The 243,793-nt window shown below is 38.3% G+C and overlaps 2 protein-coding genes and 1 long non-coding RNA gene across 8 annotated transcripts; 2 read left to right on the forward strand and 1 right to left on the reverse strand.

Annotated features, from left to right (window-relative positions):
• Positions 1-128,179: 128,179 nt before the first annotated feature.
• Positions 128,180-139,653, forward strand: Plaat1 (phospholipase A and acyltransferase 1). Of its 6 annotated transcripts, none has more exons than XM_090343973.1 (4): positions 128,180-128,272; positions 132,601-132,739; positions 134,004-134,269; positions 139,405-139,653. In XM_090343973.1, exons 2-4 carry the CDS (start codon positions 132,601-132,603, stop codon positions 139,504-139,506), a joined length of 507 nt encoding a protein of 168 aa, XP_090200099.1. In that variant the 5' UTR covers positions 128,180-128,272; the 3' UTR covers positions 139,507-139,653. The 6 variants fall into 6 exon arrangements, with proteins under 6 accessions (XP_090200099.1, XP_090200092.1, XP_090200096.1 ...); XM_090343966.1 differs by having other exon boundaries at positions 128,181-128,435; XM_090343970.1 differs by having other exon boundaries at positions 128,183-128,306.
• Positions 139,654-143,381: 3,728 nt separating this feature from the next.
• Atp13a5 (ATPase 13A5) lies at positions 143,382-243,556 on the reverse strand. Its single transcript, XM_090343984.1, has 30 exons — positions 243,442-243,556; positions 222,184-222,357; positions 221,054-221,200; positions 220,265-220,335; positions 220,090-220,170; positions 215,441-215,510; positions 210,421-210,555; positions 204,572-204,644; positions 203,254-203,382; positions 196,580-196,750; positions 195,789-195,946; positions 193,415-193,603; positions 189,095-189,156; positions 187,028-187,178; positions 183,682-183,768; positions 182,950-183,106; positions 178,152-178,269; positions 175,220-175,344; positions 174,345-174,505; positions 172,701-172,826; positions 170,931-171,010; positions 168,649-168,691; positions 165,367-165,476; positions 161,518-161,614; positions 159,311-159,383; positions 155,123-155,297; positions 152,643-152,845; positions 147,824-147,912; positions 146,354-146,434; positions 143,382-144,107 (listed from the first exon to the last, which is right to left on the reverse strand). The coding sequence occupies exons 1-30, from the start codon at positions 243,499-243,501 to the stop codon at positions 143,847-143,849; spliced, it is 3,657 nt and encodes a 1,218-aa protein (XP_090200110.1). The 5' UTR covers positions 243,502-243,556; the 3' UTR covers positions 143,382-143,846.
• LOC150069136 (uncharacterized) lies at positions 155,058-164,694 on the forward strand. Its single transcript, XR_016537429.1, has 3 exons — positions 155,058-155,304; positions 158,790-158,834; positions 164,450-164,694. It is a non-coding gene; the product is annotated as an uncharacterized LOC150069136 (long non-coding RNA).
• Positions 243,557-243,793: the final 237 nt, after the last annotated feature.

Below are 243,793 nucleotides of genomic sequence, written 5' to 3' on the forward strand. Positions count from 1 at the left end.
GAGTCACACATATATTTTTCATCTAACATTGTAGGTCTTTTCTGGGCTAGATGAATTCAATCGTGGTGTTCAATGACATTTTGAAAAGGTAAAAGCTGACTTTGAATCCTTAACATTATTGTGTTTGAATATTTGACTGAGTGGTCAAAATTCCCAGTGTGAATCTGGAGAGGTCTGGTGGCTGTAACACCTGAACATGTACGTGTTGGCACAAAGGCACACCATGGCTGTATTGAGAACACTCTTACTAAAAGCACATGTCAGTGAGCAGTGAATATTCCTAAATGCGATTGTCTTCTCAGCCTACAATAACACAGCACTATTTTGATAGTTGTTAATTATTCCCAGGAAATGCTTTCTCTCATGTTTCTGGAAGTTCTTATGATAGAGTCCAGAGAGGAAACACCAAGGCTAAATATAATGATATTAGTTTAAGTGTTAGAAAAATTTCAGTTCGTTCTTTTGAAAAGTAGATGAAACTAACAAACATCTCCACTCTTCCTTCCATTATTCAAATCTTCTCTTCTTGACACCTTTTACAACGCAGCAACCTCTCCTGGGATATCTCCTTTTCTATAGCTGGCCATCAAATTCACATGATGTAGTCATTATAAGATCAGGCAATTCTTCAGTACACTCTCAGGTCACACAGTGTGGAAAGCTATAAATTTTGTGGTGAGCAGAGCTTAGCTGAGATAGTTGTTCTGAGTACTTTAGAGAAAGATGAAAGATTTATGAAATGGAATGTAAGGCCCTTGACAACCTATATCTTCCTTCAATTCAAAATGTCTACTATGGTGGTATGTCTTTATTTTGAAGGGCATAAAATGTCTCATGAACCTGGAGCTGGTGACACACATCTGGAGTCCTAGCTATTCAGGAGGTTGAAATCTGAGGACCATGGTTCAAAGCCAGTTCAGGCACTTGTCTCCCCAATTCACCAGCAAAAAAAGCTGGAAATGAAGGTGTCACTGAAGTGGCACAGTGTCTGCTTTGAATAAAAAAAACAAAACAAAACAAAAACAAAACAAAAAAAACCAAACAAAAAACCAGAAACAAAAACTAAGGCAGAGTTCTCTAGCCTGAGTTCAAGTGCTGGTACTAGCAATATAAAAAAGATTTCTCATGAAATGTGACAAATAATGAAATACATTCTTGCACACATAATATTTAAACAACAATAATATTCAGTTCTCTAAAGGGCTATAACATAACCTGGGAATTTATGGGAGTTCCTGTGTCATCTATTAAGCCTCAGCTCTTGTTGTTCCCTTCGAGCATTTTATATTTCTATCAACATAGAATTGCTTATGGGTCTCTGATTATAACCCTTTGTTTCATGACTTGATAGCTTTCCATATATTTGTCTCTCTGTTTGGAATTTCATGACCTGCCCTGTTTTTTCTTCTGGGAAACTCCTATTCATCTCTTCAAATCCAGCTTTTCTACATTGGACCTCACCCATGTATCACTTCAAGATCTCTTGGTCTCCTTTTTGTCTTACTCTAACCATGGCTGTGGTTCTGTGCAAGGCAAGCTTTAGGCTGGGGCCTCCTGGCAGTGCCTTGGATCTCAAGCCCACCAAACATTGTGCTACCCCCCTTCTATGTGCCGTGTCCACACCTACAGAAGTGCCAGGAGTTAATGTTCTGGGGACAAACCCTGTGTGACCTGGGGATGGTTTGCATAGACCCTGGGAGAGAGAGAGAGAGAGGGAGGGAGGGAGGGAGGGAGGGAGAGAGAGAGAGAGAGCACGCAGAAGAAAAGAGAAGGAAAAAAGAAAAGAAATGGAAAAAGGGGAAAAGAAGGATGGCAGAAGGAAGGACAGGAGGCCAGAGGGTGGGGGAAAGAAGAAAAGAGAACGATATTTATACATTAAAAAACTACAAGTCACACGAGGTATGATAAGTGACATCAGAAAGATAGCAACACAGGTTGTATCCTGGGTATGTAGACAAACAGCAAGAAGTCATGATATAAATCCACTGTGATAACAGATATGAATAGAACACCAATGCCAAATAAATGGTGATTGGTAATTAATAAATATTACTGACTTGCTAAGAATTCTAGTCTAACAAAGCCCATCATTCTATAGTGTAAATACATCTAGTCTTACCAAGGGGGTGGATAGAAAAGCAGGGGAAGGCTAACAAAGCATTAGCTCTTGGGATTTGTATAAAATGGAGACAGTCCTAGTTTTTCTTGAGAGCTGATCTAAAGATGGTGCATTGGCAGAAAGGAGGAGCCAGTGGTAAGGGCAGGAGAACTGGCAGAGGCCACATCGGACTTTCTCTTACATGAAATGTCAATGGTATGAAGTGGGACTAGAACTTCACAATGACCAGTCTATCAGAGACTGGGGAGAATGGGAGGGGAGAAGGAAGGGGGAAAGCTAACCAAAAAGTATCAAGTTACAGTTGGAGAGCAACAGTGTGAGTGCTCTATTGTACTGTGGGTGGCTATGAATAATAACAATATACTATACATCTCAAAAAAGTGAAAAGAAAGAATCTGAAGCTTCTTGAGGAAACACCATGTTGATTTCCATACTGGTTATAATAGTTACCTTCCCAGCAACAGGGTATGAAGATTTATTTCTTTCCCCATATTTGTTGTTTGTGGATACCATTCCAACTGGGGTGAGATAGAATCTTAGTGTGGTTTTGATTTGCATTTCCTTTGTGGCTAAGGATGTTGAACATTTATGTATCTATTAGCCATTCGTTTTTCTTCTTCTGAGAACTGTATTCATTTATCCATTTACTAACAAACTATTTTTTTCTTTGGATGTTTAATGTTTTTGAGCTCTTTGCAAATTCCAGGTATTAATCCTTTATTTGTTCAATAGTCAATGGAAGATTTTCTTCTCTTCCGTGGGTTGTCTCTTGGTTCTGGTGCAAATAGTTTCTTTCAATACACAGAAACCTTTTAATTTAATAAAGTTTTCTTTGTCAATTGTTTACTGGGCAATTGGAATCCTATTGTTTACTTGGCATTTGGACTCCTGTAACTTCCAGAGTTTTCTCTATGTTTTCCTGTGGTAAGTGTATCTTTTTGAGTCTTAACTTTGAATTCTTTAGTCTATTTAGAGTAAACTTTTGTGCAAGGTGAGACATAAGTGTCAAGTTTTAGTCTGTTGCAAGGGAAAACTCTGAAAGTTACAGGGGTGCAAATCAATATACAAGAGAGATATCTGCAGGTCCTGCTTATTTCACCTCTATTCACAATACCTAAACCACAAAATCAGCTATAGTATTCAACAATAGATGAATAAAGGAGATATATTACATACATACCATGGGATAGTAAGTAAAAATGAAATCACGTGTTTTGCATTAAAATGGACAGAATTTGAGAACATTATTTGATTGAGATAAGCCAAGTTCGAAAAGTCAAATGGCACATGTTCTCACTCACAAGTGGAGGCTAGACCTAAAAGGTGTACATATTCATGCACAGGTACATTTATGTCTATACATATTTTAACTGTGGGACTGATTAGGGGGTTGTGGGAAATGGGAAAAGGAAATAGGGTATTAAAATTGAAATTATTGTCTTTAAGTACTTGCACAAAGGAGTTGCATTTTACAAAGCAGTTTATGAATACAATGTATCTTTATCAGTGTCTCTCCTTTCAACATTCTTACCCAACACTTTCCACACTCTTCTTAAAAGGGTGAATTGTTTTTAGCCAGTCCTGGGGCTTGAACTCAGGGCCTGGGCACTGTCCTTGGGTTTTCTCAAGGCTAGATCTCTACCATTTGAGCCACAGCAGCATTTCTGGCTTTTTCTCTGTGTATATAGTACTGAGGACTTGAGGCTTTGTGAATGCTAGGCAAGCACTCTACCAGTAGGCCACACTCCCCACTAAAGGGGAATAATTTTGAAACATATGGGAACTAGGTATGAAAATCATATCGGCAATCTAAATGAAAACTTGATCAACAAAGGGTTGCCGGAGGGGGTGTGTGGTAGGCGGCAGTCAGGGAAAGAGAAAGAAATAGAGGGCAAAGTGTAATACATTGACACCTGAAATACAGTCATGAAACCCTTTGGTACAATCAATAGACACTAAAAATTAAATGACAAGAAAGTAAAACAGACTCTGTGTGAGGATTATATCAGAGGGTGGAAGATGGCTAAATAAAAGAGTGAACAAGGATGAATGTGATCGAAGTGGTTTAGTTGCATGTATAGAAGTAGAGCAACAATGACATTGGATGACATAGGGTTCAATGTGAGTTAATGTATTTAAATCACTTAGAAGAATGCCTGGTGTATAGTAAGCCTTGCATAAGCGTTTGCCCTTGATTGTCGGGTACAATAAGGCAGGGAAGATAAAAGTCTTGACCTTCAAGAAAATTTACTCCTAGCATTAAACAATCAGATAACTAGTGTATTGACAGCAAAATACCTTGGTATTTCTGTGTTTTGCATGTTCTGCCTCCATTTTGCTAGTTTCTTGAGTGCTCTTTCCACCCAGTGCTGTTTACGTATGTTGCAGATGCAGGAGAGACTTCTGCATGCTTTCCTCCGATTGGACAACCCAACATATCACTTGATTTGTGATCATTCACTTCTGTTCTCCTTGGACACAGACTGAAACGTGAATAGCTAATCTCATTCATTGGCTAGGGTTTCACTTATTCACTTTATTTTAAGCAATTGTACAAAAGGGTTTCTGTTCTACACATCAGATCATGAGTACAACGCATCTTGAGTAATGTTGCTCCTTTCATCGTTTTCTCCATTAATAATCCCATCCATTCACTCAAGCTGCATAGTTCAACTCTGCTGTAATATAGATTGAACATAATAATATTTGCTCACCCTCCCTCTCTCCATTTATCTATCTCTTCCTCTTTTCCTCCTCACCACAAAATAAATTTCAGCTTCCTGGTATTTATTCTGAAAAAGTTTAAAAAGGGGACAATGGGTAAGAGAGAGGGTGATTAGATAAAGTATATTGCATGCATGTATGGAAATGTCCTCTCTTGTATAACTAACAGGTGATACATAAATAAATAAATAATCACATCTGATAAAACAAACATTTCCGGCTTTTTCTATGTATGTGGTACCAAGGAAAATTGAACCCAGGGCTTCCTGCAAGCTAGGTGAGCATTCTCCCACTAGGCTATGCTCCTGGTCCAAACATAAATATTTTTAAGGGTTGTTATCATAAAGAAATGGTAGGTGTTGTTAGTACAGTGGCTCATACCTGTAACCAGAATTTGGAGATAAGGAGGATCATGAACTGGAGATCAGCATCTGAAAAAAGTTTGGGACCCTATTTCAACCAATAAAAATTGGGCATGGTGGCATACCTCTTTGTAACCAGCTACTTGTGAAACATGAAAACAATCATGGTCCAGTCTTGCCCAAGCAGACAATGAGATCCTATTAGAAAAAGAAGTAAAGTAAAAATGACTGGGGGCATGGTGGCAGAGCAGCTTCCTAATAAGTGCAAGTTAAAACACCAGTACTACTAAGGAAAAAAGGAAAGAAAAAAGGAAGAGTGGGAAGGAGAGAGGGAGGGAGGAAGGAAAGAAAGGAGGGAGGAAAGAAGGGAGGGATGAAGGAAGAAAGGAAAGGAGGAAGGGAGGAGGGAAGGAAGGAAGGAAGAAAAACTGACAGAAGAAAACTGATATTGTGAGGAGACAACTTTATAAAAATTCAATTTAAAAGTTACACAGAGTTTATATGGACGGTATGCATACTATGTACATTCAAAATGTCACACTAATTTGTGTAAGGTTTTTTTGTTTTTATATATCCCTTCTTAAATTTGATTTAAATAGAAGCTATAAATATCCTTTTGCTGTCCTGAGAAAAACAGGTTTTTGTTATGTTTTTATTTTATATTTACATTAAAAAAAACTTGTGTTTTGGCTCTGAGCATCTTCAGTGAGTGAAAAAAAAAGCTGTGAACATTTTAAGTTATAAACATGCAACATATGGAGAAGCCTCTGGCAGTGATATGACACCACTGTTGATACAATAAATGCTTTGGAGTTTATTTAAATGCTGAGGTGTGTGTGTGTGTGTGTGTGTGTGTGTGTGTGTGTGTGTGTGTGTTCCATCTACCACTTGAGCCACAGCTCCACTTTTTGGTATTTAACTGGTGATAAGAGACTCATGGGTTTTCCTGCCTCTTCTAGCTGTGAATCTTAATCCTCTGATCTCTGCCTCCTGAGTAGCTAGGAATTATAGACATGAGGAACCAATCCCTGGCTAACTGCTGAGTTTTTGTGCCTTAGACTGTACCTTCTAAGAGTTCTTAGGGAATGACCCAGAAATCTACTTTTACTATATACCTCCTGTATAGGGATATAATCTTAAATCCTTGGCATTAAAACAGAAACAAAACAATGCTTTAAATAAACACCCAATTATTGTTCATCAGTCAAAAGTATCAGTGTGGAAGTAGAGGTCCTGCTCAATGGTAGAGCACTTAACTAGCACGGGTGAGGCTCTGAGTTAATCTCTGCCACTACAATGGAAAAGGATAAATGTACACATGCTCCTGTGTATGTGTCTTGTGTATATGTGTGCACATGTGTGTATTAATGCACAAACTTTAACTATTTTTCATAACTAGTCAAGAAAGTGAAATACTCTGAATCTTTCTTTGACTTTTCACACACACACACACACACACACACACACACACACACATACACACACACACACAAGCGCACACGATATTTGTTTGGCAATGATAGTCCAATTAGATGGAACGTAAATCTGAAAAAATAACTTCTAACTTAAAAACTAATCATTGTGTTATAAAAGAAACGAAAGCAATAAAAACCACAAAGGCGTTATACTTAATAAACTAAAGGCATACAGCAGACTTTTAATTTTCTAATTTGCCACTTGAAAAATTATCTTTAAGTGACTGCACAAAGGGTTTTCTTTCACCATGTCAGTTTCTGAGTATGGTGCATCTTGACCAATGACACCTCTTCCATCATTCTCCTCATCTTTTTCCCAACCCTGAACATCCCCTCAAACTACTCGGCTCCATTCTATGTATGTACATGGAATATTATTATGACTTCATTTGCTCACCCTTCCTCTCTCTGTTTGTCTCCCCACCCACTGAACCTGTCTTCCTGCAGACAAAACATGTTCCAACTTCCTGGAATTCATTTTGTTAAACTGTCAGTTAATCGTTCAAAGGAGTTCATGATGGGAGACAGTTTTTCTCTTATGTTTTTCAAATGTCCCGGAATCCCAGTGGCTTGTGTTTGCCACTCAATCAGTATGGAGAGTCTCCTTTACTCACCCGTGCAAGAATTCCAGACTGACACACCTGCCCTTTGGGGCCTTCTGGACGATGCCCCGCCCAGCGTGGCCAGGTGTTTCCACTCAGCCAGGAAGCAGACAGCTGTCTGGTTCTCGCCATGAAGCACATCCTTATGCTATCCCGAAAACCTGCCCGTGCTGCTGCTTTACCATGTCAACCAGGTGATCAACAGGGACCTGCTTTCAAGAGGTGATAGACGAGGCTATGACAAGCAAAGAATTCTACTAAAGCCCTAGTGAAAACTGGAGGAAAATTGCAACACCAGCACCTTAAACATGGCATGCTGCTATTGGGAAGAGATCACAACTGAAGTCCCTTACCCCAGCTCCCTAGCCTGCCACGGTTTAGCTAGCTGCTTATGATCTCCCTGGTTTTATATATGTCAGGCAGGGTATTTAATCTCTGGGCTGAAGGGGTTGTGGAGACTTCTTTGCTCAGAAGGAGTCACCCTAATGATATCCCCATTCCAGAATCCTGGTTATAGTTTCTTGCATCCTTTGTTTTACATACACACACACACACACACACACACACACACACACACACACACACACCTGCTGTTTCTCAGGGCTTCAGGGACATCTATGTTTTTTTTTTTTTGTTTGTTTTTGTTTTGTGGGTCATGGGGCTTGAACTCTGGGCCTGGGCACTGTCTCCCAGCTCTTCAGCTCAAGGTTGCCACCCTATCCCTTGAGCCACACCCCCACTTTCCATTTTCTAGTGATTAATTGGAGGTAAGTCTCTCGGTCTTTTGTGTCTGGGCTGGGTTTGAACCTTGATCCTTAGATCTTAGCCTACTGAGTAGCTAGGGTTACAGGCATGAGACCGGCTACGTGATCCTTTTTTTTTTTTGGTCAAGGTAAGTTCTCTGCTGTGTGAGCCACAGCTCCACTTTTTGTAATTCCTCCTCCTCCTCCCCTTCTTCTTCTTGTTCTTCTTGTTCTTCTTCTTGTTCTTGTTCTTCTTCTTGTTCTTGTTCTTCTTCTTCTTGTTCTTCTTCTTGTTCTTGTTCTTGTTCTTGTTCTTGTTCTTGTTCTTCTTCTTGTTCTTCTTCTTGTTCTTGTTCTTCTTGTTCTTCTTCTTGTTCTTGTTCTTGTTCTTCTTCTTCTTCTTCTTCTTCTTCTTCTTCTTCTTCTTCTTCTTCTTCTTCTTCTTCTTCTTCTTCTTCTTGTTCTTCTTGTTCTTGTTCTTCTTCTTGTTCTTCTTCTTCTTCTTCTTGTTCTTCTTCTTCTTCTTGTTCTTCTTCTTCTTGTTCTTCTTCTTCTTCTTCTTCTTCTTCTTCTTCTTCTTCTTCTTCTTCTTCTTCTTCTTCTTCTTCTTCTTCTTCTTCTTCTTCTTCTTCTTCTCTCACCAGGATAATGTATAGAGGGGTTATAGTTACATTTGTCAGGTAGTAGGTACATTTTCTCACACATTGATACCCCGACAGCTCCATTTTTTATGCTTATTAATTGCAGAGTAGAGTCTCACAGACTTTCTTGCCCAGGATGGTTTAAAACCTTGATCCTAAGATCTCAGCCTCTTGAGTAGGTAGGATTATAGGCATGAGCCATCAGCACATGCCTTTTTTTTTTTTTGGCCAGTCCTGGGCTTGGGCTCAGGGCCTGAGCACTGTCCTCGGACTTTCTCAAGGCTAGCACTCTACCACTTGAGCCTCAGCACCACTTCCAGCTTTTTTCAATGTATGTGTACCGAGGAATCGAACCCGGGTCTTTGTGCATGCTAGGCAAGCACTCTACCACTAGGCCAAACTCCCGGCCCCAGCGCTTGCCTTTTGTTATAACTTTTATCTAAACTTATTTTCCATCCACATTGATACTCCGAGAATTGCCTTGTGAAGACACAATAAGAAAGCCATCTGAAAACCAGGAAGAGAGAATTCTCTAGAACATGACCACACAGGTATTCTGGTATTAGACCACTGGTCTCTGGAATAGAGCAAAAAATTAAATTTCTTCTTAATCAAACCATGAGGATTTTGTTACGACAGTCTGGGATGATTAAGACAAGGAAAGAAAATAAACAGGGCATCTAGAATATACCCAGACTTTCCACTGGGATCAATGAAGAATCGTGATTTAGATACAAGGACAAACCAAGACTATAAGACCTATCAAAACCCTCTAAGCCAAGCTGGTTGTGGGTATAACTACCTGTGGTTCCAGCTACTCAGGAGCGGAAAGCAAGAGGTTTGGGAGTTCCAGGTTAGCCTAAGGAAAGTCAGCATGACCCTATCTCAAGAACAAAATTGCTTTCACTGTTCTGTGAGATTTAGAGCCGCTGGCACATAGTAATCATCTATTTTCTCAGCTGATGGTATGGAGTAGGTATTTTAGTGTCCTTCCAATGTTCATAGCTTAGATTTGAAAAATAATTGGTAATCTTAGCTTTGACCTAAGGGAAATTTAAACATGCTAAACTTTGTTTCATAGGCTGATACCCTCTCTGAAGTTATTACAAACTTAATACCTTTTGATCATGTTGCTTTTCAGATTGTTAAAACAGGGAGTTTTCAGCTCACTGCCACGCAATATTACTTCTGTCGAGTGTCAGTAGAAAATATCACCTTTATATTCTCATTTCACACATACAAATTGTTCTTTCGTATAAACGGACTCTAATGACCAGAAAGTGTCAATATTAGAGTATTTCCTGATGGGGAAAATGCTCCACTGTTATGTGACAAGTAAGACATGGTAACACATTTGACTCACTGCTTTTCCATTTGTCCTTGAAGCTAAGCCATACACGTCCCCTCCTGGTTTCTCGGCTGCTAGGATAGATTGCTTGGACTAAAACAACCTTGCAAATGTAATGGAGTTGATTACATTTATGAAGATGTGATAATGTGCCACAGGGAATGGTACAACTGCCTACCAATACTGGAGGAGACAGCAGATGATTACACTTTGAACTGAAGACTGGGAGCTCTTAGGAAGGAGGACTTGGGGGAGGGTCGTGCAAGGCTTATCTACCAATTATGGGCCATGCCATTGCTTGTTCTTTTAGGTAAATTCTTCCCATTTAAAAATTCATGCAACTGGTAGGGGGGAGGGTAATGGGTACCAAGACATGTGAAAGGGTATCAATGTATGTGAATTAATGCACCTCCTATCTGGCAAATATCATGTAACCCTTTTATTAATTACAATAAAAAATTTAAAAAAATTCATGCAACTATAAAGTCTATACCACAAACGTCACATATTTTAACAATACAGTTTTAGGACACTTGTAGAATTGTACAAGACATTCCTTAGGAAATCTAATTTTAGAATCTCATGCCCACTTAATTATTCCCAATCATTAATCTCAGACATTAGGAATGTCTGGGATTCCCTATCTCAGCCTCAGGCAACCACTGATCTACTTTCTGATTCCATATATGATTCTATATATGATTGGCATTTCCTACAAATGAGGTCATGTTATATACATAACTCTGTGTCTGGACCCTTCTATTTAGTGTAGTAACTTATTTTCCTTTCTGTAGCTGAATAACATTCATGGACATACCACATTTTGTGCACGGCTTCATCATCAGATGGATATTTGGGTTATCTTCACATTTGGGGTATTGAGAATGGCACTGTCATAAACATCCACAAATAAATCTGTGTGAGAACAAGTCCTACTTGACAGTTAAAATTTTAAGACTTGAGATAAGTTGCTTCTATTATTATTGACATATAAATTTGAGAGAAATCAACACACATCTATGTAAAAGTCATTCTTGCTCACCTACCTCCATTTGCTAGGGTGAAAAGAACGTATTTCTAGAATTTAAGCAGGCAATGGGAAGTAGCCCTGGGGAGTGGAGGAGAAATCACATGAATTTATCAAACACGTAGATATCATTTGTGAAAGAGGAAGAAAAGTCTGAACGTACTTCCGTGCAGTTCAAACATGGCTGCTCCACTCATTCCTGAAGGACTTGTCTCAGAATGAAAAACAAATCTTTTAAGGGATTCTGCAGGAAGAATATCCTAATCCTGGTCTGCTAATTTGGTCCACTGGAAGCCAGATCTAAGACCTATGTTTTTCTTCCTATACACTAAAAGGAAGCAGTATTCTACCATCTTCTTCAAGCAGAAATTACCTGGAGAGTTCTCTCTTGGTCCCCTGCTTAGCTTTCTCAGTGCTGGTAACACAGTAGAACTCCTTCCTTTTCCTCTCTCTCCCTTTGATTTAGGGTTTTGGTAGTAACTTCAATAGATAAACAGAAGGAGAAGCAAAGCAACAAGGGGAGTAGGAATATTTCTTCAGGGCATATACAATTCCCTAATCTATAACGAAGTACCTAGGATCCTTTTCCTGTCCTGTTCTGAAGTGCCCCATGCCACCATCCCCACCCTTCCCTATCCTATAGTCACTTTCTCTTTCTTAGATGGTTTCTGGCCAGGCAATGCTTCCATTCTTAACTTTTTTTCCCTACTAACTTCCCTACTAACTTTTCCCATTAACTTTCTCCTCCATTATTCTTTCATCCTTCGCCTTAAAAAAATAATTTCTGTCTTTTGTACCCATGACTGAAGAACACAGAGGTATAAGAGAAGTCCGACTTGATCTGAAATCTCTCAGCTTGGTTGGCTTGCTAGGGAACTGTGACAAAAACCTAGTACTTTAGCTTGAAGACTTACCTTGCTCGTGCTGCCCACCAGTCCCGAAAATGCAGGAACCATCAAGTGGGGTTAAACTGACTGTTGATGAACATCTTTGTGCACCCACCTGCCAGCAGATACTCTGAACACTACCAGAGGTTACAGAGACATTTTTTTCATATATTTTTATTGTAAGTAATAGAAGGGTTACATGATATTTGCCAGATAGATGGTGCATTAATTCCCATACATTGATACCCTTTCACGTGTCTTGGTACCCATTTCCCTCCCCCCACCTCCACCCCTCATCTTGTTTTCCCCCTTCCCTATCAAATTTAAAATAAGCAAATACAAATATATCCGATATATCAGGTAACAAAGTGAGATACTGTAACAATATGAGATAACCAAGGGACAGCAAAAGAGATGAGAGATAACATAGTACCTTAGGAACAACAATCATTCATTATATGGCTTATGTTTCTATATCCTAGAGATCCTTTCATTTAGCGTCCTACTATATGGCCTTTTGTATCAAGGTTTTGCTCTATTGCAAATCTCTGCTAGGAGAGCCCAAGGTTTCTACAGATTATGACAAATGAGGGAAACCATTGAGCCTAAGTGCCTTTGAGTTTGGCTTACTTCACTTAATATTATCTTTTCTAAGTCTTTCCATTTCCTAACAAATGGGGCGATGTTGTTTTTTTCTGACAGCAGCATAGAATTCCATTGTGTATAAATACCACATCTTGTTGATCCACTCATCAACTGAGGGACATCTAGGTTGGTTCCATATCTTTGCTATGGTAAATAGTGCTGCAATGAACATTGTTGTGCTAGTGGATTTAGTCTGTCCTTGTTTCGGGATGATTGAGTAAATGCCAAGTAGTGGAATTGCTGAGTCATAGGTGAGCTCTATGTGTAGTCTTTTAAGGAATTTCCATACTGCTTTCCATAGTGGTTGAATGAGTTTGCACTCCCACCAACAGTGTAGTAGTGATCCCTCCTGGCCACATCCCCTCCAGCATCTGTTGTTATTAGTTTAACAGAGACATTTTTATGAAGAGTTTTTTTTTTTAAAGTATACTCTTTCTTCCTGAATTCCTTTTTAACGAAAGTTTTGTCTAAGAACTAATGGCAGTCTCAAAGACACTCCCTGCCTGGGGTCCCTGCCCTTGGCTTCTTTCTGCGCCCCCAGGCTATTCTAAATGTAAAATACAAACCAGGGACTTGTGTTTGCTGTAAAAGAATAGAGCTTGCAAACTTCCCACAGTGTTAAGGTCACAATGACATCCTTAATGTGGACAGAGCAGGAAAATCAGGCATGGAAGATTAAAGTTCTTTTAAATTCCAGATGAAACTATATAGTGTTACTTTATTATGATATGATGACAGATTCAATGTTAAATCTAGTGACCAACTAACTATTCCAGTGGCTAGAAATGGAGGAGCTTCCTGGGACACAGTGCTTCAGTGCTTGAAGTGGGAAGACCCAGGCAGGCGAGGAGACGTTGATTGAGGAATAAATAATTACTCTCAAATTGCTGTGCAGATTCTGAGGCAGAATGTGAGCTAACAGAAAGCTCAGCGAATAAAATCTTAAAAGTGAAAAGTTGTCATTCAATTTATTTTGGTAGTTTCGTAAGAAAAGAAAAAGAGCAGAAAGGGGAAACTCAACAGACTAACAGGCTTTTCATTTCAGAGGAGAGTTTGGAAAGGACAACAAAGTCTCTTTCAGCCCAGCTGAAATGGAAATGGGCACCACCCCATCCCTACTTAACTAAGTTCCTTTAAATATTAGGCAGAAAAACTGAAGTCTGTGGGGGTGGGGCAGGTGGAGGTGGGATGGGAAGGCAATGTTTTATTTATTTATAATTTATTTATTTATTGTGGGTCATGGAGCTTGAACTCTGGGACTGGGCACTGTCCCTGAGCTCTTCAGCTCAAGGCTATCACCCTACCCTTAAGTCAATCCCCACTTCTCATTTTCTAGAGGTTAATTGGAGATAAGAGTCGCAGGTCCTTTTGTGCCTGGGCTGGCTTTGAACCTTGATCTCCGATTTCAGCCTCCTGAGTAGCAAGGATTACAGGAGTTAGCCAGTGCACCTGGTGAGAGCAATCTTATTTTGATGGAGGATTTTCAAGGTGTCATCTTGGTCTCAGGCTCTCTTCTGAGACCACTGGATGCATTTGTTCAGGGGGGAGATGATTCACTGGGGTCAGCAGCAAGGACAGTTTTAAGATATGGCTGTCAGGTGGAAAGATACGTGTTTTCACTTTAAGTCACTTTTCATCAAGTTTCCTTCCTCTGGTTTATTTCCATTTGTCTTCCACTTCACTTGATGAATCAACTCTTCCAGAAAACCATAAACAACTAGGATGGATTAGCACAGCTTTATTATTTTTTTTAAATCATGATTAAAAGTTCTAACTGTGGAAAGATATGCTAAAATTTTTTTTATCATTTTAGTCATCTTAAGTGTACAGTGAAGTAGTGTTAGATACTGGGCTATGAACAATGTAACGCCTACACCCATTAAATAGAAACTCTCAGAGAACCTCAAAGCCATCGCTCCATGTCCTATCTTCACAAATCTGACTCTTGGTTTCCCATCTAAGTACAATCACAGTATCTGTCTTTGGGTGATTTGTCTCAGTTCACTTAGCTTAATGCCTTCATGGTTCTTTCATCTTGTAGGATTTGTCAGCACTTCCTTTATTTGAAGGTTGAATATTATTTATGTATACAAATATTTATATATACATAGAGTTTCATTTTTCCATTCACTCATCAGTGGATACTTGGTCGGTTTCCATTCTTTTAGGAAGAATGTGGCTATAAACATGTGTTACACATGTCTCTTTGAGAGCCTGCTCTCAGTTCTTTTAGCTATACACCCATAAGTGGAATTGTTGCTTGGATTATGCCCCTTACTCTTTAAGGGACATAAGAGCAGCAAAGATCTTGCTGAGATAGAGATTCTTAATTAGTGCATATAATGTAGTGACTCTCAAACAAACTCCAGCATCCAATATTGATGACATTGGTGAGGAGACAACATTCAATTATAGGACACAAAATACAAATAAGTTGGAAATGAAAAGACCCAAGCTTTCCACAGCCTTTCCTGGAGGAACTAACTACCAGGAGTAACACTGACATTCTCTAGGCTTGCTGCACTGCTTACAAAATGAGCAGTAGTGGACAGATGAACTGCAAAGCCTTTTCCATTCTGTATTATCTGTCATGTCATCCTAGGATACATTTTATTCTTTCTTATGCACTTGCAATACAGTAGATGAAACATAATAACCTGTATGTTGTAAAACTGGAAGAACTACTGGTAGATCTGTAGAGTCATGACAATCAGATCAGAATCAATGATCACACTGGTAAGACATTTATATGGGAGGTGGAACCTTCTTGTTTTTGTTGGTTCATATGTATGAACGTTTTTATCCACATCACCCTGAGCCACTGAAACAGCCACTTATATTTAAGGAAAGAGGAAATTCTATGAAACACTACAGTAGAAAAGTCTCCATCTGAAAATGCAGGAAAAAGTGTTCCCTGATTACATATAGTTCCTTATTCAAGGACAAGCAAGGTGAGGGGAAATGAAGATCACAACTGTGAGCTGAGTGGCTCAGAACCAGTTGGCAGGGGGAGTGCTGCTTTGGAGTTTGCCAATGTGATAACCCTCTCACATTTGTTAACCTCCTAGTAGGTTAACAAAATTTCTGGAATTTGAACAGTCAGATTTTATGAGCTACCTATACCACACTACTGAGAGGTGAGGTCTCTATAGCTGACATCTGGATTAGATGGGGAATAAAAACTCTTGTTTTGATAATCTCCTACTTCCTGTTATTGCAGCAATTCTTAACGCTGAAAGGATAATAAAATCATCAAGGTGAAAAAATTTAAAAACAGTCATGTCAGGGCCCCACCCAATTAAACAAAACATTCTTGTTCTAGAGACATAGGCAAAATAGTTTTAATGTGTGGTCAGGGATAAAAGGAAACAAGAATTCTGTTACTGATTCTGTGCCATCAAATGATCTAATTATATTCAGCATTTCAGGCTCTTCTTGAACTATTCCTTCTTGTGTTGTTTTCTTTATATATTGATTGGGTTCATCCTCACCATGTAGCTTAGTCTGACCTTGAACTTACAACCTTTCTTCTTTATCCTTCAAGACTGCTTGTATCACAGAACTGGTGCTACCACACCTGACAGGGAGCTATTTTCATGCATTTTATCATTTAATTCTCCAATCAATCTGTGGCTATCATGATGTTTTTATTTTGCAATTGAGAAATTAGGGTTTAAAGAGATTATTTTAAAGATAAAGTCACACATTATAACTCCCTTAACAGGTTTCAATGCCAGTTCTTCTGGCATCACAAGCCATCTTTCAAATGTCTAAACTAATTCTGTTTTGAACACGCACATCATATATATATATATATATATATATATATATATATATATATTACCATTTTACTGGGGGCATTAACTATTTGAGTCTCCTCCCCATTTCACAGCTATAAAACTAAAACAGTAGTATAGTGACTTCCAGAGCTCCAGTCAGTAAGAGATAATTGTACCAATATTCAAATCTATCATGTCCAAGAGAATTCTGAGTCCTTGCAAAATGTTTTTGTCTCCTGGAAGCATAGCGAACCCAACAACCATGAGGGGCTACATAAACATAGGTCCTTGTTCCAGTAGTGCCTCTAATAAATAGTGTGACCTTGGAAAATTTTCTTTGCCTCTTTAGACTCCGTTTATAAAGAGGTTTAGGGTAGAAGGAGTCACGAAGTTGAATTTTCCTTCCAAGGCTAAGAGCCTTTATTTATAATTTTATTTGTAATTTGTGTCAAGTATTCATCATTGCTGTGTAGCTTGTGCAAAATATGGGCTTCTCCTCTTCATTATGAGCCAAGGCTCAGATATTTGGAAGGACACGGGGTAATTCAATCCATCCTTGTTTCCTTTCTTCTGCTCTGCTGTCTATAAGGAATCATGTTTTATGGCAGCTTTTATCTCCATGGTCCTCTAGGGACAGAGCAGGAGAGGCCAGAGTGATCAGAAATAATGTCTTTTGTGGCTACTTTATTGAGAATGACCAATCTCTCCATTCTTCAATCAGCAGACATAGGACCCTGGGCTCTTTCACTTTCTTTCTTGGCTAATCAGTGATTCATGGAAACCATTAAAATGCCTGGAAGACCAAGAGCTCAATTTTCTCAGACAAAGCTTGTTTAGCAGGGAAGAAGATATTTCTGCTCCTTAGCAACCATAGAAGAGCTAGCATTTGAGGCCATAGCTGGATTCCATCTTGGCACACTATCTTAACTCCCTGTCCCTGTCTGGTGGCCCTGGTCCAGCAGCCGGCCAGTCAGGGGTATGGCTTAGGCCTGCACTGATGGTGCCGATATACTCAGAAGAGGGGGGTTATTTTAGTCTTGTGTCTCTTGGAGAACATAAGAGGGTCTTTCAGAGGTTGAAAGAGATTTACCATCACTTTTCTTTTTTTTAAATTACATTTTATTTTCAGGATATTATATAGAGGAGTTACAGTTACATTAATCAGATAATGGGTACATTACTTCTCAAACCTTGATACCCCTTCTCATACTTTTGTCTCCCTTTCACTTCCCTTACCCCCTCCCAATCATCTTGTTTTCTGCCTTCCCTTCCCTATTTCAAATAAACACATATAAAATCAGATACAATAACTACACAAGATTAACCAAAAGTAGAAAAAAGGAGAAAAGAAGTAACTTCGCATAGCACATTAAGAACAACAGTCACAAAGATAAACCTCTTGTTTCCATATCCTAAAGCTCATTTTGTTTAGTCTCATCCTGTATGACCATATGTACATAGCTTTTGAGCTACTGTGATCCTCTGCTAGGAGAGATGTGTACTAATTATTACAAATGAGGGAAGCCAGGGAGCCTGTTTCTTTGGGTCTGGCTTACATCACTTAATGATTTTTTCCAAGTCCTTATGAATGGGGCAATGTCATTCTTTCTGATGGATGCATAGAACTCCATTGGGTATAAGTACTACATCTTTTTGATCCATTCATTTACTGAGGGGCATCTGGGATGGATCCATATCTTTAGCTGTCACCATTCCTTTTCTTAACATGTAAATTAAAATAGTAAAATGATACCTAAACTATGAAGAGTATAACTGTATGTCACTAGAGGTTTCAGACTTTTGAAGTTTCTAAACAGTGAGACTGAAGGCTTGTGAGCACGGCCTGCTACTGGGGTCTACCTCTGGGTGAACTTGGGGATGAAAACGTGCTTCATAATATATAAAGTTCCCTTGTAAGCCATGAGTACTATCACTAACTTCTCTGGTGTTCCTCTAGTCCCTAGATACTGGTTCTGCTTAGGAAAAACAACAATGACAACTTTCTTCCTCCATTGCCAAGTTGCCGGCCCAATTTTATTTTGGATATAGATGTGATTTTTCACCTCTGTCCTCTCTCCTGCCTCTTTTATGTCAGGGACTCTGTTCAGTCTCTTCTTCCTTTTCCCTGATTCCAGGTGGACCACTCCATCCACCTGTGACTAACATGTTAAATTATTTCTATTAGATATTTACATATAATATCCAAAGGAAATTTACTCGAGTTCTTACAATAAGTCTGACATGCTTATTAAATGACACATGAGTATGAGTGTAAATGAGCAAAATTTTATAATTTATATTCATGGTAGTGACCAAGAGGCTTCATTTCACTATTTTAGTATAAGTCCATTATATACATACTTATATATTATAAGTATAATGGATCTGATTGATGTATTCCCTTCCATTGTTTTTTCCCATCTCTCCCAACTCTGCTCATTCCCTCATGTTAATTTTGTTTTTGTCACTTGTGGGACTTGAACTCAGGGCCTACGCACTGTCTCTGAGGATTTTTGCTCAAGGCTAGTGCTCTATCACTTTGAGTCACAGTGACAATTCTAATTTTTTGGTGGTCAATTGGAAATAAGAGTCTCATGGGGATTTTTCTATTTTGGCTGGCTTTGAACCACAATCCTCAGATCTCAGCTTCCTGAGCAGCGAAATAATTTTATGTTATTTTCTTTGCATATGCATGGATGGTTATTTTCTTGAGTGTTAGGTATTACATGCTTATCCTATAAAAGAAAAATTTAAAGCCAAAATATGCTTTCTTCACTTAAATATTCTCCTCCTTTTCCTCTCCCTTCTCTTCCCCTGCCTCTTCCCCTTCCTCCCTCTCCTCTTCCTCTTTCTTCTCTATTACTGGAGCTTGAACTCATGGTCTTTTTCTCTCATTAGGCTCTTTTACTCAAGACTAGACTATGACTCTACTACTTAAGTCAGAGCTCCACTGCTAACTTTTTGCTGGTTAATTAGAGATGTAAATCTCTTGGATTTACTTGTCCAGGCTGACATTGAACTTGGATCCTCAGATGTCATCCAATAGTGTAGCTAAGATTAGAAAAGTGAGCCACTGGTACCTGGCTTGCTCTAGATATTTTTACAGCTGTCTGTGGTAGACGGCTGGATACTAGCCACCACATGCCACTACAATTTCATCAAGGATGCAATTATTTTAAAATTGTGCTTTGGGTTTGGTGCTGTGGCTCACGTTGGTAGATCTCTAGCGTTGAGGGAAAAAGCTCAGAGAGAGCACCCAGGTCTTGAGTTTAAGCCCCATGATAGATAAAAAAGTATAAAATTGTGCTTAAATATCTGCAAATGGGCTTCAAGATTCCAAGAGTATAGTCGATGAGCTTCCAACCCAAATCCTGGGAGACCATCCATGGAGGCCTTAAATAACTGCTTTTAGACATATAGGCGTAAGGACAATCTGCTAGAATGTCTTCACAGGTCTCAAATGCTTCTTTCAGAATTAAGGTTACTCTTGAAGGAAAAAGGTATCCAACAAATGTTATGGCTCATCCATGCTACAGGTCTGCCTCCACTGCAAGGTGGCTGGACCACTTTACCACTGTACGCTTCACAGTCACTGAAGAAGACAGGGAAGTGGAACCTTCACTTTGGTCCACATTTCCTTGGAACTGTCATTGTACAGGTGGAAGGGGTTGTAGCAACCATCACTACTAATATCATGTGTTTAGAAAAAAGTAAGTTCCATGGATGTGTCACATCTTATTTTTATAGAGAGTTATGCCATATGGCTGGAAAGTAAAGATCTGGAAAGCCACTGGTGTATAGTATAAATGAACTCTAGAAAAAATTTACAATACAATTGATTTATCCTATCCTTGTGGGATTTAAAAAAGAAGCTACCGATGCCTACTATTTTGACATATATTGCAACAAATATCTCTGTATATATGTGCTAAAATTTTTCTCAAATACACTGTATTGCAAAATGATAATAAATCTCTACCAGTGTTAACTTACTAGATGTTCCTAAGTTCTTTTCTAAAATTGTATTGATAGACATGCCAAAAAGCCATATTTAGAGTTTCTATGTTTCCATTCTCTGAACTAAAAAATATATTCTTGTGTAATTTGAGTGTTTCTATCTTCCAATGCACCAACAATTTATTGAGTCATGTGTAATATGATTTTTCAATCATGCATGAACTTCTAAATATTTAAGAATATATTAGTACTTTTAGAAGTTATTTTATTTGTAAATCTCTGTTGTTTGGAAAGGGTTTATTATTTTAGTCTAGTTTATATTTCTAAATTGACCATTTAATAATTTAAAAACATACTTATTTTTTCTTTTTTCTTATCTTTCTATTCTCTCAAAGTCATGTTGTATTGATCAATTCTGTCTTTTATGGTAAACTTTTCTCTATAAATAGTATTATAAAGATGTCATTGTTTGCTTGCTTGTGGCTTCTGTATTTTGCTTCAGTAGTCACCCATGCTTTTTTTGTGTTCACGTTCAGATTTTTTTTTAAGCTTGGAGAGCCCATATTTTGTCCTGAAGCTAGGACATATTGGCATCCACATACTTACATAACTAGTGAATTCTGATTACACTTAGGGGATTTTCCAAATGACAGAGAAGTCTACTTACTGTTTCTGTGGATTGCCACAAGGAGAGTTGTAGTCCTATTTCTGCTTGTTATCTCTTAAAACGATTTCTCAAGCGAATTTCAACTCCAGCTCATCATCTTTTTTTTTTAAATTTCTCATCAGTAATACTGGGATTTGAACTCAGGACCTCACACTAGTGAGGCCGGTGCTCTGCCACTTTGAGCTACTTCTTTAGCCCTTCTTTGCTGGTTATTTTGGAAATTGCAAATTTTTCTTCCTAAGTGGACTTCAAATTGGGAACCTCTAGATCTTAGTCTTCTGAATACCTAGGATTACAAATTAGCTTCAGGAGTGTGCCATAAATGTCTGGCTTCAGTTTGCTCTAATTCAAATCATGTGGCTTATATAATGAGTGATTGTTGTTCTTAATGTGCTATGTTATCTCTCATCTCCTTTGCTGTCCCTTGGCTATCTCATATTGTTACAGTATTTCACCTTGTTATCTGATATATTGTATATATTTTTATTTGGTTATTTGAAATAGGATAGGGAAGGGGGGGAAACAAGATGAGGGTCAGGGGTGGGAGAGGAAAATGGGGACCAAGACATGAGAAAGGGTATCAATGTATGTGAAGTAATTCACCTTCTACCTGGTGAGTATAATGTAACCCTTCCATTAAGTGCAATAAAAATATAGGAAAAAAATAAAATCATGCAGTTTTTTTCTATAAAGAGTATTAAAAGCCTAGTTCTAAGCAACTGCAGCTTACATCAAGGTCTAAAACTACCAGAAGCTGAACCTCTTTTGAACCTCTTCAGGATAAGCGCAATAACTTTAAGAGATTCTTTCCGTTTGTTTTCTGAGAAACTAATCCATAAAGGATGTTCCATCCTCTCACATCTCCCACCTTGCCTCATGACTCAGTCTTCCTCATGCCTCATTATTGGCAGACTCTTGTGCATGATCCTTTTTTAACTTGTGTCTTCCTTAGTCCTATTGCTATGTCCTGCTGGTAAGCTTTCAGAAACACTCTCCTAATCACAATAACCAGAGCACAGCATCTCTTTTAACTCTGGTGCATTTGATCTCTGGAGGTTTGGTGCTATGACTCAGATGGGGTTAACCTTCACCTCACATTCCTATAAATTCCTTCCTCTTCAAAGGGGTCCCTCTGAGACCTTTGTGATCTGTCCCTAACTGGCCCCAGGTGGAATGTTGTACTCCTAGTTCTGTATTCTGGATATTTCTCTATTAGTAGCATGATAAAGACTTGGTTTATAATACTCACTTGATTTCCAGCACTGCTTTTGAAGTTATGGTCTGACCTTGTGGTGACCTCTGGCTTATAGGAATCTTACTTCTGTTGGTAGAAGACAATGGAGTATCTTTTAATCCCACTGCAATAATTGCGTTGATTTGTCTATCCATTTTGTCCTCAATACAATTAAGAATTCATACATCCTTGGAAAAGAATAACTCTTTGATATGAAAAGATAAGTTTTATAAGTTAGTACTCATTCTTGCTCCAAGGCTGAAATTTTATCATTGAGGCTCTCTGTTTCTCTCTTTGTTTCTACATATGTGGTTCAGAAATGCCTTTATGTCTCTGATTATGTGATTTTTTTTTTCTAAATCCGGATGCTGGTTCTCTATCAGCTATCGTTTTTATTATCTGTGAATAGTTGTACGAAGTGGTTTCAATTTGACATCAGTTTATAAGTACAATGCATTTTGATTAATGTCATCCCTTCCATTGGGACATTATTAATAAATTATATTATACAATAATTTTATAATATAGTCTTCATTTTGGTACTGAAGTTGAGGCCCTCAAGCTTAGGAGGAAAGTGCTCTACCACTTATACTAAAAAATCTCTTAAAGGAGTTGTATTTCAATAAGCTTAGAGATATGGAAGTCCTCATATCAATTGATTTCACTTAAATTCTTTTTTTTTTCAGTCATGGGGCTTGAACTCTGGGCCTGAACGCTATCCCTGAACTCTTCAGCTCAAGGTTACTACCCTTCCCCTTGAGCCACAGCTCTACTTCCCATCTTCTAGGCAAGCACTCTTACCACTAGGCCAAACTCCAGGCCCCCCAGCTTTAAATTCTTATACTTGAATTCACTTGATTAAACTGAATTCACTTAATTTTGAATACTCTTTTTGGTGATACCATACAGTAAACTTAGGAACTGGTTCTTGCTAAATAGGTGCTCTGCAGTTGAGAAATGTTGCCAGGCCCTATTTGGTTTTAGTTATTTTTCAGATAAGATCTCATGGTTTTGCTTGGGGCTGGCCTGGGACTATGATCCTCCAGTACCTAGGATCACATGTGCTTTCTGCCATGCCCAGCCCCTAATTATTCAATGTGTGTTTTTATTATGATTGAAATTCAAGTGTTTTAAGAAACTAAGATCACTTAATTTGGGGAATTTGTCAAATAAAGTTAATTTGTGACTTTTGGGATAATTTATTAAATAAATTTTGTTTCCTTTGATTTACCACTATTTTATTCTACTTTGACATATTCTTACTAAACTCATACATATTCACTGGTCAAATAAGCTAGTATTACTTCCGTTTAATGTTTAAGATTATGCAAGGTATAAATTCATGTTTAACCAAACTGAAGAATTATTCTGACAAACTTTATTTCCATAGTAATTATATTTTACAGCATATAGCTTGAAGATAATCTCCATGATCTTTAAGCAATTTAAAATCTTGGAGAAGTACTAAACTGAGTTAATTAATGGTCTTCATTAGATACTTAAATTATTTCTAAGTAACATAAAATACTGAAACGTTAATTCTTAAGCATATTTTAAGATTATACTTCCTGCCTCTCATTTTAATGTGGTATAAAAGGGTTATTTAGATACATATATGCATATATGTGCATATTATATTTGTATACATATATGTGCATATCTATGCACATATACATAATATGTATGTACATAAATTTTAGTATGATGAGAATATTCATTTTGGCATTCTGAGTTTTTCTGTGATAGATGCAAGAAATATAAAAAGTAGCTAAAGGCTCATGAAAAGAACTTTGTTGTGATTATAGCTCAGGTTCATTATGATTATATTTCAGGTTTGATGGTTTTATAAAATGAGCTAGAATATCAGATATATTGGTACAATGCTAGAATTTGTTTCAGTGACCTTTTTATAGAGATTTGGTCTCCATTTACTAAGAGGTTATAAATAATTCATTATCTCTTGGGGAATCAACTTAGATAGCAAAATATTATTTCTTAGTAACTCATGATCCATGTTCATCAAATTTAAATCTCCCGATAATTTTGATATTTTGCATTTACAAAATTGAATTCTAAGTAATATACTTTGCAGCCAAAATTGTCTTTGAGATTTTTTTTCGAGGGTTTCTAACAAACCATTTATTCTTTTAAGTTGCAAACAGAAGTGCTAGAAATAATTAGGTTTCCTTGAGTTGTTACTGTTGATGTGACACATGGGAAGAGATGTCAGTTGGAGAGCCCAGTTTGGCCTTCTTCTTAAATGTGTATAGGAAATGTTATTAATACAAAGAAGCCAGAAATTGAGTGCAGAACAAGAAGTTGCCAGGGATGTGATGTGTCAGTGTCCTCACAGTGCCTCTCCAGACATACCAAAGACACTCATGTGGCATTGCAAAATAAAGATTATGCAATGAGCTCATAGAATCAGCTGGATTGTTCTCTTTAATACATCACCCTCCTGCCTTTTTTTGTGCCATTATTAGCTTTACACTTAAGGCTGGTGCTCTACCATTTAAGCCTCAGCTCCACTTTTGGATATTTGGTCTCTTGTGTTCTGATAGAATAGCACAAGACAGATTAAGATACCACAGACTCTTTTTTTTTTACTGGCTTCTACAGATGCCCATGTCCCTTCTTCTTTTGCTTATTAATCCTCTTAATTACCAGATATATTTTGTGTTTGAAACCTATTCGATTTTAAGGTTATTTTTCATTTGTTTTCAAATGAAAAAAGTACACTTACTTTTCCTTTCTAGTTTAGCTATATATTTAAGATAATTTAAATTTATATACATTATTAAAAATGCTTTTTAGCAGGCAAGAGGTCTTTCTCAGCCCAGTTCTCCTTGTTGTAGGAGTCTGATGCCATCTCTAGTCTCTTTATAGTCTTTTGTTGGTGGATATGCTTTGTGCTTAGCTCTTTAGGGCTTTACCTTTTGATTTATGAAAACCTCTTTTTCCCTTTAAAATAAAAGACTTTGAGCTCTGCCTTTCATAATTTTTGTCTCTGAAGTGGGCATCAAGAACCTTTCTTGGAACTCAGGATCTGAACACTAACTCTCTTGGCATTTCTATTACAATTATATTAATCTTCTCCCAGCAACAGATGCCTCTGGATACATAAAAGGGAGAATTTTGTCTGAGAAGATACAAAAGAAAAGCATGTTGTTTGGTTTCTGAAAGTTATCTCTGGATAATGTCATTTATATCAGTTGGCCTGCCTGATGTGCTCCTCGAGGCTTCAGTGTCTGCCTCCAGCTTTCTGCACGAAAGCCTTGGGCAGAGGCTGGCTGTCACACATGCATCATTCTCAAGCTGTAACCTTGTGGAATGACCTCATTGTTGCTTATTTCTCCTTGACAGTTGGATGACTTTGCTACACCTAGTATTCCTTTACATTATTCTCTGAATTAGACTTACTCTTAAGTTCACTTAACTATGTGATACTTTTGATTTATCCTTAATATTATCTACCATCCTTCATCTCAAAGAAGATCCATCTTTGTTTGATCTACCTATTGGACAAACCAACTCAAGTGTTTCCACCTAATGCACTTAAGAGGACATGGATCTAGGGCCTAAAGATCCTTTAAACAGAAGAGATTTTTGGATGGCAAAAGACTATTGAATGGGCCGGGAATGTGGCCTAATGGTAGAGTGCTTGCCTAGCATGCACAAAGACACGAGTTTGATTCCTCAGTACCACATATACAGTAAAAGCCAGAAGAGTTGCTGTGACTCAAGTCGTAGAGTGCTAGCCTTGAGGACAGTGCCCAGGCCTTGAGTGCAAGCCTTAGGACTGGCAAAAAAAACAAAGACGAAGGCTGGGGTGTGGAAAGTTGTGCCAGAGATGGTGCTGAATGAGCCACCAGCAAGAATGGGAGACAATCTAAACAACAAATCTGCTGGGAAAAGAAAAAAGCCATAATTTTAGCATCTTTTAAAGAAACTTTCCTGCCCAAATAATGCAGGATTATTGTACAAAAATTATAGAGGCAATTATCCTCTAACCAAAACTGAGATTCTATTTCCATGTATACCTAAGTGCATTGTGGACATATACAATAAATGGAAGAACCTCTATTAAAGAACATTTGACAATTATAAAAGGTAATGTAGGGCTGGGAGTTTGGCCTAGTGGTAGAGTGCTTGCCTAGCATGCATGAAGACCCAGGTTCAATTCCTTGGCACCACATACATAGTAAAAAGCAAAAAGTGGTGCTGATGCTCAAGTGGTGGAGCTCTAGCCTTGAGAAAGTCCAAGGACAGTGCTCAAGCCCTGAGCTCAAGCCATGAACTGGCAAAAAAAAAAAAAGGTAATGTAGCTGACCACCAGTGGCTCATGCCTATAATCCTAGATTTGACATCCGAGGATCATGGTTCCAAGCCAGCCTGGTCAGGGAAGCCCATGAGACTCTCATCTCCAATTATTCAGTAAAAAGCCAGAAGTGAAGATGTAGCTTAAGTGGTATAGCACTAGTCTTGAGCACAAAAGCTAAGAGATAACCTGAGTTCAAGCCCTAGAACCAGCACACACACACACACACACACACACACACACACACACACACACACACTCTTAATTTGAAAACCATTTCTACAGTCAAGTTTCAGTAGGCACATGTTTGTTGCTTTCATTACATGTGTCTTGATTACTCTCTATAATATTCTCATTACTTCTGGAAAGAAAGCTGTTGATAACATTCTTTGAGAATTTACTAGGGGACAAGCAATCTTTTAAATGTTTGACATAGATTATTTCAGCTAATCTCCACATTAATTCCATAGCCAGAGAATAGTGATTATCTCTGTTTTGCAGGCATGGAAACAGAAACTTTGAAAGGTGAAGAAAAAAAAATCACTGAAGATCATATGTTTATTAAATGGTACAATCAAACTGAAATTGTCTCTTGTGCACTGGGGCTGAATTCTTAAGTAGTGCATTCCACCACAAGTGTGTATACAGTGTACATATAAACCATGGCACATGACTATATATATATGTATACATATATATATATATATACCTTTGAAGGCAACATTTAAATTGGTTTTTCTTTTAAAGGCCTCCTCTTAACTGCCAACATTTTGCCTAGAAGAAAGTAATTCAGATGAATCATTTAACAATGTATACAAGTTCCAAATATCTTATAGTCAGCAAAAACTATGAACAGGATCAGTTAAAGATCTCTGAAAACAATAAATTATCAAAGGCTAATGTCTTTATTTTCTTATATCCTGGTCCCCTTTGCATAAATATTTTGTATTTAGATAGCAAGACAAGAATAGAAGTGTTTTAACAAATTCTTAATTTTCTCATAGTTGTTACTGTGTTTATAAAAACACAGATGTACATTTTTGTTTCTTTCTGGTGTTTTGAAAGATATGGAGACTTTGTCATTAGTGTTGTGTCAATTACACAGAGAACTGAATAGGAGGGTGCCTGGCCTCAGGCACCATTACTGGAGTTCTTTTGGAGACAATCAGGCAGCAGGAAAGAGGCATCCCTTAATCTGAATTTCTCAGCAACAAGAAGTAGGCCACAGTCCCTTCTTTACTACCCAAAGCTGCTCCAGAAGCATCTCAGGGACTGAAGGCAGCTTGCCAAATATTTGTTACGGATTGTTAAATGACAAGTTCATGAATTAAGTGTCTAGAATCATCTATAGCTACTTAAGATTGTCAGTCCATGAGCACACGTGACCAGTGAATTGATCTCAGTATAAATAGCGTGTAGATCAGTCATTTAACTCCAACAAAATTGCCTGTAGACTGTGCCACCTATCTCTGGTCTTTCAGTCACGTCATCGTTCTACATGTCGTTCTGTGATGGACTGGGGAAGATTATGATTGCCACATAGCACACAAAGCACCCAGGGAAACTTGAGTTTCAGATATCAGTGGATAAGATTTGATAGAACCAAGTGCCAATTATTTTATGGGACATATTCCTACCGAACACAAATCAAAGTTTACCTGGACTGCAGGTTTCACAACATCTCCCGTCTTTGTATTTGCTAGTATTTGGAAGTGCTAATACATATCAGACACAGGCCTATATTTGATCTTTGTTATCTTCCTCTGTTCTACGAATTTATTCTACAGCCCACATGGGCTAAACTTATTCATGCACTCTAAATGTTTACAGTAATGCTTTTTTTAAAATCTTTTTCCTCCCTTCTCTTCTTCCTTCCACTCTATCCTCCTTCATTCCTTCTTCCCTTCTTTTCTTTCTGTTTTTTTTTTGCCTCTCATGGCATCAGAAGAATAGGTATTTCTTAATAATATTTCTGTACTACTCTGAAGATTAATGAGTGACTATCTAACAGCACTGTAAAAGTGCTACAGTTTGCTGAACAATAAAGTTGTTTCTAGGGCACTACATTCTTACCTAAATTGCTTTCCTGTCTGTCCCACCATTATTCAAATTCATCTTGTGAAAACTCTAAGATTTATAACAAATTATCTACTCTCTGCCCTTGTCCAGTAATTTGTATTCAGATAGAAAGAGCATGTTCTGTTTTTGAAGACCATCAGAGGCTCACCAGTGAGTGACCTCAATTTCCTCACTTACAAAATTAGGCTGTTGGGCTGAGTGATCTCTGGGCTGGCTCAGCAGCTAGAATGGCCTGTGATGTAAAGTTGGCAGAGAAATGCCAAGACTGTGTGGGAAAAACACAGATCCCCTCATCCTCTGATGATGGAAGAGAAGCAACAAGCCGGTAAATGCCCACAAATACCACTTGGTAGAGATACTGCTCTTGCCACCATATCTCCATCCCTCTAGGAATAAAACTCTTGTGTAATAATGAGATGGGAGGCATGGGATCAGAAGGAAGCCTGGAAGATTGGGATTGGAATTTTGGCTTTTCCACTTAATAGTCATAGAGTTTTGAAATAATTCTTCAACACAATAATCATAGCTACTAGTGTTCTGTAGAGAAAGGCTCAGCTCCTGTGCAGATGGGTGTGTCTCATGGAGGAAAACGTCCTGAAGATTTCAACAGCATTTGGGGAAATGAAAGGGAGGTGATGTGCTGGTTCAATGCAGTATGTTGTTTCCAAGAGGCTTTCTTCATTCATTCAGGCTGCTATCATAATTACCATAAGTTAGAGGCTAGGAAGTTCAGGGCCAAATGACTAGAAGACTGAGAGTCTAGTAAGGGCTTGTTTACTGGCTCACAGCCAGCACTTGATTCAATCTTTTTTATATGAGCACAAATCCTATTAAGAGCTTCACATTCACAAGCTAGTTACCCTTCCACATGGTAGGATACAGATTGTTTTTCCACCTGTGTTTTATTTTTGTGCCAGTATTGAACTTGAACTCAGGACCTGAGTTCTGTCTCTTAGCTTTCTCACTTAAGGCTGAGTGAGCCACAGCTAGACCTCTAGCTTTTTGGTGGTTGATTAAAAATAAGAGTACCATAGGCTTTTTTGCTTAGGTTGGCTTGAACTGTGATCATCCGATCTCAGTCTCCAGCATAGGTAGGATTATAGGAGCTTTCAGCCTATCTTACATTTATTTTTTGAATTAGCATACATTAATAAGGGTGAAGCCAGGTACTGTTGGCTCATGCTTATATCTTAGATTCTCAGGAGGCTGAGATTTGATGATCCCAGTTTGAAGCCAGCTCAGGCAGGAAAATCTGAGAGACTTGTATCTCCAAACAACCACCAGAAAACTGGAAGTGGTACTGTGGCACAAAATGATAGAGTACTGGCCTTGCATGCAAAAATCCCGGGACAGCACCCAGCTCCTGAGTTCAAGCCCCACAGTGCACCAAAAAATAAATAAGAGCGATTCATTCTGATAATTCCATAACTGCATGCAGTGTCCTTTGAACAGGATCATCCCTTCTACTATGTTCTTATTCCTTGTGCTGTCCTCATATCCACCTGTGTATAATGTTCACTGATAGTCTTTCTATTGGGTAAGTATTTCAGCATATGAATTTTGGAAGGACATAAATATTCAAGCCATAGCATGTATAAAGGGTTCATAAGACAAAAGTTAAATGTTCTAGAATGCTCTGTTGGTACACAGAGAAAGAGTGGATCTATGACAAAAAGAGTTAAAGAAATAGCAGAGTGCAAAATGCTCATACCTTGCAGGGCCCAAGGTGGAGCAGACTCCTGCAGGCCTGAGCAAGGTCTGAGCCTGGGCACAGCCAGTCACTGTTATATGTCACTAGACAGACATCTGGCACTATCAGACTTTCCAGTCTTTCAAGAAAGCACCCCCCCCATCTGAAAAAAAGCCTCATTTAAAAATGTTGGAAATAAATTAACATTTTCCTTAGTTACTGCGCTGGTCAAACAGAATATATCCGTGAGTTATATAGGGCCAGTGAATTGCCATTTTAGAATATCTTGTCTAGAGAAAGAAAGACCCAAGTGAGGGAGGAAAAACTTAATTTGAGTATGTACAAGTCAAGCCTTTTCTGAGCTGACCTAGTTTAGTTTTGCAATTTAAATGTAAGAATATCTCAGATATTCAGCAAAAAAAATGTGATAGGCTCAAAGGCTTAAGTTTGTGCTTTAAGGGAATGAAAGGAAAAGGTAATGCCAGGTAAGGAAAATGGGATGCAAAGGGTTCTGTAATTAATCACAGCAGTGAGCTACAATTAAGAAATTCTGCAGAAGTAAGAAATCAGGAGAAGCGAAGGAAAAAAAAGATTTGAGAGAAACACTTTGCTATCTGAATGCTTGTGTAAAGTCCTAGCTTTTCAGAGTAATGAAACGGGAGTAAGTATTTCCTAGTTGTTAACAGAAAGCTGGAGAATTTAGAGATACCCCATGGAAGATAGATAATTCACAAAAAGAATAAGCTGTATAAGACTGCTCAAAGATGAATGCTATACAAGAAGGTTTGTGCTGGGTTTGGTGGTACATGCCTGTAATCCTAGGGAGGTAGAGATGGGAAGATCACAGTCCAAGACTGACCTAGGTCCAGTTAGCATAAGACTATCTAAATGACAAACTTAAAGCCAAAAGGCTGGGTGTATAGCTCAAGTCGTAGAACCCTTGCCTAGCAAGCATGAGGTCATGAACTCAATCCCCAGTAATACACATAAGCAAACACACCTCTTCACATACACCCACACCATCCATCCATACACATGTATCCTCCCCAAGTCATCTTTGCCCTTTAGCTGTTCCAGATGTAGTAGTGCAGTCAAATGGACACAGGGCTAGGATAGAGAAGGGCTGGGACCAGTGGGAGGAGTTTGGTGCCTCTCTTTTCCCTGTCAGGCTGTCTGGGCAGTATGACCTGGTGGGCCCATTCCCACAAAGAGGATCCTGCACTACTGAGGTCTGCATCTCCACACATGCCCAGGTCCACATGCAGAAACCTGAAGCACTTGAAGAAAAGCAATGGGGATAGGGTTATTATTAGGTTCAATTCTCGATGGACAGGAAAATGTTAAACTCACAAAGGGACAGCCTCTTCATCACTCCTTCCAGAAGCAGAGGATTGTATGGCCATCTTGACTTGGCTTGAGCAGCCAGACGTGGGGTAGATTTCAGGATGAAGCCATGGTAAGAACAGGAGCAAGGAAAACATCTTCTAAACTTCTCAGCACAAGCTTGCACCACTAACATCCTGCGTCAGCAGTTTCTTATGTCCATCCCACTCATTTTGGCCGCTAGGCTGATACTCCATTTCAGCCACTAACTTTTGATTTCCTGTCATTTGCAGAGACTTTAGCTACTCTCTGTATACTCCAGCCACATCTAAAAGAATTTTATCTAACCCAAGAATCACAGTCTAAAAAAGACACGAATCTCAATTTTGATGGTATGCATTTTTAAGATGTAACTATCCTATCACATTCGGCACTGTTGTATTTTATAGGCTCTCACCCCAGCTTCTTTTCCCTGGAAACCCCAGCTCTAGAGGTTCTGCCTCCCCCTACTGCAGTATGGCCTGTTTGTGCCCCTGCCCTGCTACTTAGCTGCCACCCCAGATTCCTCTCTGTTCCTCTCTGTCCCTGCTTCTGATTGTTAGGGTTTAACCAGAGTTTCTCTGGTGACAGGGAGCCCAGCGCCTCTGTTGCAGTACAATTCTGGTTACTTCATCTAACTGCAACAGTGATTTTCATTCCTAATGTCAGGGCAGTTTACACTATCTCTTACCCAGATTATTTCTCCCTGAGTATCCTCAATATTTTTACCACTCCATTGCCACATAATGTTGAAATCATGAGGCTTCAGTTTTCATCCAGCACACTGTGGTGAGCTCCGTACAACTCTTAGCCACCAGTGTCCTTGGAATTCTATGCTGTCAGACTAATAGCATCTCAGATCATGATTGTAAACTTCAGTGTATCTTCTGGCTATTAGGTCCTTTGGAGCAGCTGTGGACCAGCTAGACAATGTCAACAAGCTTGTTCAGTGGATAGGAGGAATAAAAACAAATTTAGCATGTCAGTTTAGTCCTATTTTAAAGTAGAAGTCTCCTCATTTGCCCAGACTTCCATGCCTCCTACTGTTCTTATTTCGTGAATACATAATTCTCTTCATTTTTTTCACAGCTCAGGAGACTAAAGTTAAAATCTATCCTATACCGAGGACAGTTGTCATCACATCATCACCTTATTAATAAGCTGATTTCTCTTATCTCTTCTATCCTCAGAACAAGTTCTTATGATTCTGTTCTGCCTTGTCTTCTTCCCATTGAATAAATGCCTCTTAGTTCTTGCTTCACTTTCCAGTATCTCTTTTTGGATATGATATCTGGTCCTGGCTATTCTTACTTTCGTCCTATTTATTTCTAGCAATAGGAACATTGGTAAGTTCTTACCAAGTCTTTCTATCCCTAGGCCAGGACTAAGTGGAAGAATACTTGAAGCTTCACATGGAAAATAACAGTGAGTTAACTTCCCCTCTAGAAATACCTAAAGAAGAAACAAGACTCACTTACACTGAGATTTAATTAGGTCTTTTAACAGTTATTTTAATTGTATTCTTACATATTCAGTGTGACAAATATAAGTGCATAATGACCAAAGCAGGGTACTTTGTATTTCTAGATCATTAAACATAAAATTAGTTTGACTAACATGTAAAGATTATATACACTTCAGTGTACATTGTAATATTTCAGCATAAAATATGTACTGATCAGACTGGAGTAACTTTACATTTCTGCCTCTTTATTGCTACAGTGTGTTTTTGGAGCTTTGGAGCTCCTCTCTTGTAGTTATTCAGAAAATATGCAATAGGTTATTGTGCTACCATCTCTCTACTGTGCTGTAGAGCATTAGAACTTATTTTTATTCATATTGAGAACCAATTCTCCAATCTCTGCCTATCTTCCTTTCCCTCACCTTCCCTATTTTTAGTAATAATGATTATATATCATATAATCTGACTTATTTCACTTAACTTACTGTCTATCATCTTCACACATCTCTTCTGCAAATGATAGAATATTATTCTTTTTATGACTGAGTATTCTACTGTATATATACATCATATATTCTGGACTTGTGGGTTGATTCCATCTTCTTATCTCTTCTTTACAGATCAGCAACAACTATGGGATTGCCAGTATCTCTTAGGTATGCTAACATTCTTTCCATTTGATACATATTCATAAGTGGAATTGTATGATCCACAAATGAATCATACAGACATTCCAGAAAACTTTTCTAGAATAGAGGCATGACATGTGGCCCAGATTTTGAGGTACCAGAAAAAGACCTCTGTTCGGAGAAATGTTTCCCATCCAGTATTTGAGATATCCCAAACTTCAAACAGACTTTAACTAGACAATGTTTCTGTCATAGATGAGATTCCAAAACTACTAGAAGATTTTAAGTGACATCAATGCCCAGTTCCACAGTCCAAGTTTGGGCTGCAATGACTTATGACAGGACTGGGGTGTCAGTATTTTCTGAGCTTTTTCAGTGGTTCTACAGCACAGGCCAGCAGTGTGAGAATCACTGCAGCATAGGCTGAGAGTATGACTCTCTTACAGGAAAACATGCTACTAGAGATGCTGAGGCCCAAATGGCTGATGTGTCTGCTGACTAGGCAGCAAGTTGAAGAATAGACAGCATCACCAAGAATGGACTTTGCCAAGATTAGTCCTGATATCAACCTAGAAAACAAACATTCTCCTAGTCAACGTAACTTGGAGAAGAGAAGAGACTAAGTGGGACTAGGATAGAGGTAAACACACTTAGGGCTATTCCTTGGGTGTTACAGGGGTTTGGTAGCATTTATAGATAAAATAACCAATGTGTGGATAACTGGGACTTGTTTGGCTACTTGAACTATCCCTCTTGTAGATGATTAGCCAGGCTCATGAAGTATGTTCACTAGAGGTGTTGGTTTATGATTGTAGAAGGTGGAGTATTTTCTGAAGTAAACCCTAGCACTGATTGGGTGGTGTCAGAGCCAGCCGGTAGCAAGGCGGGATACCTGATTTGGGGGGTGAGGATGAAATAAGAAAAAGACAAGACAAGACAAGTAATAAATGGGGTTGAGAGGGCTACAGCCCAAGACTACAGCCTACGGCCATAAGCTTAAGACCACAGAGGGTTTTTTTTGTGTGTTTTTTTTTCCCATTCCAGTCTTATATAGTCTCTACAAAACAAGAACCTTCAGGTATTACATTGATAATCAAGTCTTAGCAGAGAGTGATAAGGCAATAATAACACATTTGTACATAATGATAATCAAGTCTCAGCAGAAAGTGATTCACAATACTGATGATATAGCTCAAAGTTCATAGGCAAGGAGTCATACATGACAGCTTATTTCTTTGTGTGGTTATCTTACTCAGTGATGCAGATTCATGGGCCAGCCTGACCCTGCACTCAGCTTCCAACAGGGCGGATGGGTAGGGCTTTACCCTTTGCCTTCTTTGGACCCCGTGGGTGGCAATGACTAATATTCTTAGGACTCTAGCCAAGTAGGTTGGGGATTCTAAGCTTGTGCTATGCCAATGCCAATGGTGCAGAGACCCTACTCTCATGCAATCTGGGGAAATCTCAGAAAGAGGAGGAGGAAGTAATTATTCCTCTGAGTAGAAGATGGTTTGAAGACTTCATAGCAAGACAAAACCAGGTAATGCCCTTACAAGCATCTCCTCATTTAAAACATTTTCATATATGTGAAACAATTAGTTGCTTCCTAATTTAAAGCCGCAGTCAATCAAGTGACTGTTTTCTCCTTCTCTGCCTCAGTTTTCTCAGCATGAAAAGCTGACATTTCCAGGTGATCCTTTGGCCTGATTCAAATGCAGCATGTTAAGGACCCTAGAATTAGCATAATGACATATGCACAAGGAAAGAAGGATCACTAGCAGTCCTGGCCATTCCTACCTATCTCCCCTTTCAGCTGTCATTCACAATCACCCCTTTTCAGAGCTCTTGCCAATTCTTGGCAAAACAGCATCATGCAACAAAAATATCTAAAGTGTTAAGTTTTGTCTGGCAAAAATATCAATGACTTTGGCTTTGTATTCCAGGGGATACAACTAATTGGCAAAACAACAGATGCACTGTATGTCATAAAGATGATTTTGCACTTTTTTGCATAGAAGCCACAGGACTTTTGTGAGGTTAGGTGAGAAAGAGGAAGGAAATCAGTTTAGAAGAAGGACCTTTTGGGTGAAAGCATTGAGCATTAACAGAAGATTTTGGAAGGTAGTATTAAGTATAGTCTATCCTAGCAAAAAGAAATTAGTACTTAGAGAATGTATCTTTTTGCTCTCCCCAGTGTTTCGGAGGATCATAAAAGTCTGTGTAGCATCTAGCAATGTTCTTAAGGTGGAAAACCAAAGCGCACATCAGATGGTGCTGCTACAACTGTAAGATTTTGACTTGTATGGATTCAGGATGAAGGGCAGAGGAAAGACAGAAGTTACTATGCATAGTGGAGGTCCAGAGAGATAAAAAGAGATCATGTAGTTGTGAGAACCTTCAAGTCTCAGACTATGGGAGGCTGGTACACTGAACCCCTGACTCAGGAACCAATCACAGTACAATAAGATGTTCCATGTGCAAATGGGTGAATATATGAGGGAATGATCCCATGCAATATTATGAGGGAAGAGAAGACTATTGATGAGTTCTACCCACCCATCTGAAGTGGAGAGAGAAACAGAGAAAGGCTTGTGGCTTGATTACTGTATGGATTCTTCATCCTTTAATCTTTTGTATTTGCCTGATACTTTTCCAAAAGAACTCCATGAAACAAGTTAAACTTCAGGGGAAATCCAACAGTGATAAATAATCACTAGTAATTTAAATAGAATACATATTATAAACCTGAGCAAAGAAGTCTGTGAAGATTTGGAATCATATTCTAGATAGGTCCAAATAATTTAAGACTTCCTGTAATAAGTCAGCTTCTGGATCTGCCCAAGAAATCTTACAAAGACTCAGGTGGCGCTTCTGTCTTCCCCCGCTGTGTGAAGAAGGAAATAAGGCTGAACTAGGATCCTAACATTTAAAATTTTGCTGTTTGTGCATCTTTGGGTAAATCCCCAATGTATTTCACTTTTTATTTTATTATTTCAGTAAAAATGATACCACGCAGATTTTTAGGAAGTAAAATTTCTTAAAACCCTGCCAAGATATTCCATACAAGTATTAACCTACCTCTCTCTTTAATGGGTCCTCTCTCTCTTTCCTTCTCTCTCTCTGCTCCTTCAGTTATTACATGGCCTTCATGCTATTTTTTCGAATGTCCATGTCTTGCTTACATAGGAACTGGAAGGATGTACCCCAGAAATCCCCTGTTTTCTCTTGGATATCCTGGTTCAACTTATATCATTTCCCTCCTCCCAACATTCTTTGAAAGAAAAAAAACAGGGATCGCTTTTTTCAAATATTTTATACCTTCATATATTCCATTCTTACCATCAAATATCCATATCCTATCATATTACTCTGTTTTATACTCTTGTTAGTAATTATCATGATCTGAATTTATTTCACTGATCTGTTTGTTTCTTATTTATTGGTTGTTTCCTTTCAACCAAACAAATGCTTATAGAGAAGGGACCTTAAACCACATGCAGGCATAGAATAGATGGTTAACACACATTTGAGTTGAAATCATGAATTCAAGACATATTTGAATTGAAATATTAGAACAGAAGAACTCTACTCATGTACACAGTAGCATTCATCTCCACGGAAAGAGTTCTCCAGAGAAATAGGTAGGAGGTACAGCATACACAGTGCTTGGTTTGAATTTTAATTTACTGGGTTTTGGTTGTTTGCAGTAGAAGTCTCTCATTTGTACACCTTGGTTTTGTCATCTATCAAATGAGAAACATAGTGTCTTTTGTCATGGATTGTTTTGAGATTAAGTTTTAAGGTAATCAGGACCACCATTCACATATGCTTCCTATTAATCATTGTAGCTTTTCTTATTCAATGCCAGGTGACACTAAGGTGATAAACTGAGGAAATTCTTAGCATCATATGTATGTAAAAGAAAAATCCCACAAGAGTTTAGAATTGAATTGGTGTAAAATTGTAGAGGGGTTTAATTTCACCTAAACTCTTCCCCAAATCATTGAGATTCTGTGGTCCAGGATTGCTTTTGCCTAAGCATATTTGTGTGTTCTAATTAGAGCCATTGGCAAGAATCCTCAGGAAGGAACTTAGCCTTTTGTCCTTAAGAAAGAAGTTCATTCTTCCCCCAAATAGTAACCTCATTGTTTATACAGCACAAGATATGTAGAAAAGGCATTAGTTTTACTTACAGAAATTAGACTGAAGAGTTGAATTAATATCAGTTTATAAATGAAGCAGGATGAGCTGTTTCAAATAAAGCACATTCTATTTTGCTTAGCAGAAACTCTTTTCCCTTTCTGGGTCTTTGGAATGTGACAGCTGTTCAAAGGCTCTCACAAAGAAAACTCTCTCAGCAGGATGCTGCTGGCTCATGTTTGTCTTCCTATACTCTGAGGCTGAAATGGTATGAGGCAAGTCTGAGCAAAAATTTTTTTAAAAAGTTTGAAAGACCCTTTCTTGACTCTCAGTTGACTCAGTGACGCATGCCTCCCATTCTAGCTTCACAGGCCTCATAAATAGATGGATTCAAATCCAGGGACAAACCCAGGTAGGACACAAGAGCATGTCTCAAAATTAATCAGTGGAAAAATGGACCAGAGACATGGCTCAATGGTAAAACATCTGCCTAGCCAGCCTGAGTTCCTAAGTTCAAATCTTATCATAAAAAAGGAAAAGAAAGGAAAGGCAAACTGTCTTAGGCGGAAGTAAAATGAGCATGTGCATTCTTGGCTTGAGTATGGCCAAGTATAGAGATGGTTCTCAGAGGCCACACTAATCCGGTTCACACTTTCAGTCCCACCCTTGACTCTCTAGGGAACAGAGCTCAATTGACTCAACATATTCCAGCTCAGGGCTATGAAGCAGGAAGTCTGGTGTGGATTGTCAGTTTGCCATTTATAACCCATATGTGTCCTTGGGCTAGCCATTTTGCAATTCTCTTTGGTTCTCATCCCTTTATTGTCAAATGAAGATAAAATTGACATTTATCCCATTTATTTTTAGAGATGGAAGGATTAAATAAGATGCTATCTGGGAGAAACACCTTGTGAAGGGCAAAGGGTTATGCATATATCCCAATATTACATTTTTCTTCCTTCTCTTTAGTGTTTATGGGGATAGAAATTACATGAAATAGGTGCTGCTTTTGTAATTTTTGAGCTCACAGCAAGCACAGGTCAATCCACAATCCATTGTGCATTTTTTCTACCAAGGCTGGTCTTAGTTACACACACACTCACACACACAGACACAGACACAGACACACACACACACACACACACACACACACACACACACACATATTAGCACTCATTTGTTATGTCTGAGTTAATTTCATAGTGGAATAAAAAGAGAAATGCTCAGGGAGATGTTAGCAACAGTACAATTTATGATAAATCAAATTGCCTGAAGAGATGTGTAAAAGGGTTTTGGAGAGAACAAAGGCTCTGGGGCTGAGCCTCGAAAGCCAAGCTAGTTATGTCACTGGTGGGAGAGTATACACTGTGTAAGTGGATCAATCCCTTAATTGCCCTATGTTTTCTATCAAACTGGATAATTAGAAGACATTTTGACTCTCAGTTGAATCAATTTTTTTCCTTTAGCTTTGGGAAGTGTGTCTTAACAGATGACTCTTAGTTCCTGAAGGAAAGGGTTGGTTCTATTTCATATGGGAATACAGATCCTTCCGTAGTGACCCCCAGTATTAGAGAGCCATCCTAAATGAACACAGCCAGACCTGCCTCTCTCCAGCATTCTCACTTGTAAAGGGGCTCCCTTATACCTTATTGTTTTTACTTAGTACCAGAAGGAGTTTGCTAACTATGAAGTGACTCAAAGAGTTTCACATTCTATGGGAAAATGCACATGTCCATTGCCCAATCTGTAGAAAGGGACCAGCTCTCTGTTTTGTTCCATGAGAAGAGACATGACAGAAGAAAGAGTTACATACAAGCATAGTTTCTTTATAGTAAGAAGATTTACAATGGAAATCTTACATCTCCTCCAGCCTAATTTTCACATTAGTAAAATAATTTGTTTAGTCCTAGAAGCTTAAAAAGCTCAGAATTTTATGTTAACAACAAAAGCAGCAAAAATTCAAAAAGTTTTTTCTGTGTCTGGAAATTTTTACTTCTGTTTGTTCAGGAGTTTAAACATTAGGGTTCAACATAAGAACTATATAGCAAGAGAAAATAAAATGCTTTATTTTGGACAAGAGTGATTATACATTTTTATTACTTTCTGACCCTTTACAGGCTATGCTTTATTTTAGTGGTGAGTAGTTAACAATGCCCTTGTAGTTAATAAGACAACTTAAAATGTGTTATGTATCCCATTTGATTTCACCTGATGGTTTTAGGAATATAAGTATCAATTTTCAAATGGAAATATGAAGTCTGAGGAGGGGATTGAGGAAAGGAAAGAGGGACAAAACCCTGAGCAGGGGTATCAGTATTCAAGGAGTAATGTACCCACTACCTGACGAATGTAATTGTAACCCCTCTATACATTACCCTGTCAATAAAATTACAAAAAAGAATTAAAAATGCATTTGGACTTTGAACCCAGATTTCTAGAATGAACTAGGAGTGGTAGCTCACATCTGTAAGCCTAGCTGTGGGAGGATTGCCACTAGTTCATTTGGTTATTGATTTGTTTGGAATCCACTTTGTTTTTTTTTTAAAAATTAGTGTACATAGGTACAATATGTACCTAGGTTTTGAGCTATCGTAATCCTCAGCTAGAAAAGTTCTAGATGTGTACTAATTATTATAAATGAGGGAAGCCATAGAGCCTATGTTCCTTTGAGTCTGGCTTACTTCACTCAATATGATTTTTTCCAAGTCTTTCTATTTCTTATAAATGGGATGATGCGATTCTTTCTGATGGCAACATAGAATTCTGTAGATGTGTATAAGTACCACATCTTCTTGATCCATTCATCTACTGAGGGGCATCTGGTTTGGTTCCATATCTTAGCTATGGTAAATAAGGCTGCAATGAACATTGCTGTGTTGTGGGATCCTCTTCTTAACCTCTAGAGCACATTTGCCATCCCAGCTATGTGGGAGGCTGAGATGAGGAAGATAGTGGTGCCAGACCAGCTCAGATAAAATTTTTGTGAGACTGCATCTTAACCAAAAAAGCGGGGCATGTTGGAGTGCAGCTGCCATCTCAGCTATGGTCTGCAGTGTAAATAGGAAGACAGCCCTAGGAAAATGTGAGACTCTAGTTCCAAATTAACTAGAGCAATGAAAAGTCTGGAAAGGCCACTAAATGACTGTTTAACAAGAAATGTACTCATTACCTTACTTATGTAAGAGTAAGCCCTCTGTACATTACTTTACAATAAAATAAATTAAATAAAATATTAGATTATTTTAGATTATCTAAAGAGGAATTTTAAAATATGAATCAGTAGCCCAGGACTAGTATGAGAGTGGGCCTAGATGAGTTTATCTGGGAGAGGGCAAAAGGAGGGCACAGAAAGAGTGAGACAAGTGATGAGTAAATTTAATACTGATTATCACGAGACACTATATTGAAAATGAACTATACAAGTTGTACGGGGTGGGGGAGAAAGAGGGAAAAACTAGGAGAAAGTGAGAGAAAGGGTGACACTGTTCAAAAAGAAATATACTTGTCACATCACTTACATAACCCTGTAGCCCCTCTGTATACCACCTTTATGATAACAATAGTTAAAAAAAGAATCAGGATATGAAATTCAATAATTAACTATTCAAGAAAATGAGTCCGAAAGAACCAGGATATTAAGTTTGGGGTTAGGTAGGAGTAATATCAAAACAATAACGCTTGGAATACTTTTTTAAAAATGAATTTTTCTAGTGACTGGTATTTTCAGGCTACCTTAGCATTTGAGGTCTTGTTATGGCTGAGTTAATGGGCAAGTTTAATGAAGCAGAAGCAGAGGATTTATGAGTCTTCCAATTGCTGGTGGAGAAAAAAAATTCCTGAAGCACTACCAAGATGGTCCTCTCTTGTGTTTTAGGGCTTTGCTGCCACAGGATGAATGACATTTGTGACAAATGGCACAGGTCAAAAGCTGCCACCAAGGAAGAGTGAAAGGGATGACACATTTGATTTTGCTTTCAGTGGTGCAGAATGTCATAACCCTTAAGTCCTACTTGACATAGGAATGGAAACTGACCACTGTTTTCATCTAAGACTGGGCATGGCTAAGAAGGAAGCGTGGTGTCAGTGATGAAGAGCCCGGGTAAGAAGGGAAAATCAATGTCCAAACACAAGTTCCTGCAGGGACTCATGGATGGCCAGAGTTCAGCCCATTAGATCAAGAGGTATTGTAATTCATAAAACGCTTTGTTGAATGAAACTATGGACTGGAGCACTAAAAAGAAAAAAAGAGAAAAGAAAATGCTGCAAATCAATGCCCAAGAGTGAGCTTGTGGGTGGGTCATAAATAATGACTGCTGTCATGGAATATAATGTGAACCTACAATGTATCAGACAGACATATATTCCATGACATAAATATTCTTCTACTGACTCTCAAAAACAATGAACTGGTTACTTTTAAGGACTTTTTTTTGTTAGTCCTGGGGCTTGAACTTAGGGCCAGGACACCGTCCTTAGATACTTTTTGCTACCTGAGCCACAGAGCCACTTCCAGCTTTTTCTATGTATGTGCTTCTAGGGAATCAAACCCAGGGCTTCATGAATGCTAGGCAAGTATGTCATCATTAGGCCACGTTCTCATCCCATTGTAAGGACTTTTATGGATGAAAATAATGTAGTCTGAATTCAGATTCAAGGCCAGGCAGCTAAGAGGAGACATACTAGGACTGAGCAAAGTGCTTGGTTCCAAAGTCTATGTATTTGGATGAACAGCTGAACTTTCTCTCCTCATTACACATAGAAGCTGGACAAAAGTTGATTATAGTAATCCAGATTATCTTCATAACTTTAACTCTATTTCATTTCTGTCAAAAACATAGTTTGGACTTTGTAGAATATTTTCTTCTATCTGTATCTTTTTTTTTCTTTTTTTTTTTGGCCAGTCCTGGAACTCAGGGCCCGGGCACTGTCCTTAGTCTTTCTCAAGGCAAGCACAACAATACCATTTCTGGCATTTTCCTTGTATGTAGTAGTAAGGAATCAAATCCAGAGCTTTATGCTTGCTAAGCACATTCTCTACCACTAGACTATGCTCCCGGCTCCCTTTTTAAAAGTTTTGTACATTGGTCTACTGAGTTCTAGAATCACCAACAACAATCTTGAACCCCTCTCTCTTTTCACGTGGAGCTTTGAGGACCTCTGTTTTTGTTTGTTTGTTTGATTGGTTGGTTAATTTTCCAGTCCTGGGGTTTGAACTCAGAGCTTGGACACAGACCTTAAACTTTCTCAAGGCTAGCACTCTACTACTTGAGGCATAGCACCACTTGCTGCTCTTTCTATGTATGTGAGACCAACAAATTGAGCCCAGGTCTTCGTGCATGCTAGGCAAGCACTCTACCACTAGGCTACCCTCCCAGCCCAAGGACTTCTGTTTGAGAGCTGTCAACTTCCTGGTTACAAGTGTCTAGCAAACGTAGAGAAACCATAGAATTTATCTATCATGTTAGTGAGCCCTGAGCATCATGGGATGAGGTGGATCAAGGTCTCAAGCACAGCTCTGAAAAGTAAGATTTCAGGAAGAATTATGTAGGCTATTGTTTATAGTGTAATGTCTTCCACAGCCCTGTCCAGTGCATTCTGGACACAAGAATCTGCATCTTATGAAAACAAAGAAAAGCTGGGGACAGAGAGAGAAGAAAAAGAACAAATGTGGCTATGGGGAACAAGGGAGGGGATATCAGTGTCTGAGAAGTAAAGCACCTACTGTCTGGCGGATGCAACTGTAACCCCTCTATACACTGTCTTGATAATAAAAAATAAAATGAGAAAATAATGTGGATGTGGAGCCGTGGTGATATGGCTCGATAAGGCTTTCCTTTGAAGGTCTTAGTCTGACCTGTGACTATTCTTGTGGAAATCTGGCATCCCATACTGTGTAAAAGCCTAGATTTGCCTGCTGTTTTCTCCTCATTGGAACAAGAGATATTTTGGTTCTCCAACATTCAGAAACTCTAGTATACCAAAAAAAATGCTAAGGCACTTTTAACCATACCTTCCTATAGAGAATGTACTCTATTCAAAGGTAACACAGCTTTTTATGTGATAAAAGAATAATTTCATCATGAATAACAAAGGGACAAACCAATGCATAGAGTTCCTTGAGTTCAGATTTTCTTTCTTTCTTTCTTTTCTTCTTCCTCTTCCTCCTCCTCCTCCTGTTTTTCTTCCTCCCCTTCCTCTTCCTCTTCCTCTTCCCCTTCCTCTTCCTCTTCCCCTTCCACTTCCCCTTCCCCTTCCCCTTCTCCTTCCCCTTCTTCTTCCCCTTTCTCCTCTTCTTCTTCTTCTTCTTCTTCTTCTTCTTCTTCTTCTTCTTCTTCTTCTTCTTCTTCTTCTTCTTCTTCTTCTTTTTTTTAAATTAACTCCAGTTTACCCCAACGAAAATATATTTTTGGTTTAGGTTTTAAGAACACAGACTCAATCTGCATTATTTCAGAAGAAAAGAAATTCATTATGAATAATATTAGAGGTACAAGGAAGATGGAAGAGCAGACTCAGAATGAAAGGAGAGCTGTTCTGGTGAGGGTCTGCTGCCTTCATGGCCCCAGATGTAACTGGCCACCAACTCTCCTGTGGTTATAGGATCCCAGATGCCACCCCTAGCCACACTGCACTGCCAGCAAAATAGATTCTCCCCAAACTCTGCTTCCTGCATCACTGGCCTCTGACTCAATTGCTCATGTTGAAGAGCATGACTGGCCATCTTGGATTTTATGTACATCCAAGAAAGGAGGCTGGGAACATTACTATATGTCTTCTTGGCTGGTGGTGGAAGACTAGTGTTGCTTCCTTTCAAATTTCTTTTTTTATATTTTTATTGTAATTAATAAAAGGGTTACATGATATTTGCCAGATAGAAGGTGCATTAATTCACATACATTGATACCCTTTCACATGTCTTGGTCCCCATTACCTTCCCCCCACTCCCACCCCTCATCTTGTTTTCCCTCCTTCCTTATCCAATTTCAAATAACCAATTACAAATATATCAGATAACAAAGTGAGATACTGTAACAATATGATATAACCAAGGGACAGCAAAAGAGATGAGAGATAACATAGTACATTAAAGACAACAATCATTCATTATATGGCTTTTGTTTCAATATCCTGGAGGTCCTTTCAATTAGCTTCATACTATAGGCCTTATGTATCAAGGTTTTGCTCTATTGCAAATCTCTGCTAGGAGAGCCCAAGGTTTCTACTGATTATGACAAATGAGGGAAACCATTGAGCCTAAGTGCCTTTGAGTCTGGCTTACTTCACTTAGTATGATTTTTTCTAAGTCTTTGCATTTCCCAACAAATGGGTTGATGTCGTTTTTTCTGACAGCAGCATAGAATTCCATTGTGTACAAATACCACAACTAGTTGATCCACTCATCAACTGAGGGACATCTAGGTTGGTTCCATATCTTTGCTATGGTGAATAATGCTGCAATGAACATTGTTGTGGTAGTGTCTATAGGCTATTTTTGTTTCTTCTTCAGAGAAGACTCTCTTTAAGGCTTTGGCCCATTTTTTAATGGGATGGTTGTTACTTTGGAGATTAGTTTTGGAGTGATTCAATTTTTTGAGCTGTTGATATATTCTAGATATGAGGCCTTTGTCCGTTGTATAGTAGGTGAAGATTTTCTCCCACTCTGTAGGCTTCCTAATTAATTTACTAGCTATGTCCTTTGCCATACAAAAGGTTTGCAGTTTAATGCAGTCCCACTTATCCAGCCTTTCTCTTATTTGCTGTGATTCTTGGTCCTTATTAAGAAAGTTTCAACCTGTGCCAAGGAGGCCTAGTGTATCTCCTATTCCTTCTTGTAAAGTTTTCAGTGTGTCAGCTTTTACCTCCAGGTCTTTGATCCATTTGGAGTTAATTCTAGTGCAGGGTGACAAAGAAGGATCCAACTTTAGTTTTCTGCAAGTGCTTAACCAGTTCTGCCAGCTGACACACTGAAAAATAAGGACCAAGATTCACAACAAATCAGAGAATTGGCTGGATAAGTGGGAAGCTCCCTCCATGTGGAATTAGGTGTTCAGATGCTTATTGACTCAAAATAGGACAGTCTTTGTCTATGTCATTGCTGAGCCTTTCAAATGTTATCTCTTCCAAATGCTGACTCAGCTTTGTGTTTTAAAGACCACTACTTTTTTTTTCAGATCTTAAAAAAATTATAAATAGCTGAGCACTGTCTGTAATCTTAACTATTTAGCAGGCTGAGATTAGAGGATCACAGTTCAAAGCCAACCTGTGCAGTTGTCCATGACACTTTTATGTCAGACTACCAAAAAGCCAGAAATCGAGCTGTGGCTCAAGCTAAGGCCAAAAAAGCAAAAAGCTAAGGGACAACACCAGCGCCCTGAATTCAAGCCTTTGCAACACACAATCCCCTAACCACTACCAGTACCTAAGGTTCAAAATAATTCTTAAAACATTTCAAGTATCAATTCAAAGACTTTTTTCTGAGTATCCATATGCTTGTAAATAAGTCAAGTTCCCAGCCCTTAATTAGTTTATTTTAGTTTGTGGGTCAATGGTACTCATTTATATTAAGCTCAATCAGTCAATTCAAAATACCCAGGCTTGCTTAAGTAGGAGGAAACAAACTTAAGGCAAATAAAATTGATGAGCTACCAAGTTCCTCACAAATATATACTGGATAGATTCCCATTGTTTTAAATTATAGCTGTCTTGCAATATGCAGTACATACTTTTCAAATGAATAAAAATTCCAGAAAGAAGTTGCTTAGAATGTCAAGTATCTCATACATATCACCTCCAAGTGATTCAGAATATTATCATTGCTTGTTTAATTCCATAAAATCTCTTCAGAATCAAGGTGATGATGAGTTCATCCAACAGACTCCATCTCTTTGTATATAACTATGAACTGTTTGACAGAAACATGTTTATCCTGTGTAGTTAAATATATATATATATGTGTATATACAAATAACTTTTCCAGCCCAAATATCATAGTCATGTTCATATGTTTATATGTTTATATGTTTATATATATATATATAGTGCCAACATACAGTTGAGTTAAAATCTAGTTGGTAGCATTTATTGATTAAAGCTTATAGTTAAGACAGCTGATAAAACACAACCATTTTATTTGAAATCGGATAGGGAAGGGGGGAAAACAAGATGAGGGGCAGGAATGGGGGAAAGGGAAATGGGTATGAACACATGAGAAAGGGTATCAATGTTTGTGAAGTACTGCACCTTCTATCTGGTGAATATAATGTAACCCTTCTATTAATTACAATAAAAATATGAAAAAAAACCACACATTCATTTATTTCTACTATCCTTTAAAGTTAAACTTAAAAAGATAACAGTCAAATAATGAGAGAGCTTAATGCTTCTATGACTTAGGCAGGTAAAGCCCAGACTGCAATCAGCAGGGTTGGAGTACGTGGGCAGAGAGACTGGTCTACCGAAACAGTGAAACTCTAAGACGTTCCAATGAGAGGTGTTAGGAACCTTCGAAAAGACTGTTGTAAATCTGAATACAAAAAAGGAGATTGCTTGAAAGTCTCCTTATTGTACCTTGGCAGATGGACGGAGTTTCCCCTTCTGGAGGCAATTCAGTATACAACTGTGGGCTGAGAGATATCACACAGAACAAGTGACCAGGCAGAGGGGAAAATACATCAAAGAAGGGAGTTAAGAGACCTTTAGTGAAGGGAATGACTGTCCTCTCCTGGAGGCTAGTTAGTTTACATGTATGAAAGATCATTTTTGGCACAACCAGGCTGCCAAAGGCAGTAAACATCTAGAATGGGGGTTCTAGTGGTTCCCAACAAAACTTGTTGTTATCATTATGGTAGGTTAGGGAATGCTGAGAGAAAAAGAGAGAGAGAGAGAGAGAGAGAGACAGAAGGAGAGACAGAGCCAGAGAGAGAGACAGACAGAACAAAAAGAGACAGAGATAAGGGGATAGTGTGTGTCCTGGGTCTATCCCAGAGCTTTCTTGTTCAAGGTTACACTCTACCACTTACACCACAGCTCTACTCTGGCTTTAGTCAGTTGGTGATGAGTCTCTCATGAACTTTCCTATAGGCTGGCATAGATCTCAACCTCCCAAGTAGCTAGCATTATAGGTGTGAGCTACGGGAACTCAACCTAGGAAAATATTTTTAATGGTATACCAATATTATTAAAGAATACATGCAGAATAGAAACCCTGTTTATGCTTTTTGTCAGGAAAAAAAAGAAAGTTACTTTGTGGGCTAAATAGATGGTCTTACAGGAAAAGCCAGAAGCTCCAAGCAAAGTGACTGAATACTTGCCTGATCCTCATATAATCTCCTGGGCATTACATTTCTCCTGTGCCCATCATTTCCAATCTGGTGTATAGATTCATCTGTAAACCACTAAGGATTCTTAGGAATTAAATAAAAGCCTATGTTTATTTCTAAATAAACCATGGAAGAGGAAACTCAGAAGAAATAGAAAAAAAATCAAGGAGAGAATAAAACAAGTAAAAAGCTGACTTCTGATGATCAGATATGTTTATCTGCTTGAAAAATATTTATGAAGCTTGGTAGCAAATATTGTTTGAGTTGTAATATTTCATCAACTGATAAAAAATTCCACCCTGGGGCTTATGTAATATGTACTTTTCAGCATCATACTTTATTTGATTAGATTGTAGACAGTTTAATAAAATATTATGTAGTGATAAGATGAATGTAGAAAATAAAGGTAGACGACGGTATGAGGCAAGAAGTACTATTTTGCATTGCATATCATGAAGGTTTGGAGTCATTAGCTTACAGAGTTATTTTATTTTATCTTTTTTTCCTAATTTTCATTTTATTTTATTTTTTATGGTACAGAGTTTTAGACTCAGGCATTCACATTTGAATATATCACTGGAGCCATGCTGCCTCCAGTTCTTTTTATTTTAGTTTACTTTTCAGATAGGGTCTTCTGCTTCTCACTTAGTGTTGCTCTAGAACCATAGTCCTTCTACCTGCACCTCAGTAGGATGACAGGAATTCACCTCCAGGCCCAGCTTGCTTTTTCAGATAGGGTCTGATTTTTGATCCATGGTTATCCCATGTCTGCCTTTAAGCTGCTAGGATTACATGTGTGAGGCACAAAATCTGCCCTTATAAATGAATTTTAGAACTATGAAATGAATAAAAACATACCGGCTGAGAACACGGGTAGGCAGTGGAGGGACACTGAGAACTAAGTCCTGAGTGGGCTAACATTTAGAGTTTGAAGGGAGAAGTAAAGTGGATGGAGGTGAGCTCGCATCCCGCAAGTGAAAAGGGATATCGAAAACATAAGAAAAGACTTGGTAAATTAAGCATTGATAGCTGGAATAAGTAATTTAATAAAAGATGGGGAGATAAATCTGAGCAACTCTCTGGAAACAGAGCAGAAAGAAATAAATATGAGAATGATCAGACATTTACCAAGATCAGAATAATAACTTTTGTGTCCAAATGTCGTTTCAGAAAAAGAGAATATAAAAAATAGAAAAAGATTAACAAGGAGATGAAAAAAATCAGCCTTCCCAAATGGGTACTGGTGGCTTACGTCTGCAATCTTACCCACTTACTTAGGAGGTTGAGATCTGACGAATGAAATTTGAAGCCAATATGAGATTCTGATTAACTAGCAAAGAGCTGATAGTGGACTGCTCAAGTGGTCGAGTGTTAGCCTTGACTGTAAAATGTAAAGAGATCTCAACCAGGCCATAAGTTCAAGTCCCCGTACTGGCCCCAATCAATTATCCCAGGAGTGAAACACATTTTCAAACTGAAGAGTTCAACTGAGTTCCTAGTTAACATGTATATTTACACAATGCATAGTGTAAATATATAAATGGTGTGTGTGTGTGTGTGTGTGTGTGTGTGTGTGAGTGTGTGTGTGTGTGTGTGTGTGTGTAGGCTTGAGAAAGATCTCACCGTAGCTTAAGGAAAGAGATGGCATTATGTATCTCAATGACAAACTGGAAGGTGAAAGAAAATGGAGTAATGCCTTCACAATTCTGAGGCGACCAAAGATATGGATCCTGCTAAATTACCCATCAATGGGAGAAAAACAAAGATACCTTCAGATGTAAGACTTCAAAGGCATTTCTGTACCCATGATGGTACTGTAAACCTTGCTTCACCAAAGGCTAATATAGCTTTGGAGGTGGAAGACCCAGGAACTGAGAAACAGAGGACCATAACTGGAGAATCCAAGGGCAGTTTCACCATCATGGAGGAGAGGGACTCTAGAATGACAGACCTGAGGAATTCCACAGAGCAAGAAGTCAAGATCCAAGAGAAAGGGCAACTTATTCTATACAACATAGCTAAGAAACAAAGTATGTCTAAGAAAAAAACCTAGTATGTCTGAGCAGATAAGAGATTTTCAATACTGTCAGTCTGAGAAAACACTAAAACGAGAATAAGCACAAGCAAATGTAAAGAAACAAAAATAGATGAAAGTTAAATTATATGAGGAAAGTCTAATATAGATCAGTATGTGACTCTGCTATGAATATTATGTACTTCATGACAATAGTAAATCTAAACAACAGCACTGACTATACTGTATCCAATTTATGTGTTCCAGATTGTGTATGGACTTATGGCTTCTACTTTGACCCTCTGCCCATAGAAGAGAATTGGCCTAGTTTTTACCTCATTTCATCCTGTCCTGAGCAAGACCAAAGTATCCACATGCCTCATCCATTTCTCCAAAAGAGGGAATTTCCTAACAGCCAGGCCTACTTCCTCATAGTTTCACTTAGGAGTCTGGAGGACTGGATAAGACAACCTAGGAGGACTCATGAGACAAACTTTGGTAGGTTGTGAAAATTGAATGCTAGGAAGAAGTCCAAAGATTTTTGTATCCTTTTTCACTATGCAGACATTTTAGAAGAGAAGTGGTTTCAGTCTCCCATTCTGGAGGCATTCTCTCCAGTCAGGGACTATGGATTTCTTGTAAAGCTACAGCTAATGATAAATCATCTGTCATTATGTCCTTCCTTTGTTGAAATCTTCCCTCACTCTTGTGTCTTGAAGGCATACCCTTATCAAACAATTAGTATTTAAACATTACCCTAGCAGTTCTTTCCTTAAGATCATAGGCTAAGACATTGACTGACTCCACCAAAGGGTCATAGAACTATATAGTGAAGCTGAAGAGAGAAAAATAAATGTGTATGTGTGTGTGTATGTGTGCATGTGTGCGTGTGTGTGTGTGTGTACGCATGCATGCGCAAGAGAGCATGAGAGAAAGAGACAGAGATAGATAGACAGAATGAAACAGACAGGTAAACATGGAGAGAGATATATCGACAGACAGAGAGGAAGATAGGAGAAAGAACATCATGTAATAGTTAAAACAGAAAAGTAAAAAATATAACAATCATATTAGATTATGATTTAGAAAAATGATAAGAGCCAAAATAAAATATCTAGGAATTTAAAAGACAATTACTCCAGTGAGTGAAAACCAGTAAGTGTGGCATCCAGTAATCATACTGTTTCTATTATGTAATGTTATTTGACCTTTTAAACTATGAATATTAAAAAAAACATAAGCACAAGAAAAATATTCACAGTATGCTACAGTTGTTAAATGCATTTAAAATTCAATATAGTATAAATGCCAGTAAGCAAACAGCATCTACTAAAATCCAATTATATTTGCATCTATATTTGTATGCAAAATATAGGTTAAACCAAAAGAATCTAATAGCTGCTAATACAATGATAAACTTTTCAGAACTCTTTGTTGACTACTTCAGATACCTTTGGATTCTTTGAAGAGCAAATTGGATTACATTTAGAAGTAAATTCAATAAGAAAGCTATTACTAAATTAAAAATATTGTTCATATGGCTTCAGATTACATTACAGTTTATAACCTGACAAAGATACTTATTATAAGACTATTTGTGAATTAAAATGTGTTCTGAAATATACATGTGGCACTTAATATAAAACTTGATACCTTGCATAGGTTAATCTTTTGGCTTCATGGTTTTTTGGGGTTTTTTTTTGCCAGTCCTGGTACTTGAGCTCAGGGCCCGGGCACTGCCTTTATGCTTTGTCAAGGCTGGCTTTCTGCCACTTGAACCACAGCACTACTTCTGCCTTGTGTGTGTGTGTGTGTGTGTGTGTGTGTGTGTGTGTGTGTGTGGCACTGAAGACTCAAACCCAGGGCTTCGTGCTTGCTAGGCAAGTACTCTATTGCTAGGCCATGCTCCAGGCCATCATGTATGTTGTTTTCTCAACCACAATGTGACTAACTTTGCAAAGTGATACAGCCTCTCTCTCTCTCTCTCTCTCCTCTCTCTCTCTCTCTCTCTCTCTCTCTCTCTCTCTCTCTCTCTCTCTCTCTCCTCTCTCTCTCACACACACAGAGACACACACAGACACACACACACACACATACTGAAAGTATATAAGCAAATACTATGCTGAAATTTAGACATAAGCTTAAATTGAAGAACTATCTATGAAATGATTTCTTCTAAGAATAAAAGAAGTAATAAAATCATGTCTGTGATGGCTGATTTTCTGTATCAACTTGATTAGCCACAGGGTGCCCAGATATTTAATCAAGCTTTATTCTGGGAGTGCTTGAGTGGGTGTTTGAGGGTGAGATTAGCACTTGAATTTTGGACTAGACTCAGCAAGCTGCCTTTCCTATTGTGAGCAGGCCCCAGCAATCAGCAGGGAGCCTGAACAGGACACAAATGTTGGTCCTTTGCAGGGAGTTGGAACTCCTTCCTGAGGGGCTCACACGGGGCTTCAATACTTCTTTCCTGTCTGTGGACTGGAATTAAAACATCAATTCTTATTTGGTCTTGAGCTTTCAAACTCAGACTTGGTAAAATAATAATAATAAATAAAATAAATAATAAAACGAATAAATAAATAATGATAAAATAAACCCTCTTGGTTCTTTCTTCAACTTCCTGACACAGAGCTGATAACCTAGCCTCCATGATAATTTGAGCCAATGTCTTCAGGATTTCTTATAACAAATCCTTGATTCGATCTTTAATAGGTGTATCTTTCATCCACATACCCATTCATATGCATCATATTTATTAATCTATACATATATCCATCATATATAAATATCATGTATGTGTATGTGTGTGTATATATATATATTCATGTGGCAGATACTATTGATGTGCTAATTTTTTCAGGAACTAAATACTTGGTTGAAATATAGACAGAATGAAAGAAACATGACTCAAACCTTGATACATAAGGCCATATAGTATGAAGCTAATTGAAAGGATCTCTAGGATATTGAAACAAAAGCCATATAACGAATGATTGTTGTTCTTAAGGTACTATGTTATCTCTCATCTCCTTTGCTGTCCCTTGGTTATCTCATATTGTTACAGTATATATTGAATTTATTTGTATTTGGTTATTTGAAATTTGATAGGGAAGGGGGGAAAACCAAGACGGGGGGGGGCGGTGGAGGGAGGGTAAAGGGTACCAAGACATGTGAAAGGGTATCAATGTATGTGAATTAATGCACCTTCTATATGGCAAATATCATGTAACCCTTATATTAATTACAATAAAAAATACAAAAAAAAGAAAGAAACATGACTCATCAAATTAAAAACATCAATAAAAAAGTAAACAAAATGGGAAGTATACCTAAAGCTAAAGAAAACAGGATGGATCCTGCTCTTTTACCTTTTTATTTGATTTCTGATGATTTTCTAATGGAGCAAAAGCTTTCTTTATCAGCAGTGTGAATATTTAACTGGTGCATCCAGTGCTCCAACTTCAGGCAGTACTAACAAGCCACTATAGTCTCATGATAAGATAAAAGGGAAAAAATGAGGTACTTTGGAAATTTCCATTTCCATTAGTAAGGTTATTTATACATTGCCTTCCTTTGCGACCATTACCCCATGTAGACCCCCACCTTCCCACAGGACAACTAATCTTCGTTCTTAAATTTTCATTTTTAAAGTACATTTTATCTTAGGAAGGAATCAGCATAATAAGACTCCCTGGTAATGATTATCTAGGCATTCTGAAAAATGGACAGCAAATGACTTATTTTCCTTTAATAAGTAAGATAAATATAACTGAATAGTGTGAGGCTTTCATGGAGTCAGTCCTATTAGCATTAATTTTCACATAAAGCTCATTTCATGCACAGGGTACTTCAGTGTTTAATAGATGTGAATGCAGGTATCATTTGTTTATGTGCAATTCTTTGCACAAGTGTTCTGCATACTCTTACAATAAAGTTTTATAGATATATATACACACATGAAAATTTGTATGCATATCTGAAAGAGAATAGAATCATGCCTCTTCTGCTAGAAATTTATGGTGGCTTAAGAGTTAAAATTCCTGTACAAAAGAGGATGGGACAAAGGGTTATTTGCAACAAGAATTAATTATGGGAGTCCTTTAATCTCATTTTGTCTTTGTTTGGGTGTGTGCTGGTCCTAGGGCTTGAAATTAGGGGTTGGGCACTGACTCTGAACATTTTTACTCAAGGCTAATGCTGTACCACTGGAGCTACAGGTCCACTTCTAATCTTTGGGGCAATTACATAGAAATAGGAGTCTTATGGACTTTGCTGTCTGGGTCACCTTTGAACCACAACCCTCAGATCTCAGCCTCCTGAGGTAGCTAGGATTACAGGCATACGTCACTGGTGTTCACCTCATTTTGTCATAGCTAAGGTAAATTTCATGCTGGAGTACTGGCTTTTTGACCCCTGCCTGATACCTGAAGTATTGATGCATGTCTAACCTTAAGTATCATGCCTACTACAAAACTTGCCAGATTTGTTCTCAAAACATCATATGGCTGGAAGAGACCCCTTGCATTTTATTTTCTCCTTTTATTTTGAAGTATAGATGACCACTCCAAACTTCCTGCGTAGTTGTGAGGTTTAAGTGCACTTCACAAGACTCTCTTGAATGTCTGGAAGTTCTAACAACAAAAATATCATATATGATTCCTTTTCCTAGTGGTAAGCCCTCTCGATCAGTTTCTGACCAATAAGAGCATTTCATAGGTTAGTTATTACCTAAATCAGTCTATTCAATCTTTACTGCTCTCTCTGCTGTTTTGGGGAAGTAGGGACCATGAGGCAGGCAATTAGGTGATCTGATTTTAGAATAGTAAAATCTCTGAACAGTGATCATTGTATCTTTTGTACTGTGCTATTTCTGAATATAGATTGATAAGCAAATGAGATGGAGTACTCACTTTGCAGAGTGACCTATGCATAAAATTTAGATGACAAATTCTAGTCATTATCATAGTATGGATGTAGTCATTTAAACACATGATGATGATTTTTTTCTTTTATTCTCTTAGATAAAAGTGTTCTAAACAAATAGCCTTGAGATCCTTTGGCTTCCATTCTCTATTTTCCTACCCCACTTCATCCTCTTCCAGGAGTGCTGTGTGTTTGCACCCAAGAAATCACTGACATTGGTTCAAATCATCAGCTAAGGGACTTGAATGTGGTACACATTTTGATGACAGTTCCATGTTTGCACTGACAAGCGCTATGGTCTGGATAACTGAGCCCCAAAACACCACATGTTGAAGGCAGACGAAGCCTAGTTGGAGCTATCTAGATGATTGTGGATGTGCCCACAGTGAGGATTATGGGACTTGGTCCCCTCCTCATTTTAATTCCTCCCTGGGTCTACTATTTATATTCGACACCACCGTCATAGTCTCAAAGTAATGCAGCTGCTTCATCTTGGACTGAAAGCCCCAGAATCCTTTTCTTTTAGAAACTAATAACCTCAGGTATTTTGTTATAATTATGTGAAATTGACAAATAAAATAGGTGAGGGAAGTGGAGCTGTAGCTCAGTGGCCAGAGTGCCAACTTTGAGCAAAAAAGCCAATTGAGAGCATGAGGACCTGAGTTCAAGTCTCAGTACTGGCACCAAAACCAACCAACCAACAAAGAAAATGGGTGAGTAATATTGGTTTCTAATTAATAAAAAATTAAATTAAATTACAGTTAGAACCTTCCATTCTTCTTCCAGCTACTAAACTATACTAGCAAAATATTAAAACCAATATTTTATCCATTAGATAATATATAAGTGAAGTGGACTTTGAGGACCTGGATTCAAATTATAACTATGAATTCCTTACTCTGGACTTAAGTTTAGGAACCAGTAATAGGACTGACTTCAGTCAAGACTAACAGGGGGATTAAGTGCATTGATCTCCATGCAGAATTATAAACAGTAGCATAAGTATTAGACATATATCATCACCGTGATCATCCTTCTCTTTTATAAAATGAGAAATCTTTAAAAAATATTCCAGATACATGCTAATCATCTTATTGGTCTGTTCAGCTTTTGTCTATCAATTGAAGGTTGAATTTTTTAACCATATAATCTCAGATAAATAAGCAGTAGCTTAGAGCACAGGAAATATGGCTACTGGTTTGTTTCAATTGATTATAACACCACGAAAGACCAGAGTCACTGGGTATGGTGGCTCACACTTGTAATCCTAGCTATTCAGGAGACTGAGATCTAAGGATCAAGATGCAAAGCCAGCCCAGCCACAAAAGGACCTGAGACTCTTATCTCCAATTAACCTCTAGAAAATGGGAAGTGGGACTTGGCTTAAGGGTAGGGCAGTAGCCTTGAGCTGAAGAGCTCAGGGACTGCGCCCAGGCCAAGTTCAAGCCCCATGACCCACAAAAAAAGAAAAAAAAAAAAAAAGGACCAGTGTCATGGACCAGACTCGTGACCCTAGATTATGTTAAAAACTCCAAAGCGATAGGATTTCTTGTATTCCATTCAGAAGAATATTTATTTAAAGGACTTGGGCAAGGAACAATCCCTAGCAAGTAAAATCTAGACTATCAGGCCAACTAAGTAAAGATAGCATTAGGAATAATAAGGGAAGTAGAAGGCACAGACAGTGGGAAAGTGCAAGAATGCCAGAACTCCTTCCCAAGACTCTGGATTGTGGGTCAGTCTAGGAGCTACTGAGAGGTTAGATAATGTCTGATAAGCCTATCCAACCCTCCACTTTCTTTCTAGACATGATTGCGCTGTGCTCTAAACTAGCTATTCTGGAGAAGTGATGATCAGCACCATCGTAGACAATAATTCTACCCAACACTAAACACAGATTTTCATCTGAATATTAAACAAATAGGAAGTGCAACCCAACCCCAAGGCTCAATAGAACAACTATCACCACTGGGACCAACTTACTTCTATTTGCCCAGGATGCACCTAACTTTATCAAACAAATCCACTGCTCAAGGACATTCTGGCAAGTGAGTGTAATTGGCTCTGTTGACAATCATAGGAAATACTTGGATACAAAAATATATGAAATCTTATTTTAAAAAAGATTTTAGCTGTTTCTATTTTTAATGGCCCACATTTAACAGTTGGATCTTGTGGAAGACTTTATCAGCATTACCAGCTTCCAGAGAGCATGTGTGGTCAGGGAAGAGACAGGAACAGATGTTTACCTTCAAGTGACGTTAGCAAAGGATCAAGTTGTTTTGGTTAATACCACCACCTATATAGGGAAATTGAATCTTGATGTAACATTACAATCAAGATGTCAAACCTTCTATATTTTCTTACAGTGATGACTGAGGAAAAGTCTTAGATCCTGTTTAATTTCTGAGCTTTAGAATTTAGTCAGCAATGAGGTTGTACTTTCACCAAGGCAGTCTCATCAATCAAACATAGTGTTTCCCTGTGCTTTATTTAAAAAAATCTTAATTCTTGTGTAAGATTAATGGTTTGCAGACCACATTAATTATTACAGCATTTTACTGTGAATTGACAAATATATATTTGTATTTCAGCAGACAGAATTTCAGAAACTAATGTATGCAATGAGATTTTAATCCTCCTTGCCTCTAAAAGGCTTCTCTTCCATACTGGAAAGTGAATACCATGATAATAATGTTTCCAAACGGCATGTCCCCGATTACCTTTCAGATATTGCTACATTGTTTAGATAAGAGGGTAACATATGTTCATTGATCACATGCAACTTCAAGAGTACCAGGAATCATATACCATCAGGCATTTAGATGCTTGACCTGTTAAAAGATGAGACCAAAGCCAAACTTGAAGAGCAAGAATGGGCTAAATTCTGACAGCCAATTCACAAGGCTCATATCCACTTATAACTACACAACACTAGATCATGAGTCCTTGGCAGCGGATTCCCCTGGGAGCTTCTGTAATTGATGTATACTTTTGTTTGCTTTCAGTGTTGCATTCGCTCACTTTAACTCAAATGCTGATTCATTCATTCATTCATTCATTTATTCACTCACTAATTTGATCGCTCATTTTCTGACTCATTAACTCATTCATATATTGATTCACTCATTCACTTGCTCATTGACTCACTAAATCATTAACTCATTTATTCACTCACTAGTATCAGATTTGATTTTGGACTTCTTAGCCTCTAGGACTATGAGAAAAAAAATCTGTTGTTTTTCAGTCTTTTAACATCATCATCATCGTCATTGTTGTTGCCATCATTGTCATCATTGTCAATGTCTTGTGTATGACAGGAAAGTACTCTGCCATTGAGTTTTATCCCAACCCTTTCAATGTTCTATTATTTTAAGTAACCCACTTTAAATTATTTTGTGATAATAACAGGAATACACTGAGCAGCCACCTTCCTTATCTGCCTAGTTTGGATTCATTCCTTTTCCTGGTTCTGTAGGTGAATTAAATACGAATGGTGGACCTATGGCTTGTAATTGTGTTAGTCTTAGAGATTATGCTGAATTAGGTTTTGTGTTTATCTAAATTGAATAGTCCAATTGAAATCAAGAAAATCTGGGGAAAAAAACACATCAGGTTTGGGGATGACAAGTAGGAGAAAGAAGCAGGCAGTTTATGGAATGAGTATTGCACTGAAAACAAGTATCTGGAGGGTGTAACAAGTGACATTTTCAGTGGTCCATTTTGTTAGGTACAGACCCCAAGTCTGTCAGATTATACATCTGAATGCTATCCATGGCTTCCATACCTGTTTTTCCTGTTGAGAATAAATAACTCTTAACTCTATGAGTGTAGAGAATTCCAGAATGAAAACCACTCCCTCTCTGATGCAACATTTCAATCACTGTCTTACACTACTGATTTCTTGGCCACAGTGTAAACTAGAATAATCCCCCCAGTTCAATGAAAAGAAAGATGCATGTATCTCAGGCTTGGTTCTGGATGAAAACAAGTCTAACCTAAGCATTAGTAACCAGGAACTGATAGTATATGATCCCTGTGTACTCACAGCCACCAAAGCAAAACCTCTAGCTAGGACATTCTGGGTTCCCATTACAAAGAAGTGATGTCTGGTCAGAGAATGATAGAGACATTCAGGAAGCAAGACATTTCACATTTAGGAAGGATAATGACAGTCTTTACCAGCTGCCTAATGACCCAACATACCGTTCTCATTAAGAAAAATCTCCTTTTTTCCATATATTTTTATTGTAATTAATAGAAGGGTTACATTATATTCACCAGATAGAAGGTGCATTACTTCACAAACATTGATACTCTTTCTCATGTCTTGGTCCCCATTTCCCTCCCCCCACTCCCGCCCCTCATCTTGTTTCCCCTCCTCCCCTATCCTATTTCAAATAATCAAATAAACATATATATAATATATCAGATAACAAGGTAAAATACTATAACAATATGAAATAACCAAGGGACAGTAAAAGAAATGAGAGATAACATAGTACATTAAGGACAACAATCACTCATTATATGTCTTTTGTTTAAGAAAAAATTCTTAACATGCAATAACAACAAAAAAAGTCATGATGAATCTATGCCCCTCACCAATAACAATGTGAAGATAACTTTTCTGATTTTTGTTATTAAGAAGTTAAACCACAAATGCAACTGTAGTATGCACTAGACATGGGGTTGAAAATGAACTGCGGAACTATACAATTTGTGGATATGAATAGGAAGGAAAAACTGGAAGAGGGAAAGAGAGAAGGTGTGACATTGTCCGAAAAGAAATGTACTTTTTACCTGATGCATATAACTGAAAAGTTATATCAACTTTATAATGACAATAAAAATTTAAAAAAAAGGAAGACCATGAACTCTACTGTTTGTGGTTGGTTGAGGACAAAAGAGAAAAACTGGGAGAGACTGAAGGTAGAGAGGTGACATTGTCCAAAAAGAAATGTACTTATTACCTAATTTACATACCTGCAACCCATCTGTACATCACCTTTATTATGACAATAAAAATATAACGAGTAGAAATAAATTAAGTAAGCCAACTCCTTACTCAGCTAAATTTATTAATGTATTATTTCCAGTGAGGTAAAAATAATGTATCCATTCCATTTTTCATGTACATGTATGTGTGTGGGGGTATAGTTTGCATTTAGTTTTCCATGATATAGGAAGCTGAAGGGAAGGGATTATGAATGTGAATGGCCTTCGTACGGAATATTTTGGTCTTTGTTGATGTTTAAAGTACTGAATATCCAGTGATCAGGTGCTGGAATTACAGTCTTGGACCTCAGGGCACCCGTTCACCTACAGATCTCCTACTTTATCTTACTTTGTTATCCCTTTACTACCTGTACTTTGGTGCTGCCTCTTGCTTCAAATCTTCACATCGATTTTTCAGTTGGATATTCTATATGGATTTTTGTATTGGTTTTAGGTGTTCTTTTCTCAGGTAACTTCCCTGGCTGAGCTCAGTCCACTAACTTCTAGGTGTTCAACATATATGTGTTAAAATTGTGGATAAAAGATGGTAAAACGAATAGAAGACTGATCATCTCTTTGTTATATATTTAACATGGCTTCACATCCTTGTCGAATCACTGGCCCTATTATGATCAAAGGCAGCTAAAATGGCAAATGAGCTCACAGCTTTATTACTATAGTTACAGGTGAACAAAATAGATCACGCTGCTAAGAAATAGCATCTGTGAATCCTAATGCTCCAAGCCTATAATTGTAGCTACTTGGGAGGTAGAGGTGGGAAGATCATGGTTTGAGGTCACTCTGAGCAAAAAAGTTAGCAAGACTCCATCTCAGGCAATGAGTATTTATGACGAGCACTTTATAGCCTGAAATACAGAAGAAGCACAATGGTTAAGTATTCATGTCTTTCAGCCCAGCAACAAAGGGAGGCATAGATAGGAGGACTATACTTCAGGCTACACTGAGCATAAAATAATTAATGCAAAAAGAAGCTGTTGGAGCAGCTCAAGTGGTGGGGCTTCTACTTATAGCAAGACGCTGAGTTCAAAACTTTAATAGTGCCAGAGAGAGGGAAAGAAAGAGAGAGGGAGGGAGAAAGAGAGAAGAGTGGAAACAATACCTACATGTACTATATTTCCTTGCTCACTGATCTGCTCATAAAAGGAAGTGGGGGCTCTGAAGCCCACTGAAGTGGGAAGAGTCTACTTTATGGGAAGGAAACAGCTACAGAACGCCAGCTGTTTGCTAATTATTTTCAAATGAAAATTGACTAGACTGAGTTTTAAGCAAAGATAATCTGGGAGTGTAAAATGAAGCTTGTTCTTTCCTTGACTTAGAAGTGGTGATAATAAATTCATCTAAAGTATCATCATTGTGTCTGTGTGCAGTTGTACCTTTTTTTGTATTTTGTTTGTTTCTATTTTTGTTTTGTGCAAGTCCTGGAGCTTGAACTTGGGGCTTGGGTGCCTGACCTTTTGTATTCAAGGCTGGCTCTCTACCACTTGAGCCCCAGCTCCACTTCCAGGTTTTTTTGATGCTTAATTGGAGATGAGACTCTCACAGACTTTCTTGTACAAGCTGGCATTGAACTGGATACCTTGAATCACAGCCTCCTGAGTAGCTAAGATTACAGGCATGAGCCACTGGCACCAAGTTAGAAATATATTAATAACCAAACTTAAAATGATACTCTATCTCTAAAGTTAAAACCAAAAGGCTTACAGAGAGAAATATCTGACATCAAGAAGAATTTAAAGAGATATAATTACTATTTCTAAGTTAAAATCTATGATATAAATGGTACTACAAAGATCTTTCTAAGCATTGCACTTATAAGGTATTAAAGGTAAATATAAGAATAGTTTGCTCTAGTCTCATTATAGCTTAGCATGGCATGGTGTTCCAAAAATATAGTTTTCTTTCAGAACTCTCTTGACATTTTCCCCAAAATGTTATATCTTTGATATCTAAAACTTTTATGGCAAACAATGGAAAAAAAAGTTGTACCCAACGAAAGGTTTATAAATGCTTTTGAATGCAGAGCTGAAATAAGACTTTCATGCAAGTAAGTTATTTAAAGATGGAAGCGGAGATAAACCCAGGGAGACAAAAATGAGGAGCTTTAAGCAGACTGAAGAGGAGAGTAGAAAAGACAATACAAGGGTGTATAAACTAAGCCAGAGTATAAAAGACAATACAAGGGCGTATAAACTAAGCCGGCCGTCTCCAGAAGGAGCTGAAACCTGTGCTCACCAGGGTAGACTGGTCACTCCTTGTCTTCTATGTCCATGTGGTTGAGCTCTCCCAGGGCTATTAATTCCCCAGCACTTCTGAGTGAGTTCTTTGCAGGGTGGAGTCTCATCAACCCGTCTCCATGCTATTAGAGAAGCCCCCGAGCACAGGCTGCCCTAACAGTGCCCTGGGATCTCCAGCCAGCAATTGCCATGACTGGAATTCGGGCAAGTCCAGGGTATCAAGGGCAAGGAGTGATAAATCATAGGGGATAGCTATGCCTGCAATATGTTTCCCTTCACTGCTACAAACAGATTCAAATAGCCAGGATGCTCAATGGCTTTTCCTCTAATGCATTTAAAGATGATTATTAAATGTCTTACTAACAGAAAGAAGAAGACAACAACACATTGTATTAGCTTCCTGAGACTAGATCCAATTAATGCCATGAATTGTTATGGGATACATTTTTTCACTCCACGCCCTCAATTCATGAGTGGATATTCTAACCTTCAGTGCCTCAGAGTTTGGATAGATTTTAAGATGAACACTTAAAGAAATGATTCATTCAAATTGGGGCTGTTGGAATAGGGCCTAATCCAGGATGACTAGAGCTATTATGAGAGAATGAAATTAGATACAGAAACCCCAGGAATGCACATCCACAGAGGAAAAACTGAGTTCACAGAAAGAAGATGCCATGTGCAAATAAATCGAGAGACCTCAGAATAACCTCAAATGTGCTGACTCTTTGGTTTCAGACTTCCAGATGTGAGAAATAAGATACAAAAATCTTTGTGGCCTAGACTACCCCAATTCTGGTATTTTGATTTGAAAGCCCTGAAAAATAACACAAGATCATGCATCTTAAGGTTTTTTATGTACAGTGGCCACCACTGTTAGTGTCTCTTAATGTCTTGTTTCTCCCTCCTCCTCCTCCTCCTCCTCCTCTTCCTCCTCCTCCTCCTCCTCTTCCTCCAAAATCCTGGTTGTTCATTTTGGTGCTATAATGTGTGAACTCAGGTCCTTCTAGTTGCTAGACAAAGGACTCTTCCATTTGAACTACTCCACCAGCCCTTCTTTTTGTGTTGGTTATTTGTTGATTTATGTTTTTGGTGGTTCCAGGTTTTGAACTCAGAACTTCATGCAAGCTATACTTCCAGTTTGAATTGGTTATTTTCTTTTTTGCCAGTTTGAACTCAAGACTTGGGCACTGTCCTTGAGCTTTCTCCAGGCTAGCTCTCTACTACTTGAGCCACAGCATCACTTCTGGGTTTTTCTGTGTGTGTGGTACCAAACATTGGAACCCAGGGCTTCATGCATGCTTGGCAGACACTGTACCACTAGGCCATACTCCCAACCCAGTTTTAAATGTTTTGAAGGATGGTATAAGTCTGGCATATACAATGTGGATCAGTTGGCCAGTTTACATGTCCTTGAAATCAGTGTAGTGCACTGGTCTAGCTTAGATCATACAAATGTACCTGAACCAATCATGAGGACTAGAAGGATGAAATATGCTAATGGACTTGATCTGAAAAATGCTCTGATTCTCAGAAACTTGAGGCTGATGTCAGCTTTAACCAAAACTCTCCTGGATAAAAAGGGATAGGGCAGTTCCCCAAAGGGAACCAGGATATTGATACTAGAAGACTGAAAGATTAATACTGATCAAACAGAAATATACTGTGAAGTCAGATCTCTCCCAGACTCTCCACCACTCCCAGTTGTGGAGTATTTGCTGCTATTCTTTTTTTTCTATACCACCCTGTGCTTTCTCTATCACAGCACTTTTACATTTTGTATTTGGACTATCTGCTTCTCTTTAGTCCTGATTAGGCTACAAATGCTATTAGAACAATAATCTTGATGATCTTATTTACCATTGCTACTCCAACGTCTAACAGAGTGCCTAATACACAAAAATACTCAATAAATATTGTCTGAAAGACCAAAAATCCAGTGCTAAATACACATCTTGGAAGATAAATGTAATTGAAAATGCTTTCAAGCTCAGGAGCGTGATAGATACCAGGGAGAGAATGGACAAGCTGGTATGATAGCATGCCCAGTCCCTTATTAATTTCACTCCCTCAGGGGCAGAAGAATCGATACATTGTTCAGAACACAGAATATTCATTGGGCTTCCTTTTTCAATGTTCCTCTCAGATTGGTAACAATGAATACTGTATTTTTCCTTTTACGGATAGGATCTGCACCATTGACACAAGCCCAGGCAAGTTTTTTCTGTATCCTCACCTCCCAATTCAATGAATAATCAGTTCTGCCAGGACTTACCTTACAGAGCTTTCTTCCTGGAAATGCATGCTGATCCTTGGGATTACAGAAGAGAAGAGGTGGGAATTAAATTGCCCATTTCTGTGTTAAGCTGGACCATGAGTTCAAGCACAGCTTCCAAGTAGGAACCTACTAGGAAATCAAGGCTTTGCTTCTCTTATCTAGATTTCATTTCTTCTCCAGATGTCTTAGGTACAATTGTCATGATAGACTAGGATCTGGGAATGTCTTCCTTTTTGGCTATAGAATTACAGTTAAAGTTCTAACCTCCTAACACTACTGTACCCTTACACTGATATCTAAGAGACACTAACCAACGATATTTGTTTCTTTCACAGTCCCTAAACCAGCATAAAGTGAGTCCCCACTGAGCAGAGATCTCTGCCAAGCATGGGGCTGGCCTGAAAAAGGTTATCCACTTGCTATGGGATTTCCAGAATTTGCTCCCCCTGAAACACAGAGAAACACAATGAGCTCATCTAAATTGTAAAGAGAACAGATAGCAGAGAGCATGTGTGTGTGTGTGTGTGTGTGTGTGTGTGTGTGTGTGTGTGTGTGTACACAGACACAAACAGATTTTTTGAAATTATTATAACTTTATTAAATGAATTCTGTTTCTAGGCCTTTAGTAGACCTGAGGGTACAAAGTGATCTGTAGTACTGGGGATTCACTCAGTGTTTCTTTTGCCAGGATTACTTTACCTTATATAATCCTGTAAATTTTTTTTGCCAGTCCTGGGGCTTGAACTCAGGGCCTGAGCACTGTCCTTGGGCTTTCTCAAGGCTAGAGCTCTACCACTTGAGTCACATCACCAATTCCTGCTTATTCTATATGTGTAGTACAGGGGAATTGAACCCCCTTCTTTGTGCATGCTAGGCAAGAACTCTACCACCTGGCCCCAATCCTGTACATCTTTTAAGGTAAACTCAAGTCCTTTAGTATTCTGTTCAATCAAAACAATTCTTTCTCACTTCTCATCCTCCAGGTTATTGCATATGAATTAATACACAAGTTTGCATCTCTTTCTCGAATTTAAATAGATTAATATTTTTTTAAATATTATTAAAAGACAGAAGCTGGGTCTTAGCCATTCCCTGTATTCTCCAGCTGTCCCAGTAAGGATTTTTTCATGTGGTAAGCAATGAATATTTGTTGAAGTGAAATAAAGCTTACTATACACTAACCTTATAATTCTTATGGAGCTTCTGAATATATGGTTTCTGCGTCATAAACAGAAGAGAAAACAGATACAACCAACTTCTAGCCAATGATCTGAAGTTGTTTCTTAAACTTGCAAGTAAAGAGTACACAATAGCTAAAACGCAATAGTCTGATAAAATAATTTTTTCCATTCAAAATGAGGAATTGATAGAAAACTTTAGGTCTCATTTGTTATGACTTTTGGAAATTTGGAAAGAGACTCGAACTGTACAGAAGTTGGCTGCTAATTATTCTGTAAAGTTATTGGCCAGAGCATTTCTATTGGTCATTGGTGATAATCTGGGCAAAGCTAGGTGGAAGACTGAAGTATGGGGAAATATGAACATCAGAGCTGGGTACTGAGATGCTAGAAAGAAAGATTTTGGCAGAGATCAGAGGTGAAGTCATATAAGGTAAAGTAGGAGACACAGAGTTGGGCAAAACAGTGTGGAGAGACTAGATTGAGAGATAGAACCATCAAGAGAAGAGGTGATTGGGAGTTACGTTGTTTGTTTGCTTGCTTTTTCCTCCCATTCCTGGAGCTTGAACTCCGGGCCTGAGCACTGTCCTTGGGCTTTCTCAAGGCAGTGCTCTACCACTGGAGCCACAGCACTGCTTTTGGCTTTTTCTAGATATGTGGTACCATGGAATTGAACCCAGGGCTTTGTGTATGCTAGGCAGGCACTCTACCACTAGGCAACACTGAAGGCCCCCTTTGTGAGTTCTTGATATCAGATGTAGTTGACTGAAGTTTGGCCCATTAAGTTTGACTTTCTACACCTTTGTCTAAAGTGAGGTTTAGCATGAGATAGTTTTATGAAAGATTGAAAAACTTAGGAAAAAAACCTAAATTAGTAACCCTAAGATCTGAAACTAATTTTTAAAAATATGTTTTGGGGAAAACTGAAGCCTTTAATGCGTTAGAAAGATGTCAGAGACAAAGGATCCAGTTTGGAGCAGCTCAGTGTCCCAAGAAGAGGGGAGAGAAGATGGTAAATATTAAGATGGAAGGAAGGAGATGGGACAGAAGTGAGACTTGCACACTGCTGGGTCTGCACCATTCGTTGAAATGTCAGATTACCTCAGAAAACCTTTTCACTTGACAAATGAAAGGAACACATTTGGTTGGAATTTTCTGGACTTTTTTAAATTACTGATTACAATAATAAAGGCCTGATTTAGCCCTCTCCACCATATGTTAGGGTTTTGAAAACAAACATAAATGACAAAGATGTTTCTTTGAAAAATTCTTTGTGATGTTAGTTTTTCACACACTCATGAGATATATCTGAAAGGGTTGGTGATTAAGATAATTTAGTGTTATTGTTTTCTTACCCTGCTTTCATGGTTCGGTATGGAATTTGCTAATCAGTGTTAAGGTGTGAGATTTCTTTAGTGGTCTGCACTTTCCACACAATGGCTGGAAAACAAGTTTCATGGAGCCTGAGTTAAAAGCTTTTCACCTTTGCCTCAGAAAAACTGATTTATGATAAAAAAAAGTAATATCTGAGCAACTGAGTATTACCACAGTATACCTGAGTGTTACCTGGAAAATAAGCGACAGGGTCTGACTTTTCTATACAGTATTTTGTAAAGTTCTTGGGTTTGGTGTTTTTTGTTTTGATTTGTTTTGTTTTGTTTTTATACTAGATGGAGTTAATTTGCTAGAAATGTGGAAGTTCATTTGAGGTAACATTTCTGAGTTTGTTTCATTTTAGTTCATTCCTTAGTTTTCAGAAAACAACAGATATTGAGGTACATGAATAAAGAGAATATTTGAGGCAGCAATGAAAAAAAAACCAGCTGCGTTCCATTTCGGAATTAGGAGTTTTAAAAAGACAAGCAATTAAAATCTGTTCTAAAGTGCTGAGAAATAAGGTTTCTGGTTATTAAATCTAGAGTTGAAACTATTTTTTTAAAAATTATTGTTCCACAACTCATAGTCTACTGAAAACACGCTTGAAGCTAACATTCCTTTATGCAGAAGGTGAAATGGTGATATTCATTGGAATGTGACCTTCAGAAGTGTGTATTCAGGTATTTTCTTTACTCTCATTATTTTATTTTCTCATTAGTTTATTTCTTCTTTCCTTTTGTTCCCTCCCTCCCTCTCTCTCTCTTCCTTTCTTGCAGGTTTTTACACTCTCAGACAGAATTCTATCATGCCTGCAATTCTGGCCTTTAACTGGCAAATTGGGCCAGCAAGAGCGTGAAGGATTTCGTCCTTGGATTGGATCCAAAATATGATTCTCAGATCTCAGCTTCCTGAGTAGCTGGGATTTTCACTCTTGCAAAAATAGATGTCCTCCTAGCAAATGTTCTTTGTCTGGCATTACAGGACACCTATCTGCTGCTTTCCTTTAGTTGCTAATAAGTAACTCCCTTGAAGCCTATAGACTGATCTGCAGAATCATGCTACTGAAGTAGGAAATAAATTAGGTAAATTGTGGTCTTTGGCAAATCAAACTTCCATAGTTCACTATTAGTTCATCATTATTTCTTCTCCATTCCAAAATCAGGGTGCTTTTTATTTCTGCTGGGATTCTAGCTTAATTTGGATTAAAATTATCCTATAATCCATTGGGATTTACTTTGTGAGAAATAAACTCTTGAAAATAGACTATAAAATAACTTTTTCACAGATAAACTGTTCCATATCTTGTTCTTTTTGGCTCTAGGACAAACTCCCCCCCCTCAACCTTTTTCTCAAGTCTACTAATTCTCGAAAAAAAAACCAAAAATCCAACAACCCAAGTATTTTTTTTTTGCTTCCTTTTTCCTTCCCTAGTGATATATAAGCTCTTGCTTTTTTCCAAAACCTCCTTCCAGGGGAGGGTACTCTAAGGCTAAGTCTGGTGTGGGTTCCTGTTCCCAGGAAAGAGGAGGCTTTAGGATTAATTTTTGTCCCATGCTCCATGATTTCTTTTTTCTTTTCTTTTTTTTTTTTTTTTGACAGTCCTGGGATTGGGCTCAGGGCCTGAGCACTGTCCTTGGGCTTTCTCAAGGCTAGAGCTCTACTACTTGAGCCACAGCACCACTTCTGGCTTTTCTCTATGTATATGATACCACGAAATAGAACCCAGGTGGTTATGCATGCTAGGCAAGCACTCTACCACTAGGCAGAACTCCCACCCAAACCCAAGTATTTTTATAACATTCATGCTCTCTCTTTAAATAGTGATGCACACCTATTTTCCCTAAAAGAAGCAACTGTTTTACTTCATTTTGGTATTCTCTTATAATAGAAATCAAAGGAACATTGTGTGTGTGTGTGTGTGTGTGTGTGTGTGTGTGTGTGTGTGTGTGTGTGTGTGCGGGTGTGTGTGCGGGTGTGTGTGTGTGTGTGTACACGCCAGTCCTAAGGCTTGAACTCGGGACCTGGGTACTGTCCCTGAGCTTTTTCTGCTCAAGACTAGTGCAATACCACTACAGCCATAGTTCTACCTCTGGCTTTTTGCTGGTTAATTGAAGATAAGAGTCTCATGGACTTTCATGCCCAGGCTGGCTTTGAACCACAACTTTCAGATCTCAGCCTCCGGGCTAGCTAGGATTGCAGGTGTGTTCCTTGAACCTGGCAAGGAACATTAATGTTAAGACTATACACTTCACAGTTTCTATTTCCAAATGACTCCAGCAGACCTCACGCTTGTGATCAAGGTGACCTTACTTTGTATTCCACAGCTTGACTCAAAGCAAGCTCTCAGCACAGTCCCCTCCTGTTGCTTTCCAAGTTAGAAGAGATTAAACTAGTGGCAACACAAGTTTCTGCTCTCTGCTACTCTTTTAGAAGATGACAGCTGGATGAAGAAGTAATATACATGATAAGCTGGTAAGCTGAGGGTCTGTGACACACAGTGTCTGCTGATGGCATAAAACACCAGATTCTTGTTCTTTTACATTTCCTTTCTTCTTTTAAAGAATTCTTCACCAGGTGGTGACCATCACCATCAGTATATTTACCATTTTATTTATAGGCACAAAATCTTGGGCTTCTTTGCCATTTGTGTAGTACAATTTGTGCAAAATAATTTATGAGGGAGCTATCTTTCAGCTTCTCCTACAGATATTCTTTACTCTCTCACCTCACTGCTTTCTCCAGACCAGGTAGTACAAACACTATTGATGGAAAGAAGACTGTTCACTTCTGCTAGAAGTTGGCTCTAGGATTCTACAAGCTGCAACAGAGAATTGCTATAGTTTCAGCTGATGTGTTTCTAGCCTATGGTATGATTGGGAGGGATTGTATTTTCCGAAGGTAGAAACTAGTGAAAGGAAGTCAGCTCATTGGAGAAAGGCTCTTGAGTGGGACTGGGTGAGTCCAGGCCATTCTTCTACAGGTGCCATGAAATTAGCAGCACCTCTTCCATTTGGTCCTATCACAATGTACAATGGCACCATGCTGCCACAGGGACAAACCAGCAGGGCTAAGAGACAGTTGACTGAAACCTGAAACTGTGAGGCAAAACCAGGCTTTCCTCCTTTGAACTTGATTCAGGTATTTTGTCACAGTGACTGACACAGGAGTTTGTTCCTGTGCCATCTGCTAACCCTTCTCCAGTTGCTTAAGGACACAATATTTTTCTAATTAAAAAAAAAAGAGAAAGGGGAAAAAGAAAAAAGGAAGGAAGAAAAGAAGGAAGGAAGGAAGGAAGGAAGGAAGGAAGGAAGGAAGGAAGGAAGGAAGGAAGGAAGAGAGGAAAAAACAAAAGAGGAGAAAGAGAAGGAGAAAGATGAAGATGAAAAATTAGTTTAGTTGAGTCATAACCCTTAAATACGCTCCATCACATCTAAGTGTTTGCTTTAGCTTTAGCTTCTTCTCTTTCACAGCTTGGTGTCTTTGTCAGTTGGCTTTGGCAGCTTCTTTCTGACCTATTACAGGAACCCACAAGCTGACGGTTCATTAAAGGAAAAATACAGTCCACACATATCTAGCCTCAGCTGAAGCTTATGGTTCATTTAGGTAGGATTATTGGTAAAGGTATTGGTGATAACACAAAAGTCCATGAAATTTAGCTAAACATTTAAAAAAAGGAAGAGGCTTGTTTAAATGAATGCTGAATTTCAGCTAAATTTTGTCTGCCTAGGAGCAAATAAATATTGTCTTTGCAACTTAATTGCATCTCCTATTTAAAAAAATATATGTCAGCCCAGAGGAAGCTTTGGATCGGAGAGCATCACTTGCCACAGAACACCAGAGCAGAACTCAGAACTACAGAAAGGCTGTTGGCATTTGGGGGTACCATAAATACACTGGGTACTGATAGCATGAGATGAAAACTCTCCAGAAGAGATGTTTTGCAACCTACAGCCTTAAAGGAGGAGATGGTAATGGAAACATCCATCAAGGGAGGAAAGGGTATTTAGAAAATGGCGCTTTGGACACAATTCATCATCCTATCAGAGACAGCGATGTTAGACAGCTAAAGAGGTTTGTCGTGGTAAAGTGCTTTCACTGAGACTCCTGTAGAAGATGATGTGGGCAACTGGGAATTTCTCCATACTGCACCCAAAGAGGATGGAATACAACTCACATGGACACACAGATGCCTGTGGCTTGTCAAATATGATTCATGTTTTAATTCCTTGAATTAAGGAGCATTTTTTTTCTTTTTTTGAGTTCTAATGACTAGCTTTAGCTCCACCTCTGCTTTTTCAATAGCATATGAACTTGCTATTACTTTGAGTTAAATATGAAATGAAGTCTTCTCTAAATGTCACTATAGTTTATAAGTTTTCCATGTAAAAAAAGAAAAGGTGTTAATTAGAAATATCAAAATGATTGTAGAAAAGTCTTCATAATAGGACCTTTTCAGCTTTGTATTTTCCCAAAGGAAGAAAAACACTGAAGTGCTTGCTATGCCATTAAATGCTATCAATTTCAATACAAGTATCTCAATAAAAATAATTTCTTTTGTTTTTATGGAGCTTTTTCCTCTTTTTACAGTTCTTTCATATCTTTTATTGCATTCGATCCCTTTATATGAATCTTCAAAAAGTGGAACAATTCTCTACTCTGCTGACTAATTGTTCTTATAAGTGATTGAATGAATTTGGGAGGGGGAATTTATGAAATATAAAATGGAAATAGGCTGGTGATGATTACATACCTGTAATCTTAGATACTCAGAAAGCTGGGATCTGAGTATCTGTGTATCTGGAAGCCAGATACACAGGAAAGCCTATGGCAATCTTGTCTTCAATCAAGCAAAAACTCAAAGTGGAGCTGTGAATGAAGTGATATAGCACCAGCCTTGAACAAAACCATTAAGGGACAGTGTGCAATTCGAGTTTAAGCACCAGTGCTGGCACAAAAATATAAAAACAAAACAAAATAAAATAGAAACAGGTACATTATTTTGCCATCATTCCAATGGAGCCTTAGTCATGTTGGACCCTGAGTGGACAGGAAGAAGCAATAGCTGAGAAACCATAGTTTTGGAGAACAAGACTGCTGGGCACAGATCCTACCATTAGAGAGGATCCTTTCCTACAAGACTCACAGAGATGGAACAGTCATTTCGCCACAAAGTAGGGTGCCAGAAAGGAGATTTTGTTTTCAATCTCTATAAGAAATTCATCTCAAAAAATCTTTCATCTCAAAAAATGCAACTATAACAATGAGCCAAACATGACGTTAAATGCTAGAGTTTTCAACCTTTCTGAATTGAATTTGATTTTTAATATAAAATATCACACAGTTACAGCAATGTTTACAATTCAACTATTTGATGACTGGTAGAATAATAAAGACAATATTCTCTTATCATTTACCGATCATTCATTATCATTTTATAATAACATACCTTTAAGTAATCATATCATCATCATCATCATCATCATCATCATCATCATCATCACATGTGTTCTGGGTAAATGAACCTGAATTGTCTGTGCCTAGCTAACATACAGATTCTTAGACTCTCTGAGGTCTTCAACAAAAACGTTGTCCTTACTGACAGTTGATAGAGGTGATAGTTGCATAACATTGTACATATTCTAGAAACCACTGCATTGTACACTTCAAAAAGTTAGAACTTCTAAAAAATATTTTAATTGCATTTTGCTGTCAGGATAATGTATAGAGGGTTTACAGTTACATTCATCAGGTAATGGGTACTTTACTTCTCAAACTTTGATACCCCTTCTCATTTTTGCCTCCCTTTTCCTCTCCCCACCCCCTCACAATCATCTTGTTTTTCCGCTTCCCTTCCCTATTTCAAATAAACAAATAAGCATATATACGTACACCAGGTAACAAAGTCAGATACAGTAACCACATGAAGTTAATCATAAGTGGAAAAAAGAAAATAATTAACATCACATAGTACATTAACAACAACAATCACAAAAAGGTAAAACTTTAAAAAATATATCTTAATTGTAAATAATAGAAGGGTTACATTATATTCACCAGATAGAAGGTGCATTTATTAACAATCATTGCTAACCTCATGTTTTTGTCCCCATTCCCTTCCCCCATCCCCACCTCTCATCTTGTTTTCCCCCTTCCCTATCCTATTTCAAATAAACAAATAAATATATATACAATATATCAGATAACAAGGTGAAATACTGTAACAATATGAGATAACCAAGGCACAGAAAAACAGATGAGAAATAACATAGTTATTTATTAAGGACAACAGTCACACCTTATATGGCTCTTGTTTCTATATCTTGGAGGTCCTTTCATTTAGCCTTATCCTTTATGGCCTTATGTATCTAGGTTTTGCCGTATTGTAAACCTCTGCTAGGAGAGTTAAAGGTTTATACTAATTATGACAAATGAGGGAAACTATTAAGCCTATGTTCCTTTGAGTCTGGCTTTCTTCACTTAATATAATTTTTTTCTAAGTCTTTCCATTTCTTTATACATGAGGCGATGTCATTCTTTCTGATGGCAGCTTAGAATTCCATTGTGTATAAATACCACATCTTGTTGATCCACTCATCAACTGGTGGGCATCTGGGTTGGTTCCTACCTTCGCTATGGTAAATAGTGCTGCAATGAACATCATTGTGCTAGTAGATTTAGTATGTCCTTGTTTCTGGAAGATTGGGTAAATGCCAAGTAGTGGAATTGCTGGGTCATAGGGGACCTCTATGTTTAGTCTTTTGAGGAACCACCATATTGCTTTCCATAGTGGTTGAAGGAGTTTACACTCCCACCAACAGTGTAGTAGTGATCTCTCCTGGCCACATCCCCTCCAGCATCTGCTGTTATTAGATTTTTTGATCCTGGCCATTCTCACTGGAGGGAGGTGGAATCTTAGAGTTGTTTTGATTTGCATTTCTTTTATGACCAGAGATGTCGAGCATTTCTTCATGTGTCTATAGGCCATTATTATTTCTTCTTCAGAGAAGACTCTCTTTAAGTCTTTGGCCCAACTTTTAATGGGATGGTTGTTTCTTTAGAGATTAGTTTTGGAGTGATTCAATTTTTTGAGCTGTTGATATATTTTAGATATGAGGCCTTTGTCTGTTGTATGGTTAGTGAAGATCTTCTCCCACTTTGTGGGCTTTCTATTTAGCTTCCTAGCTATGTACTTTGCCATAAAAAAGCTCTGCAGTTTGATGCAGCCCTACTTATCCAAACTGTGTTTGATTTGCTGTGTTTCTGGGTCTTTATTAAGAAAGTTGTGACCTGTGCAAAGGAGATCTAGTGTATCTCCTATTCTTCTTGTAAAGTTTTCAGTGTATCTGCTTTTACCTTGAGGTCTTTGATCCATTTGGAGTTAATTAATTCTGGTGCAGGGTGACATAGAAGGATCCAACTTTAGTTTTCTGCAGGTGCTTAACCAGTTCTGCCAGCACCACTTGTTGAAGAGGCTGTCTTTCTTCCATTCTATTCTTTTGGCTCCCTTATCAAAGATAGGTCTGTGGGTTGATTTCTGAGTCTTTAGTTCTATTCCATTGGTCCTCAGGCCTGTCTTTTGCCAAAAAAGGTAGAACTTTTATGGAATGATGATTGTATCAATTCACAATTTTAGCAGGTTAATGTAGATTTAGTATAAATGTATTTTACTATACAGTATATTTAATAGAAATCAATAAATAGGGAAATAGAAATATTCGATATACTCTTCAGGGAGAAAATGAGAAAGCTGTATATGTATAAGTGGAGTTATAAAAGAAGAATGGAGAGATAGCAGGACAAGATTAGTGTGGAAGGGGTACAAGAAGGCCTCAAATATGTAATAGTAATGCTTTCTCACTAAGGAAACAACATATTCTGAATCGTATCAGTAATAAAAATGAAATCTGCGGGTAGACACAGTATAGTTGATCAGAAACACCAGAAGAGAGATGACAAATGTCCTATATAGAGACAAAAGATTTCCTAAAAAGAATAAGTATTGCCAGGTGATGGAAACAACCCAGATGCCCTACCACAGATGAATGGATACAGAAAATGTGGTATATATATATATATATATATATATATATATATATGTATATACAATGGAATTCTGCATAGCCAACAGACAAGATAAAATAATGGCATTTGCAGGGAATTGGATGAATCTAGAACCAATCATGTTGAGTGAGACAAGTCAAGACCAAAGGAACAAAAGGCGCATGGTATCTTTAATATGTGGCTATTAGATCCAAACAGTACAAGAGCGAGGACTCATTATTTGCATACCCAATGCTATGGACATGGTATTGGAAATATAAACATAACTACATAGACATAAAAACCTATGACTCTATAGACATATGATTTATTTCATAAATTAATATGTATCTATGATATATAAACCCTAAGCCTAATTTTGATTATACTTCTAAAAACTAAGTGCCAGTGATTGTATATAGATTCCCATCTTGAACACTTGTTTGTTAAACATATCATTTGAAATATGATGTAAAAATCAGTGTTAATAAATTCTTTAATTTAAAAAAATATTTACCAAGAAAAAAAGAATAAGTATTAAAATGGCAGTTAGGCATTGAAGACACATTTAGATGTATAACCTCTTTGTTAAATGATAACTCCTTTACTCAACTACTTAAAGATAAAAAAATGTAAAATCACCCAAAAATTAAAATAATTATAATTGGTTTCCTAAGAAAGAATATAATAAAAGCTAGAAAACACACAGACACCCTTAAGTTAGTGACAGAGAATAAAAATCTACAATATATACTTGGTGAAAAGTCCTAATATTTATGTAAAAATAAAATACTTTCAGAAAACAGTTAAATAACCAATGCTTTTTTTTCCTTTGGCAAGAGTGGTAGTTTCTTGAACTTTAATTCGGAGCCTTTGCTCACTAGGTACTATTGCTCAAGCCATGCACCCAACATAATAACCAGTCTTTCTAAGAGACTATTAAACACATTTTGTGGTATCAAATGAACTTGTTTATGACCAAATAAATAATTTCATTAATTTATCTAATAACAACTCAATAAGAAAAGTAAAAATTATGTCTAATTTGTGGTATATTTATATCTATGTGTGTATTCTATGTTAGAAACAAAAATTTGCTACAGAATAACATAGAAGTTAGAGGGGACTGATCATGGAGGAAAATCACTGGAGTTCTTCATACTTGATTATACAGTAGGAAATGACAAGGCTCAGTTGAAGACTGAGTACCAACAGACTAAAAATAGGACATATAAATTCTAACTGCAGAAAGGAAAAAAGTGAGATGAGAATAAAAAAGCCCCCTACAATATTTCATCCGTCAAAAATATTGATAATTTGTTATTACCCCCGGGCTCTTGGATTAACCCAGCAATTGTAGTAGCCTGGGCTGAATGTAGTTATTCCAAATAGAATTGCTTCTGTGATCGCAAGCTGCTGGTTCCTGGGATAGCTCATCTCTGATGTAGCCTCTCCTTTCACCCTATAAGAGCTCACCTGACTTGTGTACATGACAACTGGGTAAGTTCTAATAGGGTAAGTGCAAGGCCTTTGGAAGCCTATGCTACAGCTTTGCAAGCTTTCTATAAATGTCTAGATCATAAATATTTTATCCTTTTGGAGCCATAAGGTGACAGCTACTCATCACCACTGTTCTGTCTAAAAACCCAAGCCATCAATATCTGATTTGTAAATACATGAATCTGGATGGGTTCCAGTAAGACTTTATTTATAAAATTAGTCAGATATCCAGACATGGCCTGTGGGCTGTAGTTTGTTGACTGTTGGCCTTGACCTAGAACGGGCATAGTTTCTCTTTTGCTTCTCAAGTAAATGCAGTTCATATTACCCAAGGAATTCCTTCACAGGGAGAGAAATAATTGCATCCACTTTTGACAATCTATCATAATTTCAATAAATCACATGTCAAGAAAAGAAGGGGAAAGCCCACAGGAAAAGTGGAAATAAATGTAAAGCAATATTAAAAAAAGACAAGCATGATATTATTCACAACTTCACAGTAAGTGTGAAGAGAATTATCGCTTGACTTAAAGCTGTGCAACAAAAATTGTTCAAATGGCACATTTGGAATATTAGAATCCATCATCATCTTGAGAATGGGGTGGGGAATTCTAGTTCATTTCTCTTGGTAATTAACTGGGGGAGAAATCCAACATGTAAAGAGCTGAGGTTCTCACACAACTTGCAAATCTATTTCTGGATATATATTATAAAGTTATTCTTATATATGCGCATTAAGGATATGGCAAGGTGATTTGCCCAAGTATTATAAATGAAGTAAAAGACTAGAAATAGCCACAGTAGGTCAAAGGCAGAAGGAGCAAAGAAAAGATGAATGAGGCCAGTAGTGTAGTCTGACATAGAAAAAAATGATGAACTCTTAGCCACCTAGATGAACTAAGAAACATGAGATACAAAGTGCATTGCCAACGAATTCCATTCCCTTCATGTTCAAAACAAGCAGCACTCACCAGCGATTTCTGTAGGCTAATCATCTACCTGGTAAGACCATAAAGAAAGTGTTGGCCTTTGTAGTTTCAGGATGGGAGTGGATAGTAGGTACATGAAGAAGGTGTCACAGACAACTCTTCAAAAGGTTCTCCATGTTATTTCTTTCCAATATAAACTGAGCAGGCTTTGCTAACTCTTCTCCTTGTCCTCTCATTCCATTCATTGCATAATATATACCCTGAAATCATCTTGATGGAGAGATGTTATGCTGGTTATGCTGCCTGTGACAGATGAATCCATGAGTTTCATAGATAAACATTTTCCTTTCCCCTGGCAATTTTGCTATATAGAAAGTAGAAGTTGTCTTTCATTCTACCAGACTGAGAGATTTTAAGTGCTATTTCAAAGTCTTATGATTAATGATAATTATACTCAATAGAATTTGACTTCTATTCTTTTTTTTTTTCGCCAGTCCTGGGTTTGAGCTCAGGGCCTGAGCACTGTCCTTGGACTTTCTTTTTTTCCCCCATATATTTTTAATGTAATTTTAATTGATAGAATTGTTACATTATATTCACTAGATAGAAGGTGCATTTCTTCACAAACATTGATACCCTTTCTCATGTCTTGGTCCCCGTTTCCCTCCCTCCACTCCTGCCCCTCATCTTGTTTTCTTCTCTTCCCTATCTGATTTCAAAAACACATATATACAGTCCTTGGACTTTCTTAAGGCTAAAGATCTACCACTTGAGCCTCAGCACTACTTCCGGCTTTTTTATATGTATGTGGTACCAGGGAATCAAACCCGGGTCTTTGTGCATGCAAGGCAAGCACTCTACCATTTGGTTTAGTAGATATGGCCTATGCTAGTAGATTGATGTATGTTTAGGGAAATCTTTTTCCAGTAAAATTCACGATATTTCCCCCTGAGTTCTCACATGATTTATATCTTCAAAAATGTTAAAATAATCTTTTTAAAAAAGGGAGAATGATTCCTGTGGGGCACTATTATTTGGTCCCAAATCACAACCTTATTACTAGTTGCGTGGTTTGAAATAAGTTCTTTGAAAATTAAATATAACAGAATTACCCAGTAATATTAGTAATCCTTTGTATAAGGTTTTAAGGAAAGTTCTAGGTTTGAAAGGGGATTTGAGACCTAGAAATCAAGTACAAGTTAAGAATGTACAAAGAAAGTACAAAATTTGGGAGAGCTTTCATATTAATAATAGAGGAGCAGTCTTTAAACTTGTAGTCTCAAGACTTGTTACAACCCTAGAAATAAAGGACCCAGAGAATCTTTGTTTTCTGTGTTATTTTTGTTAACATTTATTTGGAAACAATACTGAGCAACTAAAAATATATGTGTGTGTTTAAAATAACCACCTACTCTGAAATGAATATAAATGGCATGTTATAGAAAGTGATATTGGTGACTGTTTTTTTACATTTCTTTAGTGTCTGGAATAACAGAGGACAGCTGGTTTCTCATACTTTGTTTGCAGACAATCTGTTGTGATTTTAAGTCTTGCAGTCATTGGAAAATACGGTACGCATTAGAGAGAATTCATCTGAAAAATAAGAGTATCATCTTGGTCTTGGCATTGTGAGAAACTCTGAAAGGATCTTTGGGGTGTACATATCACACCCTGAAACACATTGTTGCAGAGTATGTAAGAGTTGAACAGAGAAGATGCAAGTTGAGTAGATTGGTTTAAACCTTGTTTTTTCTACTTTTTAGACCTCTGGGCTATATGTTTGCTGGAGCCTCCTCTGGCTGGAGCATTCACCCATTTGTGTGTGTGTGTGTGGTGTGTGTGTGTGTGTGTGTGTGGTGTGTGTGTGTGTGTGTGTGGTGTGTGTGTGTGTGTGTGTGTGTGTGTGTGTGTGTGATCCCGTCTTATTCTTCAGATAAGCTTCCTTGGCTATGCATTGAAAGCAAAGACCTCTTGTTGTCTGGTGTCATAACACTCAGCAATCTTTTTTTTTTCCGACATGTAATCATATTCATTTGTTTGTTGGCATACTGTCTGCCTCACCCTCCAATAAACATGACACTCAGGGACTTAGACAGTCAAGCCCCTGATTGTTTTGCTCACCATTGTATTTCCAGAAAATTATCCTTCCTTTTGTTTTTCTTTGTCTCATATTCTGCCACACCATCAGCAGACCTTGTTGACTTCAACATCAAACCAAATCCAAAACCACTTCTCTCTTCTTCTACCTTGCTACTTTGATCCTGGCACAAAACATTCAGAAGACTTTATCTATTACAAGGCTTTTAAAATAAGCTATTCATTTCCCTTTCCTCGTGTATTAATACTTCTATTCAACAATTTAAATGATCCAAGTAAAAAAAAATTCCATTTCTTGCTCAGAACTTTTGGTAGCATCCAATCATCCTTACTCAATATAATCTAACTCTTTTCCATCTTTACCTAAGCCATAATGATCCCCTGTTTCTCCTCAAATTCATCAAGCTTCTTTGAGGCCTTTGTACCACTGAATATGTCAACTTCAAGAAAATATTAGTCAGATTTCACTCATTTCTATGAAAGCATGGAAAAATCATTGTGTTGGTCATAAAAGCCTAACCTGGCAAAGGAAAGTGCATGCCTTGTTTAGTTTGGTTTAGTAGATATGGCCTATGCTAGTAGATTGATGTATGTTTAGGGAAATCTTTTTCCAGTAAAATTCACGATATTTCCCCCTGAGTTCTCACATGATTTATATCTTCAAATGGATGCCATCATCAGGGAAACTGATCATCTCTGAGGCACTTGGTTCTGCTGTCACTTCCCAATACAGAGAAATGTATCTGGTACTTAATGGGAGCTGTTCAAAGAGCTGTGCAAGATTCTTGGAAACTATGGCCTTCTCTCTTCTGCTTTCCTATCTATTGGTACCTAAATGATTATTCATTAAAATATGCTTATTTTTAATGCAAAATATTAACATTTAGTATTCAATATACACTAAGAGAGTGCAATTTATATGATTGGTAAATAAGATTTAAAACATTTCATTATTTCAAATGAACAAGTAGCCATAAGACAACTGAAAAGGGTTTTAGTAGTCTTTCCTAAAAGCTCAGGTTCATTTCCTAAAAGTTCTGGTTCATTGTTTCCATAAAAGGATTTTTGTTCTCTATCTTTTTTTTTTTTCCATACAGGAGCTCCTCAAGAAAGCACAAATCTTTTTTTTTCTTTTTTTACCAGTTCTGGGGTTTGGACTTAGGGCCTGAGCACTGTCCTTGGATTTTCTCCAGGCTAGAGCTCTACCACTTGAGCCACAGCACCACTGCCAGCTTTTTCTATGTATGTGGTACCAAAGAATGGAACCCGGGTCTTCATGAATGCTAGGAAAGCACTCTACCACTAGGCCAAACTCCTGGCCCCAAGAAAGCACAAATCTGAATACCTCAGATAGGGTTTTCACCACAAAAATCCATAAGGAAATAAGGCCTTGGCCCCTCAGTCAGTGCTTTTAGAGTCAATAATACAAATGCAGAATCACTAAGGGAGTTCTCGTCCACCAATGTAAAGAGAAGGCAATGTTTATGATGGACTATTTTCTCCAAAGGAGAAGACGCCCATGGCACTAGTGTAAGTACTCCATGGATAAATCCAACTAGGAGACCTTAAAACCCTGTTAGGTGGATACAGTCTATTATAGAGGGTTATGACCAGAGCTACAAATAGAAGTGACTCCGTAGACATGTGATCTTGTCTGTCTGTATACCTTCATTTTTTGCAATGATATATGAAAGATGTATGGCTGTCAATCTGTCTGAGTTCAGGAAACCCAGCTCCTCTAATGATGACCTGTCAACTTGCATATATTAATCAAGTCACCTCTGTAAGGACCTTTGCATAAAGCCATCCATCTTGCTGCAAGCAGTATTTTCTTCACACATTCTATGGATGGAGTATGTCATCCTTGCGACACTACAGCATGTAAAAAAATAAATAAACGAACTTCTAACTTCATTTCTGTGTGTCCAGCGATTGCTTATCATTTCAGATCCAGCTTTCTGGACATGTCCTCTCAGGAAGCCTGTTGGCGAAGTGAAGCTTATTGCCCGTCTTGGAACTGCATGTTTTTCTCTTGACCTTGAGCCTGTCTTTGTTCTATTAGTCATTTGAAGCTGGGTGTACATTTTCCCTGTAGGCAGTGGCTCTCTGGTCACCATCAATGATTGCTTTCCTTCAAAGGCCTTGCTCATCAAGCAGATGTTTAGCAAGTAGGAAGAAGTAAATGTAAAAAAAAAAAGTGAAATGAATGAATGCATCATTGCTATAATAGTTTAGAATTAAGTGTCATTTTCTCATTTGAATAAACTCTCTTTGATTTAGCTTTGGGAAGAAATTTATGCAGAAGCCCTGTGGCTCAGTAGATAAAGTTAGGTCTGGAAGTTGGGAGATAATTATTGCTCCTCATTTACTAACAACCCCGAGGAGAAAATACTTCACTTGTCAAACTTCTCCTGGAACAGTAAATCTGAAAGAGTTCCAAAAAGACATCTAGTCTGTTTCTCATCACACACAGCAGGAAGGATTTGTGTAGACTGGTACTGTACATTCATGTTAGTGCAGAGCTAGAACATGCTTCGTGACCTAACCTGTAATAACAGTGGCCTCGGTGGACAATTGGTTGGCAAGAAGTTCAAGGGAACTATCTTCTGTTATGGAAATATACTCAGTTTTTTCTTTTTTTAATGAGGGAGTTTATTAGCATTTATTTTTACATCATATTTCAAATATGTTTAACAAACAAGTACTTAAGAAGGGACTCTATATACAATCACTGGCACATAGGTTTTAGAACAATTAAGATTAAGCTGAGGGTTTGATTGTCACAGATACATATTAACATGTAATAAAACATTATGTCTTTTCATTGATTTATATTTTATTATCTTTTTTATTGTAATTAATAGAGAGGTTACAGTTCTATTCGCCAGACAGAAGGTGTATTACTTCTCACACATTGATATCCCTTCTCATGTTTTTGTACCCATTTCCCTCCCCCCACTCCTCCACTTATCTTGTTTTCCTCCCGTCCTTTCCTATTTCAAATAAACAAATAAACAATATATACAATATACCAGGTAACAAAGTAAGATACTATAATATGAGATTAACAAAAGGGCAACAAGGCGAGAAATAGCATAGTACATTAAGAACAACAATCATACATTATAATGCTCTTGTTTCCATATCCTGGTGGTCCTTTCATTTAGCCTTATCCTACATGACCTTATGAGCTATTGTAATCCTCTGCTAGGAGGATCCTAGCTGTGTACAAATTACTACAAATGAGGGAAACCATTGAGCCTATGTTCCTTGGGGTCTGGTTTACTTCACTTAATATGACTTTTTCCAAGTCATTCCATTTCCTTACAAATGGGGCGATGGCCATTCTAACTGGAGTGAGATTCTACCTCACTCCAGTTGTTTTGATTTGCGCTTCTTTTATAGCCAGAGATGTCGAGCATTTCTTCATGTATCTATAGGCCATTTTTATTTCTTCTTCAGAGAAGTTTCTCTTTAAGTCTTTGGCCCATCTTGGTTTTATCAAGATGGTCATTGCTAGGGTATAGGCACATGTAAAAATTCCTCCAGACTCATCTAAGACTAACATTTTAGTGAATATGGCATTATACCTCAGAAAACAATGACATTGTACACCTTTCACCTTTTTCTTGTTACAGCATAATATATATTTAGTAAAAATTCTAACATACCAGAAACAAAATAAAACCTAGAAAATCAATATCTCTCAAAATGCCACTCCCCAGAGAGAAAACCTAGTTAAAAATTTATTATACCCATGTTACATTTTTATATTAAAAATAGCTCTTTTAAGAGTATAAAAGGCTAAACTTTGTCTCCTGGCACAGAAACACTAAAAAATAGCATGAGGTCTTGGAAATGTTAAGTGGTCTTTTCTACAAAGAGACAGTCTCTTACTTTTCAAACAACCAGAACTCCTTAGGGTCCTCGTCCAAGTTGACTTTGCTTCATTGTTTGTTTTTGTTTTTCAGAGTTTGGGACTTGTCTGCTTTTCAGACTCCACCAGTCTTCCCACCCTGTGCCTCTGCCACTTCTGGTACATTATGTACTTAAAATGAAGTACCACCATTTCTTCCATCACTGAAGATCTTAAAGCAGATTCCTGTGACTGCTCTGCTTCATAGAGTCATTATTAAACACTATGAAGGATGAACAAGGGTGATACATGAGTAACCAATCCAGGTAATCAGGTAACCCAGTGTCAGGGTGCTGGAAACACATTCACCTTTATATTTTTTCCTGATGACAATGCTGTGGTAAGATTTGAGACTCCCTCACACTACCATTCTTATCAGCAGCAGATAAGCACCTTATTTATTTACTCGCAAGGATCACTAAGTTAGGATAGGGATATAAGGATAGATACTAACCTGTCTACTTGTGCTTCAAACTTCTCAACTCTTGCTCTTCCCTTCTGTTCCTTCTCTGATCCACTCAGTCATTACATGGGATGGAGAAAGGAGGTCAGAGACCGTAACACCTGATCACAACCACACCTAAAGAAGTGCTTAAGAGGACATAGAATACCAAAAAATCACTGATAGCAAATGACTATTACCAACCCCTAAAATAGGAAAATGTGGCTCAGTTGATGAATAAACCTTAAGTTATGAGGATGAGTAAGATGCACATAATTTCAAAATACCAATTTACAAAATATGCATTAATGAAAAATGGAGAGAGCAGCTTTTCACCGGATAAGCCTAGCACCCTTTAATGGAGACATCAAAATGGACACTAAAAGTAATTGGCCAGGGGGCCCACTTGTTCATTTTTCTAATCTTAGCTAAGCAGGAAGCTGAAATCTCAAAGATTGAGGTTTGAAGTCTGCTTAGGCAGAAATTTCCAAAATAACCAACAAACTACAGTCTTCAAACTTGTCAGATGTGACTCACATGGTAGATCATCTTTCATGAGCAAGCAAGCTGAAGGAGCTTGAGGCACTGAGTTCAAACCCCAGTAGTAGGAAAAGAAAGCAATGTGTCAAACTGAAAATCATATGTTACCTCTTCAGTGATGAATGGGAAAGTTCACAGTATTACTTTTGTAATATGTCTGCCACAGATCAAGATCCAACATATAATCTGAGGAAACATCAGAAGCCTAAATTAAAGGGTATTCTACACAATAGCCAGACCCTAATAGTCAAAAGATTCAAGGTCCTGAAAGTGTTCCTGGAAGAAATAATTTTAAAAAATACTTGTGTGATTCTGAATTGTTTGCTTTTATATACAGGACAATATTATAACAATTGGTGAAATTTCAATAGGACATAAGAAACAGTAGCAATTTATGATTGCCATTTGTCTAGTTTTTTGTTGTTTTGGAGATTTTTTTCTTCTGGTGCCAGGGCACTATTCCTAAGCCTTTTTGTGCTCAAGGCTACTGCTCTCTACCACTTGAACCACAGTGCCACTTCTGACTACTCAGTTTTTGTATTATTTTGTTTTGTTTTTTGCCAGTCCTGGGCTTGAGTTCAGGGCCTGAGTATTGTCTTTGGACTTTCTCAAGGCTAGCACTCTACCACTTGAGCCTCAGCACCACTTCCAGCTTTTTCCTATGTATGTGGTACGGAGGAATCGAACCCAGGTCTTTGTGCATGCTAGCCAAGCATTCTACCACTAGGCCAAACTCCTGGCCCCTGACTAGTTTTATTGGAAATAAGAGTCTGACAGATTTTCTTTCCTGGTCTGGCTTTGAACAGTGAGCCTCAGATCTCAGCCTCCTAAATAGCAAGGATTATAGACATGTGCCACTAGTGCCTGGTAATTGTCTAATTTTAATAGCTATATTACATTCATGTCAGATATTTTGGTGGATATTTTTGGAAATGTGACAAATTCATTTTGGAGTTAAAAGGTACCCTCATTTCTGCAAGTCATTCTCAAATAGTTCTGAGTATATAGCTTTTGCACTTAAAACTCTTCTGTAAGTTTGAGATTATTTTAAAAAATTAAAAATAATATTATCAGCAATGATTTTAAAATGTCAGTTTCACTCAACCTATCATTTTAAAACTTAAAATGGATGTGATCCTCATTCATAATATTCATAATATTCATAATATTAGCCCTTTCAACATCCTTGAAATTTTAGATTTGTCAACCTACTTCTCAGCTGTGTATTTGTAAACAGGTGACAGGCCCTTATAACTGTATGCAGCTGGAATATACAATACTGTGGAGATTGCTTATTTATGATTCTATTAAATGCTTGAGGTTTGAAAAAATATTTCCTTCAGATAAAGTTCTACTTTGGAGCAAAAATGGTCTTAAATCCCCCTTCCTTCTGGTCCTTTCCTTAGGACCATTTAAGAATCTACAAGTTTTTTTTTTCATGTGGAAGGAAGGGGATTATGGAGTATCATGATGATATTATTAGGTCCCATTTTATGCCTTGTACAATCCAGTGGTGTCACTATAGGACTTATTTGTTTCAGAGTTTGTTAGTCATGGGAACTTAGAAAGGAAGGTAAGTTCACAATACATATGTGAGACTGAAGGCTCAAATCTACTGCTCAAGGTTAGGGGTTGGGGATATTTAAGATAAATAAACAGGGTGAAATGTACATGAAACAACAAAAATGTACTCACATCTCAAAAAAAAAAGAAGCAAGTGGAAGGTGACTGGAGATAAAAAGTTCAGTAGTCGGTGCATTTGCAATCCATCTATATGGCTCTTCTTGGACATGGAATTAGCAAGGTTGGTGAGGGTCCTATTGCTTGAGCCACACATTTAGTCCTGTAATGACATCTTATGTGTACGTGTAAGGACACAATTCATAGCACCACGAGATCTTACATTTAAAAATTATCTAGTTGTCATACAAATTTAATTTTATATGCATTTTATGTATCATCACCATTGGAGTTTATGCATGGGAGCATTGTATTTGTTAAGGACAATGAAAAATGGATCCTAATGCTAATTCTTATTGATAATGAAAAGCCTCCAAGATACACCCAATTTCTTTTTTTCTTTCTTCTTCTTCCTATTCTTTTCCTCCCCCCCCCTCCTCCTCCTCCTCCTCCCCCTCCTCCCCCTCCTCCTCCTCCTCCTCCTCCTCCTCCTCCTTCTTCTTCTTCTTCTTCTTCTGCTCCTTCTGCTCCTTCTGCTCCTTCTGCTCCTTCTGCTCCTTCTGCTCCTTCTTCTTCTTCTTCTGCTCCTTCTGCTCCTTCTTCTTCTTCTTCTTCTTCTTCTTCTTCTTCTTCTTCTTCTTCTTCTTCTTCTTCTGCTTCTGCTTCTGCTTCTGCTTCTGCTTCTGCTTCTTCTGCTCCTTCTGCTCCTTCTGCTCCTTCTTCTTCTTCTTCTTCTTCTTCTTCTTCTTCTTCTTCTTCTTCTTCTTCTTCTTCTTCTTCTTCTTCTTCTTCTTCTTCTTCTTCTTCTTCTTCTTCTGTGGGTAATGGGCTTGAACTGAGCTGGGTGTTGTCCCTGAGATCTTCACCTCAAGGCTACAGCTCTACCCTTGAGCCAAGCCCCACATTTCATTTCAGTTAATTGGAGAGAGTTTCAGGTCTTTTTGTGCCTGGGATGGCTTTGAACCTTGATCCTCAGATCTCAGCCTCCTGCGTATCTAGGATTGCAGGCATGAGCCACCACATCTGGCAGATGCATTCAATTTCTTAGCAAAATTTTCTATAGGTAGACTATAAGAGCATCATCCTAACTTTTTATCAAATGCCAGGTTTAATGATGGAAAGAACAAGGAAAATGGTCAGGCAAAAGTGCATGTTGATATGGAAGGGAAATAATAGAAGCAATCCTATAGAGAATGTTTTAAGCTATTCACACCAACCGGAAGTCGATCTGTATGTATATGACCATTCTAAACTATGTCAGTGATGTTTCCCATTTGGAGGGCCCACAGCTCTGCCCCTGCATGGACAATTTGTTCAGGAATACAGATGGGTACTCACTCCTGCATGGGGAATCCTCAGGTGACAGGGTCGAACTCCTCTTCACCTCCACTTACCTCGTTAAGCCATTTGCCATTGACTTTCATGCCTGACATCTGAAGGTTCTTAGGGGTTTCCAGTAGAAGGTATTCCACAAAAGTCGATGTTCCGCTGTGCTGACTCAGAGCATAATATGGAATGATAAAAATCAAGTAAGACAAATGTCTCTTGAGAATGTGACAAATTAGCTCTGATTGAGTATGAAATTACATAAAGCTCCTTTGATATGGGTGACCATCTTTATTTTTGACTTGCTTTTTGCTTCACATTTTAATTTTGAAATACTTTCTCTTACTCAGGAAAATATTCTTTCTGGCTTCCCATACTTAAGCCAGCTAATGAATCATTTATAACTTGCCATTAACAGCCAAGTACTAATTTTTTACATCTAGACATAATCCTGTGTCTTTTTTAGTCATACTGCCTAGGAGTTGGCACCACTTTGGGATACCTCTTAAATTCCCAGAATCTGAACAAAAATTAAAGAATAGAACTTAAACTTAAAACTGAAAACTTTATTATGGGGAGAAACCAACTGAAAAATTTTAATAAGTAGTTGGTGAAAGAATAACATATATTTGGGAGTTTACTAAGGAATTTTAAAAATCAAAACTGAGTGTTTACATCATATTTCAAATGTCATGTTCTGTAATCAAGTATTTAAGTAAAAAAATCTCTACATGCAATCACTGGCACATAGATTTGAGAACATAATTAAAATTAAGCTGAACCTTTGTATGTCATAAATGCATATCCATCTAAATATCCATATGTGTCTATAGAATATATATCCTATCATAGACCTATATGTCTGTATAGATATATTTATGTCTCCAAAATCAAGTCAACAACCTTGACATGATATTGAGTCATTGCTTGTGTATTGTTTAGATCTAATACCTACATATCAGGTAGACCATATGCCTTCTTTTCCTTTGGTCTTATCTCATTCAACATGGCTTGCTCTAGTTCCATCCATCTCCCCATAAATGTCATTATTTTATCTTGTCTGGTGGCTATGTAGAACTCCATTATATGCATGTGCCACATTTTTTGTATCCATTCATTTGTATTGGGAAATCTGGGTGATTTCTACCTCTTGACTATTATGAAAAGTGTGGTGATGAACATAACTGTGCAGGTGTCTTTATCATATCCTGAACCATATTGCTCAGGGTAGATACCTAGTAGTGATATGGCTGGGCTGTTGTTTTGTTGTCAGTTATCATGTTATTCTGTTTGAGATTTTTTCACTATGTTCACCTTTCATTAAAGACATTAGCATGCTCCATTTTAAGTTAATATTTCCCTTGCTGGAAGATGTGGGAAATTTGATATGATAGGCAAGAACTTACTGCCAGATAGGCTGGATCCTTTTATGACTTTAAAGTTTGTTAGGTAAAGACCCAATATAACCCTTAGTCTGTAGCTGGAGTCTCTGTATGTTCCCAGTAGAAAGACAACCATGTTCTATAAGATCTCCTCTCTGTGGATGGTCAAGTGTCCGTGGTTTCTTATAACCCCTGACCTCCAGAGCTTCCCTTGAGGACTGGGCTTGCTTCAGATCACAAGAACAACCCAGGAACTCCTTCCTTTCAGCTCTCAGTAGTTTCCCCTGTGTTTAAGCAATATTGTATTCAACCAAAGGGAAGAGAACTTTTAAGCTGATTTCTAAAGCTCCTTCTCTATGCAACTCCATTTTTCTGGGCTTGTGCACTCCAAGTTCTCCACTCCTCAGCAGAGTACTCAGTGCTCTCTAATACCTCAGGCTGAAGACCACTCATCCTGGATTTGCTTAACACAGTTTTCGTATTTGAGGGCTCATGCCTACTGTCTAATATTTTAAAGCCGACAACAAGCTCTTTGCATATTATATCAATTTTTGTATTGGCATATTATGCCTGACTCATTTCTTTGTTTTGATTCCATAGTAATCAATTCACTTGTAATTTTAAATACAACTTCCTTATTAACCTTTAAAAAAGTGTTACTTGTGCCATTGTGTTTTTTTTAAAAAACAAAACAAAACATGTTCCATGAGAAAGTAAAATGGGTTTTTGATAAATTAACTTCACAAATGCATTTCTCTTGACAGCAGGACACCTCGGAGCCTGAACAAAGCTAACTCAGATTGCATAATTTCAAGGAGCTACATTACTTACATTTTTCAAATTCATTCAACCACAGTCTCTATTTTTACCCGCTTGTCTTGTGGGAGCTTGGGGAAATGGTATCTGTGGTTACTATTTATTAATTTTATTTTATATGTGTATTCCTTATTAAAAACAAACAGTATGGCTGTTATCTATTTATTTGGTGCCACTATGTTATCTATTTATTTGGAGGCTTGAACTCAGGGCATGGGAACTGTTCCTTAGTTTGTTGCTGTTTAATTGGAGAAGAGTCTTGTGGGCTTTCCTAGATGGGCTGGCTTATACCCATAATTATCAAATCTCTTCCTCCTGTGTGACTAAGATTAAAAGTATAAGTCACTAGCATCTGTCTCTGCAACTACCTTTTACATAGATTTTTAGATAGAAAGTAAGCTCAGTTGCTTTTTTCCCTCACTGATACCCTTCAACTGCAAATTCTTCTGGGAAGTCCTTTAGAAACACACAGAGATTTATTTGTCTAAGTTCCTAATGGTAAGTGTATAGTTGGGCCTATTACACATTTCATGAGAAGTGCAATTTCACATTATGAAAACAAGTATTTCATCTTGACATGGTTTTCCAAAAGCAAAGGGCCTTATTTTAGATACTATAAAATGAAGTCAGCATTTTTCATTCCGTGAAATTTTCATTGCATACTGCTGTTTGATAAATGAAGTGTCACTTCAGGCAGGAGAATGACAAGCAACAGCAGGAATTGCAGCAGCTGGATCTCTCTCTTTTTTTTTTTTTACAGTTAATAATTAAATTAAGTGTTTCTTGTAGAACTATTTTCCTCCTTCGACACACTCACACAAAACTGTGGTGTAACTGATGGGTGGGTGATGGGTAGGTGGCATTTCTCCCTGTCACTTTTCTAAGAATGACATAGAAACAGCAGAGGTGTCACTGGCGGGAATTTGACTGAGATTCAAGACTCAGATACAATTTGGCTCCTCCATTAACCTCTGCCAATCTTCTGTCTTCTAGTTCTCAGTTTCTCAGAACAGACAACGAGTTCTTTGGACTAGATCATTCTAGAGTTTCCTTCCAGCTCTTACATTCTACAAATTCTGTTGAATAATGTTACACTGATTACAAAGTGGTAAGAATGTCATTTCAAAAAGGTATGCTTTTCAGGTTAAAAGTAGGAAAGTAATATTCTTTTTTTTAAAAAAACACAGGAAAATATGGCTATCAAGAAATTTTAGCTTTACACCTGTAAACAGAAAAAATAACTTTTCAAGTTTGGCCTTAAATAATTCCCCTAATCACAATCAATTTGTCATCTGTCAAAACCCCACGTTTTAGTTCTTGCCAAGTGATAAAAGTGATGGCTCTTTCCCCTGCAACTTTATTTTGACTCCACTTCCCATTGATAGCAGAAGATTATAAGGCAGGGGAGAAAATTTTTCCCCAAGACAGACTAGGATTTTGCAGAAAACCAGAACAAAAGGTTTCTGAATCTTTAAATGAAACCAGGAAGGTGGGGGAAGGAAGGAAAGAAAAATAAGGCATTCTGATTCAGTTGCTAACAAAGGCAGAGAAAGAAAAATCCAGTTGCTATGTTACTTCTCCATAAGCAGCAACTGAGCCCAAAGTGAAAAAGGGTTTCCTGATACTTACTGTACAGCTAACATTATCTCCAATTGCGCTATTGCTTTAGAAACTACAGCACAAGGGAAGACTCAAAGATCAAAGCTGTTGTTTTCCCTGGGATCTTTTCGTGTAGCATTAATAATTAAATCATTAACGTCTGAATGCTCATTCCATGTGGACACCCATAGGGACACTCTGTTCTTGTCCTCTCCAAGGCCAAGTGAACCTGGAGAGTTGCCAGTTGTAGTCCCTGGGGCTGTGCTACCTTAGGCCATATATCTGATGAGGGCTGAGATCAGTAGCAGAGGGTGGTCCAGGCCAGAAGCAAGGACTCTTAGGTAGAGACACAGCAAATGGGGCCATACATAAAGGGGCCAGAAGATTTGAGGTATAAATCAGACAGCAAAGTGGGACATGAGATAGAGCTTAGCTCAAATACAGGAGCCTGATGCCTATCTTTATGTAATGGTACCCTGGTCCACTAGTCATGCAGTTGAGGTGAAATACACCCAGTACTCCTTCCTATCCTTACACTCTTAATTCCCAGCTGCATAAAGGGAGACAGACACCATTTCTGACACAGTCTGAGCCTGGGTTCATTAAAGAATGAAAAAGCAGGGGCAGGGAGTGTGGCCTAGTGGTAAGAGTTTACCTAGCATGCATGAAGCCCTGGTTCAATTCCCCAGTTCCGCATACACAGAAAAATCAGCAAGAGGTGCTGTGGCTAAAGTGGTAGAGCCCTAACCGTGAGAAAGCCCTTGTCCCTTGCCTTTTAAGGTGTGCCTCCTGATTTGACTGACCAAGGAGAGGACATGTACCCTGAAGAATGTTTGTGATCAGTTCCCTTGTTTCTTCTGAGTTATCCTTTCTCCCCCGCCATGACAGAGCCAATCCCAGGCACCATCTTTTACCTACTTAGACAGTGAGGCCTGGACTCATTTCCTTATTGACTAATTGGATTCAGATTTCTCATTTTGGAAGCTTCTGGAACATAATAAATAGTTAAGTACACACACTTGGAAAAAGATTGTCACTTAAAGTGACCTGGAGAAAGAGGCTGAACTCCTCTGAATTTCAGTTTCCTCCTCTTTAAAATGAAGAAACTACATGTAGTAAAAATATGATAGGCACAGATAATAACCTTCACACAAAGAAAGTAATGAGTATTAAATAAATGGGTACAATTAAAGCCTTAGTAATCAGTACATAAAAAGTAGATAACACCCCATTGTCCTCTAGTTTAATACCAATTTCACAAGAGAAGGGATTGTGTACTTTAGGTTCATGGCCATGTATATATATATATATATTTTGTTTTTTGTTTTTTGTTTTTTGGTGGCAGACATCCTTGCATATACATTACGTGTTTCATAAACAAATATGAAATAAATAAGTAAACCATTGAAAGAACTGGCCAACACTTAGGGTCAGCCTGCTTGTATATCTGGAGAAAGTATTGTATAGCTATCATCAAAACACAAGCCATGCCCAGGTGAAAGGTTCTGACTCTGTCTGGTTTGGTGAGCAACTGGGTCACATGCTTGAACATTCATTTTATATGGTGTGAAAACTCAGACAAACAAATCTTTTTATTGCTGCTTCTAGCATTCTGGCTTGTCTCTTTTATATGCGTGTGGGAATATGACATGAGTCCCTTATTTTTAGTATTTTCCCACAAAAATTTTTAAACTCATGGTACTTGGCCAATAAAGTAGTGATATCACTCTGTCTTACATCCCATTTTATTTGTCAAAGAGAGCAATTACAGCAAGTATTTCATTTCATCTCCTCTTGACAAGAGAGAGTGTGTACAGACAACATATAGTCTCTTAGTCTCTCTTTTTTTTTTTTTTTACTAGTCCTGGGCTTGAGCTCAGGGTGTGAGCACTGTACTTGGACTTTCTCAAGGCTAGCACTCTACCACTTGAGCCTCAACACCACTTCTGGCATTTTTGCTATGTATGTGGGGGTACCGAGGAATTGAACCCAGGTCTTTGTGCATGCTAGACAAGCACTCTACCACTAGGCCAAACTCCCAGCCCCAAGACAACATACAGTCTTAACACCAGTTTTCCACGCTGAGTTCAGCCATATAAAACCTTGATAAATCGTTTTCTTGCAATATGGCTGGCACATCTTAGTGTATGTTGTGGAGCTTCATTTCGTGAATAAGGAAAAGAGAGAAAAGGTACGGAACCATGAGGGTCCTTATCAGAGGTAGCACAAAGAGCCTGCTCTGAGTTCAAGAGCTTATTGAGGAGGACATGCTGGATGGTATTGAAGAGTCATAGAGATGAAGGAGGTGAGAAGAAAAGTGGATAGTTATCATCATATTTCCAAAAGTGTTTTGCATTCTATTGAACAAAACACTACTTTTTAATGAAATTCATATCTTTTGAAAGGTGTTCTCTACCATTATATTGTAGACCTGTTTTATTATGAGTCTAAAATAGCTTTAGTCATGTAAAAATTCTTAAAATATTCTGAATAGAGGATTGGATTGGTAGGTGAATGTACAGATGAATGAGTAGGTGGATGGTTAGATGGATAAATGATCTGAACAGAATAAAAGAAACAAGAAGAGTAAAAAGTGTTAAATACAATTATCAAAGTATCTAATTTTCCCCAGAAACTTTCAGCACTGAGCGCAGGTACAGGGTCTACTCATTTTCTTGAGCTAAGAAAGCCTTTCTCCAAAGAAGAGGAAGGAAAAGGCATAACATTCAATCAGAAAACAGAATTTTGTATAATAGACATAGAAATCCAAATATGTCAACAGGGAATCAGAACCATGATATAAACCTGGCGTTGGAATAAAAGAAATGCAAATCAAAACAACTCTAAGATTCTTCTTCACTCCAGTTAAAATGGCCATGATCAAGAAATCTAATAATAACAGATGCTGGCAGGGATGTGGCCAGGAGGGATCACTACTACACTGTCAATGGGAACGTAAACTCATTCAGCCACTCTGGAAAGCAGTATGGCAGTTCCTCAAAAGGCTAAACATAGAACTCTCCTATGACCCAGAAATTCCACTACTTGGCATTTACCCACTCATCCAGAAACAAGGACATACTAAATCCACTACCTCAACGATGTTCATTGCAGCACTATTTACCATAGTGAAGATATGGAACCAACCTCAGTTGATGATTGGATCAACAAGATATGGTATTTATACACAATGGAATTCTAAGCTGCCATCAGAAAGAACAACATCACCCCATTTGTAAGGAAATGAAAAGACTTAGAAAAAATCATATTAAGCTAAGTAAGCCAGACTGAAAGGAACATAGGCTCAATGGTTTCCCTCATTTGTCATAATCAATAGAAACCTTAGGCTCTCCTAGCAGAGATTTACAATAGGGCAAAACCTAGATACATAAGGCCATATAGTATGACACTAAATAAAAGGACCTCCAGGATACAGAACAAAAGCCATATAATGAGTGATTGTCCTTAATGTACTATGCTATCTCTCATCTCTTTTGCTGTCCCTTGATTATCTCATATTATTACAGTATTTTACCTTGCTGTCTGATATATTATATATATATTATTTGGTTATTTGAAATAGGATAGGGAAGGGGGGAAAACAAGATGAGGGGTAGGGATGGAGGGAGGAAATGGGGACCAAAACATGGGAAAGAGTATCAATGTTTGAGAACTAATGCACCTTTTATCTGGTGAATATAATGTAACCCTTCTATTAATTACAAAAAATATATATGAAAATAAACCTGGGGTTGGAGAGAATAATGTGAAAAACAATGGACAATAAACAAATGTAAATATCTCTCTGTCTCTGTCTCTCTGTCTCTTTGTCTCTCTGTGTCTCTGTCTCTGTCTCTCTCTGTCGCTGTCTCTCTCTCTCTCTCTCAGAATCTGCTTTGTTCTCATAACTCAATATTGCTTCCATGGCTTGGCATATTGACTACCCTCCAGACCAGAATCTTTATCAAAATATCAAAGTCCCCCCTCTCTCAAGTGGTCCACACTTGAGAGGTAGGGCAGGAGAAGTGATTAAACAATAGGTTTGTGTAGCCAGACCTGTACCATAAACTCACAAAATTCAACCCTCCCGATACCTGGGACCCTGCTCCCCACCATTACCTCCTTAAGTCCCTCCACCCTGCTTAAGTTATGCCTTCTCTCTCCTGACCCTCCTTGGGTCACCATGGTTCCCTTCTTCAACTTTCCATTAAGGTTGATCTGGACTGTTGAGGTTGCTTTCTGCCCATTCTTTATTCTAATAGCCTCATGACCCAGTCTTCTAACAATACACTCCATCTGAAGAACTCTCACAAATACCCTGGCCTTGAGGTGGCCAAGCAATGGACAGTGATTTGTTGTACGAGAGCTCCATAAGGAAGGGGGTAGAGTATGGACACTGGGTTGGTGGATTTGCATTTGAAAATCAGGATGCTGGGCAAGTTATTTACAGTGTTCAGGACTTGGCTAGCCCTGGGAACTATAGTCCCTCCAGAGCCAGTGGTGTCAACAGAGCAACACACAAGAGTCTAAAATAACGCCACACAGTGAAGAAGGGAGAAGCTGTGGAAACTGACTGTAGCCATTTGTGTCTCCAAACAAAAATGCTTTAGCAGCTGTGATTGAGAAGCTTCTATGATATGCCAAGACAAACAAGGTCTCTCTGTTCTCCAGGCATTTACATTAGAATGGGGTAGATTCCTGCTGATACATAACATGCATTTTTTTAAGTTTAACAAGTCTAGCAAAAAAGAGAAAGAAAATAAAAGAATGAGTGTAACAACACACTGAACTCAAGTAAAGGAATGTGGATATTATGGAAATGTAAGGTCAAGAGAAATAGGATTAGATACATTTAGGTAAGGTTCAGGATAATCCTGAGTGAGCCCTTTGTAACTAAGGTTCTCCTTTTTAAAAATACTTTTACTATGGTTAGTTGCACAAAGGAGTTGACATTTCACGGAGCTTATGGATTTAATGCATCTTAATCAATGCCATCTCTTTCCAAATTTTCACCCATCCCTCCTCTACCTACCCCACCCCTCATTCTTCTTAATTTTGGAGGCTATACACTGAATTTTTTTTTGCCAGTCTTGGGCCTCAAACTCAGGGCCTGAGCACTGTCCTTGGGCTTTCTCAAGGCTAGAGCTCTACCACTTGAGCACAGCACCACTTCCAGCTTTTTTCTATATAAGTGGTACTGAGGAATCAAACCAGGGTCTTCGTGCATGATAGATAAGCACTCTACCACTAGGCCAAACTCCCGGCCCCTATACACTGAATTCTTGACAGCATTTACTGCCCTTCTTCTCCTCTTCAGGTTCTCTTAATGAACAAGAGAATTCTGCACAAAGAGGATCAGTGATGGGGTAGGGGATATAAATCTAGTAATAAAACAGGGGATCAGAAAATAATTAGGAAAAAATACCCTAAAAAAGTACTATCTTTTAATTAATTTATCTGCAAGTGTTATGTTTTATTTACACAATTATTCTTATTTCTTGTACTAGACATAACCAGCAGTTAGACGACTCTGTTCCCTCTGGTAATTAATGAGTGTTCCTCCAACAGGTAACTAGTCTACATTTTCATTGAATTGGGCCCTGGGACTAATTCAATACAGTGCAAGTAGCAGTGATGGGTCCCATGTCCCAGTAAAGGCTTTTGGAAAGGGAAGTCTCTCTTCCTCTCTTTCTTCCTTATGATGAATTGACTTGGTGCCTCTGGGATGGTGCTGTGAATCACTGGGGATGGCAGATGCATCATCAGTATGGGCACCTGAATGTGGAAGAAAGCTGACCTGTGGACCAGGAATGTATACTTTGAGCTATTACATGAACAAGACAAAAATGTTGATAGTTTAGGAGCCACTATTATATGCTATACATATTTATAATCATGATCTGATTAATATAAGGGTACATTACATTGATTTCTTAACTCATAAAGATAGAAGAGATCATTTTTGTCTTTTCTTTGCCTTAGAGAATTTGCTTGAAGCCATAGTAAATCTGAGCTTTTACTCTAATTTTTGGACTACAGATATGTCTCTAGGAATTAGCCATTCTCTAGTTTTTACAATATAGAGGAAATATCAAGGTCATGAGTCAATAACCTATGTATGTAAAATTGTACTTAGGAATCTCTCAGGAAACTGAATGGAGAATGTCACAAGCTTTAAGGAGATAAGGGAAGTGTTATCTCTTCTACCCATTTTACTGTAAAAATGTTGCATTACATTCTGTGTAGATTCAATAGTCACTTTACATGCACAAAAGCCTATTAATGCTTACCCAATAGGGTTCTCTCTCAGCTCTCTCCCTCTCCCTCTCTCTCCCTCACTCTCTCATATTTTTATATAATGGTCATTTTGTTATCCTGGCTGTTTTCCTACATTCACCTAAATAACTAAGCTCAATTGAATATGGAGTAGAGCTTTGCTGTAAGAAGACTTTACAACACGTGAATTTGGCTTTATTGTCAAGTCTTCTATGAAAGAAACAGATATGCAAAGTCTAGAAAGATGACAACCCATATTACACAGTGGTAAAACATTGGTAGTACTGTCACCTTCAGTTACTTAGAAAGCAGAACAAGTATGTTCAAACCCTATAGTTATGAAAGAATAGGCAGGGAATAAAAACATGCATTGTGTTGTAAGGTATTACAAAGAAAAAAAAATAAGTACCTGCAGAGATTGACTGGTTTGAAAGCAGACATGAAGGCTGATGGGAATCTAGAAAATTGGAAGTTGTAAGGCCAACTGCATCTGGGACTACAAATAGTAAGAAATATATAGGCTATGAGCACAAAAGGCCTACTAGGTCTTCTCCATTTAACAGGGAAAGTCAGTCCTATAGCGTAGACAAAAGTGAAGATTTTCTATTTCTGTCCAAGCCTATTGTTTTTGACATGCTTTAGTATACTACATTGATAATTCAGCAGAGAAGTAGGGAAGCAAAGAAATACCTTGAACACTATGCTGTGGAAAGAAGTATGCATACAGAATTGGCACATGGATTGAAGGGCAGCAAACAGATCTGAAGCTTACAATTTATTTTATTTTTTACAGCATTTTAAAAATTTTATTGCTGGATTAATGTATAGAGGGGTTATAGTTACATTCATCAGGTGGTAGGTGCATTACTTCTCTCACATTCTCATGTTTCTGTCCCAGTATTCCTCTCCCCACCCCTTCCCAATCATCTTGTTTTCCTCCCTTCCCTTCCCTATGGGAATAGCACTTTCTTTTTTTTTTATGGTTGTGGACTTGAACTCTGTGCCTGGATGTTGTTCTCAGCTCTTCAGCTCAAGGCTACCACCCTACCCTTGGGCCTGGGCATTGTCCCTGAGCTCTTCAGCTCAAACCACCTCCCCCTTGAGCTACAACCCACTTCCCATTTTCTAGAGGTTAATTGGAGATAAGAGTCTCAAGGACTTTAGTGCCCAGGTTGGCTTTAAACCTTGATCCTCAGATCTCAACTCCCTGAGTAGCTAGGATTACAGGCGTGAGCTACCAAGCTCCGCTTGGGAATAGCATTTTTTTTTTTTGCCAGTCCTGGGCCTTGAGCTCAGAGCCTAAACACTGTCCCTGGGCTTTCCTCGAGGCTAGAGCTCTTCCACTTGAGCCACAGCACCATTTCTGGCTTTTTTTTTCTATGTGTGTGGTATGGAGAAATCGAACCCGGGTCTTCATGCATGCTAGGCAAGCACTCTACCACTTGGCCAAACTCTCAGCCGGGAATAGCATTTTTAAGAGAAATTAGAAGCCTTAAAAAATTCTGGTTATCCGGAGCGAGCGGGGCCGGAGCGAGCGGGGCCGGAGCGAGCGGGGCCAGAAAGAGAAGGGGGCAAAAAAAAAAAAAAAAAAAAAATTCTGGTTGTGAAGATTTTCAGGAAGTAGCAATAAAGCCGTAGAAAACAAAATACAAGGGAACTCCTTCAAGAATATAAGTTCAAGATTTAAAATGATTTTCCTGTGCTGTAGAAGAGTTCTTCAAAGACCAGCCATTGGTCTTCCATCCTGCCATAGACTAACAACTCTTGTGTTTCCCATGCTTCCTCATTTTGGTAGTGGGTTTTTATTTATATAGATCTGACTTTGTGTTTCAGGGTAGGGACTGGGATGGGAGAAAGTTGTCTTTTGTGTATGATCAGCTTATTAATCACAGGTTCTACATTTGAAGATTCAATCACTGATTAAAATATATATTTTAAGAATTTCACTGGCACTGCTTATAAGACATTTTTAAAAATCATTATTCCTGAAACAATAGAGTATTAAGAGCTACTTCTAAAGTAGCCACATTATTATTATATAGCATCCAGAGATGATTTAAAGTCTAGATCAGGATGTGCATGATTATATGCTAATGCTTCTTTTAAATAAGGAACAAGAACATCTAGGGACTTTCTCACCCTTGTAGTGGAGGTAGTGTCCTGAAATCAATCCCCCATGGATACTGAGGAATGGCAGTACTGACAAGCCATAAATTGCGATGTCTAGATTGATGGAAAGGACCACATATCTTCAAGACATCTCCTATGGGATTATTGAAGCAGAAACAGGATGGGAATTTGAAATGTCTTCCTTTGGGAGGAAAATGAGAAGAAATTTAAGGTATTGGATGGGTGTAGAAGCCTTTAGGAAGTTTTGCCTTATATTATATTGAACTTCATTCACTTCCTTTTTTCTTCAAGTCAGCTGAAAGTACTTAGTAAGGTATTATAAAGAAGAAATAAATATGTGACTGGTTTTAAGGGGGGGAAAAAAACCCTATACACAAACAACCAATAAGTGGCTCATGCCTATAATCCTAGCGTTCAAGAGGCTGATCTGAGGATTGCAATTTAAAGTCAACTTGGGCAGACAAATCTGAGAAACTCTTACCTGAAGAAGTGGAACAATACAAGTGGTAGAGAGCTATCCTCAAGTAAAATGTTAAGCGACAGCATGCAGGCCTTAAGTACCCAGAAAAATCAAAACCAAAAAAAACGCTACCTTGACGAATGTAACTATTACCCCTCTATTTAGTACCCCAACAAAAAATAAATTAAAAAAAACTAAACAACAACAACAGCAAAAAAGGCCAACAGGAAGCTAGAAATTCAGATCTAAAGGTCACCTAACTGCATCTGAAAATAGTAAGACTAACAAAGGCTGTGAGCACAAAAGCTCTAATATTTTCAGGACTTCAGAAATGAGGAGTGAGAGGTGGGGGGGGGACAGGGGTAAGGATGTGACTTTTATCAAAGTAAATTTTACCCATCAAAATGAAATACCTTTCTATAAGTAATGTATGCAAATTGAAAAAGAAGAATGTCAGAAATGCTTCACCCCAAAGACACAGTTAGGCTTTAAGAGCAAAAGATTGAAATAATTAAGCTACAGACTCAACAGATTTTTGACCAAAGAAGCACGGCTGGGAAAGCTAGCCCTTTAAAATGACCATTATACGCTTTTCTTCCATACAATTAAGTTTTCTTCTTGAGCCCCGACGGTCATTTATTTATCTCTCCCCCCACCCCACCAGATTCTTGCTTTCATAAAGAAGTCCAGTTTACTTGGTTTACATGGGTTATTATTTATTTTGACTCTTGGGTGCTTGTGCCATGAGCTGCAAGGTCTGAGAAACTACAGTGTCCCCCCAGAAAATGAATGCTTTTCTTCTTACATCATGGGGGAGGTGGCCTACAGTTGCCGTGACTTAATCCTCCCTGCACTCTTCCAGAGCCTTCCAGCGAGCATCAGTGCCAAAAGACCTCTTGCCAACTACAAACAAGGACCGAAACCGCAACGTTGGGCTTTGACAGTGATGGGATGTTGATTATGCCAAATATTTGTTCAGTATCCCTGGATTTGAAGCATGCCCAGAAGCGTGGTAAAGGAGTGGCCGGTGCTTCCTTCAGAACAAAGCTGCCATGCTTCCAGCATCACAAATTTATCCACAGCACAGGCACAATGCTCAAGCTCTGTGTTCCCCGGAAAAGATGTAATGAAATGTGACAAGTATATGCTCTGTATTCCACAACACAATTAAGTGAGAAGGAGATGGATCTGGAAATTCCCCCAATTCCCATGTGCTAGATGGCTTGCTGAGTAGACATACTCTGCAATGAAAGCTCTTTCCTCCTCAACTTAATCCCCAAAATGCTTACCTCATTTTGCCCCTTTCACAAGAGTACATTTAAACCCTGAGTCTCTCAAAATCAATCTTCATTAGAAAGATCTATGGGAAAACTTATTTATGCTTGAAGGGCAAAAATACTAGCTCAAGAGTGATGAAATGACTTTTTTCAGTTCCAGTCAGTAAGCTGCAGATTATGGGTTGGAATACCAGGCTTCTACTGATGGATGGTCTTTTCTTCTTTCCTTCATATCTCTCTCTCTCTCTCTCTCTCTCTCTCTCTCTCTCTCTCTCTCTCTCTCTCTCTCTCTCTCTCTCTCTCTCTCTCTCTCTCTCTCTCTCTCCTCCTCCCTCCCTCCCTCCCTCCTTCCTTCCTTGTTCTCTCATTGTCTTTATTTTTATTTTTTGTGCATTTGTAAGATGGAGTGAACGTAGGGCCCTGCTCTCTCATTTAAGTTTTCATTCAAAGCTGGTGGTCTATTACTTGAGCCAAAACCCCATTTCTGGATTTTGGGTGGTTAACTGCAGATAATCGTCATAAATACTCTTTTTCCTAGGCTGGCTTCATGTTGTAATTGTAGATATCAGCCTCCTGGGTATCTAAGATTAGACTTGTGAGCCACCAGAGGCTGATCTGAGTTTTTCTCTTCTTCGCAGACACTTTTCCATTTATAGCAGGGTCCTGAATATTGGCAAGTATTTTATTAACTGAATCCAGTTGGTATAGGGTTAAGGACCATTTCAGATTTTAATGCCATTGAAAAAGCACCTCTGTATTCTATTTGAAGAGAGATAATACCCCTTATTTTTAAGCAAATAATTTAATTGTAAAGGTAATGTACAGAAGGGTTACAATGACATAAGTAAGGAAATGAATGCATTTCTTGTCAATCAGTTTCTCCCCTTCAATTTTCTTCAACTTCCCCTCCACCCAACTTGCCTCCCCAACAAATTGTAAACTTTTTTCAGGTTTTTTAAAGTTTTCATCACAGAGGTCCTTCACCTCTTTGGTTAAGTGAATTTCTTTGAGGCTATTACTAAAAAAGTTGCTTTTCTGATTTCAATGTCGCTCTGCTTTTTGTTAGCATATAGAATAGCTACTGATTTTTGTGGGTTAATTTTATACTTTGCTACTTTGTCAAAGTTTTATATCAGCTCAAGTAGCTTGGGAGAGGAGTTTATGGGGTTCTTTAAATACAGGATCATTTCATTTGGAAAGAGGGAAAGTTTTACTTTTCTTTCCCTATCTAGGTCCTATTTGTGCTTGTCTCTTGCCTTCTTGTTCTGTCTAGGGATTCTAATACTATATTAAAGAGGAGTGGAGAGAGCAGACAGCCTTGTCTCATTTTAGAGGAAATAGTTTTTAACTTTTCACCATTAAGTATAATGCTAGCTGCAGTTTTGTCATAAATAGCCTTTCTTATATTGAGGAATGTTCCATGGGTTCCTAGCTTCTCCAAAGCTTTTATTATGAAGGGTGTTGGATCTTGTAAAATGTATTTTCTACATCTATTGAGATGATCATTTGGTTCTTATCCTTGCTTCTATTGATGTGATGAATTATATTAATTGACTTGTGCTATTGAACCAGCCTTAAACCCCTGGAATGAATCCTGTTTGGTCATAGTGTATGAGTTTTTTGATTAGTTGTTGAAGTCAGTTGGCCATACTTTTATTGAGATATTTTGCATTGATGTTCATTAAAGGAATAGTGGTTCTATAGTCCTCTTTCTTTGATGGATGCCTATCTTGCTTTGGATGAGGGTTATGCTGTCCTCCTAGAATGAGTTTGATAGTGATATTTGGCTTTCAATTTCATTGAAGTGTTTGAGGAGTATTAGAGTAAGTTTTCCTTTGAAGGCCTTATAGAATTTGGCTGTGAATCCATTTGGTCCTTGTCTTTTCGTGAATGGAAGGTCTTTTATTTCAATACTTTTGGGATATATTAATATTTGCTAGAAATTCTTCCATCTCTTCCAGATTCTCAAATTTGTTAGCACAAAGGTTTGCAAAATATTCCCTTTTAATATTCTGAATTCACTTGTTTCTGTTGTTATGTTCCCATTCTATCTGGGTGTTCTCTCTCTCTCTCTGCCTCTCTCTCTGCCTGCCTCTCTCTCTCTCTCTCTCTCTCTCTCTCTCTCTCTCTCTCTCTCTCTCTCTCTCTTTCAGACTTGCTAAGGGCCTGTCAATTTTGCTAATTATTCCAAAGAACCAACTCTGTTTTGCTGATCTTTGCTTCTTTTTTTTGGAGGGGGGGGAGAGGGGAAACTCTAATTCATTTAATTCTACTTTAATGTTAATTATTTTTTTCCATCTACTGGATTGGGGTTTGGCTTGCTGCTTGTTATTAAGGAGAATAAGGTGCATCATGAAAATTTTGGTTTGAGATTTCTGCAATTTGTTGATATAGGAACTCAGCTATAAATTTTCCTCTGAGTACTTCCTTTGTTGTGTCCAAGAGAAGCTGGTATTTTGTATGGTCATTTTTGTTAAATATCATGAATGTTTGAATTTCCTTTCTGGGTTTCTTCAATGACCCACTGGTGATTCAACAATGTGTAATTCAATCTCCATGAGTTACAGAATTTTCCATCATGAATTTTGGGGTTGTGCTCTAATTTTATTCCATTGTAGGCTGAGAGAATGGAGGTAATAATTTCGGTATTTCTTAACTTGTACAGATTTGCATTGTGACCTAAAATGTGGTCTATTTTGGACAGTGTTCCATGTGATGCCAAGGAAAACATATATTCTAAGGCTGCTGGGCTATAGATGTCTGTTGAGTTTAGTTGGTCTGTGCAATTATTTAGTTCTGAGGTTTCTCTGTTGAGTTTTTCTCAGGTTGATCTATCCAGATGTGACAGTGATGTATTAAAGTCACCAATAATCAGTGGTGTTTGGATCTGTGTGTGAGTTTAGGGTAAGCAGCATTTGTTTGATGCATTAGGGTGCTCTGGCATTTGATGTATAGATATTTAGAGAATCATTATATTTTCTGTAGGAGAGATCCTTTTACTGGTATGTAATGTCCTTCTTTTTTTCTTCTCTTCTAATTTTCACTTGAAGTCTTTTTAAATCTAATATTAGTATTGTACCTCCAGCCCACTGACGGGGGCCATTTGCTTGATAACCATTTATATTTCTGAAATATGAATGGCATCCTTCTTACTCATAAACCTTCAAAGATTTGTTGCTTGTTAATCTGGAGTGAGAATTGTAGGCTTGTCAGAAAGAAAAACTTGTCTTTGGAGGGGAAGTTCACTATGGAAGAGCTACCCATGAACAGCAGTGCCTAAAGCCTGCTATTCAATAGGCTGTTACCAGATAATTTTTCAGTTAATTTCTCATCTATTGAATACATTTTAAATGTATGTGATTCCTGCACACGCTCGTGATGTGTGCAAGATATTCTACTAAGCTTTATGGGGAATCAAAACCAAATTAAAGTTGCATCTTTCCACAAGGAACTAGTTCCTATTTCCTAAGAACTAAATAATGTATGTGAACTTGTTGCCAAGGGATAGCACTTGGATGATTTTGGAGAAATGAGCTAAATGGGGACATTCTCTCTGCTTCTCTGTCTCTGTCTGTCTGTGTCTCTTTATGCTAGTACTGGGGCTTGAACTCTGGGCCTCAAGTTCTTGCTTAACTTTTTACTCACAACTGGAGATCTATCACTTGAGCAATGCCTCCATTTCCAGCTTTTATGCTGGTTATTTAGGGATAAGAGTATTTTGGAACTGTCTGCTTGTGCTGGCTCTGAAAAGAGATATTCAGAACTCAGGATCCTCAGTAGCTGCAATTACAGAAGTGAGCTTCCTGCACCTGGCTTCTGTGTCTATTTCATAAAGCAAGTGTGATTGATATTAAAGAAAGACACTTAAAGGGAACATTGTGATAAGTTTTGGTAAATATCCATGAAGGTATCACCATCATCAGGTTAATGAACATATCTACCAACTCATAGGGAAAGACTTCTTTCTATTAGTATGGTATAGATTACTATAAATCTGTGCTTTTACATAGACAGATTACATGGTTGTACTAAATGTACATAGTATGTACATTAATATATGCTAATATACTGTGTATACTAAAGTACTATGTACATACATCAATATTTTGATGTCCATTAACATTTTTTATATGATAGTTACTCCTTTTTTTTTAAATAGTTGAATTTCAGTGTGAGTCCAAAGATTTGAGAATCTGGTGGCAAGTGGAAGTGAGTTATTCAATGCTGAGGATGAGCATTGATATTATTTCTGCATAAAGTAGATGGTAGATCTTTGGTTTTTTTTATTTTTTTATTGTAATTAGTAAAAGGGTTACATGATATTTGCCAGATAGAAGGTGTATTAATTCACATACATTGATACCCTTTCATATGTCTTGGTACCCATTTCCCTCCCCCCCACACCCCCCACCCATCTTGGTTTTCCCCCCTTCCCTATCAAATTTCAAATATCCAAATACAAATAAATTCAATATATCAGATAACAAAGTGAGATACTATACCAATATGAGATAACCAAGGGACAGCAAAGAAGATGAGAGACAACATAGTACATTAAGGACAACAATCATTCATTATATGGCTTTTGTTTCAATCTCCTGGAGGTCCTTTCAATTAGCTTCACATTATATGTCCTTATGTATCAAGATTTTGCTCTATTGCAAATCTCTGCTAGTAGAGCCCAAGGTTTCTACTGATTATGACGAATGAGGGAAACCATTGAGCCTAAGTTCCTTTGAGTCTGGCTTACTTCACTTAATATGATTTTTTCTAAGTCTTTCCATTTCCTAACAAATGGGGCAATGTCATTCTTTCTGACAGCAGCATAGAATTCCATTGTGTACAAATACCACAACTTGTTGATCCACTCATCAACTGAGGGACATCTAGGTTGGTTCCATATCTTTGCTATGGTGAATAGTGCTGCAATGAACATTGTTGTGCTAGTGGGTTTAGTATGTCCTTGTTTCTGGATGGTTGGGTAAATGCCAAGTAGTGGAATTGCTGGGTCATAGGGGAGTTCTATGTTTAGCCTTTTGAGGCACTGCCACACTGCTTTCCATAGTGGTTGAATGAGTTTGCACTCCCACCAACAGTGTAGTAGTGATCCCTCCTGGCCACATCCCCTCCAGCATCTGTTGTCATTGGTTTTCCTGATCCTGGCCATCTTAGAGTTGTTTTGATTTGCATTTCTTTTATGACCAGAGATGTCGAGCATTTCTTCATATGTCTATAGGCCATTTTTGTTTCTTCTTCAGAGAAGACTCTCTTTAAGTCTTTGGTCCATTTTTTAATGGGATGGTTGTTACTTTGGAGGTTAGTTTTGGAGTGATTCAATTTTTTGAGTTGTTGATATATTTTAGATATGAGGCCTTTGTCCGTTGTTTGGTTGGTGAAGATCTTCTCCCACTCTGTAGGCTTCCTGATTAGTTTACTAGCTATGTCCTTTGCCATACAAAAGCTCTGCAGTTTAATGCAGTCCCACGTATCCAGCCTTTCTCTGATTTGTTGTGATTCTTGGTCCTTATTAAGAAAGTTTCAACCTGTGCCAAGGAGGCCTAGTGTATCTACTATTCCTTCCTGTAAAGTTTTCAGTGTGTCAGCTTTTACCTCCAGGTCTTTGATCCTTTTGGAGTTAATTCTAGTGCAAGGTGACAAAGAAGGATCCAGCTTTAGTTTTCTGCAGGTGCTTAACCAGTTCTGCCAGCACAACTTGTTGAAGAGGCTGTCTTTCTTCCATTCTATTTTTTTGGCTCCCTTGTCAAAGATTAGGTGGCCATAGGTCTGTGGTTTAATATCTGGGTCCTCAGTTCTATTCCATTAGTCTTCAGGCCTGTTCCTGTGCCAGTACCAAGCTGTTTTGATAATTATAGCCCTGTAGTAGAGTCTAAAGTTTGGAATTGAAATTCCTCCAGCTCTGTTCTTTCTGCTAAGAAGTGTTTTTGCTATACGGGGTCTTTTATTATTCCATATGAAATTTTGGATTGCCTCTTCTATTTCTTTAAAGAATGACATTGGGATGTTGATGGGTATTGCATTGAATTTGTAGATAGCTCTTGGCAAGATTGTCATTTTCACCATGTTGATTCTTCCAATCCAGGAGCATGGGAGGTTTTTCCATTTCCTTAGTTCTGCTTTAATTTCCTTTTTTAGGGTTTTAAAGTTTTCGTCAAAAAGGTCCTTTACATTCTTAGTTAAGCTAATTCCTAGGTACTTTATTTTCTTTGAGGCTATTGTGAAAGGAGTTTCTTTCCTGATTATTGCCTCATTCCTCTCACTGTTGGCGTAAAGGAAGGCAGTTGATTTTTGAGGGTTGATTTTATAGCCTGCTACTCTTTCAAAGCTTTGAATCAGCTCAAGGAGCTTGGGAGTAGCGTCTATAGGATTCTTTAAATACAGAATCATGTCATCTGCAAAGAGGGATAGTTTTATTTCCTCTTTCCCTACTTGGATCCCCTTTCTGCTTGCTTCTTGCCTTATTGCACTGGCTAGGAATTCTAGTACTATGTTAAAGAGGAGTGGAGAGAGTGGGCATCCTTGTCTCGTTCCTGATTTTAGAGGGAATGGCTTTAGATTTTCACCATTAAGTGTAATACTAGCAGTAGGTTTCTCATACACAGCCTTTATTACATTGAGGAATGTTCCATGGATTCCTAGTTTCTCCAGAGCTTTTAACATAAAGGGGTGTTGGATCTTGTCAAATGCCTTTTCCACGTCTATTGAGACAATCATGTGATTTTTGTCCTTGCTCCTGTTGATGTATTGAATTATATTAATTGATTTGCGTATGTTGAACCAGCTTTGCCTCCCCATGATGAATCCAGTTTGATCATAGTGTATAATTTTTTTGATGAGTTGTTGTAGACGGTTGGCCAGTATTTTGTTGAGAAGTTTTGCATCGATGTTCATCAAAGATATAGGTCTATAGTTCTCTTTCTTTGATGAATCTCTGTCTGGTTTGGGGATGAGGGTTATGCTGGCTTCATAGAATGAGTTTGGTAAGGAACCTTCATTTTCAATTTCGTTGAAGAGCTTGAGGAGTATTGGTGTGAGCTCTGCTTTGAAGGCCTTATAGAATTCAGCTGTGAATCCATCTGGCCCTGGGCTTTTCTTAGGTGGAAGTTCTCTAATTGCCATTTCTATTTCAGAGCTTGAAATAGGCCTGTTGAGTTGGCTTAGTTCTTCTTGGTTCAGTGTGGGTATATTAATATTGGCTAGGAATTCATCCATTTCATCTAGATTCTCAAATTTGTTGGCATAAAGGTTTGAGAAGTATTCCCTCATGATATTCTGGATCTTGGTAATTTCTGTCGTGATATTACCATTTTCATCTGCGATTTTGTTTATTTTGATATGCTCTCTTCTTTTTTTGGTAAGATTTGCTAAGGGCTTGTCAATTTTGTTGATTCTTTCAAAGAACCAACTCCTTGTTTTGTTGATTCTTTCTATAGTTTTTTTGGATTCCAAATCATTTAATTCTGCTTTGATTTTAATTATTTGCCTTCTTCTACTGGGATTAGGGTTGGTTTGTTGCTCTTTTTTCCAGGAGCTTAAGGTGAGACATTAACTTGTTGGTTTGCAATTTTTCCAACTTGTTGTTGTAGGCACTCAGCCTACAAAAAAATTGATAGTTACTCCTTTTTCTGTTTTTTTGCTAAATAAATCCTCCTGAGCATATGAATATCTATATGTCTATGCCTATTTATATCTATCATACTTTGCATATACATTCACTTTTTGGGGGGCATTTGAGATGTTTTCACCTTGAGACTATTATTACAAAAGCTATGAACATTTGCTTAAATATTTTTACTTAAATGGAAATGTATTTTCACTTACTTTAGTAAATATTAGTGAATGGAAGGGCTAGGTGATATGGTAGGTGTTATATTTACTTTAATTTTTGCCAATCCTGGGGACTGAACTCAGGTCCTGAGGACTGTGCTTGGGCTATTCCCAAGGCTAGAGCTCTATCACTTGAGCCACAATACCACTCTGGCTTTTCTTTTTTTTTTTTCACTCTGGCTTTTCTATGCATGCAGTATGGAGAAATTGAACATGGGTCTTCTTGCATGCTAGGTAAGCACTCTACTACTAGGCCAAACACCTGGCCCCTATATATTTACATTTTTAAGAAACTACCAAAATGTTTTCTTCCATGGTTGAATATTTTTAGTATCTTATTGTCACTATGTGACAGTTGTAGATGTTCTATATTCTTTGCAACACTTGGTGTGAACAGGGTTTTTAAGTTTAGCCATTCCAAAGTGCCCACATTTATCCCTTCATGCCTACTGATTTTTAAAGAAGCTGGTAGCCCTTTTGGGAAAACCCTATCACCTCATCTACCACTGTGTTCAAGTATATGTGCCTGACATTCTACACTGAGCTACTGCATCTATACACACCAAATGGTTGAAAGGAAAAGGAATCTTGCACTAGGCAAGAGAATGGCAATCCTGGAAAGCACACAGCATTGAGAAGAAAACTCACCTTACTCTAGGTTTGTATCCATGTTCAGGGACAACTCTGTTATATCCCTTAAGCCTTATGTCCTCAAAGTATGAAAGCAAGCTTGCTGAAGATCTCTTCTGGCCTGAGTATTACAGAGAACCTCTGTTGTCCTTTTTATTGCTTCAGGGTAACAGCTGGGATCTCTTGCTGAGTTCTTTCCATCCCATCAACATTTTCTCCCTTTCCACCTGGTCTGAGGTTCTGGAGCATGGGGTTGCTGGGTGTGGATTTACCATTCCCAGCCATACCACTGAGGAATGGTTTGGGTCCATGGTGATTGAGAGGATGACTTTTAATCAAGACTTTATTATGAAAACAGCCTTGAGTTTAATTGAGAAGGGATTATGATTTCCCTTTTGTATTTCTAAAAGAATCAGTAAGAGAGAATCAGTCATTCGTATTTGGCAGAATTGATGAGTCTTCATCTGTACTCACTGGTTCCTAAAGGCTGACACATTCAGGTCTAATTTAAAAGAGCCATAAGAAATAGATAATGGTAGCAAACACTTATTGAAAACTTCATGATACACAGGCAGTATTCTGAGTACTTAGAAATCTCATGACACAGGCCATTTTATGTCATGAACTGTAAAGTCAAAAGAGGTCTAGTGTCCTTGTAAACAATGTGTCTTTTTCTTTTAACTATGTGGGGGTGGGCAATAGTGATACATTTTCTTTATTATTACTGTAGCTATGACCTACTGTTAAAATCCTGATTTTAGCCAGGTGCAGTGGCTCACACCTGTAACCCTAGCTACTCAGGGGTTGAGATCTGAGGATCCAGGTTCAAAGCCAGCCCTGGCACTGAAGTCCATGAGACTCTTATCTCCAGTTAACCACTAGAAAAACAGAAGTGGTGCTATGGCTTAAAGGGTAGGGTGGTAGCCTTGAGCTGAAGAGCTCAGGGGACAGTCCCCAGGCCCAGAGTTCAAGCCCCATGACTGACAAAAAAAAATCATGATCTTAATTTTTCTGTTGAGGAAATAAGATGACGTGAATTATCCAAGGTCACATTGGTAAGAAGCAACAGAGCCAAGATCAGAACTGATGTTCCATGTTGCACATCATTGTTCATTCTAGAAAGAGAAAATACATTCAGATTCAAAGAAATGCCGCATTGTTTTTAGCAAGGAAATAGGAAGGGTTTCCTGCACGCTACAATATTTTAAGCTGATAGATAGATAGATAGATAGATAGATAGATAGATAGATAGATAGATAGATAGATAGATTCAGTCCTGGGACATGAACTCAAGGCCTGAGCACTGTCCTTGGACTTTCCTCAAAGCTATCACTCTGCTACTTGAGCCACAGCACCACTTCTGGCTTTTCTATGTATATGGTACTGAGGAATCAAACCCAGGTCTTCATGCATGGTGGGCAAGCACACTACCACTAGACCAAACTCCTGGCCCCTAAACTGTATCTTTGAAGAATTTTGAGAGAAAAGAGTTGCAGATTTGCAATAAAAATATGTAACCTTTAACATAATAAAACATATATATGTTAATAACATACTCATAAAACGTTTCAATAGAACACATATACATCTTATTATGTTTATATAAACATGTATGACTGTCTTTATTACATATATATCTGCATTACTTATGTGTGTGTTTTAGTACTTTTATGTAATAGAACTTTGCAAACTAAGAGAACCAAGTTCTCTCTGTGTTCTGGCTGCTTGGAACTACGAGTGTTAACCATAGCCTGGTGTCTGAGCATACTTGAGCTATGGAATGAAACAATAGGAGACCATCCCAGCCATAACTATATTATTACTCTTCAGCCAAGCGATGTTGGGTAAGTTGCTTCTCTTCTGTTCAGATTAAAGAAGATCTGAGATATTATCCTTCTTGTAAGCTCTGTTAGCTGCCCCAATTTCCTGGATCCTGCCAGAAGACTTGACACCTTTTAGTAGAGACAAAGAACTTTATCACACATGGCTATAGCAGTTGCAAAGTATCAGCATTTGTGTCAGTTCTCTGGAGGGTGACACACAGTGGGTAGAAAAACCCTAAACCTCTTACAAAGGATAATAGGCCTCCTTGAAGTGAAATATTATTTTTGATTATATTGGACAAGTAATGTATCAGCTTTTTGCACCTAAGCGAAATACCATGATTATTTTGCTAATCTGTTTTTTGAGCAAATACTCTTGAAAAAACAATCTCAAACAAAAGAGGTCTGCTCATAAAATGTTCAGAAGTCCACATTTCATAACAGGACTATTCACCCTCGTGAAAATATAGAAGTAATCCAGCGATCTTCGATACATAAATGGATAAAATACAGCACATAAACATGTATTGTGCTATTAGAACAGAATGCCTGAGACTATTATGAAAAGAAAAAAATTATTTGATCACATTTCTAGGGGTCTACAAGCATTTCACCAGCCCCTGGCTGCACTGAGGAAGTCAAATTGCAACCCAGGAAGGTTGGGGAGACATACTCAGACCATAGCAACAAAATAATGGAATATTATTAGGAATTAAAAATGTGGGGAATTCTAGCACAGACTACAACATGGATAAATCTTGAGGATGTCATGTTAACTGAACTATGCTGTCACAAAATGATTGAATAAAAACAGCCTGATTCCATTCCTCTCTGGTACCTAGAATGTTCAAATTTATAGACAGACAGAATGATGGTGGCTAGAGACAGAAGATTCTGGCTAGTAATAGAACTTGTTATTGTTATATGACATTTGAAATGTCACCCACAGGCTTGTGTGTAGAATCCTAGATCACCAGCTGGTGGTGTTATTTTGAGTGTTGGGACTCAGGAGCTATCTTGTTTTTGCCCTTATCACTTCTCTATTCTTATACATCATGAGATGAAGTAACTTCTCTACCATAAGCTCCCCCACAACCACACTGCTATGCCCAAGTCCCTGGGGCCAATTAACCATGGACTAAGTTCTCTGGAACTATGGGAAAAAACTAAGTTCTTCCTGCTCTTAGTTTTTCTCTCAGGTATTTTGTTCATAGAAACATAGAATTTCAGTATGGCAAGATAATTGGTGGGTAGACAGAAGTGATGGGTGTGTAACACTGTGAGTATTCTTAATGCCACTGCTTTATAAGCATCAAGATGGTTAAGATAGTAAATTTTATGTATTTTACATTAAATTGAAAAACACAAGAGCACTAAATTTTACTGATTTCCCAAAATATATCAGAAGCACTTCTAAATTATCTCATTGAATAATACTAATTATTATTCCCATATTCCTGATGGACAAACTGTGTAGAGAAAAGTGTTGGATACCATTCTCCATAGGTCCCTTGGGCTTATGTATGTCAGTCATGCTCTTCAAAAGAGGATCTCAGCACACCATCACTACTTCAGGGAGGCCTTGCTTGCCTTTTATTTCATTATTTTGCGCAATTTACTGCCAATTTCCCTCAAGACTAGCCTGGGGCTTTCCTTTTTCTATCATTAATGTGTGTTTCATAAATGGAAGAACAAGTTTTCCCCTAAGATAGATTCTACAATTTTCCTGTAATATACAAGTGGTAGAGGTCAGATTTAGAATAAAGAAATTACACTGTTTTTTTCCCTAGCCTTCAAGGAAACTACTTGGAAATGTTAATGAACTTTCAAACAATCCAGAGAGATTGTGCAGCATTTTAATTTTGTGTTTTAAAGCGGTAAGTCCATAGTTTAGAACACTTAATGAACCTTCAAGAAAAGACAACAAAGATGCAGCCAAATTATAAGACAATACCTGGATACTTTACATATTTAAGTAAGAAACAATCTAACAGCCAGGTATTGGTGGCTCATACCCATAATCCTAACTATTCAAGAAACTGAAACCAGGGCAGATATGTCTGTGAGACTCTTATCTCCAATTAGCCAGGAAAATCCTGTATTGAAGCATGACTCCATTGGTAAAATGCCAGCCATGAATGCAAAATTGACTAAGAGCATGGGGCCCTGAGTTCAAGTCCTGATATAGCATGCACCTGTCCGCTCGCGCTCTCTCTCTCTCTCTCTCTCTCTCTCTCTCTCTCTCTCTCTCTCTCTCGCTCTCTCTCTCTCTCTCTCTCCTCTTTCTCTCTCTCTCTCCCTCTCTCTACCTCTTCTCTCTCTCTCTCTTTCTCTCTTATTAATGTTTAATAGTGGGATGTCTCCATCTTTTGCAGTTGAGAGAAAAAGCTATTAACACATGCTGAAAATTTTTTATTAAAGAATTTATTAACATTGATTTTTACATCATATTTTAAATGACAAGTTTAACAAACAAGTGTTCAAGGAGGAAATCTCTGTTTACAATCACTGGGACTTAGTATTTAGAACTTAATCAAAATTAGGCTAAGGGTTTGTATGTCATAGAAACATATTAATTTATGAAATAAAACATTGTATCTATAGAGTCATAGGTTTTTATGCGTATATAGTTACGTTTATATTTCCATTAGCATGTCCATAGATTTGGGTATGCAGTTATTGAGTCCTCGCTCTTGTACTCTGAAAATTTTTTAAATGTAAAATTTACTAGTTGTGTGTGAGGCATTGCTTTGCTCTACTCTTCTGTTATAACTAACAATGACATTATAACAAACTTGACACCCTTTAGCACACTATTTGCAGTTGTGAAACACAGCATCCACAGCCTTAACAATGGAGTGCTGACCTTTCCATCTCTTTGTAGGTTATTTAGTAAATGGAATGATGTATGGTAGGTCGACTTTCTTTTTATTTTCATAGTATCTTCCACTCTGAATATTTAGATGTACAGTATTAACTTCGAATATTCAAAACATCACATACTTTGTAACCACATTTTAATGAGTTTTTCTTTAATGATTAACTCAAGGTAAAATTAGTCAACACTTAACTGTGTTACAGAAATAGAAAGTGATTACTCAAAGACTTGAGTTAGGGTTTCAGCATTAGGTATGCGCAGCAAAGTCCTGTGTAACCAAACTCAGTCTCTCAACGAAGACTTTGTCTATTCTACAGAAACTGGGTTATGAAGGGAAGAAGGGAATATTATCAGGTAAGGGAGTGGAAAAAGATCCAACTTTTATCTTTTGGTGTGAGAAATCCAGGACTTTCCCTACCTAGTGTTTTTGTTTGTCTATTTGGCTGGATGCTTGCTTGCTTTTTTTAGTCTTTTGATATTGAAGTAGAGCATGAATAGTTTCATAGGTGCTATATTCTAAAACAGCAAATTCAAAATAGGTTCCATATCTAGTAGGAAAGAAGTGCTTTTTCCACCCTTATTCTCCTAACAGAAAGAGCAACTCACTGACATAATTGTATAGGAATAAAGGAGCCGAAAGCTGGCCCTCAAGACAACCCCTGGCAGCGTTAAGATATGAGAAACAATTGAGCTTCTTCGTGAAGTCATTAGTCAATAGAGGCATTAGTCAACCAGATTATTTTATTATACATGAACTGCTTTCCTTAAGAGTCTGAAAGACTTTCAATGTGTACACAAATACATAAACACAAATATAAGCATGTTCACTCATGAACAAGCACACAGATGCAGACATCATGGGACAACTACAAATATATTTAAAGTATATGAAATCAGGCAGAAAAGAAGACAGGTAAGATATGAGCAACCTGGCTAGTGTTGGTGGGACTGGCAAGGGTTTACTGCGATGGCTTGCTTGGTTAAGATGATTAGTGGCCTTGTTGAGGGGCTTCCCACATTTGACCATTGCATTCACTTAGTGCTTGAATACAAGTTTAAAGGGACAGATGTCATGGGTGAGAGGTGAATATCACTCAGGAATTTAACTGATATTTGTGACAGGAACAATCTAACACAATTGTGCCTAAATGTCTATGTTAAATTATACATAAATACATCATGGTTGACTTTTTTTTACAGTATCTATATATCTTAAAGAAAATCAGAAAATTAGAGAATTATAAATGTTTTATAAAAACCTTAATTTAGATAAAATTTTGACTATACAATGAATTCATTTAAGATGTATAGTTTAGGAAGTGGTGTTGTGGCTCAACGTGATAGAGTGCTAACTTTGAGCTGAAGAGCTCACAGACAGCACCCAGGCCCACAGTTCAAGCCCAATGACTGACTAAATAGATAATGTCTATCATCACAGACAATTGTAGAATGTTTTGTTTCTCAAAAATAAACCCCATGCTCCTTTGCCATCACTCAGCAATCCCTCCGTCTTTCCCTCTACCTCCTGGTCATTAACCTACTTTCTTTTAATAAATAATAGTTACATATAAATTTTCATGTGAAGAGAACGATATAATTTGTGGTCACTGCAATAAACTTCTTATAGTTAGCACGTTATTTTCAGTGTTTCTACATTAGCCTGCTTAAGAACATGATTCCTTCTTATGTCTAAATAACATTTCATTGTATGAATAAAACCACTTTTGTTTAATCTAAGTTAATTGATGAACAGTTGGACTGTTGCTATCTTTAAATAAATTGTCTATTTTGTCAAGTGATTTGAAATTGTTTTTTCTTCTTGGCCAGTCCAAGGATTGAGCTCTGGGCCTGAGCATTGTCCTTGGGATTTCTCAAGGCTAGAACTCTACCACTTGAACCACAGAACCACTTCTGGCTTTTTTCTATGTATGTGGTACCCTTGAATCAAACCGGGGTCTTCATGCTTGCTAGGCAAGCACTCAGCTACTAGGCCAAACTCCTGACTCTATCACGCAAATCTAGTAAGTTCAGGAAGGCAGGAAGGACTATGTAACTTATTCTACACACAATAAAGAAGAATCTCCTTCACAAAATTATGTAGATTTCAAACTGCAGAGTCAAGAAGAGAATTCAAGCCTTGTGACAACAAAGTGGTGCCTTTTCAGCTTTGCCAGAAAGCAAATCAGCAGGGAAGCTGCTGCATCTCAACTTCTGAGTTGTCAAAAAGCCAGGCTTGCAGGCAGATTCTGGAACAGGGCAGATGACAGCAGGTGAGTAAGGGCAGCTGTTTTTATTACCTTATAATTTTGTGCTTGGGACTTTCATATATCATCCTTTGTTTGCCCTGGAGAAGTCAGTGAGCTGTACCTCACTCTCACTTACCTCCCAGGTCTTGCAGGGACAAGGAATCAGAGCAGAGAGAACTGAGTAGCAAAAGGACTCCCTGGTAGAGGTAAGAGTAAAGGGAGATGGGAAGAAGAAGGAAGGTGAGCTTGTTCAATTTTTCATTCCTCAACTGTGTGGTAAACTAGCTTACACTTGCACTCCTGAGTCAGGGATCAGGAACAAAAATGGAAACAATATTCAGTCTTGAGACTGAGGAGTTCACAAGCTACCCTGGAGGACTATGAAAAACCCACATGGTCAGTATTGTTATAAAAAGTCACCAAAGATGTGCAAAAAGGAAAAAGAGGGAAATGCTGCTTCATTGTTAGAGTGGTTTGAAGTGGGCTTTGAAATAGAAGGAGCTTTTTAGTTGTGAAACAGGTGGTACAGTGGCATGAGGGACCTGGGGGCAAGGTGCCATCTGTCATGGTCAGAAATTTTAAGTAGGTGAATGCAGCTTGAACATATGGCCCAGAGCCTAGGAGAGGGGTGTCAGAGGGGGAAGTAGAAGTAGATGTTGACACCTGAGAGGCAAAATGCCATCTCATGCTTAAGTCCTGGAATGGACACTTTCTGTTTCAAGTGGTTGAAAATGGTCTAATCAGGGAAGGCATATCATTAGATCAAATTCAGAAGCTTCTTAAGGCCTTGTGGGAATTAACCTAGAGCAGGTGGCACTTGCTTCTGTTCGTTTATGCATTTGTGTCAGAAGTTTTCAGGCACCATGTTGATACAAATGTGTCTATATCAAGATCTGAAGTTATCTCAATTATCCTGGATGCAAATTAGGAGGCCATGATATCACCATAAAGAGATCCTTAACTATTATGGTCTAAAGAGTGCTGGGCGCATGTGGTAACATCCATCAAGCTTATTTGTACATCTGTCACAGATGGCGATGTACTTCTGTTTGGCTGCCACACCACAGAGCCATGGCAGTCAGTCTAAATGTCTTTCTTTGTCATGGAGCCCATCCCAGGTCAATGTGACCAGTATATATCATCGGACAGTACTTTCCACAAACCCTTTGGCAGTAATCTGTGCAATCTAGAAAAGACTGATTTGAGAATCAGTAGCCCAAGGATTTTTTAACATTCTCTACAGCCAAAAGCCACAGTGAGTCTGTATTCAAAGTTTAGCATGAAGAAATGGAGATTCAGGCAGCTCTGGGAAGAGTAAAGGTTAATTTTCTGCTTGAAAACAAAGGAGGAGAGCTGTTCTTGGCAGCCTGGAAAACACCTGCTCAACCAGCTCTGTGGCCTCAAAAATGCCGTCAGTCAGTTGGGGCAGAGGAAAAACAGTCACTGGAGCACAAAATGTGGGTTCATTCATTTGGATTCCCCAGTGCAAATGATGTGTTCCTGGCAAAGTTTTCCAAGCTAGTTCAGTGGAGTTTTATGCATACAGTAGTTTAAAGCAGAAAGAACTTGGCATCTGTCATCTGTCATACATATGGCAACGTATTTAAGAAGGTTTGAAATAAATATTATGCTATAATTTCTTACTAATGGGATTTGCAACTCTATTTTACTTGGAAAATACTTGTTTCCCCTATGTAGCAATAAAAATAGCGAATCCTAGGCATGATTCTAACTACTTGCGATGTGTGATTTCTGTTTAAGCTTCCTAGTTACTTAAAGAGGTAGGTCTTCATAGGAGATGAGTTGACTAGAGGTCAGAAAGGATAAGTCACCTGCTACAGTCACACAGCAGTCCGTGGATTTTTCTTACCTTTCAGGCCCGGTTAAGAGCAGCGTGGTAAAGAGGTCATCTGTGACAAGTTCAAGAATTCAGTTGAGAATCCAATGGTCTCAAGGGCAGTGTGTGCACATTTCATACCCAACCCTTTCTTCTCTGTTTCAATAATTAACAGAAAGAACCAAAAGTTATTTTCTAATAGATAAGCCAGCCTGCCCCAGTCTCATATAGAGGGCAACAAACAGGCTTATGTCCTCATCTCAGATGCCATCTTCAATCAAAGATTTCACAATGACTGGTGAATTTAATTAGCTCTAATTCTCCTGCTTCTCATTGTGCTTTTTTGTTTTGCAAAAAAAAAAAAAGCATCAGAGAGACTGGGTGTTCAAATGTCATTCAGTTTTGGAGTTACTACCTCACAAACACTAAACATGCAAAGTTCTCCTTTTGCTTTCAATAGGAATAGACAAGAACAGTAGAGTTTTAGAGTGTGTGCTCACATAATCCAGGGCTTATCTGACATCTGGCAGGGCAAGGATTTATATCTTGAGCCCCAAATGTCCCATACCCTTTGATTTTAGGGCTGGGATTATGAACCATTGTTTCCTTTCATGCCAGAAAATTGGAGGTAAAAGGCATCGAATCTTGAAATTCAAAGGTAAGAAGGGGTCATTTTCCCTCCTTATGGTTCTAAGAAAGTCATTTTCTACCCTGACATCCCACATCACAGGCAGTAGGCACATATCTTCACATGGGTTGGAGAGTTAATTTAGTTCACTGAAGAAAAAAAATGGGATGTCTATTGAGGCTTTCTAGAGCCTTCTATGTTTCCTAGCCAATTCTAAAACTTGGATTACAACAAGAGCCTGAAGGGTTTGTTTTTTTTTATTTTTTTTGGTTTTTTCCTTGCCATTTCTGTGGCCTGAACTCAGGGCCTGAGCACTGTCCTTGGGCTTTCTAAAGACTAGTGCTCTACCACTAGAGCCACAGCCCCACTTCTGGCTTTTTCTATGTATGTGGTACCAAAGAATCGAACCCAAGCCATCATGAATGCTAGGCAAGAATTCTTACGTAAGCCAAAGTCCCAGATGAGCCCTAGTTTTTAAAAGGAAAAATGAGTTGCTATGTAGCATTTGCGATGTTTTGTTTACCAATGTTATCTGAAAATCTGGTGTTTGCTCTTTTGCAAATCTGGTCTTCGCTCTGGAGAGGAAGGATAGTCTCTGGTTCTTACACTTTCTCCTTCTACCCCAAATCATGCCCTTATCCCCAGAATACGTGCTTCTCTCTAGTGTACTTCAGTGTTTCTTCTTTGTCCTATTTTGAGGAATCTATGCCTTTGGTGACTTTTCTTCATCTGCCTACTGAGTTCTTTCCTCTTGCTATATTTTTCTATCACTCTTCCCCAATTACTTCCCACATAATTACTTGAAACTGTTTTCATTTAATAAAAGGTATTACACTGGAAAGAAAAATCATATAAATAGCTATGTTTTTGAGATGTGAAAGGTGGAAAAAGCTATGAGTATTAAAGGATGAAAGCTCTCTACTGAGTGCCTGGATTACATGGGAAACCAAATCTCTAATCACCCACATGAATGATCTGGTCAGGAACTATTAATCATGACATTTTCTTACATGATATGTAGTTTTTTTCTCTCCTTTTTCCATGTTATTTTTATTTATATATTTTAAAAGGATTTTATTATCTTTAAGTAGTTGTTCAAAGGATTTGCACTCCAACAAAGCAGTTTATGAATATATAATGCGTGTTGATCAATGTCCCCTCTTTCAGCATTCTCACCCATTTCTCTGAATTCAGCCCTTCTCTCACCTTTCTTAAGTTTTGTAAGATATATATTCTATTTTTGGCTGCATTCTTCCCCTTTTCTTCATTTGTCTACCCCTTCCCTTAGCCCTGTCATACTCCCTTCAAGTGCCTGTTATCTGGTGTTTATTTTGTTGAACTATAATTTGGCCTTTATAAGGAATTATACTGTTTGAGTTCTCCCTTAAACATACTGAATTCCAATAATACATTTATGTATATCTCCATATCACCAAAGGTATTTACTTGAATATTTATTAACCAATTCTAGCTTCTGCATGTGGTTCTGTTAGTCTTACTTTACTTTCTTGAATGTCTTCCTCTCCAAAAGTAGGAGAAAATAATTTTTCTAGCCTCGCTTGAAAACAAGGGCAGGACAGTCTTTGACACAATTGAAGTCAATAAAATATAAAGGAAAATCAGCTAAATCATTGTAGGAGAAGTATTTTATCTTCCTGGCAAGAGAAGATGGGGAAGAGCTCTATTTCTGAAAGTGGTTGTGTAAAGACATGATGGTGGGAACTTTGACAGCCACCTTGCTTTAAGAGGAAAAGGTCAAGGGAATGGCAGAATAACAGAGGAACTTGATGCCACTCAGTTAACTGAATTATTCATTTAACAACTGTTTGTTGGATGCTTGCTATGTCCCAGACATTGTATGAGTACCTGAATTCATATATAAAAATTAAGATAATGTCCCCATATATAAGGAGCTTCATTTTATCAGAGTCAGGTTAAGTGTCTGGTAGAATTGTGACCTATGGAAAATAAAAACAAAACAAAACAACAGCAACAAACTTAAGCAGGATAAAGAAGCTTGAAAACAAAATCAAAGCTAAGAAAGCAAAGCATATTTGATAAAAGCCATCTAGTTCACTGAGTATGAACCTTATGACAGAGACAAAGATATAGATGATGATAAGAATATAAAACAGCCTCCACCGACTTCCCACTGCACTGGGAAATGACTGAGATGAGGTCACATAGAACAGTTCTCTCTTCTGAGGGTCTTGTCAAGCAATTCAGCTTCTAACATCTTGTTTCATAGGATAGTGCCTTGCCTCAGTGGCTCTCACACAGCAAAGAGATAGATTTGCTGAATGATATTGTGCCAAGGAAAATTGCATGGACGTAAAGGAGAAAACTGGAACACACAGGAAAAAAATGTAAAGTCTAGATAAAAACAATTGGTGGACTAATCTCCTTATTATAATGAAAAGTATGTCAATCAAGTGTTTTACCAAGTAACAAGACAAAAAGTAGATCTCTTTTAAAATCACTAGAGAAATGTTGTTCCATAGAAATGCAATACTGACTCTGTATATAATTTTAAATACTTTAGTAAACAGGAAAATAAAATTCTGAACAAGTGAAATTACGGGGTGTGTTAGTTTTGTTAAGGCTGAGACAAATACCTGAGAGAGGTTAGATCTGTGTTGGCTTATGGTTCATAGATTTCAATCCATCACTGGCTGGCTCCATTGCTTCTGTGTGGTGAGAGGGAGAGTCATGGCAGAAGGATGAAGTAGAGGAAAGCTGCTCACCTCATCACAGCCTAGAAGCAGAAACAGGGCAGGGAGAACCTGGGGACAGGCAGGTGGGATAAAAATAATCATCAAGGGGGCCAGGAGTTTGGCCTAGTGGTTAAAGTGCTTGCCTAGCATGCATGAAGACCCGGGTTCGATTCCTCGGTACCACATACATAGAAAAAAGCCAGAAGTGGTGCTGAGGCTCAAGTGGTAGAGCTCTAGCCTTGAGAAAGTCCAAGGGCAGTGTTCAGGCCCTGAGCTCAAGCCCAGGACTGGCAAAAAAAAATAATCATCAAGATTACTATAAGGATCAAATAAGATCATAGACATGATTTTAAGACTCAGAGTATGTGGATCATGGTAGCACACATTTGTAACCCAGTACTCAGGAGAATGCTGGCACAAACAAAAGAGAAGATTATACCTTCACAAATGCCATTATTTATTTCATTAGGTTATTGATTCTTCCTTATATAATTAGGTAACTCTACTGCATTCCTCCAGCCTTTGTTATTTTTATGATCTTCATCTTGAAAGTAAGCATACTTTAGAAAACATGGAAAGGCACACATTTAAAGTCCCAGGAATAATCACTTTGATAAAACTTGAGATATTCCTCCCCCCGCCCGCACCCTGCAGCAGCCAAGAAATGTATACATCTGCACACATGGAAAACCTGGAGAGGTTGTGAATGTAACCAAAGATGTGTGGGGAAAAGGAAATATCATTTTGTCAAGCATTCCCTAATTTAAAAATCTGAATGGGGGCCCTGTATTCCAAGCTATCAGTACACACACATAAACACAGATTTTCTTAGTAATGTGTGCTCTGAACCCTCCCCCCATAACTGCAGCTATCAGAGCATATCCACCTGCTCCACTCTCCATATCTGTGTGGAGCAGATCCCAGCAATCTATCAGCTGTTCATGGTGTAGTAACCCACTGATCACCACCTCAACCCTGTGACAAATACTTCAGGCAGTGTGAGTCTGCCTACTGAACTTCACAGGTTTCCATGGATACATGAATTTCAGTGCTAAAGCACATTTACTATCACTTTGCTTGTCACTAAAAGTCCTGTAAACATGTATGCTTTAAGATTTTCTGGAGAAATGTAGCATCTTACAGAGGATCGCTCTGAATGTGTTGTATGGTATTTTTCTATAGGGCAAAGGCTCTAGCAATCAATGATGTCTGTAGTCTATCTTTACTGATGTGCTTTTGTGAGAAGATCAATAAAACATGATATGGTCTAATTATTTTGTTAGTGTTACTTATCAATGACATGCTTATGAAAATATTATAATTAAAAAAGTGAAATGGCTGGGCACTGGTGGCTCACACCTGTAATGCTAGCCAATCAGGAGGCTGAGATGTGAAGACTGCAGTTCAAAACCAGCCCATGCAAGAAAGTCCCTGACACTGTTATAATCACAAGTAAACTACTCAGAGAAAGCTAGAAGTGGTGCTGTGGCTCAAGTGGTAGAGTGCTGCCTTGGAGCACAAAGACGCTCAGGTACAGTGCCAGGCTCTGAGTTCAAGTCTCAGGTCTTCTGGCAAAAAAATTAGAATAAATGAATGAATAAATAAAAAATAAAAAATTGCCCTGAAAATACAGAAAAAATCATTTTAAGTGAAGTAAGCCAGACTCAAAGGAACATAGGCCCAATAGTCTCCCTCATTTGTCATAATCAGGAGAAACCTTGGGCTCTCCTAGCAGAGATTTACAATAGAACAAAATCTAGAGACATCAGGCCAAATAGTACAACACTCAATGCAAAGACCTCCAGGATAAGGAAACAAAAGCCATATAGTGAGTGACTGTTGTCCTTAATGTACTATGTTATCGCTCATCTCTTTTGCCATCCCTTGGTTATCTCATATTGTTACAATTTTTCACCTTGTTATCTGATATATTTTATATGTGCTTAATTGGTTATTTGAAATTGGATAGGGAAGGGGGGAAATTAAGATAAATGGGGGGAGGGTGGAAGGGAAATGGGGACCATGTCATGAGAAAGGGTATCAATATTTGTGAAGTTATGCACTTTCTATCTGGTGAATATAATGTAACCCTTCTATTAATCACAATAAAAATTATTTAAAAAATAAAAAAATTACTGACAAAAAAATTTGCCCTGAATCTTAAAATGGAAGAAGTTAAATAAATGGAAGTAAAAACTTTATGTCTATATTTAGACATTTTCCTTCCTAAATGTAGAAAAGTATGATTTCCATTTTCAAGGATATCTTTGGTTTATAATTATTGGGTAAATTTTTCTTGCTCTGTGTATTACTCTTTTGTATATCTAAAACAACCTTTGAAAATCTGTGAAGATGGCAGGCTATTATTTTTTCCATTTTGTACATGCACATGTTCAGAAGATTTATGAAGACTGTACCACATGTCATACTGCTAGTGAGTGCTAGACCTGATATGAGAACCTCTAAGACTCTTGTCTCACCATCTGAATCTTCTTTGTTATCCTTTTTTCCTTTTTTCCAGGGCAGAATATAGGCTACTTGCAGAGATGGCCTACCTATGTACTTCTTTGCCAAATGCTGGTTGTTCTCTTTGCCTCTGCCCTGATTTCTTTAAGTCATTTTCTCCATCTATCTACTTGAGTGTCCCAAAAACTTTGCTGAGAGTAATTTGCCAGTCTTAGACATTTCCAATGTGTGTAGGCAATGGGAAGCAACGTCATAGAAAAATAATAAGTGTATGCTGCTTGAGGATTCTACAAGAAAGCAAGTTTCTAGTTCCATTCCTAGGATCTAAGTTTGAACAATGTGGAATAAATGACAAGCCTGAACAATTGGTACACAAAAATCAGTCAGAATAGATAGGTCACTCCAACATTCAAATTAAAGAAAAACGATTCTACTTTCAGGCATTGATTAATTTTGTTTTTGGTCGTGGGAGCTGGGGGAACTGTTTGAATGACTGTCAACTGAGTCATCACACTCCTATAGCCAACAATCCCTGCACTATCTAAGAAAATGTCTCTGTTAGCTGCAAGTCTTCACAGGAAAAACTTTAGTATTTACCTCATATATATATATATATATATATATAGATATATATATATATATATATATAAATGTGCAGACCTTTTGTGTGTGTGTGTGTGTGTGTGTGTGTGTGTGTGTTTTTGAAGCACATAGACAGTGGTTGTCTAACTTTACTGAGGTATGAGTTTATATTTACTTGTTTTTTTTTTTTTTTGGTTGTGTGAGTTGAACTCTGGGTGTGGATCATAAGATCTTCAGCTAAGGCTGCTGCCATACCTCTGGAGCCACAGTACCACTTCTGGTTTTCCGGTTATTAACGGAGATAAGAGTTTCATGGACCTTTTAGTGCCCAGGCTGGCTTTGAACTGTGACCCTCATATCTCAGCCTTCTGAGTAGCTAGGATTACAGGCGTAAGCCACCATGCTGGGTTTTACATTTACCTCTTGCTCATTGTTTTCTCTTTTGTTGGTTAGGTTTTTAATCGACAAGTGATTGTACACATTTATAGAGTGTAGTGTACAATTTTAATATATGTACGCATTATACAATAAGAAAATGAGCATAGCATCCACCACCTCATAAATTAATTTCCTAGTGGTGATAATATTAAAAACCTTCTTTTATAAATATTTTGAAGTGTGAAATAAACTACAGTCAATGTATTTTTTAATGCAAAAATAAGGGTTTGGGGGCTGGGAATGTAGCCCTAGCAGTAGAGCATTCACAACATAGATGAACCTTGGGTTCAGTTGTAAGGAGAAATGAATAAACAATCACATAAATAGATAAATAGAGGCAAGATTGTCTTTTCTGTCTTGAGAAGCAGCAGTCTGGCAGAAGAAGGCTTGTGACTTCAGTTCTACCCTAGGAGACCCTAAGCACCAACTCCTTATGTCAGGCCTCTTGTAACCGCTAGGACCTGAATGTCATAGATTTATTGTGAGGATATTATGACATCAACTGTATAATAGTGTTTTGCTAATTAAAAGAACAAAACAACTTTTTTTCCCCAACAATTGCAATTGGTTTTAGTTGCCATGCGTTAAAAAGTTAACTATGACTCATTCCGACTCAGAGCTTTACTAAAACATAGCTTTCGTTTATTTAACAATAAACATCACTAAACTATCTGTTATGGTGAGTTCAGTACGTTTCAACTTTGACAACTCAATGAGGTAGCCCCAGGAAATTGCTGCCCATACAGTACTTCACTCATGTTATAGACAAAATACCAGGCACTGGTTATTTATCTCTAATCTACCATATGCTTCAACTGCACACCATGCACTGCCCTGGAGACCTCAGGATTACAGCGTGAGATTGGGACAAATTTTGCCTATTACTGCCTCCTCCTCTGTGAAAGGAAATGCTATGCTGTGGCATTCATCTGGAGTACCAGAGGGTGATCAGCAGCTCTCCCATGTGTAGACGGAGGAAGACTGAGGCTCTACTGTGTGCAAAGCTTTCTGTTTCCATAAATTCCATTCAGTCATCAAATTAGATTTGCTGCTAACTGAATGCATTTTATCTATACCTGGCAGGAATCTAGAAACAAAATTACAAGATTTATGTCATTTTAATTCTATTATGAGGCATTTAATCACAAATACCCCCCAAATGAAAAGCTAATTTATCATCTTGCTCTGACTGAACAACTCTCCTTAGTTCTCCTTCATGAATCCATAATGCAGGGAGGAGACTGGATGATTAAGTGTCCGATTAGAGAAAACATATTAACCTGGCAAACATAATAAATTTAGCTCATAAGCGGGATGGTTTTACAAATGCTCACAAAACTCTCCTGTTTAAAATCATGAGTCATTTCCTTCTGTGACAACTCAATTGAAATTCAAGTTGAAATTCAATTGAAAGTCAAACTAGAAGAAACTTCTGTTCTGTCTAGAACCAGAATGTTTTTCAGGTGCTTCAAGGAAGGTCCCCAACGATCTCTAGTAAGGTAAATGTCTCAAGGCAAGAAGCTAGTACTGGAGATCATGATGGCAGATAATTCCTTTATTCCTTCTCCTCCTTCTCCCAAATGAAGTTGATATTGGTGACAGAGAAAGGTCCAGAGGGAGAGCTTCTGTGTGTATAATCATTTTTTGCAGGACAGGCAGGCATGTGTGTATGTGTGTGTGTGTGTGTTTGTGTGTGTGTGGCATGAAGGTTTAAATATTTTTAATCTTTAGTTGTACAAAGGAGTTTCAATTCAACCTGTCAGTTTCAGTTTGTGAGTACAATGAATCTCCATCAATGTTACCTGTTCCTTAATTGCAAGTGTGGCCACTGCTGCCACCCTTGGCTGATGGAAAAGCTTTCTTGGACTGCAGGGAAGAATTGGTGTGGACCACAGGGTGTAATTTGTATTTCTAAAGTGAGTACTGGATTGTTTCTGGGATCAATAAGATGGGTCATCTTTGTATCTACAGCTCAGCTCCTGACACCATAAATGTTTGCTGCAGGAAGGTATGAGAGGTGGGAGGAATGCAATTGTTCGGGTACCACTCTGGGGCTGCGCTTTGAGCTTTGGGTTTGTCTGTGCTGGCCGGTGGCAGGACTTGTGTTTGATGCACCTCAGATGAGGCGGATGTTTTAAGGTGAAACTGCCAGTGAGCGAATGGGGTGGAGCTTCTAGAGCCATAGGAGACCCGGGGCTGAACATGAGGACAGAACCCACTCGGGAGAGTCCTGGAAATCCCACCCCAGCCTGAGTTAAAAGCCCACAAGGCCCTACAAGGCCCAGTCCCCTGAGGGGTGGAGTCCTGAGGACCACGCCCACAAGGGGGTGGAGTTCTGTGGACCACGCCTGTGGAGGGCAGAGGAGTCTTGAATGTTGCATCACACCTAGGGGCGGGGCTGTGGTGACCACGCCCCATCCTGAGGGTGGAGCCTTATTGCTTGCGCAACCGCAGTCTGCCCTGCAAAGGAGAGCGGTTGGAGGACATCTTGGAGCGGTGGTGTGGCGTCAGGGAGGTGTCGATGGAGGCGCTTGGTGTCCCTGGTCGGTTAGCAAGATGGCCCCAGCTGCGCGGCCAGTGAGGAGTGGGGACTGCGGCAGCGGTGGCCCAGGACGGGAAGGCAGCTGGGCCCTCCTGAGAGGGAGGGCCTGCAGGCGCCCTGGCCCCCGTGCGTTGACCCGCCGTCCCAGAGGGCACGTGGACAGGGTCAGAGAGCCGCGGTCCAATAGCCTAACTCTTCTTCATCACAGGGGGGGAAACTGAGTCCACCCGGGGGGGGCGGGGCTTGCTTCCCCAGGACCTAAAGCTATGAGGTGAGGCGGTGGGTGGAATTCAACCCAGATTCGGCAACCTAGATTCGGCTGGGCCCCTGCTGGCGGCCCTGGAGGCCGAGGCCTCAGGGGGCGGGTTAGGAAGTGGCATGTGCCATTAGAGAGGACAAGTCAGGAGGAGGAGTCACGCTGGCTGACCGGAGAATCCACCCAGGGGAGAAGATGGCGCCACCTTCAACAGTGGCGGGCCTAGGACAGCCTCCGCTGAAGGAGCTTGATTTGCCTGTAATTTAGGGCTGAACAGAGCACGGCCTGGTGCCTTGAGCTGAGGATGATTGATGTGGCCAAGATTAGAACCCTGAGCTGTGCAGTTAAGTGTTGGATGGATGCAGGTGGCTCCCCGGATCTATCTGGAGATGAGCCAGTCTGGAACCCCCCCCCCCCCCCAGGGCTTTGTGGAGACAGGTCTCTGTTGCACTCCTGTGGATGGAAAAGTGCAGCAGAATGGGAAAGGATCCAAAGGGAACTGGAAAGCTGTGGGACAAGAAGCAGCTTGTTTACTTGTATCCCAGGAAGTGAAGATCTATCTGTTGGTTTGACCTCTATATGTCTTCTTTGGCTTACATCCTGCACGGTTTACTTTTCTACTCTCTTGAGAGTTTAAAAAAGGTCTGTTTTTACTCACTCTAGTTTTCACAGTGCAAATATTGAAAAGAAAATTGTGTGTCAGAACTGAAATTTGAATTCAAGGCCTCACACTTGTTTTTGTTGTTGTTGTTATTTTTTGTTTTTGTTTTTTTTTCCTCTCAAGGCTAGCATACGATTTGAGTCATGCCTCCACTTCTAACATTTTCCTGGTTATTTGAAACTAAGAGTGTCATGAATTTGTTTTCCGGATCTGGTTTCAAGCCACGATTCATACTCCTTAATGTCTAGGACTACGGGTGTCAGTCTCTGGCACTCAGTTAAAGTTTTTTTTTTTCTTTTTTAATTTGGAAGATGTCCAGTTTGTCATGTTGGAATACACACACACACACTGGTGATACTGATATTTGAACTCGGGTCCTCTTATTTGCTAGGCAGGTATTCATAATCCTTGTGCCATGCCCCTAGCCATTTTTACATTAGTTATGGTCTCATGTTTATACCAAGACTGGTCTGGACTGAAGTCCTGTTAATTTTTTTTTGGTCAATTGTGGGACTTGAATTCTGGGCCTGGGAACTGTCCCTAAGCTCTTTAGCTCAAGGCTACACCCTAACCCTTGAGCCGTAGTGCCAGTTCTGGTTTTCTAGTGGTTAGTTGGCGATAAAAGTCTTACGGTCTTTAGTTCCCAGGCTGGCACTGAACTATAATCCTCACATCTCATCCTCCTGAGTAGCTAGGATTACAGGCATGAGCCACCTGTGCCCAGCTAGACCTGTTAATTTTGACTCTAGATTAACTAGAATGACAAGTACATGCCCAGCCTTTTTTTTGCTAGTCATGGGGCTTGAACTTAGGGCCTGAGCACTGTCCTTGGGCTTTCTCAAGGCTAGAGCTCTACCACTTGAGCCATTGCACCGCTTCTGGCTTTTTTGGTGTATGAGGTACCTAGGAATTAAACCCGGGTTCTCTTGCATGCTAGGCAAGCACTCCACCACTAGGCCAAACTATCAGCCCTGCCCAACCATTTTTGATAGAGATAGGGAGTCTCCTGAATCATTCTCATTGATCCTACTGACCCTCACCTCCTTAGTAGCTAGGATAAAAGGTGTAAGTCAATGCTCATAGCCCTCAATGGTAGTTTTGATCTCAAATCTGAAGAACTCTTTAGAGAAACCACTACTTTTTCTTCTGTTTCATTGTTTTGCATTTTCGTGTAAAGTATGAAATTTAAGCGGGGATTTGTTGGTATTGGTGGGATTTGTTTTTCTTTCCTAGCTGGTTGAGTTTTAACTACTACAACATCAATTGTCAAAAATTCTTATGATAAAATGGCATCTGCTCTCCACCAGTCAAAAATCTGTCTCCTTTACCCTAAAAATAAAGCAGTCAGACTGGGACCAGACATTTATTCAGATTTCATTCCTGTAAGAATTGGGAACCCAGGATCAGTGGCATTGGAGGAAAGGGCAGGTGTAGTCTCAGCCTGCCCAAAGTTACAGTACCAACGAACAGAGTGAGAGACTGAGAGAGAACCTCACATCTTGAACTAGTAGTCCTGTGACTGGGATTCACTAGAGGGTCTCATTGGATATTTTCCCAAAAGTTGACATATAATAAGCTTTTTGTCTGTCATATGGAATAATTACATAGGAAACTCAACAAATAATGAAGATATTTTCAATTACACCGGGTTAATTGAGAAAGTGCATTTGAAAATTGTATTTCTAAGAATTTTCTGTTCATATAATATTTATTATTATAATCTTGCTATAATAATTCTTGAATTTTAGCAGGCAGCTGTGTGTGCTTATTGACTTCTATTCATGGGAAATGTGGTTGTTTCTAATGAAACATGCTACCTTTTTCCTGGTAGAACAAATGTGGTCAGATTGTTAACTGCCATATTAATAAGACTCAAACATATTTGAGCGGGTGATTAGACTTAATGTTTCCATAAAGTCATCTTAAATAGTTATTTTTCAACAGATGACAGCTTATGTTTGGCCACATTTCTGTGACCATGTGATGAAGTTTTCAACAGATGGTATACAAATACTTGGATAAACACCCTTCTAATATTATTTGTTTAAAAAAAAAAGACTTTTAAAGTGTCAGAAAAGTGCAAGTCTGTATTCACAAATCATTAGCCTGTGCTATTGTAATCATAATTTAGATTGGGGAGTTTCCATTGTTGGCACTTGGATTTATTTTGTAAATGAGCTCCATATCCGCATTAGAGTGGGGTGAGGTGTGTGACCCTGTTGTCAGAGATTTGACGTGTATCCAGCACTATATCTCCCTTTTGGTTGTGGTTAGAAACATGACTTTCTCTTGCTGAGTTACTCTACTTCCATGCACAGAAATTGCAACCTTTATAAAAAAAATATTACATTATTTTTCTGAATAGTATTAATTTAGAAGAGCCAGAAAAGCTCATCAGTTTAGAATTTTCAGGCATATTCATCAACATAATGATCTAATTCACCTTACGTATTATCCTACTTCTACTGTTGACCACCTTTATTTGCTTCTGAAATCAGTAACTGAAGAATCAGACAGAAAGTGAGACCGTAAGAAGAATGATAAAATCTTTGATGTGGCATTTGTGGTTATTGTAATGGCCCCCCCAAAACTACTGTTATTGGTGGAAGCCAGAGTGTGTAGACATGCAACAATATACGGCACTTTTTTTTTTTATTTTGGCCAGGCCCTGGGAATTTAGGCCCTGGGCACTGTCCTTGAACACTTTTTGCTCGAGGCTAGCATAATGCCACTTAAGCCATAGTGCCACTTCTGGCTTTTTCTGTGTATATGGTACCAAGGAATCCAACCCAGGGCTTCATGCATGGTAAGTGAGCACTCTACCACTAGGCTACACTCCTGGCCATGGTTTTTGAACAAGAAATGCTCAGTATCTTTCATTACAGCTGAATATATTACTAGTCGTTCATATGAACTTGAAATCTGTGTAAATTAAATGACAGAATAAATTTTGTGGCATAGCGTATATCTCCCAAACTTTAATGTTCATAAAATATTAACATTTATGCACAACTACTTATTGATTTTACTAAAGCGCAGATAAATGGCTAAAGAACTTCTGATGTTATGCTCACATTCTGATTTTTTTCATGTTAAATAAGTGCAAGCAGATAGGCACTTTATAATATTTTTATATCGTTTACATAGTAAAACTGGACTGTATTAAACATTTAGTTTCCTTTTATTAATCCTTTCTATTCCAAATAGGACATTTGAAAATTTAAAAGGAAATTATATTTGACTATGAATTTGTGGATTTGCCTATTGGTGCTAACATAATTTAGTAGGAATTATTCAAAGAAAAAGTGTCATGGGACTAAGTGTTTAATAAGGAATGCAATATAAACATATCTTATGCTGGAATTTATAGCTGGTTATATCAGCTAGACCCTCTTTGTATTTGTCATTACAGATGGCTTTTAATGATTGCTTCAGTTCGACCTACCCAGGCAACCCTCATCCAGGGGACTTGATTGAGGTATTCCGTCCTGGCTATCAGCACTGGGCTCTGTACTTGGGTGATGGTTATGTTATCAACATTGCACCTATAGGTAAAGTTTGTTTACTCAGCTTCTGGGAGCTTTTGAGTTTTCTTGTAATAAGGAATCAGGAATAAGATCAAAACAAAACAAAACATAGAAAGCAATAAATTCCATTAGTCATCAGTTTAGGACCAAAATGTAATTGGAGGAATCATGTAGACAAATTTATGATGCACATTACATTAAAAAAAAGAGCCTAGTAGACTGGGAATATGGCTGAGTGGTAGAATGCTGGCCTACCATACACAAAGCCCCAGTAGAGAGCTAGCTTTGAGCCAAAAGCTCAGGACAGCACTGAGTTCAAGACCCTAGGACCAGAACAAAACAAAACAAAAACAGTGATATATAAGTAATCAATTAGGTTAAGCAGTTCTTAAAGAAGATATTCAATGTCAAATATATATTGATATTAGGACTAATGTGAGTTAGAATTTCAATGCTGTTTTGATTTGCAAAGCCTAACTAATATCACTTTTGAAGAAAACAACAAATGTTTACAGAGATATGATACAAAGAGGACCTTTATGTAAATTAGAAAACAGGATCCCAATTTAGTTACCAAAGGATTGGACTACCATGTGATTTCAGCACAGGAAATTGTGTCACATACTGAAATCTAATTGAAAGAAATGTGTGAAGGTTTTAGAATGAGTTTAGAACGAGTAGGTGCTAAGGGGTGACTCTCTTACTAAGCCCTAAGATGTTAATTTGGGAAGATTCAAATGCTGAGAAAGAAACTAGAAAACAGAAAAGGTAAACAATAATATACATACTGCATTAGAAGCACCAGGATCTTTATAATAATAATCAAGAAGGAACTTATTTTCCCAGAAAAGGTAGAACATTCTAGTCTAATTTGTTAAATGAGGTCATATTTTTTTTTTTGCCAGTCCTGGGCTTGAGCTCAGTACCTGAGCACTGTCCTTGGCTTCCTCAAGGCTAGAGCTCTACCACTTGAGCCTCAGCACCTCTTCTGGCTTTTTTCTATGTATGTGGTACCAAGGAATCAAACCCGGGTCTTCGTGCATGCTAGGCAAGCACTCTACCACTAGGCCAAACTCCTGGTCCCGAGGTCATAAATTTTAAGAAAGGATTTTGTGTACTGTATTCTCATTCTTACACTATTATTACTAAATACTTTTACAGAATAATTATGCTTGATAAGATTGCTTTTAGTTGATGATATTAAAGGAGCAGAGCTAATTCTTTTGGATGGTGTTGGAGTCCACTAGATTGGGTTGCTGTACCTTATTAACCAGAATTCTCCTTACAGATGGCATGCCTTCCTCATTTAGTAGTGCCAAATCTGTGTTCCACAACAAGGCCCTGGTGAAGATGCAGCTCTTGAAAGATGTTGTGGGAAATGACACATACAGAATAAACAACAAATATGATGACATCTACCCCCCTCTCCCTGTGGATGAAGTCATGAGAAGGTCAGAGTTTGTTATTGGGCAAGAGGTGGCATATAACTTCCTGTCCAACAACTGTGAGCATTTGGTGACTTTGCTTCGGTATGGAGAAGGAGTTTCAGAGCAAGTAAGTTTTCCTTAGGAGGCACAAGAAGTTACTTACTTTTAGAAAAATAGTTTTTTGCAATCACTACTTACTTGCTATCATAAAGTTCCCAACTCCAAGATGAAAAGAACAGAAAAACACTGAAAAACATAGGTTGTTTCTTCCCAAGATTAAGAAACAAGTTAGTGACTAACAACATGAATGTAATAAATTTGGGGCTAGAAGAGTCTTGAATTAGAGTCAAGGCCATGGCTATCAGTCACTGCCTTTTCTCTTTGAAAAGTATCCCCATTACCCTACCATACAACCAGCTCTGATCAGTGCTCCCACCTCAGATACTGCAAAGAATGTGCTAGAAAGGGTGCTGAGCTTATAGTAAGAGTTCATGTACTGAAGGTATCAATAGCCCTGTGTGGATCCTTTTCCAGTAGCAGAGGCTAACTGATGCCACATCTTGGTAGGTTTGCAAATATTTTCTAATTCCTTGTAAAGATAATTTTCAGTGAAATATTATGCTTTTATACAGATCCTTGTTCACTGAATGATTTTTAATGGGTTGACTTGGAAATATCATACAGTCTTGTAAGTTTCCACCACTGTTTTGTAGTATTACATAAGATTCCCAGTGACCTGAAGGGGTTTGCCAGTTGTTCTTTCCCTACCTGTTTTTCCAACAAAGTTCCATCACTGATGTCTTAATCCAGAGGTTTACGGAGTCAATGTAAGACAATGAGTAGGTAAAATGATTAAAGAGAAAACTTTCTTTCTCCAAATACACTATGAAGCTGTTCAATTTAAAATTGAAATGCTAAAAATAATGTAATTATTCAACTCTGGAAGGTTGTTTCTAAAGGAGACTAAAAATGCAAAGAATAATAGCATAGAAATTTAAGAATATACTAACAACTTAAAGTGTATCCAAGGCTTTCTGTATGTTGGAGTGGTAGATCAGTCACACATACTATTCAGAAATGATGTATGATTCCTCTCATGAAAAAAGCTTGCAAAAGAGCTAGGCTTCAGTGGCTCATTTCTGTAATCCTGCTACCGAGAGAGGACTGAGATATGAGGATTGCAGTTTGAAGCCAGCCTGAGAAGAAAATTCCCTGTGAGACTCTTATCTCCTGTGAACTACTCAAAAATGAAGTGGAGCTGTGGATCAAGTGGTAGTGCGCTAACCTTGAGCATAAAGAGGTTCAGGGATAGTACTCAGGCCCTGACTTCAAGCCCCATGACTGACCATAAATAAGTAAGTAAATAAATAAATAAATTGAAAATGAAAAACATGCAAAAGTAAGAAATAGCCAGAGATGTCAAGCATTTCTTCATGTGTCTATGGACCATTCTTATTTCTCCTTCAGAAAAGTCTCTCTTTATGTCTTTTGCCCACCTTTTATTGGGATGGTTGTTTCTTTTGAGGATTTGTTTTGGAAAGATTGTTTTTTTTAGCTGTAGATATATTTCAGATATAAGGCTCTTATCTGTTGTGTGGTTAGTGAAGATCTTCTACCACTCCATGGGCTTTCTATGTAACTTGCTAGCTATGTCCTTTGCCATACAGAAACCCTGCAGTTTAATGTAGTCCCATTTGTCCAAACTTTCTTTCATTTGTTGTGTTTTTGAGTCTTTATAAAGTTTTGACCTGTGCCAAGGAGGCCTAGTTTATCTCCTATTGCTTCTTGTAAAGTTTTCAGGGTATCTGCTTTTACCTCAAGGCCTTTGGTCCATTTGTAATTAATTCTGGTGCAGGCGGACATAAAAGGATCCAACTTTAGTTTTCTACAGGTGCTTAACCAATTCTACCAGCACCATTTTCACCATAATCCAGATAGAATGGCCATTATCAAGAAATCAAATAACAACAGATGCTGGTGGGGATGTGGCTAGTAGGGATCACTACTACACTGTTGGTAGGAGTGTAAAACTCATTCAACCACTTTGGAAAGCTGTATGGTGATTCCTCAAAAGACTAAACATAGAGTTCCCCTATAACCCAGCAATTCTGCTCTTTGGCATTTACCCAAATATCCAGACACAAGGATATACAAAAGCCACTAGCACAATGATGTTCACTGCAGCATTATTTACCATATCTAAGATGTAGAGCCAACCCAGATGCCCCTCAGTAGATGAATGGATCAAGAAGATGTGATACTTACACACAATGGAATTCTATGCTGCCATCAGAAAGAAGGATAGCACCCCATTTGTAAGGAGATGGAAGGACTTGGAAAAAAAGCATATTAAGTGAAGTAAGCCAGGCTCAAAGGAACATAGGATCAATGGTTTCCCTCATTTGTAATAATTAGTACATATCTAGGACTCTCCTTGCAGAGAATTATAATAGCTCAAAACCAATGTACATAAGGTCATATAGGTTGAGACTAAATGAAATGAACTCTAGGATATCAAAACTGTAAGGTCTGCTGAAAGGAAACTCTACGCAGTTCAGGAGAAGAGGGTTTATTGCACGAGGAAAGAGCAGATTCCTGCCACCCAAGAGAGCTTAGGGTGGGAGCTTAGGGGGAGGGGTATAGCCACAGCCGAAGTGGATGTGATCTCAGAGGATGAGGAAATACCTGAGACTGGGGGACCTCCCACTCCCCTGGGCATGCCAGTTGCCAGGGTTACAGGTGCTGGGCAGGGATTTCCAGGGTGCAGGGGGAGAGAGCCAAGGAAGAAGAGCTTTATCTTGTGTGATTGTTGTTCTTAATGTACTGTGTTATTTCTCTTCCCCTTGTTTGCCCTTTGGTTAATCTCATATTGTTACTGTATCTGACTTTGTTACCTAGTATATTGTATATATGTTTATTTGAAATAGGAAATGGAAGGTGGGAAAACAGGATGATTGGGAGGGGGTGGGGAGAAGGAAGCAGGATAAAAATAAGAGGTATCAATGTGTGAGAACTAATACTATCTGATGAATGTAACTGTAACCCTTCTATAATACATTAACCCGACAGTAAAATTTTAAAAAGTAGGAAATAAAACATGATGGAGAGATATATTTATTTTCACTTTCATTAGGAAATAATTTAATTAGAAATTCGTTCCCATTAGGAAATAAATTAATACAGTGTTCTATTCACATAAAATATGAAATGTGAGCTAGAAAACAAGCTGCACATAGATTCATCCTCACCTTTTCCTTGGAAACTGGTAGACTGTTAGGAAATGGGCTCCATGCTTCTTCACTAATGACAAAACTGTTCTGTGAATTAATAAGTGGTTTTTATTTATTGACAATTTTTTTGCATATGGGGGAACATTGTGAAAGTGTATAAATTTCAGTTAAACATCATATGGATGTCTATTGTACAATATACTATCTGCGATTAACATTACTGTTTTATACTTCAACTTTTGTCAAGACTGTAGACTTATATTAAGTTTTCTTATCAGTAAACAAAGCAAAATAAAAAGACAAAAGCAATATCAACAACAAAACTCAATAGAGTTAATAGAAAACTTTTAGGGGTAATGAAAACGTATGTGGCATTGCTTGTGCTATAATTTCATGAGGATATACTTAACTCTAAAAACATCAGATTTCTGCATTAAATATCTGGGTTTTGGGGACATAAATCCTACTTTGATAAAATAAATAGTCCAGTACAGTGATTTATCCCTCTAATCTCAGCTACTTTGCAAGAGTGGATCAATAGAACTTCAGTTTGAAGACAACCTAGGCAAAAAGTTAGCAAGACCTCAGCTTAACAAAAAGCTGAGCGTGATGGTACGAACCTGTAATCCCAATTGTGATAGTCTCATAAGTGTGACACTTGCCATTAAGTCCAGCCTGGGTGAAAAAAGATGGATTCTGTCGATAAAGCTAAATAGCTCAAGTGGTAGGTAGAGTGCCTGTTGCCTAGCAAGAGCAGGGCCCACATTGAAATTGCAGTGTTACTAAAAGAAATAGCAATTAAATTAAAGAAATTCAAAGATTGCAACTATCATCTTTGACTCTACTTTGGAACCCATCTTTGCACATTTATACCAATAATTATGTTCCATTAAACAAAGTATTTCTCTTCTCCCTATAAATAGAGCCTCTTAGTGGCCTGTGGCTGAGGTGATAAAGTGCTAGCCTTGAGCAAAAGAAGTTCAAAGACAGTGAGTGCCCAGTCCTTGGTGCATGTTAGTTTACCAGGAACATCCCAAGATGCTAAAATCTGCAGATCAGGTGATCCTAGATGGAATGCTATCTTCCTGAAAAATGAGCACTTGTCCTATTCCTCAGGAGGAAGCAGAAGTGAGGAAGGCAGTGCTGTGCGGATGGTGAGCTCAGTGCTAGAGACTCTGCTCCAATATGACCAGCGCTCTGGCTGTTAGACTACTCTCCAGTTATTTAGCAAAAGTTGTACTTTGTTCGAAGACCTTGCTTCTTAATTCTCAGAAAGTAAATGTCATTTTCAGAATATATGATGACACTGAAGAGTCCAATGTGAACTTTTGGGTCCCAAGATTGCATTCAGATGCATGTGGATAAAAGACAATATTACTCAAATGCCAGTAAACGGTGAATATTCATTAGTCCCTCATGATGATGATTAATACCCTTAAATTTGGCAGTGTCTGAACTCCTTTATGGACAATTGAGCTTGAGAGTGGCTTATTTTATCTGTATGATAGTTAATATTAGCATTGACTTGTCTTGAAGTTTATCACAACTGAAATGATATCTACCAAAATAAGAGCTTGTGGGTATTTAGTTCAGTTCATAGTACTGAAAATTCAACTACTAGAACTCTGTTGGTCAGGAAATGTGCACATGCACACATACTCACTGGTGCAGAAGTCTCAGTATATCACTAAACATCCTCATGGTGTGCCTTTGGACATTTCACTTACAACTTTGCATCAGGGTGCACAGGAATTGTGATCACAGTTGGCTGTCCGTGTTCTTAATGTAAAGGGATTGTATAACTATAAGGATTTACCTAATGTCTTTGGCATAATTATAAAACTTGTAGATTCGTTTCTTCGTCTTCATACAGAATTTTGCTTTGGCATAGAACGTCAAATATATTCCTTGTGCACTGAAACAGACCTTCTATGTGCAAAAAAAGATCCCCCAAACTTAATACAGCTTTGCTTGGGTTGTTGACATATCTTTAGATAAAAGATGCATTTTTCTACTTCTTGTTTTCTTTCAGGCCAACCGAGCAAAAAGTATCCTTGGACTGGTGACAGCTGCTGTTGATGCCTTCTCATTCCTGGGCTTGTTTCCAATGAGACTAAGAACAAAATTCTATTAATAATTTACTGAAGAGATAGTGAAACTGAAAGAATATATGAGGAAAAAAAAGATTTCCTGGGATGAATACTTACTTTCAGTTCTTCAGTAATGTTCCAAATTTTGATGATGGATACCTAGCTCCTTAATAAATTGCTTACTGACATTATCTTCTCATTGAGCCAAGGAAGTATCTTTTCTCCTCCTAGCTAGATTTTTCTTAAAATCTATGGCAGCTTAAACAAAAAGCAATAGCCTTCTGAGTGAGCCTGCAAAGGATCTTAATAAAACCAATAGCATATTTTATCTTTTGCTATAAATACTGTTTTCTTTTTCCCAAAGAATGGCTGTCTTACCAGAAAGATAGAGAAACAATTATATGGTTTTGATAGGATTGTTAAGAGTCCCAAATTGTTAAGGTTGATGCCTAAATTCATACACCTTTTCTTGTGAAATATAAAAATATGAAATTATGTTTTGGCTGGGCAGCTTAAGGAACTCCAAATGGCAAATCATTTGAGAGTATACCTGTTTAAGTGCTGGAAGGCAAGAAGAAGATGGAATACACTCTTAGAGTTTGCTTTTGTGTGCCAGTAACTGGGACTTGGGACCGGGGCACAGTCCCTGAGCTTTTTCACTCAACTCTGTTGTTCTGTCATTTTGAACCACTACTCCACTTCTGGCTTTTGGGGTGGTTAATTGGAGATAAGAGTTTCACAGCCATTCTGCAGGCTGGCTTTAAGCAATGGTCCTCATCTCATCCCCTTAGTAGCTAAGATTTACAGGCATGAGCCTGTAATCAGACTGCTTTTAAATGTGATTGCAGTAGAATCTTTGGTGGCAGCTGATAAAGAAAGGTGTGATGCAGGTGCTAGGATAAGGCTCTGCTGAACTCTTCCAACATCATCACTCCATACACCACACTTCCAGCCTGACATCCTCCCTGGGCCAACATCAACAGCATCACATTAAACAAAAAAAAACCCATTCTTATAAATGGGACAGGAGTGTGATTGTTGTTGGCAGTGATGGTTGACAGTGTGATGCATGAACTGGAGTATGGTGAATAAAAATTACTAACATAAGTTTTAGGCCTATTAAGCTGATTTATACTCTTGTTCCAGGGCTATAAATAGTCAACACACTAATTGCATGGTTAGAATAACAGTAATAGTCCAGTGCTAGTGGCTCATATTGTAATCCTAGCTACTCAGGAGACTGAGATCTGTAGATTATAGTTCAAAGCCAGCCAGAAAAGTCTGTGAGAGTCTTATCTCCAATTAACCAGCCAAATGTTTGTATAGCTGTGGCCAAAGTGATAGATCACTAGCTCCCAAGCCATGAGTTCAAGCCCCAGTACCTGCATCAACAAAACAAACCCAAACAATAATAAGATTATGGTGCCAGTCTTCAGAACTTTTCGTTTCTCTTCCCTCTTTCTCCTTAACGAACTCTTTTCTTTCTTAGGACTCTAATTCTGTTTCCAGATAACCCCCAGATTCTCCTCTCAAACACTGGTCTTCTGAGAGATGTGATGTTTAAAATTATCCTTTTACTTCCAAATTCAGATCTTTGTGGGGTTTTTTTATGACTTAACCCCAAATAATCAATTAACAGTTTTGTAGTAATTTCCAGATTAAGGTAAAATTAGAAGCATCTTGACTTTGTTTATTTTTTTATTAAAGATGTCTATAGAGAATAACTCTTAGCCTAAAGCAGGAGACTTGGCTTTGGCATAGGTATGACACTGGCCAATGAGAAGGACTGGATCTTGGAACTTGAAGCCAGAACCTTCTAGAATATTCAGAAGGCAGCCCTATTTGTACTGGGTAATATTGAACTGCATTTTTGGATTCCTGGATTCATTTTCTCATAGCCAGTGTTTGAGCATCAATGGTTTTTACCCTGAAAAATCTGAGCTCACAAATGTAGTCATCAGTTCTTCATAGAAACAGCCCCCCTGCTGAAAGTGCAACTCCAAACAGCCCATTCTGTTCTCTTATTGGTGATCATTAGGTGCTTTTTAAATTATTTTTTTGTTGGTCATGATGCTTGAACTCAGGTCCTAGGTTCTGTCCCTGAGCTTCGTTGCTCAAAACTTGTGTTCTTTGAGCCAGAGCACCTCTTCCAGTTTTCTGGTGGTTACAGAGAGATAATAGTCTAATGAAGTTTTCTACTCAGGTTGACTTTGAACTATAATTCTCAGGTCTCAGTCTCCTAAGTAGCTAGGATTATAGGTTTGAGCCATTAGCACCTGGCTTGTCAGGTGCTTTTATCAAAATGTGTTTCCAACATTTTAAAACCTTTTCTTTATCCATCAGTCATGGAGCTCATCTTTATCTTGTTTCCCTCTCAAAATTATGAAATAAGAAGACCCATCACACACTAGTTGTTTGTAAATGAGTGAAAAATGCCAAGCTGTTATCGAATATGGGATTTAAAAATATGCAATCTAACACATATAACTGGAATCTTTTCACTATATAAAAGCCAAATTACTAGATGCAAATGTCAGCTCAAGGAAATCAGACTATTATATTTTTAATAATGATTAATTTTTTAAATTCATAAGCTGAAAATATCTTTCTAAAGCCTTTTTACTTTTTATTGGTAGCCACTAAAGTGAAAAAGCCAACAAAATATTAAAGAGTTTGTTTTCATAGGAATAAAGTTTATAATGTTTATGGTCTCAGGAGCTAGAATAGTGAAAACAGGTTTCATCCTGAAGACTTTCCATCCTGAAAAACTGTAAACTGAATCCACTCATCATGGATAGGCACGTATTTGATATGCATGGGATGGAACTGATTGGTTTGCTTTTGGCAACTGTAAAATTAGCAAACTTATATGTACTATTCCAAAGAAAGCCTGCAAGGTGATTTTAAATGTTCACCCTGAAATGAGTTTCCTCTCAGCTTCACAATGAGGGTGATACATATTAAAGCTATGGTGTATAGAATATATTCATAAAGAATGCGCATTTTCTGGTCTGTAATATGCATCTAAGATGATTCGGATACAATGTTGAGATACAAGTTTGTTTTGAACATGAGAATTTCTGTGTTGTAATTACAAACATTATGGGTCCCTTCCTTAGGACTGTTGCTGTTTATTTGGCAGTACAGGGGTTTGATCTCGAGGATTTATACTTGTTATAATGACACTATACCACTTGCATCATGTCTTAAGAGCTGCTCACTTGGTTTATTCTGGTGATAGAATCTAGGAACCTTTTTCCTGCCCCGGATGACATTGAACAAAGATCATCTAGACCTCAGTCTTCTAAGGAGCTAGATTACAAGCATGAGCCACCAGTGCCCAGCTGCGTAGAATTGTTTTTTGTGTTCCTCTTTAAAAAAAAAAAGGCAAGCAAAGCCAGGCACAGTGGCTCACACCTGTAATCCTAGCTAATCAGGAGGCTGAGATCTGAGGATCATGGTTCACAGCCAGCTCTGGCACTAAAGTCCAAGAGACTCTTATCTCCAATCAACCACCAAAAAACCAGAAGTGGCACTGTGACTCAAGCGGTTAGGGTGGTAGCCTTGAAATGAAGAGCTCAGGGACAGTGGCCAGCCCAGAGTTCAAGTCCCATGACCCACCAAAAAAAAAATACAAGGAATGTTGAGTTGAGTTTGGGCCAGTTTTTAGAATAGAACCTGAAGTTTTTGTGAGTCAGAAATAAACTAGAAATAAAGAACAAGAAAAAAAGGTGTAGAATACTTTTTAAAATACAATGCAAATTAAATGATTATTTTTATAGACTACTCAGGATCTTGTAGCTAACTGATCCCTAAATAGTATACTTTGGAAATTGCCCACTTTTGATAGAATTGCTTTGATACTAGCTCTCCCATGCTAGGATTACATTCAGTTAACACAAACCTCTCCAACTCCCAATTTTAGCACACCTCTGCTTTATTATATAGTTATGGTTGAATTTTCTGAAGTAACTTTGTATTTCTTTATTAGAACAATATCAAAGAAAGGGGGAAAGAAATTTAGTGACCTTGGTAAAGATGCATACATCAATGTGCTTCTCAAGCGAATGTAAGTTTTAAGGCAACTTGTAATAAGAGTATAACTTTCAAAGACCAAATGTTTCTTGCACATTCCATTCATGGTAATTTCATTACCATGACATGTCCAGAAACAGCACAGTAGGAATAACGTTTATTAAAACAATAAACCAAGGATGCATTTTTTCTGTGAATAGTTAAGGATGTGATCAAAGATAAACTCAGAATGTTGAGAAATGTGCTTGGTATGCTGGGGTAGAGAGAGGAATGTAAAGACATATTATATTCTCCTCTCCACATACAATGGAAAGGTGTCACTATTACATGTGCATGGTGACAATTCTGATCACAGTCTGGTCCAAAAGTGCTGCTCTGTGGTTTGCCCTCTCAATTTGAGCTTTCCTTTGGGGGCCTGCTCAGGATTTTCATAGCCTCTGTTGATGTAGACCCCATTTTTGCCATCATCTGAATACTCTGTCCTGTTGGTGGGAGGCCAAGTAGGGTCTGCTGCCAACTTTCTTTGCCAGATCCTATATTGACTTTTAGAATAGAATCCAAATTCTTTCTTGATCAGCAGCCAGAGCTCTCGATTTTGAAGGACAGCATCCTGGAAAATCAAGTGGGGAAAAGCAAAACATTGTGCAAGTGCCCCAGTGTCCAGGTAGTCCAACAGGATCTCCATCATCTGGATCCTTGGAGATTCACCATTGCTGCAGGCTCCACTAAGCTCCCCATTGCTCCCCTTCAGAAGCTGAGGCTGTGAGATCCGCTGAAAGCTTACAGCCTTTTGTCTCTACTGACTTCCTCCTAGTTGCGTCCTAGCTAGTGACAAACTAAAATGATAACCAATGATGTACTAAATATCAAGAAAAAGAAAACTTGGGCTTGGAATGTGGCTTAGTGGTACAGTGCTTTCCTAACACACATGAAGCCCTGGGGTCAGTTCTTTAGTACCACATAAACAGAAAAAGCTGGAAATGGAGCTGAGGCTCAATCGGTACAGTGCTAGCCTTGAGCAAAAGAAGCCCAGGGACAGTGCCCAGGCCCTGAGTTCAAGCCCCAGGACTGGAAAAAATACTAAGCCAGGAAACTTACCAGTTGCCATGTGCCCTATATAAGGTGCCAAATATTAATGCTTGTTGAATAAATGAATGAACCCTTTTCCAATAGGAGCCAGGCACGCTGGCACTTGCCTGTAATCGCAGCTAGTCAAGAAGTAGAAGAAAAAGGATGGTAGAGGTAGAAGAATGACAGACTGAGGCTAGCCTGGGTAAAAGCAGTGAAACTATGTCTAAAAAGCAAATGGCTGTGAGTTTTGTATAGGTAACAGAGTGTATGCTTTACAATAATGTGAAGCCTTGAGTTCAATCCCCAGAACCACCAGAAAACGGAATTAGTAAAAATTTGTACTCTACTAAACTTTCTGCTGTGTACAATTTTTATGTAGCTATAGTAAGAATTATTTGTTTTGTCACAGTAAGAATGTAGCCACAATCTTCTAAATAATTCTTAATTCTGAAGCATTTCTTTCCAAATTGTTGTATAACTATTTAAATACAATGTTTAAATTTTACATATTGCTATGGTAAGTAGTAATATGCTGAAAATACATGCAGATTTCTTTCAGTCTTCTGTTGGGTTATGTTTTTAAATTATAGTCTCTTTATTAAAGAGAAATGATATCCTTATTGTACCTATCTATACATGCATCTATAGATATATATATCTATTTACGTGAAGATAGATAGCTATCTCTATCTGTTTGATCCTTTTTCACAAAGTAAAATTCATTGCACGATTTTTTTGTACCTTTTAAAACCTGAATCGGAACCTTTTACTGAGTATATATGTAATTTGCTGACAGTGTCTAGAAGTGCTGGAAAAGAAGCACTTGCAAGGGCAGGGATTGATGAGAATGGACAGTGGCGTCTCTTGTCTCTCCTCTCTTGATTAGGAAAGGCCTCCTACACTTGCTCTTTACTCTAAAAGGTCTCATTGAATTTAGAGCACCAAGGTCACCTGGCCTTGCCTTTTCTAAACTGTTGGGAACATTGGAGATGTTTAACACAATGGTTTCATGTAAGATCCAATGAGAACTGACTCATTGGTTTGTTTTCTGTGGCATAAGACAACAGATTCATTTTTCAATGGCTTCAAAACTATTTTTTCCAAATCATTGTCTAGGGAATAAATTATTTTAGTAAATATGAAAAACCAAAGTAGTTCTCTAAAAATGAGTATCTGCAGTAGAATACTAATATATGAAATTGCATTGGTAGTTGCATTCCTAAAGCAACACAAAAGTTTATGAAACATCAAAACTTTACATGAAACAATAATTAAAAATAAAAATATTACAAGGCAAATTGACTGAAAATAAATTCCAAAAAAAGTATCTAAAAGGTGCATGGTATCCAAACAGTACAAGACAAGTACTCAATATTTGCATACCCAACGCTATGGACATGGTATTGGAAATATGAACACAACTACATAGACGTAAAAATCTATGACCCAATAGACATAGTGTTTTATTACATAGATTAGTATGTATCTATGATATATAAACCCTCAGCCTAATTTTAATTATGTTCTAAAATCTAAGTGCCAGTAATTGTATATAGAGATTCCCTTCTTGAATACTTGTTTGTTAAATATGGCATTTGAAATATGATGTAAAAATCAATGTTAAGAAATTTTTTAATAAAAAAGAATATCTGTTGAGAATGCAACACCATTCATTTGTCAACAGACAAATGAATATATTTTTCCCTAGAAAAAAAATTCTCCAGGAAAATATTGAGTGATACAGAAATTACCCCCCCCCCAAAAAAAAAGAGAAGAAGAAATTACCTCTACAAAGAAGGCCACGCAGAAGTGAATCAGGGATGCCACCAAAATGGAAACTCTCCATGAAGTTGTGGTGGGGATGAACTTTGAAAAAGAAATGCGACCATTAAATAATGTTTACCTTCTCCTTTAAAAAAACACATATTCACCATCTTACATTATCCTCAGTACTTATAATGACTGATCTTGAAGAATTAACATTACTTGTTTTCCTTTACAGATGAGTAGATGGAAAGTCAGTGACTTGTCTGAGCACTGACTCAAAACCAATAACCAAGGGCAGAGCCAGAACCCAAATGAGAGTTGACACTGTGCTGTGCCCTCCATGGTTTGATAGCATCTATCTAACAAGCTCACCTCAGGTGGAAGTGCTCAAAAAGTTGTGTAGCCCTCCTCACTCGCATCTTCTAAGATGTGGGGAAGCTGGTTTGAACCATTCTAGACCCCTTGCAAAGCAAGACTTGCTTTTTTAAAATAATTTTTTAATTTCAATGTATAGAGGGGTTACAGTTATATTTGCCAGAAAGAGGGTGCATTACTTCTCACACATTGATATCCCTTCTTACTTTTTTGTCCCCATTTCCCTCCCTCCACCCCCTCCTTGATTTTTCATTTTGACTATCCTATGCTCTTTGCATTTCCAAGACAAAAGAAGTTTTTTTGATACTTTCTTCTTGTATTTAGGCAAAAAGCTATTTCCTGATCAGAAACAGGTCTGTGTCTCACTTGGCAAAATCCAGCCAAATCTCTGCATTCTCTCTAAGAATGGCTAACATAAGGTAGATAAGACACCGTGTCACTTAAGAATGGCTCATCTTTATTGTTCAAGTATAGCCTGAAATTCAGAGGCTAATTCTTCTCTTTCTCTTACACCTCTCACAATATTAGATTCAGAACTTGCTAATGAATTTAGTTTTACCTCTGTAGAATATGAATTGAGTATTTTCCATTCGCATAAAGCAGCACATTGATTATATGCAACACTCAAATGTTGACTATGCCTGAGTAAAGCATGATTGGCCTGTACACTTGTATTTTATTTCCCTTGCAACATTAAACAATCTCTGTTATGTCTCTATTATATCTCTATTATGAAATCTCTATTCCCTTCTGAATAATTGTTAAACATGACATTTGAAATATGAGGTAAAAATCAGTTAATAAAATCTAAAAACTATTATATGTTTAAAATTAAATTTGAAGAATTAATTATATTAATACATAGTATTGGTAGAACGTGGCAGAATAAAATATGCAAAGCCACTATTCTGGGTGTGAACAAGATTAATGTCCCAAAGGCAACAACAATAATATGAAAACATGTGAGATAAGAAATCTCAGATGTTGTTGTTCTAGTAAATAGAAATAATTCCAGGATATTTAGTGATCAGAATACAGAAACAATTAACTTTCAGTTGCAGTGTAAATATGATACACTTAGTCTTACCACACATTCAAATAAGTAGCACTTACCTCCAATTTTTGGTACAGATCTTCACTGTCAGAAAACAGAATGAAAATTGTCATGCCCAAGGCACATGTCAACAGGAATGAAAACGTATCTGCAGAAACATCAAACATTATTTTTAGATGCTGAAAGAATGTTTCCTGTAATTGGGCACACATTGCAGAATCAATTATCTCTGTTGGGCAAATACTAGATACATCTTCAGATGTGTTGCTATCTCCTCATATGTTTTAAAATATGTTCAAATTCTTATAAGATAAAAGGTGATATCTTAAAAATCTTCCTCATGAGCCTGAGCTAGAATCTATTTACTAAATTTATTACCGGAAATCTGAATAAAGGAGTATTCTCTACCCAGAATCCCTTGTGCTTAGATACTCCGTTTGGCCCAGCCCATTTGAAGGGCTACCCGAGAGTCCCTGATGCATCATGTCTACTCTCCACTGAGTGAGTTGTTTATGTGGGATGAGCTGTCAGCCATCCTGGAGCATTTCCGTCTTCATTGCCAGGTGAATGAAGTACACAGATCTGTAACAGATAGTTAAAGGCCTCCCACAATCTGGCCAGGTAAATTGATGTCCAAGTGTCCAGCATTCCATCTTTCTTTTCCTTACTCACAAATTGTCTTGTGTAGATGATATTCTTTCAGTCTTATGCACGTTCCAATTTTTCTCTAAGGAGTCCAGTCCAAGTATTACTTTCCTTTCAAGAACTCCTCAGTTCTTCCACAAAGTTTATTTCATATGTTACATATCGCTTACCAACCAAGCTATATCAATGTGAAAGTGACTGTGTGTTTGGGTCTCTGGAGCGCTGACTTAATAAGTGAAAAACTATTGTGTATAGCTATCAGGTTCCTTTTTTCCATCTTGCCCCATTTCTCTCTTTTTTTTTCAAGTTTCATCGTAAAGGTGATATTCAGAGGGGTTACAGTTGTATAAGTAAGGTTATGAGTACATTTCCTTTTGAATAGTTACCCTTTCTCTTTTTCTCTCATTCCCCCTGACTTCCCTTCCCCCGACCTGTTGTAAAGTTCATTTCCAAGATAATGTCTAGTATCACTGTTGCATTAATTCATCCTTTTCCCACCATTTCTTTTCTTTTTTAAATATATTATTATCGTAATTAATAGAAGGGTTACATTATATTCACCAGATAGAAGGTGCATTACTTCACATACATTGATACCCTTTCTCATGTCATGGTCCCCTTTTCCCTCCCACCACCCTACCACTCATGTTGTTTTCCCCCTTCCCTACCCAATTTCAAATAACCAATCAAGCATATATATAATATATCAGATAACAAGGTGAAATACTGTAACAATGTGAGATAACCAAGGGACAGCAAAAGAGATGAGAGATAACATAGTACATTAAGGACAACAATCACTCATTATAGGGTTTTTGTTTCGATATCCTGGAGGTCCTTTCATTTAGCATCATACTATATGGCCTTATGTATCTAAGTTTTGTTCTATTGTAAATCTCTGCTAGGAGAGCCCAAGGTTTCTACTGATTATGACAAATGAGGGAAACCATTGAGCCTATGTTCCTTTGAGTCTGGCTTACTTCACTTAATATGATTTTGTTAAGTCTTTCCATTTCCTTACAAATTTTTCCCACTATTTCTGTGATTCCCCTTCCCCTTCCTCAAATCAGATAAACTTTTATACAGAACAAAGGGTACACACACACACACACACACACACACACACACACACACACACACACACAATAAAAACAGTGATCTCAATGAATAAACCAAAGGAAAGAAGAAAGAAAAAAGAAAAAAACTGGAAACAGTACATTGAAAATCTCTTGTCTTCATTTCTTGGAGTTCACTTTTCTAACCATTTTATATGGTCACATGCACATAGCTATTGCACAGTTGTGATCCTCTGCAAAGAATATCATAGACATAATCTAGTTGTTACAAATGAGCTGCCCCATTTCTTTACTTTGGGAGGATAAACTCCATAGGATATGTACATGGCAAAAAATCACTGAAAAGGCTTCATAACTTTTTGGTGAGCTTAATTTTAGCTCAGTACATACTAGATCAAATAATACTCATTGATACAAAACTCCACATAGTGTCTGATAGAACATAATTTATAAGTCTAGGTTTTCTTTCCTCTTATAACTACATTATTAAGTAAACTACGTGAAAAAGGAAATTTCACTATTAATGATCAATTTCATTGTTCTGATGTAAGATGAGAGAATAACGAAGTATCCAGATATAATAATATAACATTTGAACTCCAGTGACAGTCAAAGACATTAACAGGACATTTTATGAAATGGTACTTTGGAATTGTTTGAGATAAGATTATCAACATTAGGCTCAAGTGTTACAATTTAACAAGTGTTACTGTGAAAGAAATAATTTCACAATCCTCCTAAGCTCTATTTTAAAATCCCACTGTTGGAGGGTCTAGTAGCCACTCCTTTCCCTCATTTTTGTATTTGTTCCCATCAGAAATCAGAAGCAATCACTGATCCATAGCAGCCACTGTTTTTGAAGTGAGCAGAGTCTCATGTCACCTTCTGTGCTCACTGACACTCCACTTTCTGAACACAATTTGATGTAGCACCTCTGAGAAGAGTTATCAGCCTTCTGGAGAGGGGTGAGGCTGAGAGAAGGAAAGAGGAAGAACTTGACAGTTCTAGTGATAAGAAGATCCTAGGAGTTCCCTACTCCTGTTACATGAATATACTGGGGAAGAACATACGAATTTTTGAGCATCTATTGTGTTAGATCCTTCAAATGTACTGCGCTAGGCATTTTATATGAAATACTGTTAAGCTGGATGGTAGTGGCTCATACTTATAATCCTAATCTACTTAGGAGGTTGAGATCTGAGGATGGTGGTTTGAAGCCAGCTTGGGCAGACAAATCCAAGAGACTCTTATCTTCAGCTAGCAAGCATAAAGCTCGTAGTGAGGATGTGGCTCCAGTGATAGAGTACCATGCCTTGAGCCAAAAAGTTCAGCAAGAATGTAAGGCTCTTAGTTCAAATCACAATATGAAAGGAGAGAGAGGGAGAGAGGGGGAGAAAGAGAGAGAGAGGGGGGTGATGAAGAAGGAAAGGGAGAAGGGGGAGGGAGATGGAGAGGGAATCATAAAAATCATAAAAAATACCAAAGTGAACGTCAAGAAGTTGAAATGAAGGAAATGGAAAGACTTGGGAAAAATTATATCAAGTGAAGTAAGGCAGACCCAAAGGAACATAGGCTTAATGGTTTCCCCCATTTGTAATAATTAGTACACATCTAGGACTCTCCTAGCAGTGGATTACAATAGCATGAAACCTAGGTACATAAGGTCATATAGGATGAGAGCAAATGAAAGGATCTCTAAGATATGGAAACAAGAGCTTTATCTTGTGTGATTGTTGTTCTTAATGTACTATGTTATTTCTCTTCTCCTTTGTTGCCCTTTGGTTCATCTCATATTGTTAATGTATCTGGCTTTGTTACGGGCATATTGTATACACGTTTATTTGTTTATTTGAAATAGGAAAGGGAAAGGGGGGAAACAAGGTGATTGGGAGGGGGGAGGGAAATGGGGACAAAAATATGAGAAGGGGTATCAATGTGTGAGAAGTAATGCACCTGCTACCTGACGAATGTAACTGTAACCCCTCTACATATTACAATAAAAATGCAAAAAAGAAATTCAAACGAGCTTTTTTGTTTTTATTTCAATTTGTTGCTGTTTTTGTTGTTGTTGTTTTTAACCGTTTATATTGTTAGTAAGTTTATCTGTTTGGGGGGAGGTAAGAGGGGCACAGAAAGGGAGGGACAAAGGGTGAACAAATGCAGAAGTGATACTCAGTAGACACATTGTTGAAAATGAACTTGTGGGAGGAAATGGGAGGGAAAGTCTGGGAGAGTTGGAGAAAAGGGGTGACATTGTCCAAAAAGAAATGTACTCATTGACTTAGATATATATTTTATTTCTTTTCTGTAGTGGTGCTTGAGCTCTGGGCCTGGGTGCTGGCCCTGAGTTCTTCAGCCCAAGGCTACCACTCTACCATTTGAGCCACAGAGCCACTTCTGGTTTTCTGGTGGTTAATTGGAGATAAGAGTCTCACGTTCTTTATTGCCCGGTCTGGCTTTGAACCTTGATCCTCAGATTTCAGCCTCCTGGGTAGCTAGGATTACCCGCATGAGCCACTAGTGTCTGGATGACTTAGTATCTATAACCCCTCTGTCCATCACCTTTACAATTACAATAACACACACATATATTGAGAGAGAGAGAGAGAGAGAGAAAGAGAGAGAGAGAGAGAGAGAGAGAGAGAGAGAGAGAGAGAGAGAGAGAGAGAGAGAGAGAGAGAGAGAAAGAGAGAGAGGGGGGAGAGGGAGAAATAAAGAGAGAGGGAGATTGAAAAGGGAAAAAGCAGGCAGTAAGATCACATGTATTTCTCTCCCTCAAGATAGTATTCTAATTGTGCCAGAGAGGAAACAGAAGCATGGAATGGTTAAGGTACTTTTCCATTGTTATTAACCAGCCCAAAGACCAACATACATTTGAACTGGTTAAAACCTTTTATAAATCACCTTGACCGGTATGTTTGGGTAAAAAATGAATCCTGATGATTCACAGGAGAGCACAAAGACTCTCCTGGTGTCTGTCTTTATGTGTGGCTGAGTGAGCTTCTTCTGTGGGTTCCCTTACCTGGGCGCTCTTACACTCAACAATCCATCTGGAGTAACTCTAATTGCTTCGACCTACAGCGCTGAGTTGCAATTCCAGGGAGGGTGGTGGATCAGAAAAATATTCAGAATGCCAAATTAATTTTCACATACTTACAGTTTGAATAGATGGGTTTTCTAAATGGCTTTCCCTTAGAGAAGATAAATGCCTCTGTGATGCAGTTGAAGGTAATGATGGGCCACAGGGTAGTGCTCTCAAAACTGACGACAGAACCAGGAACCAGTGTTGCATTTCCAGTCCAATTTCTTCCCACACTCCCATTGGTTGAGAAATTACTTTGATTGGCCAGAAAGCACTCGCTACAAAAGAATCGCCAGCATTCATGGGACTTTCTATTCCCTTTCTAACCATTAGGTTAAAAAAAAGTTGAATCACTGTCATGAGACTTTTGGTCTTCCAACTGGTAACTAGCAAAACATACTTTGTTCATTTCTTGAAATGACAGGACAGAAATAAAATTCAGAAGCCAAGATTGTTCCTTGGCTAACACTCCATTTAGAACAAGGAACTGGTCTTTAAACGCTTGAATGACAGTTTTCTGAGACTTTTTTCAGAGTAACTGTACCACGTGAAGTGTGTGTGTGTGTGTGTGTGTGTGTGTGTGTGTGTGTGTATCTGTGTGTCTCTATGCATATGACAGGTATATTCTTTTTCATGGACTTGTGTCCTGAGCTTGAGTGCTCTTACTCTAATCTTCTCTCCTCATATGGTAACAAAATCTTCCTAAAGATCTGGATATGACACTTTCTTGCTCATGAAGTACTTAGTCATATTCTGCTACTAAATCAAGCTCAAACTTCTCAGACTGACCTAGAGGACATTCCTATCTGGTCTCAACCTACCTTTCAGGCTTAATCATTTGTTATCCTCCTTCCCCCACCTAACACACACACACACACACACACACACACACACACACACACACACACAAAACTTACATACTCCTTACACTACTAACATAGAATTGTCCTTTGTTCCTCAAATATCAAAAATATTCCTCAAATACTGAGTTGAACAGGTTGTTCTCTCTAATTGAAGTGAAATTTACCCTTCAAATCTCACTATATCTGAAATTACCCTTGCTGGGAAGTGAATCTACTTCACTCTATGCTTACCTTGAGTAATGCATTCAGTGCTTAGCTGGGTGATCATTTTGCTGATATTTATTTTTATTTCCCAGTTACGGGATGGGAGTTTTTTAATATGGAAATTTTCTTCTGATGTTATTTTGCTTGTTTGGGTTTTTGTTACTGTTATTGTTTCTTTGTTTTATTTAAACTTATATCACAGTATTGTCACTGGGCACAGTTGGGTTATATTATATGTACCCATAAAAATTCTTGCTTAAGATTTGGGCTTTCCCAGACTTAATTAACATATTTGCTGTATTCTTTTGATTTCCCCTTTTCAATCAATGAAATCTAAAATTAGTTTACTTTACCTTTCTTGTTTAACTTGAAACTTTCAAATAACTGTTAGAACATTTTATAATTTAATGCATTTTGTAACAGTGAATATAACTTTTAGTAGGGTTTCACTATGTAGCTCAGGCTGGCCTTGAACTTATGATCCTGTTTAGCTACCCAAGTACTGTGATTATAAGTGTATGCTTACACTAGATTTAATTTTTATTATCTTGAACTCATTGGCACCCAGAAACGTGGCTTGCATATAATAAACATTTAGCTAATGTTTTCTAAATAAAATAATGAAACAATTTGTAGTCACGTTCTTACACAAAGATGGACAGGTAGGCTAGATGGCCTGAAATACAAAGTTTAACATCGAAGAGTACCTGGTTCAATTCACTAAGAAGAAGGTTGAAGGCTTGTTTGGTTCAGCTCATTAGAAGGTGGATGGGTTTCCTATTTTGCTTTGGCCACACCATTTTTTTCTATTTTCAATCAAAAGTTGACCTCTCTGAGGGTAGGTATTCTAATTTAGAAAGAAATGTGATTTTGAAACTGAATGGGAATATTTGTTCCCCGTGATACTTGTTGAATTGGTTTCTGGAGCTTGAAGGACTTCGGATTTCAGTAGAGTGAGGGAAGTTTATACATCCCTATTTAAAAAGTACTTTCTTTTGTGGTAAGGAAATCTTCCACAGGAAATAAAAAAGCTTGATAATCCATAATATAATCTACCTTTATGTTTGGAGAAATTAAAGCCTAGGGAGTTGAAGAGACTTGCTGAAAGTAGAATGTGTCAGTGGAATCAGAACCATGATACCATCAATTACTACTTTAATAGCCACTTGAAAACTACAATACAATTCAGCAAAAATCTCTTATATGTCTATATCCAGGTCCCGGTAAAATATGGTCTCCAGGCTAGGTCCAATTCACCATCTGTTTTTATGAATAAAGTTTTATTGGAACACTGCCATAGCCATTTGCCCATATTTTACCTATTTTTTTGTATCATTCAGGCACTTCTCCTGTTTACTGTGTTCTGTTTTTTTTATTTATGTTTTATAGGCTGGAGCTATAACTTTTTAAACTCAAAATATTAAGACATGTCCTCAAGCAAAGTTGGGCAATATCATGGTGTTTTTAAAACTAAGAAGATGAACTCACCTGTATCGGTAGACCTCACAATACCAAGGCTGTTGCTTTACAGAGAGAAATGCACACACTTGAACAATGCCGCTAAAACAAGTATTCAAAAAGACGGAGAGTAGCAGAGGGGGAGAAAGAAGTTGTCCTGCTGGGCGATATGGTGCCAGCTTCGGGTAGGCATGAGTCCAACTCACTGAAAAGTAAGTACAGTTTTCCCTTTACAACTTTATTATATAGTCATATAAAGTACACATTTTCATAAGCCTTGTGTTAGGATTCAGTTGGCATAAACTTACATGGTGACCACATTAGCTAATTATGTATTTTGCCTAGAGTAGTAATGGAAATTAATATAAGCACTGGTCTCTCTTCCATGATTTGATTTCATCTTCTGAAGCAAAATGTAACAAGCCACAAAGTTCTTTGACTAATATTTTACGATAGCAAGTGAGGCTAATACTTTTTCTGTAATCAGACTTAACAGAGATGGTGTTTAAAAGAGGAAGATGGGCTTCTACCTGGGTGAAGACACATCAGTATTATCTCTTAGTGATGATGGACAGGTGAAAATCTGGAATAAGGGAATAAGAGCCTATAAGCCCTTACTCTTAGTCATTCTACCAAGTCATTCTGTGCCAGTTACTGTGTTCAGTGTTAGAAGGTTGTTCTGGTCTTTTCTAAATCAACATATAGCTACAAGGCTGCTAGAATACATTCCATCCAGCTGGAAAGAAAGAAAAACTAATTAACAATTAAGATATATTATTAGGCCAAGCTTATTGGCATGAATCTGTAATCCTAACCACTTAGGGAGCAGAGGTAGGAAGATTCCAGTTCAAGGCCAGCCTGGGAAAAGTTAATGTGGATCCTATGTGAAAAACTAAAATCAAAAGAGATCCTTAATTCAAATCCAATTCAAGGATAGTGTGGGACATACATTGCATTTTTTATCCTAGGATTCTTTTTGATAATTTGAAAGAATTAGAAGTAATGAGACATTAAAGAGATATATAATTTTTTTAAGGAGACTACATCTTTCTTAAACACTACAAATTCTGGCCAGGACTTTGGCCTAGTGATAGAGTGCTTGCCTAGCTTGCATGAAAACCCGAGTTTGATTCCTTGGTACCACATACATAGAAAAAGCCGGAAATGGTAATGTAGCTTAAGTGGTAGAGCTCTAGCCTTGAGAAAGCTCAAGGACAGTGCTCAGGCCCTCAGTTCAAGCCCTGGGACACAAACCCAATAAAATACTACATATTCTAATAAGCCTTAGAAAGCAAAGTGCAGTCAAATTCTTAAGACATAGCAGGAAAGACATGGAGGGATGAGGAATTAAAAGCTTTATTTACAGATCCGTATTATAGTCATGTTGCAGTCTTTGTCCTTATATGTGTCACCTCTATCCTTTTGTGTTGTCTTTGCTGCAACAAAGAAACTAGAATTTATATACTTAGTTTTATGTTCATACCAATAGAGGCAGAGGGTTAGGGAAATGGTGTCTAATTCAGGATAACTAAGGTCAAAAGTTGGTCTCCTGTTTTGCCAATGTATGTTCTAGAGTAATCAGGTACACTCTCATTTCCTGTTTGCATGTGTAGGATGAGAATTTTGCAATGTTTCAACTCATTCTTTCTAAAATTTTATGATAGCTCAAACTTACTGGTCCAGTACTATTATTGTTTTCCCACCAGGGTGCTGGGCTATAGGCTGAAGGAGGGGTGGATTGTGCATGGCCAGAAAAAGTAGATCATTTTTTCCTCAAAGTTTTGTATCTAGAGGAAATCAGAGGAAGCCTGTATACTATAGAATTTGGTTGGTCTTTGTCCCCACTGCCCCAAATACATCCTTTTATATAAGGGTCCCTAACAGTTCATGCTAATAAGATGCTAATAATTCTCTCATAGTAAATATGAGAGAATTTATGAAAATGACTCTAGAATGAGTTAGGTATGCCCCAAAGAGAAACTGTCTCATTTGTACTGGGAACATTTGAGATAGGCACAGCCTGACTTCCAATAGTGAAAAAGAGCTAGGGATCAAGTACAAACTTGTAGGCCATGATTCACGACACTCAGGTTTACATAATCAAATCTCAATAAGAAGTCTAAACTTTGAAACTTCATTGAGCTTTTCTGGTTTATGAGACTGCACATTGTCACACACCGTGTAAAGGAAAGTCTTCCTGACTCTACAGGAGAAAGACTAGGAAAGTCTCCTTTAGGATTCTTTTAAGACTTTATCCTGTATGTCTCTCTTTCTGCTACCTGACTTGTATGCATTTGCTATAACTAAAATTGCAATAATAAGTCTAGCATTTCCCCAGTTTTGTGAGTTGTGGTAGCCACACATTGAAACCAAGGGGAGTGGGGACCTCTACATTTGTAACCATCCATTTATATATGTTCCAGGTGACACAGGGACCCCCCAAACTTGTGGCTGATATCTGAAGCAAAGCAAGTTTTGTGGAGGATGTACCATCATCCTTTGATGTTTGATTTAACTCTGGGTAGCTGGATAAAAAAAATCACTGCTTGAGCACTTAAAGAAAGGGGTACACAGGGTGGAGTGAGGACAGGGATCAACAGTAACTGAACTCTTAGGTCACAGAATCCACTGACTTCAGTGCTTGGCATTCTCCCTGCTTCTCATTAGCTATGATGAAATGTGGTTGTTGACTTCATAAAGAGGCTGTGGGACTCAGGTGTGGAGGCATTCCCATGTGATCCCACCTACTTGGAAGGTAGAAGTAAGGAGATTGATGGCTGAGGTCAATGTAGACAGAAGTGTAAGACCCTACTGAAGAAATAAAAGAAAAGCAAATAACTTGAAGGCACCATATGAACCATGAGGCCCTGAATTTAATCCCCAGGAAAAGAGTGGAAGAAGCCCCACCCTCATGGTAATCAACTCCATACCTAGTATCCTGAATCAAGTGTGCAAAAGCACAGAATAACTTGCTCAAAGCCATATACAAATTCAGAAGCAACACAGACACATGTACCATATTTGCTGATGACTCCAATCTACCTGAACCCATTCTGTTCTGACTCTTCTCAAGTACTCACTGAGTTACCTAGTCTCCTAAAGAGGACAGGTATGGAATGCAGACATTCAATTTATTGTCAGTGCGTACTAAGCCATTGGCTGGGAAGTTTGCTACCCGGGTATCATTTTATATGACCTTCAGAACACTATGGGGATACTTCAGATGGGGAAAATTTTGATTTCTTATATAATTTATGAAAGGTCAGAGATTAGGAGAGCTAGAAGAGGGTTATGACCTTGACCCAGTGTCATGGACTTTGCCTTCCTGCTTCTAGCTTAGGGTTTAGAACCTCCTGGTGTTCCTTTTACTTTTTAGCACCAGTCACCAACAAATCATGAAAATTGCTTTAAAATGTCTAACATTATGAAAGAAATATCATGAATTCAAGATTATCCAGCCATATAAATTCCTATATGTAGAAAAGTATTTAATGGGCTATGAAGACATTTCAATTCTAATACTCAAAACTGATACTACTTATAACTCATACTGGTAACTTTTGTCATTGTGTTGATATAATAAATGATTTTAATATCAGTGTTTTAAGATGCTACATGAAATTCCAACATTATTAATATCCTGCATTACCCACTATTCTATCTATTATTTTCCTTAATAATCCACTGTTGAACAAAGAGAAGGAGGTGACAGCATCATTCATTTTCTGTCCTCTCCGGTGAGGTATGTACCTTTCTCACTTATTAAAAGTTACTATCAAGCTCTGAGTTCCTTGATCAGAAATACTTTATCAGTGTCATCTTAAAGGAGGGAAATGAACAATAGCTGCTGTAAACCACATCTTGCCTTTGAGAAGATTCTACTAGAAGAAAATGTTAGCATTTGTTCTCACATGTCAAAGACTTGGCAGAAATCTAGTTTCATGTCAATGTGAGACATAGCTGAGTAATGGGAAGTGGCCTTTGGATTAAAAAAATTCCTTTTTAGATCTTTTATTTTCTTATATACAAGACAAACTACAAAGAATTCAGGCCATGTCAATAAAGTTTTTGTTACTGGAATATGTTACCACTAATCTAGTTTCACCTCCCAGAATAGTACTTTCAAAAAATTCATAAGCTATGACGTTCTTACTTGTCTATGTCTAGAATCTCACAGACAAGTATGACCTAGAAAGTTTAACTTGCTAAAGTGCTTACTTGTCATACAGACCATCAAAGTAATAGCCACATCTTGCACAAGATACTGATAATTCCCAAAGATTTGTAGTTGCTATAAAAGAAAGAAAAAGTCAATGTTAGATGTGGTTTCAATTAGCATGCTTATCATTCCCAATACATTTTTTTTCTTTTTTGCCAGTCTTGGGGCTTAGAACTCTGGGCCTGGGCACTGTCCCTTTTCACCAACTCTGACTTTTTCTGTGATTGACTAGAGATAAGAGTCCACAGACTTTCCTGCCCAGGCTGAAAACCATGATCCTCAGATCTCAGCCTGTTGAGTAGTGAGGATTGGAGGCATGAGCCATCAGCACAAGACCCAGTACTCTTTTTGAAGCTGTTAAAACAATGGCTATTTTTGTCTTTTCTTCAGTAGGACAATGACTTACCTAAAGTCATTGGTATCTCTCATCAGAAGGAATGAGACTGGGTCAGTGTTCTCCCAGAATTTACTGCATTTCATATTATCAATGAGTCAGTCCGAGTGGGTACCCTCTTTCTACCAGGCACATTAATTCTGGTAGCTGTCATTGCAACTTGGGCTGTTGAGTTCTCAACAAAGATATTACAGTCTAAAAGTTCTCTTGGGAATTTTAGGCTTACAATTTTAAAGTCAAGGTCTTGGCTTATGTAAATGAAATTGTTTTCCATTTTTATGGGCTGGATCCAGAACATAGCTTTCTGGGAACCATTCATGTTTACAAATTAGAACAAGGACCCTTTCCTAATCAAGCCAATTGCCAATTTTTTAGCTTATACTTCAGTCTTTCTAAGTAACTGGATAGATACAGATCTTACCTTTCAAACTCACACTTACACACTTGAGTCATTTAGGCGTAAATGTCAAATCATTACTCTTTAGGAAGTCATCTGCTACACCATCTTTTGAATCTAGCTATCTTTATTAGCTCATATCCACTGACTTAACTCTAAACTATATCCTAGCTCTAAGAATATTATATGTGAAGGTTTTTATATGTGTACAAACTAGAGATAGCCTCTTAAAGGATAAAACTAAGGCCCAGTCCTTTTTGAGTTGATATCTAACTATCAGAGTGAATGAGTTCTGGGTGGACTATAATTCTAACCATATTCCTGATCATATAAGCTCTACTTCAACTTTTTTTCATTTTCATTTTATTTTATTTGCTTCAACTTTTATGGAAAACTATAAGGCCTGTCCTTACTTCTAAATCTTTTATCTTTTATTTTATTCCTCCTATCCTCTCTTCTTCCCTTCCCCTAAAAGTGGTAAAATTACTTATGTCCAGAAAGAGATGGAATATGGAGAGTTTTCCAACAGCAGTTTTAGTTTTCATTCTAAGATCAGCTTTTCTAGTACCTTGGAGGAGATAGTAGCCATCTACCAGTTCACCTTACTAGATGCAAGGAGTAGGTATTGGTAAGGGAAAGAAGTAATATTTGTTTTGGTTTCTTGACTTAATCTAGATCTTACTTCTCCCTGCCTGGCATCTTTAGCCCCCTGTGTGTGGCATTGGTAGGCAATATTCCACAGTATGCTCTAATCTGTGGTCCTCTCATATACTTTTAAGCTTTCCCTCTACCCCTCCCTTGACAAAGGCAGTGACATATCCTTTTCCCTAAAGTTCTCTGAGCCTAATGAGTCATTTCACTGTAGAGAAGGCTATGCTTGCACTCACTAATGAAGATTGCTTTCAATTTCTATAAAGTTCTAATGTTCAATGAATTCTTAATTTAAGTTTGGCCAAAGAACTGCTAAATCCTTGCTCACTCAATACGTTTTGGATAGGTACGGGAAATTTTCAGATTTCCAATGCTTTAAAATAAAATCCAACAACTTCTCATTTTTTTAAATCTCTTCTTAGTCTTTTGCCAAAGTAATTCCACAGATAGAGACTGATCCATTTTCAGATAGAGACTGATCCACTTCCAGCTGAGTTGCGTTTAGGATGCACTAATGATCTCTTTACACTCAAAGATAAGGAATAGACACTCAGAGAGGGCAAGGGAAACAACACCCTAGAAAACTGATTCACATTCACTTATTTCTAGTTCCATATTCCATGTACCATTTTACCAGGTTCCTACATTTGTAGGCACTATTTTGGAAAACGTCATTCATTTATAAAATGTTGAATTTTCTGTAGGGTCCACACCTCCAAAGGAAAAAACTAAGGTTATAAGAGAAATGATCTTTTGTTTCATACCCAGTAAAGCAGTAAAATTCCAACACACTGGATCATGCCATACATGGTCAAATACTTAAACATTCCAAAGGATGAAACTAGAGCAGCTCGGCCCTCTCTGTTCAAAATAAATAATTAAGAGAATTAGTTACATATACTAGCTAAAATAAAGTATAAATTTTAATTGTATACATTAAACATACATTTTTATATTTCAAAAACTTACTTATTTTATATGTATTTTATATTTAAAACCAGTTTGGTATTTTAAAATCTAATTTTGTTTTTTATTATTAAGGTATTTTACAGAGGGGTTTTCATTTCCTGTCAGGTACATAAAACAGCTCGATTTTAATAATTTAGTCATATTCATTGACTTATCACTGACTCACACTCTATTATTTAACAATTCACTGATTCATCCTCACCATTACTCTTCATCCTCTTCATTCATTCATTCTGTCCTTCAATCATTACTTCCATCGTTGATTCTTTAACTCCATCTACTTTCTTCTCAAGTTATGCATATTTTCACATATGTAATTAACTATTACGCCTACAATTTGCCTACCCTTTCTCTTTGTTTTCATCTGCCTCCCCTTGGAAATCCCTTCTCCCCGACCCCAGACAAAACATGCTTTAGCTTCCTGGTATTTATTTTGCTAAACTATGTTAGTTGCTTGAAGGGGTTGTATCAATAGAATTCTTCTCTGTGTATACAATACTTTCATCATTGCCTCCCCATTGATTCTTGACCCACTTTTATTTAGGTCTTATAAAATAACAGCTACACTAGGAGTCACAAAGAATATAAAATGCATCAGGTAGTGATTTCCATGAAATAAGATTACCATATATATTGTAAACACACTGCAACATTATGATAAGGAACAAATTGTCAAGAGTTGACTTGATCATGACTTCTTATATATAAATAATGTCTGCTTTCTGGGAAATAGTGAGTTTTAGAGGCTCGGAAATGAATACAGCTAAAGAATGGGTGCTCTCAAATTTTAGGAGGTGTAGATGTGATTAACATTTGAGATGGAATAGGTTTGCTTGCTTCAGGATTCCAGGAAGAACCTAGGGCAGTCATCCAAGCTGGGGTAGAGACCAAAAGATCCAGGCTGCTGTATAAACTACAGCTCAGAAAGTAGATACTACCCCTCTTTAAAAAATCTATTTGAGCTGTTATCCTTTAACTGAGCTTTGTTAGATGATGGATCAGAGGAAGCCAAGAGGTGGCAACATGAGAAAGTAACACATGATGCTCCTGCAGCCTTTTCTGATCGGAGATAAACACATCCTCATGGGAGAGGCCCAAGTCCATTCAATTTTTAATTTCCAGCAGGTGATGTGGACACCACCTGCTCTGCTCGAGGACTTTCTTAACCAAATAGAGACATGAAGAGAAAAACATTAAAAGTCAAACTATTAATCACTTTGCCTCAGGCAAGATGTGAGGTTCAGGGAAAGAGATGGGTTGGGATGTTCAAGGCAGGTGTTTTCCATGAGGTGGTGAGGTGTTACCGTTTGTTTCTGACACAGAACTGAGCAGGGAATAAAAGCTGAAAAAAAAGCAAGCATGCAAAGCCTGGATTGTTTTCCCAAGTCTGAAATAAATATTATGATTCTATCCTTATTCTGCAATTGTACACAATTAAAGAAAAAGTAAGACATTCAGATCCAAAGGAAAGTGAAATTTTAAAAACCACGCTATACAAAATAAGGAGTGTTTGTATGGGACTCCACAATTACTCACTTCTTAATGATTATGAATTTTAAGTAGCTCATGCATTTATTCACATATTAGCTAAATGTCCTTCTAATATTCTGATGTACCCAGCTTAGTGCTGAGGCATTATGCTCATGGAAAAATGAATAAGATACAGTCCTTTTCCTAAATAATGCAAACTATGAAAAACAGTGCATCAAAGGATAAAAATGAAAAATGCAGATGTAAATATACACACCTAAAAACATGCATTATTGCCCACATACATCTCCCTCCCCCCAACCCCCTTCTCCAGAGTATTTTCTCAGGAATAAAAATCATCAAGGAATATAAAAGGTAAAATGAGCTTAAGAGAGCTGAATCATATCTAATTCTTATGAATCTATGAAGCATAAAAGCAAACAATTTCTACCCTGAAGTCTTCCTCTGCCATCTGCCACCAGAGATATTTTACACCATGACTTATAAGCAGCATTTTGTATTGTGAAATGAATTGAGCCGCATGCATGAAGAAGAGCATCTGAAGTTCAAGTACCATGGCATTTCAGATGGGTGAGGTAGTCCCTTTGTATAACTATACAAGAGGTAGACTCACTACAGGAGCCCTTCACACATGCTCTCCCTCTCAACATACATGCCTCCTCTCTAAGAAAGAGCCCTATCTGTTGGGCTAACTGACCTCCATGCCATAGTCTGAAACTGCCACCCCATTTGTAAATAAGGAACTTTCCCATCTCTCCACCTAGAATTCACTCCTGAGTTCTGTTTACATAAATCCTATTTATCTTTCCAGACCCCTTAAAACTTTCTTCCTGGCTTGAGTCCTGAAACTGAACTGGAATATTTACTGTATTGTCTGGACGTTCATTTGAGTAGAGAAAATTCATGAAGTAGAGCTCATCATACAGCAGGCAAAAAATTTCTCTGTCATCTATGGGTCTGTACACACACACACACACACACACACACACACACACACGAATGTAACTCATTCAGTGCAGACACTGTATCATTCTTTGACACAGAGGACAACATCTAAAATGAACGCATGATTTATATTCACGATGGCTATTGCATTATTGATGCTATCATTGTATTAAGCCAAAAATCTTAGGTTCACCAATGACAAATCAGTAAAGCTTTAGCCTCTTTGTTCCAAATGAAAAAAGATGAATCAAAATTAATTTGGGCTTCTGAATATCCATGTTTGACTTGAAGGATGAAATCTGCCTTAAAATCAGGGAATGGGGAGTTGGAACAGGTGCTGCTCTGGAGGTGGAGAAGAAACGGATGTGTGAGGTTGGAGAAGAGCATGAGTGCAGACAGGGTCCAAGGAAGTACAATGCTGTCTTGTCAATGCACATCTGGAGCCATGGAATGTCAGGTTGGACATTTTCCTTAAAGCAAGTAAGCTCTTGGTTCTGATGAACCAAGGGATATGCCGGAGAACTAAGGGATTGTCATTTGGGGAAGACTTCCAGAACACTGGCTACATACATGTCTACAAGTTACTTAGTAGACAACAAGAGAGATTTATGAGCAAAGTACAAAACCTATGGTTTCACTATTCATTTCATTTAAAATACAAGTAAAGATCTGATTAGAAATAAAGATAGAATGTTGGAGAAAATAAACTGCTCTCACTTCTTTCCCTTGCCTAAACAATTGTACTATCTTTTATGTCAACATTTTGGATATTCATTAACTTCCATTTTGGAGATATACAACAGTATTTGGATAAACTAATAATGTCCCCTTTTGGCTTTTTCACTCATCCAAAATGACCGCCAGAAATATTCCAACAAGTATCTAGAGTATGTAATAAAGAAGACGAAAAGAATTGCAATCAGGTTATAAATATTAAGTCAAACTTTCAACTGTCCAAATGACAAACCCACTTATTTTTTATGTGTGTGTGTGTGTGTGTGTGTGTGTGTGTTTGTGTGTAACTTAGCAGCATTCTCAAATAGCACTAATTATACATTAATCTAATCCTCTATTCGTGTTTTGCCCATACCTGTGTCATGGCATTTATGACTTTAAGTCAGAATAGCAGTCTGTCTGTCTTCTCAACCAGTTGTTGAGCCCCTGGTCCCAAGGGACCAACAGAAGGCAAAGAGGAAGCAGTGGCTTACCTGAGGAGATGAGGCACGCACTCAATGTTGGCTGTTTTTGAGGTGAATGGAGATGCCACTGATGCCTCTTGCTCTGACAGCGAGATGCCTGCATGAGCCATTTTCAAAGCCTATAATGATTGATCCATGTCAGCTCATAATGCTTCACTCAAGATTTTAACTACTCAAATACTAAGAGATTGATTTTCACATGATAGAGTTGCATCTAGCGATTTCTACTTCCTGGGTCATTCGTTATACTGTCTTTAACCTGGAATGACCTACCTTCCCTGAGCCACAAAGTTACCAATTAAACAGGTAACTATTAAACAGTGAATTGTGTGTGCGTGCGTGTGTGTGTGTGTGTGTGTGTGTGTGTGTGTGTGTGTGTGTGTGTGCGCAAGCGCATCTCTAGGCAAGGAAGATGACATAAGGAAATAAACGTACTCCTTCAAAAGGCTTTTAAGAGTGACAGAATTTGGATGGACTTTGGTTGGGGACCCCAGCTGTTAACTTAGAAGGCCATGAAAGATGGGGGAAGAGCTTAATTCTCTGTTCGACTGTCTGAATCAGCCAATCACCCAAGTGTTGAGATAAAGTAGGAGACACACAGCATCATCGCTGGATGAGAGATTGGATTCCACTTACGCTGCATTTACCTCAATGCATGTGTGGTCCTATAGCAGTAAGGACTAATGTTTCTTAATAAGACTGAGAACACAGAGTACACAAAGAAGACTGGTCAGTAATCAGGCCAGAAGGATCCTAATCTTATAAGAATTGTGTGAACATGAATTGAGTTTTATATTTATAGAGTCCTGAAGAATAAAAAAATATTCAGTACTATGGATGATATATACAAGATATAATAAATATTCAAGTATTTCCTTCTTTCTCTTTTCTCCCTAAGTGTTAGATAATCTCTGTTATATAATGTAGGGTAATCTACCACATGTAAGGGCTAGTTTTATTGTATACTTCTGTCCTCTATCAAGAGTTCTATAAACTCTTTGGGGGACAGAGACTTTTATTTAGAATTTTTGTTTTATTTATCTATCTCTTCATTTTTTTCTTTTTCCATACATTTTTTATTGTAATTAATAGAAGGGTTACATTATATTCACCAGATAGAAGGTGTGTTACTTCACAAACATTGATACCCTTTCTCATGTCTTGGTCCCCATTTCCCTCCCCCCACCCCCGCCATTCACCTTGTTTTCTCCCCTTCCCTATCCAATTTCAAATAACCAAATACACATATATACAATATATCAGATAACAAGGTAAAATATTATAACAATATGAGATAGCCAAGGGATAGCAAAAGAGATGAGAGATAACATAGTACATCAAGGACAACAATCACTCATTATGTGCCTTTTGTTTCTATATCCTGGAGGTCCTTTCATTTAGTGTCATACTATATAGCCTTATGTATCTAGGTTTTGTTCTATTGTAAATCTCTGCCAGTAGAGCCCAAGGTTTCTACTGATTATGACTAATGAGGGAAACCATTGAGCCTATGTTCCTTTGAGTCTGGCTTACTTCACTTAATATGATTTTTTCCAAGTCTTTCCATTTCCTTACAAATGGGGTGATGTCATTCTTTCTGACAGCAGCATAGAATTCCACTGTGTATAAACACCACATCTTGTTGATCCACTCATCAACTGAGGGGCATCTGGGTTGGTTCCATATCTTTGCTATGGTAAATTGTGCTGCAATGAGCATTGTTGTGCTAGTGGGTTTAGTATGTCCTTGTTTCTTGATGATTGGGTAAATAAATGACAAGCAGTGGAATTGCTGGGTCATTGTTGAGCTCTATGTTTAGTCTTTTGAGGAACTGCCATACTGCTTCTCGTAGTCATTGAATGAGTTTGCACTTTGTTTTATTTTTATTATTAAGAATTGATATTTATTCTACTTTTCAACAGTAGACTAAGATACACCTTCTCATGAAGCATAATCAAGTAAATTTGTAATAATCTCAACTATGACCAAAATTTTTCACAGAACTTTGGAGAAAATTTGTAACAGGAAAGTAAAACAAATACCTAGATATTAAATATTTAATGTGCTTTGAGACTACAAAACACATTTCTTTCTTCGCCTTATCCTTCTTCTTCTCTGGTCCTTGGACTTGAGCTTTTTTGCTCAAGGCAAATACTCCACCGCTTGAGCCACAGAGTCACTCCTGGCTTTTATGGAGTAGGTATTTGCAGAAAAAAATCACACGTACTTTTCTGCCAGTGCTGGCTTCAAACTGGCATAATCAGATCGCAGCCTCCTGAGTAGCTATGATAATAGATATGAACCCCTAGCATCCTTTTATGTTTCTTTATTTTAATTTTAGTATTTCAGATCATAGCTTTCCCAAGGCAAGAAAATGTTCTATCATTGAGTTATATAAACTCCCACCTTTTCCACAATTAGCTGTTAAAATTCTTTTATGTAAATAACCCTCAATATAGACTCTTTTTTCTACAGCACCTTTAAAACTCACATACTGCCCTTCTGTCGTGTATGAAAAATAGTCTGAAAATCACTCAGCACAGGCTTTGTTACAGCATGTAATAGCAAAATAGTCAAGATTTCAGTTAGTTTTTGATAAAGCTAATGTTATCAAATTTCCTCAGATGGAAAGTTTAATGGAAATAGGTAAAATTTACTTTTAATTCAAAATAATAATAATCCATTTTAAACTTTTCCTTCACTTAGCTTGGCTCCAGTGGCTCACACCTCCAATCTTAGCTACTCAAGAGGCTGAAATCTGAAGATCATAGATCAAAGCCAGCTCTGGGCATGAAAGTCTGGGAGACTCTTGCCTCTAATTAACTACCAAGAAGCCAGCAGAGGAGCTGTGGAAGTGGCAGAATACCAGCCTTGAGCAATAAAAGCTCAGGAACAATACCCAGGTCCTGAGTTCAAACCCCAAGACTGGTACTGAAAAACAAAAACCCTTTTCCTTCACTAAGACTTTATCAGCTACATACTTTCACTTTTTTATTGGTAACATAAACTATTTAAACCAGGTAATCTTATAAATTCCTATTGGGTTTAAAATATGGGAATCTTAAGTAGCATCTCCTTGTCTTGAATGTTCAGGAGTTTTTAGAAAGCAGTTGAAGTGATTCACATCATTTGATCTCCCTCCACTTCCCACCTATAGTCAGGTAGAGGTGAACACATATGAATCAAAAAGAAAAACTGTCTGCTGGAAGGATGATGAAACTGACTCAGGGAACAAATGGGTGCTTGGCGGGGCGGGGCACTGATGACCTACCAATGAAAGTTTCTACTTACCCCACAGTCGTTAGCTCCATCTCCACACATGCCCACATAGTAACTGCAGGAGAAAGGGAATGGATAATGAATGCCATGACAACATCTTTGAATAATTTCTATCACAATGAACTCACATGTAAGTATATGTTAAACACACATGAGATCACACTGGAGGAAAATGACTTGGATAGATGCAGTCCCATAGGAGAAAGGCTATCACAATATTTAAATTGTTTCAATCAGTCACACTGAAATTGCAGTGGTAATGCCAAAGTCGTAAGCCAAAACAGTCATCATACACATCAGAAGACATCCACTTTCATCACATTCACCAAGGCCAAGCTCAAGAATATGAAGTCGTGATTTGAGAACTTCTCACAAGCCTAATACAGAGATTATGCCCTAACCTGGCTGAATTCCACTTGCTGACTGCCACTGGGGGTTTAGACATCAGAAACTTAAAACATTAGGGATAAAATTTAGAAGACAAAATTAAGGACATGTATCCACAGTCTTAATGCATCTCAGAGTGCCAATGAGGTAATATGCCTCCATCTAAAGCAGCTGGAGATGCAAGAAGGACTCAGTAGAGGAGTAAAACTTAAAATAGAGGAGTAAAATTTAAAACTGCTATCAGAAAAGGAATTTCAGGTGCCTTCTATTATTAGTGGAATTGATTGATTATAATACAACAAAGGATTCAGTGACATTTTCCTCAAATCAGACAAAATGATGAAATTAATCACGGAGTAAATATCAGGTTCTTACTACTGATTGGACTGAAAACAAAGACTGTTTTGTAGAACAAACTGGTCAAATGCATATGGTTCAGTCTAATACTGGGCTGAAGTATTGGGCTGGATTTGGTGTTGGGATAGTGTTGGATGGAAATTACCCTGTAAGCAACTGCATGCATATGTCATCACAGAGCCCATCATAGCTGGGGATAGTTTCCTCCTTCACATGTAATGCATGTATCTGATCTCTGTATTGTTCTAACAACCTCGCATCATCTGGTGTTCCCTCACTTCAGAAAGAGAACCCACAGAGCCTTATGTTACAATATCAATGACAAATCCAGGAAGATGAAGATGGAGACACTGAGAGGATTGCTTATTCTGAGATAGCATGCATTTTCCTGAGTTCAGTTTACTTTAGGGAAATATAATACCAAGTTGAGAAACTTTCTCAAGTATTTGAGTGAACAGGTTACTTTAGTTACTGATCATTCTCCCAGTTGGAAAGCACTATGGGCATTTGAATCTCCCAGTTTGTCCCAGTACTCATAAGCAATCATCCAGAGTTTCATCATTCCCTGTTGGATTTTTTTTAAAATTCAGTCCAGAAACTATAAAACTCACAGAAGGGCAATAAGCTGATATAGTCTCAACAAAAAACTGCTTCTCTTTGACATGACTTGGTCATCTGTGTTTTTGAGTGAGATAAGAAAGGACATCTCTGTGAGAGATGTCACTTCACTTCTTGCCAAGAAGGCTAGAAATTGCTCACTTATCTTCTAATGGAACAACCTAGTAATCACTGCTACACATTCCTTTTTTTTTCCATTCTAACTCTAGGATCCTTTCCCATCATTTCTTTCCTTCATATTTAAGCAGGAGCTCTGCTACAAGATGCTCTTTGAGCCACCAAATGGATGCCACAGCAGCATAAACAGCTTTAAAATGACCCTCAGTGGTCTGTGGCCTCCTGATATTTACCAGCAGTGTGACACCCACTCTCTTGAATATGGGTTGGACTTAACAATTGTCTTTAATGAAGAGAAGACAGAGAAAACTGATGGGATGTCGCCTCTGAGATTAGGGTTTGGAAAGCGACAACATCTCTCTGGGTCTCTGTGTTCTTGTGTGTTTCTGTGTCCTCCTCTATCAATCTCTTCCTCCCTCTTTATTTCTTTTCTGCTTATCCTTATGTCAGCCAATGATGACATTATGCAAATTACTTTATGAAATGCCACATGTCTCAAAGAACTAAGGGTGGCTTCTTCCAACAGTCAATGAAAGATGGCGGCTCATATTCCAAGGGTCTACAAGGAGGTAAATCTATCCAGCAACATGAGAGTGAGTCTTCTTGTAGAGCTGAAGCCCGGAAATGATTGCACTTCTGGCCAACACCTGATTGCATCCCATAAAATCCTGGCTTTCACCGAGCCAAACCTGGGGTCCTGACCTATAGTTATGTTAAAATGATCAATAATGTTTTCCTAAGCCTATAAGAACTGGGGGAATTTGTTGCATCACAATACATAACAGATATGTTTCCTTTCATGCCATACCACCTACTTTAATTTCTGAAATTCTTCAACAAGACTTGATTTCTGCCCAGGAGACATTCTTGCAAAAATAGTTCCATTCACCAGAATCTAAAGAGAAAACCATTGTCATATGATTGGTACCAAGAACATTTTAAAAATAAAATTTCTGAAAAACTATTTCTGGTCTCTGATTTAATATAGCACTAGGGGGTATGTCATTAGAGCTTATGTCAGGAAGGTGCATAAAGGAATTTAATGCTTTAATATAAAATTTTCACTTGAAGTCTTCTATCACAACTGCATTACATTTTTCCAGACTATTCTTTTCTAGCTGGGGTGACCCCTAATTAATAATAATAACTAAGAAGCAGCACATAGGGATAAAAATACTTAAGGAAATTCAGCTCTTTTTATTACCTACTGTCTGGCTACACCGTTCCAGCAAGGCAGAGAAAATAGTCATAGGGAAAAAAGATTACATTAAGTGAAGCAAGCCAGACCCAAAGACACAAGTTGCATGGTTTCCCTCATTTGTTACAACTAGAAAGTACCTATAAATCTAAAAGTAAACACACTGAATTATAAAACACAAAAAAGTACACTTGGACATGATAAATTACAGTGGAGTCTAGACATTCACACAGTGAGACCAAAGGAGATGATCACAAAGGTTCAATAAAAGCTACGGGTACACCATCATACAAAATGATATTTATCTAAATGAAATCCAAGAAATGGAAACGAGGTGTTTTGTGCTTTTATTTCTTCTCCTTTGTCGCTGTTCTTGATTTATATACCTTCTGTCTTGTATATAAGTTTATCTGTTTCAGGGGAGGGTGAAGGGGACCTCGGAAACGGTGGGACAAATGATGATTCAGTGATACTTGACTAGATCCTAGGTTGAAAATGGGGGAGGGGACTGGGAGAGAACCTAGGAGCAAAGGAGGGAAGAGGTGAAACTGTTCAAAAAGAAATGTACTCGATACTGGACTTATTTAACCCCTCTATATATCAACTTTACCATAACAATAAAATTAAATTTTTTTTAAAAAAAATTTTAAAGAAACTAGCCAGAGGCCAGAAGTTGAGAAACAGGTTCTGATCTTAGTTGTATAAGCCTCAGGCAAATGACTGAGCCTCCCTAAGCCTCAACTTCCCATCCCTGCAATGCAGAACTACAATAATTACAACAACCAAAAGAGCTTTCTATACACCTTTGGAGTCTAGATTTGTTGGTCCCTGACTAGAAAGTTGACCAGATTCTTTTGTTTGGTTGGTTGTTATTTTTTTTTTCAGGACCTGCTAAAAGATGGTTGCTGTCATCAGTTTTTGCTCCATTTATCTTTTCCACATTGACACCACAACCCTGCACAGCACTATGTAAAACTAGGACACACAGAGGACAAGATAACAAATGAGGTTGAAAATAAACCACAGGGCCTTTGTTTCCTCCTGTTGTAATTTAAGAATCCAGACAGCAAGGGAATGGAGCTGGTGGTTTTCAAAGAGGCTGACCCATAAAACAGGCAGCATTTTTTTGTTGTTGTTGAACAATCTGGAAGTTCTCCAAGGTGGACAGGCAATGAGGGCGAAGACAGGGGTGAGAAGCTGAAGCACACAAAACTCTGAAAGGTGGCTGTGTTTAGGCCAGGTTAGTGTCAGCAGGATCAGCAGCTTTCCTTGCAAGCAGTGACTTTTCAGGGTGCTTCCTAACTAACACGTCATTTTCACTGTTTTCTTCTCTGTGCCTCACTAATTTGAAAAGCAAAACAAAACACTTGTCTTCTCCAGTACTTACTTTGGGAAGCAAGCTGTAGAAATGCTGGAAGAGCACCTGGTATGACTTCCCACTCATTGCAAAATGATAATGGCGCCCTCTTTCTCCTTCCTGTATGGAACTGTTGCCAAGATTAATGTAGGTTTCCTACAATCAATAGAGAAGGGATTATTTCTACCTTCGCCATTAAGGACTGTCTCTGGTTTGCAGTGTCATCCTGGAGGAAAGTGCATTTGTAACTCATAATGAAGTGAGGGGCAGCAAATACAGAACCCATAACTTGGTCAGAAGAGCTCTATTCTATACGAAGAGGACTCTCAAAACACGTCCCAAATTACATGAACACTTAGATTATATGATACTTAGACTGCAGGGGCCCTTTTCTAGGATATAAATCCTTACCAACTAGTAGTAAATTGTAAGAAAGAACATGAAACATCCTCTGCTTCATCCTTTTCCTCATACAGCCTTATGGTTTCCTCAGATCTCATATTCATATGTCCAGTTAATTCACTGGAAAGTAGCTGATTCCTTGTTGAAATGTCTAGGTCCTTTCAGCACTTGACCTCTGGCTTCTGTTATGACCTTTATTGAAGCAGGTGGCCCTGGATGAAGACAATGGTGCCCAGATCCTCTTCTGTATCACTGCCATTCCTGCCCACCCCCACCTTGCCTGCCACCTCTTGGTGTTCCCTTCCGCTGTGTTCCAGTTCCATTTAGCTTCTAGTTGGAAAGGAAGCTTCTGATGGTATCAAGGCATGTATGGCCTTCGCATGTGGCAGTTTTTTTTCATGCAACTTTCCTCAGAGGGCCTTACTTTTTTTGTAGGATTCTATATTCAAGTGATACAGGAGGTGAGAACATTCCATTCGTTAGAGAAAAATGAAGGCCAGTTATGGAGGTTCATGCCTCTAATCCCAGTTCCTCTAAGGGAGGAGATCTGGAATTGTGATTCATAGCCAGCCTGAAAAAAGAAATTAACAAAACTCCATCTCAAGCAGGGTGTTGTTAAATCCCTTGATGAGAAGGGGCAGAGCCATTTTGTGCAGTCATGCAGCTGATGTAGTGCACAAATGTCCACTCTACATTCAATAATCTGAAAGGCTGCAAGGCGGTTTAGCCTGGAGTTAGGGAACACTTCTGTAATTCATCACCACAAAGCTCTCTTTGAAGTCATACAAAAGCATTAGTGCTGCATTTTGTGATGGGGTGTCAAGCTTTGGCCATTCTCACCATATAAAAGAGTTCTCTGTTCTAAGTGCATAGGAAGACTGCTAGCTAAAGACACATATCACATGTCAGCTTCGTATCATAAACATAGTGTAAATGTGCATGAAGTTTTGGTAGGAAACAGACCTGGGTCTGGTTTTTGGTGTACAACTCATCAGTTAATGTGATTTTATTTTCTTTCTTCTTTTGGTCAGTTGTGGGGCTTAAACTTAGGGCCTGGGTGCTGTGCCTGAGCTCTTTTGTTCAAGGCTAGTGTTCTACTATGACTGCAGTACACATCCAGGTGTCCTCAGTGATGCTTTGCAAACTATGGCCCTCTGGACAGATGTGAAGAATTATTACTGCAATGGCTTCTACAGCTGAGCCAGCTGTGCTGTACCAGAGCCATATGCCATCAGTGCAGGCCTGGAAAAAGGGACTTTTAAATTTGCTCACATTCTTCCCAGGTCCAGTCTCTTGGTTCTCTACCAGCTGCCATGACACAGATGCGGGAACAAGATCCTCTGGTTCATTGGCTTCCACAATGATGACTTGACTGCCTGGAGGAATCATTTCAGAATTCTTTGCAACAGTAATGGCTGTTTGGAGATTGTCACCTGAGAAACAAAGAAACTTTGGCTTTGTTTTAGGTACAAATATATTAGCAATTAGTAATGAGTTGCCTCTTCATCATTCTTTATACTCTTCTTTGGGGGATATTTATTGCTTCCTGCTTACTTTTATAGCAATTTATCTTTTTTTTTTTTCCCCTGACCCAAGACTGCCTCTAGTGGGTAAACATTAAGTTCACAATATTTAGCATTGTATCCAGCCCATGGTGAATGTGTTTGTAACTCTTCACAACTGATTGACTACAGGAAACAGGTAGTGCTTAGCAGTAAACGTAATCTAATTCTCGAGTCTGATAACATAAGGCCATTGTTGAAATCTGGAACACTTAGGGCCAGGCCATGCTTAGGTTTGCAGCACACATACATTCTGCCTGGCTTTGACCACCAATCAGAGCTCACATCCTTCACACAGAAGTCTCATGGGGGCTTTCTATGATAGCACATCGTCTGTCTTCATGTTTAAACATTCTATGGGAGCCTCTTGGTACTCTGCAGATCCTCAGAAAGAGGAATGGATGTTAGGAATAGAGAATGATACGGTCCCTACCTACAAAGCTCCTGGATCAGTTTCATGGGGCTGCTTCACATGTGCCTGCTACACACAAGCTCTTGTGTATTCCTTTCTGCCTTGGTTGTGTTGACTCATTCAGCACATTATGCCCAGGATACATTCAGTTTGTTGGGCCTCTGGAAACAAACCTGTAACCATTACGGTCCTGATGTGGGCCTCACTCAGCTCCTTCAAAACCGGTTTGGTTTCCTTTTTCAAGCGATTCTCCATAATGAGAAGTCCCAGAAATGTTAAGTCTGACTCCACTTTCTCCCTTTGGATTCAGGAGAAAAATCAATTTTAAAGGCTAATTAAAGGTCTCAAGAGTTGATTTTTTTATCTCTTTCATGTTCATTGTAACATTATTCATAAGAACCAAGGTATGGAAACAGCTCAATTATTTTTATTTCTTTATTTCCAAACTTTATTTCCATTGAACATTATTTCCATTGAACAACTTCCCATTTCCTTCCTCTACTAGTTCTTGATAATCACCATTTTATACTCTTCTTCTAAGAGCTTGATTACTTAAGAGAATTTTTGGATAAATGGGATTGTGCAGTACATTTTTCTCTTCCTACTGGTGTTCCCAGGTTTGTCAATATTGTCTCCTATATCAAAATTTTCTCAGTTAAGTCTAAATAATATTTTACTTCATGTATCTACTTACATTTTCTTGAGCTATTCAGCCAAAGATGGACATAAGATCAATTCCCTTTCCTTGCCATTGTGAGTAATGCTACAAAGAGCATAGAAGTATAGCAGATACCCCACTGAAATTTTGACTTCAGTTCTTTTGGTTATATTGCTAGACCTGGGATTGTGAGGTGGCTAGATTATATGGTTATTCTTCTAATCATTTGAAGATTAACCACACATATTTTCCTGAGCAGCTGCACCATTTTGTACTCTTCTATTTTCTCACCAACTCTTTAATCTTCATGCCCTGAGGTGATCTCATTAAGGTTTGGATTTGCATTGTACTCACGATGAGTAAAGCTGGGTCATATGGAGAATGTCTATGTAGCTCTTTGCTCATTTTACATCAGGCTATTTATTCTTTTGCTATTTAACCACATTCCTCATATATTTTGGGTATTAATTCCTTATCTTACATGAGGCATGCAAACATTTCTCCCATTCCATAGGTTGTTGTCTTATTCTGTTAATTGTTTCCTTTGCTGTGCAGAAAATTTTTATAGTTTAGTGTTCATATATAAAAGATATATCATATATAAAAGGGAAAGATTTCTGATTATCAGTTGGAAACGGAAGAGATTTAAACATAGACTGGAAACTCTGAACCTTCTAGAGGAAACATAGGGTTTAAAAAATTACATTTAAGTAGTAATACAAAGGAGTTGACATTTAATAAAGTTTATGAAATGATATATCCTGATCAGTGTCTCCCTTTTCCATATTTTTCATCCATCCCTCCCCACCCACCTTTTCCCTCCCTCTTCTTAATTTTGTAAGACAAACATTTGATTCTTGACTGCATTCTCCTCCTCCTCTCCCACCCTTTCCCCTGGATTCCACCACACCCCTTTCAAGTACCGACTTTCTGATGTTTTCTTTTGGGAAAGTTGGAATTTGCCTTCCTAAGGAATTATACAATTTCAGTTCTTCCTTAAATCTACCATATTTCCATTAGTTTATTTGGACATACTTGCATATCAGTCAACATGTTGACTTATAAATTTGTGAACTAAAGCTAGTTTTCACGTATAAAGACAACAATTTTGACAGTGAATTTCTTGGGCATGACACTAGAAGCTCAGACAATGATATAAAAAAAAGACAAAGATTTTTATTTCTAACTCTTTCTCTCATTCCAGGCTTGGGGCACTTTGGCCTCTTGATACTCTACCATACTCAGTCTCAGAGTGTCACGGTGGCATTGGCACCCACAGTTACAAGCAAAGCTTTGCCTCTCAGGGTTGTGTTTCTTCATCTTTCCTTTTGCACAGATCTCTGCTCAAATCTCTTTCAGCACAGTATGCCCGTTCCTTCATTTCTCCACTGAAACCATTTAAGACTTGACAATTACCTAATATTTTATAGATTTCCTTTATTATCTATTTCCCCCTACTGATATAAAATTCTCAAGGACAAGAAGTTTATTTTATTCACTTCTGAAAGAACCGACAACTTCCTTGAGTATATAATACCCACCAATTGCAAATAGAATTTTACTAGACCCATGGAAGGGATTGATTCTTCATGAAGCATTTCTTTTGTTTTTCACTCTAGAATGATTCTGGGAGAACCTAAAAATCAACTCAACTCTCTCTTTATGACTCTAATTTTGAAGACGTGTTTTCTTTTCCTGATTGGAAAACTTTGCTAAATATAATTTGAGACTAATAAATATCAAATTTCTTTTTTTGCATTTTTTATTAAAGAATTTATTAAATTTAATTTTCACATCGTATTTTTTTGGTATAACCCTTCTTTTTTTTCTTTTTTTATTGTAATTAATAGAAGAGTTACATTATATTTGCCAGATAGAAGGTGCATTAATTCACATACATTGATACTCTTTCTCATGTCTTGGTCCCCATTACCGACCCCCTACCCCCATCCCTCATCTTGTTTTCCCCCCTTCTCTATCCTATTTCAAATAACCAAATACAATTATATCCAATATATCAGATAACAAGGTAAAATACTGTAACAATATGAGATAATCAAGGGACAGCAAAAGAGATGAGAGATAACATAGTACATTGAGGACAACAATCACTCATTATATGGCTTTTGTTTCTATATCTAAGGATCTATTTTTTTTAATTTTCAACTATATCCTTCTTTTAAGGCCAGACTGATATGCAAGTATATGTGGAACACTCAAGTGAATTGCATAATGCTCATGGATTGGTTCTTTTCCTAGCTAGTACCAGACCTGAGTAAGTTTTCTCTAACCTACAACTGCCAGTCTCCAAATCCTTAGATAGGTGAGATTAGTTCTTCATCTTTGAGAAGCTTCAGGTTGATGTACACTATCCATCTACCTACCTCCAAGGCTCCTTCACTTTATGCACACAGAGGCTGCTCTAGTGCGGGTTTCTGACTTCTTACCTTTCTAAGCGATTCACTTCTGAAAGCCTTCCTGTCTTCAGGGCTCTGTGGGCAAGGGCAATGACACGGAAGCCTTGCACTGTGTAGTTCTTCAGCTCCTGGGGGAAATTCTTGGGCACTGTCAGGAAAGAGGGAAGGAGTACATTTACAGTCGTGCTCAAGCCAGCCTGCTCTTCAGCAACCACAGGATACTATCACTGCACCTTGTTTTAACTTTTCCTTCCTTGTAAAAGTGCTTTAATTGAAAAAATACTAATAACTATGGCCACAAACCACAAACAAATTCATCCGTGTGGTCTTCTCATTGCTCTGATGGAAATAAATGCCCAAAATGTGTTGGTTATCAATTGATCTATGAACTGAAGAATCATGTGGCCGCCATTTCACACATTTAAGACTAACCCTTAAAATGTCTGAACCCAGAGGTAGAGATGAGGAGACACAAGAGATGATCTTTCTGAACCTTGTGAGGACTGAGCAAAAAGGCTACTTTCTTCAAGTCAGAAAGACAGCCATCAGGAGGAACTGAGATAACCAGTACACTGATCTTGGACAAGAATTTGTATGAATTGTAAGAAGTAAATCTCCTTTGCTTAAGACCATCAATGTTTCATTATAGCAGTTCGAGCTGACTAAGGCCAGCTGTCTCTTTTAACTGGGCTCAGTAAGGTCAGACCTTGGATAAATAAGAGAAACAGCTGATCTTCTAAATAAAGAGTTGATGGACAATGGTACATAAGCCAAATTGGACCTACTGTTTGTTTCTTTTAAATAAGGCTTCATTTGAACACACCATGTCTCTTGTTTATTACCTTTGGCTCTTTGGGACAGTGTCAGGGTTGAATAATAGATCTGAATGTGATATGGACAACAAATCTTAAAATATGTAACTGGCTCTTTACTGAAAATTTTCAACTCATGCTTTAGATGATAGATGGTATGATGTCCACATTTGTGTGTATGTGTGTTGTCGTGATGACTAAACTCATATATTATAAACTATGTGGAGATAATGCTGCACAATAAGTATGGCAGACCAGGGAGCAAGCAGCTAAATTCTGTGTTCCACTCTGCTCCTGACTAGCTTTCTAGTCTTTGCCATGTTGTTTCTCTTCTGCACCTCAGTTTCTTATGCAAAAATGGAAAGATTATATATCCTTACATTGCCATATAACCACACACTTTCAGTAATTCTAGGCAAAAAGAGCAATGCTGGTGGTATTACAATACCAGACTTCAAACTCTACTATAGAGCCATAATAACAAAAACAGCATGGTATTGGCACAAAAACAGACCAGAAGATCAGTGGAACAGAATAGAAGACCCAGAAATAGAACCACATACTTATAGGCAACTTGTATTTGACAAAGGAGCCAAATATATACAGTGGAACAAACACAGTCTATTCAATTATTGGTGCTGGCAAAACGGGGCAGCCACATGCAGAAAACTAAAAATTGACCCTAGCCTTTCGCCATGCACAAGCATTAACTCAAAGTAGATCAAAGACCTCAACGTCAGACCGGAAACCGTGAAACTGCTACATAATAAAGTAGAAGAGACACTGGAACTGATAGGCACAGGCAACAGATTCCTGAACAGAATCCCAGGGTCACAACAGATTGGAGAAAGACTCGATAAATGGGACTACCTAAAAATAAAAAGTTTCTGTACAGATAAAAACATAGTTGCAAAAGTAGAGAGACAGCCAACCAACTGGGAAAAGATATTCACCAACAATACATCTGACAAATGCTTAATATCTAGTACCTACAGGGAACTCAAGAAACTAATCCCCCGAAAACCCAATAAACCATTCACTAAATGGGCAACGGAACTAAAGAGAGACCTATCAGAAGAAGAGATTAAAATGGCAGAAAAACATATGAGAAAATGTTCATCATTTATGGTCATAAAGGAAATGCAAATAAAAACAACCCTAAGATACCACCTTACCCCAACAAGAATGGCCAAGATTTTGAACTCAGACAATGACAGTTGCTGGCAGGGTTGTGGAGAAAAAGGAACCCTACTACACTGCTGGTGGGAATATAAACTAGTTCAGCCACTCTGGAAAGCAGTGTGGAGGTTCCTTAAAGAACTGAAAATAGACCTTCCCTATGATCCCGCCATACCACTTCTGGGCATCTATCCTGAACAGCATGACCCAGGATATTATAAAGACGCCTGCTCAGCTATGTTCATCTCTTCACTATTCACAATAGCGAGGCAATGGAAACAATCCAGATGCCCTACTGCAGATGAATGGATACAGAAAATGTGGTATGTATACACAATGGAATTCTACATAGCCAATAGACAAGATAAAATAATGGCATTCACAGGGAAGTGGATGAATCTAGAGCGAATCATGTTGAGTGAGACAAGTCAAGACCTAAGGAACAAAAGGCACATGGTATCCTTAATATGCGGCTATTAAATCCAAAGAGTACAAGAGCGAGGACTCAATAACTGCATACCCAAAGCTATGGACATGGTAATGGAAATACAAGCATAACTATATAGACATAAATACCTATGACTCTATAGACATAATGTTTTATTTCATAAATTAATGTTTCTATGACATACAAACCCTTAGCCTAATTTTGATTAAGTTCTAAATACTAAGTCCCAGTGATTGTAATTAGAGATTCCCCCCTTGAACAATTGTTTGTTAAACTTGTCATTTAAAATATGATGTAAACATAAAAAAAAATAAAATAACTTTTAAAAAAAGAAGATGCTCAATGTGCCTACATAGCTGAAAATGAAACAGAGCAAAGTCGAGCACAGGTGTGATGTGGGGAAAAGGGACTAACGGGAAAAACAAGTATAATTTTATTGTTATTATTAAGGTGCTATATAAAGGGGTTACCATTTCACAATTCAGATAATGTGAACATTTCTCTTTTGGACAACCTCACTCCTTCCTCCATTTTCCCCCACTTTCCTCCTCACATACCGCCCACAAGTTGTATAGTTTATTTTCCACATAGTGCACGCTGTATATCATGATCACATTTGTTCACCCTTTCTGTAATTCTCCCTTTGCCCAAAGTAGAGGGTGATTTTTTTAATTTTAATTTTTTTGGCATCTCACTTGGTACTGGTGGCTCCTGCCTATAATCCTGGGTACTCAGGAGGCTGAGATCTGAGAATCATGGTTCAATTCCAGTTGGGCAGGCAAGTCCTTGAGACTCTCATTTCAAATTAACCACCATGAAGCTGGAATTGGAACTATAGCTCAAATGGTAGAGAATTAACCTTGACTGATAAAGGTAAGGGATAACACCCAGGCCCTGGGTTAAAGTCCCAGTACTGTCACCAAGATAAGTGTTAACTGGAGTAAGTCAGACCCTGAGAGACAAAGGACACAGGTTCTTTCTCATATGTGTTAGCTAGAAGTAATTTATAGATAGATTTACAAATAGACACAAACAGGGTTGTATACAAGTACACACAAGTGTTTTAACTGAGATATTGTATTTGTAGGTGAGAGTTCAAATGATGTAATTCCTTTAAAAAATGAACTCACAGACCACCAAGAAACTGAAACTTGAAAGGTGGTGCGTGTGGTGCGGGGCGGGGGGGAGTGAGGGGGAAGGCCAGTAGAAAAGGCTTAAAGGAATGAAGAATGGAAGAGTGGATAGATTACAAGTATGCAATTGAGGGGAGTTGTTTGGAGGGATACAAGAGAATACTGAAAGGGGTGACAACTGTCAAGAAGCATTATACTTATGGGCTGATTTGGTAAATAGAAGCTCCTTTGTAAAGCTACTTGAAGACAATAAACACATAATTTTTAAAAATCTACACATAGCTAGGCTGGGCATTTGTCCTAGTGGTACAGTGCTTCCCTAACATGCACAAAGACCCAGGTTCAATTCCTCGATACCACGTACATAGAAAAAAAGCCAGAAGTGGTGCTGAGGCTCAAGTGGTAGAGCTCTAGCCTTGAGAAAGTCCAAGGACAGGGCTTAGGCCCTGAGCTCAAGCCCAGGACTGGCAAAACAAGGCAAAAAAAAATCTCCACATAGGGGAAAATCTAAGAGCAACCATTCATGAAATCTAGAATTCTGGGTACAAGCTGATGGGCATCAAAATCATAAGGAGATTGCAGAAGAAAATTGGAGCACAAAAGGCCAATTTTATCCAAGTGAACTCATTTGAATGCCACAAGATTCTTAATAAAATCTGGCTGTCACATAGAAGGTGTTTATAAAGCTAAGAAATAATGTAAATCATCTCCTAGTCTGGTCTAGAAAGATAAAATTGCTGTAAAAATGATTAATTACTGCCTTCTAATATCATCTAATTTACTCTAATTACTTTTTTCCCTAGAAGCTATGTCTCTTCACAGTCTCCTTCCACTGATCTGTCTGAGCTCATCATAGCCGGGCCTTCTTCTAGCTCTTCCCAGAGGTGAGAGTGTGTTCCCCAGGGCAGAACCAGAGCCACATATCATCACTGATTCCCTCTGAGGGCTTTGCATCCAACTCCCTGCTTTCCTGCTACATTGCTCCACAGCTCCTTCTCTGCAGCCAGCCCCACTTTGGTTGCTCTTGTCTGGACTACGGACTGATTATTACTCTCTTTCTCAAGGCTTTCAGATCATCCTCTCTGCTTCAAAATATCTTCTGACATACTTTGTGCCCACCCCCAAATGACTTTTGCTTCCACATTTATTGATTGCCATTTGTTCTTCTTATATTGTGACGGGGTGATGGATGATGGTGGTGTTTGGCCATTCAAGATTTTCTACTTCTTGAGAGAGAAAAGAGAAAGTGTCAGTACCTGATTCAGATATGCAGAACCCAGCCACCATCTCTGGAGCACCCTTCATGTAGATGTGGAAATGTCTGTCCCCAGCCAGCTGAACAATCACAGACATCCTCTGCAGGCTAGAGGAGAAAGGAAACTGGCGCAAGATGGTGATGGCTTCCACAGGACTCTGCAAGGGCATCAAGGAAATGGAGCTCAAAAAGACTCCAAGTGTTTCTGAGCATAACTGGTCTGCTGGGCAATGAGCCCAGCCACAGGTTGAGGTAGTATGTTTTTTCACAAGAGTTGTATTTTTCTGGCTTCTTCAGAAGTGACTCCCTCCACCAGGTTGTTTGATCTGCTGCAAGACAGTTCTCCCTTGGCTTCCTGGAGATACCCCAGTTATCTTCTGGGCTTAGCTCACATCCTCTACCTTGCTTCTCTCTCCCAGGAGCAGTGTTCCTTCTCACCACTGACTCCCACTGCTTTCTCCTAGTCTTTTCTTTGTACTTGGCACATAGTATTTCACTTATTTGCACCTGGATTGGTTTCCCACGGGTCTCTCTGCTCCTCCCCCAAAGAGCTCAGCATATCTTGCTAAATGAGTGTAGGGAAAACTAATGGATGAATTTAAACCAGAGGAATGTCACGTCAATGGTGGAATTAATTAGGACACAACTAAATGATAGAAACATCAAATGTGTGAAAGCCAAAGAAGTTCTTCCAATTTGAAAGGGAATGATGATTTAGAGAAGCAAATCATACCTGACTGGCTTTTGGTCCTGGTCTTATTGTTGTGTTTGAATCTGACATGCCAAATTTGTACGAGTCTGTATTACTATCTTCCATTTTCTGTTACAAAATGAAAACATTTGTAAGATTCCTTGGAGAAAAGTAAGAAACAAGAAAAGGGTGTTCAGGTATATTTTTGTCACACTTTAATCTTTTCATTAGCCTTTTCACATATTTTCTCTTCCAGAATAAGGAACACGATGTCACCACTGTCAAATTTCTATTGTGTTGATTTATAAGGACCTTATTATAGAATGTCAAAAGACAGACATGTTATAAATACATTCCTTCCATATAGTAATTGATTGAAAAATTGCTAGCTTCAGATCACTACATTTAGTGGAGTTCTTGTCTCCAAATTTTGTTCTCAGATGAATTATAGTTCTGTTCTTAGACCAGCATGAAACTACATCTTTTTGAGGCATATATACCACTACCTTAAGTTAGTTAGCTAGAGTGTTAGCAAGTTAACTGCTAGAAAATAAAAAGCATGTTGGAAACAATTTCCATTATTGTCTGGATATTACAATGGTAGGGGGTGATAACACCTATAAAGTAGTATTAGCCAATACTGAAACATGGGAAGGGAAATCATATATACACAACAAAGAGGGCAGATAATCAGAGTTCAGTATCTAGTCTCCACTTTCACTTTAAACTTGCAAGACTCCTATCATTTCTTAGATCTCAATTTCTTCTGGAAAATATCCTCACATTTTTTTTCTGGAGCTGAAATTCTTAATAATCCATGAGAACTTTTTTCCTTCTCCAGTATACTTAATATAATATTCATCACAGAGAAAAGACTGCTTCTGACTCCATGAATAAAATGAACAAATCTTGCGTTTTTAGGCTGTGCTTGGGTGGACACAGCTGTTCTAACAGACATTCTTAAAGAACTAATAAGAAAGACTTATGTTCCCAAAGTAGAGCCCAACTTGTATGTCATTTGTGAAGGTAGATTGATCCTCCTGATAGGAAAGGGGACACGGTTGGGGTGGGGCAGAATAAGGACTACAGCTCATCAATTTCTAATGATAGATACTCAGACATTCTTTATAGTAAGTGTACTGATTCTTTTTCATTGAGATCCACAACACTGGTTACTCTCTTGTCTTGTGTCAAAATAAAATTCTTCATAGCAAGTACTCTTATTCTAACTTTCTGATTTCAGAAATTTTCCTTTCTACAAGGTTTTCCCCTTTATAGACTTTTAGCACCACTAGACAATTATTTTCTTACTCTCCACCACTATGTTTGCCTCTTTATGGGGTGGACTTTATGTCTCTGAAATCATTTGTTTTCTTTCTTTTACACCTCTATTTAAATGCTGTCTTGGCCAGCATAATGGTATATACTTGTAATCCTAGCCTCAGTTGTCTTAGGCAGGAGGGTGTAGTGTTTAAGGCTAGCTTGGGTTACAGAGCAAAACACTCTAAAAAATATTAGTAAGTAAATCCATACATAAATGTTTTCCTGAGTTTTATGTATAATTCTCAGTGGCTTTAGAAGTCGGCTTCGGAGAAAGGCAGCAGAAAGTAACTGGATCTAATTAATGAATGCTTTGTATTTGTTTGGCACTTCAAAGTGCTAAACCTGTTCTGTCTCATGGTCTTAGTGCTCTTCCAAGTTTATGAATGAGGCAATACTATACCAAATGTGCAGGTGAAATAATAGAGTCAGAATTCTGGAGCCCTCGGATCCCCCAAGGCCCTCAGATCCTTCCAGGGCCAGCGTCACCATCCTGCAGCGCTGGGTGGAGCAGTGCCTGGTGGAGCAGCTCAAGCTAGCTGGAGGCGGGCATGGAGGGGATCAAGGTCTCCCAGGCAGCTGCAGAACTTCAGCAGTACTGCATACAGAATGCCTGCAAGGATGCCTGGCTGGTGGGAGTTCCAGCAGAAAGCAGTCCCTTCCGGGAACCCAGGTCCTGTGCTTTATTTTAAAGACTGCAATGAAGAAGTTCATTGAGGGATGCCTTCAAATCTCAAGAAATCACTTTTCTCTAGCCAAATGACTATTAGATATTTCACATCTTTTCTGTGGCCAGCCAGAGTTATATAGAAATTAATGATTTTCTATCCAATTAAGGTAACTAAGTCAAAGAGTACAGTTCTAAATAATAATGGCCTAGTTCTTTTGCTGAAACACTTTTGTATTAAGACAAACAACCACCCTTACCAGCAAATATACCAACATACACCTCTTTTATAAGTGAATTTCTGGTTTTTCTACATTTGGAATATTATATTTATTCTGTTTACTGGTTGCTTACATTTAGGAAGGAAAGCATTTTTGTTTATTAAAACAATTATTTGTAACTTGTTCCCAAGTTTTATACTACAATGAAATGTGTTCTTTTCTCCTGAACTTACAGTTACTAAATAAAAATAAAGTAGAAAATAAAGGAGAATAGGCTTTACTACCAAAAGATGTCTTTTTTACATGAGATTTTCATTTTTTAATGAGAATGTAATTTGTTTTAAACACTAAACTTGAGAGATGTATCTTAGTAGACTTGGAAAGATTCATGTTAATGATGTGTATTAGGTTTCCCATCTTGTATAAAGCAAATCTTACCTTTTTCTTAAGTTCTTTCCCTTTATAGTTGTGATACCTTTATAAAACCAAAACTACTTACTTTCTGTCTTTAAAAAATTAATTGTGACCTACAAACAGGACATTGAAAATGATTAAACACAAAGTAATTGAAAATATTACAACCAAAAGAATTCTTCATGCTTCAAGGGTTTTGCTTGGATAACGTGCCTTTTGTTTAGTTTCAGGACTTTTGGAATGAGACTTTCTGTTTGTAATCATCTTTGAAGAGCTTGGAAATAAAGTCTGCCTAATTCATAAAAAAAAAAAAGAATTCTGGTTCTGGATTCAATCCCTCTCCATTACAGCTGGACAGTATCACACTCAGCTCAGAAAATGGAGTTTGTGGGGAAGGAGGGTCTTCTAGTTTGGTGTGGAGATCAGTGCTTCACAAGAGAATAGCTACCAGCTCCACTGTGGCTATTTCAATGTCAATAATATTACCTAACAATTCAGCTCCTCAGTTGTCTTGTCCCATTTCAAGTGCTTTGATAGCCACAGATGGCCCTGTTCCTCCAAGGATATTTGGAGAATACTTATATCATGAGTATATATGCATTTTTGTGTTTTATTATTATTATTGTTGTTGTTGTTGTTGTTGCTGCTGCTATTATCCTATGTATGAATCTTCTCTGTATGTTAAAGTTCAAAAAGCTTTAGCTCACCCACTAAGGACTTCTTCAAATTCTGCTCATTCAACTGAAAAAAAAAATGATCACCTTACCCAGGCAGTGCCTTCAAACATTTTGAGGTCCAGAGGGTCTCCTTGGATGGCGCCATCCAGGAGGATCAGAGAGTGACAGCTGGCCATGGCTGCACACAGATGGCCCCATGGTAAAGCTTTTCCCGATGCAAAGCTATGAACCTCCTGGAAACTGGTAAGGGAGAGACTACATTGAAGACTTCAGGTGAATCGTTTATGTACTCTCCAATCTTGTATCCCTCAAATCATATTAAGGTAGCACTTCAGTCATTAGCCCTTCAAAACTTTTCAGTGGCTCTCTAGGCTTTGAATGACTAAGTCTAGACTCTAACCTGGTAATTAAGGTCTGCCTGCCCTAGTTCTACCTCATCTTACAGCTGCTGCTTCTACTAACATCCTTTAAGCCCTGGTTCTAGATCCAGACTACATTTCCTTGCTTTTATCCCTGTCCTCGACTCCTTGGCTCTCTCGTTCTCTTCATTTTCCAGAGAATACAGACTACAGAGTGATCTTTCTATAACCCTTCTTGGACATTGAGGTGAATTTCCTTCGTAACAAAGATTTCCAGTGGCCAATCAAAACTATGACTTCAGAGGGATCAGATACAATCTTAAGAGACTTGAATGTGACTTGTGGACAACCTAAACAGTGAAAAACTGGACCTAGGAATGTTGTCGAGTTTCTGGTAAAAAGCCATCTATCCAAGGAAGAAGTCTCCAGATTCATCAAGTGGCTGGAGTAGGAAAGAAGACTGACTGGTGGCTACAGGGAAGCAGTTCTAGTCAGCTCTTTAGTGTTTATCACCATTCTCTTCTATCTTCCTCCTTGAAATTATAGCCTGGTCTAGTTTACTTTCCCTTCTTCCACCTTACAGCTGAACAATGATTGATCCAGTTGCTTTTACTTCCCCCAAACCTTCAGGATGCAAGAAGCACACAGATGAATGGAGGAGCAGAAGTGGCAAACATCCTTTCTCCTTTCAGTGCTCTGGCCAATAATGGCCCCACCTGTTTCAACAAAGGTCTGGTTGGGACAACTCTGCATCTAGGAACTGACACACGTGAGTGGAGGCTAAGCCAGGTCTTCCGCCCAGGGTATCTTCTATATCTTACTGTCTGGCCCACCTGTGTGCCATGGCTGTGCTGCATCTGGCCTGTCATCATCTCGGGGAACCTCTGTGGGACTTCTCTGACTGACAGCTGGCTTCAGTCAGAATCATTCAAAATCTTAGCCTGTCTGGAGAGCAGAAGCCATTGCTCTCAAACTGCAAAGGCAGATCTTAACTCTGCTGAGAAAGAAACAAGAGGCTCAGAGGATATTCTCTGGGGAGGGCCCTCATTTCCTTCTCCGGCTCTGCTCTATGGTAGATATGCCTATGACTATCTGCTCTTCTTTCATAGTGTCAGCTCATAGCCCACGACTGTAAAATTTCTACTTAGGCACCCTTCAAAACCTATTTTAAGTACTATCGTTTTGGGCTGGTTTTCATTGATCCACTAAATTTCAAAAGTAAACTTCTACCTTTACTCAGCATGTTACGACAAAATCATCGAGACTGTATATTATATCAAGTGTTCTCAGTCTGATGGTCTGTGTTCACAGAAATAATTTGTACAGACTAACTTGTCTGCTGAAGAGGAGGACATCTTGCATTCCTTTTTCCCACCAGACTGCACTCCACAAAGGAAGAGATGAAACCCTTCTTATCCTGGCCCCCTGACATATCCCAGGACTAGCCACCAAGAAGACTTTGTAATCCTTACTTAAATATGGTACTGATTTCACTCTTTGCTCCTTGGCTTTATTCATGGGTTTCCTTAATTATCCAGTTCATTACACTTCATTTTTCAAGTCTACTTTTCCTGTCCACTCCAGAACTTAGCACTCATTTAATTATACAACCTAGAAAAATTGGGAGCTGGGTTTAGCCAAAAACTATATATATATATATATATATATATATATATATATATATATATATATACGTGATGTGAATCTCATTCCTCCACTGTGCGAGAATGGATTGAAGTACAGCCACAGTACCTGCCCCACCCCCAGCCTCCTCCCATCTTTGCTAGTGGGGCCTACCAGTTGTCAGCAGTGGGGACAGTCCCCCAGAGGTCCAGCCCATCCTCTGTAAGAGTGCCTGTCTAAATAAAAAATAAAACTAGGGTTAGCCTTGAAGCTTTTACATCATGATTTACACAAGATCCAAACTTCTAAGAAATTACAGTGGATCCAGTTGTCCAAATCCCTCATTGATAAGAATCAAATTTTAATTCTGCTGCCACATCATTCTCCAAAGAACATGTTCATTAATCAGGTGATTCTAGTCTCTATGACAAGAACATGTAAGTGCTTTATCTGGGTTTTGTTGATTGGAAAGCCTGTTGTTACTATTAAAGGGGAAGCTCTATAGGTGGGAATTCAACAAAAATCAACTCTTTATACCCGATGGCTCTCCTGAGCAGCATTTAGATTTTATTTCATTTCTTTCATTTAGTTCACAATTTTCCATTGTGCTATCCTAAAACTATGGATGATATGGTAACTGTCGATACCACTAATGAATTGTTGATGAAAGGCCTTTGGGATTATGGAGAGAGACAAAGGTTAATAATAAATATCCATTAATGTCTCTGAATGAGTTTTATTGTTAGATGGTTGGGAGATTGGCTTTGCTGTGTTAAGGAAAAGCATTTGTTAGAGAAAGCAAAATACTGGGTACTATCTATCATAACACTGATAATTTCATCCTCACTGTTAAATTAGGAATTAAACAATTCATTCATAAATTGCAGATCCTCACATCTACTGCCATGGCCAGCAGTATCACACCTGCTCAACACCTGGAGATAGCCACAGATGTTTCTGCACTAAGGCAGACAAGATATTCCAAACACTGTGGACAATCCTGCTTCAGCACTTCCTCCTCACCAACCCTCCACCTCATCCCCCAGCCCATGGGACCCTGACATGCGTTTCCATTGAAGGTCATCTCTGTATATGGTCTTGAATTTTCAACCTTCCTACCAAGTGACATCCTCTGTCATTACAGCACACCATAATAGTATAGTCGTGTCAGTGAAGTACTTCCTTCTTATAACTGAGCAGGAGGGTAGAGCAGGGAGAAGTGAGATGACCAGTCCAAGTGGACAGTGACCTGTGAGTTGGAGAGGCAGAAGCAGCCACCAAGTATATTAAGTGAATTCTTCAAGGCAAAACCCATTCTGAATTAAACAATTCAGGAACCCATTTCACTAATTCATTTTGACATTACAAGAAGGTGCTAACACACCTGTGTGCTACTCTCTGAACTGGTCTTGTGTGTGTGTGTGTGTGTGTGTGTGTGTGTGTGTGTGTGTGTGTGTGTGTGTGTGTGTGTTTAGAAAACTACCATCTTCATGTCCTTCCTGCATTCTATAAGAGCCCCAACCTGCACATTTATCTTTCAAATCCCCAGGAGTTGTTCCATTTCAAAAAGAGTTACCAACTTAATTCTTACTGAAGTGTTTTCCTGATGAGTAGATTATATTTTAAAGTATCAATATTTTGAACATGAAAAGAGAGATAATACTACAGCAGAACAGAGATGAGATTATGTTATTTCTCTGTATGTGAAAATGACCCTTATACAATCAAACTAACCATAAATAGAAAGGAAACAAAATTACCATTATAGTACCAAAGGAAATAAGATAGAAAAAGAAAAGCTCTTTGCCTAAATACAAGCCCAGTCTTGGAATGAACTGAATAAAGTGAGAGAGAGAGAGACTGGGAGTTTGGCCCAGTGGTAGAGTGCTTGCCTACCATGCACGAAGACCCAGGTTTGATTCCTCAGTTCCACATACATATAAAAAAGCTGGAAGTGGGGGCCGTGAGTTTGGCCTAGTGGTAGAATTAGCATGCACGAAGGCCCAGGTTCAATTCCTTGGTACTACATACATAGAAAAAAGCCAGACGTGGTGCTGTGGCTCAAGTGGTAGAACTCTGGCCTTGAGAAAGTCCAAGGACAGTGCTCAGGCCCTGAGCTCAAGCCCAGGACTGACACACAAAAAAAGAAAGAACTTATTGTATAGAATTTCTAATAAACCAGTAAAAAGGTAGAAATATACATGAAAAAACTATACTGAGAAGCCCAGTGATAGATATCTTCCAAATTAAAATAATACTGGCTAGGAACTTAATGAAGTGTGAAGCATTTTTACAACACCATGTTGAGTGAATTTAAAATTTGAAACTGGACAAAAAACATTGGAAAATTGTAGATCAAACTACTTTTTACTTCAAAAGACTCTACAATGTCCATTTGAGAGTTATAGTTCTAGCAATCCAGAACCAAAAGTTACTTGAACTGTATGATGCTCTCATGTCTCTTTTTTTTTGGGGGGGGGGGAAGACAGTCATAGGGCTTGAACTCTGCCTGGGAGGTGTCCCTGAGCTCTTAAAGTCAAGGCTACCACTTTACCCTTGAGCCAAGCCCCACTTCCCATTTTGTAGGAGTTAATTGGAGATAAGAGTCTCAGGTTCTTTTGTGCCCGGGCTGGCTTTGAACCATGATCCTCAGATCTCAGCCAGCTGAGTAGCTTTGGAGTTTGGACTGGTGGGTCTAGTATCTGGTCCTCTGATAATGTAGTAGAGAAGAGCAGAAGTACGACCAGGAAAAAAGACTTACTCAAGAAGAAAAATTGACAGCTTCAAGGAAAAATTAGTGCCAAGTACCACTAGATGAACACGCAATGAACACATTGTATAAATAGCCCTCCCCCACCATCTAGACAGTAATGAGACTGCCGGATAAATAATAGGAATCCCTATCAGAAAACTGCCAAGGTACTGTAATCTGTCCATAAATGTAGCAATTGCTGAGTATTAACCCAACACAAATTGGAGACCTGTTTTGTCACCTGAAATGCGAAGACAATGCAAAGTGAAATCATGGAAAAGAAATGCCACTTCCAGAGAGAGGTGAGCAGTGTTCAGGTCTTCTCATGGGGCTGTTCCAGATCATCCTCTATTATACAAGTTTTCCCTCCTTGTTTAGGACTACAAGAACATCAATCCGTACCTCTCTCTGTCATCTCTCTCTTCCAACATTTCTTACCAGGACCCACCAATAAAATAAAGACACTTAGAAAAATATCACTAAAGCCAGATTTATGTGTAAAGCACCCCTGTGATTCCTTTGGAGGCTGGGATTGGAAGATGGAGAGTTTCAGACCAGTCCCAACTACACAGTGAGTTCAAAGCCAACCTGGTCTATATAGTAAGTTTAAAGCTAAACTAAAGGAAACTATCTTCAAGAAAAGTGAGGTGAGGAGCTACGAGCCACTAGTCTTCTTTTAAAAAAGATGGTAAGAACATGTTTTTCCTGAAAAGACCTTAATTTTTCATTTGCCATTTTAGACCTCTGGTGGCATTCCTGCATAACAATCCACTTTCTAGCACTCTTGGGATCATCGCTCTCCACACACTACATACCTCTCCCAACTATGGACTTGAACATGGGCCATTTCTGAGTCAGGGTGATCCTGACAATGGACACTGTGGCTTAGAGGAGACATTTCACCCACAGCAGGAACTCAAGAGCTGTGCATACTCCCATTTTTTCTGTATCCTCAGCTACACGAGGAGCTTCTCAATACCTAGGAACATCCCATTCCTGGAACTCTACCTTCACTGACTCTTTGTTAATTAGGGTTACTTAAAGGTAACCGAGGCCTTCATCCATTAGTCAAGTACAAGTGATCTGAAGACTAGGAGAGGCCAGCTCTGGCTGACTGCACTACAACCATTACATTATATTGGGCCTGGTTAAGCTGAGGGCGAGCTCTGAAATGGCAAGTGACTGGTGCTCAAATTCCTCTGTGTTCTCACGGAAGAATCACGTGAGAGGAGTCTCTGGACCTGCTTGAGAAGTGGCTTTTCCTACCTGCCACATACTCTTCCCTGTCACTTCTTCAGGTTCCTGGAGTGAACGGGAAAAGATTTAAGTACTGGTCATTGTTTACTCTCTCCCTTTACTTACAAGAAGCTGATGAGAAGAGAGCAAATGTTCACTTAAGCTCTAGACAAAGCACTTCTGGGAAAACAAACGTTCCTTAATTTGTGCTTGAAAAGGACAATCCATCATAAAATTTATTAGAGCAAGAAATTGTTTGAAACCCAACGAAGGCATAGAAAACACTACAGGACAGAATTCTCAATGGTTGGACTAAATGACACCTTTGGAATCAACAAAGTAGTGGACCAGAATGCACTGTCAGACTATCTCATGATGTGATCTTTTCTGGCCTGAGCGTTCTCATCTGTAAATTACTATGCTAGACCAAACATTCCCTGAGGTGCTTCCCAGACCTGCTATGCCTCAGAATTGTCACCCAGCAACCTGGAATGTTCAGAACCTACTTTGTCAAAGCATACGAGGTTAATTTGCCCACACATGTTGATTCTCTGTGGGGAGATACAGAAGATTTTCTGCTTCTTCAGTCTCTTCTGGGCATACACAATGCCTATGGTCAGGGCAGCTGGGAGCACGGGAGGGACAGTCACGGTGAGGAGGATCAGGGCCATGTTCGCGGTATCTCTTGGAGGAATCTGGGGAGAAGAGGGACATAGGAACAGACCCATCCAGTATCTTAGGCTGGCACCTTCCTGCTGCCTCATAATACTATAGAAGGCCTAGGAGAGATCCTAGCTCAGAACTTGCCTGTTTTCTTGGGGGAGGTTGAGTACTCTCCGGGCTCTCAGAAGAAAACAAAAAATATATTTGAAGCTGGTAAAAAAAAAAAAAGTAACATCTAGCATCTCACAGCCAATCAAAAGTCTCCAATACCTATTGCAAGGAGCCTTCCTACCCTTTTCCGAGTCAAGTTTTCTCTCTACTCACCATACTTCCATGTACGCTCTGAGCTTAAGACACAAGGGAATGTCTTAGGTGATAACATTTCACTTAGCAGCTTAACTGACAGCTTCTAAAATCTTTCTCCCACACAGAGGCCTGCCAACTCCTTAGCACAGCAGCTAAGGGATGATGGACTAAGCATCTGTAAATTCCTTCCATTTGTCACTAATTTCAAAGCCCATTCCATACGTAGAGGGTCTGGGTAGATGAGGCATTCAGGACCCAGACTAAAGGAAACGAGAGCCAAGACTCTGCCAAGATCTCAGCGCGTTATTAGCTATAGGGAAGTCACTATTAAAGTTAGGTTGCTGTCACCACAGTGTTTGGTCAGCTACATTATTTAATTATTCTTTATAATGATGCTTTTTCCTACCATGCACACAGAATTCATCTTTGTCTAATCCTGAACCAGAGACCACCAACAAGGCCAGAGGTTCTGAACCACAGGAGATGAAGTCTGGAATTCACCCGCTGCTTGGTATGCATTAGATACTGGATTCTGCCAAGGAAACCGTCATTCTTTCTCCATGCCAAGGTTTACATTTCCGCTCCTCTTCTCCATGTTTCTGCTCCCCAAAGGAAGAAGGCAACCGCACAGTCTAGTGCAGTGGCCTTGACCTTCTGCCTAGCTCTTCCCAGGCTCTGTGTCATGTTCTACTCATGACAAAATGCATTTGCCTCCCTGCTTTCCCTCCCTTGTCCAAGAGGGACAGGAGGCTTATATCAAGTTGAAATGACTCTTCAGAGGTATCGTTTTAGAAAGAGCCTTGCCTAAAAATTATTGTGATTATCTTTGTCTAACACCATTCTCTCTCCCTCTCTCTTCTTCTCTCTCTGTCTGTCTCTGTCTGTCTATGTCTGTCTCTCTGTCTTCTCTCTCTCTCCCTCTCCCCCACTCCCCCTCCCTCTCTCTCCCCCCTCCCTCTCTATGTGGACACTGTGATTAGGCTATATATGTCTGAGCTCATATCTAGGCTTGAATGCTTTATTTAAAATTTTCTGTTCTTTCTGACCAAAGCACACTATTATGATTCCAGCATGACTTAGAAGCTACATGGTACATAAAAGAAGCACTTTCAGGACTAGAAAGGACCTCAGAGGTCATAGTAACAGCACATCTCTTCACTGGCCACCTACACCAGTGAAGAGAGAGGCTTCATCTACATGAAACCTGACACCCTCTAAATTTAGGGTAGCAGTGCTATAACAATAAGTATGTAATTTCATTTCAGACTCCAAATGAACAATCGCAGATTGCATAATATACTGATGATTTCCTGGGACATATTCAAGTAACTTTAGAAGAGTTCAGATCAGACTTGCCATTCACTGTCCACTTCAATCGGATCTGTGCCTGTCTTGTTGGACTTCTTTCTCAATTACTGATAGTTTCTGAAGACTCTTGTGTGTTTCTTTATGTTTTCCTCCCTCAAATTAGGGCATGTTTTCCTGTACTCTGTTCTGATTGAATCTGTCTTCCTCAATTTAACTAGGCTTTGGAAACATATTTCCTCTAAGATTACATGAGCTTATGTACCCTCCATTCCAAATCCAATGGTGGAAACAGCCAGAAAACTGTGCTTGACACTTCTCAGAACTGCTCTGTCCAAGATGACTGATTTGTTACTAATCCATACAGTTATTGAACTTAAATGAATTAAAATAGAATACAATGAAATGTTCATTGCTTAGTAATGATGCATGGCTAAGTGCTACCCTATTGGACAGTTTACCTATAGAATATTTCTACTGTCTATGAAAGCTTTGAGAGAACCTTAACAGAAAATAGAAGATCAAGGGTTATTCTTACCTAACCCTCATGAGTTAAGTCAAGCTCCTGAGAAAGCTGCATTAATAAAAAGGCTTACCATTACTTACCTCATTATACATGTATACACCTAGGCCATAGAAAAAGGCCACAACACCAAGGACAGCCAGGAACACCATGAACTTGAAGGCATCACTGTATAGTTTGAAGTTCAGAGGCCGAGGGTAGAGGATGGATCTCACCAAGTCTCCTTTTGCTGTATTATAACCTACATGGAGATGATCACAGAAGGGGAAAGTCTCTTAATCAAATTCTCCTCCAAGTCCAACATGGGTGGGCTATTGGAATATGGAATGAATGAAATAGAATGATTTTGAATTAACAGTATATTTGCCTTCTCTGAGGTAAATTTTCAGAGGAAATTGATTTCCCTCATTCTGTTTTAGTTCCTCTTGTTCTTGGGGTCAGTGTCTTGTGGGTAACTTCCCATCCTCCTCCCATGGGCTGAGAAAAATTAGACTAGGAAGTTGAAAGTAATGACTGAAGAAATGAGGTGTCCAGAGAAGGGAACTTTAGAGCAGGTGTGTCTCAAAAACAGCAAGATGAAAATAATTGCAAGTTAAGAAAAAAGCAAGCCTATGGATGCAAGCCAGGCTATGAGCATAGTTTTGTCTTTCAGAACATTTCATCTGTACTTAGTACTCATCAAATACAAGGATTTAACTAATAAGCAATGCAGGTAGAAATTGTGAAAACTTGTAATACAAAGGTCTGGTTAGAAAAGAGTATGGTTGTTATTACTAGGAGGTTGCAATTTGTAAAATCCTAAACAAAATTTCCCTAATCCAACTCTGCTTGCCACCAAACATGATCTCAGTTTATAAAAGTAGCACACACTAACCTGTCTGTAAAACAACAGCTCTGACAGGGCCCTGTCCAGAGGGCCTGACCTGAATCACTTCCGTTCCACAGAAAAGCACATGTTTCCGGTAGTCTTCTAGGCTGTGCGATTTCCAAGGCATGGTGTTCTCCGTATGGGGCAATGGTGTCTTCGTAACAGGAATACTTTCTCCTAAGGAAGATAGCACTTATTTCAGCTGCTTCTGTGAAAACTCTGATAATTATTTGGAACTAGTACTTGCCATTTTCAAGAAATCACACAACAGATCCATTAACCTCCAGTTACTGCTTGCCTTGCATCCATTTATCATTCATCCATTTGTTTTCTAACATTTTCTAAGTGTTCATTCTGTACTAGGAACTACTCTGGGTGCTGAAAGCACGGTAAACAAGACACACAAAGAAATCCTGTCCTCATAAAGCCAGGAAATCCAGGCTAGAAAATAGGAGGCTTCTTACACCCTACTAGGTGAATCCTGTCTTTTGCTGAAAATACTTATGCTTTTTCTCTTACCACTATTAAATAAAGCCCAGACTCTTTTCATTATTTCTTAAATAAGTATTTATACAAAGGGGTTTCACTTTCACAAGTCAGGCTATGAGTATAATGCAACTTGATCAATATCACCTGTTGCATCATTCCCCTTCACCTTTCCCCATTTCATCATACACCTAAACCCAAACTCTTTTTAGATAGGCCATTCCAGCTAAACCAGGACCCGACACTCCTGTGTTATGATTCCCAATCCTGTTGCTATCAGTTCTCTTCTTTTCCCTGGTGTCTGTAGGACAGAATATTTAAGGTACAAAGAAAATTAGCTAGGTGTCCAAAAAAGATAAATGTCACAGACAAAATAAAATATGTTAATAACACTTCTGGCTCAAAGATTCAAACACCACTAGAATGAATTTAAAATTCCATCACTTTCCTACTAAATGTTCAATTAGAGACATATTATATCACCTTTCTAATTTGGAAATAGTACTATATTGATTATGGTTTCACAGTTATATAGCTGTAGTTCTATAATAACTGTATAGGGGCTTTAACATATGTAACTTTTTATACTTATCATTTTTCCTTAATGATATATGGTAGGTTTAAAATACATATTTTTGCAGAATTGCATGGATGAATTAAATAAAAGCAATTACCAAGATCTTTCTATTATTGTTTTCTCAACACTAGTTTCTTACCATAGTATATTTTTTACAATGGAAGATAGAAGAAGCTATAAAATTTTTATTAGTACTTTTGAATATTACTCAGGAAATTCCTTTAGCCAGGCATTATCTCTGTACCATTTTCTCTAAAACAATTATAATACTCATTTGTTGTGTGGGCTTACCAACCGAACTTTAATGATCTTGTAAAACAGGGATAGAACCTTTTGACAAATCTTCAAATCATCATACCACATTGCTTTAGGAATCAGCCTGTGTTATGGGTAGAGACAGGGAACTATAAAGGTTTTTCTGCCTTGGCATCAAATATATTAGTTTCTAATCTACTCCTTGCCTGGCACAATATTAATGGACACTTTTCTGAACACAGTCAATGACAATGGAGACAGACAGATGTTGATCAATCACAGATGAAAGTCATCAGGAGATAATGTCCCAGAGACCATGGTCAAATCAGATAATGTTACAGAAAGATAGTTTGCAAGTCTCTTTAATACAGTTTACAAAAGAAATCTCATACTTCAGATCTACTCGGGATCCCCCAAAAGGATGGCTTTACCTAAACAAGACTGGGGTTGAAGGAGGCGAGGCTACTTTACAGGGAAGTACTGTCAACACTCATTGTCAACTGCAGAGCTGTCTCTTGGGACCAAAAGACCCTTTCTACTGCCAGATGGAGATTCTCTCTCTTGTCCCCAAGGAGCTAGCTGCATCTGCATGGTGACAGTATTTGAAAAGCCCTGTTCTTATTTACATTTCTTCTTCAAGGCAAAAAAGGCAAGGAAGGCAGAGAGGAAACATTCTGTCTGCTGATTGTAAGCTTGTCTGACTGGGTATGAACATGGACAATTTGCCAAGGGGAATGTCTATATTCTAGCTCAGCTGACTATTTCCTGAACACAGGAATCTAGTAATTTAATAAGAAAAAGGATGGGGAATAGAATTGTGGCCATCTCAAAGAACATAGCAAGCAAGCTAAAGAGAAAACTCACAGAGTTGGAGAAGATCTTCACTTACCATACAACAGACAAAAGGCCTCATATCTAAAATATATCAACAGCTAAAAAATTGAATCAATCCAAAACTAATCTCCAAAGAAACAACCATCCCAATAAAAAATGGGCCAAAGGCTTAAACAGAGTCTTCTCTGAAGAAAAAATAAGAATGGCCAATGACACATGAAGAAATGCTAGACATCTCTGGTCATAAAAGAAATGCAAATCAAAACAATGCTAAGATTCCACCTCACTCTAGTTAGAATGGCCATTATCAAGAAATCTAATAACAATGGATGCTGGAGGGGATGTGGCCAGGAGGGATCACTACTACACTGTTGATGGGAGTGCAAACTCATTCAACCACTATAGAAAGCAGTATGGCAGTTCCTCAAAAGACCAAACATAGAGCTCCCTTATAACCCAACAATTCTACTACTTGGCATTTACCTAATTGTCCAGAAACAAGGACATACTAAATCCACTAGCACAACGATGTTCATTGCAGCACTATTTGCCATAGCAAAGATATGGAACCAACCCAGATGCCCCTTAATTGATGAGTGGATCAACAAGATGTGGTATTTATACACAATGTAATTCTATGCTGCTGTCAGAATGACATTGCCCCATTTGTAAGGAAATGGAAAGACTTGGAAAAAAATCATATTAAGTGAAGTAAGCCAGACTCAAAGGTACATAGGCTCAATGGTTTCCCTCATTAGTCATAATCAGTAGAAACCTTGGGGTCTCCTGGCAGAGATTTACAATAGAGCAAAACCTAGATACATAAGGCCATAAAGTATGGCACTAAATGAAAGGACCTCCAGGATATAGAAACAAAAGGCACATAATGAGTGATTGTTGTCCTTAATGTAATATGTTATCTCACATCTCTTTTGCTGTCCCTTGGTTATATGATATGGTTACAGTATTTTACCTTGTTATCTGATATATTGTATATATTCTTGTTTGGTTATTTGAAATAGGATAGGGAAGGAAGTAAAACAATATTTGGGGCAGGGTGGGGGGAGGGAAATGGGGACCAAGACATGAGAAAGGGTATCAATGTTTGTGAAGTAATGCACCTTCTCTCTGGTGAATATAATGTAACCCTTCTATTAATTACAATAAAAATAAATGGACAAAAAAAGAATTGTGACCATCTGAAAGCCAACTCTCTCCTCCAGAATTCTCTCCTAAAAGAATGAGGAGGCACTGGTCATAAGCCTATTCTCTAGGCACAAAATGTTCAGGTCTTAATATTTTCTTTTCTTCATAAAAGGCAATTCTTTTGAGGTATGGTGACTCAAGCTTTTAAATCTAACGCTCAGGAGTCTGAAACGGGAGAATCACATGTTCTAGACTAGCCTATACTCTATAGTGTAGAGCCCCTATCTCAAATACAAAACAAAACACACATAATTATTGGAAGTCTATATCATGTGTTTACTGTCATTTTCTCTTTCCCCACTAAATATTAGCTCTACATAGGCAAAACTCACTTCTGCCTCTTCAGGACAGTAGCCTTAGCAGACTATATCTTAACAAGCAATTGTGAGGTGAGTAAATGAATATATTAACAAGTGAATCCAGATCTCCAATTCATCACTTTTGAACTGTGATACCAAAAGCAAATTATTAACCAGCTATGGGTTGAGAGTTACTAACTTTAATAAAGCTGCAGGTTGAATGAGATAGCATTTTAAAATATTAGCAGCAATATTTATGCATATGAAAGGTCAAAAACTGAATTATTGCTCTAAGGGAAATTTTTAAAAATATTTTTATTGTTATTGCAGAGGTGATATACAGAGGGCTTACAGTTATGTAAGTCATCTAATGAGTACATTTCTTTCTGAACCATATAACTCCTCCTAGGTCTCATTTATTCCAAGGGAAAATTTTGAAATATTATTACCTTCTCCTTCCATAAGGTTGTAGCACTCAGGTTGCCTCTCTTTACAGGTAGATAGGCTCATACAGCTTTGTAGCCTCAGGGTAAGGTAGGAGTAGCAGGAGGAAGATCTACACTAGACCATAAATCCCTCCTCAATTTCCCATACTACCTAGGGAAGCCAGGCAAGGATCAGAGAACTGCTAACTGATGGGAATAAATTAGACTAAATCAGGATTGGCATACTGAACAGTTTCAAAAGTGCCAAAAATAAAGCCAGGTGCCAGTGGCTCCTGAATATGACCCTAGCTACTCAAGGGGCTGAGATCTGAGCATCATTGTTTGAACTCAGCCTTGGCAGGACATTCTGTGAGACTCCAAATTAATCATCCAAAGTGCCATCATGATCTGTGGCTCAAGTGGCAAAGCACTAGCCTTAAGGACAAAAGCTCAGCGATAGTGCCCAGGTCTTGAGTTTAAACACTAGGACCAGCACACACACACAAACACACACACACACACACACACACACACACACACACAGAGAGAGAGAGAGACTAAGTAAATAATTTTCAAATGTCCAAATAAAAAGTTAATAGCAACTTAAAGTTGAACTTTAGACATAGCTGAATTTATTGCTATAGATTTAGGCAGAGAAGAGGAGAAGGCGGAAGTCCCACGTGGGTAAGGACACTAGGTAGAGAGTAAATGGGGAAGGACGGGGTGGGGGAGGCAGAAGCATCCTTAGAATCATCTTTCTCTCCTATAAGGTTCTTTGTGTTTGTGAGCCCATGCCAGTCTCTAGTCCCACTTCTCCTTTGCTGGCTAAGCAGCCTGGTCTCTCTCCACCTCAATTCCTTCTTTGTCAAGTGGTATTTTAATAACAGATCATCTAATTTGCTTCATGCCATAAGTGAATGAGATGTACACATTACTTATATAATAGAACTTGCTGTAGAAATACTAGTTCTTGCTGTACTTACTGCTATATAAACTGTTTATTTTGTAGATGTGTGTGTGTGTGTGTGTGTGTGTGTGTGTGTGTGTGTGTATGTGTGTATCTGAGTCATATTTGTGGACAAACACCCAGGACTATCTTTTTGGTTTCAAGAAGTTAACTCTTAATCTTCTGAACTGTTCACAGTCCTTCTCCTAAATATGTAAGGAGACTGTGCATGTGTGCGGGGCATGCAGGGACTTGAATGATTTTGAAGAAACCAATTTTACATCTCTCTCTGTAAAACTGGCTTTTATTTTGCAGTACTTAGGCTACATGGATGTTAATGTGGGTGACTTTTTCCAGAAGTGGACTTTAGGAAAAGCCACTTACCAGGAATGGTCATGGAGGTTCATTTTGAACATTTTGTCAAATAGCAACGTTGTCTAGCAGCTATAATTTTCTAGAACTCTTCAAGTTCCTGAAAATTAAGGCAAGTTCAATAGCTCCAGTCTGTGAGAAGAGCAAGAGCAGATTTGAGGCAGAGCCTTTCTTCTTGGCCTGCCTGTGTTTGCACCCTTCTGCCTGTCAATCTGCTGGGAGATGAGGGACACTGCAGCATTTGAGTGAGGACAGTGTTCCTTGAGCCTGGTGATTGTCTATTGGTTGCTATGGCAATGTGCTGGCTAAAAGATATGATCAGTATGTAAATCCTCATTGCAATCATTATAAGGAAGTTAGAGTCTAGTGCATTAAAGAGGTATTTTGTAATTATACAAACATTTATATTTACTGCATTTTTGGTCTCAATTTTAGGTTAAGCACACCTCTTTTTTATTTTGTTTTCTACTTATGCTGAACAGCTTAGAAGCAGATAATAAATTTCCATTATATTGAGGTTATGTTGAAGATTTTTATGTCCTTCTCCCCCAACCCTCCATGTTTATAACACTTAGAAAACCTTAACAAATGTGTAAGCAGATAAATAGTTTTGATTTTTGTGTTGCTACATAATCTCTTTTATATGCTGCACTTTGTGTTTTATATAACCTAAAGGATATTTTATAAATAGTACCTTCCCAGTTACATAAATACAAGTAGACTTAAAGAAAACTTCAAATGAAAAGTAGTACCACTTGGACTGAAACTAGAAGCCCCATTTTCTGCACAGTGAAATCGATTAGATGCCCGAATCTAAACCAAACAGAATTCTGATTCTGCCTTTTTTTCCCCTAAGATTCAACTCAACTTTTTGAGTGAAACCAAGGGCTGAGTGATTTTTCATCCATTGGATATAGGACTAGATGAAACTATATTCTTCTGACTGACTGACTGAGGGCTGTTGATTTTTAGGTTGAATTTTGTTTGAGCAGGGATATAAATCATCCTCTCAGATGATCGAGCTTCTTTCATTCATCACCGAGGGTAGTACTAAGGATTTCTTCTAGTTCTGTGTTGATTGTGGCTTAATCTGTATTAATATTGCCTGCCTGTATAAGCTATGTCTCTAGTTGAATGAAAAGTCTGGATTCATTTCCCTCATCTGTCCTTCAGTACGTAGCATGGGGCCTGGTATAAAGTTGGTAAGTGTATGTTGATCTGACTTCCCAACCACTGACCTAACGTTAGGCAGGGAAGAGGGAACTATTGTAACCGCCTACCCGTGAGCATGCCTTCATTCATTACACAGCTCCCATCAATCAGAACAGCATCACATGGCATTTGAAACTTCCCTGGAAGAATAAGAATGTCGCCAGGAACCAAAAGACGAGATTCCAGTTCCTGCAAACCTACAAAACAATGAAGTTTCAATGACTCACTGACATTTACTGAAGAATTAAAATGACTAAGAACTTTCATTAACCTGTTTGCCTGCTCAAGCCCACTCAACTGAAATCTTCAAGACCATCAGGATTCAGGAACTGATTCATAGGACATAGCAGGGAGGTAACAGCTGCAAGATCTTATTTTGATCCTACTACCTGGTCAGTGCAATAGCCAAGGGCCTTGCTCAATAAAGTTGTGCCATCCTAGTGTTATGTGCTCATAGTCTGTGTTCCTAATCTGCTATGGCATACTGTGTCTCTAAGATAAATTGTCCAAAGAGTTTCTGCGGCCTTGCAGAGCCATTGTTGTTGTTGTTGCACTGAGTTGTCTTTTTAAAATATATACATCGTTATTGTTAGTGTAAAGGTGTGTGCAAAGGACTTACAGTTATGTAAGTCAAGTCATGAGTACCTTTCTTTTTGTGTGTCCCCGCTTTACTCACTCTTTCTCAGTTTTACCCTCCTGAACCCGCCCAAGTTGTGTAGTTCATTTTCAGCATTGTGTCTAGTGAATATCACTACTGCATTTATTCACCCTTGGTCCCACACTTTCTGTGTCACCCTTAGCCTCCAGAAACAGATCAACATAGTTACTGAAACTTTGTGATCTGCTCCTGGTAATAGTTAGATGCATGAAATATGGATGGTAGAGGGGATTGGCAATAATCTACATATTGGGTAGGAATGGTTTAATCGGGGGTGGGATGAGGGTGAGGTGAGCCAGTGGCCCCGGGTATGAAGTTGAATAAGGACCCTATTACTGTAGGGTCCCTATTACTGAAGAGCATTGGAATGCTCTTCCTCCTTAGATTTTGTGTCGTGTTTGTCTCACCCTAGTGCTGGCCATGGGTATTGTCTTAGCTACTCAGGAGGCTGAGACCTGAGAATCATCATTCCAAGCCAGGATGAGCAGATAAAAACTCCACACTCTCTATCTCCCATTAGCCAGTAGAAATCCAAAATTGGAGGCATGGCTCAAATGGTAGCATGCCATCTGTGATTGCAAAAGCCATAAGAACACAAGGCCCTGAATTCAAGCTGTAAAACCAAACACACAACAAATAAGGAGAGTCTAACTCTCTTAATAACAGAGAGAAATGAAACAGACTCCATCCTGAAACAGTGTATGCTGAAAAGCAAATGTATCACTTACCTTTGTCTTTTACAAAGACAGTAACCTGGACTTTGTTGTGATCCTCCACTAGGTTGTGCAGATTTACTGATTGCTACAAATGGAAAATCAGACAGTACATATCAGGAAGTCCCCATCCTGAAAACCACACAGCCTAAGACTTCCCAAGCTCACTTGTGAGAAAGCCAGACACCTGACCTGCCATGTGCAGAAGCAATCACATTAATTGGTTTAATATCGCTTTACTCCTAGAAAAAAGAATACACAGCCTGTCCTCAGAACTTAAGCCAAGGGCCCAAGGCTTCACTGCCTAAGGCTACATGTGTGGACTGAGGAAGAAGAGGGAGGCAGGGTAATGACTGCCTTCCCAGTTCCCAGTCCAGAAGCCACAAAGCTCCAGTGAATCTGTAAATGCCTCACACTCAGAGGAGCCACTGGAGGTTTAAGCTGTGCCTTGACTGCACGTAGACAGACATCCCCTGTTATGCACTGTGTATCTCTGTGCTGGCAGAGTTGCAGATGGAAATGCTGCTGCTAGGTCTTGAGTCCTGGTGCTGCCATTTCTGACTTAACCCGTTTAACCCTCTTCGGGTTCCTGTGTAAAGGATGATGATAAAAGTAGAGCTAATTTATAAAAGTTAATTTGCATTATGTGTTGTGCACTGTATAAGTATACACTTGGAAAGACCATGTTTTAGACATTGACTGGCAAAACTTACTGGGGACAGAATTTACTGAGACATGCATTTGTAAGACAGAGAAAAGACAAGGGGACTAAGAAAGTGATGGAGGAGCATCTCCTATGAGAACCCAGGAGACAGGAAGACAGAGAAAAGAGGGGATTTCATGTACACACTTCTGCTGACATCCTGAGACATTGTGGCACTGGGTCACCCAGGGCAGGGCAGTGGCTGAGGAAGTCATTGGATGTCAGTGATATGGATACTTCTAAAAAGAAGTTGTAAATACTGCCAATAGTACTATACTACAGGTTAACTTAACTACAATGTGTTTTCCTTTCAGGTGCAAAGTCACTTAGATCTGTTCTGAGGATGATTTTTACAAATGTCATCATGGGGTTAAGATTAGCTTTGCTTACAATTACTCAACTTTCTCTAAGAGATTCAGTGTTAAGATTTATAGGGAATTATTTATTTGTTTTTTTACTACTTACTGCAGTTCTGTGTGAAAAGCTACAACCTCACTAACTTGGATCAGTTGAGTGGAAAAAGTTATATCACTGATGGATAGCAATGAATATAATGAATATGTGCTCATGAATAGGGATTCATTGTTCTGAGGTGGCTTTCTAAGGCTTGGCTGCAATCTGCATGTAAATGAGGGGTTACAGAGAGAAAGTCAGCTGAGAATCTGTGAAGAAAACAGAAGTCAATCAGGACTCCTGAACTGTAAGTCTGGCCTACCTACTAGCCAGTGATGTGTAGTATATAAAACTTTTCACCTTATAAGTCATTCCCTTTGTAAAGCAATATCATTGAATCTGATTGATTTCAAGTTACCTTCAAGCTCTAAAATGATCTGATAATGATTTATTTTGTATCAGCGATTTCTCCAAAATCCTTGAGGCTCCATAAAGAAATACACAAGGTAAAGAAATGACTCAAATTATTTTTTTTATAATTTAATCAAACAGATTCTATGTGCTGAAAAGTATTGTCAGCACTACTAGTTAATTTTTTAAATCTTGGAAATAATTTTAGAATGGCAGTGATATAAAAGCAAAACCAGAGAAACTAGGGGTTGGAAATGTCAAAGTAACTTGCCCACAATCATGTACCTATTAAGAATTGAGACTGATAAAATCAGGCTCATCTAACTATTTTCTGTTGAGACTCCTACTGCTTGAAATTAGCTTTCTCCCCCCCTTTTAGAAGATAAATATCCTTCCTTGTAAATTTCTTCAAGTTATTTTCTTGCTCAGTAATTCTTTCAATCAATGCAAGGATAACTTCAGCCTCGCTTAAGAAGATGATAATCAACATATTTGGAAGTGGTGAAGGATGAGTTAATAGTCCTTGACTGTAATTCTCAAACCTCATTATGCCGTAAAGCTGGATTTGTTTATCAGACTTAGCATTCTGCGTAGCCTGCTATGCTGTTACTTGGACTATTCCCTAGAATATACAGCCCAGCTTTCTACGAGCAGACTCTTTCTCATAAAGCCCTGCTTAAATGTCATCTCTATCCCCTAACTTCCCTCAATCCCAAGAAGAATGCATGGCTCTGCTCCCTCTGCTTCTGTATTGATAGATCATAAGACAACTGCCTGTCATCAAGATTCTCCTGCATGGCTGGCGGGACTCAGGACAAAGAGATCTATGTGGCTCTACAGTCTATCACATAGTAGGCTCTCTATGAAGATGTATTTAATAAAACTGAATGATTTTACTTCTCCCAACTACAGTGGAGTGGGATGTTAGCATCCTCAGTGCTGATGTACTCAGAAACTCTATGTGCTTCGGTTTCTATGACAACCAGCCAGCCAGGAAAAGGCAAGTGTTGGGAGGCTTGCTATGATTGCAAAGCCCGTTGCCTGATTTTCATTAGGCCCCCTCTGGTTTTTCTAGTCCCTCTTCAGTGGGATCAGTATCCGTTTCTGAGATTCATTTGCATATCATTATTATTCGGCATCTGTTGCTGACAGTCTTTGTGTTTGCTGTGGATGGATGTCCTCCAGAGATGAGTAGGGAGGGAATTTCACTCATGACTGAAGACAACGCCCTAGGGGCCAGGAACTCTCAGTATTGGTGATCTTTTTAGTACCCCACCTTCCCCCCTCCACATACCTCATGCTCAGAAATGAGTGGGGGAAACATGGTTCAAAGCAAAAACAACTGAAGATGAAATTTTTCATCCAGAACTTTTTGAGCTAATGGACTGTACCCAGAGTTTTTTTGACTTAGGTAAGATAGGTAGATTAATGCAGAATGATTTGGGGCTAGAGTAGCATGTGTAGGCAGGAAGATATCTTCTTATAATTCTGCAAAAATCCTAATAGTTCCCCATATCACAATTTGCAAAAGCTTGTATTTGGGCTGGAATGTGGCTTAGCGGTAGAGTGCTTGTCTGGCATGCGTGAAACCCAGGTTTCCATTTCTCAGTGCCACATAAACAGAAAAAGCCACATGTAGTGCTGTGGTTCACGTAATGGAGTGCTACTAGCCTTGAGCAAAAGAGGATTAGAGACAGTGCCTAAGACCTGAGTTCAAGCCCCAAGTTTGGTTAAAAACAAAAAACAAAAACAAAAAAACAAGTCTGTGTTTATTTAGCTAAAATTTTAATTCAGTGAAACAATGGGTACAACTCAATACACTGATTTGGAGATGGCAATAGATGTTCCTTCCTGCATTCCTGCCAACTGCCTCTCTGTAACAATAAAGTCCATGGGACCATTGGAGAAAGTGCGAAGTACTTGGTTTGGAGTTAGGAATCCTGAGGCTAAAGTCACAGCTCCTGGTAATTGGGTAGATGGGAGGAAGTCATTTCCACTCCCTGGCCCTCCATGGAAGGAGAACAGTGATCTGGCCCTCAGTTTAGACTTATTGTATAGGCATATGTATATGGGGGACCTATTGCAAGGTACAAAGTGCTGAAAAATGTACTGATTTTGAGGGCTTTCAGTTTAAACTGCAAAGATACAGTTTCAGGAAACAAGCTCTTTTTGTATAGCTTTACCAGATGTCTTACATGTTGAGTCATAAAGCTTTTAAAACAAACACCAGCTGCTAATGAGATTAGTGTTTGTCTTCTAATTCCTTTTCTTCTTTCAAAGGAAATTTTCTGCAGCCCTGCCAACAAACCTGAAGTTTCCATGTTATTCACTGATTTTAGCAAATGGAATTTATGGATTCTAGTACGATGTAGAACCTAAGTGTTTAAATTCTATTAAGGATTTTAAAATAAATATTCAGTAAATTATAGATTGTAAAAATATGCGTAATCTATCCTTGAACAGGGAGACCCTAAAATGCAAAACAGGAAGCACCCAAACCATAAAGGAAACACATTTGACTTGATATAACTTTTAATGTATGGCAAAAGTAAAAAAATCAAAGGGAAAATAGATTAGAAATAAAAAAATGCCACATGTGTGCTATATATAAAGAACCCATCAATATAAAGATAAATGCTAAAACTGAAAATGTGTCTACTTTTATTAGTAATCAAGGATGTGTATATTGAAACAACTGTTTTGATAACCTCATTGAAACTAAAGAAACTTAAATATCAGTACATAAACTCATTGCTACTGAGAATCTGGGAAAATTGGTAAACTGTATGCTGCTGATAGAATTATTTCCTTTGGAAGAAATTATTTGGCAATGTCTTTTAAAATTCAAATTATACCCATTGTTTGATCTAGTAGCCTGTATTTTGGATGGCAAGTTAAAAGTACAAAAATCCATACATAAGCAGATGGTTATGCTGTAGTTACGTTTAATTTGACATTATTTGCACTGGCAAAACTGGGGGACAGTTATCTTACTTTCCTATCAATAATGGAATGCTTAAATTAACTAGGATATATCATTAAATTTTGTGCCATTATTTTTCATATAATTTAAAATTATTCTCTTACTAGGCATACACCTATATAGAGGTGTACATACATATACATCTATACATACACACATACATATATATATATATGAATGCATCCAGCAGTAGGTTACTACACAGTAAGATCCTATTTAAATTTAAAAATATGTAAGTGTTCAAAAAGTCTTGTATTATATTGAATCTAAAAGATTAATAAAAAGAAGAATGAAAGAGATGTTTAGGTATTTATAGTATTAATAAATAAAGAAGTATATCTGGGATGTTGGTATTTGACTGTTATTCTCTCTAACAATATTTCGTACAATTATAGAATACATAGCAATCATTGCTACGAAACTAGTAAAAGTGCAGACTCTTGTTGTTACCCTGAATATTTTGACTTAATAGGTTACAGTACAGACTTTTCAAATAATTTTCTTGCTGTACTACTGCTCAATAACATCAGAGCTTTCTACAACTCTTCCCTTCACTTCCACTCAAGGATAGCTGCATTTCTTTCTTCTGGGTCTTCTTAAAGAAAGGTATACTGGGATCTAGAGGAATAGCTCAGAGGTCAAGAGTTTGCCTAGCATGCACAAGGTCCTAGGTTTCACTATTTTTTTTTTTTTGCCAGTCCTGGGCTTGAGCTCAGGGCCTGAGCCCTGTCCTTGGACTTTCTCAAGGCTAGAACTCTACGACTTGAGCCTCAGCACTGCTTCCGGCTTTTTCTATATAGATGGTACCAAGGAATAGAACCTGGGTCTTCGTGCATGCTAGGCAAGCACTTTAACCACTAGGCCAAATTCCCGGTGGTTTCACTATTTTTTTGGTATATCCTGGGTTTCACTTTTTAAGGTATAACTAAATTCCAAATGAAATAAAAGACATCATAAATCAGTCCTAAGAGAAAGACTGATGTTTGTCAGAAACATTAAGATGGAGTATATGTAGAATAAAGTACATTTGTCAGGGGAAATGTGCTGTAGACTCTTGTATCTTGATGAATATGCATAGTTCAGCTCCCTCTTGCTGTACCTTCTTCTAAGTACAATGGTCACTGTGTATCCTTCCCCAGCATCCAGCTTTCCCAACATTCTCAGACACTGCCTTAGGAGTCCTTCTCAAACTAAATTCAAAGAAGCTTTCCTCTAACCTTAGAGTTTTCAAAGACATTTAAGCCTATCAGATATTTCCATGACCTCCTCCAGAGATCTCACATTTGCTAAACCCTTATTTTTTGCTTTATGACTCAAGTTTGGCAAAGCAATTTATTGCTGTTAGTGGAAATTCTATAGGATTTCAGCTCTTACCTTTCGCAAATCATACACACTTAGAACAATGGAGATAAAGTTCAAAATGATGATGGCCACTGAGTATTCTATGTAGCCCTGAGACAACCACAAAGTCAGGGTGAAGGCTTGGAACAAATAGAATGGATTTAAAACCTGCAAGTGCAAAAAATAAATCATGTATTCAGACTTTGGTAACAATGGAGATGATATTATTTCTTCATAGAACTTTATTTATTTATTATTTTGCTAGTCCTGGAGCTTGAACTCAGGGCCTGGGCACTGTCCTTGAGCTTTCTCACAGCTAGTGCTTTACCACTTGAGCCATAGTACCACGTCTTCATAGAACTTTTACTCATTTTTAAAAACATATAAGAACCTCTGATATGTAAAAATGAACATACAGGGTATAATAGAAAAATAGTAAATTTATTTTAAGTGTTTAAATCATACTCACAAATTGATAAATTTTATTTGTTTTGGATTTCCAAAAATATTTCACAAGTCACAAAACCCAACAGTATTTTCCTGCTCTTAAACATATTTACCCACAATGGAGAAGAAACATGATCCAGTCTCTTTTCAAAGTGAACTTTTATTTTGAACAGTTTCATTTTTCATGCAATTTCATGCTTCAGACATAGCAAAGATAACCAACAAAAATGAAGGACTCTGGTGGTTTCAAAATAACACAAACTTTATATAATAAACTGTAACAAGATTGTCTGCCAGTCAATGGAGTTTGCATGCCCTTCCTTTGAACAGGGTGAGTTCCTAAAGATTAGTATCTTTAATGAATGGGGCATTGCCTCCCTAGCAAGTTCAGAATATTGAAGTCAAACCAAAGTGCAGCCAAAAACTGATTAGTTAATTAGAAATCATCAGTGTCTTGCTCAAGACTTCAGGGAAAAGCCTGGGCAGAAGGCCTAACAACCCAAAAGCTAATCAGCCATGCATATAAGCTTTTGGTTTCTTGCTAATACTTTGAACTTTTCTATTCCTTACATGCTCTATTTTGGTTCTATTAGCTCCAGTATGAATAGCTACAGCAAAGGGAACAATTCTGAGGAGTTAGAGAAAGATCCCTTGATATACAAACAGTAAAAATTGAACATAGCAATGACTTTTTTTTTTCTTTGAGAAATGTCTTTGTGACTTTATAAATTAGATAAAATACTGCAACACTAGTAATTTTCTTACTTCTGCTTTCTGAAATGCCCTAATATATTAAATAACATTCTATTTTTGATCTCAAAATAAACTATTACCTGGTTATTGAGTTAGTTGACTGCACCTTAAGGGTTTCTTAAACTCTTAGACACATAGTTGACTGTACCTTAAGCGTTTGTCAAACTCTTAGACACATACTATTCATTAAATGAAGCTTTTGTGCTGCTGGCTCCCACCTAATATTCTAGCTATTTGGATGGCTGAGATCTGAGAACTGTGGTTCAAAGCCAGCCTAGCCAAAAAGGCCTGTGAGACTCTCATGTCTAATTAATCACCAGGATACAGAAATGTATATATGTATGGCTCAAGTGGTAGAACGCCAGCCTTGGGCAATGAAGTGAAGGGACAGTGCCCCAGGCCTGAGTTCAAGCCTCAGGACCAGCACAAAAGGAAAAAGAAAAGAAGCTTTTGTTAGTTAATGGTTCTTATTTCTATCTCAACCACTTTACTTACAAATTATAGCTCTTGAATTTGCTTGGTATACGTAGTCTAATTATAGATTATATGTTAATGATGACATGATCTAGGGTTTATAGAAATCCAATAGAAAATTGATTAAATACTTCTTACAGAAAAAAGCAGCATCTCAGAATTCATTTAGCCCTTCTAATCAATATTCTTTTGAAAGAAAACTTAGAATAATTTTATTTCTTTCTGTTCTTACTAACTGCCTAGCAAAGAGGTGCCAGAAAATATTAGCACTCCATAGATAAGCTTGGTACCTGGGAGACTCTCCAGCAATTTGAAAACATACTTGAACAAGAACTGTAGGAAGTAGCTTCTTTTTGGATAGTTGAAGTGGCTCTATGTACATACAGGATACAGAAAGGGAAACATGGAAAATGTCTGTACATGCTGTTCCATTTTGCTATGAATCTAAAAGTTCTCTGAGAACATAAAGTTAAAGAAATAATTGGGGGGCCGGGAGTTTGGCCTAGTGGTTAAAGTGCTTGCCTAGCATGCATGAAGACCCAGGTTTGATTCCTCGGTACCACATAATAGAAAAAAGCCAGAAGTGGTGCTGAGGCTCAAGCGGAAGAGCTCTAGCCTTGAGAAAGTCCAAGGACAGTGCTCAGGCCCTGAGCTCAAGCCCAGGACTGGCAAAAAAAAAAAAAGAAATAATTGGTATTTTCTGCTTTTTTTTCTGAAATTAAACAAACATTAAAAGAAACAGTTGCTGATACTTTTTTTTCTTTGCCAGTCCTGGGGCTTGAACTCAGGACTTGTGCACTGTCCTTGGACACTTTTTGCTCAAGGCTAGCGCCCTGTCACTTGAGCCCCAGCACCACTTCCTGCTTTTTTTGAGTATGTGGTACAAAGGACAAACCCAGGTCTTCCTTCAAGCTACGCAAGCAATCTACCACTAGGCTATGCTCCTGATCCGATACTTTTTATATTAAAAAGATAAGCCCAAGTTCCAAAACAAAATGGCCATCTTCATGGATCAGAAATTCACTAAAAACATGTAGCAGTGGATAAGAATCAGTAGGTTCTAGATAAAAACCTGAGAATGCTAGCTAAAAGATCAAAGATGGGGCCAATAGCAACAGAAAAATCTGTCTCCCCCCACAAAGGGACAAGAAACAAACTGTAGTGAAAAATGAGGGGGTAACCCATAGTGAGGGCTAACAAAAGTCATAACCAGAAATGGCTCACCAACTGGAAATGGAAGGGGCTGAATTCTTGGTACAACCATGAAATGGGCCAAGCCCCCAGCCAGCTGTCAGAGTCTGAATGTGACATAGTGCTGAGAGACAAAAGACTAACACTCCCTGTGTAGGCCTGCTCTAAACCAGAAGCTTCCTGGACCAGTTTGGAAGCAAACAGAACCATCAGAGAAAGCTAGCAAGCACGAGTTAAGAAAGGGAGGCCAGAAGGGGGAAATTATCCTACTTTAGCTGGCAATATAAAATTAACAACTTTAATTGTTAAAAAGAAAAGCAATTACCAAATGAAGGTACTCTCAAGAAAATGGAAAAGAATAGTTTGTAAAACATCAAAATAATGTATTTGAAATTCTGAGAACTCATAAAAGTAATACCATTGCCCTAAAGTGTAGCTAAATGCCTGTTCCCCACCAAAAAAAAAAAAGAGAATTCACGTACTGAAACCTCTAACTTCCGATGGAATCTTGAGGCAGAGCTTTATAAGTAGCATATAGGGGGTAATGAAGTTGGCAGGAGATCAAGAGATGAAGGTTCTCTTTTTTTCTGCCATGTGAGTACCATGTGAGAGTCTTGGCCTACAAGTCGGACAGTGCCCACCAGGAAGAGAACAGATGGATTCCTGGATCTTGGACTTTCTAACCTTTCAAACTACAAGAAATCCTGTGTGTTGTTCAAGCCACCCAATCTCTGCTCTTCCCATAGTAGCCTGGCAAAGCCAACACCTCATCACCATCATCCAAGACTTAAGGAAACTAAGCACTGCGAGCAAGCTATTATAAAACAGGATTCTTAAGGAGATGAGCTAATGAGAGGGGCTGGATACATGATAAAGCAAAAAGGAGACAAATACAGCCAGAATGCTCAATGTACACTTGTGATCTGGGGAGTAGGTAACATAAAATGAGTCTGGGGAAAAGGGGTAGATAGAATAGGACAGAATGGTGGAAGGAGCGACACCTCATTGAAAAGCACTGGACACTTGCTATGGACATACATAAATTGTAACCCACGTGTACAACCTTTTGAAGTTCAGGAAAAAAATCCAGCAAAAATTTTGTTTTGTATTTAAAGAGTTGTTTCGTAAATTTTATTAAAGAAGTTATTAACATTGATTTTTACATCACATTTCAAATGACATATTTAACAAACAAGTATTCAAGAAGGGAATCTATATACAATCACTGGCACTTAGATTTTAGAACATAATTAAAATTAGGCTGAGGGTTTGCATGTCATAGATACATATTAATCTATTTTTTTAAAGTTGTCGGGTGCTAGTGGCTCATGCCTGTAATACTAGCTACTCAAAAGACGGAGATTTAAGGATAGTGCACCCAACCTGGGAAGGAAAGTCTGTGGGATATATATCTCTAATTAACTACCCAAGAGTCAGAGGTAAAGCTAAGATTCAAGTGGTAGAGTGTTATCCTAGAAATAAAAATAAATATATAAATAAATAAAACATAGAGATCGGACCCAGGCCTTGAGGTCAAACCCCAGGACCAGCACAAAACAGAACAATAAATTGGTTCAACTTTCATACAGAAAAAGAAAATAATTTAAAATGTGAGTTTTAAAAGAACAAGAATCTCTATCTTACTATCTTACACCGAGAAGAGATCTAAACATGGATTTTAAACTTAAAAATAGTGGTTACTGAAATGGACCACTACAAAATCATCAAATGAAACATACCAATTGATTGAAACCAAGTAAAACTAAAAAGAAACCTCAAGAAGCAGAAAAGGTCCAGACTAAGTCACTGAAAGTAGCAAACAGGAAGTGATCAACAGAGGGAGAAAGGGGTGAGTGCCATGATAATATTCAATGTAAATATGTGTAAATGGAAGTAGGTAGGAGTCGAGGGGAAGGATGGGGTTGGGGCTAAGAGAAGAGGGAGAGGGCAATTGAAGAGGCAACAGTGAACAAGAGGCACTGTATTCACAAACTGACATATTGACCTGAAACCCTTCTGTACAACTACATAAAGATGATAGTCATTAACAATAAGAAGGAAACATAAACCTGGAGAAAAGAAGTTGCATGAAATGCAGATGTCATTCTCCTCAAATGTTCCTTCCTCTGAGTTTAGAATGTAAAAAACAGGCACACCTTTTTTTTCCTCTCAAAAAGGAAACGCTTACCTGTTTCACAAGCAGCTTCCATATGGGCTGGATTTCAACCTCAATGGCATTGGGCCCACACACTAATCTCCTGTAGGAAATTATTATCCATTAGTGTCACACCTACAAGCTCAGGGATAAGTGAGTACAGGCCAAACTGACCACAAGCTTTCTCTTTCTCTTTTAGAGACTTTGTAGCTTCAATTAAACAGCAGTGTACAAGTAATTTTTTGAGACATCACCCTAAATGACTAATATATTTTTAAAAGGAAAGTCAGTGCACGATGAGCCAAGTTTTTTTCTTACTTCCAGGTTTAAAAATGTCCTCAATACAATCCAATAAGTAAAAATGAAAGTAGAAAGCATTCAGAAGTATTTTTTCAACTAATATGATCACATTCTAATAGCTAGTAAAGAGACAAGATAGAATGTGGTAGGTTGATTAGACATTGATTCCCTGGATGTTAGATCTTGGTGGTAGTACCTTGGAATCTTCAGCACCGAGGACAGATGCTTACTATGTGCACCGAATGAAAACAGTAACGATTGAGCTGGAGGATGCGCTATGGTCTCATTTTGGAAACACACATAAAAGGTATAATATATGTGTGTGTATTACACATTGTACAATGAAACCCTGTGTTTGTATAAGATTTTACAATTTACAGCTTTCTTATAAAAGACTCATTTGAATCTCATGGCATTCCAAGGAAAGAACTGGTGCCATTTTGCCAGTGGGAAAAGCTGGTATGGGAGTTTCAACAAAGGTAGGTATATGAAATATTTGTCACAGCAATATAACTGTAGAGCAGATGACAGCATTGGAAACTGGACATAAGCGTTTAGAGGATGAGCTCCTGTAATCAATGCCTCATTCCTGTAAGATTTCATATTATTTTGGATTGTAAAGAAAAGCATAGTTGAGAACTTTCCTCAGGTTCTCGAAGCTAGAAAGGGGCAGAATTAAAGTCTCTACTATGGGCTCTGTGGCTCCACTTCATTTTTCTGCCTCATCAAGTCCCACTAAGATATTTCAAAGAACTGAGGCAAGTTTATCTGACTCCTAAGCCATGGCATTCTGATGGAAATTTCTGATTGCACGAAACAATTGAAGAGAACTCATATCAAGATCTTCTGACTCCATACTATGATACCACCAAGGATCAAGGGTGTTAAGAGGCAGAGTTGACAACAGTCATGTTGTTCTATGACTTCATGAGGTCGCAGACCTCACACTGGGAAGAGACCATAACTCAAGCCACTTGGGTCCTCTCCAGATTTCATGGCAATAAACAGTTGTTGAATTATTGTGAGAATTTCTCAGGACCCCTAACTTTGTTTCTCTTATTTCCTGCTTTGAATGATCTCCCCACATCCTTCATTTTGGAAATGCCTACTCAGCCAAATCTGACCATTGATCCTGTGAGATGGGTCTGATGTAAGGTGTGCATCCATCTAAAACCTTTCTGTTTGAAGTCACCTCTTTATATGACTTGCTCCTTCACTCCACTCAGCACCTTTGTGTGGGCCTCCCCTAACTGTTCTATTTAAAATAGCAACTCTGGAATGAGAGTCATAACTCCATGGCTAGAAAGAAAAAGAAGGAGCTATCCAACCTCCAGTTTATATACTCTGCATCTCCTTTATCTACATTGTTTTTCTATGACATGTGTATGACCATCCAAAATTACAAAATATTTTAATGTGCTAATATATATACAAACAATAGACTCCATTGTTAAGTTTTCAGGAGACACTGACAGATTCTAAAAGCCAAAATCAGTGCATGATATATAAATTATATTCATGATACTTTGTACTCATCAATTAACCAGTTGGACTAAAAAAATAAATAAATGAATATAAAATCAATAATTCAAGATAATTTGGTTATATTTTTAAAAAAGAAGAATCATTTGTGGAATGATTAGCTAAATGAAGTTTACCATGGGTGCCTATCACATGACAGCTGTCTTGGAAGTTTAACTCCCTAAGGCACAATTAACTGTATTTTTCTCTCTTTCAGCACCACTTTCTGTTTTAGTAACAGCACTTACCTCATTGAATTAGCACATGCATTTACATGAATTGCTTTTTTCCTCAGATTTCCTAGATTCTCCTGAAAGGCAGGAATGGGACACTCCACTGCATCCCAGTCCTCCTGAGTCCTAAATTCTGCTGTTCATAGCAATATCAGAACTCAGAATATCAAACAGGGAGAGCCTGGTCATTGGACCCCCAGCTTGCCCTATGCATTGCTTTTGTAAAACCTGTATGCTACATTAGTTGTGTGTTTAAGTTTTGAACCTTGACAAAGATAGTATTGCAGATACAAGTCACAAGACTAATCATTAACTTATTACAGCATTTTATGAACACACTCCGTGTCAGATACTGTGCCCCTACCTGCTAGAAAAATAGTTGGAAAGCTAGATTCCTGCCTTTCAAAGGAGTCTAGGAAATTTGAGGAGAAAAGCAATTCATGTGAACCATGTGTGTTAATTCAATGAGGTAAGTGCTGTTACTAAAACAGAGAGTGGTGTTGACAAAGTACTTGCATTTGCTTTTTTTTTCCCAGTCCAGTTCCTGGGGCATGAACTCTGGGCCTGGATGCTGTTTCTGAGCTTGTTTTGCTCAAGAAAAGGGTTTTACCACTTGAGCCACAGCACCACTTCTGTTTTTTTGTTTTTGCTTTCTTTTTTTTAATTGGAGATAAGAGTCACACAGACTTTCCTGCACTAGCTGGCTTCAAACCATGATCTTCAGATCTCAGCCTCCTGTGTAGCAAGGATTACAAGTGTGAGCCACTGGTGCATGGCCTGCATTTGCATTTTGGGGGAGCCTAAAGGAAGGTGGAAGGTGGGCTAAATAATAGTTTTACATGGTCCTAACAGGAAGACAACTAGGCTAAATGGGAATTCAAATTGCCACTCTTTCCCCATAGAGCCCCTCCTCAAGAAATAAGGGAATTACCTCAAAACATCTACAAACTTTCTCTGATCCAGGTATGAAGATGTCAAGTTGAGTTCAGCTCACATGGGTGAAAAACTGAAACAAGGAACTCCCGGACAACTTACTTGCTCTCTTCTTCATGGCTTCTGGTAATTTATTTCCAGAACAAAATCAGCTCTCCTGATCCAGTGATATGCTTTTACCATTGAAAGGTGAAAGCAAGATAGATTGGGGCATTGTACCCAAATATAGGGGGCCCACAGATTTTAGGATTCCCCCTTCCCTGCCCCATTGGAGATTCTTAACATGCTTGTTTTCCTTTTTTTCCCATGGTGCTCTTATTTTTTGAGTTTCTTATTTGTTAACGCAAGCCAGTTTAAGTTCATCTGGGAAACTGGTAAGCTAGCTAATCAATCATATTTAATTTCTTAATGTCCTCAGTTTTACGTTAAGAAATGAAAGGGAAAATGTCCCACATCCTAATTTTTCTCCTTAAACATGCCTATAAAACAAAATATGCCTGTGTTTGTAAGATGATTATCTCGTCTATTTTTCATATTCGGAATACTCCACTCTGTCTTGCTTATTAGATTGTCAAGTTCTTTATTGTGTGGACCAGATTTAAATTTAATTATGTATGATGTTTATTAAAGCTTGGCACTTGATAAATAAGGACAAATGTGAGCTAGCTATACTAATGGGAAATCTTTCCTGTGGAAATGGTTTCCTAGGCAAAGTCTATCTACATCCATCAATATGATTTCATAAATGCTCAAGATCAATCCTTTAAATATCTGCATTTAAGGTTATTAAACCAATACGTTTTTAATGACTTTGAAAACTCTTTTGTATTTCAATGTGTTAAGCAGTTATCTGAAATCTTATATAATGATATCACTTTTAAGACAGCTTGAAGTATTGTCCTGGTCTAGATACCTGACTCATTTTTCATATTCATCTGGCATTGTAATAATGCAGACATTTTTAGACTTGGTTTGTATAAGAATTATGAGGTAATATGTGCTAAAAAGCAAGGCATTGCTTCGAAGTACACCTCATTGCTACTATCAGAGTTATGAAAATGACAGCTCAAACCAGTATTTTAGGTAGTGCATGCTCAAAGGGCAAATTTCAATCTGAGTTCTGTCTTCCTGACTCTCAAAAGATTTAAAGAACTAAAAATTTAATTTTATGGAATGAATCAAGATCTTTTATTTGTGCTGGCTCTAGGGTTTGAACTCTGGGCATAGGCTCCGTCCCTGAGCTTTCGTGCTCAAGGCTAGACCTCTATTACTTGAGTCATAGCTCCATTTCCAGCTTTTTTGTGGCTAATTGGAAATATGAATCTCAAGGACCTCGCTGCCTAGGCCAGCCTAAAAGAGGGATCCTCAGATCTCAGCCTCCTGGATAGCTAGGATTACATTACAGGTGTGTGTACCGGTACCTGGTGAGTCAAGATCTTTTGGGGAAAGAATGAGAAGGAAAATATAAAAGTACTTCATAAGCCTGACAGAAAAGATAGTATTTTTACTTGATTGCCTTGCACTTTCAGGCCCTGTAAGAAGTTTGCTTAAAAGAAGAATCTAGAACATCTGCCTGATGCTAACAAAGGATATTAAGCTGGTGAAGCATTACAACGACACTGTAATGAAATGGCCCATTTAATACTTCATTTCCTACCTGCAGAGCTCATCTTCCAGCAGCCCTAAAGATCCTACCTGACTTCTTGCTCTTCACTGGTCAAACCCAATCCGAATGTGTGGTGGATGTCATAGCAGGAGTTGTTGTCTTCCAACAGCCTAGAATGTGTCCAAAACAGGAACTTCAGTTAATGAGACTCAAGTTAGCCAGTACTATACCCATGATGTGCTAGGAAGAAAAGGTTATACTTACCCAACTTTCCGAAACTGCTTCTCCAAGTAATCCCAAACGTACCTGATTTTCTGAACTTGGATACATCGCAGCTGTAATCACAAATGTGATGGGACAGGTGTCATTTGCAAGGTAAAGCTCATGAAAGGAAGGTTGAACAAGTCGGGTCCCCATGGCTATCTCACTTTCTTTGTTATATAGCTGCCATTCCCAGCCCAACAGTGCAACAGTTAGAACTTTTCATCAACAAACACATTTTTATCCTTTCACAGCAAAAATGCATAATACATTCTAAAATAAATACCTTACCAGTGGGTATTGGCAGCTCATGCCTATAATTCTAGCTACTTAGGAGGCTGAGGTCTGAGGATCATAGTTCAAAGCCAGCCACATCAGGAAAGTTCATGAGACTCTTAGCTCCAATGAAGCACCAGAAACCCAGAAGTGGTGCTGTGGCTCAAAGTGGTGGAGCCTTGAGTTTAAAAAAAAAAAAGCTCAGAGCCAGGCATGGTGTCTTTATGCCTATAATCTTAGCTACTCAGGAGGCTGAGACCCAAGAACCAAGGTTCAAAGGCAGCCTGGGCACTAAAGTCTATGAGACTCTTATCTCCAACTAACCACTAGAAAACTGGAAGTGGCGCTGTGGCTCCAGGGGTAGGCTGGTAGCCTTGAGCTGAAGAGCTTAGGGACAGTGCCCAGGCCAAGAGTCCACACACCCCACAACGACAAAACAAACAAACAAACAAAAACGGTGCCTAGGCTCTGAGCTCAAGCCCCACAGCTGATAAAAATAATAAAAGAATCACTTACTTTTAATTCTGGCTTCATTACAGCTTGGTTTATAACAGAGTGGTGGTCTGCCACCAAAGGGTCTTTTGAGTTCTTGCTTATGGGAAACTTCAGTGTGGCTAAGTAGAGACAGAATACCTTCTTCCTCATATATCTTTGAAATTCATCCTAGAAAAAGCAATCCGGCTCAGACTTTCTCAAATACGTTATTAAATAAGCCATTCAGTTAACCCAATCCACGAGACCAGCAGTTCCCCAAGTTTGGGACAAAATTGGTTTTTCCAAATGAGTATATCAGTATTTATTATCAGCCCTGTCCCAAATTTACTGAATGAGAAACTGGTGGTGAGGCCAAAAATCTGGGCATCAAAGGAGTCCTCCAGAGGATTTCGGTTTGCCCAGAATTTATAAGTCACTGAACTAGAATATGAAGAGGTTAGGTACTTTGTGGGATCATTTTAAGTCTAGGAAATATTGTCTTCTACTTTTAAATGTCATCTAGGTGTTTAAGATGTCTATGATCCTCTAAAACACATATTTTTGAAAGAGTGAATAATCATTGCAGTGTTATAATATCCAAGTTGATATTGAGGGGTCCTCAGGTAACGACCTGACATGCTAGACATTTCCCCAGAGCTGAAGTGAAGGGAACATCTCTCTTTCATTGCTGTATTCACAGTGATCACCACGCTGCAGAAATCACTTTGTATTCTCCTATTCTGGTCTTGACGGAAGGAAAAACTTGTCCTATCGGAATATTGGCTAGTCACTGTTTAGGGCACAGACATCATTGTGGCATTTTTCTTTTCTTTCTTGAATTCACCTTTATTGTTATTTGACATTCACTATTTATATATCATTAGGGGGAACTATGTGACATTTTAGCATATATGTACAATATATAATAATCATACCGTGGTAACTGACCTACTAATCACTTCCCTCAATTATTGTTTCTTTGTGTTGGAAAGATTTCAAGTCCTCTCTGTTAGCTATAGTGCACCCATTAACCATTCTATTTTATCCTTCCTTCCCCACACCCTTCCCAGGCTTGAGATTTCACTCTGTTCTCATCTATAAATGAGAACATGCAATGTTTGTACATCTGTGATGATCATAGCATATGACATAGACATCCCAGGGGCACATACCGTTGTCCTCAACAAGACGGTGTCTGCTTCTTGCAAAGTGCATGGCACACAGTTGGCCCACACGCCCCACTCGGGCCTCCAGTAGAACACCAATTGAAGGACCCCGCAGGTCAGCATGGATGTGACCAGGCATAGAGCTCTCCGAAGATTCTGGGTATGGTAACCAAACACCTCCTAGAGAATAAATAGAAGAACACTTTCTCAGATTCCATTTGAATATATACTTGTATTTCAAAAGATACAAACTTTAGACAGGGGATTTGTTTGAAAAAAATCCTGAGCCAGACAGTCAGATCATGGTGACTGAATCTCTGAGATAATTAATAATAATATAAATGAAAAGGACTACCCTAGCATCTTAAGACACTTCAGAAGCAGAAGGAAAACACAGATGTATTTCTTGCTACTTATTCATAATCATCACCTCAGATGTTTAAAATTAATTAACTAAATTTAATTTTAATTTTTTGTACTTCTTTTCAGATTTTTACGTGCCTCTTGTTTTGATCCAGATTTATTTTCTTTTTTAAATTTAATTTTGATGTACAGAGGGATTATATACATCAGGTAGTGACTACATTTCTTGTCAAACACTGCTACCCCCTCTCACTTTTTCTCCCACTTTCCCTCCTTCCCAGTCCCTCCCCTCAAATTATAAAGTTCATTTCCAACATTGTGTTACGAGTGTCACCATTTTCTTTAGGTATAAGATATTTTAAAACATTGGTATAAATTCATTGGAGAAAGATAATAAAATTATGACAGTTATAGTCTACATAGTCATCCAGCTTTCTCCACATTCAAATTTGTTTTATAATAATAATTGAAAATATGAATAGATACTCTGTTTCAAGTGATTGTCCACGAAAGGCTTTCAAATGACTGCTAGGTAATAGGTCGGTTGACATTTGTCATAAACTGCATAGTTGAGATACAGTTTTAGGGGAGAAATAGTTTTGGTTATTCAAAGGCATTGTCTAGTTTCTAGCTTTTATAATAAGCCTTCACTTTATTAATTTTGAAAAGTAAAGTAGGAAGTCCCAAGAGATGCTGATCATTATGCTTGGAATATGAAGTGTTTTTCATGTGCAGCAGGGCTGGTTCTTGGTGGCCTTTTTGAGAGGTGACTGGAGCATGAGGACATGAATCCTACCTATGGATTAATCCACTGATGAGTTCATAGCTGATGGGATATGAAGAGGAGGGGACTCATTGGAAGAAGTGGATCACTGCTAAATTCTAACCCAAGGCGTTCCTCCCATCTTTCTCTCACTCCTTCCTAGTTCCCATGAGGTGAGTAAATTAATTTGCTCTGCCAGGTCCTTCTGCCCTCATATTTCTACCTTGCTCCACCTAATAGCAACGGAATTATCTTTCCATGGACTAAAATCTCTGAAATCATGAGCCCAAATCAACTTCTCCTCACTTAAGTTTTGTTTCCTTCAGGTTTGCTTTTCTTTCTTTTTATTTTTTGATATTTTTGTCACACCTACTAAAACACTGAAAATGAATCATGTTCATTGTACTACTACTTAAGGCTTGGTGATGACAGTGGTATTTTCTATGATTCTGAACTCTCAGATAATAAAACTGTAATGTTAGCTGGGCGCGGTGGCTCGCACCTGCCATCCTAGCTACTCAGGAGGCTGAGATCTGAGGATCAAGGTTCAAAGCCAGCCCGGGCACAAAAAAACCCTGAGACTCTTATCTCCAATTAATCCACAGAAAACAGGGAAGTAGGGCTTGGCTCAAGGGTAGGAGCTGAAGAGCTCAAGGAAAATGCCCAGGCCCAGGGGTAGGGTGATATTCTTGAGCTGAAGAACTCAGGGACAGTGCCCAGGCAGAGTTCAAGACCCATGGCTCACACAAAAAATAAAAGTAAATAAAAAATAAAGCTGTAATGTTAAGAAAATTGCTTTAACTATAATTCTATGGCATTTTTGGAACTCAGACCAGTTCAGATCAGGGTTTCAAAGAGCAAATCTCTTGGCATAATTCTTTGGAAACTTTTGTCATTAATTTGGGGCATATGTTGCTCTTATGATTTTTTTCTAATAACTCAGTGGTAGAGGATGATTATATTAAGAGTTGTTGAAAGTAATTCTGAAGACAGATGAAAGCGCTCTACTTATCTCTAGCTACATAATCTCAGGTCCTTCATTTCATCATGAAGGAACTAACCCTGTACAAAATAATTAGAAATTAAAAAAAACTTAGAAAACATCTGTCCTCAGGTAAAACCACGTCCATATACTTAACTCTGTAAAGGTAATTACAGTTTGGAGAGCTCCTAAGCAACATCAGTCAAGGGGAAGAAGGAGTTCATTGTTTATTGATGCACAATTTTAAGATTATTCATTGAAATGTTTAAGTGTATAATACACAAACATTCATTAACTCTGATTTTAAGCATTATTTCAATTCCATTTCCTCTTTCTCCAGTTTCTATGAACCTTGATTTCATTTGTGAATTACAGTTTTCTTAGACCTATATAAAATATTTATACTAGGTCACTCATTATGTAATAAACACCCACTCATTGGGTTAATTTCTAGGGGGCTATTGCCAAAACCCAGGCACATCCAGAATAATCTTGAAAGGTAGCTCAGCATAAAGCTGAAATGAGCTTATTCTTAAACTCTCCCTCTCCCCTTTTTCGTTTATTTATACCCAACAGTTATATTGGGAACCCCTCAGTTCCTCCTACATAGCTTTATAAATTTGAAAACTTATTCAGAATATCAACAAGATAGCAATGAAACCATTCCAGACATAAACTGCTAATATCATTTTTAAAAACTAGAATAGTTCTTTAATGTTATGAAGTGTATCAATAATTATAAAAATGTTTTCTCCAGCCAGGCACAATGGCTCACGCCTATAATTCTAGAGACTCAGGAGGCTCATGGTTTAAAGCCAGCCCAGGTACTAAAGTCTGTGGGACTATTTTCTCCAATTAACTACCAGAAAACAGGAACTGGTGCTGTGGCTCAAGGGGTAGAGCAGTAGTCTTGAGCTGATGAGCTCAGGCCGAGTTCAAGCCGCACAACTGACAAAAAAGTTTTTGTTTTTTTTTAATCAGTAATTCCTCACTTGGAAATATACCTTAATGAAATAATTCATGGAGGGCAAAGCAAAGGATATATGTTCAGTCTACAACAGCAAAACGATGGGGAGAATGGAATGCTAGCAAAGCTTCTGGAAGATGAGAAAACAATGGCCTCTTGTTATATGATCAAATCTATGACATTAGTGTACAAACACAGAACTTTCTCTATTACAATAACAAGTAAAGAAAAGAACAAAGAGAATGAAAAACAAAGAACAACATGAAGAAAATTTGAACCAACTGTATCAAGAGTTACATTAAACGAGAATGTTCTTGATACTGAAACACAAAGATGATTGGGCTATAAAATAAAGGGTGCACTGTGTTATTTACAAGGATCATACTTGAAGCATAAAGAAGCAGAAAAATTTTAAAAAAAGTAAAAGAAGGTAAAACATGCAACACTAAGGAAGAAAAGTTAATTCAGCTATATTATTATTAGAAAAAAAATACATTTCTTTAAGAATAAGGAAAAATATCAGAAAAAAAGGAAAGATGCTTCATAAGCTAAAGGATAAATTTAGTAGGTAGAAAGAATGTGAACTTTTGTGCACACAAAACATACCTTTACAATTTATAAAGTAAAATTAGTAGAATTTAAATCCACTCAGCACTAGAGATTTTGAGCCAACCTCTCTTGCTAACTAATAAAGACACAGAAATCAGTACAAATACAAACAACATCATTTAGCTAACATGGCAAAATAAACAAACGCAGACCTATATAGGTAACAACAATAAAATTCAATTGTTTTTCTGCTTCCACTAAATCAAGTGGTAACTTTTATAATTCCTGGGTTATACAATAATGAGAGGCCTTGCCATAGGCAGTGCCTTGTCAAAGATCACCAGAATTGGTGCACAACTTGGTACAGCTACCTCTCCACAGGCTTTTACAGGCTGAACAGAAAACTAACTCTCTTAGATTACTTCAATTGGATTTGATTCAACAAATATTAACTAGCATGTAGTAGGCATTGCTGGATGCTTGTGTGGTTCATGCTTGTAATCTTAGCTGCTCAGTAGGCTGAGATCTAAGGACTATAGTTCAAAGCCAGATGGGAAAGAAAAGTCCATGAACCTTTTGTTTCCAATTAATCACAAAAAAAATATACAGAAGTAGAGCTCTGGTTCATGTGGTAGAGTGCTATCCTTGAGCAAAGGAAGGAACGAAGGAAGGAAGAAAGGAGGGAGGGAGGAAGGGAGGGAGGGAGGGAGGGAGGGAGGAGGGAAGGAGGAGGGAAGGAGGAAAGGAGGGAAGGAGGAAAGGAGGAAAGGGAGGGAGGGAAGGAGGGAAGGAGAGAAGGAAGGAAAGCAAAAATAACTAGGATTGAGTTCCTTGTTCAAGAGAAGGCTCATCAAATGAAGTTATAGATCAAGAGACAATTCCAGCACAAGAGTAGAGCACTATAGTAGGTGTAGAGGGTGTCAAAGGAGGTCAAAGGACAAGATGCCTCTCCAGAGGAGGGAGAACTATGGGCCCAAAATACCTGTGACAGAGTTCAAATTTTTTCAGGTAGTCATAAAGTAGTTGCCCAAATTGATCAGTCTCAGATAAATGCATTGCAATTAAACTAGAAATTAACAAAAGAATGCTAAGTCCTGAAATGTTTGGCAACACATTCTAAATAACACATGAAAGTCAAATAAGGAATTACAGGAGACATTGGAGAAGATTTTGAACTGAATACAAATGAAAACTAAGGTGTCAGACCTCATGGTATATGGTAAAGGGAAATGTATAGTTTTAAGAACACAGAAGAGGAAGAAAAGGAAATTTGAAATAAAAAAAAAGCAATCTTCTTTCCAATTCAAGAAGTCATAGAATGGCAAATTAAATCCTAAAAAAAAGTATGAGGAAGGAAATTTTAAAGATGAGTGCAGACATGAATAAAACAAAAATCAGACATACAATAGAGAAAATCAGAGGCTAAATTGGCACTTTGGGAAGACTTAGAAAACGCATGAACTCATAAATATAAATCCAAATGTTTTTTATGGTTGTTAGCACACATTCAGTCTTTGCCAAAAAGGCGACTGAAAAAGCAGATCACAAGCTCAAGGCCAATCTGAGACATAGAGTTGGTTTCAGGCCAGTGTGGGAGACTCACTAAAACTATCTCCAGATGAAATTTACATGGAAAAAAAGGGGGGGCAAGAGATGATCCTCAGTGTAATAATGTCTTTTTAGTGCATATTAAGCCTTGGGTTCAATCGTATGATCCACAAATAAGAGATGGAGGAGAGGGAGGAGGGGAAGAATTGGAGGAAGAGAGGGAGGGAGCAGTAGAAGAAAGGAGGGAAGGGGGAGGGAGAGAAAAAGGAAGGAAGAGGGAGAGGGGAAAAGATGGAAAGAGATGGGAGAGGGGAGAGTGGGAGGGATAATTTAATTAAAAAATCCTTCCTGACCAGGTGCTGTTGGCTCATGCATGTAATCCTAATTATTTAGGAGGCTGAGATAGGAGAACTGTGGTTCAAAGCCATTACATGCAGGAAAGTCCAGAAGACTTATCTCCAAAATTTTGCAAATAGAGTTGTGGCTCAAGTCCCAGAACTGGCAAAAAAAAACCCAAAACAACAAAAAAATAAAGGGGCTGGGAGTTTGGCCTAGTGGTAGAGTGCTTGCCTAGCATGCACAAAGATTCCTTGGCACCACATACATAGCTGGATGTGGTTCTGTGGTTCAAATGAAAGCCCAAGGACAGTGCTCAGGCCCTGAGTTCTTGCCCCAAGACTGGCAGAAAACAAACAAACAAACAACAACAAAAATAACTTCCTACAAGGAATCTTTAAATCCAGACTGCTTATGAATTCTTTCTAGTATTCTTATTCACATTTCTTTACAAGTAGAGCACATAAGAAATTACTCCTAAGTTGTTAAAAAGCCAACATTTTCAGGTACCTGAATCCAACAGGCATGTTGCAAGAAAGAAAAAAATGATAAACTATGATCTATTAGAAAAATAGATGAAATATCCTTAATTATCTAACCAAAGCAATGATAAAATAAAAGAGTAATATGTCTTTGCAAAATGGTATTTGGTCTAGGAATGTATTTTGCAGTGTTAACATTTGGTTGGGGGATTCAGAAGGTATTACAGAACAGATACAGAAAAAGACAGGTTAAATCCAACACCACTACATGTTTCTTAAAAAAAAAAAAAAACTTTTGGGAGGTATCTTCTTCCTAGAATGTTCAGGGTCCAAGGTTCAACCCCTAACGTTGTAAGAAACAAAAACCAAGCAACCAAATCTAGATGGAAGCACCCTTTAGCCAAGATCTTAAATACTGATGAGATCACACACTTTTCCTCCTCAGAGCCACGTGAAGTAATACTGCCAAGAGTCCCAACTAATATTCATGCCATGGGCCAAAGAAAAAAGAAAAAAGTTCTAACAAGGGCCGGGAGTTTGGCCTAGTGGTTAAAGTGCTTGCCTAGCATGCATGAAGACCCGGGTTCGATTCCTCGGTACCACATACATAGAAAAAAGTCGGAAGTGGTGCTGAGGCTCAAGTGGTAGAGCTCTAGCCTTGAGAAAGTCCAAGGACAGTGCTCAGGCCCTGAGCTCAAGCCCAGGACTGGCAAAAAAAAAAAAAAAAAAAAAAAAAGTTCTAACAACTTGAAAACTTGAAGTAAAACTCTAGGCTTAGATAATGCAGTTATAGATAAACATTGAAAAATGTATGAATTGTAAGTCCATACATGAATTTATTAGCATTGCTGAATAATAGGTCAAATACAGAAAAAAACAGTTATATTTGTTTATGCTAATAAAGTACAACTAATAAAATTATCAAGAAAAAGAATTAACTATCTTTTAACAAACCTAACAAAGATATATAAGAACTTTAAATATAAGTGAGAGACAATAAAGACCTAAATAAATGTAGAAGCATATTAAATCGTATAATTAGACTCTTACAATTTCTTTTAAATTTTCATCGAACACTTTATATGGCAATTAGTTAAATGACAGTACAATTGGTAAAAATGTAAAGAACTTAGGAAGTTACGAAAATAAACTCATACGAGAAATGTGGTAAACTCATATCATCAGAAATGAAGACATATTACAAAATTCCACAGCCATTAGGAAAATAAGCCATACACAAAATAAGAGGAAAAGGGGGCAACAAAGACAGTTCAGAAAGAGACCAAACTCAAAAATTCATTTGAAATGGAAAATATATTTAAATGTGAAACTTGAAACAATAGCATAATTTCAAAAACGCAAGAGGAACATTCCATGAACTTCTTCGGATACTTCTTTTATTTATTTATTTTTGTGCCAGTCCTGAGACTTGAAGTCAGGACCTGGGTGCAGTCCTTGAGCATTTTCCTTCAAGGCTAGTGCTTTACCACTTGACCCATGGCTCCACTTTGGGGTTTTTTGGTAATTAACTGGAGGTAAGTCTTACAAGCTTTCTTGCTCAGGCTAGCTCTGTAACATGACCCTCACATCTTAATCTCTGGAGTAGCCAGGCTTACAGGCATTAGCCACCAGAGTTCAGCTCAAGTAGATATTTCTTAAATAGGAAAATAAAGTATGTTGGACATCATTAAAATTAAAAGTTTCTGTCCATCAAAAGATCACTAGAAAATACCAGCTATTTGTAAGCTCTAATATGTATATACTATATATACATGAAAAGAAGTCATATTTGGAATATATGAAAACCTACTACAAATTGATTAAGTAAAAGCATAATAAAGAGAAACAAAATTCTGAATAGGAATCTTTCAAAAGAGGACTTCAACATTGTCTACAATATCCAAGACAAAATTTTATATCATTTTATTAAGGAAATAGAAAGTAAAAACAGAATGTCACAGCCTAGAATAGCCAAAAAAAACTCTTAACAAGAAACTGAGTCAAAGAACTGGCACAGCCAATTTGAGTACTTCCTCAGAAGCCACACTGTGACTCAATGATATAATCACAGAATGCTAATTTAAAAATACAATTTAGATCAAGTAGTGATAACAGTAAAGCAAGTAGAACTGTTATACATTGGTGATGTAAGTGTGAATGGATAGAAACATTTCATCAAACTCTATTGTTAAGATATGACAACTAATATATTCTACAAGAATATTCTTTTATACAAATATTCAGATTAGCTCTATTCATCAAATATTCCAACTGTAAACAGTGTGTGTGTGTGTGTGTGTGTGTGTGTGCGTGTGCGTGTGTGTATGCTAGTCCTGGGACTTGAATTTAGGGCCTAGACACTTTTTCTGGGCTTTTTGTTCTAGGCTTCCTATAATTTGAGCCACAGCTCCACTTCCTACTCTTGGTGATTAGTTAGAGATAAGAATCTCATGGAATTTCCTACCTGTATTGCTGTGAACAATGATCCTCAAAATCTCAGCCTCATGGGATTACAGATATGTGATATTGGGTCCAGCTAGAATGATAATAAATTCTGTTTGTTGATTTTATTTGGAAACCTAATCATATGGAAAACAAGTACTTAGAAGAGTTAGACTGGGGCCTGGGGGTGTGGTCTGGTGGTAGAGTGCTTGCCTATCATGCATGAAGCCCTGGGTTCTATTCCTTGGCACCACATACACAGAAAAGGCCAGTAGTGGTGCTGTGGCTCAAGTGATAGAACTCTAGCCTTGAGAAAACCCAAAGACAGTGCCCAGGCCCTGAGTTCAAGGCCCAGGACTGGCAAAATAATTGTAAAGTTAGTACATGAAGAAGGGGCAAAGAAGAGATTACTTTTTTGTTTTTAATTTTTTAACTTAATTAATTTAATTTTATGCAAGGGTGATGTACAGAAGACTTACAGTTACTTAAGTAAGGTAATGAGTACATTTCTTGCTGAACAGTATAAAAGATACAATTTCTATAGAAGCTGGAGGTTTGGTGACTTGCGAGGCAGCAGCTGTACCCTGGTATGAGTGACTTGTATATACTTCCACCAAGAAGTGGAGAAATCATATCACTGATACAGCGCTCCACCATGACAAGAAAAGAGGATTCTGTGAAAGATACTTCTTAGGATTGAGGACACCTTATTACCAAAATGCCAGCAGATGGCTTTCCTTTATCTGTTCAAAAGAAAGAGAGGAGGGTGAGAGGAGAGGAAGCTCAGCTGAAAAAAAAGAGGAAGCAAGAAAAATAAAGAAAGGGCAAAGAAGCTTGTAAACATCAAAAAGCAATTTTGTGAAATATATGGTTCCTTGAGCAAAGATGAATAGAAGCAATGTTTTTGTTTCCTTGATACATTGCTCTCATAAACATTGCTAAATCTCCTTTCTAAATCAGACCTTGGGTTTTCATGAAGTATGTAGCTAGTGTAGAACTTGAGATTTTTGGCCAAAATATCACTACCTTGTCTTATATTCTTTTAGAAACATTCTTATGTAGATTGCCAGGTCTTTTTTTAAATCAGTATATAGCATATGCTTTTACGCTGACCGTTTAATCTGAAGTATAATTTAATGTTTTAATGATCATTTCTCTGATGTAATTAGAGTCCCTCAAATTTCTCCTAAGTACTTGTGCACTTTCAGTGAAATCCACTAACAAACTCAGGCTAGGGAATTGAGAGAGAAGCGGCATTTTGTGTTGTCAAAAGAAAGTAAATCCAGACATATTGAAAATGTACAGATAGTGGGAAGTGAATGAGACCAGAAGGTTAAACCAAGTGAATATGACTCCTTGGGCTGAAGTGACTGCCTCCTCTTATTCATTACCTTGCAATTCAATTTTCCTGAGTCTCAGTTTTCTTCTCTGTCCTTAGGGAAATACTAATAGCACAGGCCTGAAAACATCACTGTGAAGATTACAGAGAGGCATGGCAATGAAGGTGTTAAGGGAAAGATGCTGCAGTAGTGGGAACAGGTGTTTTGATCAGCAATTTAGTCAAAGGAGAAGAAAGGTGCCTATTGCAAGTTTTAGGTGAAATATTCTGGGTCAAAATTGGTAATGGAATAAACTGTGTTTCTCAGACTAAGATCTGCCACCTATTCACTGAGCTGAAGAGCATGGAGAATGTCATACAGATTGCTTTGGTTTTCTTTCTAAGCCCCATTGTAACCTTCACTTTCTTCTGTTGGGAACTAGGATCTGAATTCAGGATGTCAGAAATACCACAGCCTAAGTCCAGAGTACAGAGAAAGAAGAAGAATTGGGAATGATAATAAAATACAATATGCTTTGCACAGAGGTGTTGCCTAACACTATAACTTACACCTGAGCTCCCTATCTAGGCCTCACACCATAAACTCTGTTCATCATACCTCCTCTTCTTGCCTTGTAGACATTTTCAGGTAGGCTTTGTGCTTAATCACTTATCAGCCATGATTTAAACTCACTAGACTATGTTTTTCACATAAAAAGAATGGCTCAGAGTAACTGGTGATAACATGGTGGCTGGTGATAAAATGCAATAGCAGTAATTTGGTGTTGTAGCTAAAAAGCTACAAGTCCACATGAGAAACCCAGTTAAAAACATACTTCCACTCCCTGTAACAAGATATGTGACTTTGATACATGGGGCTTTGGGGACAGACATCTTCTGACACCTCACCTTCCTCCACATAAATGGTACTAACAACAATAACCATCTTCTAAATGTGTTGTAAAAAGTGAATAAGATAATACATATAGACTAGGTGTGGTAATACATGCCTGTAATACCCCTAGCTATGCTGGAGGAACCTGTAAGAGGATCAATGTTTAAAAACCAGCTCAGATAAAGTTAGCATGAGATCTTATCTGAAAACCTAATGACAAAACGAAAGGATTAGGAGCATAATTCAAATGGTAAAGCATTTGCCAAAAAAGTGTGAGGTCCTGGTTTGTATCCATTATCACATAGAAAGGTGCACATGGGCAAACACACACACACACACACACACACACACACACACACACACACACAATACATCCAAGGCACATAGCACATTTTGATCACTCAGTAATATGTGAAGAGTTCATACTATCTTGGGTAATACACAATTTAACAAAATGTCAGTAAGTTAATAGTGGCTAATCTCATTGGACTCATTGTGAAATGATTTGACCACAGGCAACATGGAGAACAAATGTTATTTCCCAAAGTGATTGATCCAATGGCTTAAATGGAGTTTTCAGTTTCCCCCAAAGAGCACAAGTTGTCAAAATTGACATCAAGTAGAAGACCAAAAGAAAACCACTCACCTTTGTAGTGTGTGAATCTGGAGACAAGGGCTTTAGGATAAATGCCTGGATAATTCAAGGATTAGCTGGAAGCAGAAGCTCTCTTCCAAAGTATGCACACTTATACCAGTGCAGACACCCTTCTCCCATTCAAGGGGAAAAGCACTGTAACAAAACACCCTGTGGGAACTCTGTAGAGTCCTGTGGGGGCTGTGATTGGCTGCAAAAGATTGGACTAATGTTTGAATGGAGCCAATGGAAAACTTTGGTTGTGTGTGTGGGAGGAGGGGGGGATTTGACTTTCCACAGTTATCTTGTAAAAGGATAGAAGGAATTCCTGTATTTACTCATCTCAGTGATTCCTGCCATCCAGGATCTGTTACCAGAATTACTTACCTACCTCAGTATTTCCCGACTTCTATCTTTTGGAAATGTGTCCTTTTTATTTTTCCTATAGCTCCCATCAGATTACCCCAGGCCAATCTGAACTTAGAAAACAGAATTTGTGGTGGGCACAGATTTGAATTTACCATCTCTGGATTAAATTCATTGCTTGCCCAATGAGTGAGAAAAAGAGGGCCGGGAGTTTGGCCTAGTGGTAGAGTGCTTGCCTTAGCATGCATGAAGACCCCGGTTCAATTCCTCAGTACCACATATATAGGGAAAAAGCCGAAGTGGTGCTGAGGCTCAAGTGGTAGAGCTCTAGCCTTGAGAAAGTCCAAGGACAGTGCTCAGGCTCTGAGCTCAAGCCCAGGACTGGCAAAAAACAAAAAACAAAAAAAAGAATTATAATTCGCTGGGTGCATGTATGCTTTATCTGTCACCCAAGAATCTGCTGGTCAGAACCAACAGAGAGCTACCTCCACTGCTTCTGTGGTGTGATCTTGTGCCCGTTGCTTCCTGTTTGTCACCTAAAGTGTTCCGTTCAGTGCCTACTACACAGGTATAACAAGGGACGAATCAAATGCCTTGGAATGCATGTTTCTGTTCTGTAGTTCAGAACACTCAATTCAGTAATCCTATAGCACAAATCAAGTGCTCTACCACTAGACTATACTCCAGCCCCCCAGTTTTATATTTTTTAAAAAAAATACCTTCAATCTTGATATGTGGATATTAAATTCAAACAGTACAAGCACGATGACTCAATATTTGGATTCCCAAGGTTGTGGACATGGTCTTGGAGATATAAACATAACTACATAGACATAAAAATCTATGATGGGCTATATGCTCTATAGACATAATGTTATATTATATAGATTGATATGTATCTATAACATACAAACCCTCAGCTTAATTTTAATTGTGTTCCAAAATCTATGTGCCAGTGATTTCATATAGAGATTCCTTTCTTGAATACTTGTTTGTTAAACATGACGTTTTAAACATGATGTAAATATCAGTGTTAATAAAATCTTTCAAAAAAGAAATTAAAAAGTATCTTTAAGTAGTTGTCATTCAATGAAGTAGTTTGTGACTACCGTGCATCAAGTGTCACCCTTTCAGCATTCTCACCCATCCCTCCCAACCCACCTCTTCCCCTCACTTTTCTTAATTTTGTATGATATATATTGCAACTTTTACTGCATTCTTCTTTCCTCCTCTCCTCCTTCCCACCCCCATCCCCAGCTCAATCTCTTCATTGACCACCCCTTTTGATTGGGTTTTTAATTTGCAGTGGTATGTTAGATGTTTCCATGGTTAGGAATGTTCCAATAGCTTTACAGTAAGTTAATTGTTCAAGGTGGGCCTTAACTTTTAGGCACTTGAATCATGGCCAAGGAGATCTTATTTTACAGTTTATCATTCCTCTGTGATGCTAAAATTGATTAGGTATTTTATTTTATATTGTGGTAGTACTGGGATTTGAACTCACGGCCTGTCTCATAGTTTGCTGTAGGCAAGTGCTTTACCGCTTGAGCCACTCTCCAAGTCCTTTATTCCTTTTAGTATTTTTTTTTCAGATACTGTCTCAAGATTTTGTTGTTGGTAGTGGTGTTGATGGTGTTGATTTTTTTAATTGGTTATGGGACTTGAACTGTGGGCCTGGATGTTGTCCCTACACTCTTCAGCTCAGGCTACCACCTTGCGCCACAGCACCACTTCTGGTTTTCTGGTGACTAATTGGAGATAAGAGTCTCACTGACTTTTTAGTGTCCAGACTGGCTTTGAACCACGATCCTGAAATCTCAGCCTCCTGAGAAGCTAGGATTACAGGCATGAGCCACCGCACCTGGCTTGAATATTTTAAAATTAATTTTATTGTCATGGTGATATACAAAGGGATTACAGTTACATACATAAAGGAGTGAGTACATGTCTTGTTGTTACCCACTGCTTCATTTTTATCCCACATTTTCCCTCATCCCAACCCCCATCCAAATTGTAAAGTTCATTTCTAACATATTGTCTTGTGAGTATCATATTGCGGTTCCCCTTTCTGTCCCCAATCAGACACACATATATAATATAAGACACAGGGTATCCAAAAAGTGACAACAGGGGATAAACCAAAGGGGAAAAAGGAAATAACTTCACATAGTACATTAAAAACACAAAAATCCTCTTGTTTCTATATCTTGGAGTTCATCTCGATTAGCAACATCTTATGCACATAGCTATTGAGCTATCGTGATTCTTTGCTAGGACTATCCCAGACATATACTAATTATTTCAATGAAAGCAACCATGGAGTCTATGTTTTGGGGGTCTGACTCACTTCACTTGGTCATTTGTTGTTGTTGTTTTTCCTTTTCTAGGATGGCCTCAGATCATCCTTCTGCCTTAGCTTCCTGCATAGCTGAGATTATAGATGTGACTACCATTCCCAGCCTGTTTTACCTTGTTATTGGTTACTTTTTATTATAGCAAAAATCACCTCACCAGGTTTCTATTATTATTATTAATAGACTACCCTCTCTTTTCTCTACACTGATATTCCAAACCATAATCTTTTGCACATTAGATGAAAGAATATTCTTAATATTTGATTTTCTTATCTCTCCTGCCAATACATAAAAGTTCTTCTCTTTAATGGTATGATGATATTGTCCCTAGTTAGTAAACCATATTCATATACTTATTATTCCTCAACCTTCTATTCTTGGTCTACTCACCCACAGCCATTTGAATAGATGACACTAATCACTAACAAATACTGTCAGTCATATTTCACACACACCACTCTGCAGAAATGTAATGTCTTAGATTTAACTTTCATGATCATTTTCTATATTGAACAATAAATGTAAATTTTCTTGAAAACTTTCTTAACTGTCATTGAATCCTCATACTCACCTATAATTAACTATTATAGAAATACTATTATTTTTTGTAAGTTATCATTAGTTGTAGATCAAACAAACTCAATCTTGGGTGATGTTCAAAACACTTATTGGATAATTCAGTCTCTTACATTTCCCTCGTGTGCATTCTTTCCAAAGGAAGAGATATTTCACAGGCAAGCAGTGTGACTCCACACCCAGTACTGTAGAGACAAGCTTACTGTCACTCCTGGCTAAGGTCACTCCCCAAATGCTCAGAATGTCAACCTGTACAGCCTGTACTCTTCTTGCAAGTTAAAGATCAATGAAGGGCTCTTGCTTGGTGGGACAAATAATGACAGAGCAGGAATTGTGCACAAGAAGGGACTCTGATTCCTGGGTTGATTACCAAAGACAGTTTCTACAAGCAGAAGTTAACACATATAAGATTCTTGGGACACATTGGCATGTGCTGGTAATGGCCATTTGAGGAATAAGAGTATCACTGAGTAGAAGAAAAGGGACCTCGGAGAGTATTTGCCTCAACTTCGTTTATGAAGTACAAATGAATGATGCAGGCAACTCGGATTAGGTGAAATTGATATTGAGCACACAAAAACAAATAAATTTACCCCATTTTTAGAAGTATATCCCTTTTTTTGTTTGTATGTTTGTTGTGGGACTTGAACTCTGGGCCTGGGTATTGTCCCTTAGCTCTTCAGCTCAAGGCTACCGCCCTATCCCTTGAGCTCCAGCGCCACTACTGGTTTTCTGGTGGTTAATTGGAGATGAGACTTTCTTGCCTGGACTGGCTTTGAACCATGAACCTCAGATCTCAGCCTCTTGAGTACCTAGGATTACAGGCCACCGTTCCACCGAGCCACTGTGCCCGGCAGAAGAATATCTCTTTTCTACTTGAGACAGGCTGCATGCTCTGTTGTTGGTCTGCTGTGATAGTGTATTAGTTTTCTTTTTCAACATAACTAATGTGGCATCTTAAAACAATGCAAAGTATTATTATCTCATATATATTGGGAATCCAGTTAGCTAGTTCTCAACTCATCAATTCCCAAGACTCAAATCAAGATGTTATCTAGGGTGTATACCTTGTGAAGCTCCAAAACCTCTTTCAAGTTTGTATTTTCTAAGTGGGATTTAAGTCATGTGTGGTTTGCAGAGTGTGATCTCTACGACCTTCTTGGCTGGCAGCTGGTAGCTTCTGTCAGTTCTTAGAAGGCACTCAGAGTTCCTTGTCACACTGTACCTTCCATCTTACATGAGCCAAGAAGAATTTCCCCACCATTTAACCCCTCTTAGGTACTCATGTGCTTTGGTGGTGGAGTGGTGAATCCCCTTGCCTTCTAAATCCTGTTTGAGCTTTCAATACATACAGCTTCAGGAAAGGCCAAGTCCTCTTTAAAGGATTGAGTGAGGTTGACCCAGTGTCCTTTTTGATTGGCTCAACTGAGGACATGCTGGTGACACCTATGAACTCCCATGTGCTACATGACACAACATACCCATAGAAGCTATGCTCATTATATTTATACTCAATGAGACAAGCTAATCTTGGGCAAAACTTATCAAGGGAAAAAGTCACCTGTGGGATGTTATATTGACTTCCTCCACAGTAGTTGGGAAATTTATCCATAAGGAAGAACTTTTATTTAGTAATCCACACCAGCTACTGCTGGGAAGGCAACCACCATGACTGTTCTCTTGGGAATTACTGCCAATGTCTTGCAAATAGTTTTGGATTGTGATACATAGAATTCCTTCCAAATAGTCTATCATTCTGGACAATTATCTTAAAATACAGGTTCAGAAATTAAATATAACTTCCCAGAGAGTCCTTAAAAATAGAGATTATAGCCAAACTATATTTATTTCTTCAATCCTGTCCAACATAGTTCTATTAAAACATTCCAGGATGAGATTTTTGTATAGCTATATCAGCCTGAGATCCAGCCATGATGAAATGAAGCACCTCAACTGCTTCTTCATACATGATTAGCAAGAGCGTATTACCAATGCTCTCACCTTATACGTTTGTCATAATTTAAAAGGAAAACTCAATAGCGAGGCCTGTTATAATTCATCCTGCCAACTTCTCTCCAGCAATATACATTAGAGAAATTTTTACTGTTGATTGTGTTGCTTATATCATTATCTCATCCTCACAGCAAGGTGTCAGCAAGCTGTGGGCTTGCTATTTTAATATTTCACATTTCAATAATGATCCTAGGAGTGCTTGTGGGAGAGTAACACTGGTCTGAAGGCCCTTTAATGGAAAATAAGGAATGCACAAGCTGGTGTGAAATAATCTAGATACTCCAGTTTCCTGATCTTTCCTACCAACTCTTTACATGCTATTTGTCTTTGTAATGGAGTGTTTAAGCAACTATCATTCTCCAAGTTTTAATCGGAGAAAGGGGACACATGCTTAATATCAATTTCACCTGATCTAAGCTGCCTACGTGTCATAATAGAAATGTAAATGAACCAGTTATATTTCACAGAAATTTCCATAATTTGAACATGACCCTTGTGAGTCAGGAGGGCAAGTAGTATTGATTTTTAAGCAGCCAGCAAGGTCCAGAAACACTCCCACAAGTATGTAGCTAACATACGTTTTAGTCCCAACTAAATTCCAGGTGTGCTGTAGGATGGATCCTCCACGAGAAGAAAGAAAATTGCCATGTGAAATGCTCTCTTATATGTTCTTTATCTCTTCCCACGTCAAGCAGCTATTATTCTCCCTTCTGGAGAGTTCTCATTAGGTTTTAGATACCCAGGCAGTGATGTCTGCACAGAAGAGAGCAGAAGGTGGGCTGTAAAGCCCAGATGAGTAGAGTGTCACTTGTGACTCAGAAGGGGGCAGGATCAAGACCATCCTGAGGAATTATACATGGCCAGAGAACCCTGAAACAGAGGCTAAGGGGTTCATGGGTTCCCTTCAGACTGCCTGAGAAAAGACAGAATGATTAGCCCTCACAGGAGGGTAACAATAATGCAATGAAGACACCTTTCTCACTGACTCATTGAGAACTTCCTGACTTTTTCTGTAGACATGGGTCATTGCATGGAGAACAATTAGGAAAGAATCTGCGCATATATATTCCCCCCCCCCCTCTCTCTCTCTCTCTCTCTCTCTCTCTCTCTCTCTCTCTCTCTCTCTCTCTCTCTCTCTCTCTCTCTCTCCCCCTCCCTCCCTCCCTCCTTCCCTCCCTCCCTCCCCCTCTCTCTCTCTTTTTTCTCTCTCTGTTCCTGTCTTTTTCTATCTGTCTCTGTGCCTCTGCCTCTCTGCCTGTCTCTGCCTCTGTCTCTGTCTCTTTGTCTTTCTCTGTCTTTCTCTCTGTCTCTGTATGTCTGTCTGTCTCTCTCTCTCTGCCTCTCTCTGTCTCTGTCTCTCTCTCTCTGTGTCTCTGTCTCTGTGTCTCTGTCTCTGTCTCTGTCTCTGTCTCTGTCTCTGTCTCTGTCTCTCTCTCTCTCTCTCTCTCTCTCTCTCTCTCTCTCTCTCTCTCTCTCTCTTGCTCTCTCTCTCTTGTTCTCTCTCTCAACCATAGACCCCAAAATGTGGGAAAAGGAGCATACGTAATGCTGCCTCTCAGATTTATGTTCCAAACCCTAAGAAGCCCTGCTAGGAGCTGCCCACCATTTACTTCTAGTACGTGGTATCTCTTCTAGTATTTCTTTAAGTGATATAGAAGAAAAAGAGAAGACTTTCATTTAATAACTCTTCACAATATCACTCTAGAAAAGATGTTTGGGGAGCAGCTTTCTATCTTATTTAACCCCAACCACAATTTCAATCAGTAGGAAGTCATATCTCCATTTTACAAATGATTTAGCTTTGATAACTTGGCCTAATAGAGCCAACATTCCAATAGAGGTCACCAGGAAGCCAAACTCTATTCCAGTGGGTGCTGAATTGCATAAAGGCCGTGAGGTTGTTGGCTTATCAAGGATCTCTGCATGAAGGATTCTGTGGACTGTCGATAAAGGTGCGCATTCTGAGGGGCCTTCAGGGGGAAAAAAGCAAAATAAGAAAATTGCACATGGAAAGGTCAAGGGAAGCTCTTGGGCACGATAAAATTTTAGGAAAAAGAAACCGAAGGAAAAGGAATCTATTTAGAGCTGTGGAATAGTGAGGAAGGTGGGGAGTGGACAGAAGCAGACTGAGGGAGTGAGGATGTCTCTCCTCCCCTGAGGCTGTCGTGCAGGTGAAATGAGATACTTACTGCCTGTCACACACCCAGCACCTACCCAGCATAGCAAGTGGTAACTTTTCTACAAGTCAGAGGAGTTAGGCCCCGAGAACTAGAGACAGGAATGAGACAGGGTTTGACTTTTGAAACTAATGTGATGATTTATATCCATGCTGAGCTCAGCAAAATAATCTATGACAGCTTGAATAATTCACTGGCCGTTTCCCCTTCGCTTAGGTTCTTTCTAGGTGTTTCATTGAAAGAATGTATCATATGCTCCAACAGTTGTCTGGTTTTCACCTCAAATCCTCTCATATAATGACAATGGATGGTTCTCTGGGAATGATGAGCATAAGTACAAGGCAGAGTAGGCCATGATGAACTCTCAGGAAAGAGCAAGGGCAGAAGGATTGTGTCAACAATTAATAGACCCCCCTGAAGATGACACTCAGCCAAACCATTAATCTACTGAATCTTTTTTTTTTGGTTCGGATTCGTTTCCAAATTGTTATTATCAAGCTATTTCACATAAAACTTCACACTTTCTGACTTTCCTTGTGAAACGCTATATAGCCAACAACACCAGACTGTTGATTGTCTTGACCGCAATGGTCTGGCACTAAGTCACAGCTTCTTTTTTAGTGTATGCACTCAGGTTCTCACCAGACCCATCTGAACCACCAGATTACCTGTGGCCTGGAGTCAGATTAAACTCTCTGCTCTCTCTGAGAGTGAGATTTGTGCAAAACAATTCCTCCTCGAGCCTCCTCTCCCTGAGTGTTGTGCCAGTGTGAGGCCAGCACTGCATGATTCTGAATGGGAGTTTCTCTTGCTCTAGAAGTGTTTGATCACACACAAAAAGAAGAAAAAAGAAACTCTGGCACCTAGAACCATTATTTAATAATTCTCTGGTACACATATCTGCTCTGCGGCTGGGAGAATTAAAAATCCTGGTCTATCAATTCTGCAAACAATACCTAATGAGAAAGAATAAAGACCCACATAAGGTTTCCCTGAACACTCATCTATTTGTTCATAAGTTTTCAGACCCAGGACAGAGTCGTTCAGCAGTGAATACAGGTGAGTGCATTTTAACTTTTCAGATCCCTTTAGTGTGAAGATGTTAAAGCATGGTAGCATCCTCAAGCCTCACAGGGTACAATAACATACAAATAAAGGCTACATTTGCAATTCTGAATTTTCTTAGCATCCACATTAAAGGAGGAAAAAGAAGCAGGAGGAATTAATGTTCCTAATCTATTCTGTTCAACTCACTGTATATAAAATATTGTCATGTGTGTGTGCAATTAATGCAAATATTATTTATGGGCCTCTTTGTTACATTCTTCAAAGTCTGGCATGTATATAGCATCTTTCAGTTTGGATCTGTTTCTTTTTAAGTACTCCAAAACCACAGATGGCCCATGGCTCTCTCGTTGAATGGCCAAGCTATAGACAGAACTGCTTATTTTAATTAGATTAACAAATAAGAACAGGTGGAAAGAAAGCAGTTATGGATTTCCCACAGTTTATGAGGAACTTGGAGGCCATACAGGAAAGTAACACCTTCCTGAAATACAAAACTCATCCCCTGGGTTCTTTTCTGCTTCTGTTCTGCCACTTCAACCCCCACACCTTTCCCTTTCTCTCTACTTTTCTTGTTGCCTAACTAGGGTCACTGTTATGGTGTGGACCAGTTATAATGTACAGAGCCAAGAAATGGGCTGGATTCCCAGGCTGTCTGCTGCAGGCTAATGACCTTGGCACATTACTTAACCTACCTCCCCAGTCTCTGATTTCTTTTCTATGAAGTAGGATTATTTCCTTCTTTGTTCTGAAAATTCAATAACATTATAAATATAAACTCCCAAGCAGCAAGTAGATACTATAGAGGAGTTATCATGCTTTAAATGATCAGTTTTCAAGACTTGTACATATTTGATAGAAGAGATACTAGGGAAAAAGAATTCTAAAAGTGAGATTTTTAAAAATATGTGCTTTATAAAAACCTAAGCTGTACATAATTTCTTCTTCAACACTTGGTGCTGAAAACTCCCTTGAGTTTAGGGGAAAAAAGCATCTATTCAGCCCAAGGTAATTCGAGCCCAGGTCAGGCAAACATAGAAAACAGGAGAAAGAGAAAGAAAATTGTAGTTTTTACCAGTTTTTCCAATTCCTTGTGACACAAATGAGAAGGGGGAGATTGTTACCATGCAGGGATATATCCTGGCCACACTGCAATCTAGGGTAGGTTCACATGATTCATCACATGTGCAGATGGCAAGACCTCTACCATCCCGAGGCAAATTTCACCCAGTCCTCATAAACCTCTTACCTTCAAATTGTGCCTTTCAGCTTTCATGGATCTCTGTCAGATCTGCATCCTTTCCATTTTCAAACCAGCACTGCTAGTGTTGTAATGTATCTTTAATGTAGTTGAAAACAATTCCTGACCACAGTCTTGGGCACTTTTTTGGCGGGGGGCGGGAGGGGAACTATAAAAAAGAAAGGAGAACTCACCAATTCATTCTCCTCTCCTTGGTTGAGTAAAGCCCGATGGTCCTTACTGGTCTTCTCCATCTAAAGCAGACAGATTAGGATCCTTTGGAGAAATGTCAAAACCACCTGGACTTCTGAGAACTCCGTCTGTACTTGTCACTGCAGTTCTCAGGTGCTTATAAAATCTGTTGGCACATACCTTGCCTATTAGACCAACAAAGAAGAGAGAGAGAGAGAAATTCTTTTCCTCAACCACAGGATTGGTCTGCTAATCTATCTGTTTGATGTCTGGGTGTTGGTTTTTTTTTTCTTCCTACTGTTTATTTACTGAGCTAGATGTGAGTTAAAAATGATGAGGGGGAAAAAGTTATTG

Source organism: Megascapheus bottae, chromosome 1, assembly GCF_031878675.1.
Source record: "Megascapheus bottae isolate mThoBot1 chromosome 1, mThoBot2.hap1, whole genome shotgun sequence".
Classification (NCBI taxonomy): domain Eukaryota; kingdom Metazoa; phylum Chordata; class Mammalia; order Rodentia; family Geomyidae; genus Megascapheus; species Megascapheus bottae.

What these genes read in the sequence shown, in the direction of transcription:
- Plaat1 (XM_090343966.1), top strand. Translation starts at nt 128,286, where the DNA reads ATGGCCCCAGCTGCGCGGCCAGTGAGGAGTGGGGACTGCGGCAGCGGT. An exon ending in CCAGAGGGCACGTGGACAGG is followed by an intron (nt 128,436 to 132,600) that starts GTCAGAGAGCCG and finishes TTGTCATTACAG; the next exon opens with ATGGCTTTTAATGATTGCTT. An exon ending in TATCAACATTGCACCTATAG is followed by an intron (nt 132,740 to 134,003) that starts GTAAAGTTTGTT and finishes TTCTCCTTACAG; the next exon opens with ATGGCATGCCTTCCTCATTT.
- Atp13a5 (XM_090343984.1), bottom strand. Translation starts at nt 243,501, where the DNA reads ATGGAGAAGACCAGTAAGGACCATCGGGCTTTACTCAACCAAGGAGAG. An exon ending in TAATGAAGCCAGAATTAAAA is followed by an intron (nt 220,336 to 221,053) that starts GTAAGTGATTCT and finishes TTGTGATTACAG; the next exon opens with CTGCGATGTATCCAAGTTCA. An exon ending in ATCTGTACCAAAAATTGGAG is followed by an intron (nt 146,435 to 147,823) that starts GTAAGTGCTACT and finishes TCTTTTTCAAAG; the next exon opens with TTCATCCCCACCACAACTTC.